The sequence below is a fragment of the Coregonus clupeaformis genome, unplaced genomic scaffold (genome assembly GCF_020615455.1).
Source record: "Coregonus clupeaformis isolate EN_2021a unplaced genomic scaffold, ASM2061545v1 scaf0077, whole genome shotgun sequence".
Classification (NCBI taxonomy): Eukaryota; Metazoa; Chordata; class Actinopteri; order Salmoniformes; family Salmonidae; genus Coregonus; species Coregonus clupeaformis.
The window spans coordinates 554,071-840,000 of record NW_025533532.1 but is presented as its reverse complement, the minus strand read 5'-3'; the positions used below and the strand labels follow the sequence as shown (position 1 = coordinate 840,000).

Sequence of the window (285,930 nt, the reverse complement as noted above, 5' to 3'; positions counted from 1 at the left end):
CGTCTTATGAAGAGGAAGCTAAGCAAAGTCAGCGGCCGTAGACACTCCCCTGCTTGCTCCCTCCCTCCCTCCCTCCCTCCCTCCCTCCTTCCCTCCTCTCTATAGCCTATGCTCTGTGACCGATGGGGAATTGTGTGTTTCAAAAGGGGGGCTTTAATAGGTGTCCAAATGGCACGATTGTTGTGCCAAATAATGCTGGTGATAGAATTGCCCACTTTGGCACCGTCAGACATAGGGCTCCCATTTTGGACTGTGTGTGTGTGTGCGCGCTGTCCCCCCTCTTTTTCGAGCCACGTCTACCGACTCGTGGTGGCTTTATGTTGTCCAAATTCCACTATTGCTTGACCCAAAATAATAACGTTCTTACACTTTGCCACTGTCAGATATAGGCCTCCCTCTGTGCGCTAAAACTGGACGGGACATTAGAATCCTCTAATTAATACTCCCTGTCCACTCGAAGTGGCTCATACTTTCTTACTAAATAGCACACAATTTTTTTAAAAATATATATAACACTATATGGAATGGGCCCATTTGAAGCGGATGTGGGTGGCTCTTAAAAGAGCCTTTGGGTTCGAGTCGGGGTGTTGAAGTTCCGAAGAGAGTGGGTTTAACCGCCGAAACCGTACAGGGTGCGTCCCTGACGTTTCAGAGCACTGATGCCAAAAGGGCCCAAGAGCACAGACTGCCACTTTATCATTCAGTGCAGTTTAACATCTCAGATGTGACTAGCTTTCATAGGACAACTTATTGTTGCCATAATTGTCACTTACCTGTACATACTGGCTGCCGGCCCTCGGTGGAGTATATCGAGGAACAGAGGGTGCCTTTTAGGATAAGGACTAACAAGGTTTTGACTAGGTGGGATACAGCTACGACCGGAAGTGACTTTTCCCTAGCGGGTTAGGCGAATTAGGCTAGAGTGCAGATACTTGACATGTACAGTACAACAACAAATCACAGAGGGCCTGTTACCACACCCTATAGGCTTGAAAATAATAATATAATAACATATCATAATAATAATCATATATATAATCATCCAAAATCACCTTTGACTACAGTGACATTGGTAGTAAGTAGGCTACAGTATAATGGATAGCTACCCAACTGGGACAGAAAGTGGAAATGGAAGGGGGACACACACTGAGGAAAACTCCTAACGACATAAAAACACAGACACTTCAGTGGAACACACAGGGCAAGACGGGAAGGAAGACGTGGAGAAGGACTATTGAAGAGGAGATGAAGAACACCGGAATCATCTGGAATAAAGTGAAGAAATGGGCCCGGAACAGGGTTCGGCCGAGATGCACTGTTGACGCCCTATGCTTCATTTAGGACCTCAAAGGAATGAGTCAACTCCTATAGGGACTAATTTCACCGCCATCTGCTGGACCAGAAGTCATGTGGCCAACACTCTGCTTAAAATCATTAAGAGCTATAAGGAGTCCATCAACTAACTGGTCAGTCAAGTCATATAGGGAGGGATCTTAGCACCACCTGCTGGATCAGAAGTACTCTTCACCGTAGGCTCAGAGAGCCATCATCTCTCAACCGGTGCAATTTTCATAAGTATGTGGTAAAAAAACAACAACAACAACAACAACAGCTCATCATATAGGCAGTGGTTTCAAAACTCTAAGCACATGTTCAAGTAGAGCACACCAAATCATACAGGTACTTGTTCACCACACTGAATCAGTGTTTAATCTAGAAATACATGCTTCGCATTGCAATACATGTTCTTGTAAAGTCATTGCTTTCCACAATGCAATGCTCACATCACTTTCCGTGTGATATTGTTGTTCATTTGTTCAAATGTATTTGACTATGACTTAATCCGACTGCTCTGAATTCATAATCACTTCACGGTTTGGTGTTAACCTACCGATTTTCAACTGCTTTGCCAACTGCAGATTAGGAACACTGTCATGAAAATGTATGGTTGGGAAGTCTAAAATGAGGGTAACTCCCCTTAAGGTAAATGTCTGTGTTCTGAGTGGCAAAGAAAAAACTGTTTTATAACATTTAGATATGTGCATACTGGCTGTCCTTAGGCAAATGCATTTAGAAGGGAAAGAAGTGGAACCAATTAATACTTTTCTTGCTCTTCAATTAAAACAAAACCTTCACAAAGTGGTGCGTTTTGCCCCAAAATGACCCCTGAGGATTAGTGTGTTCTCATTTGTCAGTAATTGACCCTGACATACTCCCTTTAAATTGTACTATTTTACTCAAATATATACTGTAATGTACTACTATTATGATGATGACTATTATGATTTTACTTCACGGTAAGTAGAGCAAAATGCTGACAAGATCAGAGATGTAAGGTATGTCCCAAATGCATCCCCTATACCGTGAACATGGATCCAAAAGGAAGTTGCTGGGGTCTATTAGATGAGGGGTGTACTGAACTGTGCCTATAGCGTGTCAAAAGTCCCTCAAATGGGAAATATCCCTTGGCAACTGGGCAGAGGCGCTGTCCATTTCAGCACCACGGAGCTCCCCTATTACCTGTGTCATGAGTGGAGATGCAGCAGAAGCGCTGTCCATACAACGGTGCTGAATACAGCAACGCATGCGCCGATCCTGCCTTTGTACTTCCAAGCAGTTTAGTCACCTCAACTTGCTCAATTTCCACATTATTCATTACAAGATGTAGTTGAGGTTTAGGGTTTAGTGAATGATTTGACCAACATACAATGCTTTTAGTTTTGGAAATATTCAGGACTAACTTATTCCATGCCACCCATTCCGAAACTAACTGCAACTCTTTGTTAAGTGTTGCAGTTATTTCAGTTGCTGTAGTAGCTGACGTGTATAGTGTTGAGTCATCCACATACATAGACACACTGGCTTTAGTCAAAGCCAGTGGCATGTTGTTAGTAAAGATGGAAAAAAGCAAGGGGCCTAGACAGCTGCCTTGGGGAATTCCTGATTTTACCTGGATTATGTTTGAGAGGCTTCCATTAAAGAACACCCTCTGTGTTCTGTTAGACAGGTACCTCTTTATCCACATTATAGCAGGGGGTGTAAAGCCATAAAACATACGTTGTAAAAAATGTAAAAAAATGTAAAAAAACGCACTGAAGTCTAACAAAACAGCCCCCACAATCTTTTTATTATCAATTTCTCTCAGCCAATCATCAGTCATTTGTGTAAGTGCTGTGCTTGTTGAATGTCCTTTTCTATAAGCACGCTGAAAGTGTGTTGTCAATCTGTTTACAGTAAAATAGCATTGTATCTGGTCAAACACAATTTTTTCCAATAGTTTACTAAGGGTTGGTAACAGGCTAATTGGTCGACTGTTTGAGCCAGTAAAGGGGGCTTTACTATTCTTAGGTAGCGGAATGACTTTTGCTTCCCTACAAGCCTGGGGGCACACACATTCTAGTAGGCTTAAATTGAAAATATGGCAAATAGGAGTGGCAATATCGTCCGCTATTATCCTCAGCAATTTTCCATCCAAGTTGTCAGACCCCGGTGGCTTGTCATTGTTAATAGACAACAATAATTTGTTCACCTCTTCCACACTCACTTTACGGAATTCAAAATTACAACACTTGTCTTTCATAATTTGGTCAGATATACTTGGATGTGTAGTGTCAGCAATTGTTGCCGGCATGTCATACCTAAGTTTGCTAATCTTGCCAATGAAAAAAATATTAAAGTAGTTGGCAATATCAGTTGGTTTTGTGATGAATGTGCCATCTGATTCAATGAATGATGTAGCTGAGTTTGCCTTTTTTCCCAAAATTCAATTTAAGGTGCTCCAAAGCTTTTTACTATCATTCTTCATGTCATTTATCTTTGTTTCATAGTGTTGGTTCTTCTTCTTTTTATTCAGTTTAGTCACATGATTTCTCAATTTGCAATATGTTTGCCAATCGGCTGTGCAGCCAGACTTATTTGCTATTCATTTTGCCTCATCCCCCTCAACCATACAATTTTTAATTCCTCATCAATCCACAGGGATTTAACAGTTTTTACAGTCATTTTCTTAATGGGTGCATGCTTATTAGTAACTGGAATAAGCAATTTCATAAATGTATCAAGTGCAGTGTGTTTGCTCCTCATTACACACCACGGACCAACATATATTCTTTACATCAACAACATAGGAATCACTACAAAACGTATTGTATGACCTCTTATACACAATATTAGTCCCAGCTTTTGGAACTTTGGTTTTCCTATTGCGGACAGTCTGAGCACTGATGGAGGGATTGTGTGTTCCTGGTGTAACTCGGGCAGTTGTTTTTGCCATCCTGTACCTGTCCCGCAGGTGTGATGTTCGGATGTACCGATCCTGTGCAGGTGTTGTTACACGTGGTCTGTCACTGCGAGGACGATCAGCTGTCCGTCCTGTCTCCCTGTAGCGCTGTCTTAGGCGTCTCACAGTACGGACATTGCAATTTATTGCCCTGGCCACATCTGCAGTCCTCATGCCTCCTTGCAGCATGCCTAAGGCACGTTCACGCAGATGAGCAGGGACCCTGAGCTTTTGGTGTTTTGCAGAGTCAGTAGAAAGGCCTCTTTAGTGTCCTAAGTTTTCATAACTGTGACCTTAATTGCCTACCGTCTGTAAGCTTAGTGTCTTAACGACCGTTCCACAGGTGCATGTTCATTAATTGTTTATGGTTCATTGAACAAGCATGTGAAACAGTGTGTAAACCCTTTACAATGAAGATCTGTGAAGTTATTTGGATTTTTACGAATTATCTTTGTAAGACAGGGTCCTGAAAAAGGGTGAGTTTAGTAGGCATAAACCTCCAAAATATTGATATCTATTCGATTTAACTGAAGGTTGGTTGATTTTGATAAATTCATTGTTATAAGTAGAACATTTTCATTTTGAGCATGTTTGGGATGCTCTGGATCGACGTGTACGACAGCGTGTTCCAATTCCCACCAATATCCAGCAACTTCGCACAGCCATTGAAGAGGAGTGGGAAAACATTCCACAGGCCACAATCAACAGCCTGATCAACTCTATGCAAAGGAGATCTGTCATGCTGCATGAGGCAAATGGTGGTCACACCAGATACTGTCTGACTGAGTTTAGTGTTGCATTCAGGTCTGGTCCTCTCTCCTGAATTTTTGTTCATTCTTAACACCATATACCAATATGCCGACCACAGTATGAAATAATGTGTAAAGATAAAATCAGTAACGAGATCATTATAATATCTCTATTTACACTGTTGTGTGTTGGACAGAGTGACTGTAAAACTCGCTACTTTCTGAATGATTTTCATATGGCCGACTGTGTATCAGCTAAATATATATAACACTGACAGAGTGTAGCACTATAATGCTGACACATCCATCGAATGAGTGGAGTAAAATAATGAGTAAAACTTTCCTTGGAATGGAGCTGATGTCATATGAAGAGACGATACGGTCTGGTCAGCTATTTTTAGTTAAACTCTAACATGCAGCTTTAATGTGTGTTCTCTGCGCCGCCCTGAATTGTGGTCTAAACGGCGCTGTAGTCAGAGGAAATGTAACCCCCGGAGCCTGAGATTTCCACTAGTCTGGGAACAATAGAGACGTCTCCTAGGAGTTCTTCCTGAAAGAGCTATCTTAAGCTCGCTTTGTTGAAAAATCGTAGACACTCACACATGATTCAAATGAGTGAATTGATGGTGAATTTTGAGCATAAGAGTCTGATGAATTGCCTTAAGACCTACATTTAATAATATGGTTATCTATGAGTGTAGCAGGTCAGATTAAACTGTCCAAATGTTCTGTAGATTCTGAGAGTAGTTGATGTGCAGGCAAAATAATGTGTCACATCCATTAACCGTCAGAGTAAAACAGATTTATTTTAAACATATTTCAGTATAAAACACAGACAGTTGATTGAAATGTAAACCTGTATTTAGAAAACAATGAAAGAAGGCTTATCTACCCAGACATTATTAGGGTTTTTGCAATCATGTTTTATTGCAAATATCCTGTGTATTTCAAACATTTTGTTCTGAGTTATACGAGCAATGTTTTTTATGTTACATAAATTCATTATGTAATGTGTAAACGTTATCCCATCTCATGGTATGTGTTACTGGGTACTTTTTAGACAGTATGACTTTGCCTCTCGAGGCCATTTTTACCTTTCTCCACCCCTGCCACATGTGGTGAGTGGAGCTTTGCCCAGACACATGTTTTTATTTAGCTTTGTGAATAAATAGGAAACTTTGAGGGTGGAGAAATTGCTGGATCATTTCACTTCATTTAGTTTTCAGTCTCTTAAGCCTTTTCAAATGTTCATTCACATCAACAGGCATTACATTTGTAACTAATGTTGCATATGACATTAGGTCAACTCTGTCTTACTGGACTGAAGCTAAAGTAAACACCAGACAGGCAGCTGTGGGTTTTAGGTTGAAGATGCTCTAACTTTGCTCTTATTTGGCATAGGGAGACAGAGCTTGGAAGGAACAAACGTGTAGAGACTCAGATTGAGAGTTACAGAGCCCTATTCATTTTGTGGAATTCTGCTTAACTTGGCCAACACATTAGATTCTTAGATTCACACTTTCTGTAATGTAAACTTTTGTCATATTTTTCTGACACTACAGCTACATGATAGATTCATGTTTATTCCTGGCAGATGATAAATCAAACTGCTTCTTTACACTGCAGATATTCTTTACACTGCATATATTCTTTACACTGCAGATATAATAAGACATTAGACAACTTGCAAGGAGACAAGTGACACATATGAGTGCTATCACAGCATCAATTCAAAGTCTATCAGGATATCATAGTACAATACAAATGGGATACTTTCTACCAAATGTTCATAACTTCAAATAAATACATATTCACTAATTCATTAGACCCTAAAATTATTTTGGCATGACATTCTTCAAAACAAAAACAATTATTTGAGTAGAGCAAATCAATATTATGCAAATTAATGGTGAAATGTTAGGAAATAGGAAGTATTTTCTTGGGTATTACTTTACAATCCTCTTGTTTGAAAAATAAAGCTTTTCAACACTGTCATTATCAAAAATGGAATGTACCAAGAATGATGTAAGTACTTCACACCTCAGTGTCTTATGAACAGTATACTGTACATGGAATGTGTGATTAATTTGACTATAGGGACCAAACTCCTACTTTCTTTACTACTGGTGACTCAAACCAGCAGAAATTGGTGTCTGGTCAGATGTCCAGATCGTCCGGCCTTGCCCGGCTGCTAGTCCGACTGCTAGGGCGAACCTCAATCTGTTTTAAGAGGTGGAGCTCCTTTCCCATAGTCATTTTTCCTGGGTAGTCAAATCCTTGGGTGTGGCAGTTGGAGTTGTTTGTACCTCTTTGGTCTAACTGGTTCTGTTCTGTTTTATAATTGGTCCAGTTCTGCTCCTGGGCCTGCTTGTTGTAGTTGTAGCAGGAGTTGGTCTTTTCTGCCGTATCCAGGTTGTAGCCCAAGTTTGACATAGTGGGAGCTTGGCAACCATTGTAATAAACATACAACATTTCTTTAGTACTGGGACTGAGCATACTATTGTGGAAATCATTATCTGGGTTCTTGATTCCATCTTTTATCCTCTTGAAAAATATATAGAGCAACTCAATCACATTCAATCCCAGAGAAACCAGGGATACTACCAACATGAAAATTATGAAGACCGTCTTCTCTGTTGGGCGAGAGAGGAAACAGTCAATCTTGTGGGGGCAAGGGAAGCGCTCACATTCGTAAACGGCAGCCAGGCTGAAGCCATATACGTACCACTGGATCACCAAGAAGCCCACCTCGAAGATGGACTTAAACAAAATGCTCCCAATGTAGGTCTGCAGAAGGGCTCCCTTCATTTTGATTTTCCCATGCTCCTCCAGGCCATATTTGACCTTCTTCAGCTCTATCTTCCTGAGTGGAACATCCACGTCCCCCCCTTTGCTCTGAATGTCTCTCAGCCTCTGCTCTTTGTGGATGAGCTTCTCCTCCTTGTGCATCAGGTAGAAAATGTGGCACAGGTAGAGGAGGGTGGGCGTGGACACAAAGATAATCTGAAGTACCCAGAAGCGTACGTGGGAAATGGGGAATGATTTGTCGTAACACACATTCTCACAACCGGGCTGCTGGGTATTGCACTTAAATGCTGACTGCTCGTCCCCCCAAGCAGACTCAACTGCTGTACCCAGGACAAGGATACGGAAGATGAAGAGGACCGAGAGCCACAACTTTCCCCCCGCCGTAGAGTATGCCTGCACCTTGTCCAGAAGTTTTCCCAAAGCGCTCCAGTCCCCCATACTGAATATGGCAAGTCTGTAGGAAGAGTAGAAATGCTTTGTGTCATATTTCCGAAGTCGAAAACAGTATTGCAGTGGTGATAATGCTCAATTAAAATAATAGTTTTTCTATTATACTTTTGAGAGGAATGGATGCAGTAGGCTTCTTATCGAATAGTAAACACAATGGAGACTGTCAAGGATCAATCAGTAGTTGTCGTGTCTGGCAAAGGTCATATCTTTAAGGACAACACTTTCATAATATGAGCCACAACACCATTGGTTAACACTGCAGGGGGGAAATGACTAGCCATAACTTGTATGTACTTTCTTCAAAGTTAAAGATGGATTTAGTAGGCTACTCATGATGACCATGTGCAAAACGGATTTCCTGTTTTCCTGTGTAACTAACTGACTATACTACTTCTTTATGATTCATACATTCCACAAATTATCTAAAAACAACCTCCACAATCATGGAAATCAACATAAAATGCTAAATTATGAATTAACTGATGATCATGACTTCACTTTTTTTGTGTCATCCACATCTTAACATGTTTGCGATTACTAAGGCTACAAAAAGGGTGAACAAGTAGTTTACATTTGCTGTAGTCACTAATTTAGATTTCTCCTCAAAAACGTGTTATTGCCAGCGCTTCAACCACCCTGGAAGAACATCAGGAACTCTCTATATTTGAGTAATATTTCCGTGACCATAACCAAATGTAGGCTATTTAAAAACGTTCTTTCCAAATCAGCCTGATCTAAAAATAAACATTGACAGTATTTTCATTATTAAAAGATCAACCGATAAGAGATGGTCAACATTTGATTCCAGAAAAGAATACTAAACAATCTACGTTATTAGGTAGCTCATTACATTGTCTATTTGTTGTTGAATGCTATATTAAGTTACTGTTGTATAAGATTATGGCTTACCTGGAATACACCAAAGCAAGTTGGCTAACGGGACCAGACGGTCTATGTCGACGAATGTTTGAAAATGTATAACGCGTGGAAAAACATGAAATGATTAAAGCCAGCCTGCTATTAAAGCAATAGCTTTTGGCTATGAATTGTGTGAACATGTGTATGTGTACACATTTTAAAATGTAGAAGCTGCCATCGGAGTGGTTTGTGACAGCACACAGAAAAGTCACCGGATTTCTGACCTAAACTTTTGTCGAGATGATGCTGTAGCATTTCTTAAGATTTGGATGTGCCCAAAGTAGGTTCTGGAATGTGGTCAACTTGGTTTGAGATTAGATCATTTCTAGACAGACATTCTGACATTCAAACTTCAATAATTCGCAAACGATTTGAGCTACATACCTCAGGTTCTTTATAAAGGAAACAAGGTGTACAACATTGCACAGTTCTTATTTTCCCGATTCTGGCCCGAGTTTCATAATCACACTGCAACTGTGTAGGCAGCCTGCTGCACCATCAAAGCAACTAGTTGGGGACCGTCAACAAAGTGCATGATCACAATATACAAATTGGAATAGCTATTACAATGAAAAAAATTACTTGTTTCAAAATATTCTAAAATATTAATAACGGAAAAGTGGTGAGTGCATATGTATTCACCCCCTTTGCTATGAAGCCCCTAAATAAGATCTGGTGCAACGAATTACCTTCAGAAGTCACATAATTAGTTAAATAAAGTCCACCAGTGTGCAATCTAAGTGTCACATGATCTGTCACATGATCTCAGTATACATACACATGTTCTGAAAGGCCCCAGAGTCTGCAACACCACTAAGCAAGGGGCACCATGAAGACCAAGGAGCTCTCCAAACAGGTCAGGGACAAAGTTGTGGAGAAGTACAGATCAGGGTTGGGTTATAAAAAAAGATCAGAAACGTTGAACATCCCACGGAGCACCATTAAATCCATTATTAAAAAATGGAAAGAATATGGCACCACCTGAACCTGCCAAGAGAGGGCTGCCCACCAAAACTCACAGACCAGGCAAGGAGGGCATTAATCAGAGAGGCAACAAAGAGACCAAAGATAACCCTGGAGGAGCTGCAAAGCTCCACAGCGGAGATTGGAGTATCTGTCCATAGGACCACTTTAAGCCGTACACTCCACAGAGCTGGGCCTTATGGAAGAGTGGCCAGAAAAAAAATATTGCTTAAAGAAAAAAATAAGTAAACACGTTTGGTGTGTGCCAAAAGGCATTGGGAGACTCTCCAAACATATGGAAGAAGGTACTCTGGTCGGATGAGACTAAAATTGAGCTTTTTGGCCATCAAGAAAAATGCTATGTCTAGCGCAAACCCAACACCTCTCATCACCCCGAGAACACCATCCACACAGTGAAGCATGGTGGTGGCAGCATCATGCTGTGGGGATGTTTTTCATTGGCAGGGACTGGGAAACTTGTTAGAATTGAAGGAATGATGGATGGCGCTAAATACAGGGAAATTCTTGAGGGAAACCTGTTTCAGTCTTCCAGAGATTTGAGACTGGGACGGAGGTTCACCTTCCAGCAGAACAATGACCCTAAGCATACTGCTAAAGCAACACTTGAGTGGTTTAAGGGGAAACATTTAAATGTATTGGAATGGCCTAGTCAAAGCCCAGACCTCAATCCAATTGAGAATCTGTGGTATGACTTAAAGATTGCTGTACACCAGAGGAACCCATCCAAGTTGAAGGAGCTGGAGCAGTTTTGCCTTGAAGAATGGGCAAAAATCCCAGTGGCTAGATGTCCCAAGCTGATAGAGACATACCCCAAGAGACATGCAGCTGTAATTGCTGCAAAAGGTGGCTCTACAAAGTATTGACTTTTGGGGGGTGAAGAGTTATGCTTGCTCAAGTTCTGTTTTTTTTGTCTTATTTCTTGTTTGTTTCAGAATAGAAAACATTTAGCATCTTCAAAGTGGTAGGCATGTTGTGTAAATCAAATGATACAAACCCCCAAAAAATATATTTTAATTCCATTTTGTAAGGCAACAAAACAGGAAAACTGCCAAGGGGGGTGAATACTTTCGCAAACCACTGTAACTCAGTTCTAGAATGTTGTCATTGATGAGGATGAATCTAAGAATCTACTGACATTCAGAATTGACTTTATAGGATCCTTCCCACAATATTATTTATATGTCAAGTGATAAAATCCCAAGTTATTAATTAAAAGTTCATGGAAAAACTGCCCTTGTCCTCATGTGTAAATTACTGTTTAATAAATATTCTACAGCTGTAATGTCATCAATCAATTAAAACTTTATTTATATAGCCCATTTCTTACAACAAATGCATTTCGAGGTGTTGAAAGTCATGCAATGAAAGGCATGTGGCACTTAGCATCCTTCCTCTTTGCAGGTCTCTATAGGTTTCTTGAACCTGAGCCAGAACAACCGCTACCCTCCCTGTCATCCCTGTCTGTACCAGACATTGTTAAAAAACAAGGGTACCTGGGGCATGCAGTCATCCTTGCTGGCATGGCGCTGTCGGTGGAGCAGCTGGAGGCTATATGGCAGGGAACAGTTGGACATTTTGTAGCAGTGTTTAGGGCCAAGCGCGTTACTCCGTCACTGCTAAAAAGGGTCCTCAGATCATAGTTGTTAGATGGGGTGTTGTCTGTAAAGTGGGGCACAGATAACGAAGAGGAGGGCATCAAGGCATTCAAAATGGCTACAGGGATGGATGTGCAGGAGTCAGGGCTTTGGGTCACAGGGTCTGGGATCCTGGGTGGTCTGGTGGGCACCACAGCATTGGTGGAGGTCGTGTCCATATGGTGCAAGGGACCTTACCATTGAAGAGGCATTAAAGTCGAATGATTTCTATATCCAGGAGGAGGGAGGGTCTTACCGCCTCCGTGAAGACCATCTTTACTGGTACCAGGGCCAAGGGCAGCTCCACATCACTGGAAGGGACACTTGCTTCTTCGTTGTGTGGACTACCAAAGCCTCCATCGCCATATACATCCAGCGTGACGACCTCTGGCAGACTCATATTGCTGGACTAGAGCAGTTTTTTAAGGACCACATGCAACAGTGAACATCTGGATCAGCGTTCTCGTCACACCTCCTGTCAGTACTTGTTTTCAGGGAAGCCAATGGTCCAAAAATATGTATGTAATATAACCTAGGCTCCCAGAATAGGTTAAATTACGTACAAGTTTTGCTCAAAGCAGCCAACTAAAGCAATGTAGTTGATGTAAGTTCAATCACAAAGGTTGGTCTTAGTGGATCTCCTCACAGTTTCATTCAGTAGTACAACACAATTCACATTGCATTTTATCATGGGCACAATGGGAATTTATATATGTGATGTTGAATTTTTTTCTTACACCGTTCGTTGTGTGGAGCTTCCTTTTCTGCTAAACGCAGGGCAATTTTTCTTTCCCAACGGAAAATGGCAGCTGCCTGAGCATTTTCAATAATGCAATGATTAAAGTAGCCGATGTTTCCCGTTTAGCTTATTTTACTGTTAGACCAGGTCATTTACAAATGTAATAGCACAGCATCGTGTCACTCCTACTTAAACTATAAATTAGCCAGGGGAATTTGTAGATATATCTGCACAGTATGTGTGTTAGCCAACTAGCCAGCCAGCTTAAGTGGAATGATTTAACTGACAATATTATAATTTCACTGACAATATTTCAAATTAACTGCCAACAACAAAGCAAAGCAACATCTAAGCAAAAGGCTACCTTCTATCCCGGCATCATCCCTCGAGCCTGGAACTTCAATGTTACCATTGAACTCCAAATAAGAAGTAAGTATAGTTGGATAGGACACACACTAGGTATTTTTCAATGCTGTATCACCATCTTAATATGGACAGAAAACACATTGTTTATCACAACACAAACCCACCTTGGAAAATGTGAAAAGTGGTCCCTCAACATCCAATCTTAAGTCATGAGAACTATACACAAACATACTGCGTAGATATATCTTCAAATTCATTGTTGTACACAATATTGTATCACATTTGAGTTACTGACCAGTCCGTCCACAGGCTCGATGTGCTGTAGTCTCCACAACCGGATCACACTGGCACCAGATGTCGATGCTAAGTGGTCCCTCAACACCCAATCCTCATGCCTCATTGTTTGTTCTTTCCCAATCAACAGTTTCACAATCAACACTCTTATGAGTGGGTATTGGAGGTTTACTAGTGCACAGCAAGTCAGCACCAGCACATTACTATAACAACGCAGATAAGGTGGGATGAATCTCAGGATTTTGAAATATCACTGCAGAATGCTGTGGTAGCCATGCTGGTTAAGTGTGCCTTGAATTCTAAATAAATCACTGACAGTGTCACCAGCAAAGCACCCCCACACCATCACACATCCTCCTCCAGTCTTCACAGTGGGAACCACACATGCAGAGATCATCCGTTCACCTACTCTGTGTCTCACAAGGACATGGCGGTTGGAACTAAATATCTCCAATTTGGACTCATCAGACCAAAGGACAGATTTCCACTGGTCTAATGTTGTATTTTTGTTGTCCCACAGATTATTTGGAAACAGTCCTCTTTCTTCTTTGTATGTGTTAGCCTACCTATTGTATTAAAAGCACATATATTTTGCATTATTCACACACTCAGAATTCGCTGCTTCAACTTCAGTAGCCTACCTCTCCTAGTTGGGTGTGAGAGTTCAAGTGCACCTAGTATGTGTGGTCTCATTGAAATAGAGCAGGCTGCCTAACATGGGCAGAGGATCAAGTGGCAGTTAACTTAAATATGAAATTAACTTAAATATGATTAGACTGTAGTTTACTACAGTGTCTATAAATAAATATTGACAATGGAAAGAAGTGGAGGGTGCTCAACCAACGTGAGTCAAAGTGCAATCAAAAAATGTAATCATCATTAAAAAGGAAAAGGCACAACGCGCACATACTGTAGGTGAGGCTACTACGGTGAGCAAGCGTTGCGCCTTTTCATTTTCAATAAGTATAGATTACCTATTTATTTGTCTCTGCCTGCAAATCGTCCTCCTAAAAGTTAGGCTATATCCTATAGGACTATGCAAAACGTAGCAAGTGTCGCTTTCATCATTCTTGCTGCTTCCAGTTCAGTAGCCATACCTGCGAGATCAGGTGCGCGTGTGGTCTCATTTAAATAGAGTAGGAAATAGCCTATGCATGTGCGGAAAGCACAGGGCAGTTCTCTTTCCCAGGATATGTACTTCCTAAATAGGCCTATGATTAGGCTATGGTTGATTGGGATTTTTCAGTAGACTATATATATATATCTTCAGACTCAGTAGACTATAAGATAAACATAGTTACATCTCTGTTTCTAGACAGGAACTTATTTGGTTCCTCTCACTGGTGTAGTCATGGCCCAGCCTGATGCTAGGACCTTCGTGAGCGTGGAAGTTTGTGTGTGTGAAATATAACTGTTTCTTCTCTCTTCATCTGACCTGACCTCGGGCCGAATTCCTCGCTCCTCCTTAATTCACGGCTGTCCTGCCTTATCAGTGACTGAAACCAGACTGTTGCCCTTTGCCTATCTCCTTAGGCATATTCCTGGAACGGAGCCAGGGTTGAACAGAGTTCAGACTAAACATGGTTTATCACAGCATGAGGGGCGTTGGGACTGAGTGGTACAGAGGGAGGAGGCTGGTATATGTTTGCGAAATTGATTGTGGACCTGCCATATTTTAAGCCATGTTTAAAATCAAATCAAATCAAATCAAATCAAATTTTATTGGTCACATGCGCCGAATACAACAGGTGCAGACATTACAGTGAAATGCTTACTTACAGCCCTTAACCAACAGTGCATTTATTTTAAACAAAAAAAGTAAGAATAAAACAACAACAAAAAGTGTTGAGAAAAAAAGAGCAGAAGTAAAATAAAGTGACAGTAGGGAGGCTAATATACAGTAAAATAAAGTGACAGTAGGGAGGCTATATATACAGGGGGGTACCGTTGCAGAGTCAATGTGCGGGGGCACCGGCTAGTTGAGGTAGTTGAGGTAATATGTACATGTGGGTAGAGTTAAAGTGACTATGCATAAATACTTAACAGAGTAGCAGCAGCGTAAAAAGGATGGGGTGGGGGGCAGTGCAAATAGTCCGGGTAGCCATGATTAGCTGTTCAGGAGTCTTATGGCTTGGGGGTAGAAGCTGTTGAGAAGTCTTTTGGACCTAGACTTGGCACTCCGGTACCGCTTGCCGTGCGGTAGCAGAGAGAACAGTCTATGACTAGGGTGGCTGGAGTCTTTGACAATTTTGAGGGCCTTCCTCTGACACCGCCTGGTATAGAGGTCCTGAATGGCAGGGAGCTTTGCCCCAGTGATGTACTGGGCCGTACGCACTACCCTCTGTAGTGCCTTGCGGTCAGAGGCCAAGCAGTTGCCATACCAGGCGGTGATGCAACCAGTCAGGATGCTCTCGATGGTGCAGCTGTAGAATTTTTTGAGGATCTGAGGACCCATGCCAAATCTTTTTAGTCTCCTGAGGGGGAATAGGCTTTGTCGTGCCCTCTTCACGACTGTCTTGGTGTGTTTGGACCATGATAGTTCGTTGGTGATGTGGACACCAAGGAACTTGAAGCTCTCAACCTGTTCCACTACAGCCCCGTCGATGAGAATGGGGGCGTGCTCAGTCCTCTTTTTTTTCCTGTAGTCCACAATCATCTCCTTTGTCTTGGTCACGTTGAGGGAGAGGTTGTTGTCCTGGCACCACACGGCCAGATCTCTGACCTCCTCCCCTATAGGCTGTCTCATCGTTGTCGGTGATCAGGCCTACCACTGTTGTGTCGTCGGCAAACTTAATGATGGTGTTGGAGTCGTGCCTGGCCATGCAGTCATGGGTGAACAGAGAGTACAGGAGGGGGACTGAGCACGCACCCCCTGAGGGGCCCCCGTGTTGAGGATCAGTGTGGCAGATGTGTTGTTACCTACCCTTACCACCTGGGGGCGGCCCGTCAGGAAGTCCAGTATCCAGTTGCAGAGGGAGGTGTTTAGTCCCAGGATCCTTAGCTTAGTGATGAGCTTAGAGGGCACTATGGTGTTGAATGCTGAGCTGTAGTCAATGAATAGCATTCTCACGTAGGTGTTCCTCTTGTCCAGGTGGGAAAGGGCAGTGTGGAGTGCGATAGAGATCGCATCATCTGTGGATCTGTTGGGGCGGTATGCAAATTGGAGTGGGTCTAGGGTTTCTGGGATTATGCTGTTGATGTGAGCCATGACCAGTCTTTCAAAGCACTTCATGGCTACAGACGTCAGTGCTACGGGTCGGTAGTCATTTAGGCAGGTTATCTTAGAGTTCTTGGGCACGGGGACTATGGTGGTCTGCTTGAAACATGTTGGTATTACAGACTCAGTCAGGGACATGTTGAAAATGTCAGTGAAGACACTTGCCAGTTGGTCAGCACATGCTCGGAGTACACGTCCTGGTAATCCGTCTGGCCCTGCGGCCTTGTGAATGTTGACCTGCTTAAAAGTCTTACTCACATCGGCTACGGAGAGCGTGATCACATAGTCATCCGGAACAGCTGGTGCTCTCATGCATGCTTCAGTGTTGCTTGCCTCGGGCGAGCATAGAAGTGGTTTAGCTCGTCTGGTAGGCTTGTGTCACTGGGCAGCTCGCGGCTGTGCTTCCCTTTGTAGTCTGTAATAGTTTTCAAGCCCTGCCACATCCGACGAGCGTCAGAGCCAGTGTAGTATGATTCAATCTTAGACCTGTATTGACTCTTTGCCTGTTTGATGGTTCGTCGGAGGTCATAGCGGGATTTCTTATAAGCGTCCGGGTTAGAGTCCCGTTCCTTGAAAGCGGCAGCTCTACCCTTTAGCTCAGTGCGGATGTTTCCTGTAATCCATGGCTTCTGGTTGGGGTATGTACGTACGGTCACTGTGGGGACGACATCATCGATGCACTTATTGATGAAGCCAGTGACTGATGTGGTGTACTCCTCAATGCTGTCTGAAGAATCCCGAACATCTTCCAGTCTGTGCTAGCAAAACAGTCCTGTAGCTTAGCATCTGCGTCATCTGACCACTTTTTTATTAACCGAATCACTGGTGCTTCCTGCTTCAGTTTTTGCTTATAAGCAGGAATCAGGAGGATAGAGTTATGGTCAGATTTGCCAAATGGAGGGCGAGGGAGAGCTTTGTATGCGTCTCTGTGTGTGGAGTAAAGGTGGTCTAGAGTTTTTTTCCCTCTGGTTGCACATTTAACATGCTGGTAGAAATTAGACTGGTAGAAATTAGTTTAAGTACCGATTGATAGGTTTGGGAATCAATTAGGGGGTCAGAACGGAGCCAGGAAAGGGCTCTGTTATTTTTACATGACAGGGCTGTTATTTTTGCATGACAGGGCTTGGTCCCACCACTATTGTTTCCAGACACGGTACTAGAAGGTAGGGAAGTTAGATACCACCATTAAGGAAGTGGGCGAAGCGGTCAAGAGGTGAAAACTGGAGAAAGTGATGGAGGAACCAAAGAGGGAGGGATTAAGCTAAAATGTATGTAAATGGACTATATAAACTGAGAGCTGAGAGGTGGAATGTTAGATGCTCTGCAGACCACCTCGGCTATATTATCTGTAATAAAGTATATCTTAATTCTACAAAAACTCTGAAAGTACTTTGTGTTTGACTGAGGACAAAGACAATTTTCTACAACAGAGTTGATTACATTGCCTAGAAAGGCCTAAATATTGATCACCCATATTTCTCTGTCTGAAAATCTTCCCACTCCTAAAAGGTAGGCTATAAAAATAGCTCAAGAGAAAGTGCAAGTCTCTCCAACTGTGCTCTCTTCAAACTACATCTAGCATATTGGCTGATCTAGCCCAGTAATACAGTTAGCCTAATATATTAGCCATGTGAGAATCTCTGGTAATTTAACCAATTTCTTAAGTTATTTTTGCAAAATTGCTGGGACGATGGCTGGCAAGTGAGCTGCATCACATACGCCTATAATAACATTACGGGACTGCGGTTGGGTTTTTTGGACCAGTTCTTGCGGTAGCGGTTGGGAGTCGTACAGAAAGCCAGCAGGTGATGTCTGAAAAGCTGCAGGGGCAGGCAGGAGCGAAATGAAGAAATTGGTCCGGCGCAGACCTCTACTGTGCAACATGACACTGAAGCCTGTAACGTTAGAGCTGTTTATTACTGTGTCATTGTGAAATGTAGGGAATTAGCTAGGGAAACTGACAGATCAATAATGTTACATTGCCAAACTGACTAATAAAAACACACATTGCACTGAAAAAAACGTCACAATATCAATCTTCAATCATTTGGCCGACGGTTTCATAATTTGATTCAGGTGTAGTGTGATTGAGGCAAAAAAAAATGCCAACGTTTGCCAACTTTTGGCCAGCTCTCTAACTGTACATAAACTGGCAAAAGCTAGCTTTCATTTACAGTGGGGAAAAAAGTATTTAGTCAGCCACCAATTGTGCAAGTTCTCCCACTTAAAAATATGAGAGAGGCCTGTAATTTTAATCATATGTACACGTCAACTATGACAGACAAAATGAGAAAAAAATATCCAGAAAATCACATTGTAGGATTTTTAATGAATTTATTTGCAAATTATGGTGGAAAATAAGTATTTGGTCAATAACAAAAGTTTCTCAATAGTTTGTTATATACCCTTTGTTGGCAATGACACAGGTCAAACGATTTCTGTAAGTCTTCACAAGGTTTTCACACACTGTTGCTGGTATTTTGGCCCATTCCTCCATGCAGATCTCCTCTAGAGCAGTGATGTTTTGGGGCTGTCACTGGGCAACACAGACTTTCAACTCCCTCCAAAGATTTTCAATGGGGTTGAGATCTGGAGACTGGCTAGCCACTCCAGGACCTTGAAATGCTTCTTACGAAGCCACTCCTTCGTTGCCCGGGCGGTGTGTTTGGGATCATTGTCATGCTGAAAGACCCAGCCACGTTTCATCTTCAATGCCCTTGCTGATGGAAGGAGGTTTTCACTCAAAATCTCACGATACATGCCCCCATTCATTCTTTCCTTTACACGGATCAGTCGTCCTGGTCCCTTTGCAGAAAAACAGCCCCAAAGCATGATGTTTCCACCCCCATGCTTCACAGTAGGTATGGTGTTCTTTGGATGCAACTCAGCATTCTTTGTCCTCCAAACACGACGAGTTGAGATTTTACCAAAAAGTTTCGTCTGACCATATGACATTCTCCCAATCCTCTTCTGGATCATCCAAATGCACTCTAGCAATCTTCAGACGGGCCTGGACATGTACTGGCTTAAGCAGGGGGACACATCTGGCACTGCAGGATTTGAGTCCCTGGCGGCGTAGTGTGTTACTGATGGTAGGCTTTGTTACTTTGGTCCCAGCCCCCGTGTGGTTCTGGGATTTTTGCTCACCGTTCTTGTGATCATTTTGACCCCACGGGGTGAGATCTTGCGTGGAGCCCCAGATCGAGGGAGATTATCAGTGGTCTTGTATGTCTTCCATTTCCTAATAATTGCTCCCACAGTTGATTTCTTCAAACCAAGCTGCTTACCTATTGCAGATTCAGTCTTCCCAGCCTGGTGCAGGTCTACAATTTTGTTTATGGTGTCCTTTGACAGCTCTTTGGTCTTGGCCATAGTGGAGTTTGGAGTGTGACTGTTTGAGGTTGTGGACAGGTGTCTTTTATACTGATAACAAGTTCAAACAGGTGCCATTAATACAGGTAACGAGTGGAGGACAGAGGAGCCTCTTAAAGAAGAAGTTACAGGTCTGTGAGAGCCAGAAATCTTGCTTGTTTGTAGGTGACCAAATACTTATTTTCCACCATAATTTGCAAATAAATTCATTAAAAATCCTACAATGTGATTTTCTGGATTTTTTTCCCTCAATTTGTCTGTCATAGTTGACGTGTACCTATGATGAAAATTACAGGCCTCTCTCATCTTTTTAAGTGGGAGAACTTGCACAATTGATGGCTGACTAAATACTTTTTTCCCCCACTGTACTTCTGTTGAAATGGGAAAAAGGCTACAAAACATGTCCATACAAACAACAGCTGTTAGATAGTAATAATAGACACCTCATATTGCTATCTTACAGATAGCTAGAGGCTAGAGCTGAACTGGTAGCTACTAGCTGTGGTAGCTACTAGCTAGCGTAGCTAATTCATTCACCTCAGTCGAGAGGGGATGAAACATTAGCTAACATTACAAATCAGTTGCAATACTAGCTCAGTACTAGTTTAGTTTTTTTCTGTTAAGTTAAACAGCAGTTACCTTGCCAGCTACATCAGTCAACTTAAGAGCAGCCAGTTTCTGCTTGCTTTTACAAGAGCACAACACATACACACTGAACTATGCTCAACTCTCCCGTGCTGGACCAGACAGCCTTCCAGAAGCTTTGCCTGTCAGTCCCTCTGTGGTGTCCGCATGGTCATAAATCCAGCCTTCTGAACACAAAAATGCAATTTCAGAATGTGGGGGGGACATGACCCCGCCGTACCAAGTGAAAGTTGCGCCCCTGTTGGGGAATAACAGTAGTGTTCTTGCTGACAATCACAATAATTACCCTACATTTTAGCCCATTGTTAAGAATGACAATTGTTCCACTGATCAGACTAAATAAAGTAAATAAATAATAAAATCTCACCCTAACCAAATTATTTATTTATTTATTGTCCCCTCTCTAAAATCAAACTTACACTTTTGAGTTCACAATCTGTTTGACAAAATGATTGTCATAGTTACAAATCAGGTCACCCTACCAAACTTCCCTGCCAAAACATACTGTAGGTCTGTCTGCTGCCATTTCGTTGTCACAGCCTAAACACCAATCACCAAACGAGGGGACAAATGCAATTAGTCAGACAATTCTCTGGCAACAGCTCTGGTGGACATTCCTGCAGTCAGCATGCCAATTGCCAATTGCTCCCACAAAGCTTGAGACATCTGTGGCATTGTGCTGTGTGACAAAACTGCACATTAAGGTGCAACTGTGTAATAATCATGCTGTTTAATAAGCTTCTTGATATGCCACACCTGTCAGGTGGATGGATTATATTGGCAAAGGAGAAATGCTCACTAACATGGATGTAAGCAAATTTGTGCACAAGATTTGTCTGGGATATTTTATTTCAGCTCATGAAACATGGGACCAGCACTTTACATGTTGCGTTTATATTTTTTGTTCAGTGTAGATCACCATGGCTCTGCTTATGACAAGTCATAATACTAATTAAAACTATTAATCAGGAGCTAAATGTTCAGGGTTGAGGCAAATGTTTTATGTAATATTGACATTTGCTTTAAGGTGATGACATATAGACTCCAGCCACCCAAGCCATAGACTGTTCTCTCTGCTTCAAGTCTGACACTAACGGGCTCCCGAACACCTTCTATACCCAAGCTATAAGACTGCTAAATAGCTAAAATAATGGCCAAACGTACTATCTGAGTTGACCCTTGTATACAGTGCATTTGGAAATTATTCAGACCCCTTCCCTTTTTCAACATTTTGTTACGTTAAAGCCTTATTCTAAAATTAATTAGATATCATTATTTTCTCATCAATCTACACACAATAACCCACAATGTCAAAGCGAAAACAGGTTTTGAGATTTTTTTGCAAATGCATTAAACATAAAAACAGAAATACCTTATTTACATAAGATATTCTTCAAATAGCCACCCTTTGCCTTGATGACAGCTTTGCACACTCTTGGCATTCTAGCTTCACCTGGAATACTTTTCCAACAGTCTTGAAGGAGTTCCCACATATGCTGAGCACTTGTTGGCTGCTTTTTCTTCACTCTGCGGTCCGACTCATCCCAAACCATCTCAATTTGGTTGAGGTCGGGAAATTGTGGAGGCCAGGTCATCTGATGCAGCACTCCATCACTCTCCTTCTTGGTCAAATAGCCCAAACCAGATGGGATGGCGTATTGCTGCAGAATGCTGTGGTAGCCATGCTGGTTAAGTGTGTCTTGAATTCTAAATAAATGACAGACATTGTCACCAGCAAAGCACCCCCACACCATAACACCTCCTCCTCCATGCTTTACGGTGGGAAATACAAATGCGGAGATCATCCGTTCACCCACACCGCGTCTCACAAAGACACAGCGGTTGGAACCAAAAATCTCAAATTTGGACTCCAGACCAAAGGACACATTTCCACCAGTCTAATGACCATTGCTTGTGTTTCTTTTCCTAAGCAAGTCTCTTCTTATTATTGGTGTCCTTTAGTAGTGGTTTCTTTGCAGCAATTGGACCATGAAGGCCTGATTCACACAGTCTCCTCTGAACAGTTAATGTTGAGATGTGTCTGTTATTTTAACTCTGTGAAGCATTTATTTGGGCTGCAATTTCTGAGGCTAATGAACTTATCCTCTGCAGCAAAGGTAACTCTGGGTCTTCCATTCCTGTGGTGGTCCTCATGAGAGCCATTTTCATCATCGCGTTTGATGGTTTTTGCGACTGCACTTGCAGAAACGTTTAAAGTTCTTGAAATGTTCCGTATTGACTGACCTTCATGTCTTAAAGTAATGATGGACTGTTGATTCTCTTTGCTTATTTGAGCTGTTCTTGCCATAAAATGGACTTGGTCTTTTACCAAATAGGGCTATCTTCTGTATACCCCCCTACCTTGTCACAACACAATTGATTGGCTGAAACGCATTAAGAAGGAAAGAAATTCCACAAATGAACTTTTAAGAAGGCACACCTGTTAATTGAAATGCATTCCAGGTGACTACCTCATGAAGCTGGTTGAGAGAATGCCAAGAGTGTGCAAAGCTGTCATCAAGACAAAGGGTGGCTATTTGAAGAATCTCAAATATATAACAAAAAATGTAACACTTTTTTGGTTACTACATGATTCCATAGGTGTTATTTCATAGTTGTCATTTCATTATTCTACAACGTAGAAAATAGTAAAAATAAAGAAAAACCCTTGAATGAGTAAGTGTTCTAAAACTTTTGACCAGTAGCGTATATCATTTGGCCAAATGTTAATGTTCATATTTCTTGGTTGAATGACTTGATAGCACCAATTCACAAATGTACATGAACTGCATTTCGTTTTTTCATGGGGCACACACTGAAACTCAAGGCAAGATTTACGAAATTTGCACCAGTCACAAAGTTTGCATCTCTATTTTCAAAAGGGATGTAAAATAACAGTTGGGGTAAATAAAAGTAAGTACAGTTTCATGTTTTAGCCTGGTCCCAGATCTGTTTGTACTTTTTGCTACTCCATTGTCATTGTCAAGCCAAACATGACATGACAATTCCAAAGAGTTGGCAAGAGAGCAGACTGGCACACAGGCTAGTGTTGCTGAAAAAACAGGTGCAAACTCTAGGACTCTATTCAATCCACATCGTGGAATTTCAGCTTTACAATGTGATTTAAATTTAAAGACAATGTTCCCGCTTTAGCGGAGACTGCATTCACGGTAAACGCTGCATATGTCGGCTCAATCGGAAATTACCTGTTAGTAAATCTTAGAGCTCTATTCAGTTTGTAAAGCTGAAGCGTTAGAGATTCCACGATAGAAATGTAAAGGTAATTTCCGATTGAGCCGACATATGCAGCGTTTACCGTGAATGCAGTCTCCGCTAAAGCGGGAACATTGCCTTTAAATTTCAATCAAGCTGTAAAACTGAACTACCACAATGCTGATTGAATAGAGCCCTAAGCATACAAATCCTATTATCCTATTACTAGAGTGGAAATGTCATAAACCCTCAAAGTTCCATAATGGGGCTAAAATGGCAGCCATCTTGGTCAGGGAAAAATCCAAAACCAGTCTAATTGGAACGAATGGCATAGGCGATGTATTTCCTGCTTTTTTCTTATGCAGGAAAATAAAAGTAAGGCATGTGACGTATCAGAAATTGTGTAATGGAATTATAGTCAACCTAAAATATTGCCATATACAGTGCCTTCAGAAAGTATTCATACCCTTGAACTTATTCCTCCTTTTGTTGTGTTATAGCCTGAATTCAAAATGGATAAAAAGAAAAACAAAATCTCATCCCTTACACCCTCATAATGCAAATAAAAAAAATGTTTTTAGAAATGTTTGCAAATGTATTGAAAATGAAATACAGAAATATCTCATTTACATAACTATTCACACCCCTTTGCTATGACACTCCAAATTGATCTCAGGTGCATCCAATTCCTTTGATCATCCTTGAAATGTCACTAAAACTTTAAGTATACCTGTTGCCAATTCAATTGTTTGGACATTATTTAGTAAGAAACACACCTGTCTATATAAGGTCCCACAGTTGACAGAGCAGAAACTATACCATGAAGTCCAAGGAACTGTCCGTAGATCTCCGAGATAGATTTGTGATGAGGCATATATCTGGGGAACGGTATAAAAAGTGTTGAAAGTTTGCAAGAGCACAGTGGTATCCGTCATTGGGGAATGGGAAAAATATGGAATTACCCAGACTCTGCCTAGAGCTGGCCGTCCGATCAAACTGAGCAACCTGGCAGGGAGGTGACCAAGAACCCAATGACCACGCTGACAGAACTAAATAGTTCCTTGGCTGAGATGAGAGAACCTGCCAGAAGAACAACAGTCTCTACAGCCCTTCACCAATCTGGGCTTTATGGGAGAGTGGCCAGACAGAAGCCACTCTTGAGAAAAACGCACATGACAGCATGCCTGGAGTTTGCAAAAAGGCACGTGAAAAGATTATGTGGTCTGATGAGACAAAGATTTAACTCAAGCATACAACCAAAGCAACAATGGAATGGCTTCAGAACAAGAATGTGAAAGTCCTCGAGTGGCACAGCCAAAGCCCAGACTTGAATCCCATTGAAAATCAGTGGAAAGACTTTCTGTTCACCGCTGCTCCCCATCTAACTTAACAGAGCTTGAGAAAATCTGCAAGGATGAATGGGAGAAAATCCCCAAATCCAGATGTGCAAAGCTGATACAGAAATATCCAAGACGACTCAAAGCTGTACTTGCCGCCAAAGGTGCTTCTACAAAGTATTGACTCAGGGGTCTGAATACTTATGTAAATGAGATATTTCTGTATTTCATTTTCAATTAATTTGATAAAATTTCTAAAAACATGTTTTCAATTTGTCATTATGGGGTATTGAGTAATATTGCAGATAGATTGTAACTTCAATCAATGTAATTGTCTGCATCACTTCCAATCCCCCATGTTTTTTTTTCTCGCAAATATATAAACTCAGCAAAAAAAGAAACGTCCTCTCACTGTCAAGTGTGTTTATTTTCAGCAAACTTAACAAGTGTAAATATTTGTATGAACATAACAAGATTCAACAACTGAGACATACACTGAACAAGTTCCACAGACATGTGACTAACAGAAATTGAATAATGTGTCCCTGAACAAAGGGGGGGGGGGTCAAAATTAAAAGTAACAGTCAGTATCTGGTGTGGCCACCAGCTGCATTAAGTACTGCAGTGCGTCTCCTCCTCATGGACTGCACCAGATTTGCCAGTTCTTGCTGTGAGATGTTACCCCACTCTTCCACCAAGGCACCTGCAAGTTTCCTGACATTTCTGGGGGGAATGGCACTAGCTCTCACCCTCCGATCCAACAGGTCCCAGACGTGCTCAATGGGATTGAGATCTGGGCTCTTCGCTGGCCATGGCAGAACACTGACATTCCTTTCTTGCAGGAAACCACGCACAGAAGAGCAGTATTGCTCGTGCTGGAGGGTCAGGTCAGGATGAGCCTGCAGGAAGGGTACCACATGAGGGAGGTCTTCCCTGTAACGCACAGCGTTGAGATTGCCTGCAATGGCAACAAGCTCAGTCCGATGATGCTGTGACACACTGCTCCAGACCATGACGGACCCTCCACCTCCAAATCGATCCCGCTCCAGAGTACAGGCCTCGTGTATCGCTCATTCCTTCGACGATGAACGCGAATCCGACCATCACCCCTGGTGAGACAGAAAAAAACGTGACTCGTCAGTGAACAGCACTTTTTGCCAGTCCTGTCTGGTCCAGCGACAGTGGGTTTGTGCCCATAGGTGATGTTGTTGCCGGTGATGTCTGGTGAGGACCTGCCTTACAACAGGCCTACAAGCCCTCAGTCCAGCCTCTCTCAGCCTATTGCGGACAGTCTGAGCACTGATGGAGGGATTGTGCGTTCCTGGTGTAACTCGGGCAGTTGTTGTTGCCATCCTGTACCTGTCCCGCGGATGTGATGTTCGGATGTACCGATCCTGTGCAGGTGTTGTTACACGTTGTGTGCCACTGCGAGGATGATCAGCTGTCCGTCCTGTCTCCCTGTAGTGCTGTCTTAGGCGTCTCACAGTACGGACATTGAAATGTATTGCCCTGGCCACATCTGCAGTCATCATGCCTCCTTGCAGCATGCCTAAGGCACGTTCATGCAGATGAGCAGGGAACCTGGCCATCTTTCTTTTGGTGTTTTTCAGAGTCAGTAGGAAGGCATCTTTAGTGTCCTAAGTTTTCATAACTGTGACATGAATTGCCTACTGTCTGTAAGCTGTTAGTGTCTTAACGACTGTTCCACAGGTGCATGTTCATTAATTGTTCATGGTTCATTGAACAAGCATGGGAAACAGTGTTTAAACCCTTTACAATGAAGATCTGTGAAGTTATTTTGATTTTTACGAATTATCTTGAAAAAGGGACGTTTCTTTTTTTGCTGAGTTTATATATACACACACACACACACAAACACACAAACACACACACACACACACACACACACATATATATATATACACATGCATACACAAGTATTTGATACACTGCCGATTTTGCAGGTTTTCCTACTACAAAGCATGTAGAGGTCTGTAATTTTTATCATAGGTACACTTCAACTGTGAGAGACGGAATCTAAAACAAAAATCCAGAAAATCACATTGTATGATTTTTAAGTAATTAATTTGCATTTTATTGCATGACATAAGTATTTGATACATCAGAAAAGCAGAACTTAATATTTGGTACAGAAACCTTTGTTTGCAATTACAGAGATCATACGTTTCTTGTAGGTCTTGACCAGGTTTGCACACACTGCAGCAGGGATTTTGGCCCACTCCTCCATACAGACCTTCTCCAGATCCTTCAGGTTTCGGGGCTGTCACTGGGCAATACGGACTTTCAGCTCCCTCCAAAGATTTTCTATTGGGTTCAGGTCTGGAGACTGGCTAGGCCACTCCAGGACCTTGAGATGCTTCTTGCGGAGCCACTCCTTAGTTGCCCTGGCTGTGTGTTTCGGGTCGTTGTCATGCTGCAAGACCCAGCCACGACCCATCTTCAATGCTCTTACTAAGGGAAGGAGGTTGTTGGCCAAGATCTTGTGATACATGGCCCCATCCATCCTCCCCTCAATACGGTGCAGTTGTCCTGTCCCCTTTGCAGAAAAGCATCCCCAAAGAATGATGTTTCCACCTCCATGCTTCACGGTTGGGATGGTGTTCTTGGGGTTGTACTCATCCTTCTTCTTCCTCCAAACACGGCGAGTGGAGTTTAAATCAAAAAGCTCTATTTTTGTCTCATCAGACCACATGATCTTCTCCCATTCCTCCTCTGGATCATCCAGATGGTCATTGACAAACTTCAGACGGGCCTGGACATGCGCTGGCTTGAGCAGGGGGACCTTGCGTGCGCTGCAGGATTTTAATCCATGACGGCGTAGTGTGTTACTAATGGTTTTCTTTGAGACTGTGGTCCCAGCTCTCTTCAGGTCATTGACCAGGTCCTGCTGTGTAGTTCTGGGCTGATCCCTCACCTTCCTCATGATCATTGATGCCCCACGAGGTGAGATCTTGCATGGAGCCCCAGACCGAGGGTGATTGACCGTCATCTTGAACTTCTTCCATTTTCTAATAATTGCGCCAACAGTTGTTGCCTTCTCACCAAGCTGCTTGCCTATTGTCCTGTAGCCCATCCCAGCCTTGTGCAGGTCTACAATTTTATCCTTGATGTCCTTACACAGCTCTCTGGTCTTGGCCATTGTGGAGAGGTTGGAGTCTGCTTGATTGAGAGTGTGGACAGGTGTCTTTTATACAGGTAATGAGTTCAAACAGGTGCAGTTAATACAGGTAATGAGTGGAGAACAGGAGGGCTTCTTAAAGAACAACTAACAGGTCTGTGAGAGCCGAAATTCTTACTGGTTGGTAGGTGATCAAATACTTATGTCATGCAAGAAAATGCTAATTAATTACTTTAAAATCATACAATGTGATTTTCTGGATTTTTGTTTTAGATTCCGTCTCTCACAGTTGAAGTGTACCTATGATAAAAATTACAGACCTCTACATGCTTTGTAAGTAGGAAAACCTGCAAAATCGGCAGTGTATCAAATACTTGTTCTCCCCACTGTATATACATATATTCATATATATACATACACATATATATATACATGCATATATACATATATACACACACACATATGCATGCATATATACATATATACACACACACATACATATATACACATATACACACACATATATATATATACATATATATATATATATATGTAGCCTAATAAACTGCAAGGTTTCCCGAGTTGTAGTAGGAGGACCATACACCATATTATCACGGGACGTGAAGTTTACTTCGATATGATGGTTATTATATCAATATTTGCGCATAAAGGCGTTTCCACCGCCATTTCTCGCATCATTAATTTCACTTACACAAAAAGATGCCACAACGTCGAACGAACATAATTATCTGTCGGCATTTATAAACTTGTACCGAAGCTTGCAAATGTGTTCACTGTTTCCGGCAATTAGTAAATACAAATGCACAACATTTTAAATGTCTTTATCAGTGGTATTTAAGGTACAATATAAAGAAAGATCTAAGCAATGGGGACTGTCTAATTTGAATGATTTTTTGACAACATTGCGGACATGCAGATGTGCAGAGAATTAAGTTGGGTTACTTCTATGTAACTTCTAAGTCATCTAGAGCACGACGTTTGTAACGCCAAGGTAGTGGGTTCGATCCCCGGGACCACCCATACACAAAAATGTATGCACGCACGACTGTAAGTCGCTTTGGATAATATATTATATTATTATTATTATACAACTTGTAAAGGCATTTGTAAACACCCAGCGGAATACCGCAGAGTATATAACCCACCTATCCCTCTAGTCAAAGCGGCTAGTGCCTTCACACACACACACACGAGGGCGACAGCCGCCAGTGACCATAGCAACAAAATAAACATCCATTATCGACGTGCGAAAAGTTAAATCGCTATACACCAGTAACATGCATTAAAACGTGTTTACATGCAACAGAAATGATTAATCCAGAAATCCAACTATTCTTATTATTAAACATGACTCTGTAAACTGATAGTAGCCAGCTAGCTAGCTAGCTAGATTAGGCAAGTTAAGGGCTCTACACAGTCTACGCAAACAGAGTTAGACAAATTCAGCTGCACAACAGCACGTAGACGTCGGCTCCGTTTGCTTATGCCCTGTTTACATTTTGACGCATTTCATTATGCCGTACATCTTCATGTAATCTCATTCCGCTACTGGACGGAGAACATAGGGAGGGTTTCACAATGCAAGACAAGATGGAGGAGAGCATAGTCTCTCATCAGGGAGTGCATTTATTTTGGGAGATTGTAAAATATGACCTTTTCATTCAAGACAGGAGAAACCTATTGTTTCAGTTGATAATAAAACATGTTTCGTTTAGTTACTTTTTCCTCAACTTGTTTCTATAACTTTCTAGCAAGTCAAGCTAGCTTACAGAGCAGCTAGCTAAAAGCTAGGCTATACTGTAGCTAGCAACCTCCACCTAATAGTTGTCATTAAAAAACAAATGTTATTACTATCACAATAAACAGGAAACAGTCAAAGTATAACTGGCTTAGCAGCCAATGTGAATAATTTTTAACATACTATTAAAATAGTACTCACTTATAGGAATGGGTAATTGTTTACAAGTTGCTAGCTATCCCATAAACCCATAATTGAAAACCACATATTTTTATCTTCTTCTGTGCTTTGGTAACTTCCTTTTTTTCGACGGACTGTGGCCAGACTGAAGAGACGCAGAGTTTGGAAAAATTGAAGTCCTAACAGAGCCTTCAACCTCAAGGGGGTTTTGCGATTCCACTCCATTGTGGAAGTCCCCATTCAAATAAATGACATCCGGCGCAACGTAACGGAGTGCTTATGGTTAATGTGAATGTGTAGACTCCTTTAGCTGGTCCTGCTGTTGGACATACGTGCTGATGCAGGTGCGGAGCTTAGCTTTCACTCCCATGGGTGCGAGGCATAGCCAGGGGCCCCCCTCCTGTGCGTAAAATCTTAGTATGTAATCGCTACATGATTCCTCAAGTCAAAAATGTACAGAGAATATTGCTTTTTAAAAATAATTTACCAATGATTTAAGCAAGTTTTATCTACCATGATGAACACAAGCTTGTATTAGTCTACATAAATTCAGTTACAAGGCAAGGCCTAAACTATATAGCTATCATATACAGTATATAGCATAACCATGCAGTAAATAATACACAGACAAATGATGTGGTATATCCTATAAATGGAAAAATTGTATCTCAAATAGCGTTGAAAGTTGGCTTAATACAGTGGATTCTGAAATAATTCAGACCTCTTTACTTTTTCCACATTTTGTTATGTTACAGCCATATTCTAAAATGGATTAAATAAAACATGTCCTCATCAATCTACACACAATACCCCATAATGACAAGGTGAAAACAAGTTTTTAGAAATGTTTGCAAATGTATTAAAAATAAAAAACAGAAATACCTTATTTACATACTGCTCAAAAAAATAAATGTAACACAATGTAACTCCAAGTCAATCACACTTCTGTGAAATCAAACTGTCCACTTAGGAAGCAACACTGATTGACAATACATTTCACATGCTGTTGTGCAAATGGTATAGACAACAGGTGGAAATTATAGGCAATTAGCAAGACACCCCCAATAAAGGACTGGTTTTGCAGGTGGTGACCACAGCCCACTTCTCAGTTCCTATGCTTCCTGGCTGATGTTTTGGTCACATTTGAATGCTGGCGGTGCTTTCACTCTAGTGGTAGCATGAGACGGAGTCTACAACCAACACAAGTGGCTCAGTTAGTGCAGCTCATCCAGGATGGCACATCAATGCGAGCTGTGGCAAGAAGGTTTGCTGTGTCTGTCAGCGTAGTGTCCAGAGCATGGAGGCGCTACCAGGAGACAGGCCATACATCAGGAGACGTGGAGGAGGCCGTAGGAGGGCAACAACCCCGCAGCAGGACTGCTACCTCCGCCTTTGTGCAAGGAGTAGGAGGAGCACTGCCAGAGCCCTGCAAAATGACCTCCAGCAGGCCACAAATGTGCATGTGTCTGCTCAAACGGTCAGAAACAGACTCCATGAGGGTGGTATGAAGGCCCGACGTCCACAGGTGGGGGTTTTGCTTACAGCCCTTCTCTGGCATTTGCCAGAGAACACCAAGATTGGCAAATTCGCCACTGGCGCCCTGTGCTCTTCACAGATGAAAGCAGGTTCACACTGAGCACATGTGACAGACGTGACATAGTCTGGAGACGCCGTGGAGAACGTTCTGCTGCCTGCAACATCCTCCAGCATGACCTGTTTGGCGGTGGGTCAGTCATGGTGTGGGGTGGCATTTCTTTGGGGGGCCGCACAGCCCTCCATGTGCTCGCCAGAGGTAGCCTGACTGCCATTTGGTACCGAGATGAGATCCTCAGACCCCTTGTGAGACCATATGCTGGTGCGGTTGGCCCTGGGTTCCTCCTAATGCAAGACAATGCTAGACCTCATGTGGCTGGAGTGTGTCAGCAATTCCTGCAAGAGGAAGGCATTGTTGCTATGGACTGGCCCGCCCGTTCCCCAGACCTGAATCCAATTGAGCACATCTGGGACATCATGTCTCGCTCCATCCACCAACGCCACTTTGCACCACAGACTGTCCAGGAGTTGGCGGATGCTTTAGTCCAGGACTGGGAGGAGATCCCTCAGGAGACCATCCGCCACCTCATCAGGAGCATGCCCAGGCGTTGTAGGGAGGTCATACATCAACGTGGAGGCCACACACACTACTGAGCCTCATTTTGACTTGTTTTAAGGACATTATATCAAAGTCGGATCAGCCTGTAGTGTGGTTTTCCACTTAAATTTTGAGGGTGACTCCAAATCCAGACCTCCATGGGTTGATAAATTTGATTTCCATTGATAATTTTTGTGTGATTTTGTTGTCAGCACATTCAACTATGTAAAGAAAAAAGTATTTAATAAGATGATTTCATTCATTCAGATCTAGGATGTGTTATTTTAGTGTTCCCTTTATTTTTTTGAGCAGTGTATTAAGACCCTTTGCTATGAGACTCGAAATTGAGCTAGGTGCATACTGTTTCCATTGATCATCCTTGAGATGTTTCTACAACTTGACTGGAGTCCACCTGTGGTAAATTCAATTGATTGGACATGATTTGGAAAGGCACACACCTGTCTATAGAAGTCCCACAGTTGACAGTGCATGTCAGAGCAATTACCAAGCCATGAGGTCGAAGGAATTGTCCGTAGAGCTCCGAGACAGGATTGTGTCGAGGCACAGATCTGGGGAAGGGTACCAAAAAAATTATGCAGCATTGAAGGTCCCCAAGAACACAGTGTGCAAAGCTGTCATCAAGGCAAAGGGTGGCTACTTTGTAGACTCTAACATATGAAATATAGCTAATTTTCCCCCAACATCGGACATCCCCTAACTTCGGACATTCTCTAGCGGTTGGAGGACCAAATCACCTCGAGCTCAACATTTAAATGGACGGGAAAATAACGGTACGTTTTGCGACTAACGACACCCTTCTAGCTAGCTGAACACCGATTTTCAGTGCAATTTATGTAAGTTAAGTTAGGTTTTGAGAGTTTTCAAAAAAGTTATTTATGTACACATTTTGTGGAACACGCTGCATATTGTAAAATTTGACTGCGCGACAGACCACACATCATCATTTAATATCCAACTTTTTACCTCTGAAATATAGCTAACGGATTTTCTAATGTTTCTAGCTTAGTTGCTAAATGTTGATAGAACTGCTAAGTAGGCAAAAAGGAAATACATTGTAAGCGTTAGATAATACATATCACGAAAACAGCTGAATGTTGTCAAGCTTTACCGTATCAAAATTGGAGTCCTCTGACGGAGGCGTTTTGCACATTCTGCAAAAATGTATTTGGAACTTTGAACCATGAACTTTTTGACACCTATCACTGTTGGTTATGTTTCATCTTACAACAGCTACATAGAGGTAGCATTTAGTCAAATTGTACAATGTATGCATCAATATTAAACTAATTGGGACACTAATTTTCATTACAGATAACATCAAACAAAAAACGGGGGTACACTTTCAGTTATTGTGAAAACTTTAATCACCTTTCAATGCCTTAGCTTTGAAATGTAAATGTTTATATACATATTCAGATTGAGTTATCTTTCTAAAATGTGTATAGTATGCAAAGTTATTTATCTACATGTATTAACACCACAGCATGGACAAAGTCAAGAGGAAGCAGTGGAGTGAGGTGGACATGTTCCATGCCATGGAGGACTGCGGGGCAGGGATGGCTATTCGCCAGGCTGCCAAGGTTAGGCATCTTTTGTTTTTAGGAGATTACCATGTGTATGTGAATTCTATCTGCTAGTAACAGTTTAATTTTCTTATCTACCAAGGTGCATGGTGTACCTCGGCAGACCCTGGCGGACAGGCTGAGCGGCCGGGAGACCCATGGTTGTTGCAGTGGACCACCCACATTGCTTGCACCAGAGGATGAAAAAATGCGCCAGCCATGGGTTCCCCTTCACCAGACAGAGGCTGATGAAATATGCCAACAAAATACGCAGGTATTTGTTGTTTTATGTGTTTATGTATGTAGATTGGTGGACTGACTGTTCTCAATGTGTGTGATGTAAATGTGTATGTGTATGGTGATGCCAAAACAAACATTTTCATCCTGGTTGGAAAATTATATATTCTATTCTATTGTAGGTTTCGGCACCCAGGGGAAACAATCCCACCACTGGGGAAGAGATGGTGGGAAATGTTCAGGAGGAGGCACAAGAACCTGAGCATGAGGAGGCCGGACACCCTGGACAGGGGGAGAGCTGAGTGTGGCACACATCCGACGATGGACACCTTCTTCACTTCTTATGAGAAGCACTTGGAGGAGAGTGGGTTGAGGGAGAAACCCAGTCAAATCTATAACTGCGATGAGTCTGGGTTTCGTAGCGACCAGAGCAGGCACAAAGTGAAAAACACGTGTACCAGCAGGCTCCGGGGGCCAAGGAGCACATCACAGTGCTGGCATGCTTCAACGCAGCTGGGGAGGACATCCCCCCATTTATCATCTACCCCAAGTGTTTCCCCGGTGGCCACTACACACTGGGAGGCCCCCCCCCCAAGCCTTGTATGGACAGTCAAACAGTGGCTACATTGACAGGGACCTGTTCAGGAAGTGGTTTCAGCACTTCATTAAGCATGTAGTGAAGGAGAACCCTCTCCTTCTCCTCTTCGATGGGCACAAGAGCCACATGGACCTGGAGGTGCTCGCGGCGGCACTAAGGGAAGGGGTTATACTTCTTTGTCTTCCACCACACTGCACCCATGTCCTGCAGCCACTGGACGTGGCATACTTTGGCCCTTTAAAGGCTGAGTTCTCCAAGGTAGCTGGAGACCTTAGCCATTTTGACCACTCCTACATGGTAATCAAATCAGAATTTGCCAGAGTATTCCGCTACCCGTACCAGCGATGCAAGGTGGTGGAAGGGTTTAAGAAGTGTGGCCTCTTCCCTTTTGACCCTTCAGCCATTGAAGGGTCCCGTTTAATGTTGTCTCGGTCCCTACCGGGTCCCACCACCGCCTCTCCTGGAACCAGCAGCACTGTGCCGTCCATCAGCACCTCCTCCCCAGTGACCACAGGAGGACCCTCAGCCCCTGTTCCAGTCCCAGCCCTAGCTCTAGAAGAGCACCCCCTAATAGAGGGGGGGCTGATAGCGAGGACCTGGGGGCACATCCTTACTGTCCTGAAGTATCGGCTTTTTTTAGGGGGAATGGATCAGCTTAATATTGCAGATAGATTGTATCTTCTATCAATGTAATTGTCTGCATCACTTCCAATCCCCCATGTTTTTTTATTTTTAGTTATTAGTCCCATCCTTCAACTCTATTCAATACCTCCCATCTATCTCTTAACACCATCCATATAGGATTTCTATTTGCCATATATATTTCGACCGTACTGTGATGTTTTACAACAATTCTGAACCTTTCTATTCTCATTGCTTCTACAGATTGTGAATTAAAAATAAACATTTTTGCTAAAAGTATTATTGTATTATTGATTGATTGACTATGATTGTTCAGATCACCCAGTAATGCTATTTGCAAGGTTAGTTCCAGGTAAATATTGCAATCCTTTAGCCATTCCTGGACCTGTGTCCAAAAACAAGTTACAAATGGACAGAACCAAAACAAATGATCTAATGATTCTGTCTCTTCACAGCAAAACCTGCAGAGCTGGGAAGATTGTATCCCCCATATAAATAACATTCTATTGGTAGCAAGAATTTTATATAATAATTTAAATTGAAAGATTCTAATTTTTGAATCCGGTGTCGTTTTGCGTGTCAGTTCATAAACACTATGCCATGGGATCGGTACGTCAAAGATCTCTTCCCAACTATTTTGCAATCTATATGGGATGGCTGTCAATCCTTTGGTCCTTAAGTGAAACTGATATACTTTTTTATTTATCACAGTTTTCCTTAACCAATTATGTTCTTTAATGCAAGGCCGACAGACAAGTTCCTTACTTTCTCCCCCTTCCACTTTCCTCTTCCACTTTTGCGGTAAGGCTGCAATTATTTGGTTGTAATTTTGGGTAGAGCAGACATTTCCATATGTTTTTGTTAGCTGCATGTGCGACATAACTCCACCAGTCCTACCGATGATATCATTTACGAAGATTATACCTTTTTTAAACATTCTGTCAAAAAATAAAGGTTTTTTGTCAATTAGTATATTTGAATTTAACCACAATATTTGTTGCATTATTTGTTCTGTCGTTTCTGGAGGATTAAATTGAAATTGCAACCAACTTTCTATGGCTTGTTTTAGAAATAGTGACATTTGGGAGATTATTTCCTTTTCAAATAACTGAAAGTGAGAGGTTGTAATCTGAATAAAGGGAAAAGGCCTTTCTTGAACATTGGGTGAGACAATCTTACTAATTTGCTTGAGAACCAGTTCGGATTTAAGTATAACTTTTGTATGACTGAAGCTTTTAGTGATAGGTCTAATGCTTTAATATTTAATAATTTCTGTCCTCCGAATTCATATTCATCATATAAATATGCTCTTTTAATTTTGTCTGGCTTGCCGTTCCAAATAAAATTGAATATTTTTTTCTCATATAATTTAAAAAACTGTTCGCTAGGCGTAGGCAAGACCATAAGCAAATAGGTAAACTGGGATAATACTAAAGAGTTAATCAGGGTGATTTTTCCACAAATTGACAGGTATTTTCCTTTCCATGGTAGTAAGATCTTATCTATTTTTGCTAACTTTCTATTAAAATGTATTGAAGTGAGATCATTTATTTCCTTTGGGATATGTATTCCGAGTATATCCACATCACCATCAGACCATTTTATTGGTAAACTACATGGTAATGTAAAAATTGTATTTTTTTGTGATCCAACACGTAATATAGTACATTTGTCATAATTTGGTTGTAATCCAGAGAGGTTAGAAAATGTATCTAGATCCTCTATGAGGCTGTGGAGGGATTCTAGTTGTGGATTTAAAAGAAAACATGAATCATCAGCGTACAATGACACCTTTGTTTTTAAGCCCTGTATTTCTAATCCTCTGATATTATTATTGGATCTGATTTTAATAGCTAACATCTCGATGGCCACAATAAATAGATATGCCGATAGTGGACATCCTTGTTTCACTCCTCTTGACAGTTTAAAACTTTCTGAGAAATAGCCATTATTTACTATTTTACACCTAGGGTTACTATACATGATTTTGACCCATTTTATAAGAGATTCTCCAAAATTGAAATGCTCCAGGCATTTATATATAAACCCCAGTCGAACTTTGTCAAATGCCTTTTCGAAGTCTGCTATGAATAGCAGGCCTGGTTTCCCATATTTTCCATAGTGTTCTATTGTTTCCAATACTTGCCTTATATTATCTCCAATGTATCTTCCATGTAAAAAACCTGTCTGATTAGAATGAATAATATCCGACAATACCTTTTTAATTCTATGCGCTATACATTTTGCTGGGATTTTTGCATCACAACACTGAAGTGTAAGGGGCCTCCAATTTTGTAAATGGACTGGATCTTTATATTTTCCACTTGTATCCTGTTTCAATAATAATGAGATCAGACCATCTTCTTGAGTGTCAGATAATCTACCATTTACATAGGAGTGGTTAAAACATGCTAATAACGGTCCGCTTAGTATATCAAAAAAGGTTTGGTATACCTCGACTGGTATGCCATCCAACCCTGGAGTTTTCCCGGACTTAAAGTCCTTAATTGCATCCAGAAGTTCCTCCTCTGTAATTTCACCTTCACATGAGTCTTTCTGTGTGGCTGTTAATTTGACATTATCAATAGAAAAAAAAATCTCTATTAGCTTCAGTTAGAGGAGATGGAGGCGACTGAAAAGAAAACATATGCTTAAAGTACTTTGTTTCTTCCTTCAAAATATCATTTGGTGAATTATGGGTGACTCCGTCAATTGTAACCAGTTTCATTAAGTTATTTTTGGTTAGCATTCCTATGTTGAAGATTAAAAAAGAATTTTGTGCATTTTTCCCCATATTCCATCCAATTTGCTTTATTTTTATAATATATTACACTTGATCTTTCTTGAATAAGTTTCTCCATTTCTTTTTGTTTTTCCTCTAATTTATTCTGAGCCTCTATGTTACAGTTTTTATTGCCATCTATCTGTTCTGTTAGATTTTCTATTTCCTTTCTTAGTATAAACTCTTTTGACCTAAATTGCTTTTGTTTTCGAGATGAGTACTGAATTGCATGGCCTCTAAAGGCACATTTAAAGGTGTCCCATACAATAAGGGGATTCGCTGTACCTATGTAATGTTGGAAAAAGTCAGTTATAAATTCCTTTGTTCTAATTATGAATAAATTATCATCAAATTTTTCCGAGATTTAATTGTTTGTTTTGTTTGTGTTCAAATGAAATAATTTATTTGTACAAAAAAATTAATGTCTAAAATATAATATATATATATATATATATTTATTCAACCCATCTTGTGTATTTCTTCCTTTACTTTCCAAGTGCATCTATGCAACACAAACTCCAACAGTGTTTTCATTGTGTATGTCAATACACATAACTGAAATTAAAGTTTTATTTGATTAATACTCATATTTTAGTATTCAACTGTTATCTACTTTCTCAAAACATAAGATTAATCTGTAAAACAAACGATGAGACATTATTTGGTTACAACACTGAATATGTTGGTGAAGAACCATTTCTTAAGAGTCCACGGGAGGGCGCACCGGGCTACGCAATGAAAAGTTGACAGGCAAGTCATCATTTTTTACCGGAAGGCTAGCCAACTAGTCGGATACGAGGTTGGTGTCTCTTTTTTTTAACAAAATGAAACGGATATATCTTGTAATTGAACAAAATAGTAAGGTGGCCGATAACTGGGGACCATATGCCGGAAATACAGGACATACTTTTTTTGCTAAACCGCTTATCAAAAAGCTGATAATAGTAGTATTTCCACTGAAATGTCAAACATGCTATTTGCTAACCCATTAGCTAACATTTTTACGACACCAATAATCACAAAACTTTGATGGCTTGATCACAAGATAACACTGTTGAAGGTAATATATTTCTTAAACGCTGTTGAATATGCCAATAATACGGGGTTCAACGCTATTTAGATTTGTTTAACACTTTTTTGGTTACTACATGATTCCATTTGTGTTATTTCATAGTTTTGATGTCTTCACTATTATTCTACAATGTAGAAAATAGTAAAAATAAAGAAAAACCCTTGAATGAGTAGGTGTGTCCAAACGTTTGACTGGTACTGGATATAAATGTGCTACTTATTTTTTTCATTTGCAAACATTTCTAAAAACCTGTTTTTGCTTTGTCATTATGGGGTATTGTGTAAATTGATTAGGGGAAAAAAACGATGTAATCAATTTTAGAATAAGGCTGTAACATAACAAAATTATGAAAAAGTGAAGGGGTCTGAACACTTTCCAAATGCACTGTATACTACCATGCATTGTATTGAACAACTGTTTCAACTGTTCATTTGTATCTCTCCTAATTTGTTCAAATAAATCCATTTGAAGTGATCCATATTGATCCATATTCAAGTTAGATACATCATATTCAGTGGTAACTGTTCTCTCTGCTAGCACACGGCAAGCGGTACCAATGCACCAAGTCTGGAACCAGCAGGACACTAAACAGCTTCTACCCCCAAGCCATGAGACTTCTAAACAAGACTGTTAAATAGCTAATATAATCCATTGACCTTTTTTTGCACTAACACTCTTGCACTGACTCTATGCAAACACACTGGACTCTACCCACACACTTACACATACTTACACTAACACCCCAACACACACGCACACATATAACGTGCATACCGATGCCACACACACACACACACACACACACACACACACACACACACACACACACAGCTGCTGCTGTCTATTATCTATCCTGTTGCCTGCTCACTTTACCCCTACCTATATGTACAGTAAATAGCTACCTCAATTACCTTGTACCCATGCACATAGACTCGGTACTGGTACTCCCTCTACACTGAGTGTACAAAACATTAAGAATACTTTTGCCCCCAGAACAGCCTCAATTTGTCGGGGCATGGACTCTACAAGCTTTCGAAAGCATTCCACAGCGATGCTGGCCCATGTTGACGCCAATGCTTCCCACAGTTGTGTCAAGTTGGGTGGTGGACCATTCTTGATACACATGGGGAACTGTTGAGTGTGAAAAACCAAACAGCGTTGCAGTTCTTGACACACTCAAACCGGTGCGCCTGGCACCTACTACCATACCCTGTTGAAAGGCACTTAAATCTTTTGTCTTGCCCATTCACCCTCTGAATGGCACACAAACAATCCATGTCTTAATTGTCTCAAGGCTTAAAAATCATTATTTAACCTGTCTCCTCCCGTTCACCTACACTGATTGAACTGGATTTAACAAGTGACATCAATAAGGGATCATAACTTTCACCTGGAATCACCTAGTCAGTCTATGTCATGGAAAGAGCAGGTTCATAATGTTTTGTACACTCAGTTTTCTACTCCCCATCTGTAGCCGTGTTATTCTTACTCTTTATTTGTATTAGTTATTCACTGTGTATTTATTCCTTGTATCACTATTACCTTTTATACATTTTTGAATCTTATCTTTAACTCTGCATTGTTGGAAAAGGACCTCTAAGTAATCATTTCACTGTTAGTCTACACCTGTTGTCTACGACGCATGTGACAAATAAAATTAGATTTGATTGAACTCCCCCTGCAAATCATGGTTTTGTTCCTTCCAAGGAATTTTTTGAACGTTGAAGCAGACTTAATTTGAAAAGTCCAAAAATGCTATTTGAAGAACAGCAAAAACAACTCCAGCCATTATCACCTTGGCTGCTGTAGCTTATTTTTGTATCTATTTTTATTTAACCCTTATTTTACTTTACCAGGTAAATTGACTGAGAACACTCAATTACAGCAACGACCTGGGGAATAGTTACAGGGGAGAGGAGGGGGTGGGGCGCTCGCCTCAAACTGAACAGAACATAGGCTATAGGATAGTCCATGCGCAAGATAGTGCATTTTTTGGACTAGGCCTGATCAAAAACCTTTGACTCTCCTCCTAAACTGCCACCATAGCCCTACACAGCACAGCCATTGGTTAAGCAGCACACAAAAACGTTTTTAATCAGCAAGAGCAGAGCTGGCCCAGGTTCAGAGTTGGAAAATCCATTGCAGGGTGTAATGCAGCCTAGTTTAAGTTACATCCCAGCAGCTATCTTAGAAATATAACTTTGCTCTGTGCTTCTCTGAGCATGCACTTCGTAGCCTATAGCCTATGGCTCATATTGCGCACCCAGCGGAAAATCAGAGATGAGGGGCGGGATCGGGCACACATTGATATACAGTAGCTTGCAAAAGTATTCACCCCCTTTGGCATTTTTCCTATTTTGTTGCCTTACAACCTGGAATTAAAATGTTTTTTTTGGGTGTTTGTATCATTTGATTTACACAACATGCCTACCACCCGGTCTGGGCTTTGACTAGGCCCTTCCAAGACATTTAAATGTTTCCCCTTAAAATACTCAAGTGTTGCTTTAGCAGTATGCTTAGGGTCATTGTCCTGCTGGAAGGTGAACCTCCGTCCCAGTCTCAAATCTCTGGAAGACTGAAACAGGTTTCCCTCAATAATTTCCCTGTATTTTGTGTTAAATAATAAATAATAATACGCCATTTAGCAGACGCTTTTCTCCAAAGCGACTTACAGTCATGCGTGCATACATTTCTTTTTTTTTTTGTGTATGGGTGGTCCCGGGGATCGAACCCACTACCTTGGCGTTACAAGCGCCGTGCTCTACCAGCTGAGCTACAGAGGTGTTCTCGGGGTGATGAGAGGTGTTGGGTTTGCGCCAGACATAGTGTTTTCCTTGATGGCCAAAAAGCTCAATTTTAGTCTCATCTGACCAGAGTACCTTCTTCCATATGTTTAGGGAGTCTCCCACATGCCTTTTGCTTATTTTTGTCTTCAAGCAAATGCTTTTTTTCTGGCCACTCTTCCGTTAAGCCCAGCTCTGAGGAGTGTACGGCTTAAAGTAGTCCTATGGACAGATACTCCAATCTCCGCTGTGGAGCTTTGCTGCACCTTAAGGGTTATTTTTGGTCTCTTTGTTGCCTCTCTGATTAATGCCCTCCTTGCCTGGTCCGTGAGTCTTGGTGGGCAGTCCTCTCTTGGCAGGTTTGTTGTGGTGCCATATTCTTTCCATTTTTAAATAATGGATTTAATGGTGCTCTGTGGGAAGTTCAACGTTTCAGATATTTTTTTATAACCCAACCCTGATCTCTTCTCCACAACTTTGTCCCTGACCTGTTTGGAGAGCTCCTTGGTCATCACGGTGCCGCTTGCTTGGTGGTGCCCCTTGCTTGGTGATGTTGCAGACTCTGGGGCCTTTCAGAACAGGTGTATATATACTGAGAACATGTGACCGATCATGTGACACTTATTGTACACAGGTGGACTTTATTTAACTAATTATGTGACTTATGAAGATAATTGGTTGCACCAGATCTTTAGGGGCTTCATAGTAAAGGAGGTGAATACATATGCACACACCATTTTTCCGTTATACATTTTTTAGAATTTTTTGAAACAAGTTATATTTTTCATTTCACTTCACCAATTTGGACAATTTTGTGTATGTCTATTACATTAAATCCAAATAAAAGTCCATTTAAATTACAGTTTGTAATGCAACAAAATAGGAAAAACGCCAAGGGGGATGAATACTTTTGCAAGGCACTGTATAGCCTAATAAGCAACTAATTCTAAAACACTGAGAAATATTGAAATTTCATCAAATTACATGACTAGATAACAAAAAATACCAAACCCTCCCCTTGACTGAAGTTGAAAAAGCATGACCTTCCCCCATTTTCCTCCAGGCTGTAAATTTCGATCTGTCCATTAGTGACCACAGAGAGCTTCATTCACCCCAGTAAATAAAGGATATAGGCTACCACAGCCACGTGTAGTAGGGGTGCTGAGGGTACTTAATAAATCAGAATTGGTATTTATTTAAATAAAAATATGAAAAATATTTTTTGTACAAAAGTAGTGCACTGGGCCTTTAATAGTCCTGTATTAGCGGACTGATATAGCCATCTGCAGAGTGGGCAAAACATGTTTTTCAATGATATGACAAACGTTCTTGCCGGGCTTCTCTCATTGGCTGTGCTGACATATCACCATGCAGGCTACATTTTCTACTGGGATTGGTCCTATTTTCTTTGCCTCTGCACTGCAGCTTCCACAGGGATGAGCACTGCAAACCGCGCCGCCCTGATAGAATCCCCCCCGCACTAGTGTTCTATTTGTGACACAAGATGTGGGTTATGGTGATTGTTATGGATTGTTCTTTACATTTTGAAAATGCATTTACTGTTTCACAAATGGCCACCAAGTTCTGTATCTGTGATCATTGTTTAGAAAATCGACAACATTGTTAAAAAAAATTACTTCTACGCAATTGAGAAGAACTGTAAATCATGGCTTATATTATACCTAACATAATGTGTCCCACTTTGAAAACAAAAACATAGGCCGTGCTTCAGATCTCGCTATAAGCTTTGTGCCCCTGACCTCTCCATTGTTGACCCGAGCATCCGGAGAGAGACAGAAAAGAGCCATTTGGAAGTTTGGGAAAGTGTGGAAGTACTCCATGCCTTCCATGGGAACTAAGAAGGAAGAGAGAAAAAATCATACAAAATACGTTTTGTTAATATAAGGCAGGTTCAGGTATGGCAGTGGTCCAATGCTATGGTATATGGTGATAACCAACAGAGGGAGAGATTGCCTTTGATTTTGGGCCAAATAAATGACAAGTAGGACCACAATGGTGGTTAGTGGCAAGTGGCAATTAAAATGTAGTGTCCTGGAGAGAGGTTAACAGTATTACTAGGAGTGTGTGTCATTTTGGCTCAGAGCTTACCAAACACACTATATGAAGAATATAGTACAGTGTAATGGCCATTGAATGTAGAATGTAAAGAGCAAAAAATTATTGACACATTGCGTAGGCTATGAGATGGATTGTCAAAACTTGAATAATACGGCTGTCCTGGATGCATTGAGAGAAATCAGAAGCAGTTCAAATATTGAAATGAAAAAGATATCTAGGGCAATATCAACACAATTTATTATGAGTTGTAAAACCTGAAATATTACAAAATCAAGACACTGGCATGTCACAAGCATGGGAACTGCCATCAACATTATAGTCAAGATACAATTAAGATACATTTAATTATTTTTCACACCATTTCAATATTCCACCACACTTGACCCCTGAACATGGCAACATTCAATAATTTAATGACCTAATTGACTTTCCCAGAGTTCATGATCTGAGTTCATGATCTGGGAATAAGATATTTTGTTATTAAAGGGATACAAAACATATTTATTTGAAATGTTTCAAAATAGACCACTCTATAATGCTATCATCTGATCATGTGTGCGTATTACAACTCAAATACTGTGGACTGTTCAATAGCCTACAGGCATCAACACATAAGGAACAAGGTGAAAGGGAAAGAAAACCACACATAAACTGTTACGTTTACTAATCCAACAGGTATGAGAAGTTGCATTAGTTAGGTTAAGCATAGGACAATATATACATTTGTTAATCTGGCATAAAACTATTCAAATTTAAGATCATTTTCAGCATTTGATATGATCAAATCTGTCCCATTATCCCAGTGGCCTTATTTGCTTACACAATGTACATTCCTGAACCAGTCAGCTCAAATACAACTAACAATGAATTATTGATGCCATACACATACAGTACCAGTCAAAAGTTTGTACACACCTACTCATTCAAGGGTTTTTCTTATTTTTTAAAACTATTTTCTACATTGCAGAATAATAGTGAAGAAATCAAAACTATGAAATACCAGATATGGAATCATGTAGTAACCAAAAAAGTGTTAAACAAATCAAAATATATTTTATATTTGAGATTCTTAAAATAGCCACCCTATGCCTTGATGACAGCTTTGCACACTCTTGGCATTCTCTCAACCAGCTTCACCACGAATGCTTTTCCAACAGTCTTGAAGTAGTTCCCACATATACTGAGCTGCTTTTCCTTCACTCTGCCATCCGACTCATCCCAAACCATCTCAATTGGGTTGAGGTCGGGGGATTGTGGAAGCCAGGTCATCTGATGCAGCACTCCATCACTCTCCTTCTTGGTAAAATAGCCCTTACACAGCCTGGAGGTGTGTTGGGTCATTGTCCTGTTGAAAAACAAATGATAGTCCCACTAAGCACAAACCAGATGGGATGGCGTATCGATGCAGAATGCTGCGGTAGTCATGCTGGTTAAGTGTGCCTTGAATTCTAAATAATTCACTGCAGTGTTACCAGCAAAGCACCCCCACACCATAACACCTCCTCCTCCATGCCTCCTCCATGCTTTTGGTTGGAACCAAAAACCTCACATTTGGACTCCAGACCAAAGGACAAATTTCCACCGGTCTAATGTTCATTGCTCGTGTTTCTTGGTCCAAGCAGGACTCTTCTTCTTATTGGTGTCCTTTAGTAGTGGTTTCTTTGCAGCAATTCGACCATGAAGGCCTGATTCACACAGTCCCCTATGAACAGTTGATGTTGAGATGTGTCTGTGACTTGAACTCTGTGAAGCATTTAATTTGGGCTGCAATTTCTGAGGCTGGTAACTCTAATGAACTTATCCTCTGCAGCAGAGGTAACTCTGGGTCTTCCATTCCTGTGGCTGTCCTCATGAGAGCCAGTTTCATCATAGCGCTTGATGGTTTTTGCTACTGCACTTGAAAAAACTTTCAAAGTTCTTGACATTTTCCGTATTGACTGACCTTCATGTCGTAAAGTAATGATGGACTGTCATTTCTCTTTGCTTATTTGAGCTGTTCTTGCCATAATATGGACTTGGTCTTTTACCAAATATTTTACCAAATATCTACCTTATCACAACACAACTGATTGGCTCAAACGCATTAAGAAGGAAAGAAATTCCACATATTAACTTTTAAGAACACACACCTGTTAATTGAAATGCATTCCAGGTGACTACCTCATAAAGCTGGTTGAGAGAATGCCAAGAGTGTGCAAAGCTGTCATCAAGGCAAAGCGTGGCTATTTGAAGAATCTCAAATATTGATTTGTTTAACACTTTTTGGTTACTACATGATTCCATAGGTGTTATTTCATTGTTTTGATGTCTTCACTATTATTATACAATTTAAAACATAGTAAAAATAAAGAAAAACCATTGAATGAGTAGGTGTGTCCAAACATTTGACTGGTAGTGTAATTTCAATTGAAATAGATCTGGCACTGTCATATTGATGTTACAGTAGATCAATATACTGTTGTTAAATACCAGACAAAGAACACTTGAAAGCAGAGAACCTTTAACACACTTCATGCACAATGCTTCAAAATGTTGGTGGGCCATCAGAGTACCATCCTGTCTCTGTATGGCCACACATGTTATAAGCTTACAGTGGTTACTACTAATAATAGTATAGAGCCTAACTGTCAAGATGACACCGTTATGTATTCTACTAATTGTATTCTACAGTACCACTACCATTGTAGTCTATGCTAGCTACAAAATGTATTAAGGCAAATATTGTATTAATTAACTACTTTGGTAGCTAAATAGTCAGAATGCTATTTGAATGACTTCTAAGATAAGTAATATATTTCAAACAAACCCCAATGCCCTAACATCGCAATGAACTTGACTGTTAAAGGCAATTTCCCTGACGTTTACGGTAAACACTGCGGATGTCAGCTAAAACATACATGTAGATAACCTTTAAAAGTCAAGAGTATTGCGATGTCGGCACATTGCAGTTTATTTGAATCCTGGGTCTAGAGCATAGTACATTTTGTGTTAGCTAGCCTAATCTATTCATAATCATCAGTACTAGCTGCAAGGTCATACATGTATACTTTCCTTACACCATTCACAAAAAAATTATATCAAACATTGCACACAGATAAATGAACAGATAAATTGAGACAAAATGTATCATATGCCCTTGAATAGCAAATAAGGTAGTATTTGCTTGTCAAAATTACAATTGGGAGGACCTACAATTATTTCCTCTCCTCAGTTCAGTCAAAGCATACACCTGTTAATTGAAATGCATTCCAGGTGACTACCTCATAAAGCTGGTTGAGAGAATGCCAAGAGTGTGCAAAGCTGTCATCAAGGCAAAGCGTGGCTATTTGAAGAATCTCAAATATTGATTTGTTTAACACTTTTTGGTTACTACATGATTCCATAGGTGTTATTTCATTGTTTTGATGTCTTCACTATTATTATACAATTTAAAACATAGTAAAAATAAAGAAAAACCATTGAATGAGTAGGTGTGTCCAAACATTTGACTGGTAGTGTAATTTCAATTGAAATAGATCTGGCACTGTCATATTGATGTTACAGTAGATCAATATACTGTTGTTAAATACCAGACAAAGAACACTTGAAAGCAGAGAACCTTTAACACACTTCATGCACAATGCTTCAAAATGTTGGTGGGCCATCAGAGTACCATCCTGTCTCTGTATGGCCACACATGTTATAAGCTTACAGTGGTTACTACTAATAATAGTATAGAGCCTAACTGTCAAGATGACACCGTTATGTATTCTACTAATTGTATTCTACAGTACCACTACCATTGTAGTCTATGCTAGCTACAAAATGTATTAAGGCAAATATTGTATTAATTAACTACTTTGGTAGCTAAATAGTCAGAATGCTATTTGAATGACTTCTAAGATAAGTAATATATTTCAAACAAACCCCAATGCCCTAACATCGCAATGAACTTGACTGTTAAAGGCAATTTCCCTGACGTTTACGGTAAACACTGCGGATGTCAGCTAAAACATACATGTAGATAACCTTTAAAAGTCAAGAGTATTGCGATGTCGGCACATTGCAGTTTATTTGAATCCTGGGTCTAGAGCATAGTACATTTTGTGTTAGCTAGCCTAATCTATTCATAATCATCAGTACTAGCTGCAAGGTCATACATGTATACTTTCCTTACACCATTCACAAAAAAATTATATCAAACATTGCACACAGATAAATGAACAGATAAATTGAGACAAAATGTATCATATGCCCTTGAATAGCAAATAAGGTAGTATTTGCTTGTCAAAATTACAATTGGGAGGACCTACAATTATTTCCTCTCCTCAGTTCAGTCAAAGCATTTAACACACAGATTAGGAGCCTTAACATGATTAGTGGACTCAGCATAAATGCACTATTTCACAATCAGTCTTATCTTTTGCTCTCCACAAAAATATACATGTAAACAACATTTGGTACAGGCCAAATGAGAATTTAAAAGCATTTCGTGTTCCAAAGTATCACATTCTTTTGCAACAAATACATGTTTTGTGCAGAGGTACTGATACTGAAAGATGGAACCGTGTCAATATTTGGCTACACGTACTTGATTGTCAAAATTCAAGTTGTTAATTTAATTAAAAACATACAATTAGCCAAGAACACAGTTTAACTTAAGTAGAAGTTGGTACTGTAGGTTTATGTATTGACTGCAATCCCAACTTGTCTTTCAGAAATTATAAGATAATCAATCTGAAATTATATCAATCTGTTCATAACATACCACAAAAATTAATACAATTGCCATACATGCATTATTATTACCACTATTGTTGAAAATATTATAATTGTATAAATTATATCATAATATATTGTTTATATTACTATATTACTTGATTATATATGATTCATAAGTCACTATACACATTACAGAATGGTAAACTGGACTTGTTTTTTCCACACCTTATTTCAACCAGTTTCCCAGCTGTGTAGACCCTACCAAAAGGACTCTGTGGTACTCATGAGCTAGGCAGCTGTTCCTTTTGGTGTATCAATACATCGATAAGGGATACAAACATTGATTTTGATCATTAACATATGTATTCTCCTTCTCATGTTCCAGTTAGTTTAAGGTCATTGATGTCATTGATGGTGTAATCCAGTGCAATAAATTATGTCGAATTTAAAGTCATGTTGACACAAATGGATAACACCAACTTTAAATGAGTTCCAAATGAATTATCACACAAAATGAAATATTTCAAGGACACTCGATTGCAACAAGTGCACTCCAACTGACGTGTTACCCATTAAAAATGAAAAATTCTTCTTCAACCTCATTCTGAAAGATCAGACAACGGAATGCTTAGAATCAGCACCCTTATCAAAATGAGGAGCATGTTGTAGAAGTATAGATGGTTGATAAGACTTCAGAACACCATGACTGAGTCTGCCACTTGTCACCTGTGGAGCAGCCAGAGGGTGTTTTATCAAGTTGATCGGAATCTGGGAGCTCTCATGGACATATAGTATATTGTGCATGGTTATTCCTTTCCAGACATACAATACAAAACAACTTCATAGACTTCTAGGCACGAGACGATTAAAAAATATAAATGAGTATGAGGTCCCTATGAATTTGATGAAAAGCTTTACGCTTCCTCAAAGTTAACAAATGCAAACTGATGAAGAAGAATATAAGAAAATGGAACAAAGCAAAGTAGCCTGAAAATCAAAGAGGAAACATATTCAGCTACAATGGAATTACTATCTCATTGTTAGTTACCGTTGTGAAAGTATACACAACGGCAAGAAATCCAACATTAAAAACAAAACTGTCACTTAGGTCAAAGTGAGGTAAAACTCCACTGAGGTCGTTGAATGTCATTTCAGCAAGCCATGACACCCACCATCTCAGATTGTTCTGAAATCCTTTCTGTAGTTCGAAACAGATAAGATTAGCATTCCTGCAATATTATTTTGTAATTAAGCTAATTGATTGCACACAAATTGGCCATTTAAATGTATAGGATTCATATAATATTCAATAAATATAGTACCTAACATCTTTAAAAAAGCGATCCCAGATGTTAGGGTCTATATTTATTGAATAAAATTGCCAATTTGGGTGCCATCAATTAGCTTAATTTCTCAGAGATCAAATTATATTTCAACAAAATAATATTGCAGGAATGCTAATCTTATCTGAGTTGGTGGGTGTCGAAATCCTCTTTTTGAGATGGAACGACCCACTGATGTCTTAGTATGAGAGCAATGATATAGAGCCCTTGATCATGTAAATAAAGCGTAATTCAGAGTCCACAGCAGCAGAGCAGCAGTCTGTAGTCCAGCCCAACCGAGCTCTTCCCCCAAATTCCAGACCAACACTGCTCCCGAATGCAGCTCCCATTCAACTGACTGTGACGACAGACAGATAAATTGCTTGAGCCACGCTGAGAATTTGAAAAGTATGAAAGCCAACGATACAATCTGTGTTCCAATTTGTTTAAATATGCCCTGCAACGGACAACTATCAAAGCGGAAATTGAATCAAGCAAAAAAAGTATTAGCAAGGCCCTAAAAAAGGCAAACCTGCAGCAACAGATGAAAACACAGTTTGCATTGTTCCATTAAAAATACTGATATGCTGATATTGATCAACTCATGCCACATCAGCTATCAAAAACAAAATACAATACAAACACATTTGGAAAGGAATGATGTTGGCTATCCATGAGAGCTCAACCAATTCAGGAAAAATAAATAACTTTCTGTCATTCAAAGTGCTTCGCTGTCCTAGGTTTCTGTTGAAGACCAGCTCTGGACGCTAGGCTGCAACATGGCAGTAGTGGATTGCATGGCTTGGTTTTATTAGTGTTTTATTATTGACTCCACACTAAAGGTGTCACCCAACTCGTCCCATGGCTTTCTAGACTCTGTCCTCTGCACTGGGCAGGGCTCTCACATCTGGAGTGGTGAGAAAGGGTAGAAGGGATACTGGGCCTCATCTTCATCCACAAAAAAGCACTGGAAGTAGGGCATCTCATCTGCAAAGCATCCAGAGGATAATGATAAAAAAGAGACAGTCCACACACCCTCATTTTCTTCTAAATAATTTGTGAAGCATTTATGTTGGCCTTATACTGTGAAGGCCTTCGACTTTGTTAAAAGTGTAACTGGTATGTGATACATAGATGCTTTGTGAAAATAATATTTACCTTCTGTGACGAAGGCGTCTGTTATAACATGCTCTGCTGTTGAAGAGAGAGGTGATGATTTTAATGTCACAATGATCAATGTTTCAATGAGGGCTATCTTTTACAAATTCCTACAGTATCACAGAGTGCCTTTAGATTTGGGTTGCTGAATAGGATATACTAGAAAAAGAATACAATAGAGAACACTAGAATGGAATATAAAAGAATAGGGGTACTTTACCCTTTGCTTTCTCTTCTTTGGCAGGCTTCTTCTCAACAGATTTTTCTATATTCCAAAGGGATATCAATAAAACAATTATGTATTTCTGAAAATCTTCTAACCATTTTGGGGCCATTAACCAGGTTTCCATCCAACCTTTTTATGCGAGTAAAGTACATGTCGGATAAAAAAATGTCACGACAGGCCTGATGGAAACAGTACATTTGTTGGTAAAACTGGGTCGGTAAACTATGTCGACAAAACAAAATACGCTAGACAAGGTGGGATCTTTTTGTGTCTGTAAAATTAATTATGCGAGAAATGGCAGTGGAAACGCCTTTATGCGCACATATTGATATAATAACCATCATATCAAAGTAAACTTGAAGTCACGTGATGATGTATTGTGGGGTCTTCCCACTACGACTTGGGAAAGCATGCAGATTATTAGGCTATGAAATAAGTTCTGATGAACTTCACAGCGTGGTGAAAGTGCACGGTAATTAGCTTCATGCTCCTTTCCAACAAATATCAAGGATCTTATTCTGGTGACATGATGATCGATGCTTGGCTGCGGTTTGACAAATAACAATAATCTCGCTCTAGCTGTTGGCTAGAGCGCACGTGCCAAGACCAGACCACTATATAACGCACAATATTTTTGTGACAAAAACATCAGTAGAATTGAAAATGCGATGGAAACCCATTTAAGTTGTATTTTTTATTCGGTACATGGGAATTTAACAGCAACATTTATTTTTATGTGCAATAAGTCATCAAGCACAGCCTTTTATCTCCAACAAGTACATTTGATGGAAATATCTCTGGTGGGAAAATGCACATATTGTTTTTATGCAGATTTTAGAATATTTGCATGAAAATCTGTTGCAGATTGGATGGAAACCTAGCTATTGAAAAGCAACAGGGTAGCTATAATTTGTTAGATTCAGGCCGGGTTTCAAACTGAGATAAACGGCAAACTGCACTTGACTTAACACTACGATCCTGATTCTGAGGTGTAATGGAGGACGGAAATTCCATTCGATCAGGCCACACAAAACCACATCAATCTTCTGTTCATAAAATATCACTTTGATTCCAACTATATATGTTGAAACATTCAAAATGCTGATAGAACTGTTGAAAAACCTGTATAAATCACTTCATTCAAATAGAAAGGGAACACTTTACATTAAGTTACGGTAGCCTTTAAGTGGGTTGTATAGGGTTTATTAGTAGTTTTAAAGAGTTAAAACTCAAAGATAAAACTCATTCAAATTGTGGAATCGTAATTTTGATGCTTGTCCAATAGCAAATGTATATGTCTATGTATGACTCCCTGTTGAAATAAATGTGAAATAAAATGTACTATTATTAGAATAGAGAAAAGAGAGATACATGCGATGGCTCGTAAAATATGAAAATATTCCGAAAACTAAAGTGTGGTGAGCTTTCAGCGCCCGTCGGCTGCAGTAGCATCACCCAAGTGGGTGCTGCACAAAGTTATTGGTGGTTGCTATATGGAAAGGCAGGCAGGACGTCAGAGATGGCGAGATATACAGACTGTGACTCCCCTAACGGCTACTGCAGTGCTCTCTCCGCTCAGAGTTCAACGATGCACCTTCCATTCCAGTCCTGAACTGCTCAATCAACCCTTCAATTCACTTTTTATTTCCCTAAATCTAGACCCACTTATTTTTCTTTTCTTTTACTGCAATTCAGCTTTTAGCTTGAGAATGGGAACAAGATTAAATAAACCTTACTATGTATTTAATAACAGCAATAATTGATTACAGTATAAACCCATTATTTTACAGTGAAAGAAATGTGAAAGATAATGCAGTAGCTACTGTACCTTTCCTGGCAGGGGTTGCCTTAGCCTCTTTTGGAGATTCAGGTTCTGCACAAGATAAGACAGAGAAATGATTGGTAATACAAAAGCATGTATGTCAGTCATTGCAAAGAGACAACTGAGGTAAAAAAAATTAGCATGTAATACAATGAGTTTGTTTACTTCAGAAATTGTAAAAGAAACCAAACAGTAATTCATGGCTTTGTAGCGAGCAAAATGTATTAAAGCACAAACTTCAACTCAAATTGCACTGCCCTGAAATTACTGCAAAAAGTCAGTCTGGCATTTCTACAGCTGCCAAACTATGCATGAATACCTTTCATGACAGGGACTGATTTGGGAGCCTTTTCTTTGGGAGTATCTGCTTTGACAGGAGAGAACACAATCTAAAGAAATAGGACTCCTCCTCGATCTTCAGACATTTCAGACTGTTCATAAACAGCATTCAGTAAAGGTAAGGATGTTATTTAGACACTGTCAATGTGTGGTAATTCTAATAATTAACATTGTTGATGTGTTAATACTGGAATTACCTACCTTTTTTCACAGGTAGTGGTTTGGCCTTCTCGTTTGGAGCCTCAGGCTCTTATAAAAAAAAAGAGAGGCATACAGTGCCTTCAGAAAGTATTCGTACCCTTTAACTTATTGCACATTTTGTTGTGTGTGCTACAGCCTGAATATAAAATGGATTAAATATCTATTTTTCTCACCCATCTACACATAATACCCCATAATAACAAAGTGAAAACATGTTTTGAGAATTGTATGCATATTTATTGAAAATGTAATACAGAAATACAGTATATAATTTACATAAGTATTCACACCCCTGAGTCAATACTTTAAAGATGCACTTTTGGCGACAATTACATCTGTGAGTCTTTTTGGGTAAGTCTCTAGAGAGCTTTGCACTCTGGATTGTACAACATTTGCCCATTATTCTTTTAAAAGCTCTGCCAAGTTGATTGTTGATCATTGCTAGACAGCCATTGTCAGCCAATTTAAGTCAAAACTGTAACTAGGCCACTCAGGAACATTCAATGTCGTCTTGGTATGCAACAAGCCTGAACCAGGTTTTCCTCTAGGATTTTGCCTGTGCTTATAGCTGTATTCTGTTTACTTTTATCCTAGAAAACTCCCTAGTCCTTGCCGATGACAAGCATACCTATAACATGATGCAGCCACCACCATGCTCGAAAATATGAAGAGTGGTACTCAGCAATGTGTTATGTAGGATTTGCCCCAAACATAACACTTTGTATTCAGGACAAAAAGTTAATTTATTTGGCACATTTTTGGCAGCATTACTTAAGTGCCTTGTTGCAAACAGGATGCATGTTTTGGAATATTGTTATTCTGTATAGGATTCCTTCTTTCACTCTGTCATTTAGGTTAGTATTGTGGAGTAACTAAAATGTTGTTGATCCATCCTCAGTTTTCTCCTATCACAACCATTAAACTCTGTAACTATTTTAAAATCACCATTGGGCTCATGTTGAAATCCCTGAGCAGTTTCCTTCCTCTCTGGCAACTGAGTTAGGAAAGACCCCTGTATCTTTGTAGTGACTGGGGTATTGATACACCATCCAAAGTGTAATTAATAACTTCACCATGCACAAAGGGATATTCAGCATCTGCTTTTTTTATTTTTACACATTTACCAATCGGTGCCCTTCTTTGCAAGGCATTGAAAAATCTCCCTCGTCTTTGTGGTTGAATCTGTGCTTGAAATTCACTACTCGATTAAGGGACCACTATTATTGAAAATGGAATGAGTCCATGCAACTTATTATGTGATTTGTTAAGCACATTTTTACTCCTGATCTTATTTAGGCTTGCCATAACAAAGGGGTTGAATATTACTGATGCCATTCTAAAAATGAATTTACTAAATAATCTACAAAATAATTCCACTTTGACATTATGGGGTACTGTGTGTAAATCAGTGCCCATAATCTCAATTTAATTAATTTAATATTCAGGCTGTAACAAAACTACAGTGGGGGAAGAAAGTATTTAGTCAGCCACCAATTGTGCAAGTTCTCCCACTTAAAAAGATGAGAGAGGCCTGTAATTTTCATCATAGGTACATGTCAACTATGACAGACAAATTGAGAAAAAAAAAATCCAGAAAATCACATTGAAGGATTTTTTATGAATTTATTTGCAAATTATGGTGGAAAATAATTATTTGGTCACCTACAAACAAGCAAGATTTCTGGCTCTCACAGACCTGTAACTTCTTCTTTAAGAAGCTACTCTGTCCTCCACTCGTTACCTGTATTAATGGCACCTGTTTGAACTTGTTATAAGACACCTGTCCACAACCTCAAACAGTCACACTCCAAACTCCACTATGGCCAAGACCAAAGAGCTGTCAAAGGACAACAGAAACAAAATTTTAGACCGGCACCAGGCTGGGAATACTGAATCTGCAATAGGTAAGCAGCTTGGTTTGAAGAAATCAACTGTGGGAGCAATTATTAGGAAATGGAAGACATACAAGACCACTGATAATCTCCCTCGATCTGGGGCTCCACGCAAGATCTCACCCCGTGGGGTCAAAATGATCACAAGAACGGTGAGCAAAAATCCCAGAACCACACGGGGGGACCTAGTGAATGACCTGCAGAGAGCTGGGACCAAAGTAACAAAGCCTACCATCAGTAACACACTACACCGCCAGGGACTCAAATCCTGCAGTGCCAGACGTGTCCCCCTGCTTAAGCCAGTACATGTCCAGGCCCGTCTGAAGATTGCTAGAGTGCATTTGGATGATCCAGAAGAGGATTGGGAGAATGTCATATGGTCAGATGAAACCAAAATAGAACTTTTTGGTAAAAACTCAACTCGTCGTGTTTGGAGGACAAAGAATGCTGAGTTGCATCCAAAGAACACCATACCTACTGTGAAGCATGGGGGTGGAAACATCATGCTTTGGGGCTGTTTTTTCTGCAAAGGGACCAGGACGACTGATCCGTGTAAAGGAAAGAATGAATGGGGCCATGTATCGTGAGATTTTGAGTGAAAACCTCCTTCCATCAGCAAGGGCATTGAAGATGAAACGTGGCTGGGTCTTTCAGCATGACAATGATCCCAAACACACCGCCCGGGCAACGAAGGAGTGGCTTCGTAAGAAGCATTTCAAGGTCCTGGAGTGGCCTAGCCAGTCTCCAGATCTCAACCCCATAGAAAATCTTTGGAGGGAGTTGAAAGTCCTTGTTGCCCAGCGACAGCCCCAAAACATCACTGCTCTAGAGGAGATCTGCATGGAGGAATGGGCCAAAATACCAGCAACAGTGTGTGAAAACCTTGTGAAGACTTACAGAAAACATTTGACCTGTGTCTTTGCCAACAAAGGGTATATAACAAAGTATTGAGTAACTTTTGTTATGACCAAATACTTATTTTCCACCATAATTTGCAAATAAATTCATTAAAAATCCTACAATGTGATTTTCTGGATATTTTTTTCTCATTTTGATGAAAATTACAGGCCTCTCTCATCTTTTTAAGTGGGAGAACTTGCACAATTGGTGGCTGACTAAATACTTTTTTTTCCCCCACTGTAAATGAAGAAAAAGAAAAGGGGTGTGAATACTTTCAGAAGGCACTGTATTTCAGTTTATATAAAGAGGCACTCATTCAGTGTTGGGAGCTACGTAGCGTTTAAAATACATTCATTCGAAGCAGACAGTTTGGCCCCAACTTGCACTATGCAAATAAATTGCCATTGTGAAACCTTCTCCTACATCTTTTTGCCAATTTTGAGATGCATTGAATTGTTCTTTATTTTTTAAAATTATTTTTTTGTACTTTTACCCCCTTTTTCGTGATATCCAATTGGTAGTTACAGTCTTGTCCCATCGCTGCAACTCCCCTACGGACTCGGAAGAGGCGAAGGTCGAGGGCCATGCGTCCTCTGAAACACAACCCTGCCAAGCCGCACTGCTTCTTGACACACTGCTCGCTTAATCCGGAAGCCAGCCGCACCAATATGTCAGAGGAAACACCATCCAGCTGGCGACCGAGGTCAGCTTGCAGGTGCCCGGCCCGCCACAAGGAGTCGCTACAGCGCGATGGGACAAGGAAATCCCGGCCGGCCAAACCCTCCCCTTGCCTGGACAACGCTGGGACAATTGTGCACCGCTTCATGGGTCTCCTGGTCACGGCCAGCTGTGAGCATTGAATTGTTCTAATTGGAAGCTAATAATTCACAAAATATATTTAGCATTAGTAAATCTATGATTTCTATGTACATCTAAACACTACTGTACATGAATACCTTAATTTACAGAGACTGGTTGGGCCTTTTCTTTGGGATTATCTGCTTCAATAAGAGAGAGCACCATCTAACCAATCTTATTTTCTGACTAGTTTTAAACATTGAGCTGTTTATCAACACTTCATGATGTAAGGAATTCATTTATAAATATATGAAATAAAACCTATCGTCGCTGTCTGATGAAAACAGTTGAGAAGTTATTTAAAAGAAAATTAGGGCCAAACCCACTTTTCCTCAGAGCTGTTGGTTTGACATTGTCTTTTGTAGCTTGAGTCTCTGTGTTGCCGGTAAAAATACAAAACATTTAGAGCACAAAAATAAGAATTACACTGCAAGTTAAACACTTGAGTATGCAATATATTGCACATTCTCTGCAAGTAGAAAATGCCAAAATCCCTTTGAGCATGTTTGAGATGCTCTGGTACGACGTGTACGACAGGGTGTTCCAGTTCCCACCAACTTCGCACAGCCATTGAAGAGGAGTGGGACAACATTCCACAGGCTACAATCTGTTGATCAACTCTATGCGAAGGAGATGTGTCTTACTGCATGAGGCAAATGGTGGTTACACCAGATACTGACTGGTTTTCTGATCCACGCCCCTACCTTTTCTTAAGGTATCTTTGACCAACAGATGCATATCTGTTTTCCCAGTCATGTGAACTCCATAGATTAGGGCCTAATTAATATATTTCAATTGACTGATTTCCTTATATGAACTGTAACTCGGTAAAATATTTTTAATTGGTGCATGTTGCGTTTATATTTTTGTTGAGTGTACGTATCAAATCCAATTCTTGAATTCACTCATGAAGTGGAGAATTTACATGGAATTCAATTTGAAATGCAACAATCTTCAAGAATTGAATTTATATTAGACTGTATGAATAGGAATTCAATTGGGATTCTAATTGAATGAGATTCAATATTTTTGCATTTCCCAGTTAATGGAAATAACACATTTAGTATAAAAAATGTACTGCAGGATTTGTTTTAAATCATTTCAACTTGTTATTCTATATTTCCAGTCTAGCTGGGTTACCTGAACAGTGAAATGATCAGCCTGACAGCCTGAGGGAATTTAATTCAGAATTGGAATTTGTGTAATTGTTTGGGATAATATTGAATTGGGAATGACATTTTTGGAATTGACCTTACATTGGAATTAAGAGTAATTTAATTCTCTCTTTAAGACTGACCTGGAATTTGAATTGAATTGCATTGATGGAATTTACAGGGAGAGGGAATCGAATTTGAATTGAATATGTGGAATTAACCCCAACCCTGACTACAGTGATTTTTGAAAGGGCATAACAACTTCACAAAATGTGCAATTCTTTTCAGGCACAGCTTTGGCCTCTTTCCGTGCCACAGGCTCTACATTGCAAGAAACAATACATTTTAAGGGCATATTTGGTCACCTGAAAGGGTAAAGGTCAAAGGGAATTTAAAACAAGAGGGCTGTTAGGAAATGATAGTAAACCCCATAAAAACCAACGAGTCAATTGCAACCAACAGGAGAGAATGTTGCGCTATGCTACGCAATACAGCTGGATTTCTTAAAACGCTAGTAACAGGAGATTACATGCACCTGCATGCTAAACTAAGCTTGATTGCAATGAAAAACCCACAATAATAAACCAGCAGATCAGTTGTTACCGTGTCAAGTGATTAAGATACCAGACAGCTGGTCAAGATTCTCTACTCTTGCCCCCAATGAAATATCGACCTATCAGTAGCAGCGGAAACCGTAAGGCTGATGAATGTAAAAATACTTATTATAGTATAAGAATATATAAGTATTAGGCCTATGTTTAATTCAAATGTTTCACTTTAAATGGTAAAATAATATACGCCATTCGAAATAACTTTATAGACTACATTTTCATTTGATAAAAAAATGAAGTGACTTACAGTAGTGAGTGCATACATTCTAATACTTTTTTCGTACTGGTCTCCCATGGGAATTGAACCCACAACCCTGACGCTGCATGTACCATGCTCTACCAACTGAGCTACACAGGATTTTCTTGATATAGTTACAGATTTCAAATATGGACTGTCCAGAGATATTTTACCTCTGATCTTGATAATGACCATATCAAACCATTTTCTTTAAAAAGACAGTTTTAAGGGATTACATAAATTGGAAACAAATAAAACAATAAGAGTAGGCTACACCAACATTAGTTTTTCATTCATACAACGTGCCGGGTAAATTGCCACAGTAGCGTTGCAGTGGTAAACCAGGAAATACTTTAATTTCCGTGGTACTGAATGATTGTCAAATAGATAAATCGCCCTTAGTCTGCTCACAAAGCAAGTCTAAGTTGTTCCGATGATAACACCAACCAGAGGGAAAGATTGTCTTGAAAAATGTTTGCTGCGATCAGGACTAAAAGATAACCTCAACATCAGCATTAGGGAGGGGTAAATCAGTGGCCAATGTTGGTTTGTCATGCCCTGGCCTTGAGAGGCCGGTTGTCTTTAGTTGGTTTGGTCAGGGCGTGAGTATCTATGTTAGATATTCTATGTTTAGGTTCTAGTTTTGCTATTTCTATGTCTGGCCGGGTATGATTCCCAATCAGAGGCAGCTGTTGCTCATTGTCTCTCATTGGGGATCATACATAGGTAGCCCATTGCCTGCTGTGTATTGTGGGATCTTGTTCCTGTTAGGCTGGTATGTGTATAGCCCTTTGGACTTCACGTTACGTTGTTTCTTGTTTTGTTGAATGTTTATTTAGTTAATAAACATGTATGCTTTTCACGCTGCACCTTGGTCCGACCAGTCTCTCAACATACGTGACATGGTTGCAATTGAGATCAGCTGTGTGGGTGATTTTAGCACGTATTGATTACATTTTACATTTTACATTTTATTGATGGTTTAACGAGAGATCAGCTGGTGATAATAGGGTTGCTTTCGATGGTTGCAATTGGCCCAACATGGATACATATATTCATTGAGGGGGCAACGTAACCAAATGTATTTGATTTCCCTTAATTCAGCAAATAAAACAATAATACAAAAGTAGCATTGGATGAAATGCAACAACATTAGAAGTACTAGTGAGTATGAGCAACAAAAAGTACCTTTCTTAACTGCTGGAGGTCTGGCCTTATCTTTTAGAGCCTCAGGTTCTAAAATAACCATTATTTAGGATAACATTTGTTCTAAATGCAACAACATAATCAGGCAGCTATAGCACTTCTGATGCTGCTAAAGAAGCCTAGGAAGCACCATTGAGCATTAGCAACTTCTAAAGCATTCTGAAGAAGCCAAACACTATCAGTACCTTTCTTAACAGCTACCGGTTTGGCGTTTTCTTTGGGAGTATCTGCTCTGACAGGAGATAATAACATCTGAACAATGTACCTAATTCCTTTACATTCAAACAATGTGCTGATCATGAACATAAGTAGTAGAGCATGTATAACATTACATGCTGTAAGCATGTACAGTATATTCGGAAAGTATTCAGACCCCTTTACTTTTTCCACATTTTGTTATGTTACAGCCTTATTCTAAAATGGATTAAATAGTTTTTTCCCCCTCATCAATCTACACACAGTAACCCATAATGAAAAAGCAAAAAGACTAGAGTCTTCTTGGGTATGACGCTACAAGCTTGGCACACCTGTATTTGGGGAGTTTCTCCCATTCTTCTCTGCAGATCCTCTCAAGCTCTGTCAGGTTGGATGAGGAACATCGCTGCACAGCTATTTTACATTTACATTTTAGTCATTTAGCAGACACTCTTATCCAGAGCGACTTACAGTTAGTGAATACATATTTTTTTATGCTGGCCCCCCCGTGGGAATCGAACCCACAACCCTGGCGTTGCAAACGCCATGCTCTATCAACTGAGCTACATACCTGCCATCCATTCCCTCCCCTACCCTGGATGACGCTGGGCCAATTGTGCGCCGCCCATGAGTCTCCCGGTCGCGGCCGGCTGCGACAGAGCCTGGATTCGAACCAGGATCTCTAGTGGCACAGTTAGCACTGAGATGCAGTGCCTTAGACCACTGCGCCACTCAGGAGTACTCAGGAGATTTTCATGTCTCTCCAGAGATGTTCGATCGGGTTCAAGTCAGGGCTCTGGCTGGGCCACTCAAGCACATTCAGAGACTTGTCCCGAAGCCACTCCTGCATTGTCTTGACTGTGTGCTTAGGGTTGTAGTCCGGTTGGAAGGTGAACCTTCGCCCCAGTCTGAGGTCCTGAGCGCTCTGGAGCAGGTTTTCATCAAGGATCTCTCTGTACTTTGCTCCGTTCATCTTTCCCTCGATCCTGACTAGTCTCCCAGTCCCTGCCCCTGAAAAACATCCCCACAGCATGATGCTGCCACCACTATGCTTCACTGTAGGGTTGGTGCCAGGTTTCCTTCAGACGTGACGCTTGGCATTCAGGCCAAAGAGTTCCATCTTATTTTCATCAGACCAGAGAATCTTGTTTCTCATGATCTGAGAGTCTTTTAGGTGCCTTTTGGAAAACTCCAATAGGGCTGTCATGTGCCTTTTACTGAGGAGTGGCTTTCGTCTGGCCACTCTACCATAAAGGCCTGATTGGTGGAGTGCTGCAGAGATGGTTGTCCTTCTGGAAGGTTCTCCCATCTCCACAGAGGAACTCTGGAGCTCTATCAGAGTGACCATCAGGTTCTTGGTCACCTCCCTGACCAAGGCCCTTCTCCCCTGATTGCTCAGTTTGGCTGGGCGGCCAGCTCTAGGAAGAGTCTTGGTGGTTCCAAACTTCTTCCATTCAAGAATGATGGAGTCCACTGTGTTCTTGGGGACCTTCAATGCTGCAGAAATGGTTTGGTACCCTTCCCCAGATCTGTGCCTCGACACAATCCTATCTCGGAGCTCTACGGACAATTATTTTGACCTCATAGTGCATGTCAGAGCAAAAACCAAGCTGTCAACTGTGGGACCTTATATAGACAGGTGTGTGCCTTTCCAAATCATGTCCAATCAATTGAATTTACCACAGGTGGACTCCAATCAAGTTGTAGAAACATCTCAAGGATGATCAATGGAAACGGGATGCACCTGAGCTCAATTTCGAGTCTCATAGCAAAGAGTCAGAATACTTATGTAAATAAGGTAATTCTGTTGTTACTTTTAATAAATTTGCACAAATTTCTAAAAACCTGTTTTCTCTGTTTTTATGGGGTATTGTGTGTTCATTGATTAGGATTTTTATTTATTTAATCCATTTTAGAATAAGGCTGTAACGTAACAAAATGTGGAAAAAGGGAAGTGGTCTGAATACTTTCCGAATGCACTGTATGAGCCCTTCTTTATAATGTTTTATAAATCAACTGATGTCGATACAGTATCTTTCTATGTGGCAATTTTTCAACAGGTTCGATGTGACATAACTCTGATTCATTATAAGATGATACTGACACATTATCAGCATAAATACTAAAGACAAGTCTTATAATGCATTATGACCGTATTTATTAGAAATCTATTAGTAATTATTTAGATAAAACTGACAATGATGTGTGCTAAAAGCAAAAACTGACCCAAACAAATCTTAATATTATCTCTCTTGGAAGTCAGACACCTTTTGTGACTGGTTTGGCCTTTTCTTTTGGAAGCTTCTATATTAAATGAAAAATGAAATAATAATACGTTATGTTTTTTGTTATATTTATCTCAGCAGGAGAGGATGTTTTCCAACAATCCTGATCCATTTCATATACCAAGCATCTTGTTAGCTAAAACTTAAGGATTTGAAACAACCATGAGAAATAAAATGTGGCTTGAGAATACAACATACTTTGTTATAAGGGTCAACACTGCAGCTGCTAGTTGATAGCAAATGCATATACAGTTGAAGTCGGAAGTTTACATGCACCTTTGCCAAATATATTTAAACTCAGTTTTTCACAATTCCTGACATGTAATCCTAGTAAAAATTCCCTGTCTTAGGTCAGTTAGGATCACCACTTTGTTTTAAGAATGTGAAATGTCAGAATAATAGTAGAGAGAATTATTTATTTCAGTTTTTATTTATTTCATCACATTCCCAGTGGGTCAGAAGTTTACATACACTCAATTCGTATTTGGTAGCAGAAAGAGGAGGAAGGGAAGCGCTACTAAGGTACACAATAGTAAATGTTGGTAGACAGAAGGTGCTCTTTGGTCAAAGGGGTGAATTGGTCATCTAAAAGAAAGGAGGACCAAGGCAAACAAGATTTTTTTTTAATCCAACGCGTTTCGGCTGTTTCTTGTTTCTATTGAACATGCCATACTAATAAAGGCATTTTAATTAATTATATGAAGAGTGCCTTGGTCCTCCTTTCTTTTTAGTATTTGGTAGCATTGCCTTTAAATTGTTTAACTTGGGTCAAACATTTCGGGTAGCCTTCCACAAGCTTCCCACAATAAGTTGGGTGAATTTTGGCCCATTCCTCCTGACAGAGCTGGTGTAACTGAGTCAGGTTTGTAGGCCTCCTTGCTCGCACATACTTTTTCAGTTCTGCCCACACATTTTCTGTAGGGTTGAGGTCAGGGCTTTGTGATGGCCACTCCAATACCTTGACTTTGTTGTCCTTAAGCCATTTTGCCACAACTTTGGAAGTATGCTTGGGGTCATTGTCCATTTGGAAGACCCATTTGTGACCAAGCTTTAACTTCCTGACTGATGTCTTGAGATGTTGCTTCAATATATCCACATAATTTTCCTTCCTCATGATGCCATCTATTTTGTGAAGTGCACCAGTCTCTCCTGCAGCAAAGCACCCCCACAGCATGATGCTGCCACCCCCGTGCTTCACGGTTGGGATGGTGTTCTTCGGCTTGCAAGATAACCCCTTTATCCTCCAAGCATAAAGATGGTCATTATGGCCAAACAGTTCTATTTTTGTTTCATCAGATCAGAGGACATTTCTCCAAAAAGTACGGTCTTTGTTCCCATGTGCAGTTGCAAACCGTAGTCTGGCTTTTTTATGGCGGTTTTGGAGCAGTGGCTTCTTCCTTGCTGAGCGGCCTTTCAGGTTATTTCGATATAGGACTAGTTTTACTGTGGATATAGATACTTTTGTACCTGTTTCCTCCAGCATCTTCACAAGATCCTTTGCTGTTGTTCTGGGATTGACTTGCCCTTTTCGCACCAAAGTACGTTCATGTCTAGGAGACAGAACGCGTCTCCTTCCTGAGTGGTATGACGGCTGCGTGGTCCCATGGTGTTTATACTTGCGTACTATTGTTTGTACAGAGGAACGTGGTACCTTTAGCCGTTTGGAAATTGCTCCCAAGGGTGAAAGACTTGTGGAGGTCCCAATTTTTTTTCTGAGGTCTTGGCTGATTTCTTTGGATTTTCCCATGATGTCAAGCAAAGAGGCACTGAGTTTGAAGGTAGGCCTTGAAATACATCCATATTTTCTTAACTCTATTTTCTTGAAACTGCATTGATGGTTAAGGGTTTTTAAGAAAGCATTTCACGGTAAGGTCTACATCTGTTGTATTTGGCGCATGTGTGAAATTACATTTTGATTTGTGAGCGAGGAAGCAATACTCCTAAGCAGCACTGTTACAGAGGTGCCGTTTAGTCCCAGATCCGCAGTTGCTCAACGACTGGGTTCACTGTGGAGCGAGTTTAGAGGGGTGAGTGTAAGGGAGCTAAGATCTACCATAAACTCACTGCACAGTTTGAAATGCAGTGGCTGGCATGTAGCCTAGCGGTTGAGAGCGATGGGAAAGTAACCGAAAGGTCACTGGTTGGAATCTGCTGTTCTGCCCTTGAGCAAGACAGTTAACCCCAACAAAAACTGCTCCCCGGGCACCGATGACATGGATGTCGATCAAGGCAGCCCCTAGCACGTCTCTGATTCAGAGGTTGGATTAAATGCGGAAGACACATTTCAGTTGCTGGTTCGAATCCCCAAGCTGGCAAGTTGGACAGAATCTGCCATTCTGCCCTTGAGCAATGCAGTTAACCCCCAACAACAACTGCTCCCTGAACGCTGATCATGTGGATGTCTGATTCAGAGGGGTTGGGTTAAATGCCAAGCACGGCGGTACATTGTCAAGCAGAGCGCTCATGTGTGTTGGTGAGGAAGAGGGCACGAGATCAAGTACCAGTACATTTGTTGTGAGTGAAGAGCAATACTGCTAAGCAGCACAGTGAAGCCTGTTACATAAATGCGCATTAAGTTGATCTAGTTCTCGAGTTCTACCGGATGGCTTTCAAAACATCTATACCTTTCTTTATATTAATTGCTTTGGGCTTTTCTTTGGTAAATAGTTTGACAGAAGATAATGTATTAAAATAAATACAATTCCTATTGAAATATTACACTATTCATGAATAATCTAAACAATTATAGGAAAAATTCATAATAAGCTCTTGCCTTTCTTGACAGCTGCTTGTGCAGCCTTGTCTTTTAGTCTCATGTTCTAACATCATATTTCTCAGTGCATATAAGATACATGCAAATACACACATTATATACAGTATTTACTCTAGATACACTGGACACTGATTGTGAGGACTTCAGAAAAATGTAATGGACCCTTTCTTTACAGGTACTGATTTGGCCACTTTTGGTTCCTTAAATTGGAATAAAGAAAAGCGAGTTACAGTTAATAATATAATAGACTGAATTCAAACATTGCATTCCGACTTGAGATACTGGATGTACTTCACTCAAATGTTGACTTCAATAGATCATTTGGCAAAGGTCTGAGTACTTAACTACACTCTGAATAGGGCTCACCGTGAGTAGATCATCAAGTACAGAAGCATTTCAACAACTATATTTTACTTACTTAATAGACATAGTTTATTTTGTCATTATTACTATTGTTACAGGTTTTGGTTTTTCCATTTATGCTTTGAGGTTGACTTTCAGCACGTATAGCACATTGGCACGTAGGGTCACGTCGGTAGTCAGTGTGTGTTAGACCTGTGTGGGCTTGTCCATCTCGTTAGTCGGAAGGTGTTTCATCTGTGCTGGCCCAGGTGATATTTAAGAGTGGCTGGCCCAGTGCTCCAGTTGTCTTGAGAGATGTGGAGGGTTAACACCTTTAGTTGGCGCTCCCTATTTTGATTTCTAGACAAACAATCTGATCTTCCCTGTTTTCATTTTTGCTCAACTTTTTGGTTTGCTTCCTGTCTTTAAGTTTGGTGTGGGTTTTTCTTTTGTTTGACTCTTCTTAGGCAAATTTAGTGGGCGCTCATGGTGGGTGTGTTTTAGGTCCCAGTTGATGCTAGTCAACTTTCAGTGGACACCCCCATGAGTGTCTCTCAGAACCACTCCTAAAACCCCACCTGTTTAGTTTTGGTTATTGTTTGTGACTTTGTTAGTTCCCATTTCTGTTTGAGTGACAATGTTTTTATTTTCTTGCTGGGGAATGTAACACTAAGGCTCTATTCTTTCATAAAATGCTAATAAACCCATTTACAATCAGTTCAACTTGTATTACAATAACATCCCTTTCTAAAGGGAGTGGCGCAGTGGTCTAAGGCACTGCATCGCAGTGCTAGCTGTGCCACTTGAGATCCTGGTTCGAATCCAGGCTCTGTCGTAGCCGGCCGCGACCGGGAGACCCATGGGGCGGCACACAATTGGTCCAGGGTAGGGGAGGGAATGGCCGGCAGGGATGTAGCTCAGTTGGTAGAGCATGGTGTTTGCAATGCCAGGGTTGTGGGTTCAATTCCCACGGGGGGCCAGTATGAAAAAATTAAAATAAATAATGTATGCACTCACTAACTGTAAGTCGCTCTGGATAAGAGCGTCTGCTAAATTACTAAAATGTAAATGTAAAGACAATTGGTTTGCATTATACACTTTATTACACTAAAGGTATTATTTAGATGAAGATAAAGGTTATTACCATTTTTTTCAGGTGCTGGTTTAGCCCTCTCTTTTGGAGACTCATGTTCTACAATAAAAAGCATGCAAAATAATATTTGTGACAGAAATATATCCAAATAAAAAATGTACTGGACTGCTACTTCAACAGCTAATGAGCACGAATGAAAACTAGAGGGCACTACTGCGCATAAGCAACTAATTGCTACTAATGCAAGCACTACAGTAGTACCTTTCTTTAAATGGGCTGGTTTGGCCTTATCTTTAAATATATCTGGCCCAACAGGGAAGAATGCATTTGATACAGATTTAGATCTTATTCATATGTATGTACAACATTTATCATGAACTTCTATCTATTCTAGACAACTTAATTTAAAAATATATATATTTAACCTTTATTTTGACAGGGAAGTATTTTACAGATGAACCCTGTATAATGTCTGCAGACTCGTTTCAACTTTAGCTTTATGCACGAAGTGATTTTGTCTGTCTGTAACCAAGGGAAAGTGGTCTTGTTTCAATTGTACTAAATGCTTTTGTATTTTCTCATGTTGAGAAATCCATCTGAGAACATTCCCGCAAGATGAGACTGCCTTTGTTACAACCACTAGACTCTCCCGTAACGCAATCGGAGATGCGAGCTCCACAGCCAAAGAAAATCTATCCTTTGTCCAGAAAATGTGATGTGTCGCTCTACATGCAAATTAGGTGTCAGAGGTCATGTGTTATGACATTTTTATCCTTGGCTGTGACGTGTTAATACCCATGATGCGAAGCAGAGTGGCGTAGACCACCACAGCCATGATAATGTCATAACACATGGACTCGAATGTATTATTACGGGTTACCAGCATTAAAATGCAAGATTCTTTCCCAAACCATGATTTTTGTTTCAACAAAATGTGATGCTACATACACTAACACTGGTTGTCAAGTGCAATTTTAGGCATTGACTGCCATGTAAAGCAAAACTACCCAAGCACTGGTTGATAGTTCCAGAACTATGGCAAACAAAAATGGTTGCTATGGAGGTTAAACAAAGCTTCAGCCCCCCCACCCCCCCCCCACCCCCACTTGCTAGCTAGCCAACTACACAGCTAACAAAATCACTTCGGGCTGAAGCTTTGTTTGACCTGTTTTTCTATTGACATTTATTTGTATATATCCATAAAAATTATGCGGATTCATGATTTTGACTGGCTGAGAAAAGCTGCTATTGTCTCTTCCTGACTCCCCACACATTCTTATTGGACACAATGGAGATCCAATTTCAATATTGCAACAATGTTGCAAATGTCGGAGATAATGTCTAAATGCTTTTTACAGTGGAGATCAAGTTTATAAATTGCATGGCAGGGCAGTGGATCTGTAAAAGTAGTGGTAGTAGTGCGTTGCTAGGTAACAATGTAAACGATTGCACTTTTTATGAATGTACTGGGCATGTGTATGTTGTCTAGTATATCATGGGCAGGATAGGCTCTAACAATGGGAATTCCAAACCACCTGTTGTATAAACAGAAATGTCTGTCAGAACTGGTCCAGTTATAGGTGCAACTTAATGTCTAAATTAAACAATGTGACAACTATTCACGTACAACAAAAGTTGGCCTCCATTTTTCTCCCGCAAAAAAATCCCGCAATCAGCAGACCAGAGCCATGGCAAATGTGATATTTTCAGGTCACCTTTAGATTAGTCTTTTGTGACAGACAAAAACATTGCAATCTTACGTCATGCAGTCATTATTCAGCTATGTAAGGAACAAAACGTCTGTTGCACTGGTTTGTTGCATTAATTATTTGGACAAATCATGATTTCGCTGAGGGAGGTGACCCTACAGCTGGCATCATTTTGATTTTTGGAAGGGGAGGGCTTGGTCATTGGCAGAGGCTTTCAAGAGTGAGGTGGAGGGTGTTGGGTGTACTTGTCCAAAACTCACAAAACATTTGGTTCTGGGTGTTGAGATTACCTGTAGATGCGCCTGCACAGATCTGAGCAAACACTGTGCCTAGTTATTAAAAGGAGTATCTGTAGGGAGTGTATACTAAAAGTCAGTTTAGTTGACAGTCAGTCCAAACCCCAGGGTTTGTATCTTAGAGGTTCTTCAACTGTATCATGCTGAAAACGGTATAACATTTACCGACGTACAGCCCTTCGCTGTTTCACATCCTGAGACTTTGTGGGAGAAAATGTGACCTAACTTTTCTCAAGATTACATTGACGGGGGGTTCTGATCCTAGATCAGCACTCCTACTCCGAGTCGCTTGATACATATGGGTCCCAGATCTGTGCATTTTGCTCACATTGTTTAGACAAAGAAAATGTCACCACTGGTGAAAATTAACAAATTCTGTACAGTGTTGTACTATTTTAAAGATAATGTCTCACCTTTCTTTACAGCTGTTTGTTTGGTCTTTTCTTTTGGTGCTTCAGGCTCTGTGTGTACAAATAAGAACAAAATGTAAATTGTTGCACAGCACAATGACAGACTTGAAATGTCCAATGCAGCCGCTTTTATGACAATATCAAATCATTTCTAGGTAACAATTAAGTACATTACTGTGATTTGTTTTTTAAAGAAAAAATGGTCAGAAAGAAACAAAAATAGATTCTTAGCAAAGAGCGATTTCTGAAGTAAGAATCTTGCTCGGACTGTCTGGGAGTAGTCTGAGTGGGGAGGGGAAAACTGAAAACTAGCTGTTATTGGCAGAGTTTTGGAACTCTTTCTTATTGGACTATTAGCTAATTTACCACCTGGTGATGTCACCAGGCAGGCCAAAACTCCATCCCACCAAAACAGGCAAATTTCAGGTGGTCTTTTCAAACAATTCTTACACTAAAAGGGCATTATCATGATTTTCACAGTATTATTCCAACCTCAGTGTGGATATATATATATATATATATATATATATATATATATATATATATATATATATATATATATCATACATACACACACACACACACACACACACACAGGAAAATCATGTTTTCGACTGCACTGGGCCTTTTAAGAAATTATTAAAGTTTGGCAGCCCCTCAAATTGCTTTGTTACATAAAAAAGCTTCAACGCAGCTTAACGTCAGCAGCTGAACACTACGTAAATACCTGTCGTTACAGGGACAGGTTTGGCCTTCTCTTTGGAACCCATTGGTAGTATAGGAAATAAATGTTAGCGTACATTACGGTCAGTGGAGGCTGCTGAGGGGAGGATGACTCATAATAATGGCTGGAATGGAGTCAATGGAATGGCATCAAACACGTCAAACACGTGGTTTCCATGTGGTTGATACCATTCCATTGACTCCATCAAATACATTATTATGAGCTGTCTTCCCCTCAGCAGCCTCCACTGATTTCAGTGTTGGTCAAAAGGGGTTGAATAGTTCTGTAAAGTTATCAAAAGGGGTGTGAATCCATTATGTATATTGTTTTGTTTAGTTACAAAAATTGATTTCACAGTATTAAAAAACATACACAGAGAACATACAGAGCCTTCAGAAAGTATTCACACCCCTTGACTTTTTCCACATTTTGTTGTGTTACAGCCTGAATTGTCACTGGCCTACACACAATAACTCATAATGTCAAAGTGAAATTATGTTTTTGGAAATGTTATTAATAAAAAAATGAAAAAAATGAAATGTCTTCAGTCAATAAGTATTCTACATATTTGTTATGGCATGCCTAATTAAGTTCAGTAGTGAACACTTGCTTAACAAGTCACATAAGTTGCATGGACTCACTCTGTGTGCAATAATAGTGTCTAACATGATATTTTAATGACTTCCTCATCTCTGTACCCCACACGTACAATTATCTGTAAGGTCCCTCAGTCGAGCAGCTAATTTCAAACACAGATTTAACCATAAAGACCAGAGAGGTTTTCCAATGCCTCGCAAAGGGTAGATGGGTAAAAATAAAAAAGAAGAAATTGAATATCCCTTTGCGCATGGTGGTGGTATTAAACTTTGGATGGTGTATCAATACACCCAGTAACTACAAAGATACAGGCGTCTTTCCTAACTCAGTTAACGGAAAGGAAGGAAACCGCTCAGAGATTTCACCATGAGGCCAAATGTGACTTTAAAACAGTTACATAGTTTAATGGTTGTGATGGAAGAAAACAGGATGGATCAACAACATTGTAGTTACTTCACAATACTAACCTAATTGACAGAGTGAAAAGAAGGAAGCCTGTACATTTCTTGTTAACAGACTATAGTTTTGGCAATTGGTTAGGACATCTACATTGTGCATGACACAAGTAATTTTTCCAACAATTGTTTACAGACAGATTATTTCAATTATAATTCACTGTATCACAATTCCAGTGGGTCAGAAGTTCACATATACTAAATTGACTGTGCCTTTAAACAGCTTGGAAAATTCCATGGCTTTAGAAGCTTCTGATAGGCTAATTGACATCATTCGAGTCAATTGGAGGTGTACCTGTGGATGTATTTCAAGGCCTACCTTCAAACTCAGTGTCTCTTTGCTTGACATCATGGGAAAATCTAAAGAAATCAGCCAAGACCTCAGAATTTGTTTTGTAGACTTCCACAAGTCTGGTTCATCCTTGGGAGCAATTTCCAAACCCCTGAAGGTACTATGTTCATCTGTACAAACAATAGTACGCAAGTATAAACACCATGGGACCATGCAGCCGTCATACCACTCAGGAAGGAGACGCGTTCTGTCTCCTAGAGATGAACGTACTTTGGTGCGAAAAGGGCAAATCAATCCCAGAACAACAGCAAAGGACCTTGTGAAGATGCTGGAGGAAACAGGTACAAAAGTATCTATATCCACAGTAAAACAAGTCCTATTTCGACATAACCTGAAAGGCTGCTCAGCAAGGAAGAAGCCACTGCTCCAAAACCCCCATAGAAAAGCCAGACTATGGATTGCAACTGCACATGGGGACAAAGATCGTCATTTTTGGAGAAATGTCCTCTGGTCTGACGAAACAAAAATAAAACTGTTTGGCCATAATGACCATCGTTATGTTTGGAGGAAAAAGGGGAAAACTTGCAAGCCGAAGAACACCATCCCAACCGTGAAGCACGGGGGTGGCAGCTTCATGCTGTGGGGGTGCTTTGCTGCAGGAAGGACTGGTGCACTTCACAAAATAGATGGCATCATGAGGAAGGAAAAATATGTGGATATATTGAAGCAACATCTCAAGACATCAGTCAGGAAATTAAAGCTTGGTCGCAAATGGGTCTTCCAAATGGACAATGACCCCAAGCATACTTCCAAAGTTGTGGCAAAATGGCTTAAGGACAACAAAGTCAAGGTATTGGAGTGGTCATGACAGAGCCCTGACCTCAATCCTATAGAAAATGTGTGGGCAGAACTGAAAAAGTGGTTGCGAGCAAGGAGACCTACAAATCTGACTCAGTTACACCAGCTCTGTGAGGAGGAATGGACCAAAATTCACCCAACTTATTGTGGGAAGCTTGTGGAAGGCTACCCAAAACGTTTGACCCAAGTTAAACAATTTAATGGCAATGCTACCAAATACTAATTGAGTGTATGTAAACTTCTGACCCACTGGGAATGTGATGAAAGAAATAAAAGCTGAAATAAATCACTCTCTACTATTATTCTGACATTTCACATTCTTAAAATACAGTGGTGATCCTAACTGACCTAAAACAGGGCATTTTTACTATAATTAAATGTCAGGAATTGTGAAAAACTGAGTTTAAATGTATTTGGCTAAAGTGAACTTCCGACTTCAACTGTAAATGACTAAAATGTAAACGTGTTGTTCCTACTTGATTCAGAACCTCAGGGTGTGAAAGAGATGGCCAAACCAGCCCCTCTTAAGAAAGGTACAGTATATGGATTTAGTTTCCTTGCACACACATTCATGTCTTCAATCAAGTCAATACCCTTTGACTGTTGTTTAGAGGGTCTCATTCAAAACTGTTCTGTATTTGACTTAGAACCTGAGGCTACAAAAGAGAAGGCTATACCAGCAACTGTAACGAAAGGTACAGGTGTCGTTTTTGTTCATTTTCAAAGATCTGAGGTCTTGGCTGATTTCTTTTGATTTTCCCATGATGTCAAGCAAAGAGGCACTGAGTTTGAAGGTAGGCCTTGAAATACATCCACAGGTACACCTCCAATTGACTCAAATGATGTCAATTAGCTTATCAGAAGCTTCTAAAGCCATGACATCATTTTCTGGATTTTTCCAAGCTGTTTAAAGGCACAGTCAACTTAGTGTATGTGAACTTCTGACCCACTGGAAATGTGATACAGTGAATTATAAGTGAAATAATCTGTCTGTAAACAATTGTTGGAAAAATTACTTGTGTCATGCACAATGTAGATGTCCTAACCAATTGCCAAAAACTATAGTTTGTTAACAAAAAATGTGTGGAGTGGTTGAAAAACGAGTTTTAATGACTCCAACCTAAGTGTAAGTAAACTTCCGACTTCAACTGTAGCAGACACTCTTATCCAGAGCGACTTACAGTTAGTGAGTGCATACATTTGTATTTATTTGTATTATTTTCATACTGGCCCCCCATGGGAAACGAACCCACAACCCTGGCGTTGCAAGCGCCATGCTCTACCAACTGACCTACACGGGGCAATAATGCTATGTAATTTCTTGTTCCTACTTTATTCAGAACTTGAGGGTGTGAAATCAACATCAGGTTTAGGACAAAATGGTTTTGCTTGTCCTAAAGCTGATCATTTCACAAATGTAGTGAAATGACAAAACATCACAAAGTCATACAAACATTACATTTCAGTTGAATATTGTGTAGTGTTGATTGACAATATAGGCTGTGAGGGGAGGATAGCGGTTGTATATTGAAGGGAAAATATACAATTTCTCAGTACATATAAACCACATGCAATCTACTGTACATAGTATAAACATGTAAAAACAGACCGAACACTTTCGCAGAAGGATTCACAAAAAGGTTACTTTGTAAAAAAAAAAGATACAGCTGAAGTAAATCAATCCCTTTTAAAGGGGATTCATGGTTCTAATTCTGCTTATTAAAATTAACTAAAACAAAACAAATGGTGTTTATATAAAACTATAACTATTATATAACAACTTTGTCCCTAACCTGTTTGGAGAGCTCCTTGGTGTTCATGGTGCCGCTTGCTTGGTGGTGCCCCTTGCTTAGTGGTGTTGCAGACTCTGGGGCCTTTCAGAACAGGTGTATATATACTGAGATCGTGTGACAGATCATGTGACACTTAGATTGCACACTGGTGGACGTTATTTAACTAATTATGTGACTTCTGAAGGTAATTGGTTGCACCAGATCTTATTTAGGGGCTTCATAGCAAATGAATACATACGCACGCACCATTTTTTTGTTATTTATTTTTTAGAATTTTTTGAAACGTTATTTTTTTCATTTCACTTCACCAATTTGGACTATTTTGTGTATGTCCATTACATGAATTCCAAATAAAAATCAATTTAAATTACAGGTTGTAATGCAACAAAATAGGAAAAACACCAAGGGGGATGAATACTTTTGCAAGGCACTGTATATGTTGCCCTAGAAGACTAAATAAACTCTTGCTCATCAGAATGTCATACATTGATAGAATGAATGCTTCAATCTAGTTGACATCGGTAAAGTTTCTCTGTCATCTCTGCTTCATTCGAGGAGCAAAGGCGTTTAGGGACCAGCGGATCAAATGCAATAAAAATGTATAAAAAATAGGATTTTCTGTGCAAAATTTCCAAATGACATCGAAGGGCGGGCCAGAATTGGATTTCCATTTTGACTTGGGAACAGGAGTGGAGAAATAGGATTTCTTTCTTTCAGCATCGAAGAGAGAATGCAAAATGTCTGTAGAGGTGCTGTCATTATCAGCTGATAGTATTTCAACCACATAAAATGTGCATCCAAGCCAAACTGAAATCTTATCAGAAACATGTTGGGTTGTTTTCACAGCTTTCAATTTTCTTTAGCCCTATGGATTTAAGGTATTGTTTTGTCTTTATTCAACCCGCCCGCCACCCACCCGCCCTTCATCCATTTCATGATCATAAACCCACCCTCCCTCCGGATATAACAGCAGGGACTGCAGGTTATGAGTCAACCCGTGCATCACTACTAGACACTAATTTTTTTTTATGCCTTTCTCAAACCTTAACCCTTAACTTAACCACTCAGATTAATGCCTAAACTTAAGTTTTAGTTTCACTTTTGCAGAGTTTGACTGACAGCTAAGATATGGCACAACATGGCGTAATTAAAACTTCAAGCCATGGTGTACATTTTGTGGCAGCTAAGATAAGGCACCACATGGCGTATTTAAAACGTCAAGCCATGGCATAATTCTGTTGCGGCTTTTTTGTGAGTGCTTGTTTTGTCTGCTTTTTAACCTCAATCTCTGTGAAATGGAAAGAGCATGCTCACAACCAGAAACAACATAAAAAACAATGTTGATATACAACCAGAAACATTAAAGATGAATGGCAGCCAGTGATTCCTTGCTGATTAATTTACCACAGTGAGGATTTGGTTTTAACTGGCAAAATTTTAAACACATTGTTCACCAGAAAGCATGATGCAATAGCAGCGCATTTCAGAGTAGCCCACTACAGTACAAATTGAAGCTACAAGTGGCACCTTTCTTTACAGGGACTAGTTTCGACTTTTCTTTAGAAACCGCTGGTGATAAAAAATACATAATATTATCCTAAGATTTCAGACTTCTCATCATAACACCATGTTACTGAGAACTGATTAATGAACCCAAACAATACAAATACTGTAATAGGTCCTGCATATAGTGTAAGTGTCCTATATTCACGTAATACCAAGGACACTTTGCATGGGCTAATGAGCAGTTAAGCAGAACATGCTCTGAATTGAAAACAAACCATTCTGCTGGTGGATCATAAGGCTAATTCTGTACTTCACATAGAAATACTTTTCATTTACTGGAAGTGAACATGTTGAGTACATTTACCTTTTGTAGGAGCCACTGGTTTGGTCTTCTCTTTGCGAGCCTCTGATTCTAAACCAAACAAGAATCAACAAATGTTCAGTTCTTTGACAGGACATTCAGTCCAATGATTATGCAAGATATAGCTAGGTAGCTAGGACACCCCTGCAGCTACTAACCTACAGCACTGAGGAAAGCCTCTAAGAAGCATTCATAAATCTACCTCTATGGAAGCGAAACAGTGCTTGGTAGCTGACTTTCTTTTCATGGACTGGTTTGGCCTATCCTTTCATAGTCTCTGGTTATGCCATTATACCATTTCCTAACTTTAAAGAAATAGCATGAACAAAGAAACTTGGATCAAGTCTCTGATGTTTTGGTCTTCTCTTTCAGGAGAGACTAAATCAAATGGAACAAAGATACCTTTAACTGTAGATAGGCCTACAGGAACATAATCCACATTAACAACTTAAATGTACAGTATATAATAATAAATATATAGATGCTTTTGAAACAATTCATAAACAAATCCCTTGCTATATGGGTAGTGAAAGGGTACCTGATGTAAGGACCTTTTATCACCTATGACTTTTCTGTTGAAGGATTTTTTAAACATCTATGAAGTGTTTATGAAGACTTTACGAATGCTCTATGAAGCATTCATAGGTGCTGCTAATATGCGGCTATATGATTAGTCAAATGTAATCCCATGTGAAATCTTCCCCTTTCTCTTGAAAACCCCCATTGTAAATCAATGAAGTGGCATATCTCAACATTCTAAACCATCTCTAGTTTAACTTACAGAAATATTTATTATGCATATAATTTGGAAGGAATTTAATACCTTTCTTCATAGACACAACTTTACCTCTCTCCTTTGTAATAGAAGCATTTCTATGACTTACATCAGGTTCTGTGAAAAATATACATTTTTACACGTCATGGAGAGTTGAGAAAATTAAGTTTGTTTAAAGTGTGACACATTTTTTTTAACCTTTTGTAGGAGCCGCTGGCTTGGCCTTCTCTTTGGGAGCCTCAGGCTCTAAAAACATCAACAGAGGATACTATTTTTACTATTTATAAGAACAGTGATAAATTACATGCAAGCAAGCACCTATACAGCATCTCTACAATTGTAAACATAGTCTAATGAGCATGAACAAGTATTAAGAAATGAGTTACAAACAAACAAAAACATGTCAGAATGATTGGTCAGAGTGTACAGGAAATTCTGGATGTCCCCTAACACTGTACAATTAGCAAACCAAAAGTAATCATCTGTTCATTATTAATCACAGTGAAATCAGGGATGTCAAACTAATTTTGCACTGCAGGCTGTCTTCACTGAGGTTCGGGGGGCCACACTTCATATCATGCCTTGCCAATAAATACTCCTGAATTCATAATGTTGGGATGTTTGACACACTTGGAATAGATGCTTCAAGTATTAGTTGATAATTATAAACCTTTTATGAGTTATATTATCAACTACAATGGACAAAGATACAGTCCATAATGAGATAATTATAAACTAGAGAGATTAAACATTGTCAGTGCCTTTCTTTAGAAGGGCTGGTTTGGTAGTTTCTTTAAGAGCGGGTTCTGAATCAAATTACACAAATATACATATTTCACCACCGCTGAATCAAAATAAATGAAAAGATGTGTAATTTGATCTACTGCTAAATAAATGTTTCCCTGAAAAACAAAACCTTGAATTGAATCAGTACCTTTCTTATGAGATGCTGGTTTGGCCTTCTTCTTGGGAGCCTCAGGTTCTAAACAAAGACAGCAATTTAAGTACAATGATAATAGTTACAATGGAGGTTAGGGCGTACATAAAGCACAACTAACAATTTCTATAAAAAATGTTACCCAAAGTCAGACATCAGGTATCTAATGTACTGTATATACTGTCGACATGAATTACATGATACCGTTACATAATAAACAACAATGAAATACCAAGGATGCTAGGATTGTTATCAAATAAATTCGTTAAGTAAGAAAAATGGGAGCAAGTTCTATTGCCTTTCTTTGCTGGGGCTGGCTTGGCCATTAAGTTATATTCTGTGTGTGCGGAACTGAATGGGACAGGTATTGCAATAAGAGACAATATGTTCACTTTATAAAGGGATATTACCTTTTGATATCAAGTTAGAGGGGGGGCAAGGAGTTTTCCTGCTCATACTGTACATTTGAAATAAACTCTATTGATCATACTAAAGTAATGGAATTACACCTGTGCATCAATATTTTTCTATAACTGTACCTTTCTCAGGCGCTGCTACTTTGGCTTTCCCTTTATAAGCTTCAGACTCTAAATCAAACAAGAATGAAACACAATCACATTTTGAGAAGCCATGATAAGTGGAGCAGTACTCTATTAACAAACAGAGCTAACGAACAAACGCTGAGCATAAGTATCTAGGTATTCTACAAAACCCCAAAACTATTGTAGATATGGAACATCAATACCTTTCTTTATATGGACTGGTTTGACCTTGTCTTTGAAAGTATCTGATTTAGCAGGAGAGAGCACCCAGTCAACTAATAGGTCTGAAAAATATCTGTTTGTGTAATAAAACTTCGACATTTTCATTATGCATTACATTTCTTTAGCACCTCTCACCCTGTAAGTAAAATGTAAGATATATATCTCAATTTGTGCATGCCTTAGCCAGATATAGATAAACCAATGTGTGACTTATACCCGTCAATTTACAGTATTAAGACCCCACGACTTTTTCCACATTTTGTTACGTTACAGCCTTATTCTAAAATTGATTAAATGGGTTTTTTCCTCAGCAATCTACACACAATACCCCATAGTGACAAAGTGAAAAGAGTAAATTTTTTTAACAACAGAAATACTCTGACAGAGCTCTAGAGTTCCTTTGTGGAGATGGGAGAATCTTCCAGAAGGACAACCATCTCTGCAGCACTCCACCAATCAGGCCATTATGGTAGAGTGGCCAGATGTAAGACACTCCTCAGTAAAAGGCACATGACAACCTGCTTGCACTTTTCCCAAAAGGCACCTAAAGACTCTCAGACCATGAGAAACAAGATTCTCTGGTCTGATGTAACCAAGATTGAACTCTTTGGCCTGAATGCCAAGTGTCACGTCTGGAGGAAACCTGGCACCATCCCTACGGTGAAGCATGATGGTGGCAGCATCATGCTGTGGGGATGTTTTTCAGCGGCAGGGACTGGGAGACTAGTCAGGATCAAGGGAAAGATAAATGGAGCAAAGTACAGAGAGATCCTTGATGAAAACCTGCTCCAGAGCCCTCAGGACCTCAGACTAAGGCGAATGTTCACCTTCCAACAGGACAACGACCCTAAGCACACAGCCAAGACAACGCAGGAGTGGCTTCGGGACAAGTCTCTGAATGTCCTTGAGTGGCCCAGCCAGAGCCCGGACTTGAACGCAATCGAACATCTCTGGAGAGAACTGAAAATAGCTGTGAGGTGACGCTCCCCATCCAACCTGACAGAGCTTGAGAGGATCTGCAGAGAAAAATGTGAGAAACTCCCTAAATACAGGTCTGCCAAGCTTGTAGCATCATACCCAGAAGACTCAAGGCTGTAATTGCTGGCAAAGGTGCTTCATCTGTATATGTATGTAAATGTGATATTTCTGTTTTTTATTTTAATACATTTGCAAAAATGTCTAAACCTGTTTTTTTCTTTGTCATCATGGGGTATTTTGTGTAGATTGATGAGGAAAAAACTAAAAATGTAATCCATTTAGAGGATAAAACAAACAATTTAATCAATTTTAGATTAAGGCTGTATCGTAACAAAATGTGGAAAAAGTGAAGGGGTCTGAATACTTTCCGAATGCACTGTATGTACAGTACCAAAACAAATAATTCTGTCTCTTCGCAGCAAAATCTGCAGAGCTGGGATGGTTGTATCCATCATATATAAAGCAGTCTATTGGTTGCAAAACATTTTGTATAATAATTTAAATTGGAAAACTCTAAGTTTTGAATCTGGCGTCGTTTTGTGTATCAGTTCATAAACCATGTTCCATGGAATCGGTACATCGAAAATCTCTTCCCAACCATTTTGCAATCTGTATGGCACAGCTGTCCATTTTTTGGTCCTTAAATGTCGTCAATGTCATCTTGGTAAATAACTCCAGTGTATATTTGGCCTTGTGTTTTAGGTTATTGTCCTGCTGAAAGGTGAATTTGTCTCCCAGTGGAAAGCAGACTGAACCAGGTTTTACACTAGGATCGTTTCTGTGCTTAGCTCCATTACGTTTATTTTTATCCACAAAAAAAAACTCCCTAGTCCTTGCCGATGACAAGCATACCCATAACATGATGCAGCCACCACCATGCTTGAAAATATGAAGAGTGGTACTGATGTGTTGTGTTAGGTTTGCCCCAAACATAACGCTTAGTATTCAGGACATAAAGTTCATTTCTTTGCCAATTTTTTTGCAGTTTTACTTTAGTGCCTTCAATGTGGTTGATCCTTTCTCAGTTTTCTCCTATCACAGCCAGTTACAGTTACAGAGTTTAATCTCTGTAACTGTTTTAAAATCACCATTGGCCTCATGGTGAAATCCCTGAGCGGTTTCCTTCCTCTCCGACAACTGAGTTAGGAAGGACGCCTGTATTTTTTTAGTGACTGGGTGTATTGACACAACATCCAAAGTGTAACTAATAACTTCACCATGTCAAAGGGATATTCAATGACAGTTTTTTTTGTTTTTTTACCCATCTACCAATAGGTGCCCTTCTTTGCGAGCCATTGGAAAAACTCCCTGGTCTTTGTGGTTGAATCTGTATTTGAAATTCATTGCTCGACTGAGGGACCTTACAGATAATTATATTTGTGGGGTACAGAGATAAAAAAAAATATGTTAATCACGTATTGCACACAGTGATTACATGCAACTTATTATTTGACTTGTTAAGCCAATTTATACTCCTGAACTTATAACAAAGGGGTTGAATACTAGCGGTTGTATATTGAAGGGAAAATATACAATTTCTCAGTACATATAAACCACATGCAATCTACTGTACATAGTATAAACATGTAAAAACAGACCGAACACTTTCGCAGAAGGATTCACAAAAAGGTTACTTTTTTTTTTACAGCTGAAGTAAATCAATCCTTTTTAAAGGGGATTCATGGTTCTAATTCTGCTTATTAAAATTAACTCAAACAAAACAAATGGTGTTTATATAAAACTATATTGATCACAGCTCTCCTGTTTGTAGGGGACTCTGATTTAGTTAAACATAAAACCAGCCCATTCTCTTATGGAATACGCCAGAAGGTGCCGATTCTGCAGGCACAAGATTATATTTGGACCTAGCTGTCATGTCTCCTCCCGTTGCTCCCCTCCGGCGCTCTGATTCACCGGTCTACTGAGCCACCGGTCTGAGCGCACCACCTCAGCAACACCGGAATGGAAACAGCTTTGTCCCTAACCTGTTTGGAGAGCTCCTTGGTGTTCATGGTGCCGCTTGCTTGGTGGTGCCCCTTGCTTAGTGGTGTTGCAGACTCTGGGGCCTTTCAGAACAGGTGTATATATACACTGAGATCATGTGACAGATCATGTGACACTTAGATTACACACTGGTGGACTTTATTTAACTAATTATGTGACTTCTGAAGGTAATTGGTTGCACCAGATCTTATTTAGGGGCTTCATAGCAAATTAATACATACGCACGCACCATTTTTTTGTTATTTATTTTTGAGAATTTTTTGAAACGTTATTTTTTTCATTTCACTTCACCAATTTGGACTATTTTGTGTATGTCCATTACATGAATTCCAAATAAAAATCAATTTAAATTACAGGTTGAATGCAACAAAATAGGAAAAACACCAAGGGGGATGAATACTTTTGCAAGGCACTGTATATGTTGCCCTAGAAGACTAAATAAACTCTTGCTCATCAGAATGTCATACATTGATAGAATGAATGCTTCAATCTAGTTGACATCGGTAAAGTTTCTCTGTCATCTCTGCTTCATTCGAGGAGCAAAGGCGTTTAGGGACCAGCGGATCAAATGCAATAAAAATGTATAAAAAATAGGATTTTCTGTGCAAAATTTCCAAATGACATCGAAGGGCGGGCCAGAATTGGATTTCCATTTTGACTTGGGAACAGGAGTGGAGAAATAGGATTTCTTTCTTTCAGCATCGAAGAGAGAATGCAAAATGTCTGTAGAGGTGCTGTCATTATCAGCTGATAGTATTTCAACCACATAAAATGTGCATCCAAGCCAAACTGAAATCTTATCAGAAACATGTTGGGTTGTTTTCACAGCTTTCAATTTTCTTTAGCCCTATGGATTTAAGGTATTGTTTTGTCTTTATTCAACCCGCCCGCCACCCACCCGCCCTTCATCCATTTCATGATCATAAACCCACCCTCCCTCCGGATATAACAGCAGGGACTGCAGGTTATGAGTCAACCCGTGCATCACTACTAGACACTAATTTTTTTTTATGCCTTTCTCAAACCTTAACCCTTAACTTAACCACTCAGATTAATGCCTAAACTTAAGTTTTAGTTTCACTTTTGCAGAGTTTGACTGACAGCTAAGATATGGCACAACATGGCGTAATTAAAACTTCAAGCCATGGTGTACATTTTGTGGCAGCTAAGATAAGGCACCACATGGCGTATTTAAAACGTCAAGCCATGGCATAATTCTGTTGCGGCAGTTACGCCACAGGTTGCCGTTTTATTTGGAGATTGGGTTGCAGCCCATTTAACAACGAATACCTTTTTTGTGAGTGCTTGTTTTGTCTGCTTTTTAACCTCAATCTCTGTGAAATGGAAAGAGCATGCTCACAACCAGAAACAACATAAAAAACAATGTTGATATACAACCAGAAACATTAAAGATGAATGGCAGCCAGTGATTCCTTGCTGATTAATTTACCACAGTGAGGATTTGGTTTTAACTGGCTACATTTTTAACACATTGTTCACCAGAAAGCATGATGCAATAGCAGCACATTTCAGAGTAGCCCACTACAGTACAAATTGAAGCTACAAGTGGCACCTTTCTTTACAGGGACTAGTTTCGACTTTTCTTTAGAAACTGCTGGTGATAAAAAAATACATAATATTATCCTAAGATTTCAGACTTCTCATCATAACACCATGTTACTGAGAACTGATTAATGAACCCAAACAATACAAATACTGTAATAGGTCCTGCATATAGTGTAAGTGTCCTATATTCACGTAATACCAAGGACACTTTGCATGGGCTAATGAGCAGTTAAGCAGAACATGCTCTGAATTGAAAACAAACCATTCTGCTGGTGGATCATAAGGCTAATTCTGTACTTCACATAGACATACTTTTCATTTACTGGAAGTGAACATGTTGAGTACATTTACCTTTTGTAGGAGCCACTGGTTTGGTCTTCTCTCTGCGAGCCTCTGATTCTAAACCAAACAAGAATCAACAAATGTTCAGTTCTTTGACAGGACATTCAGTCCAATGATTATGCAAGATATAGCTAGGTAGCTAGGACACCCCTGCAGCTACTAACCTACAGCACTGAGGAAAGCCTCTAAGAAGCATTCATAAATCTACCTCTATGGAAGCGAAACAGTGCTTGGTAGCTGACTTTCTTTTCATGGACTGGTTTGGCCTATCCTTTCATAGCCTCTGGTTATGCCATTATACAATTTCCTAACTTTAAAGAAATAGCATGAACAAAGAAACTTGGATCAAGTCTCTGATGTTTTGGTCTTCTCTTTCAGGAGAGACTAAATCAAATGGAACAAAGATACCTTTAACTGTAGATAGGCCTACAGGAACATAATCCACATTAACAACTTAAATGTACAGTATATAATAATAAATATATAGATACTTTTGAAACAATTCATAAACAAATCCCATGCTATATGGGTAGTGAAAGGGTACCTGATGTAAGGATATTTTATCACCTATGTAGTATGACTTTTCTGTTGAAGGATTTTTTAAACATCTATGAAGTGTTTATGAAGACTTTACGAATGCTCTATGAAGCATTCATAGGTGCTGCTAATATGCGGCTATATGATTAGTCAAATGTAATCCCATGTGAAATCTTCCCCTTTCTCTTGAAAACCCCCATTGTAAATCAATGAAGTGGCATATCTCAACATTCTAAACCATCTCTAGTTTAACTTACAGAAATATTTATTATGCATCTAATTTGGAAGGAATTTAATACCTTTCTTCATAGACACAACTTTACCTCTCTCCTTTGTAATAGAAGCAGTTCTATGACTTACATCAGGTTCTGTGAAAAATATACATTTTTACACGTCATGGAGAGTTGAGAAAATTAAGTTTGTTTAAAGTGTGACACATTTTTTTTAACCTTTTGTAGGAGCCGCTGGCTTGGCCTTCTCTTTGGGAGCCTCAGGCTCTAAAAACATCAACAGAGGATACTATTTTTACTATTTATAAGAACAGTGATAAATAACATGCAAGCAAGCACCTATACAGCATCTCTACAATTGTAAACATAGTCTAATGAGCATGAACAAGTATTAAGAAATGAGTTACAAACAAACAAAAACATGTCAGAATGATTGGTCAGAGTGTACAGGAAATTCTGGATGTCCCCTAACACTGTACAATTAGCAAACCAAAAGTAATCATCTGTTCATTATTAATCACAGTGAAATCAGGGGTGTCAAACTAATTTTGCACTGCAGGCTGTCTTCACTGAGGTTCGGGGGGGCCACACTTCATATCATGCCTTGCCAATAAATACTCCTGAATTCATAATGTTGGGATGTTTGACACACTTGGAATAGATGCTTCAAGTATTAGTTGATAATTATAAACCTTTTACGAGTTATATTATCAACTACAATGGACAAAGATACAGTCCATAATGAGATAATTAGAATAATAGAGTATTGAAAATAAACTAGAGAGATTAAACATTGTCAGTGCCTTTCTTTAGAAGGGCTGGTTTGGTAGTTTCTTTAAGAGCGGGTTCTGAATCAAATTACACAAATATACATATTTCACCACCGCTGAATCAAAATAAATGAAAAGATGTGTAATTCGATTTACTGCTAAATAAATGTTTCCCTGAAAAACAAAACCTTGAATTGAATCAGTACCTTTCTTATGAGATGCTGGTTTGGCCTTCTTGTTGGGAGCCTCAGGTTCTAAACAAAGACAGAAATTTAAGTACAATGATAATAGTTACAATGGAGGTTAGGGCGTACATAAAGCACAACTAACAATTTCTATAAAAAATGTTACCCAAAGTCAGACATCAGGTATCTAATGTACTGTATATACTGTCGACATGAATTACATGATACCGTTACATAATAAACAACAATGAAATACCAAGGATGCTAGGATTGTTATCAAATAAATTTGTTAAGTAAGAAAAATGGGAGCATGTTCTATTGCCTTTCTTTGCTGGGGCTGGCTTGGCCATTAAGTTATATTCTGTGTGTGCGGAACTGAATGGGACAGGTATTGCAATAAGAGACAATATGTTCACTTTATAAAGGGATATTACCTTTTGATATCAAGTTAGAGGGGGGGCAAGGAGTTTTTCCTGCTCATACTGTACATTTGAAATAAACTCTATTGATCATACTAAACTAATGGAATTACACCTGTGCATCAATATTTTTCTATAACTGTACCTTTCTCAGGCGCTGCTACTTTGGCTTTCCATTTATAAGCTTCAGACTCTAAATCAAACAAGAATGAAACACAATCACATTTTGAGAAGCCATGATAAGTGGAGCAGTACTCTACTAACAAACAGAGCTAACGAACAAACGCTGAGCATAAGTATCTAGGTATTCTACAAAACCACAAAACTATTGTAGATATGGAACATCAATACCTTTCTTTATATGGACTGGTTTGACCTTGTCTTTGAAAGTATCTGATTTAGCAGGAGAGAGCACCCAGTCAACTAATAGGTCTGAAAAATATCTGTTTGTGTAATAAAACTTCGACATTTTCATTATGCATTACATTTCTTTAGCACCTCTCACCCTATAAGTAAAATGTAAGATATATATCTCAATTTGTGCATGCCTTAGCCAGATATAGATAAACCAATGTGTGACTTATACCCGTCAATTTACAGTATTAAGACCCCACGACTTTTTCCACATTTTGTTACGTTACAGCCTTATTCTGAAATTGATTAAATTGGTTTTTTCCTCAGCAATCTACACACAATACCCCATAATGACAAAGTGAAAACAGTTATTTTTTTTAACAACATAAATACTCTGACAGAGCTCTAGAGTTCCTTTGTGGAGATGGGAGAATCTTCCAGAAGGACAACCATCTCTGCAGCACTCCACCAATCAGGCCATTATGGTAGAGTGGCCAGATGTAAGACACTCCTCAGTAAAAGGCACATGACAACCTGCTTGCACTTTTCCAAAAGGCACCTAAAGACTCTCAGACCATGAGAAACAAGATTCTCTGGTCTGATGTAACCAAGATTGAACTCTTTGGCCTGAATGCCAAGCGTCACGTCTGGAGGAAACCTGGCACCATCCCTACGGTGAAGCATGATGGTGGCAGCATCATACTGTGGGGATGTTTTTCAGCGGCAGGGACTGGGAGACTAGTCAGGATCAAGGGAAAGATAAATGGAGCAAAGTACAGATAGATCCTTGATGAAAACCTGCTCCAGAGCCCTCAGGACCTCAGACTGGGGCGAATGTTCACCTTCCAACAGGACAACGACCCTAATCACACAGCCAAGACAACGCAGGAGTGGCTTCGGGACAAGTCTCTGAATGTCCTTGAGTGGCCCAGCCAGAGCCCGGACTTGAACGCAATCGAACATCTCTGGAGAGAACTGAAAATAGCTGTGAGGTGACGCTCCCCATCCAACCTGACAGAGCTTGAGAGGATCTGCAGAGAAAAATGTGAGAAACTCCCTAAATACAGGTCTGCCAAGCTTGTAGCATCATACCCAGAAGACTCAAGGCTGTAATTGCTGGCAAAGGTGCTTCATCTGTATATGTATGTAAATGTGATATTTCTGTTTTTTATTTTAATACATTTGCAAAAATGTCTAAACCTGTTTTTTTCTTTGTCATCATGGGGTATTTTGTGTAGATTGATGAGGAAAAAACTAAAATGTAATCCATTTAGAGGAAAAAACAAACAATTTAATCAATTTTAGATTAAGGCTGTAATGTAACAAAATGTGGAAAAAGTGAAGGGGTCTGAATACTTTCCGTATGCACTGTATGGACAGTACCAAAACAAATAATTCTGTCTCTTCGCAGCAAAATCTGCAGAGCTGGGATGGTTGTATCCATCATATATAAAGCAGTCTATTGGTTGCAAAACATTTTGTATAATAATTTAAATTGGAAAACTCTAAGTTTTGAATCTGGCGTCGTTTTGTGTATCAGTTCATAAACCATGTTCCATGGAATCGGTACATCGAAAATCTCTTCCCAACCATTTTGCAATCTGTATGGCACAGCTGTCCATTTTTGGTCCTTAAATGTCATCAATGTCATCTTGGTAAATAACTCCAGTGTATATTTGGCCTTGTGTTTTAGGTTATTGTCCTGCTGAAAGGTGAATTTGTCTCCCAGTGGAAAGCAGACTGAACCAGGTTTTACACTAGGATCGTTTCTGTGCTTAGCTCCATTCCGTTTATTTTCATCAACAAAAAAAAAAAAAACTCCCTAGTCCTTGCCGATGACAAGCATACCCATAACATTATGCAGCCACCACCATGCTTGAAAATATGAAGAGTGGTACTGATGTGTTGTGTTAGGTTTGCCCCAAACATAACGCTTAGTATTCAGGACATAAAGTTCATTTCTTTGCCAATTTTTTTGCAGTTTTACTTTAGTGCCTTCAATGTTGTTGATCCTTTCTCAGTTTTCTCCTATCACAGCCAGTTACAGTTACAGAGTTTAATCTCTGTAACTGTTTTAAAATCACCATTGGCCTCATGGTGAAATCCCTGAGCGGTTTCCTTCCTCTCCGACAACTGAGTTAGGAAGGACGCCTGTATTTTTTCAGTGACTGGGTGTATTGACACAACATCCAAAGTGTAATTAATAACTTCACCATGTCAAAGGGATATTCAATGACTGTTTTTTTGTTTTTTTTACCCATCTACCAATAGGTGCCCTTCTTTGCGAGCCATTGGAAAAACTCCCTGGTCTTTGTGGTTGAATCTGTATTTGAAATTCATTGCTCGACTGAGGGACCTTACAGATAATTATATTTGTGGGGTACAGAGATATAAAAAAAATATGTTAATCACGTATTGCACACAGTGATTACATGCAACTTATTATTTGACTTGTTAAGCCAATTTATACTCCTGAACTTATAACAAAGGGGTTGAATACTTATTGACTCAAGATATTTCAGCTTTTCATTTTGAATTCATTTGTAAAAATGTCTAAAAACATAATTCCACTTTGACATTATGGGGTATTGTGTGTAAGCCAGTGACACAAAATCTCAATTGAACCCATTTTAAATTCAGGCTGTAACACGACAAAATGTGTAAGAAGTCAAGGGGTGTGAATACTTTCTGAAGGCACTGTAAGTACAATGTAAATACTGTGGAGAGAACAAGTATTTGATACACTGCCGATTTTGCAGGTTTTCCTACTTACAAAACATGTAGAGGTCTGTAATTTTTATCATAGGTACACTTCAACTGTGAGAGACGGAATGTAAAACAAAAATCCAGAAAATCACATTGTATGATTTTTAAGTAATAATTTGCATTTTATTGCATGACATAAGTATTTGATCACCTACCAACCAGTAAGAATTCCGGCTCTCACAGACCTGTTTGTTTTTCTTTAAGAAGCCCTCCTGTTCTCCACTCATTACCTGTATTAACTGCACCTGTTTGAACTCGTTACCTGTATAAAAGACACCTGTCCACACACTCAATCAAACAGACTCCAACCTCTCCACAATGGCCAAGACCAGAGAGCTGTGTAAGGACATCAGGGATAAAATTGTAGACCTGCACAAGGCTGGGATGGGCTACAGGACAATAGGCAAGCAGCTTGGTGAGAAGGCAACAACTGTTGGCGCAATTATTAGAAAATGAAAGAAGTTCAAGATGACGGTCAATCACCCTCGGTCTGGGGCTCCATGCAAGATCTCACCTCGTGGGGCATCAATGATCATGAGGAAGGTGAGGGATCAGCCCAGAACTACATGGCAGGACCTGGTCAATGGGACCACAGTCTCAAAGAAAACCATTAGTAACACACTACGCCGTCATGGATTAAAATCCTGCAGCGCACGCAAGGTCCCCCTGCTCAAGCCAGCGCATGTCCAGGCCCGTCTGAAGTTTGCCAATGACCATCTGGATGATCCAGAGGAGGAATGGAAGAAGGTCATGTGGTCTGATGACACAAAAATAGAGCTTTTTGGTCTAAACTCCACTCGCCATGTTTGGAGGAAGAAGAAGGATGAGTACAACCCCAAGAACACCATCCCAACCGTGAAGCATGGAGGTGGAAACATCATTCTTTGGGATGCTTTTCTGCAAAGGGGACAGGACGACTGCACTGTATTGAAGGGAGGATGGATGGGGCCATGTATCGCGAGATCTTGGCCAACAACCTCCTTCCCTCAGTAAGAGCATTGAAGATGGGTCGTGGCTGGGTCTTCCAGCATGACAACGACCCGAAACACACAGCCAGGGCAACTAAGGAGTGGCTCCGTAAGAAGCATCTCAAGGTCCTGGAGTGGCCTAGCCAGTCTCCAGACCTGAACCCAATAGAAAATCTTTGGAGGGAGCTGAAAGTCCGTATTGCACAGCGACAGCCCCAAAACCTGAAGGATCTGGAGAAGGTCTGTATGGAGGAGTGGGCCAAAATCCCTGCTGCAGTGTGTGAAAACCTGGTCAAGACCTACAGGAAACGTATGATCTCTGTAATTGCAAACAAAGGTTTCTGTACCAAATATTAAGTTCTGCTTTTCTGATGTATCAAATACTTATGTCATGCAATAAAATGCAAATTAATTACTTACAAATCATACAATGTGATTTTCTGGATTTTTGTTTTAGATTCCGTCTCTCACAGTTGATAAAAATTACAGATCTCTACATGCTTTGTAAGTAGGAAAACCTGCAAAATCGGCAGTGTATCAAATACTTGTTCTCCCCACTGTATGTGTAGGTATTAGGGACACTTGTGGGAAAGTGGGATCCTAATATGTACTTACTAATGTGAGAATTTTGTATGGTTAGTAAAGAATTTTGGATATGAAAATTGTAAGAAAATCTCTGGCTCTGAATTTAAAAAAAGAAAAACTGAAAATCAAATAATCTTTATAGTCACTGTATAAATATTTGTATACTGTATGCTTCATACCTTTCTTAACAAGGCTTGGTTTTGCCTTATCGTTGTGTATTGCAAGGTCTAAACAAAACAGAAACATTAAGATGTGTTTTAGGTATTTTCAGTCAGAAGGAGAAAAGTTTAAAATAATGAATCCAGTGGCATAAACATGGATATTTGTAAGTGATGACACATACCTTTCTTCACAAGTACAACTTTAACTCTCTCCTTGGTAAGAGAGGCATTTATGTGACTGTGATTTCTGTGACTGACTTCAGGTTCTGTCAAAAAAAGACCATTTACAATCCAAATAAGAATTTTAGGATGAACATTTGTATTAACCATTTTATCTCAAAGTTGATTTATGTATTAATTCAAATACAATATAACAATGGCTTCACTTCCCAAAGTATGAATACATTAAATGTAAAAAGAACAATGATTAAAAGATCGGGGACATTACTACCTTTGATTCCAGTGTTTGGCCGTGCTTTCCCCGGTAGTGCAACAGGTTCTAAACAAATAAAACAATTTAGTATACCTTATTTATCACAATAAATAAACAACTCCAATATCATTGCATTGCTTTACCTTTCTTTACTGGTGTTGACTTGAAATTATCTTCTTTTGGAACCACAGGTTCTAAAAAACAAAAAAGAATCAAGAAGGAATCACATTTTTACGACTAAAAATATAACTATAAGGCAGAATTGGGTTAAATTCCAAGTTCAATTCTTGAATTCACTCATGAAGTGGAGAATTTAATTCAAATTTATTTCAAATTTATTTCAAATTTAATTCAAATTTAATTCAAATTTAATTCAAATTTAATTCAAATTTAATTAACATTTAATTCACATTTAATTCACATTTAAAAAATATTCAAGTTATGGGACTCCCTGGTAAAATAAATGGAAAAAAAACTTGGAATGTTAATTGGAATAAAACAGTTTGGACTGTTTGAATTGGAATAGATATACCCTACCGGTAAAACGTTATAGAACACCTACTCATTCAAGGGTTTTTCTTTATTTTAATTATTTTTTTACATTGTTGAATAATAGTGAAGACATCAAAACTATGAAATAACACACATGGAATCATGTAGTAACCAAAAAAGTGTTAAACAAATCAAAATATATTTTATATCTGAGATTCTTTAAATAGCCAAACTTTGCCTTGATGATGGCTAAGGGCTGTTTTTATGCATGACACAATGCGGAGTTTCTGGATACAGCCCTTAGCCGTGGTATATTGGCCATATACCAAAAACCCCAAGGTGCCTTATTGCTATTATAAACTGGTTACCAACGTAATTAGAGCAGTAAAAATAAATGTTTTGTCATACCCGTGGTATATGGTCTGATATACCACGGCTGTCAGTCAATCAGCGTTAAGGGCTCAAACCACCCAGTTTATAATTGAAAATAAACAATTAACAGTGATTCACTACCTTTCTTTATAGGCATTGGTTTAGCCTTCTCATTTGCAGCCTCAGGTTCTGAATCAAAGAAGGACAATAGAAACAATAGCAAATCAAATGATCAGATGTGGAGAGGCTAAATGGGATTTTTTTTTTATCCTAATGCTCTATGACTTCATCTATAAGAGGCTATGGATGTTTATAAGCAATAACAATTCATAATACTAAGTCCCATGTGGCTCAGTTGGTAGAGCATGGTAGTGGTTGTGGTTTGATTCCCACGGTGGACCAGTACAAAAAAGTCCAGCAAATTAATGCATTCACTACTGTAGTCATTTAGCAAAATGTCTATAATCAGTAAATATTCAATAAATGTTCCTAACATTCTATCCATACCTTTCTTTGCAGGGCTCGCTTTGGCTTTCTCTTTGGCCATGGAAAGATCTAGTACATGAAAAGACATTTGAAGGAAAAATTAGTCCATGATTTGTCAAGAAGAAAACAACACAAAACCAGGTAATCAACAACATGGCTGTAGTTTTTGTAAAACAAAATTTGTCTTCAACAACATGAGTAAACAATGCAACAGTAAACATGTCGTCCCCCACAAATGATGCAACTAATATGATTGGTCAGAAATGTAATCCCAATGGAGTGGCATATCCAAAATTATAACCCATCTCTAGTTTCACTATCAACGACAAACAAAAACATATTTGAGAAGGAAATAAATACCTTTCTTCATAGGCACAACTTTTACTCTTTCCTTGGTTATAGAAGCATTTCTATGAATGACCTCAAATTCTGTACAAAAAATAAATAAATTGTTACAGATGTGTTATGGGAGGTTGAGAAAATGTGGATACCACGTTATGTTATTCTATATTTTGGTTTAGTCAATTGAGGTCCTCAATTGACTAAACCAAAGTGAGGTTATAAACGGTTTTAGGACGTATGCTGGTAAAAATATCACAAAATCTGTTCAAAGCAATAAAATATGGTCCAAATATTTTTCATAGCAAATACTAAACCGCCTCCCACTAAGGCCACAAATATATTACACTAGTTGGATATTAAATGGATTTTACAGCCATACCTTCCTTTATGATGACTGATCTGGTCTTTTCTTTAGAAATGTCAGATTCAATAAAACACATACTCAGTTACCAAAGTGGTCAGATTAAGGTATACTGTCTGAAACCCCCAGATGGAGTGGAGTAAAATGACAACATAATACAATGCACATCTTTCTTGGCATGAGCTGCTTTTGTTTTCTCTTTTGAACGCTCAGGTTCTGATACATGAGAATGGAGGACAAGAATAACGGTAGACCATATGTGCCAGTTTGATGTTTCTAGTACACCTGGGGTTGTCTAGTTAATTATGCCTTTGGGAGCTGAATCCAGCTCTTTTGTTCAGAAATAAAATGTTTAGATGATTTTTAAATATTTGGAAGAATATAATATTTAAATGTAAAACAACATTGGTTGCACAGGATGATTGCACAGGAGTCAGGCCATATATTTAACCCCCCTGTTCTACTCGGTCTAAAAACTACTGTAGATGAAGTACTGTAATACACTAGTACCTTTCTTTGCAGGTGCAGGTTTGGACTTTTCTTTGGCAACTTCAGCCTCTGAATAAAATAAAAACATTTAAGATTAAATACTGGCAGATCAAATAAAAGCGTAACAGCACAAATGTACTATTCATAGTAAATACATAAAGTATTTTAGATGTAAAACAGATTTAAAAAACATTGCTTCAATACCTTTCTTAGCAGGTACTGGTTTTGCCTTGTCTTTTACAGTTTTCACTTTCTTCACAGGAACTGGTCTAGTCTTTTCTTTAACAACCTCAGCATCTATGTCAAATACTGATAAGAACATACATGCAGTATAAGATTATTGAATTGGAGTATTGTATAATCTGATATCAATTATACAATAAATGATTGTATGGTATACGTATGTTCTTAAAGGTAATATAATGTTTATCAAGCCTGCACTACAGAAAACACACATTATTGCAAGATAACATTGCATGTGCAAAGAGAAAATACATATTTATATTGAAATGTAATCATTTGTAAGGGCTGTTTTCACCTCATAATCTTAATTTTACATTTACAATTTTTGTCATTTAACACACACTCTTATCCAGAACTACTTACAGTAGAGTGCATACATTCAATTCCTAACTCTGAATTTAGATTAGTCAAAGTGAAAAGTAAAACATTTGAAAACAATCATTAACTGTATTTACAAGGGCTGGTTTAACCTTGTATTTGGCCTTTTCATTGATACATTTAGCCTCTATTGAATTTAGAACACATTATAAACAATGAAAGTAACCAGAAATATGCAGTGAATAAAAAAATAAATATATAAATGTTCTAACAAATGACTAATTACATGCTAACCACAGATTTGAAAATATTTTTACCTTTCTTTGCAGGGGCTGATTGAACCTTTTCTTTGATAACTGCAGCATCTGAATCAATTGTAACATAAATATGTATGTCTATGAATATAGCAAGAGAAAAATGTTCCTCTATGATTACATACTGTTGAAATATTATTTTAGTTGGGGAAAAAGTAAATACATTCTGTTACCTTCATTTGCAGGAGCTGGTTTGACTTTTTCTTTGGAAACTTCAGCTTCTAAGTTCACATACAAGAGTCTTTACAATAAGATCTTGAAATAATTTTTTATCAATACCATAACATTGACAAATTGGTCTGCCTACTTATTATTTGAATAAAATGAAAATTAACAATTCAAAAATAATTTGATACCTTTCTTTTCTGGAGCTAATTTGGCCTTTTCTTTTGCTTCAGCATCTAAATCAGAAATACAAATATTTCATGAACTATACCTTCTATCATGCAATACAGTCTTACCTGATTCACACTATAGGGCCAAGTCAAACAGTACTGTGCTCATTTGGATATTTTCTTTTCACATTGTCCTTTCCAGCACTGTTCCAGCAACTATGGTTGATGGGTAACTAGGCCAGCCCAGTATACTGTAGGTTGGCTTGGCTCAGAAGTGTGAAAAAGGGTACTGTGGTACACAAAGACTAATTTGGAACTTTCTTTGATGTAGCTGCTTTGGTTTTGTCTTTGGGAACTTCAGCTTCTAAAACAATCATTGGACAAGACACAACATTAATCTCAAGAATTGGGCCATTATTCATTTGATACATGAAAAAAAAAATCTGTACTTTTTTTTGCAGGTTCTGGTTTGGCTTGTTCCTTAGTTTCCTTGGGCTCTAATCAAACAAGAATAGTAACATATACAGCAAAGGTTCAAACTGCAATTCAATCAAACCCATACTGAGTAATTGGTTGAGAGATAAATAAAGTACACTCTATGGCAGACATCTTTTTACAGTAAGAATAATGTTTTTTGTTTGAAGTCGAAAGAAAAAACGTATCCATACCTTTCTTTGATGAAGCTTCTTTGGCTTTTTCTTTGGGAATTTCAGATTCTAAAACAATCATTGGACAAGACACAAAATTATTCTCAAGAATTGGGCCATTTCTTTTTTTCTTTCTTTGCAAGATCTGGTTTGGTCTTGCATTGGTAAATTCAGCTTCTAAGTAAAAATAGTGAATTTCTGTTAAAACCAGAACAACATTGTTTCATTCCTATCTCTGAATTTATATTTGTCAATGTGAAACACTAAACATTTGAAAACATTAACTTAATTTACAAGGGCTAGTTTAACCTTGTATTTGATCTTGTCATTGATATGTTTAGCCTCTATTGAATTTAGAACCCATTATAAGGACATTCAACGAGCACAGCACTTACACAAATGACTGATGATTGGCAGAGAGAAATTGATAATAAATAGATTGTGGGGTCTGTTTTGTTATATTTCAGTGCGGCTTTTGACATTATCGATCACAGTCTGCTGCTGGAAAAACGTATGTGTTATGGCTTTACACCCCCTGCTATATTGTGAATAAAGAGTTACCTGTCTAACAGAACACAGAGGGTGTTCTTTAATGGAAGCCTCTCCAACATAAGCCAGGTAGAATCAGGAATTCCCCAGGGCAGATGTCTAGGCCCCTTACATTTTTCAATCTTTACTAATGACATGCCACTGGCTTTGAGTAAAGCCAGTGTGTCTATGTATGCAGATGACTCAACACTATACACATCAGCTACTACAGCGACTGAAATGACTGCAACCCTTAACAAGAGCTGCTGTTAGTTTCAGAGTGGGTAACAAAAAATAAGTTAATCCTAAATATTTATAAAACTAAAAACATTGTATTTGGGACAAATCATTCAATAAACCCTAAATCTCAACTAAATCTTGTAATAAATAATGTGGAAATTGAGCAAGTTGAGGTGACTAAACTTCTTGGAGTAACCCAGGACGTATACTGTCCAGGTCGAAACATATTGATACAACAGTAGCTAAGATGGGGAGAAGTCTGTCCATAATAAAGTGCTGCTCTACCTTCTTAACAGCACTATCAACAAGGCAGGTCCTACAGGCCCTAGTTTTCTCGCACCTGGACTACGGTTCAGTCGTGTGGTCAGGTGCCACAATAAGGAACTTAGTAAAATTGTAATTGGCTCAGAACAAGGCAGCACAGCTGGCCCTTGGATGTACACAGAGAACTAACATTAATAATATGCATGTCAATCTCTCTTGGCTCAAAGTGGAGGAGAGATTGATTTCATCACTACTTGTATTTATGAGAGGTATTGAAATGTTTAATGTGCCGAGCTGTCTGTTTGAACTACTGGTGCACGCTCGGACACCCATTTATACCCCACAATAAACGTAACAAGAGGTCTCTTCACAGTCCCCAAGTCCAGAACAGACTATGGGAGGCGCACAGTGCTACATAGAGCCATGACTACATTAAACTGTATTCCACTGATGCAAGCAGTAAAATTAGATTAAAAAAACAGATAAAAATACACCTTATGGAACATCGGAGCCTGTAAGCAAAACCAACATAGGCACAGACACATGCATACACACACGATAACATACGCACTATACACACACGTACAAATGGATTTTGTATTGTAGATATGTGGTAGTAGTGGAGTAGGGGGCCTGAGGGCACACAGTGTTTTGTGAAATCTGTGAATGTATTGTAATGGTTTTAAAATTGAATAACTGCCTTAATTTTGGTGGACCCCAGGAAGAGTAGCTGCTGCCTGCCTTGGCAGCGGCTTTTGGGAGTCCATAATAAATACAAATAAACACTGTAACGAACACAAAACATGCAGTGAATAAATAAATAAAAACAACACAAAAAGGCTTTCTTTGGAAACAGCATCTAAATGCAACACGAATGGGCCAATTTTTTTCTTATGAAACTCAATTTATAATACAAGCGCTTGATAATTCAAGGGAAAATAATTGTAAAAACTTTTGAATGGTGCTGTGCAGGATCTACTTCTTTGGCACGTTCAGCCTCTATCAAGCTCTATCAAATTACATATTGACCAAAGATTTGAAAACATTCTTACCTTTCTTTGCACGGGCTGATTTCACCTTTTCTTTAATAACTGCAGCATCTGAATCATATACAACATAAATGTGTTTCTATATAAATATAGCAAGACAAACTGTTTCTCTTTGATTATGTACTGTCTGGAATATTATATTAGTTGTGGAAAAAAGTAAATACATTCTGTTACCTTCATTTGCAGGAGTTGGTTTGGCTTTTTCTTTGGAAACTTCAGCTTCTAAGTTCACATACAACAGTCTTTACAATAAGATCTTGATAGAATGTTTTATAAATAGCATAACATGGACAAATTGGTCTGACTACTTATTATTTGAATAAATGGAAAATGAACAATTCAAAAATAATTTGATACCTTTCTTTTCTGGAGCTATTTTGGCCTTTTCTTTTGCTTCAGCATCTAAATCAGAAGAAAAATATTTCATGAACTATACCTTCTATCATACAATACAGTCTTACCTGATTCAGACTATAGGGCCAAGCCAAACTGTACTGTGCTCGTTCAGATATTTTATTTTCACATTGTCCTTTCCAGCACTGTTCCAGCAACTATGGTTGGTGGGTAACTAGGCCAGCCCAGTATACTGTAGGTTGGCTTGGCTCAGTAGTGTGAAAAAGGGTTCTGTGGTACACAAAGACTACTTTGCACCTTTCTTTGACGTAGCTGCTTTGGTTTTTTCTTTGGGAACTTCAGCTTCTAAAACAATCACTGGACAAAACAAAACATTAATCTCAAGAATTGTGCCAATATACATTTGATGGACAAAAAACAAATCCTATCTGTACCCTTTTTTGCAGGTTCTGGTTTGGCTTGTTCCTTAGTTTCCTTGGACTCTAATCAAACAAGAATAGTAACACATACAGCAAAGGTTCAGACTGCAATTCAATCAAACCCATACTGAGTAATTGGTTGAGAGATGAATAAAGTACACTCTATGGCAGACATCTTTTTACAGTAAGAATAATGTTTTTTGTTTGAAGTCGAAAGAAAAAACGTATCCATACCTTTCTTTGATGAAGCTTCTTTGGCTTTTTCTTTGGGAATTTCAGATTCTAAAACAATCATTGGACAAGACACAAAATTATTCTCAAGAATTGGGCCATTTCTTTTTTTCTCTCTTTGCAAGATCTGGTTTGGTCTTGCATTGGTAAATTCAGCTTCTAAGTAAAAATAGTGAATTTCTGTTAAAACCAGAACAACATTGTTTCATTCCTATCTCTGAATTTATATTTGTCAATGTGAAAAACTAAACATTTGAAAACATTAACTTAATTTACAAGGGCTAGTTTAACCTTGTATTTGATCTTGTCATTGATATGTTTAGCCTCTATTGAATTTAGAACCCATTATAAGGACATTCAACGAGCACAGCACTTACACAAATGACTGATGATTGGCAGAGAGAAATTGATAATAAATAGATTGTGGGGTCTGTTTTGTTATATTTCAGTGCGGCTTTTGACATTATCGATCACAGTCTGCTGCTGGAAAAACGTATGTGTTATGGCTTTACACCCCCTGCTATATTGTGAATAAAGAGTTACCTGTCTAACAGAACACAGAGGGTGTTCTTTAATGGGAAGCCTCTCCAACATAAGCCAGGTAGAATCAGGAATTCCCCAGGGCAGATGTCTAGGCCCCTTACATTTTTCAATCTTTACTAATGACATGCCACTGGCTTTGAGTAAAGCCAGTGTGTCTATGTATGCGGATGACTCAACACTATACACATCAGCTACTACAGCGACTGAAATGACTGCAACCCTTAACAAGAGCTGCTGTTAGTTTCAGAGTGGGTAACAAAAAATAAGTTAATCCTAAATATTTATAAAACTAAAAACATTGTATTTGGGACAAATCATTCAATAAACCCTAAATCTCAACTAAATCTTGTAATAAATAATGTGGAAATTGAGCAAGTTGAGGTGACTAAACTTCTTGGAGTAACCCAGGAAATATACTGTCCAGGTCGAAACATATTGATACAACAGTAGCTAAGATGGGGAGAAGTCTGTCCATAATAAAGTGCTGCTCTACCTTCTTAACAGCACTATCAACAAGGCAGGTCCTACAGGCCCTAGTTTTCTCGCACCTGGACTACGGTTCAGTCGTGTGGTCAGGTGCCACAATAAGGAACTTAGTAAAATTGTAATTGGCTCAGAACAAGGCAGCACAGCTGGCCCTTGGATGTACACAGAGAACTAACATTAATAATATGCATGTCAATCTCTCTTGGCTCAAAGTGGAGGAGAGATTGATTTCATCACTACTTGTATTTATGAGAGGTATTGAAATGTTTAATGTACCGAGCTGTCTGTTTGAACTACTGGTGCACGGCTCGGACACCCATTTATACCCCACAATAAACGTAACAAGAGGTCTCTTCACAGTCCCCAAGTCCAGAACAGACTATGGGAGGCGCACAGTGCTACATAGAGCCATGACTACATTAAACTGTATTCCACTGATGCAAGCAGTAAAATTAGATTAAAAAAACAGATAAAAATACACCTTATGGAACATCGGAGCCTGTAAGCAAAACCAACATAGGCACAGACACATGCATACACACACGATAACATACGCACTATACACACACGTACAAATGGATTTTGTATTGTAGATATGTGGTAGTAGTGGAGTAGGGGCCTGAGGGCACACAGTGTTTTGTGAAATCTGTGAATGTATTGTAATGGTTTTAAAATTGAATAACTGCCTTAATTTTGGTGGACCCCAGGAAGAGTAGCTGCTGCCTGCCTTGGCAGCGGCTTTTGGGAGTCCATAATAAATACAAATAAACACTGTAACGAACACAAAACATGCAGTGAATAAATAAATAAAAAACAACACAAAAAAGGCTTTCTTTGGAAACAGCATCTAAATGCAACACGAATGGGCCAATTTTTTTCTTATGAAACTCAATTTATAATACAAGCGCTTGATAATTCAAGGGAAAATAATTGTAAAAACTTTTGAATGGTGCTGTGCAGGATCTACTTCTTTGGCACGTTCAGCCTCTATCAAGCTCTATCAAATTACATATTGACCAAAGATTTGAAAACATTCTTACCTTTCTTTGCACGGGCTGATTTCACCTTTTCTTTAATAACTGCAGCATCTGAATCATATACAACATAAATGTGTTTCTATATAAATATAGCAAGACAAACTGTTTCTCTTTGATTATGTACTGTCTGGAATATTATATTAGTTGTGGAAAAAGTAAATACATTCTGTTACCTTCATTTGCAGGAGTTGGTTTGGCTTTTTCTTTGGAAACTTCAGCTTCTAAGTTCACATACAACAGTCTTTACAATAAGATCTTGATAGAATGTTTTATAAATAGCATAACATGGACAAATTGGTCTGACTACTTATTATTTGAATAAATGGAAAATGAACAATTCAAAAATAATTTGATACCTTTCTTTTCTGGAGCTATTTTGGCCTTTTCTTTTGCTTCAGCATCTAAATCAGAAGAAAAATATTTCATGAACTATACCTTCTATCATACAATACAGTCTTACCTGATTCAGACTATAGGGCCAAGCCAAACTGTACTGTGCTCGTTCAGATATTTTATTTTCACATTGTCCTTTCCAGCACTGTTCCAGCAACTATGGTTGGTGGGTAACTAGGCCCAGCCCAGTATACTGTAGGTTGGCTTGGCTCAGTAGTGTGAAAAAGGGTTCTGTGGTACACAAAGACTACTTTGCACCTTTCTTTGACGTAGCTGCTTTGGTTTTTTCTTTGGGAACTTCAGCTTCTAAAACAATCACTGGACAAAACAAAACATTAATCTCAAGAATTGTGCCAATATACATTTGATGGACAAAAAACAAATCCTATCTGTACCCTTTTTTGCAGGTTCTGGTTTGGCTTGTTCCTTAGTTTCCTTGGACTCTAATCAAACAAGAATAGTAACACATACAGCAAAGGTTCAGACTGCAATTCAATCAAACCCATACTGAGTAATTGGTTGAGAGATGAATAAAGTACACTCTATGGCAGACATCTTTTTACAGTAAGAATAATGTTTTTTGTTTGAAGTCGAAAGAAAAAACGTATCCATACCTTTCTTTGATGAAGCTTCTTTGGCTTTTTCTTTGGGAATTTCAGATTCTAAAACAATCATTGGACAAGACACAAAATTATTCTCAAGAATTGGGCCATTTCTTTTTTTCTCTTTGCAAGATCTGGTTTGGTCTTGCATTGGTAAATTCAGCTTCTAAGTAAAAATAGTGAATTTCTGTTAAAACCAGAACAACATTGTTTCATTCCTATCTCTGAATTTATATTTGTCAATGTGAAAAACTAAACATTTGAAAACATTAACTTAATTTACAAGGGCTAGTTTAACCTTGTATTTGATCTTGTCATTGATATGTTTAGCCTCTATTGAATTTAGAACCCATTATAAGGACATTCAACGAGCACAGCACTTACACAAATGACTGATGATTGGCAGAGAGAAATTGATAATAAATAGATTGTGGGGTCTGTTTTGTTATATTTCAGTGCGGCTTTTGACATTATCGATCACAGTCTGCTGCTGGAAAAACGTATGTGTTATGGCTTTACACCCCCTGCTATATTGTGAATAAAGAGTTACCTGTCTAACAGAACACAGAGGGTGTTCTTTAATGGAAGCCTCTCCAACATAAGCCAGGTAGAATCAGGAATTCCCCAGGGCAGATGTCTAGGCCCCTTACATTTTTCAATCTTTACTAATGACATGCCACTGGCTTTGAGTAAAGCCAGTGTGTCTATGTATGCGGATGACTCAACACTATACACATCAGCTACTACAGCGACTGAAATGACTGCAACCCTTAACAAGAGCTGCTGTTAGTTTCAGAGTGGGTAACAAAAAATAAGTTAATCCTAAATATTTATAAAACTAAAAACATTGTATTTGGGACAAATCATTCAATAAACCCTAAATCTCAACTAAATCTTGTAATAAATAATGTGGAAATTGAGCAAGTTGAGGTGACTAAACTTCTTGGAGTAACCCAGGACATATACTGTCCAGGTCGAAACATATTGATACAACAGTAGCTAAGATGGGGAGAAGTCTGTCCATAATAAAGTGCTGCTCTACCTTCTTAACAGCACTATCAACAAGGCAGGTCCTACAGGCCCTAGTTTTCTCGCACCTGGACTACGGTTCAGTCGTGTGGTCAGGTGCCACAATAAGGAACTTAGTAAAATTGTAATTGGCTCAGAACAAGGCAGCACAGCTGGCCCTTGGATGTACACAGAGAACTAACATTAATAATATGCATGTCAATCTCTCTTGGCTCAAAGTGGAGGAGAGATTGATTTCATCACTACTTGTATTTATGAGAGGTATTGAAATGTTTAATGTACCGAGCTGTCTGTTTGAACTACTGGTGCACGGCTCGGACACCCATTTATACCCCACAATAAACGTCACAAGAGGTCTCTTCACAGTCCCCAAGTCCAGAACAGACTATGGGAGGCGCACAGTGCTACATAGAGCCATGACTACATTAAACTGTATTCCACTGATGCAAGCAGTAAAATTAGATTAAAAAAACAGATAAAAATACACCTTATGGAACATCGGAGCCTGTAAGCAAATCAACATAGGCACAGACACATGCATACACACACGATAACATACGCACTATACACACACGTACAAATGGATTTTGTATTGTAGATATGTGGTAGTAGTGGAGTAGGGGCCTGAGGGCACACAGTGTTTTGTGAAATCTGTGAATGTATTGTAATGGTTTTAAAATTGAATAACTGCCTTAATTTTGGTGGACCCCAGGAAGAGTAGCTGCTGCCTGCCTTGGCAGCGGCTTATGGGAATCCATAATAAATACAAATAAACACTGTAACGAACACAAAACATGCAGTGAATAAATAAATAAAAAACAACACAAAAAAGGCTTTCTTTGGAAACAGCATCTAAATGCAACACGAATGGGCCAATTTTTTTCTTATGAAACTCAATTTATAATCCAAGCGCTTGATAATTCAAGGGAAAATAATTGTAAAAACTCCTGAATGGTGCTGTGCAGGATCTACTTCTTTGGCACGTTCAGCCTCTATCAAGCTCTATCAAATTACATATTGACCACAGATTTGAAAACATTCTTACCTTTCTTTGCACGGGCTGATTTCACCTTTTCTTTAATAACTGCAGCATCTGAATCATATACAACATAAATGTGTTTCTATATAAATATAGCAAGACAAACTGTTTCTCTTTGATTATGTACTGTCTGGAATATTATATTAGTTGTGGAAAAAGTAAATACATTCTGTTACCTTCATTTGCAGGAGTTGGTTTGGCTTTTTCTTTGGAAACTTCAGCTTCTAAGTTCACATACAACAGTCTTTACAATAAGATCTTGATAGAATGTTTTATAAATAGCATAACATGGACAAATTGGTCTGACTACTTATTATTTGAATAAATGGAAAATGAACAATTCAAAAATAATTTGATACCTTTCTTTTCTGGAGCTATTTTGGCCTTTTCTTTTGCTTCAGCATCTAAATCAGAAGAAAAATATTTCATGAACTATACCTTCTATCATACAATACAGTCTTACCTGATTCAGACTATAGGGCCAAGCCAAACTGTACTGTGCTCGTTCAGATATTTTCTTTTCACATTGTCCTTTCCAGCACTGTTCCAGCAACTATGGTTGGTGGGTAACTAGGCCAGCCCAGTATACTGTAGGTTGGCTTGGCTCAGTAGTGTGAAAAAGGGTTCTGTGGTACACAAAGACTACTTTGCACCTTTCTTTGACGTAGCTGCTTTGGTTTTTCTTTGGGAACTTCAGCTTCTAAAACAATCACTGGACAAAACAAAACATTAATCTCAAGAATTGTGCCAATATAGATTTGATGGACAAAAAACAAATCCTATCTGTACCCTTTTTTGCAGGTTCTGGTTTGGCTTGTTCCTTAGTTTCCTTGGACTCTAATCAAACAAGAATAGTAACACATACAGCAAAGGTTCAGACTGCAATTCAATCAAACCCATACTGAGTAATTGGTTGAGAGATGAATAAAGTACACTCTGTGGCAGACATCTATTTACAGCAAGACTAACGTTTTTTGTTTGTAGTCTAAAGAAAATAGTTATCCATACCATTCTTTGATGAAGCTGCTTTGGCTTTTTCTTTAGGAACTTCAGCTTCTAAAACAATATTTGGACAGAAAATTAATCTCAAGAATTGGGCCATTTCTTTCTTTCTTTGCAAGAGCTTGATTGATCTTCTCCTTGGTAAATTCAGCTTCTAAGTAAAAATTGTGATTTTCTGTTAAAACCAGAACAACATTTTTTAATTCCTATCTCTGAATTTATATTTGTCAAAGTGAAAAGCTAAACATTTGAAAACATTAATTAACTTAATTTACAAGGGCTAGTTTAACCTTGTATTTGGCCTTGTCATTGATACGTTTAGCCTCTATTGAATTTAGAACCCATTATAAGGACATTCAACAAGCACAGCACTTACACAAATGACTGATGATTGGCTGAGAGAAATTGATAATAAATAGATTGTGGGGTCTGTTTTGTTATATTTCAGTGCGGCTTTTGACATTATCGATCACAGTCTGCTGTTGGAAAAACGTATGTGTTATGGCTTTACACCCCCTGCTATATTGTGAATAAAGAGTTACCTGTCTAACAGAACACAGAGGGTGTTCTTTAATGGAAGCCTCTCCAACATAAGCCAGGTAGAATCAGGAATTCCCCAGGGCAGATGTCTAGGCCCCTTACTTTTTTCAATATGCGGATGACTCAACACTATACACATCAGCTACTACAGCGACTGAGATGACTGCAACACTTAACAAGAGCTGCTTTTAGTTTCAGAGTGGGTGGCAAGAAATAAGTTAGTCCTAAATATTTATAAAACTAAAAACATTGTATTTGGGACAAATCATTCAATAAACCCTAAATCTCGACTAAATCTTGTAATAAATCTTGAGGAAATTGAGCAAGTTGAGGCGAATAAACTGCTTGGAGTAACCCTGGACTGTAAACTGTCATGGTCAAAACATATTGATAGAACAGTAGCTAAGTTGGGGAGAAGTCTGTCCATAATAAAGTGTTGCTCTACCTTCTTAACAGCACTATCAACAAGGCAGGTCCTACAGGCCCTAGTTTTCTCGCACCTGGACTTAAAGCCTTTAGCCGTATCCTTATTCTAGTCCTCCTCTGTTCCTCTGGTGATGTAGAGGCTAACCCAGGCCCTGCAGCCCCCAGTATCACTCCTACTCCTCAGGAGTTATCATTTGTTGACTTCTGTAACCGTAAAAGCCTTGGTTTTCTGCACGTTAACATCAGTAGCCTCCTTCCTAAGTTTGAGTCATTCACTGCGTTAGCACACTCCGCCAACCCTGATGTTCTTGCAGTGTCTGAATCCTGGCTTAGGAAGGCCACCAAAAATTCAGAAATGTCCATCCCCAACTACAACATTTTCCATCTAGAACTGCCAAAGGGGGTGGAATTGCAATCTACTGTAGAGATAGCTTGCAGAGCTCTATCACTATCCAGGTCTGTGCCCAAACAGTTTGAGCTCCTGCTTCTAAAAATCCACCTTTGCAGAAATAAGTCTCTCACTGTTGCCGTTTGCTACAGACCCCCCTCAGCCCCCAGCTGTGCTCTGGACACCATATGTGAATTGATTGCCCCCCCATCTATCCTCAGAGTTTGTACTGCTTGGTGACCTAAAGTGGGATATGCTTAACACCCCGGCCATCCTACAATCCAAACTAGATGCCCTCAATCTCACACAAATTATCAAGGAACCTACCAGATACAACCCTAAATCCGTAAACATGGGCACCCTCTAAGATATCATCCTGACTAACTTACCCTCTAAATACACCTCCGCTGTCCTCAACCAGGATCTCAGCGATCACTGCCTTATTGCCTGCGTCCGTAACGGGTCCGCGGTCAAACAACCACCCCTCATCACTGTCAAACGCTCCCTAAAACACTTTAGCGAGCAGGCCTTCCTAATTGACCTGGCCCAGGTATCCTGGATGGATATCGATCTCATTCCGTCAGTAGAGGATGCCTGGTTGTTCTTTAAAAGTGCTTTCCTCTCAATCTTAAATAAGCATGCCCCATTCAAAAAATTCAGAACTGAGAACAGATATAGCCCCTGGTTCTCCTCAGACGTGACCAGCACAAAAACATCCTGTGGCGTACTGCATTAGCATCGAATAGCCCCCGCGATATGCAACTTTTCAGGGAAGTTAGGAAACAATATACACATGCAGAGTGGAAAGCAAAGGCTAGCTTTTTCAAACAGAAATTTGCATCCCGCAGCACTAACTCCAAAAAGTTTTGGGACATGGAGAATAAGAGCACCGATAAATCTACAATAATTGAGAATTTCAACAAGCATTTTGCTACAGCTGGCCATGCTTTCCACCTGGCTACCACTACCCCGGCCACCAGCTCTGCACCCTCCGCTGCAACTTGCCCATGCCCCCCCCGCTTCTCCTTCATACAAATTGAGACAGCTGATGTTCTGAAAGAGCTGCAAAATCTGGACCCCTACAAATCCTCTGGGCTAGACAATCTGGACCCTTTCTTTCTAAAAATAGCAGCCGAAATTGTCGCAACCCCTATTACTAGCCTGTTCAACCTCTCTTTTGTAACGTCTGAGATCCCCAGAGATTGGAAAGCTGCCGCGGTCATCCCCCTCTTCAAAGGGGTGACACTCTAGATCCAAACTGTTACAGACCTATATCCATCCTGCCCTGCCTTTCGAAAGTTTTTGAAAGCCAAGTTAACAAACAGATCACCGACCATTTCGAAATCTCACCGTACCTTCTCCGCTATGCAATCCGGTTTCCGAGCTGGTCATGGGTGCACCTCAGCCACGCTCAAGGTCCTATATGATATTATAACCGCGATCAATAATAGACAGTAATGTGCAGCCGTCTTCATCGACCTGGCCAAGGCTTTCGACTCTGTCAACCACTGCATTCTTATTGGCAGACTTAATTGCCTTGGTTTCTTAAATGACTGCCTCGCCTGGTTCACCAACTACTTCTCAGATAGAGGTCAATGTGTCAATCGGAGGGCCTGTTGTCTGGACCTATGGCAGTCTCTATGGGGGTGCCACAGGGTTCAATTCTTGGGCCGACTCTTTTCTCTGTGTATATCAATGACGTCGCTCTTGCTGCTGGTGACTCTCAGATCCACCTCTACGCAGACGACACCATTTTGTATACATCTGGCCCTTCTTTGGACACTGTGTTAACAAACATCCAAACGAGCTTCAATGCCATACAACACTCCTTCCGTAGCCTCCAACTGCTCTTAAACACTAGTAAAACTAAATGAATGCTCTTCAATCGAACGCTGCTGCACCCGCCCACCCTACTAGAATCACTACTCTCGACGGGTCTGACCTAGAGTATGTGGACAACTACAAATACCTAGGTGTCTGGTTAGACTGTAAACTCTCCTTCCAGATTCACATTAAGCATCTCCAATCCAAAGTGAAATCTAGAATTGGCTTCCTATTTCGCAACAAAGCCTCCTTCACTCATGCTGCCAAACATGCCCTCGTAAAACTGACTATCCTACCGATCCTTGACTTCGGCGAAGTAATTTACAAAATAGCCTCCAGCACTCTACTCAGCAAATTGGATGTAGTCTATCACAGTGCCATCCGTTTTGTCACCAAAGCCCCATACACTAACCACCACTGTGACCTGTACGCTCTTGTTGGCTGGTCCTCGCTACATATTCGGCGCCCAACCCACTGGCTCCAGGCCATCTATAAATCACTGCTAGGCAAATCTCTGCCTTATCTTAGCTCATTGGTCACCATAGCAACACCCACCCGTAGTATGCGCTCCAGCAGATATATCTCACTGGTCATCCCCAAAGCCAACACCTCCTTTGGCCGCCATTCCTTCCAGTTCTCTGCTGCCAATGACTGGAACGAACTGCAAAAATCTCTGAAGCTGGAGACTCTTATCTCCCTCACTAACTTTAAGCATCAGTTGTCAGAGCACCTTACCGATCACTGTACCTGTACACAGGCCTTCTGAAATTAGCCCACTCAACTACCTCATCCCCATGTTGTTATTTATTTTGCTCATTTGCACCCCAGTATCTCTATTTGCACATCATCTCTTGCACATCTATCATTCCAGTGTTAATACTAATTGTAATTATTTTGCACTATGGCCTATTTATTGCCTTACCTCCATAACTTGCAACATTTGCACACACTGTATATATATTTTCTATGGTATTTTTGACTTTATGGTTTGTTTTACCCCATATGTAACTCTGTGTTGTTGTTTTTATCACACTGCATTGCTTTATCTTGGCCAGGTCGCAGTTGTAAATGAGAACTTGTTCTCAACTGGCTTACCTGGTTAAATAAAGGTGAAATAAATAAATAAAAAATACTGTTCAGTCGTGTGGTCAGGTGCCACAAAAAGGAACTTAGTAAAATTGCAATTGGCTCTGAACAGGGCAGCACGGCTGGCCCTTGGATGTACACAGAGAACTAACATTAATAATATGCATGTCAATCTTTCCTGGCTCTAAGTGGAGGAGAGATTGATTTCATCCCTACTTGTATTTATGAGATGTATTGACATGTTGAATGTACCGAGCTGTCTGTTTGAACTACTGGTGCACAGCTCGGACACCCATGCATACCCCACAACAGAACAGACTATGGGAGGCACACAGTGCTACATAGAGAAATGACTAGATGAAACTGTATTCCACATCAACTAACTGATGCAAGCAGTAAAATTAGATTACAAAAAAAACAGATAAAAATACACCTTATGGAACATCGGGGACTGTAAGCAAAACCAACATAGGCACAGACATGCATACAAACGATAACATACACACTCTACACACACGTACACATGGATTTTGTATTGTAGATATGTGGTAGTAGTGGAGTAGGGGCCTGAGGGCACACAGTGTGTTGTGAAATCTGTGAATGTATTGTAATGATTTTAAAATTGTATAACTGCCTTAATTTTGCTGGACCCCAGGAAGAGTAGCTGCTGCCTGCCTTGGCAGCGGCTTATGGGAATCCATAATAAATTCAAATAAACACTGTAACGAACACAAAACATGCAGTGAATAAATAAAATAAAATAAACACAAAAAAAGGCTTTTCTTTGGAAACAGCATCTAAATGCAACACGAATGGTCCACATTTTTCTTATGAAACTCAATTTATAATACAAGCACGTGATAATTCAAGGGAAAATAATTGTAAAAACACTTGAATGCTGCTTTGCAGGATCTACTTCTTTGGCACGTTCAGACTCTATCAAGCTCTATCAAATTCCATATTAACCACAGATTTGAAAACATGCTTACCTTTCTTTGCACGGGCTGGTTTCACCTTTTCTTTAATAACTGCAGCATCTGAATCATATACAACATAAATGTGTTTCTCTATGAATATAGCAAGACAAACTGTTTCTCTATGATTATGTACTGTCTGTAATATTATGTTAGTTGTGGAGTAAGTAAATACATTCTGTTACCTTCATTTGCAGGAGTTGGTTTGGCTTTTTCTTTGGAAACTTCAGCTTCTAAGTTCACATACAACAGTCTTTACAATAAGATCTTGATAGAATGTTTTATAAATAGCATAACATGGATAAATTGGTCTGCCTACTTATTATTTGAATAAATGGAAAATCAACAATTCAAAAATAATTTGATACCTTTCTTTTCTGGAGCTAATTTGGCCTTTTCTTTTGCTTCAGCATCTAAATCAGAAACAAAATATTTCATGAACTATACCTTCTATCATACAATACAGTCTTACCTGATTCAGACTATAGGGCCAAGTCAAACTGTACTGTGCTCGTTCTTTTCACATTGTCCTTTCCAGCACTGTTCCAGCAACTATGGTTGGTGGGTAACTAGGCCAGCCCAGTATACTGTAGGTTGGCTTGGCTCAGTAGTGTGAAAAAGGGTTCTGTGGTACACAAAGACTACTTTGCACCTGTCTTTGATGTAGCTGCTTTGGTTTTTTCTTTGGGAACTTCAGCTTCTAAAACAATCATTGGACAAGACAACATTAATCTCAAGAATTGGGCCAACATACATTTGATGGAAGAAAAACAAATCCTATCTGTACCCTTTTTTGCAGGTTCTGGTTTGGCTTGTTCCTTAGTTTCCTTGGGCTCTAATCAAACAAGAATAATAACATATACAGCAAAGGTTCAGACTGCAATTCAATGAAACCCATACTGAGTAATTGGTTGAGAGATAAATAAAGAACACTCTGTTCTTTTTACAGTAAGACTAACGTTTTTTGTTTGAAGTCGAAATAAAATAGTTATCCATACCGTTCTTTGATGAAGCTGCTGTGGCTTTTTCTTTAGGAACTTCAGCTTCTAAAACAATCATTGGACAAGACACAAAATTATTCTCAAGAATTGGGCCATTTCTTTCTTTCTTTCTTTGCAAGATCTGGTTTGGTCTTGCATTGGTAAATTCAGCTTCTAAGTAAAAATAGCGATTTTCTGTTAAAACCAGAACAACATTTTTTCATTCCTATCTCTGAATTTATATTTGTGAAAGTGAAAAATGAAACATTTGAAAACAATAATGAACTTTATTTACAAGAGCTAGTTTAACCTTGTATTTGGCCTTTTCATTGATATGTTTAGCCTCTACTGAATTAAGATCACATTATAAGGACATTCAACATGCACAGCACTTACACAAATGACTGATGATTGGCTGAGAGAAATTGATGATAAAAAGATTGTGGGGACTGTTTGTGAGACTTCAGTGCGGCTTTTGACATTATCGATCATAGTCTGCTGCTGGAAAAATGTATGTATTATGGCTTTACACCCCCTGCTATATTGTGGATAAAGAGTTACCTGTCTAACAGAACACAGAGGGTGTTCTTTAATGGAAGCCTCTCCAAAATAATCCAGGTAGAATCAGGAATTCCCCAGGGCAGCTGTCTAGGCCCCTTTCTTTTTTCAATCTTTACTAACGACATGAGTAAAGCAAGTGTGTCTACGTACACTACAGGTCAAAAGTTTTAGAACACCTGCTCATTCAAGGGTTTTTCTTTATTTTTACTATTGTCTACATTGTAGAATAATAGTGAATACATCAAAACTATGAAACAACACATATTGAATCATGTAGTAACCAAACATTTTAAAAAATAAAGTAAAACCCTTGAATGAGTAGGTGTTTCCAAACTTTTGACTGGTAATGTATATATATTGAATTTGAATTTGCAGTTAACTCCTGAGTGGCGCAGTGGTCTAAGGCACTGCATTGCAGTGCTAGCTGTGCCACTAGAGATCCTGGTTCGAATCCAGGCTCTGTCGTAGCCGGCCGTGACCGGGAGACCCATGGGGCGGCGCACAATTGGCCCAGGGTAGGGGAGGGAATGGCCGGCAGGGACGTAGCTCAGTTGGTAGAGCATGGCGTTTGCAACGCCAGGGTTGTGGGTTTGATTCCCACAGGGGGCCAGTATGATTTAAAATAATAATAATGTATGCACTCACTAACTGTAAGTCGCTCTGGATAAGAGCGTCTGCTAAATGACTAAAATGTAAATTTAAAAATGGTATTAATGCACTTGGTATAAAAATGTACTGCAGGATTTGTTTTAAATTATTTAGACTTGCATTTCTATTTCAAGTATAGCTAGGGTGTCTGAAAAGTGACATAGTTAGCCTGAGAGAATTTAATTTGAATTTGTGGAGTTGTTGGGGATTATATTGAATTGGGAATAGAATTATTGGAATTTACCTTAAATTGGAATTGAATTACCATGAATTGAATTACTGACCTGAAATTTGAATTGAATTAAATTGATTCTACAGGGAGAGGGATTTGAATTCGAATGTAATTTGTGGAATTAACCCCAACCCTGCTATAAGGGCCATGAAGGACATAGAGCACAAACAATCACTAACACACATTTCAGAGGATATATAGAGTTAGTGAGTCTAGGGATTCTAAAGAAGCCAATGACTAGTTTCAGTAGACCAGTACAGCAGTACCTTTCCTTATGCACACTTTGACCTTTGCTGTGGTAGTATCTGGCTCAACAGGAGAGAACACTTAATTTAAAGAACTGACTATTATCTTAAGAATCAAATCATATAAGATTGTCACAGAGATACAAAAATAATAGAATAATGCATATAGGTTACACCAATAGGCTTGATACATGGATCAGAATTTAAAGGATTATTTAAGCAATAAGGCATGAGGGGGTTGGTATATGGCCAATATACCACGGCTAAGGGCTGTTTTTAAGCACGACGCAATGTGGAGTGCCTGGATACAGACCTTAGCCGTGGTATATTGGCCATATACCAAAAACCCCCGAGGTGCCTTATTGCTATTATAAACGGGTTACCAACGTAATTAGATCAGTAAAAATAAATATTTTGTCATACCCGTGGTATACGATCTGATATACCACGGCTGTCAGTCAATCAGCATTCAGGGCTCGAACCACCCAGTTTATAATTTAAAATAAACAATTAACAGTGATTCACTACCTTTCTTTATAGGCTTTGGTTTAGCCTTCTCTTTTGGAGCCTCAGGTTCTGAATCAAAGAAGGACAATAGAAACAATAGCAAATCAAATGATCAGATCTGGACAGGCTAAATGGGATTTAAAAAATCCTAATTCTCTATTTACATTTTAGTAGACGCTCTTATCCAGAGCGACATACAGTTAGTGAGTGCATACATATTTTATTTTTTTCATACTGGCCCCCTGTGGGAATCAAACCCACAACCCTGGTGTTGCAAACGCCATGCTCTACCAACTGAGCTATATCCCTGCCGGCCATTCCCTCCCCTACCCTGGATGACGCTGGGCCAATTGTGCCATGGGTCTCCCGGTCGCGGCAGGCTACGACAGAGCCTGGATACGAACCAGGATCTCTAGTGGCACAGCTAGTATTGCGATGCAGTGCCTTAGACCACTGCGCCACTCTATGACTTCATCTATGAGAGGCTATGGATGTTTATAAGCAATAACACTTAATAATACTTCATAATACTAAGTCCCATGTTGCTCAGCCGGTAGAGCGTGATAGTGGTTGTGGGTTTGATTCCCACGGTGGACCAGGACAAGAAAGTACAACAAATGTATGCACTCACTACTGTAGTCATTTAGCAAAATGTCTATAATCCAAATCAGTAAATATTCAATAAATGTTTCTAACATTCTATCCATACCTTTCTTTGCAGGGCTCGCTTTGGCTTTCTCTTTGGCCATGGAAAGATCTAGTACATGAACAGACATTTGAAGGAAAAATTAGTCCATGATTTGTCAAGAAGAAAACAACACAAAACCAGGTAATCAACAACATGGCTGTAGTTTTTGTAAAACAAAATTTGTCTTCAACAACATGAGTAAACAATGCAACAGTAAACATGTCGTCCCCCACAAATCATGCAGCTCATGTGATTGGTCAGAAATGTAATCCCATTTAAGATATTTCCCCGTCACTTGTAAAACAAATTGTAAATCAATGGAGTGGCATATCCAACATTATAACCCATCTCAAGTTTCACTACCAACAACAAACAAAAACATATTTGAGAGGGAAATAAATACCTTTCTTCATAGGCACAACTTTTACTCTTTCCTTGGTTATAGAAGCATTTCTATGAAGGACCTCAAATTCTGAAAAAAAAAGATATATATCCAGATGTGTTATTGGAAGATGAGAAAATTGGGATATCATTGGGATATCACATTAAGTACGCTTTTCTATATTTTGGTTTAGTGAATTGAGGTCCTCTACTGACTAAACCAAAGTGAGGTTATAAATGGTTTTAGGACATATGCTGGTAAAAATACCACTTAATCTGTTCAAAGCAATAAAATACAGTCAAAGTATTTTTCATAGCAAATACTAAACCGCCTCCCACTAAGGACACAAATATATTACACTAGTTGGATATTAAATGGATTTTACAGCCATACCTTCCTTTATGATGACTGATCTGGTCTTTTCTTTAGAAATGTCAGATTCTATAAAACAAATACTCAGTTACCAAACTGGTCAGATTAAGTTTTACTGTCTGAAACCCCCAGATGGAGTAAAATGACAACATAATACAATGCACATCTTTCTTGGCATGAGCTGCTTTTGTTTTCTCTTTTGAACGCTCAGGTTCTGATACATGAGAATGGAGGACAAGAATAACGGTAGACCATATGTGCCAGTTTGATGTTTCTAGTACACCTGGGGTTGTCTAGTTAATTATGCCTTTGGGAGCTGAATCCAGCTCTTTTGTTCAGAAATAAAATGCTTAGATGATTTTTAAATATTTGGAAGAATATAATATTTAAATGTAAAACAACATTGGTTGCACAGGATGATTGCACAGGAGTCAGGCCATATATTTAACCCCCCTGTTCTACTCGGTCTAAAAACTACTGTAGATGAAGTACTGTAATACACTAGTACCTTTCTTTGCAGGTGCAGGTTTGGACTTTTCTTTGGCAACTTCAGCCTCTGAATAAAATAAAAACATTTAAGATTAAATACTGGCAGATCAAATAAAAGCATAATAAATAATGTACTATTCATAGTAAATACATACTGTATTTTAGATGTAAAAGAGATTTTAAAAACATTGCTTCAATACCTTTCTTAGGTAGGACTGGTTTTGCCTTGTCTTTTACAGTTTTCACTTTCTTCGCAGGAACTGGTCTAGTCTTTTCTTTAACAACCTCAGCATCTATGTCAAATATTGAATAGAACATACATACGATTATTTAATTGGAGTATTGTATAATCTGATATCGATTATACAATAAATTATTGTATAGTATACGTATGTTCTTAAATATAATATACTTTTTATCAAGCATGCACTACAGGAAACACAAATTATTGCAAGATAGCATTGCGTGTGCAAAGAGAAAATACATATTTATATTGAAATGTAATCATTTGTAAGGGCTGTTTTCACCTCATAATCTTAATTTTTGTCATTTAACAGAAACGCTTATCCAGAACTACTTACAGTAGTGAGTGCATATATTAAATTCCTAACTCTGAATTTAGATTAGTCAAAGTGAAAAGCAAAACATTTGAAAACAATCATTCACTTTATTTGCAAGGGCTGATTTAACCGTGTATTTGGCCTTTTCTTGAATAACTGCAGCATCTGAATCAAATGCAACATAAATATGTTTCTCTATGAATACAGCAAGACAAAAATGTTTCTCTATGATTATATACTGTCTGTAATGTTACATTAGTTGTGGAAAAAGTAAATACATTCTGTTACCTTCATTTGTAGGAGTTGCTTTGGCTTTTTCTTTTGAAACTTCCACTTCTAAGTTCACATACAACACTCCTTACAAAAGGATCTTGATAGAATGTTTTATAAGTAGCATAAAATGGACACATAGGTCTGCCTACTTAATAATTGAATAAAAGGAAAATTAGCAATTCAAAAATAATTTGATACCTTTATTTTCTGGAGCTAATTTGGCATTTTCTTTTGCTTCAGCATTTAAATCAGATTTTTTTTTTTTCATGAACTATACCTTCTATCATTCAATACAGTCTTACCTGATTCATACTATAGGGCCAAGCCAAACTGTACTGTGCTCGTTCAGATATTTTCTTTTCACATTGTCCTTTCCAGCACTATTCCAGCAACTATGGTTGGTGGGTAACTAGGCCAGCCCAGTATACTGTAAGTTGGCTTGGCTCAGTAGTGTGAAAAAGGTTTCTGTCGTACACAAAGACTACTTTGCACCTTTCTTTGATGTAGCTGCTTTGGTTTTTTCTTTGGGAACTTCAGCTTCTAAAATAATCATTGGACAAGACACAAAATTAATCTCAAGAAGTGGGCCATTTGATGCAAAAAAAAGAAATCCTGTCTGTACCTTTTTTTGCAAGTTTGGCTTGTTCCTTAGTTTCCTTGGGCTCTAATCAAACAAGAATAGTATCATATACAGCCAAGGTTCAGACTGCAATGCAATCCAACCCATACTGAGTAATTGGTTGAGAGATAAATAAAGTACACTCTATGGCAGACATCTTTTTACAGTAAGAATAATGTTTTTTGTTTGAAGTCGAAAGAAAAAACGTATCCATACCTTTCTTTGATGAAGCTTCTTTGGCTTTTTCTTTGGGAACTTCAGCTTCTAAAATAATCATTGGACAAGACACAAAATTAATCTCAAGAATTGGGCCATTTCTTTCTTTCTTTGCAAGAGCTGGTTTTGATCTTCTCCTTGGTAAATTCGGCTTCAAAAAAAAAAAGTGATTTTCTGTTAAAACCAGAACAACATTTATTAATTCCTATCTCTGAATTTATATTTGTCAAAGTGAAAAGCTAAACATTTGAAAACAATAATTAACTTTATTTACAAGGGCTAGTTTAACCTTGTATTTGGCCTTTTCATTGATATGTTTAGCCTCTATTGAATTCAGAGCACTTTATAAGGACATTTCACAAATGACTGAGAGAAATTGATTTTAAAAAATGGATAAAAAATGGATAATGGATTAAAAAAAGATTGTGGGGTCTGTTTTGTTAGACTTCAGTGCGGTTTTGACATTATCGATCATAGTCTGCTGCTGGAAAAATGTATGTGTTATTGCTTTACACCCCCTGCTATATTGTGAATAAAGAGTTGCCTGTCTAACAGAACACAGAGGGTGTTCTTTAATGGAAGCCTCTCCAACATAATCCAGGTAGAATCAGGAATTCATCAGGGCAGTTGTCTAGGCCCCCTACTTTTTTCAATCTTTACTAACGACATGAGTAAAGCCAGTGTGTCTATGTACAGTTGAAGTTGGAAGTTTACATACACCTTAGTCAAAAACATTTAAACTCAGTTTTTCATAATTCCTGACATTTAATCCTAGTAAAAATACCCTGTCTTAGGTCAGTTAGGATCACCACTTTATTTTAAGAATGTGAAATGTCAGAATAATAGATGAGATAATTATTTATTTCAGCTTTTATTTCTTTCATCACATTCCCAGTGGGTCAGAAGTTTACATCACTCAATTAGCATTTGGTAGCATTGCCATTAAATTGTTTAACTTGGGTCAAACGTTTCGGGTAGCCTTCCACAAACTTCCCACAATAAGTTGGGTGAATTTTGGCCCTTTCCTCCTGACAGAGCTGGTGTAACTGAGTCAGGTTTGTAGGCCTCCTTGCTCGCACACACTTTTTCAGTTCTGCCCACAAATTTCATAAAGATTTGAGGTCAGGGCATTGTGATGGCCACTCCAATACCTTGACTTTGTTGTCCTTAAGCCATTTTGCCACAACTTTGGAAGTATGCTTGGGGTCATTGTCCATTTGGAAGACCCATTTGCGACCAAGCTTTAATTTCCTGACTGATGTCTTGAGATGTTGCTTCAATATATCCACATAATTTTCTTTCCTCATGATGCCATCTATTTTGTGAAGTGCACCAGTCCCTCCTGCAGCAAAGCACCCCCACAGCATGATGCTGCCACCCCCGTGCTTCACGGTTGGGATGGTGTTCTTCGGCTTGCAAGCCTTCCCCATTATGGCCAAACAGTTCTATTATGGTCATTATGGCCAAACAGTTCTATTTTATCAGACCAGAGGACATTTTTCAAAAAAGTACGATCTTTGTCCCCATGTGCAGTTGCAAACCGTAGTCTGACTTTTTTATGGCGGTTTTGGAGCAGTGGCTTCTTCCTTGCTGAGCGGCCTTTCAGGTTATGTCGATATACGACTCGTTTTACTGTGGATATAGATACTTTTGTACCTGTTTCCTCCAGCATCTTCACAAGGTCCTTTGCTGTTGTTCTAGGATTGATTTGCACTTTTCGCACCAAAGTACGTTAATCTCTAGGAGACAGAACGCGTCTCCTTCCTGAGCAGTATGACGGCTGCGTGGTCCCATGGTGTTTACACTTGCATACTATTGTTTGTACAGATGAACGTGGTACCTTCAGGCGTTTGGTAATTGCTCCCAAGGATGAACCAGACTTGTGGAGGTCTACAATTGGTTTTCTGAGGTCTTGGCTTGTTTCTTTGGATTTTCCCATGATGTCAAGCAAAGAGGCACTGAGTTTGAAGGTAGGCCTTGAAATACATCCACAGGTACACCTCCATTTGACTCAAATGATGTCAATTAGCCTATCAGAAGCTTCTAAAGCCATGACATCATTTTCTGGAACTTTCAAAGCTGTTTAAAGGCACAGTCAACTTAGTGTATGTAAACGTCTGACCCACTGGAATTGTGATACAGTGAATTATAAGTGAAATAATCTGTCTGTAAACAATTGTTGGAAAAATTACTTGTGTCATGCACAAAGTAAATGTCTTAACCGACTTGCCAAAACTATAGTTTGTTAACAAGAAATGTGTGGAGTGGTTGAAAAACTAGTTTTAATGACTCCAACCTAAGTGTATGTAAACTTCCGACTTCAACTGTACACTACCGGTTAAAAGTTTTAGAACAACTACTAATTCAAGTTTTTTTTTTTTTTTTTACTATTTTCTACATTGTAGAATAATAGTGAAGACATCAACACTATGAAATAACACATATGGAATCATGTGGTAACCAAAAAAGTGTTAAACAAATCAAAATATATTTTATTTTTGATTTTTTTCAAATAGCCACAATTTGCCTTGATGAAAATTTTGCACACTCTTGGTATTCTCTCAACCAGCTTCATGAGGTAGTCACCTGGAATGCATTTCAATTAACAGGTGTGCCTTGTTAAAAGTTAATTTGACAGTCCATCAATAGAGAAATGACAGTCCATTACTTTAAGACATGAAGGTCAGTAAATACGGACAATTTCAAGAACTTTGAAAGTTTCTTCAAGTGCAGTCGCAAAAATCAAATCAAATGTATCTGCCACATGTGCCGAATACAACAGGTGTAGTAGACCTTACAGTGAAATGCTTACTAACAAGCCCTTAACCAACAATGTAGTTTTAAGAAAAATAAGTGTTAAGTAAAAAATAGATAAGTAAAAAATAAAAAATAATAATAATTAAAGAGCAGCAGTAAAATAAAATAACAGTAGGGAGGCTATATACAGGGGGTACCGGTACATAGTCAATGTGCGGGGGCACCGGTTAGTCGAGGTAATTGAGGTAATATGTACATGTGGGTAGAGTAAAGTGACTATGCATTGATAATAAACAGTGTAGCAGCAGAGTAAAAGAGAGGGTGGGGTGGGGGGGGACAATGCAAATAATCCGGGTAGCCATGATTAGCTGTTCAAGAGTCTTATGGCTTGGGGGTAGAAGCTGTTGAGAAGCCTTTTGGACCTAGAATTGGCGCTCCGGTACCGCTTGCCGTGCGGTAGCAGAAAGAACAGTATATGACCAGGGTGGCTGGAGTCTTTGAGAATTTTTAGGGCCTTCCTCTGACACCGCCTGGTATAGAGGTCCTTGATGGCAGGAAGCTTGGCCCAAGTGATGTACTGGGGGGTACGCACTTCCCTCCGTAGTGCCTTGCGGTCAGAGGCCGAGCAGTTGCCATACCAGTCGGTGATGCAACCAGTCAGGATGCTCTCGATGGTGTATAACTTTTTGAGGATCTGAGGACCCATGCCAAATCTTTTCAGTCTCCTGAGGGTGAATAGGCTTTGTCGTGCCCTCTTCACGACTGTCTTGGTGTGTTTGGACCATGAGAGTTTGTTGGTGATGTCGACATCAAGGAACTTGAAGCTTTCAACCTGTTCCACTACAGCCCTGTCGCTGAGAATGGGGGCGTGTTCAGTCCTCTTTTTTTCCCCCTTAGTCCACAATCACCTCCTTTGTCTTGATCACGTTGAGGGAGAGGTTGTTTTCCTGGCACCACACGGACAGATCTCTGACCTCCTCCCTATACACTGTCTCATCATTGTCTCTGATCAGGCCAACCACTGCTGAGTCGTCAGCAAACTTAATGATGTGGTTGGAGTCGTGCCTGGCCATGCAGTCATGGGTGAACAGGGCGTACAGGATGGGACTGATCACGCACCCCTGAGGGGCCCCCGTGTTGAGGATCAGCGTGGCAGATGTGTTGTTACCTACCCTTACCACCTGGGGGTGGCCTGTCAGGAAGTCCAGGATCCAGTTGCAGAGGAAGGTGTTTAGTCCCATGGTCCTTAGCTTAGTGATGAGCTTTGAGGGCACTATGGTGTTGAACGCTGAGCTGTAGTCAATGAATAGCATTCTCATGTAGGTGTTCCTCTTGTCCAGGTGGGAAAGGGCAGTGTGGAGTGCAATAGAGATTGCATCATATGTGGATCTGTTGGGGCGGTATGCAAATTGGAGTGGGTCTAGGGTTTCTGGGATAACGGTGTTGATGTGAGCCATGACAAGCCTTTCAAAGCACTTCATGGCTACAGGCGTGAGGTCTACGGGTCGGTAGTCATTAGGCAGGTTATCTTAGTGTTCTAAGATACCATCAAGCGCTATGATGAAACTGGCTCTCATGAGGACCGCCACAGGAATCAAAGACCCAGAGTAAATTCATTAGAGATACCAGCCTCAGAAATTGCATCCCAAATAAATGCTTCACAGACAAAATCTCAACATCAACTGTTCAGAGGAGACTGTGTGAATCAGGCCATCATGGTCGAATTGCTGCAAAGAAACCACTACTAAAGGACACCAATAATAAGAAGAGACTTGCTTGGGCCAAGAAACACGAGCAATGGACATTAGACCAGTGGAAATGTGTCCTTTGGTCTGGAGTCCAAATTGGAGATTTTTGGTTCCAACCGCCGCGTCTTTGTGAGACTCGGTGTGGGTGAACGGATGAACTCCACGTGTGTATTTCCCACCGTAAAGCATGGAGGAGGAGGTGTTATGGGGTGTGGGGGTACTTTGTTGGTGACACTGTCTGTGATTTATTTAGAATTCAAGGCACACTTAACCAGCATGGCTACCACATCATTCTGCAGCAATACGCCATCCCATCTGGTTTGGGCTTAGTGGGACTATCATTTGTTTTTCAACAGGACTCAACACACCTCCAGGCTGTGTAAGGGCTATTTTACATTACATTTACATTTGAGTCATTTAGCAGACGCTCTTATCCAGAGCGACTTACAGGAGCAATTAGGGTTAAGTGCCTTGCTCAAGGGCACATCGACAGATTTTTCACCTAGTCGGCTCGGGGATTAGAACCAGTGACCTTTCGGTTACTGGCACAACGCTCTTAACCACTAAGCCACCTGCCACCCCGCCATTACCAAGAAGGAGAGTGATGGAGTGCTGCATCAGATGACCTGGCCTCCACAATCCCCTGACCTCAACCCAATTGAGATGGTTTGGGATGAGTCGGACGGCAGAGTGAAGGAAAAGCAGCCAAGAATGTCGGCGGCACACAATTGGCCCAGCGTCGTCCGGATTAGGGTAGGGTTTGGCCGGGGAGGCTTTAATTGGCTCATAGTGCTCTAGCGACTCCTTGTGGCGGGCCGGGCGCCTGCAGGCTGACTTCGGTTGTCAGTTGAACGGTGTTTCCTCCAACACTAGCTTCCAGGTTAAGCGGGCGGGTGTTAAGGATCATGGTTTGGCGGTTCATGTTTCGGAGGACGCATGACTCGACCTTCACCTCTCCCGAGCCCGTTGGGGAGTTGCAGCGATGAGACAAGATCGTAATCATAATTGAATTGAAATTGGGAGAAGAAAAAGGGACTAAAAAATGAATAAAAATAAATAAAAAACAAGTGCTCAGCATATGTAGGAACTCCTTCAAGACTGTTGGAAAAGCATTCCAGGTGAAGCTGGTTCAGAGAATGCCAAGAGTGTGCAAAGCTGTCATCAAGGCAAAGGGTGGCTACTGTGACAGAAAAATTGCTGGATATTTAATAATTATTTACTTAACAGTAAGACATTTCTGTTCTACTAATGCTGTGTTTTATGCTCTCCACTCCAGCAACCTGCAGCTAATCTGGGCGTATGGTCACTAGAGACAGCTTAATAATATAATAATAATATGCCATTTAGCAGACACTTTTATCCAAAGTGAATTACAGTCATGTGCGCATACATTTTTACGTATGGGTGGTCCCGGGGATCTAACCCACTACCCTGGCGTTACAAGCGCCATGCTCTACCAATTGAGCTACAGAGGACCGCTTGAGCTGACAATTGATTTACAGCCTGCATTCCATAGACAAGATGTGGTGTTTAACTAGAGAGAGAGAGACTGGAGGAGCAGAACAAAGGCCTCAGCATTCCTAATTATCCTGGCATCTGGGAAACTAAGACGAGGTGGGGTTAAAAATAACGCCAGAGGCAGATGACCAGGAGATGAACCCAAAGTGGCTTATGGTGCCCCCAATCTGCATGTAAGGGGTGGAACCAGCCATTACTAAGCATTTCTAGGTCTCCTATATAAGATCTTGGTTTTATCATTATTAGTTAAGCTCTAGGCACACACACTTCAGAGTGTGCGGTCGACAGCTTCATTATTGTAATAATTAATCAGTGTTAAAATAAAGATTGATTGTTTGAATGGTCCAACTCCCTCCCTCTCATTACTGACATTTCCACAAAACTACTTTGAAGAATATCAAATATCAAATATATTTTGCTTTTTTGATTACTACATGATTCCATGTGTGTTATTTCATAGTTTTGATGTATTCAATATTATTCTACAATGTAGAAAATAGTACAAATAAAGAAAAACCCTTGAATGAGTAGGTGTTCTAAAATGTTTGACCGGCAGTGTATGCGGATGACTCAACACTATACACGTCAGCTACTAAAGTGACTGAAATGACTGCAACACTTAACAAAGAGCTGCAGTTAGTTTCAGAGTGGGTGGCAAGGAATAAGTTAGTCCTAAATATTTCTAAAACTAAAAGCATTGTATTTGGGACAAATCATTCACCAAACCCTAAACCTCAACTAAATATGTTAATGAATAATGTGGAAATTGAGCAAGTTGAGGTGACTAAACTGCTTGGAGTAACATTGGATTGTAAATTGTCATGGTCAAAACATAATGATACAACAGTAGCTAATATGGGGAGAAGTCTGTCCATAATAAAGAGCTGCTCTACCTTCTTAATAGCACTATCAACAAGGCAGGTCCTACAGGCCCTAGTTTTGTCGCACCTGGACTACTGTTTAGTCGTGTGGTCAGGTGCCACAAAGAGGGAATTGGCTCAGAACAGGGCAGCACGACTGGCCCTTGGATGTACACAGAGAACTAACATTAATAAAATGCATGTCAATCTCTCCTAGCTCAAAGTGGAGGAGAGACTGACTTCATCAGTACTTGTATTTATGAGAGGTATTGGGAGTCTCCCGAGTGGCGCAGTGGTCTAAGGCACTGCATCGCAGTGCTAACTGTGCCACTAGAGATCTCGGTTCGAATCCAGGCTCTGTCGCAGCCGGCCGCGACCGGGAGACCCATGGGGCGGCGCGCAATTGGCCCAGCGTCGACCAGGGTAGGGAATGGCCGGCAGGGATGTAGCTCAGTTGATAGAGCATGGCGTTTGCAACGCCAGGGTTGTGGGCTCGATTCCCACGGGGGGCCAGTATATATTTTTTTTAAATAAATTATTCAATAACTGTAAGTCGCTCTGGATAAGAGCGTCTGCTAAATGACTAAAATGTAAATGTAAATGTATTGACATGTTGAATGCACCGAGCTTTATGTTTGAACTACTGGCGCACAGCTCGGACACCCATGAATACCCCACAAGAAATGACACAAGAGGTCTCTTCACAGTCCCCAAGTACAGAACAGACTATGGGATGCGCACAGTCCTACAGATTGTTCCAAGATGGCGTAGCAGTGCGGTCGCTTTTATTTTTCGTCCTGTGTAAATATCCCGTTTCTTGTTTTTTTTTCTTCTATTTTGTATATATTTCTCAATTGTTTTACTTTCATTCTTTAACTAAATATACTTTCCTGCAACCCGCCTCACCCAACGTGGAAAGGATTCTATTATTTATTTATAACTTTCATCAAGAACCGTAAGCTGAAAATAGTGGCTACCTGTTATTAGTCACCGTTAGCGTCTTCACCACTGTCCGTGGCCTACACTATCCACCAGCCAGCTCTAGCTCTAGCCTGGACAATTCGTCGGCCAGTCTGCACAGCGTGCTATCGACCCAGCGTGCTATCGACCCAGAGCTTATTGGACTTTCTGCCGGAATCACTGGACCCTAGCGCCGGATCATCACAACCAGCTAGCTAGCTGCAACCTGTTGTTGGCTGATTACCATTACCATTGCCCTATAGCAAGCACCAGTTAGCCTTGAGCTAGCCTCAGGCCCATCTCCCGGCTATCTACCTCTCTGTCAACCGGACGGGACCTCCTAGTGTTGACACTGAGCCCCGCCGATCCAACACGACTGGTTTGCCGACGAAATAGTCTGATGTGGTTTCAACAGGCTTCCTGTTGCGACGACCACGAAGATCCATCTGCCAGCCCCGGCCCGCTAGCACACGCAAACTACAACTGTGCTCCCTGCTAGCTGTGCTGAAGCACCAATTTGAACTGCTCTCGGACTCACATATTGCTGTTCACTGGACCTTATGATCACTCAGCTGCACAGCTGATGCCTGCTGGACTGTTCCTTTACACGGTACCCTGTCCTGTTTATTCTGTTTAGTCTTAGCCCAAACGTTATCGCTATTTCCAGTTGTGTCTTAGCTCTCTCTAATAACACCTGTGACTGCTTTATGCCTCTCTCCCATGTCAATTATGCCTTGCCTATTGCTGTTTGGGTTAGTTCTTATTATACAATTTCAATGTAGAACCCCTAGTCCCTCTCAAACTGCCTCATATAGTTCCTTTGTTCCTCCCCCCCATACACGCCGAGACCGGCTCAATCGATGCCTCCAATGACGCTATCTCTTTCATTGTTACCCAACGCTTAGGGTTACCTGAACTGTACTCATATCCTTCCATATCCTTTTCTGTACATAATGCCCTGAATCTTTTCTACAACGCCCGGAGAACTGCCCCCTTTATTCTATGTACCCAACGCACTAGAAGACCAGTTCTTAAAGCCTTTAGTCGTATCCTTATTCTAGTCCTCCTCTGTTCCTCTGGTGATGTAGAGGCTAACCCAGGCCCTGCAGCCCCCAGTATCACTCCTACTCCCCAGGAGCTATCATTTGTTGACTTCTGTAACCGTAAAAGTCTTGGTTTTCTGCACATAAATATCAGAAGCCTCCTTCCTAAGTTTGAGTTATTCACTGCGTTAGCACACTCCGCCAACCCTGATGTTCTAGCAGTGTCTGAATCCTGGCTTAGGAAGGCCACCAAAAATTCTGAAATTTCCATCCCCAACTATAACATTTTCCGTCTAGATAGAACTGCCAAAGGGGGTGGAGTTGCAATCTACTGTAGAGATAGCCTGCAGAGCTCCATCATACTATCCAGGTCTGTGCCCAAACAGTTTGAGCTTCTACTTCTAAAAATCCACCTTTCCAGAAATAAATCTCTCACTGTTGCCGCTTGCTACAGACCCCCCTCAGCCCCCAGCTGTGCCCTGGACACCATATGTGAATTGATTGCCCCCCATCTATCCTCAGAGTTCGTACTGCTTGGTGACCTAAATTGGGATATGCTTAACACCCCGGCCATCCTACAATCTAAACTAGATGCCCTCAATCTCACACAAATTATCAAGGAACCTACCAGGTACAACCCTAAATCCGTAAACATGGGTACCCTCATAGATATCATCCTGACTAACTTACCCTCTAAATACACCTCCGCTGTCTTCAACCAGGATCTCAGCGATCACTGCCTTATTGCCTGCGTCCGTAACGGGTCCACGGTCAAACGACCACCCCTCATCACTGTCAAACGCTCCCAAAAACACTTCAGCGAGCAGGCCTTCCTAATTGACCTGGCCCAGGTATCCTGGATGGATATAGATCTCATTCCGTCAGTAGAGGATGCCTGGTTGTTCTTTAAAAGTAATTTCCTCTCAATCTTAAATAGACATGCCCCATTCAAAAAATACAGAACTAAGAACAGATATAGCCCCTGGTTCTCCTCAGACTTGACTGCCCTTGACCAGCACAAAAACATCCTGTGGCGTACTGCATTAGCATCAAATAGTCCCCGCGATATGCAACTTTTCAGGGAAGTTAGGAACCAATATACACAAGCAGTTAGGAAAGCAAAGGCTAACTTTTTCAAACAGAAATTTGCATCCTGTAGCACTAACTCCAAAAAGTTTTGGGACACTGTAAAGTCCATGGAAAATAAGAGCACTTCCTCCCAGCTGCCCACTGCACTGAGGCTAGGAAACACTATCACCACCGATAAATCTACAATAATCGAGAATTTCAACAAGCATTTTGCTACGGCTGGCCATGCTTTCCACCTGGCTACCACTACCCCGGCCACCAGCTCTGCACCCTCCGCTGCAACTTGCCCATGCCCCCCCGCTTCTCCTTCACACAAATCCAGACAGCTGATGTTCTAAAAGAGCTGCAAAATCTGGACCCCTACAAATCATCTGGGCTAGACAATCTGGACCCTTTCTTTCTAAAACTAGCCGCCGAAATTGTCGCAACCCCCTATTACTAGCCTGTTCAACCTCTCTTTCGTAACGTCTGAGATCCCCAGAGATTGGAAAGCTGCCGCGGTCATCCCCCCTCTTCAAAGGGGGTGACACTCTAGATCCAAACTGTTACAGACCCATATCCATCCTGCCCTGCCTTTCAAAAGTTTTTGAATGCCAAGTCAACAAACAGATCACCGACCATTTCGAATCCCACCGTACCTTCTCCGCTATGCAATCCGGTTTCCGAGCTGGTCATGGGTGCACTTCAGCCACGCTCAAGGTCCTAAACGATATTATAACCGCGATCGATAATAGACAGTACTGTGCAGCCGTTTTCATTGACCTGGCCAAGGCTTTCGACTCTGTCAACCACCGCATTCTTATTGGCAGACTAAATAGCCTTGGTTTCTCAAATGACTGCCTCGCCTGGTTCACCAACTACTTCTCAGATAGAGTTCAATGTGTCAAATCGGAGGGCCTGTTGTCTGGACCTATGGCAGTCTCTATGGGGGTGCCACAGGGTTCAATTCTTGGGCCGACTCTTTTCTCTGTGTATATCAATGACGTCGCTCTTGCTGCTGGTGACTCTCAGATCCACCTCTACGCAGACGACACCATTTTGTATACATCTGGCCCTTCATTGGACACTGTGTTAACAAACCTCCAAACGAGCTTCAATTCCATACAACACTCCTTCAGTAGCCTCCAACTGCTCTTAAACACTAGTAAAACTAAATGCATGCTCTTCAACCGAACGCTGCTTGCACCCGCCCACCCGACTAGAATCACTACTCTCGACGGGTCTGACCTAGAGTATGTGGACAACTACAAATATCTAGGTGTCTGGTTAGACTGTAAACTCTCCTTCCAGACTCACATTAAGAATCTCCAATCCAAAGTTAAATCTAGAATCGGTTTCCTATTTCGCAACAAAGCCTCCTTCACTCATGCTGCCAAACATGCCCTCGTAAAACTGACTATCCTACCGATCCTTGACTTCGGCGATGTCATTTACAAAATAGCCTCCAACACTCTACTCAGCAAATTGGATGTTGTCTATCACAGTGCCATCCGTTTTGTCTCCAAAGCCCCATATAATACCCACCACTGTGACCTGTACGCTCTTGTTGGCTGGTCCTCACTACATATTCGTCGCCAAACCCACTGGCTCCAGGCCATCTATAAATCACTGCTAGGCAAATCCCCGCCTTATCTTAGCTCATTGGTCACCATAGCAACACCCACCCGTAGTCTGCGCTCCAGCGGGTATATCTCACTGGTCATCCCCAAAGCCAACACCTCCTTTGGCCGCAATTCCTTCCAGTTCTCTGCTGCCAATGACTGGAACAAATTGCAAAAATCTCTGAAGCTGGAGACACTTATCTCCCTCACTAACTTTAAGCATCAGTTGTCAGAGCACCTTACCGATCACTGCACCTGTACACAGCCCATCTGAAATTAGCCCGCCCAACTACCTCATCCCTATATTGTTATTTATTTTGCTCATTTGTACCCCAGTATCTCTATTTGCACATCATCTCTTGCACATCTATCATTCCAGTGTTAATACTAATTGTAATTATTTTGCACTATAGCCTATTTTATTGCCTTACCTCCATAACTTGCTAAATTTGCACACTGTATATTATATGTATTTCTGTTGTATTTTTGACTTTGTTTTGTTTTACCCCATATGTAACTCTGTGTTGTTGTTTTTATCGCACTGCTTTGCTTTATCTTGGCCAGGTCGCAGTTGTAAATGAGAACTTGTTCTCATCTGGTTTACCTGGTTAAATAAAGGTGAAATAAAAAATAAAAAAATAAAAAACATAGAGCCATGACCACATGGAACTCTATTCCACATCAAGAACAGTGCCTTGCAAAAGTTTTCATCCCCCTTGGCGTTTTTCCTATTTTGTTGCATTCCAACCTGTAATTTAAATGGATTTTTATTTGGATTTCATGTAATGGACATACACACAATAGTCCAAATTGGTTAAGTGAAATGAAAAAAACTTATTTCAAAAAATTCTAAAAAATATATAACGGAAAAGTGGTGCGTGCATATGTATTCACCCCCTTTGCTATGACGCCCCTAAATAAGATCTGGTGTAACCAATTACCTTCAGAAATCACACAATTAGTTAAATAAAGTCAACCTGTGTGCAATCTAAGTGTCACATGATCTCAATATATATATACACCTGTTCTGAAAGGCCCCAAAGTCTGCAACACCACTAAGCAAGGGGCACCACCAAGCAAGCGGCACCATGAAGACCAAGGAGCTCTCTAAACAGGTTGTGGAGAAGTACAGATCAGGGTTGGGTTATAAAAAAATATCAGAAACTTAGAACATTCCACAGAGCACCATTAAATCCATTATTAAAAAATAGAAAGAATATGGCACCACAACAAACCTACCAAGAGAGGGCCAACCACCAAAACTCACGGACCAGGCAAGGAGTGCATTAATCATAGAGGCAACAAAGAGACCTAAGATAACCCTGAAGGAGCTGCAAATCTCCACAGTGAAGATTGGAGTATCTGTCCATATGACTACTTTAAGCCGTATACTCCACAGAACTGGGCTTTACGGAAGAGTGGCAAGAAAAAAAGCCATTGCTTTAAAAAAAAGAATAAGCAAAAATGTTTGGTGTTCGCCAAAAGGCATGTGGAAGACTCCCCAAACATATGGAAGATGGTACTCTGGTCAGATGAGACTAAAATGAGCTTTTTGGCCATCAATGAAAATGCTATGTCTAGCGCAAACCCAACACCTCTCATCACCCCGGGAACACCATCCCCACTGTGAAGCATGGTGGTGGCAGCATCATGCTGTGGGGATGTTTTTCATCGGGAAACTGGTCAGAATTGAAGGAATGATGGATGGTGCAAAATACAGGGAAATTCTTGAGGGAAACCTGTTTCAGTCTTCCAGAGATTTGAGACTGGGACAGAGGTTCACCTTCCATCAGGACAATGACCCTAAGCATACTGCTAAAGCAACACTTGAGTGGTTTAAGGGGAAACATTTGACTGTCTTGGAATGGCCTAGTCAAAGCCCAGACCTCAATCAAATTGAGAATATGTGGTATTACTTAAAGATTGTTGTACACCAGCAGAACCCATCCAAGTTGAAGGAGCTGGAGCACTTTTGCCTTGAAGAATGGGCAAATATACAAGTGGCTAGATGTGCCAAGCTCATAGAGAAATACCCCAAGAGACTTGCAGCTGTAATTGCTGCAAAATGTGGCTCTACAAAATATTGACTTTGGGGGGGTGAAAAGTTATGCATGCTCAAGTTCTGTTTTTTTGTATTATTTCTTGTTTGTTTCACATCTTTTTTTTATTTTGCATCTTCAAAGTGGTATGCATGTTGTGTAAATAAAATGATACAAACCCCCCCAAAATCAATTTTAATTCCAGATTGTAAGGCAACAAAATAGGAAAAATGACAAGCAGGGTGAATACTTTCACAAGCCACTGTAACTGATGCAAGCAGTAAAATTAGATTTGAAAAACAGATAAAAATACACCTTATGGAACAGCGGGGACTGTGAAGCAACACAAACAGAGACACAGACACATGCATACACAAACACGATAACATGGATTTTGTATTGTAGATATGCAGTAGTGGTGGAGTAGGGGCCTGAGGGCACACAGTGTGTTGTGAAATCTGTGAATGTATTGTAATGTTTTTAAAATTGTATAACTGCCTTAATTTTGCTGGACCCCAGGAAGAATAGCTGCTGCCTGCCTTGGCAGCAGCTAATGGGGATCCATAATATATACAAATAAACACTGAAACGAATGCAAAATATGCAGTGAATAAATAAATAAAAAACAACACAAGAAAAGGCTTTTCTTTGGAAACAGCATCTAAATGCAACATGAATGGGCCAGTTTTTTTATGAAACTCACTTGATAATTCAAGGGGAACTAATTGTAAAAGCATTTGAATGCTGCTTTGCAGGATCTACTTATTTGGCACGTTTTATTATTAACTTTCTTTGCAGGGGCTGATTTCACCTTTCCTTTAATAACTGCAGCATCTGAATCAAATTCAACTAACATGTGTTTCCATATGAATATATCAAGGCAAAAATGTTTCTCTATGATTATGTACTGTCTGTAATATTATATTAGTTGTGGAAAAAGTAAATACATTCTGTTACCTTCATTTGCAGGAGTTGGTTTGGCTCTTTCTTTGGAAACTTCAGCTTCTAAATTCACATACAACAGTCTTTACAAAAAGATCTTGACAGAATATTTTATTAATAGCATAAAATTGACACATAGGCCTGCATACTTATTATTTGAATAAATGGAAAATTAACCATTCAAAAAATAATTTGATACCTTTATTTTTTGGAGCTAATTTTGCCTTTTCTTTTGCTTCAGGATCTAAATCAGAAAAAAAAATATTTCATGAACTATACCTTCTATCATACAATACAGTCTTACCTGATTCAGACTATAGGGCCAAGCCAAACTGTAATGTGCTCGTTCTGATATTTTCTTTTCATATTGTCCTTTCCAGCACTGTTCCAGCAACTATGGTTGGTGGGTAACTAGGCCAGCCCAGTATACTGTAGGTTGGCTTGGCTCAGTAGTGTGAAAAAGGGTTCTGTGGTACACAAAGACTACTTTGCACCCGTCTTTGATGTAGCTGCTTTGGTTTTTTCTTTGGGAACTTTAGCTTCTAAAACAATCACTGGACAAGACACAACATTAATCTCAAGAATTGGGCCAATATATATTTGATACAAGAAAAACAAATCCTATCTGTACCCTTTTTTGCAGGTTCTGGTTTGGCTTGTTCCTTAGATTCCCTGGGCTCTAATCAAACAAGAACAGTAACATATACAGCAAAGGTTCAGATTGCAATTCAATCTAACCCATACTGAGTAATTGGTTGAGAGAGAAAAAAAGTACACTCGGTGGCAGACATCTATTTACAGTAAGACTAATGTTTTTTGTTTGAAGTCTAAAGAAAAAAGTTATCCATACCTTTCTTTGATGAAGCTGCTTTGGCTTTTTCTTTGGGAATTTCAGCTTCTAAAACAATCATTGGACAAAACACCAAATTAATCTCCAGAATTGGGCCGTTTCTTTCTTTCTTTGCAAGAGCTGGTTTGGTATTCTCATTAGTAACTTCAGCTTCTAAGTAAAAACAGTGATTTTCTGTTAAAACCAGAACAACATTTTTTTCATTCCTAACTCTGAATTGATATTTGTCAAAAGCAAAACATTTGAAAATAATACACTTTATTTACAAAGGCTAGTTTAACCTTGCATTTGGCATTTTCATTGATCCGTTTAGCCTATATTGAATTTAGAGCACATTATAAACAGTGAAACAAACAGAAAATATGCAGTGAATGAATAAATTAAAAGCACAAAAAAGGCTTTTCTTTGGAAATAGCATAGAAATGCAACACGAATGGGCCAATTTAAAAAAAAATGAAACTCACATTTATAATACCAGCACTTGATAATTCAAGGGAAAGTAATTGTAAAAACATTTGAATGCTGTTTTGCAGGATCTACTTCTTTGGCACATTCAGCCTCTATCAAGCTCCATCAAATTATATGTTAACCATAGATTTCAAAACATTCTTACCTTTCTTTGCAGGGGCTGATTTCACATTTTCTTTAATAACTGCAGCATCTGAATCAAATACAACATGAATGTGTTTCTCAATGAATATAGGAAGACAAAACTGTTTCTCTATGATTATGTACTGTCTGTAATATTATATTAGTTGTGGAAAAAGTAAATACATTCTGTTATCTTCATTTGCAGGAGTTGGTTTGGCTTTTTCTTTAGAAACTTCATTTTCTAAGTTCAAATACAACAGTCTTTACAATAAGATCTTAATATATATATATTTTTTTAAATAACATAAAAAACGGACACATAAGCCTGCCTACATATTATATGAATGAATTAAAAATTAAAAATTATAAAATAATTTGATCCCCTTCTTTACTGTAGCTAGTTTGGCCTTTTCTTTTGCTTCGGCTTCTAAATCAGAAATTAATATTTCATGAACTATACATTCTATCATACAGTACAGTCTTAACTGATTCAGACTATAGGGCCAACCCAAACTGTACTGTGCTCGTTTGGATATTGTCGTTAGTGTGAAAAAGGGTTCTGTGGTACACAAAGACTACTTTGCACCTGTCTTTGATGTAGCTGCTTTGGTTTTTCTTTGGAAACTTTAGCTTCTAAAACAATCACTGGACAAGACACAACATTAATCTCAAGAATTGGGCCAATATATATTTGATACAAGAAAAACAAATCCTATCTGTACCCTTTTTTGCAGGTTCTGGTTTGGCTTGTTCCTTAGATTCCCTGGGCTCTAATCAAACAAGAACAGTAACATATACAGCAAAGGTTCAGATTGCAATTCAATCAAACCCATACTGAGTAATTGGTTGAGAGAGAAAAAAAGTACACTCGGTGGCAGACATTTATTTACAGTAAGACTAATGTTTTTTGTTTGAAGTCTAAAGAAAAAAGTTATCCATACCTTTCTTTGATGAAGCTGCTTTGGCTTTTTCTTTGGGAATTTCAGCTTCTAAAACAATCATTGGACAAAACACCAAGTTAATCTCCAGAATTGGGCCGTTTCTTTCTTTCTTTGCAAGAGCTGGTTTGGTATTCACATTAGTAACTTCAGCTTCTAAGTAAAAACAGTGATTTTCTGTTGAAACCAGAACAACATTTTTTTTCATTCCTAACTCTGAATTGATATTTGTCAAAAGCAAAACATTTGAAAATAATACACTTTATTTACAAGGGCTAGTTTAACCTTGTATTTGGCATTTTCATTGATCCGTTTAGCCTATATTGAATTTAGTGCACATTATAAACAGTGAAACAAACACAAAATATGCAGTGAATGAATAAATTAAAAACACAAAAAAGGCTTTTCTTTGGAAATAGCATAGAAATGCAACACGAATGGGCCAATTTGTTTTTATGAAAATCACTTTTATAATACCAGCACTTGATAATTCAAGGGAAAGTAATTGTAAAAACATTTGAATGCTGTTTTGCAGGATCTACTTCTTTGGCACATTCAGCCTCTATCAAGCTCCATCAAATTATATGTTAACCATAGATTTCAAAACATTCTTACCTTTCTTTACAGGGGCTGATTTCACATTTTCTTTAATAACTGCAGCATCTGAATCAAATACAACATGAATGTGTTTCTCAATAAATATAGCAAGACAAAACTGTTTCTCTATGATTATGTACTGTCTGTAATATTATATTAGTTGTGGAAAAAGTAAATACATTCTGTTATCTTCATTTGCAGGAGTTGGTTTGGCTTTTTCTTTAGAAACTTCATTTTCTAAGTTCAAATACAACAGTCTTTACAATAAGATCTAAATATATATATATATATATTTGTATAAATAACATAAAATGGACACATAAGCCTGCCTACTTATTATTTGAATGAATTAAAAATTAAAAAATAATTTGATCCCCTTCTTTGCTGTAGTTAGTTTGGCCTTTTCTTTTGCTTCGGCTTCTAAATCAGAAATTAATATTTCATGAACTATACATTCTATCATACAGTACAGTCTTAACTGATTCAGACTATAGGGTCAACCCAAACTGTACTGTGCTCGTTTGGATATTGTCGTTAGTGTGAAAAAGGGTTCTGTGGTACACAAAGACTACTTTGATGTAGCTGCTTAGGTTTTTTCTTTGGGAACTTTAGCTTCTAAAACAATCACTGGACAAGACACAACATTCATCTCAGGAATTGGGCCAATATATATTTGATACAAGAAAAACAAATCCTATCTGTACCCTTTTTTGCAGGTTCTGGTTTGGCTTGTTCCTTAGATTCCCTGGGCTCTAATCAAACAAGAACAGTAACATATACAGTAAAGGTTCAGATTGCAATTCAATCAAACCCATACTGAGTAATTGGTTGAGAGAGAAAAAAAGTACACTCGGTGGCAGACATCTATTTACAGTAAGACTAATGTTTTTTGTTTGAAGTCTAAAGAAAAAAGTTATCCATACCTTTCTTTGATGAAGCTGCTTTGGCTTTTTCTTTGGGAATTTCAGCTTCTAAAACAATCATTGGACAAAACACCAAATTAATCTCCAGAATTGGGCCGTTTCTTTCTTTCTTTGCAAGAGCTGGTTTGGTATTCTCATTAGTAACTTCAGCTTCTAAGTAAAAACAGTGATTTTCTGTTAAAACCAGAACAACATTTTTTTCATTCCTAACTCTGAATTGATATTTGTCAAAAGCAAAACATTTGAAAATAATACACTTTATTTACAAGGGCTAGTTTAACCTTGTATTTGGCATTTTCATTGATCCGTTTAGCCTATATTGAATTTAGAGCACATTATAAACAGTGAAACAAACACAAAATATGCAGTGAATGAATAAATTTAAAAACACAAAAAAGGCTTTTCTTTGGAAATAGCATAGAAATGCAACACGAATGGGCCAATTAGTTTTTATGAAAATCACTTATAATACCAGCACTTGATAATTCAAGGGAAAGTAATTGTAAAAACATTTGAATGCTGTTTTGCAGGATCTACTTCTTTGGCACATTCAGCCTCTATCAAGCTCCATCAAATTATATGTTAACCATAGATTTCAAAACATTCTTACCTTTCTTTGCAGGGGCTGATTTCACATTTTCTTTAATAACTGCAGCATCTGAATCAAATACAACATGAAAGTGTTTCTCAATGAATACAGCAAGACAAAACTGATTCTCTATGATTATGTACTGTCTGTAATATTATATTAGTTGTGGAAAAAGTAAATACATTCTGTTATCTTCATTTGCAGGAGTTGGTTTGGCTTTTTCTTTAGAAACCTCATTTTCTAAGTTCAAATACAACAGTCTTTACAATAAGATCTTAATATATATATTTTTATAAATAACATAAAAAACGGACACATAAGCCTGCCTACTTATTATTTGAATGAATAAAAAATAAAAAATAATTTGATCCCCTTCTTTGCTGTAGCTAGTTTGGCCTTTTCTTTTGCTTCGGCTTCTAAATCAGAAATTAATATTTCATGAACTATACATTATATCATACAGTACAGTCTTAACTGATTCAGACTATAGGGCCAACCCAAACTGTACTGTGCTCGTTTGGATATTGTCGTTAGTGTGAAAAAGGGTTCTGTGGTACACAAAGACTACTTTGCACCTGTCTTTGATGTAGCTGCTTTGGATTTTTCTTTGGGAACTTTAGCATAGAGCCCCGAGTTGATTATCCCTTTCATACCATGGCTATAATTTAACACATTTGCCCCTAGAAATGTTCATTTGCTGGCACAAATGTGTTCAACATCCACTGAAGCAGCTAGCAAGTTTGCTAGTTGCTACAGTAGTTGCCGTGTTAAGATGAATTTAAAACATTATTGGCATTGTTAAATTCCATTTTAAGAATTGTAAGCTAGTACTGATGGTTTGGTTAGCTAAACTAGCAAGTATGTTTGTTTGCAAATAATAATCGCTACTTTAGCTAACCAAACCATCAGTACTACCGTAGCTTGCTATTATGCACATTTAATTACAGACCGTATACCACGGGTATGAAAAAACATGTATTTTTACTGCTCTAATTACGTTGGTAACCAGTTTATAATAGCAGTAAGGCACCTTGCAGGTTTTTGGTATATGGCCAATATACCAAGGCTGAGGGCTGTATCCAGGCACGCCGCGTTGCGTCGTGGCTAAGAACAGCCTTTAGCCGTGGTATATTGGCCATATACCACATCCCCTTGGGCCTTATTGCTTAAATAGTGATTTTCTGTTAAAACCAGAATACTTTTTTCCCCTAATGCTGAATTTAGATTTGTCCAAATGAAAAGCAAAAAACATTTGAATAAAAACAAAAACGTTATTTACAAGGGCTGGCTGGTTTAACCTTGTACTTTGGCCTTTTCATTAACACTTTAAGCTTGTATTGAATTTAGAACACATCATAAACAGGGAAACAAAAAAAAAAATTAATGAATAAAAAACAAAACACTAAAAAGGCTTTTCTTTGGAAACACCATCTAAATGCAATGCGAATGGGCACATGAATTATGAAATACTTTACATTACAGGCACTTGATAATTCAAGAGAAAATAATTGTATATTGAAAAAATATATAAACACAACATGCAACAATTTCAATGTTTTTACTGAGTTAGTTCATTTAAGGAAATCTGTGAATTAAAATGAATGTATTAGGCCCTAATCTATGGATTTCACATGACTGGGAATACAGATATGCATCTGTTGGTCACAGACACAGTGCATTCGGAAAGTATTCAGACCCCTTGACTTTTTCCACATTTTGGTAAGTTACAGCCTTATTCTAAAATGGATTAAATAAAACATTTTCCTCATCAATCTACACACAACACAATGAAAAAGGTCAGCATTGAAGGTCCCCAAGAACACAGTGGCCTCCATCATTCTTAAATGGAAGAAGTTTGGAACCACCAAGACTCTTCCTAGAGCTGGCCTCCCGGCCAAACTGAGCAGGTGGGGGGAGAAGGGCCTTGGTCAGGAAGGTGAACAAGAACCCGATGGTCACTCTGACAGAGCTCCAGAGTTCCTCTGTGGAGATGGGAGAACATTCCAGAAGGACAACCATCTCTGCAGCACTCCACCAATCAATCAGGCCTTTATGGTAGAGTGGCCAGACGGAAGCCACTCTTCAGTAAAAGGCACATGACAGCCCTATTGGCACCTAAAATACTCTCAGATCATGAGAAACAAGATTCTTTGGTCTGATTTGTATTTTTATTTATTAGGGATCCCCAGTAGCTGCTGACAAGGCAGCAGCTACTCATCCTGGGGTCCAAACACATTAAGGCACTTACATTACACATCAAACAAAAGATAAAACAGTACATCATTTAACATTAATACACCACTGCATACAGTTGAAGTCGGACGTTTACATACACCTTAGCCAAATACATTTAAACTCAGTTTTTTTTACAATTCCTGACATTTAATCCTAGTAAAAATTCCCTGTCTCAGGTCAGTTAGGATCATCACTTTATTTTAAGAATGTGAAATGTCAGAATAGTAGTAGAGAGAATGATTTATTTCAGCTTTTATTTATTTCATCACATTCCCATTGGGTCAGAAGTTTACATACGCTCAATTAGTATTTGGTAGCATTGCCTTTAAATTGTTTAACTTGGGACAAACGTTTCGGGTAGCCTTCCACAAGCTTCCCACAATAAGTTGGGTGAATTTTGGCCCATTCCTCCTGACAGAGCTGGTGTAACTGAGTCAGGTTTGTAGGCCTCCTTGCTCACACACGCTTTTTCAGTTCTGCCCACAAATTTCATAAAGGATTGAAGTCAGGGCTTTGTGATGGCCACTCCAATACCTTGACTCTGTTGTCCTTAAGCCATTTTGCCACAACTTTGGAAGTATGCTTGGGGTCATTGTCCATTTGGAAGACCCATTTGCGACCAAGTTTTAACTTCCTGACTGATATATCAACATAATTTACCTTCCTCATGATGCCATCTATTTTGTGAAGGGCACCAGTCCCTCCTGCAGCAAAGCACCCCCACAGCATGATGCTGCCACCCCGGTGCTTCACGGTTGGGATGGTGTTCTTCGGCTTGCAAGCCTTCCCCTTTCTCCTCCAAACATAACGATGGTCATTATGGCCAAACAGTTCTATTTTTGTTTCATCAGACCAGAGGACATTTCTCCAAAAAGAACGATATTTGTCCCCATGTGCAGTTGCAAACCGTAGTCTGGCTTTTTTATGGCGTTTTGGAGCATTGGCTTCTTCCTTGCTGAGCGGCCTTTCAGGTTATGTCGATATAGGACTCGTTTTACTGTGAATATAGATACTTTTGTACCTGTTTCCTCCAGCATCTTCACAAGGTCCTTTGCTGTTGTTCTGGGATTGATTTGCACTTTTCGCTCCAAAGTACATTCATATATAGGAGACAGAACGTGTCTCCTTCCTGAGCGGTATGACGGCTGCGTGGTCCAATGGTGTTTATACTTGCGTACTATTGTTTGTACAGATGAACATGGTACCTTCAGGCTCCCAAGGATGAACCAGATTTGTGGAGGTCAACAATTTTTTTTCTGAGGTCTTGGCTGATTTCTTTGGATTTTTCCATGATGTCAAGCAAAGAGGCACAGAGTTTGAAGGTAGGCCTTGAAATACATCCACAGGTACACCTCCAATTGACTCAAATTATGTCAATTATCCTATCAGAAGCTTCTAAAGCGATGACATAACTTTCTGGAATTTTCCAAACTGTTTAAAGGCACAGTCATCTTAGTGTATGTAAACTTTTGACCCACTGGAATTGTGATACAGTCAATTATAAGTGAATTAATTGGTCTGTAAACAATTGTTGGAAAAATGACTTGTGTCATGCACAAAGTAGATGTCCTAACCAACTTGCCAAAACTATAGTTTGTTAACAAGAAATTTGTGGAGTGTTTGAAAAACGAGTTTTATTGACTCCAACCTACAGTGGGGAGAACAAGTATTTGATACACTGCCGATTTTGCAGGTTTTCCTACTTACAAAGTATGTAGAGGTCTGTAATTTGTATCATAGGTACACTTCAACTGTGAGAGACGGAATCTAAAAACAAAAATCCAGAAAATCACATTGTATGATTTTTAAGTAATTAATTAGCATTTTATTGCATGACATAAGTATTTGATCACCTACCAACCAGTAAGAATTCCGGCTCTCACAGACCTGTTAGTTTTTCTTTAAGAAGCCCTCCTGTTCTCCACTCATTACCTGTATTAACTGCACCTGTTTCAACTCGTTACCTGTATAAAAGACACCTGTCCACACACTCAATCAAACAGACTCCAACCTTTCCACAACGGCCAAGACCAGAGAGCTGTGTAAGGACATCAGGGATAAAATTGTAGACCTGCACAAGGCTGGGATGGGCTACAGGACAATAGGCAAGCAGCTTGGTGAGAAGGCAACAAGTGTTGCCGCAATCAATAGAAAATGGAAGAAGTTCAAGATGACGGTCAATCACCCTCGGTCTGGGGCTCCATGCAAGATCTCACCTCGTAGAGCATCAATGATCATGAGGAAGGTGAGGGATCAGCCCAGAACTACACGGCAGGACCTGGTCAATGACCTGAAGAGAGCTGGGACCACAGTCTCAAAGAAAACCATTAGTAACACACTACGTCGTCATGGATTAAAATCCTGCAGCGCACGCAAGGTCCCCCTGCTCAAGCCAGCGCATGTCCAGGCCCGTCTGAAGTTTGCCAATGACCATCTGGATGATCCAGAGGAGGAATGGGAGAAGGTCATGTGGTCTGATGAGACAAAAATATAGCTTTTTGGTCTAAACTCCACTCGCCGTGTTTGGAGGAAGAAGAAGGATGAGTACAACCCCAAGAACACCATCCCAACCGTGAAGCATGGAGGCGGAAACATCATTCTTTGGGGATGCTTTTCTGCAAAGGGGACAGGACAACTGCACCGTATTGAGGGGAGGATGGATGGGGCCATGTATCGCGAGATCTTGGCCAACAACCTCCTTCCCTCAGTAAGAGCATTGAAGATGGGTCGTGGCTGGGTCTTCCAGCATGACAACGACCCGAAACACACAGCCAGGGCAACTAAGGAGTGTCTCCGTAAGAAGCATCTCAAGGTCCTGGAGTGGCCTAGCCAGTCTCCAGACCTGAACCCAATAGAAAATCTTTGGAGGGAGCTGAAAGTCCGTATTGCCCAGCGATAGCCCTGAAACCTGAAGGATCTGGAGAAGGTCTGTATGGAGTAGTGGGCCAAAATCCCTGCTGCAGTGTGTGCAAACCTGGTCAAGACCTACAGGAAACGTATGATCTCTGTAATTGCAAACAAAGGTTTCTGTACCAAATATTAAGTTCTGCTTTTCTGATGTATCAAATACTTATGTCATGCAATAAAATGCAAATTAATTACTTACAAATCATACAATGTGATTTTCTGGATTTTTGTTTTAGATTCCGTCTCTCACAGTTGAAGTGTACCTATGATAAAAATTACAGACCTCTACATGCTTTGTAAGTAGTAAAACCTGCAAAATCGGCAGTGTATCAAATACTTGTTCTCCCCACTGTAAGTGTATGTGAACTTCCGACTTCAACTCTATCTACAATAGAAAATGTGTAATACCACCATACAACAATATTACAATGTACGTGTGTGTAGAGTGTGTGTGTGCTAGCGCTTGTATGCGTGTGGCTGTACCTGTGTGTGTGTGTCTCTTCACAGTCCCCGTTGCTCCATAAGGTTTATTTTTACCAATGTTTTTAAAATCTGATTCTACTGCTTTCATCAGTTACCTGATGTGGAATAGAGTTCCATGTAGTCATGGCTCTATGTAGTACTGTGCGCCTCCCATAGTCTGTTCTGGACTTGGATTGTGAAGAGACCTCTGTGAGGTATGCATGGGTGTCCAAGCTGTGTGCTAGTAATTTAAACAAACAGCTCGGTACATTCAGCTTTTCAACACTTCTTACATAAACAAGTAGTGATGAAGTCAATCTCTCTTCGACTTTGAGCCATCAGAGATTGACATGGATATCATTAATGTTAGCGCCATGTGTACTTTTAAGGGCCAGCCGTGCTTCCCTGTTTTGAGCAAATTATAATTTCCTAACAAAGATTGAACACTTTGGCCTGAATGCCAAGTGTCACGTCTGGAGGAAATCTGGCACCATCCCTACTGTGAAGCATGATGGTGTCAACATCATGCTGTGGAGATGTTTTTCAGAAGCAGGTACTGGGAGACTAGTCAGGATCGAGGGAAAGATGAACGGAGCAAAGTACAGAGCGATCCTTGATGAAAACCTGCTCCAGAGCACTCAGGACCTTAGACTGGGGCAAATGTTCACCTTCCAACAGGACAATGACCCTAAGCACACAGCCAATACAACGCAGGAGTGGCTTCGGGATAAGTATCTGAATATCCTTGAGTGGCCCAGCCAGAGCCCTGACTTGAACCCGATTGAACATCTCTGGAGAGACCTGAAAATAGCTTTGCAGCGACGCTCCCCATCCAACCTGACAGAGCTTGAGAGGATCTGTGGAGAAGAATAGGAGAAATTCCCCAAATAGAGGTGTGCCAATTTTGTAGCGTCATACCCAAAAAGACTCAATGCTTTAATCTCTGCTAAAGGTGTTTCAACAGAGCACTGAGTAAAGAGTCTGAATACTTATTAAATGTGATATTTCAGTTTTATTTTTAATAAGTTGGCAAACATTTCTGAACTTGTTTTTGCTTTGTCATTATGGAGTATCGTGTGTAGATTGATGAGGGGGAAAAAACAATTTAATCAATTTTAGAATAAGGCTGTAACGTAACAAAATGTGGACAAAGTCAAGGGGTCTGAATACTTTCCGAATGCACTGTACCTTTAAAAAAATTTAGGGGCATGGATCAGAAAACCAGTCAGAATCTTGTGTGACTACCATTTTCCTCATGAAGCGCGTCACATCTTCTTCATATAGAGTTGATTACACTGTTGATTGTGGCTTGTGGAAAGTTGTCCCAGTCCTCTTTATTGGCTGTGCGAAGTTGTTGGATATTGGCGGGAACTGGAACACGCTGTCGTACACGTCGATCCAGAACATCCAAAACATGCTTAATTGGTGACATGTCTGGTGAGTATGCAGGCCATGGAAGAACTGGAATTGTGTACAGATACTTGCGACATGGGGTTGTGCATTAACATTCTGAAACATGAGGTGATAGCGGCGGATGAATGCCATAACAATGGGCCTCAGGGTCTCGTCACGATATCTCTGTGCATTCAAATTGCCGACGATAAAATACAATTCACAACGTTGACATCATTAAACCACTCGCGCACACAACACCATACAAGTGGTCTGCGTTTGTGAGCCGGTTGGATGTCCTGCCAAATTCTCTAAAATGACGTCATGGTCCAGAAATGTGACTTGTTTCAGGAAACTAGGCGTATGTCACGCGTCACTACTTCACAGGAGTGGCATTTGAACATAACCATTTTTTCTTTATCAAAATGCGTTTTTTGGCAGAAATGCCTTCTGGAACATTTGAACTTTCATGTGTCTTAATAACAAACTTGTATGCCATCTGTAAATACGAATATAATTGTTAAATTATGAGCCTGGTTGGTTTAGCCACGGAAAAAGACAGGAACCTTGATTGGCCAAGTAGCACGCTTCTGTCTATAATATGACCTGCTCAGTATGTGTAGGTAATCCTTTCTAATGCATTTAAAAAAAAGATATCACAAAAAACTACAAAGGTTTTGCAAAGGCTTTCCACTTTCTGGAGGACCGAGTTTTGAAATCAGTGGAATTCCCAGTGGAGGCAGAGTATGATAGCTAAGGAGATGGAGAAAATTCAGGCATTTGATTGCACCTGTCTCCGGATTACATCTTCAAACTAAGGGTACCATGGCATCCGTGACAGAGAGGGAGAAGCGTTTATCCATGTATTCGGGGAAGAGAGCCTAGCTAGCTAAATTGTCAGATATTATATGTTTCTAATTTTGTCAGAAAGCTGTTTTCATTGCAAGTTAAAGCATACTGTTAGCTAGCTAGCTAACGTTAGCTGGCTGGCTGGCTCACTAGCTAATGTTACATGTATGATCTGTGTAGTAATAATATTTGTATCTCAGCCATTTGCATTGCTAGTTATAGCCCAATGTTCGCTAGCTAACATTGACTCCAGTTGGTTAGCTTTAGCTACCTGTAGATTCATGCAGGGTAGTAACATTATGAGTTGGGATTGTGGTTCATTGTTTAGCTAGCTAGCTAGCTACATGTCTAAACAAAAGACTCCACTATGCAAGAAACCATTTCACTGTACTGTTTACACCTTCTGTATCATGTGCATGTGAAAAATAAACGGATATAGTGTGTTTACCAGAGACAGTAATGTGAAGAATAACATGACCTGCACCAAAGTCAAATTAGGATATAACGTTAGGCCAACGGGACAGTGTCCCAGGTTCTAAAATTCTCTGTTAGAATGCCCTGCTTTTATTCCGTCACACTCATGTATAGCTATTTTCTGTAATTAGCTCACCATTAACTTGTAAATAATGATCTTGTTGTGAGTTTATTTTCCTGTAATAATGAATACAAATTAGCTCAAGTTAAGACATTGTCAGCTGATGTCATGCAGCCAGTTGATTTTGTGTTTATACTTTTTCATAACGACAACGACAAGTTTGATGTCGGACGACAATAGAATGTCCATGATGTCACTGCGACAACTGTCTACAGACATGTCATTAGACCTGCCTTTAGTCTTGAAATATTTGGTTGTTTAGTATACTACCGCACTCACTCTGTTTAGCACATGGCCTCACATGTGAATCCTTAAAAAAATGGGTGGGGCTAAGGCTTAAGAGGGTGTGAAAGATGCTGAATGGGTGTAGACAAAGAAGAGCTCTCCAGTAGGTGTACCAAAACATTCAAGGGCCACTTTCTCAAAAGTGGGGTTACAAGTTTATCAAACTTTCAAAGCAGAATTACTTCCCCATTGTGCCTCAACCTTAGTGTATGATATACAATTTTCTAGCTCTGAGACTCTACTTTTATCCAATGTAAAAAACACAATTTGAAATTCTGCCACATAAGATCGAGCCGGTCGGTCACAAATGAACATTACATTCTCTGGCAACAGCTCTGGTGGACATTCCTGCAGTCAGCATGCCAATTGCACGCTCCCTCAAAACTTGAGACACCTGTGGCATTGTGTTGTGTGAGAAAAATGCACAATTTAAAGTGGCCTTTTATTGTCCCCAGCACAAGGTGCACCTGTGTAATGATCATGCTGTTTAATCAGCTTCTTGATATGCCACTCCTGTCAGGTGAATGGATTATCTTGGCAAAGGAAAAATGCTCACTAACAGGAATGTAAACAAATTTGTGCACAAAATGTGAGAGAAATATGTTATTTGTGCGTATGGAAAATTTTGGGGATCTTTTATTTCAGCTCATGAAACATGGGATCAACACTCTACATGTCAAAACATCAGGAGTGGATTTCTAATCCGTGTCCGGATATTTTATTTAGGAGGCTCCGTATCTGTGAATGCACAAATTCTCACAGGAATTTGGGACCTCATTTTCTCATGGCGAAACTGGATTAGATACATAGCTAGTTAAATCATAGTTAAAAGCCAAAGAGATGATATTTGCAATGTCGCTAACAAAAGAGCAACCATAACCGCAATAGCCACTACAATGTCAAGACATGATTTTGTCATGAGTTCAGTACCATTTGCTTGATTTTGCAGACCCATGACTGTGGTGCATCGTCATTAGCTAGGTAACGTTAGCAATTTAGTCCAATGGAAACCGATGCAACCCTGCTGGCTACGTGGCTAGCTAGATGACCAGTGGTGACAGTGAAGTCCATATGATATTCAAGGCTCCAATAAGTGCCATTTTGCAGAAATAGCAAAGAAATACTGTTTGATGAGCTAGCTAAGTTAGCTAGCAAGGTATCCCAGTTTTCAGAAGATGCTAGCTACCTTTGCATTCATGGTAGGACCAGTTGTCAAAGATGGTAGACCGTCTCTGGTCTTGTGTCAACATTACAACCAAGACGGACTGTCCTATGGGATGCAAAAAAGCCAGCACATACACAGATGCAGCTCTCATGTAGGGCTGTGGCGGTCATGAAATGTTTTAAGCAATGAGGCTGACGCAACAGATCAGAACATTTAGCTTAAAATGTTGATAAACCATTAGGCTATTTCTTCACATTATAAGCGCAGCAATGCTCACACGGCAGTAGTCTATAAGCGCAAATGTTCCAAAATGCAATCAATTAGCGGGAAAGCACCATTCCCAAAAGTGACCGCAAATGCGATTATGCATGTAATGCATTTTATTATAAAGGTGCATTTTTATGGTGAAAATTATCTTCCCCAAACTTGAAACTCACATGCTGAGTATGTATGCCGGTTAGACTCTACACTCGTTGTAAAGTGGATTAATGTGCTTAATTTTAAGAAGTTATTTGGCCACTTTAGTTGTGATACAAACCTTATCAAAACATATAGTCCTATGGGCTAGGCTACATAAGGTGTGCGACTATGATTTGAAAAAGGTGCCAAAAAAAAGGCATGCACTGTTTTTTGCCGTACTGCACACAAGCTGGGCATCATTCACGAGTGAAAATATGTCATTCACAAGTGATAGGCTAATATTGTCACCCATCAGACTATTCTTGATTTAATCTTGTCTTTACATAAACTAAATAATACATATGTGTGACATTTGTTTTGATTTAGAATGGACCATTATCATGCACCTGTCTCGAAACATGTCATCTATGCACTTAAATAGCGAATGGAGGACACTTTTCCCATGGTTTATTTCCATGCCAGCCAGGTAGGCTATACTCCTGTTGGAAAGAGAAGCAATGTGCTTAATATTAGGAAAGTTAAGAAATAAATATAGTAGGCCTAGCCTATAGAAAGCTGATAGGATCCTGCTCTTTTTAATAGAGGCCATCACGCAATTGCATAACCTATAGAAATGTTGCGCAACATGAGCTCATGGGCTCTCATGAATAGTTTGATTAGATTTTTGATAACATTTGCATTGATGTCAGAGTGATTCGAGGGACAATAGAATGCTGAGTACCAGGCAGTTAGCAAGTTTGGTTGGCTAGTAATGACCATCAGCAGCATCAGAGCTTGGAGAAGCCTAATTACCTTGACTAAACGGTCACGTGGAATTTGACTGCCTTCATTACATTTACATTTACAGTCATTTAGCAGACGCTCTTATCCAGAGCGACTTACAGGAGCAATTAGGGTTAAGTGCCTTGCTCAAGGGCACATCGACAGATTTTTCACCTAGTCGGCTCGGAGATTAGAACCAGCGACCTTTCGGTTACTGGCACAACGCTCTTACCCACTAAGCTACCTGCCGCCCCCCATTCATGACTCGTGACCGCCTGTATTGCGGTAATACAGTCACCGTAACAGCCCTAATCTCATGCAATGCAAATTATATTTTATTAGCTGTAGTTAATAAGTCAGTACACATCAATTCACATAGCTAAATGTAAATTGTAAAGTAGCTAGCTAGATGTGTCAGCATCTCCATTAGCTATATATCTTGCTATCACATAAATAATCCATATAGCAAAATATTTCTCAATACATTGCATATTAGTCCACAATTTCTCTGACAATCGACTTGTGGTTCTTGCACAGGAAAGAAGTGGAGACAGTTTTAAGGGCTCTGCTGCAGAGGATACGTTCATTAGAGTTACATTAGAGCTTGGTAGGCTGGCTAGCTAGGTAGCTAACGCAAGCTGATTATCATGTAGCAGCATATGCTGACTAGCGTCGCTAGCATGCTAACTTTAGCTAGCTAATGTCGATACACTGTAGTCGTGGGCCAGCAAAATCAAGCAAATGGTACTGAAGTCATGACAAAATCATGTTTCAACATTTTAGTGGCTATTGATGTGTTTGTTTTTTGCTTAGGGACATTGTGAATATATAAAAAAATTTGACAATTAACTCTGATTTAACTACCGGTATGTATCTAAATCGTTTTTGCCATGAGAAAATGTGTGGTCCAAATTCCGGAGAAATACTGTGAGAATTTGCGCATTCACGCATACAGAGCCTCAGAAACAAAGATCAGGTCACAGATTAGGAGGAGCCACTTCCAAAAACATTTTAATGTTGCTTTGCAATAACTATTTCTTTGGCAAGTTCAGCCTCTGTCAAGTTCTATCAAATTACAAATGTTTTTAAAAAAAATACAAATTGCGTACTAACCGCAGATTTGAAAACATTCTTACCTTTCTTTGCAGGGGCTGATTTCACCTTTTCTTTATTAACTGCAGCATCTGAATAAAATACAACATAAATGTGTTTCTCAATGAATATAGCAAGACAAAAGATTTGTCTCTATGATTATGTACTGTCTGTCATATTACATTAGTTGTGGAAAAAGTCAAGTCTAAATACATTATGTTACCTTTAAGAGTATTTTAATGTGTGCATATATATATATATATATATATATATACACTGTGTATATGTATATTTAGATTGTATTATATACAGGGCACATTTGGAGAAAAAAAACTGTCTCTATGTCTCCCCTGTTAAAATAAAAGTAACTTTTTTTTTTTCAGGAGTTGGTTTGGCTTTTTCTTCAAATACAACAGTCTTTACAATAAAATATTGATAGAACTTTGAATAAATAGCATAAAATGGAAACATAGGCCTACTTATTATTTAAATAAATGGAAAATTAACAATTCAAAATTAATTTCATACCTTTCTTTGCTGGAGCTAGTTTGGGCAGTTTTTTTGCTTCAGCATCTAAATCAGAAAAAATATATTTAATAAACTATACATTACATTTGACATTTTAGTCATTTAGCAGACACTCTTATCCAGAGCGACTTAAAGGAGCAATTAGGGTTAAGTGCTTAGCTCAATGGCACATCAACAGATTTTTCAGCTAGTCAGCGCCCTTTCGGTTACTGGCCCAACGCTCTTAACTGCTAGGCTACCTGCCGCCATTGTATCATACATTACAGTCTTACCTGATTCAGACTATATGGCCAACCCAAACCGTACTGTGCTCATTCAGATATTTTCTTTTCACATTGTCCTTTCCAGCACAGTTCTAGCAACTATGGTAACTAGGCCAGTCCATTATTGTAGCATGGCTTGGCTTAGTAGTGTGAAAAAGGGTTATGTGGTACACAAAGACTACTTTGCACCTTTCTTTGATGTAGCTGCTTTGGTTTTTTCTTTGGGAACTTCAGCTTCTAAAACAATCATTAGACGAGACACAACATCATCTCTAGAATTGGGCCATTATACATTCGATGCAAGAAAAAAACATCCTAGTTTGGCTTGTTCCTTAGTTTCCTTGGGCTCTAATCAAACAAGAATAACAACATATACTGTACAGCAAAGATTCAGACTGCAATTCAATCCAACCAATACTGAGTAATTGGTTGAGGGAGAAACAAAGTACACTCTGTGGCCGACATCTACTTACAGTAAGACTTACGTTTTTTTGTTTTAAGTCTAAAGAAAAAAGTTATCCACACCTTTCTTTGATGAAGCTGCTTTGGCTTTTTCTTGGGGAACTTCAGCTTCTAAAACAATAATTGGACAAGAAAAAAAATTAATCTCAAGATTTGGGCCATTTCTTTCTTTCTTTGCAGGAGCTGGTTTGGTCTTCTCGTTTGGTAACTTCAGCTTCTAAGTAAAAATAGTGATTTTCTGTTAAAAGCAGAAGACTTGCCAGAACAAAACATTTTAATTCCTAACTCTGAATTTATATTTGTCAAAGTGAAAAGCAAAACATTTGAAAACAATAATTAACTTTATTTACAAGGGCTGGTTTAACCTTGTATTTGGCCTTTTCCTTAACATAGTTAGCCTATATGAATTTAGAACACATTATAAACAGTGAAACTAACAAAAAATATGCAGTGAATAAATAAAATAAAAAACACAAAAATGCATTTCTTTGGAACAGCATCGAAATGCAACACAAATGGGCACATAAAACATAATAAAAATAAACTCACTTTATTATACAGGCACTTGATAATTCAAGGGAAAATAATTATAAAAACATTTGAATGTTGCTTTCAGGATTTAATTTTGTGGCACGTTCAGCCTCTATCAAGCTCTATCTAATCACTTTTTAAAACAAATTACATACTAACCACAGATTTGAAAACATTTTTACCTTTCTTTACAGGGGCTGATTTGGCCTTTTCTTTTGCTTCAGCATCTAAATCAGGAAAAATATTTCATAAACTATACATTGTACTGTATGATACAATCTTGCCTGATTCAGACTATAACGTCAACCCAAAATATACTATTTTCTTTCACATTGTCCTTTCCAGCACAGTTCTAGCAACTATGGTTGATGCGTAACTAGGCCAGTCCATTATTGTAGCTTGGCTTAGTAGTGTGAAAAAGGGTTCTGTGGTACACAAATACTACTTTGCACCTTTCTTTGATGTAGCTGCTTTGGTTTTTTCTTTGGGAACTTTAGCTTCTAAAACAATCATTGGACGAGACAACATTAATCTCAAGAATTGGGCCATTATTCATTTGATACAAGAAAAAAGATAATGCCTATCTGTACCTTTTATTGCAGGTTCTGGTTTGGCTTGCTCCTTAGCTTCCTTGGGCTCTAATCAAACAAGAACAAGACAATTTACAGCAAAAGTTCAGACTGCAATTCAATCAAACCCATACTGAGTAAAATATATCATTGTTTGAGAAATAAATACAGTACACTCTGTGGTACACAAATAGGCCTACTTACTGTAGACAAAAGTGTTCAAGTGTAATTAAAAAAGTTATCCACACCTTTCTTTGATGTAACTGCTTTGACTTTTTCTTTGGGAACTTCAGCTTCTAAAAAAACAAACATATGAAGAGACAGAAAATCAATGTCAAGAATTGGGACATTTTAAATTTGATGGAAGAAAACAATTAGCTAAACAAACATTTTAGCATCTCTACCTTTTTTGGCAGGTTCTAGATTGGCTTGCTCTTTAGCCTTCTTGGGCTCAAGACAATTTACAGCAAAAGTTCAGAATGCAATTTAATGCATGATTAAAGGTTTATCCAGGAATATGAGACTCATGGATGACCATAAACAGTGGAGCAAGCTGATCTTGTCTCATATACTGTGAAGCATGGAGTTCTCCCAGTACCCTTGTCTTACAGATGGGTTATAGACGTTCAACTAAATATCAACAACCCTAAACATAGTCTAACTTCAAATTTGCAAAAAATTCTAAAAACCAGTTTTTGTTTTGTCATTATGGGGTATTGTGTGTAGATTGATGAGGGAAAAAAACAATTTAATCAATTTTTGAATAAGGCTGTAACGCAACAAAATGTGGAAAAAGTCAAGGAGTCTGAATACTTTCCCGAATGCACTGTATGTTATAATATCTTAATTGTTTTTATTGTAGACTTCAAATAACTAATAACTGACCTTGCTTTACAGGAGCTGTTTGGACCTTCTCCTTAGCAACCTCAGCTTCTAAACAGAAAATGAAACAACATTCTGTTTCACACTATACAAATAAAGAGTACAGCAGTGGCGTGTATTCATGGATGCCAAGGGAAGCCAGGCTTCCCCAAAAATTGATTAAAAAAAACGTATTGATTTAGTCTCTCTGTGTTCCATAAATGTCCTTCAATTCGCAAGAGGCTGAATGTATCTCACCGGAGAAAGCATCCGAGCGAACGAAACAGCGCCCCTCTGTCTCAGTATGTGTAACCCATCTATCTGATGCGGTCTGGTCAAAACGAGTATGACACCATTGTTGTCCATAGCATTGAATGCAAGGGAAGCCAGCGAGCATTTGGCCTCGTGTCACGCCCTGACTCAGAGGACGCTTATATGTTGAGTCAGGGTGTGTATATTCCTTGTTGTGTTTTTCTATGTTGTATTTTCTATGTTTAGTTCTAGTATGTCTAGATCTATGTTGGCCGGTGTGGTTCCCTATCAGAGGCAGCTGTCGCTCGTTGTCTCTGATTGGGGACAATACTTAGGCAGCCTATTGGCACTAGTGGGTTGTGGGATCTTGTTCCGTGTGAGGTATGTTGTTTGTGTACCTTGGACTTGGTTTGTTGTTTTGTCATTGTGTTTATTCGGTATAATAAACATGTATGCATATCACGCTGCGCCTTGGTCCGTCCTGTCTGTAAACGAACGTGACAGAAGATCCCACCAGACCTGGACCAAGCAGTGTGCCGAGGAGGAGCTGAGAGGATGGACTTGGCAGGAGATGAGAGAGGATCTGGCAAGAAAGAGGGAGGCCCTGATCAGGGTGGAGAGGCAATCCCCAAAAAAGGTTTGGGGGGGGCACACGATGTGGACGACGAGGCAGCAGGAGGCCGCGACAGGGCGGATCTGCTGGTTAGGAGAGGAGGCCACCAGATTACGGGGGCCATTGGTTCAGAGGGAGCAGAAGGAAGGTGTAGAGGCACGGCGAGAGGAGCTGGTTAGGCAGCAGAAGGAGCGGGGGTTAATAAAGGAACCCAGTCCCGCTCCTCGCAAGTGGTGCGCGTCGCCAGCCCGGCCCGGCCTGTTCCTGACCCTCGCACCAAGCCAGTGGTGCGCGTCGCCAGCCCGGTCTGTTCCTGCTCCTCGCACCAAGCCAGTGGTGCGTGTGTCCAGTCCAGCACGGCCCGTGCCTGTTCCACCGGTGCCTGGTCCGGCACCGGTCAGCTGCTCTACTCCGGAGCCAGAGCAGTCCGCTCCACCGGTGCCCAGTTCAGCTCCGGTCAGCTGCTCCACTCCGGAGCCAGAGCAATCCGCTTCACTGGGGTTCAGTCCAGCTCCGGTCAGCGGCTCCACTACGGAGCCAGAGCGGTCAGAGTCCGCACCTTTGGGGGGGGGGGACGCTTATATGTTGAGTCAGGGTGTGTATATTCCTTGTTGTGTTTTTCTATGTTGTATTTTCTATGTTTAGTTCTAGTATGTCTAGATCTATGTTGGCCGGTGTGGTTCCCTATCAGAGGCAGCTGTCGCTTGTTGTCTCTGATTGGGGACCATACTTAGGCAGCCTATTGGCACTAGTGGGTTGTGGGATCTTGTTCCGTGTGAGGTATGTTGTTTGTGTACCTTGGACTTCACATTTCGTTTAGTTTGTTGTTTTGTCATTGTGTTTATTCGGTATAATAAACATGTATGCATGTCATGCTGCGCCTTGGTCCGTCCCGTCTGTAAACGAACGTGACACCTCAATAAAAAAGTATTAAATAATAGCCAATCAGAGTTGAGCCAAACTGAGTGAGCTCAGCTGTGAATGGTCCTGGCGCACTAAAAAAAAAATGTGTCAAGGGAAGCCAGTTTGGATTTGGCTTCACACCAATCCCATCACATCAAAAGCCAAACGTCATTGACAGAAAAAAATGTGAATTGCTGCATCTCGTTGTGTTGTTTCCTAAATTAGTCATGGATGGAGATAGGGATTTGGATTTGTGGTTTTACATTAACTTACTTGACCATGCTGTAGGTCATGTAACTGTTTTTTACATACAACATGTTTTATGGACTTCACCGGATAGATTTTGCTCTCTGGTTTTGTGATGAAACAAAGGTGTGGTTGAATTTATTCTGCCACTGTCTTATTGTCTCAGCCTTAGGCCTATATATCACGTTGTCAAGGCATATGAACTAACAGGTTATAGAGGAATCAATGCAATTATCACAACACAGTTTATAATATGGCATTTCTTTCCTGGCTTGCCTTCCCCGGTGATTTTACCCACGTACCGCTACTGGAGTATAGCCAATTACGAATATCCTTGTATTTTTTGTTACATTTTTTAGATAGGATAGAAGGATGTGAGACGGGAATAGACAATGGAGGAGGAGGAATAGGTAAGAAGGGCACAGACACTCAGCCAAGCAGAAGCATCGCCATAGGGGTATGTGTGGTCCAGAGCGTTGGGAGCGTTACTGCTGCGCCAGACTCAGGCACACCAAATATTGTTTAGAAACATTAAAAATGTACCTGTGGACAACACCATCTTTTGTGTTCCTGACATTTTAAAACTTCAGTCAAGAATACAGTAGCATACATATGCAGAACATATACACTGAGTATACCAAACATTAGGAACACCTTCCTAATATTGAGTTGCCCTTAGAACAGCCTCAATTTGTCTGGGCATGGACTCTACAAGGTGTCGAAAGCTAGCCCATGCTGGCCCATGCTGACTCCATTGCTTCCCATAGTTGTGTAAAGTTGGCTGGATGTCCTTTGGGTGGTGGACCATTCTTGAAACACAATGGAAACTGAGCATGAAAAACCCAGCACCGTTGCAGTTCTTGACACAAACCAGTGCGCCTGGCACCTACCACCATACCCCATTCAAAGGCACTTTTGTCTTGCCCATTCACCCTCTGAATGGCACACGTACACAATCCATGTCTTAATTGTCTCAAGGCTTAAAGATCCTTCTTTAACCTGACTCCTCCCTTTCATCTACACTGATTGAAGTGGATTTAACAAGTGACATCAATAAGGGATCATAGATTTCACCTGGATTCACCTGGTTAGTCTATGTCATGGAAAGAGCAGGTGTTTTGTTTTGTATACTTAGTGTATATGTTTGGTTCTCTAAGTTAAAGATGAAAAAATGGGTTACCTTTCTTAACAGTCACCGGCTTAGCCTCCTCCTTTAGATCCTCAGGTTCTATTATAAATACACAAGAACAGTAAAGTAGTGTTAAACAATATAAATGTATCGGACTTCATCCAATGCAGATTTCTATGTTCAAAATATACAAGTCAAGAACGAGTCAAAATAATATATTACCTGTTTTTTTTACCTTTACTTTTTTGTCTGGTAGTTTGACATATTTCTTTTTCTCTGCAAAATGTGACAAAAACGACATAATAGTAAAATGCATTTAAAGGCTATTTAAAATTTTTACAGCTGTCAAAATACATTATACCACATGTTGGTGTTACAGGACAAGTATATTCCACATCAAGCATAGTATCAGTCCTAAAAAATAACATTCAAATACAGCAAGATGCCCAATTTATTTGTAGTTGTAATGTCTATGCTCTATGCTCGCTCTAACCAGCTGCTTACGCTGTCACATAAGCTTTGAAAAAATATAATGTAATGGGAAATAAGTTTGAGCAATCTACAATATTCATTGCTGTTCAATGGTCATTTCAGTTCATTATACATCCCAATTGATTCTTGCATAAAAGGTTGTTTAACTCAAATGGTTATAAACAATGTTTTTCTAAACTAACAATATATGGCTTCAAAATGTTTGAATACATTTCTCCAGCCTCATTCCGCAGCTTTATAGCAAGTGGCAGAGCTGTTGTTTGACTGAAAAACGAATTAAGGTTCGTGGCTTAACGCTTATAAATCTAAATAAAATTAATACATTTACATTTTAGTCATTTAGCAGACGCTCTTACCCAGAACGACTTACAGTTAAAGAGGCAATCTGCAGTTGCTATATCCATTTTTGAATTTTGATGAATGATATGATTCTTGAAGAATATAACCTGTCAAACTCTGAGCAGATGTTTTGGGCCCTGTACCTTGTATGCATCCACATGCGCCGTCATTCGTTTACAATAGGAAAAGTGAATGGGAAAAGAAGTTTGAAGTTTCCTCACCTGTCTGTGTCTTATTTACAACATCAAAAATAACTCTATAACTTGAAAGGCCTAATAGAGAGGGTCATATGTCAGGCTTGACAATCCTGTTAAGCCATTTTGACACAGTGACTCACTACCCACACCAGACACTTGAAACCAAACCAGACACTTGAAACCAAACTGGTTTCAAGTGGTCAAGACTCAGGGGATTTACAGTGCCTTCAGAAATTATTCACACCATTTTACTTATTTCACATTTTGTTGTGTTACAGCCTGAATTTAAAATTGATTAAATTGAGATTTTGTGTCACTGGCCTACACAATACCCCATAATGTCAAAGTGGAATTGTGTTTTTAGAAATGTTTACAAATTAATTAAAAATGAAAAGCTGAAATATCTTGAGTCAATAAGTATTAAACCCCTTTGTTATGGCAAGCCTAAATAAGTTCAGGAGTAAAAATGTGCTTAACAAGTCACATAATAAGTTGCATGAACTCACTTTGTGTGCAATACTAGTGTTTAAGATTATTTTTTAATGACTACCTCATCTCTGTACCTCACACATACAATGATCTGTAAGGTCCCTCAGTCGAGCAATGAATTTCAAACACAGATTCAATCACAAAGACCAGGGAGGTTTTCCAATGCCTTGCAAAGAAGGGCACCTATTGGTAGATGGGTAAAAATAAAAAAGCAGACATTTAATATCCCTTTGAGCAGGTGAAGTCATTAGTTACACTTTGGATGGTGTATAAATACACCCAGTCACTACAAAGTTACTGGCATCCTTCCTAACTCGCTGCCGGAGAGGAAGGAAACTGCTCAGGAATTTCAACATGAGGCCAATGAGGTGACTTTAAAACAGTTACATAGTTTAATGGCTGTGACAGGAGAAAACTGAGGACGCATCAACAACATTGAAGTACTCCACAATATTAACCCAAATGACAGAGTGAAAAGAAGGAAGCCTGTACAGAATAAAAATATTCCAAAACATGCATCCTGTTTGCAATAAGGCACTAAAGTAAAACTGCAAAAAATCTGTAAAATAAATTAACTTTATGTCCTGAATAAAAAGCGTTATGTTTGGAGCAAATCAAACAACACATCACTGAGTACCACTCTTCATATTTTCAAGCATGGTGGTGGTTGTATCATGTTATGGTTTTGCTTGTCATCGGCAAGGACTAGGGAGTTTTTTAGGATAAAAATAAACGGAATACAGCTATAAGCACAGGCAAAATCCTAGAGGAAAACCTGGTTAAGTCTGCTTTCCAACAGACACTGGGAGATATTCAACTGTCAGCAGGACAATAACCTAAAACACAAGGCCAAATATACACTGGAGTTGCTTACCAAGATTACTTTGTATTTGTATTTATTATGGATCTACAATGTAGAAAATAGTAACAATAGAGAAAAACCTTTGAATGAGTAGGTGTTCAAACTTTTGACAGGTACTGTAAATTGGATTGAAAATATATGGCAAGACTTGAAAATGTCTGTCTAGCAATGATCAACAACAGAGCTTGAAGAATTTTTTAAATAATAATTTTACAAATATTGTACGATCCAGATGTGCAAAGTTCTTAGAGACTTACCCAGAAAGACTCACATCTGTAATCGCTGCTAAAAGTGATTCTAAGATGTATTTACATTTACGTCATTTAGCAGACGCTCTTATCCAGAGCGACTTACAAATTGGTGCATTCACCTTATAGCCAGTGGGATAACCACTTTACTATTATTATTATTAAAATGTTTTTTGGGGGGGGTGGAAGGATTACTATATCCTATCCCAGGTGTTCCTTAAAGAGGTGGGGTTTCAAATGTCTCCGGAAGGTGGTGAGTGACTCCGCTGTCCTGGCGTCGTGAGGGAGCTTGTTCCACCATTGGGGTGCCAGAGCAGCGAACAGTTTTGACTGGGCTTGAATACTTATCTTATCCAGATAAATTACTGTTTTATTTTACATGAATTATTTTACAAATGTTAGAATTTTTCTTCCACTTTGACATTCAAGTATTTTGTGTAGATCGTCGACCTCAAATGACAATTAAATACATTTTCCCACTTTGTAACAACAAAATGTGTAAAAAGTCAAGGGGTGTGAATACTTTCTGAAGGCACTGTATTTACATCAATGGATAGGCAGAGATTTCAGCTCTCTCCTCTTATGTATATAATTCCTGTAAGACCAAAAAATTAAGGCATGGGACGTTGCACAAGCCCTGCGCTTTTAAAATGGCTGTGTTCCTATGGGAATTTGAGCATGTTTAGAGTGCCACCATTAGGTAATTTGGGATCTTTTACAAATCCTTTTGGAACAGTAATTGTTGAACTTTTATTTCAAACCTAGACTTTCAAATCTTTTATTCCCCAACATGGGGACAATTGGGGGGACCCCTCCCTAAATGTATAAAACCTGTAATTTTTCGTTTTGAAACCGAAATGTACTTTGAGGGTAGTATACAATATTATACGTTGTTTAGCAAATGCCACCAGAGTGCGTCAGAGTTTAAGAGGATAACTTATAAATGCCTTATGAGCTTAGTTCAACTGTCGTACCCCATCAGAACCCAAAATATAAGCTTATTTTACTCCAATGTTTGTAAACAAAGTACATGTAAACAAACACTATATAGCCTCAAAACATGGTTAAAATTATAATTTTTATATAATGGATGGTCAGTCCTTGCATCCTTAGCTCTGTCCATGAATTTGAGAGTGGTTACATTGTTTTGTCATGATTGTTTATGAAAATATTATGGCATAGTCCCCTGTAGCTCAGTTGGTAGAGCATGGCATTTGCAACGCCAGGGTTGTGGGTTCATTTCCCACGGGGGGCCAGTATGAAAATGTATGCACTCACTAACTGTAAGTCGCTCTGGATAAGAGCTAAAATGTAAAATGTAAACTCAGTGGCCTTGTGGTTTGAGTATCCGCCCTTGGCACTCAGCTTTAAGGAGATACATTAGGGGTAAGGCCCTGCAATAGAATAGGATCCTGTACATCAAGGTGCCTCACACTAAAACAAGAGATAGGCTCTGCTCCTATCAACCGTTCTGGCTCACACAAGCCAAGGCTTGTGCAAGGCTACTTACTTACTTGTGTTATGTCTTATACAGTGGGGAAAAAAAGTATTTAGTCAGCCACCAATTGTGCAAGTTCTCCCACTTAAAAATATGAGAGAGGCCTGTAATTTTCATCATAGGTACACGTCAACTATGACAGACAAAATGAGAAAAAGAAATCCAGAAAATCACATTGTAGGATTTTTAATGAATTTATTTGCAAATTATGGTGGAAAATAAGTATTTGGTCAATAACAAAAGTTTCTCAATACTTTGTTATATACCCTTTGTTGGCAATGACACAGGTCAAACGTTTTCTGTAAGTCTTCACAAGGTTTTCACACACTGTTGCTGGTATTTTGGCCCATTCCTCCATTCAGATCTCCTCTAGAGCAGTGATGTTTTGGGGCTGTCGCTGGGCAACACGGACTTTCAACTCCCTCCAAAGATTTTCTATGGGGTTGAGATCTGGAGACTGGCTAGGCCACTCCAGGACCTTGAAATGCTTCTTACGAAGCCACTTCTTCGTTGCCCGGGCGGTGTGTTTGGGATCATTGTCATGCTGAAAGACCCAGCCACGTTTCATCTTCAATGCCCTTGCTGATGGAAGGAGGTTTTCACTCAAAATCTCACGATACATGGGACCATTCATTCTTTCCTTTACACGGATCAGTCGTCCTGGTCCCTTTGCAGAAAAACAGCCCCAAAGCATGATGTTTCCACCCCCATGCTTCACAGTAGGTATGGTGTTCTTTGGATGCAACTCAGCATTCTTTGTCCTCCAAACACGACGTGTTGAGTTTTTACCAAAAGGTTCTATTTTGGTTTCATCTGACCATATGACATTCTCCCAATCCTCTTCTGGATCATCCAAATGCACTCTAGCAAACTTCAGACGGGCCTGGACATATACTGGCTTAAGCAGGGGGACACGTCTGGCACTGCAGGATTTGAGTCCCTGGCGGCGTAGTGTGTTACTGATGGTAGGCTTTGTTACTTTGGTCCCAGCTCTCTGCAGGTCATTCACTAGGTCCCCCCATGTGGTTCTGGGATTTTTGCTCACCGTTCTTGTGATCATTTTGACCCCACGGGGTGAGATCTTGTGTGGAGCCCCAGATCGAGGGAGATTATCAGTGGTCTTGTATGTCTTCCATTTCCTAATAATTGCTCCCACAGTTGATTTCTTCAAACCAAGCTGCTTACCTATTGCAGATTCAGTCTTCCCAGCCTGGTGCAGGTCTACAATTTTGTTTATGGTGTCCTTTGACAGCTCTTTGGTCTTGGCCATAGTGGAGTTTGGAGTGTGACTGTTTGAGGTTGTGGACAGGTGTCTTTTATACTAATAACAAGTTCAAACAGGTGCCATTAATACAGGTAACGAGTGGAAGACAGAGCAGCCTCTTAAAGAAGAAGTTACAGGTCTGTGAGAGCCAGAAATCGTGCTTGTTTGTAGGTGACCAAATACTTATTTTCCACCATAATTTGTAAATAAATTCATTAAAATCCTACAATGTGATTTTCTGGATTTTTTCTCCTCAATTTGTCTGTCATAGTTGACGTGTACCTATGATGAAAATTACAGGCCTCTCTCATCTTTTTAAGTGGGAGAACTTGCACAATTGGTGGCTGACTAAATACTTTTTTTCCCCACTGTAGATCAAATTAAGTGTTACCAGTTTAAAGAATACTTTTCATGTGCTAAACCATTAGCATCTTAAAACTACAGTCCTTTCCATTTCTGATATTGACCCATTGATACTAAATTAATGTAACTTATTAATGCCTCATGAGCACATGTGCACAACTGTCTGTCTAGATCATAACCCAAAAAACAAGGTTTTATTTATTTATCTATTTATTTTTCACCACCAACAAGAATGTAAACAATGTACATCTTCAAAAAGGTTAAAACGGTGAATGTCATGGACTGTCAGTCCTATGAATATGAATGTCTATGAATTTTAGTGGGGTTACATCTCCCTATCCCCATCTCTCAGCTGTATACCAAAACAAGTGTCAGGGACCTTGTTTTGTTGTTTTTCAAATCACAGACTAGCTTTACCTGTCCCGTAATAGCTTTACCTGCTTTATTAACATCAAGATGTTCTTTTTTCATGGTGGACACAACCACTTTTTCTTGTGCCTTCACCACCTTGACAGGCTTCTTGGATTCATCGTCTGAAAATAAAGGCAATGCAATATTAGATAATGGATGAATTCAGTTTCACATGTCAATTATTACTCGTTTCCATGCTAAGCCATTGCCTGGGTTGTTAGAAGACATCCAATTTGGTGCAACATGATACTGTACTCCACAGCAAAGCACTCAGGAAATGTTTAAGCACTGGAACTTATATAACATGTTTAATGTTCTTAAGGGGCATTTCATTCAAAAACCATTTTCCATTTCTTGGCAGTCCACCGTTACATGGTGTATTATTGTGTTTTTTCAGTTTCTCATGTAAATTATTACTTCCTTTCATGCAAAGCCATGGAGGGTTCTTGAAGACAAAACGTGTATCTGCCACTGAACTTTGTGTTAGGTGTAACATGGTACCACAGGGACGCATTCAGGAAATGTCACTTTTTATGGTACAGTAATTTAAAGCAAGAATCCGCAGGTCATGGGTTACACTATGCCGCCCCTCTAGTGTTTTTCACTTTGAACTAAAAAAAAGGGTTGAGCCCTGAGCCGCCTTGGGCTGGCCTTCTGAGCAAAGTGTGTACAGTGGGGGAAAAAAGTATTTAGTCAGCCACCAATTGTGCAAGTTCTCCCACTTAAAAAGATGAGAGAGGCCTGTAATTTTCATCATAGGTACACGTCAACTATGACAGACAAATTGAGGAGAAAAAATCCAGAAAATCACATTGTAGGATTTTAATGAATTTATTTACAAATTATGGTGGAAAATAAGTATTTGGTCACCTACAAACAAGCACGATTTCTGGCTCTCACAGACCTGTAACTTCTTCTTTAAGAGGCTGCTCTGTCTTCCACTCGTTACCTGTATTAATGGCACCTGTTTGAACTTGTTATTAGTATAAAAGACACCTGTCCACAACCTCAAACAGTCACACTCCAAACTCCACTATGGCCAAGACCAAAGAGCTGTCAAAGGACACCATAAACAAAATTGTAGACCTGCACCAGGCTGGGAAGACTGAATCTGCAATAGGTAAGCAGCTTGGTTTGAAGAAATCAACTGTGGGAGCAATTATTAGGAAATGGAAGACATACAAGACCACTGATAATCTCCCTCGATCTGGGGCTCCACACAAGATCTCACCCCGTGGGGTCAAAATGATCACAAGAACGGTGAGCAAAAATCCCAGAACCACACGGGGGGACCTAGTGAATGACCTGCAGAGAGCTGGGACCAAAGTAACAAAGCCTACCATCAGTAACACACTACGCCGCCAGGGACTCAAATCCTGCAGTGCAAGACGTGTCCCCCTGCTTATGCCAGTACATGTCCAGGCCCGTCTGAAGTTTTCTAGAGTGCATTTGGATGATCCAGAAGAGGATTGGGAGAATGTCATATGGTCAGATGAAACCAAAATAGAACTTTTTGGTAAAAACTCAACTCGTCGTGTTTGGAGGACAAAGAATGCTGAGTTGCATCCGAAGAACACCATACCTACTGTGAAGCATGGGGGTGGACGACTGATCCGTGTAAAGGAAAGAATGAATGGGGCCATGTATCGTGAGATTGAGTGAAAACCTCCTTCCATCAGCAAGGGCATTGAAGATGAAACGTGGCTGGGTCTTTCAGCATGACAATGATCCCAAACACACTGCCCGGGCAACGAAGGAGTGGCTTTGTAAGAAGCATTTCAAGGTCCTGGAGTGGCCTAGCCAGTCTCCAGATCTCAACCCCATAGAAAATCTTTGGAGGGAGTTGAAAGTCCGTGTTGCCCAGCGACAGCCCCAAAACATCACTGCTCTAGAGGAAATCTGCATGGAGGAATGGGCCAAAATACCAGCAACAGTGTGTGAAAACCTTGTGAAGATTTACAGAAAACGTTTGACCAACAAAGGGTATATAAAAAAGTATTGAGAAACTTTTGTTATTGACCAAATACTTATTTTCATTGCCAACAAAGGGTATATAAAAAAGTATTGAGAAACTTTTGTTATTGACCAAATACTTATTTTCCACCATAATTTGCAAATAAATTCATTAAAAATCCTACAATGTGATTTTCTGGATTTCCTTTTCTCATTTTGTCTGTCATAGTTGACGTGTACCTATGATGAAAATTACAGGCCTCTCTCATCTTTTTAAGTGGGAGAACTTGCACAATTGGTGGCTGACTAAATACTTTTTTCCCCACTGTATTTGCGTTAAATCCCGCCTACTCAAATGACCCTGCTGCCATGGTCCCGGAGCGGAATTGAAAGTCACTTGCAAGCTAGTTAAAGTTATAGCTGCCAGAAACAAACACAGAGCAGACAAAGACGACAAACTAGCGAACTTGTTTACAGATATACTGTCCTTGTAGCAGGGACAAATTAAACAAGCATAATTCTCGGTTCTTGGATCTGAATCAACTCGACCCCCCCCCCAAAAAAAAAAGAAGCCAGAAAAAGACTGAAAATGTTTACATTGGAATTCATTTTGAAAGGTGGAAGAGTGACGCCGAAATGGCTACTGTTCTAATAGTCTAGTAGGTAAGTGTTTGGTTGTGTTTTTAGCCTGCTAGCAATGTTAGCTGCTAACCTTAGTGTGTTCAATGTTCAAGCTAGCTAACACAGCTACTTAGCCAGGTAGCTAACATCTTCTGTATTCGGACTGTTTTGTACTCAAAGGAATCTAATGATAACATCATGTAGCTACACTGCAGAATTCCCCAAGATGCCCAATAGCTTTATTTCAACTACACTGGACAAAAATATAAATGCAACACGCAACAATTTTAAAGATTTTACTGAGTTAGAGTTCATAAAAGGAAATCTGTCAATTGAAATAAATTCAATAGGCCATAATCTATGGAATTCAAATGAAACTGTTGGTCACAGATGCACTATATACAGTGGCATGCAAAAGTATTCAACCCCCTTGGCATTTATCCTATTTTGTTGACTATCAACCTGGAATTAAAATTGATTTTTTGGGGGTTTATATCATTTGATTTACACAACAAGCCTACCACTTTGAAGATGCAAAATATGTTTTATTGTGAAAAAAACAAGAAATAAGACAAAAAAAACAGAAAACTTGAGAGTGCATAACTATTCACCCCCCCCAAAGTCAATACTTTGTAGAACCACCATTTGCAGCCACTCTGCCACAATGCATAGTGCCAACTGTAAAGTTTGGTGGAGGTGCAATAATTATATGGGGCTGATTTTCATGGTTCGGGCTAGGCCCCTATGTTCCAGTGATGGGAAATCTTAATGCTACAGCATACAATGGCATTCTAGACGGTATTTTGCTTCCAACTTTCTGGCAACAGTTTGAGGAAGGCCCTTTCCTGTTTCAGCCTGACCATTCCCCCGTGCACAAAGTAAGGTCCGTACAGAAATGGGTTGTCGAGATCGGTGTGGAAGAACTTGGCTGGCCTACACAGAGCCCTGACCTCAACCTCATCGAACACCTTTGGGATGAATTGGAACGTCGACTAAGAGCCAGGCCTAATTGACCAACATCAGTGCCCGACCTCACTAATGCTGTTGTGGCTGAATGGAAGCAAGTCCCCACAGCAATGTTCCAACGTCTAGCGGAAAGCCGTTATAGCAGCAAAGGGGGGACCAACTCTATATTAATGCTCATGATTTTGGAATTAGATGTTCGACGAGCAGGTGTCCACATACCTTTGGTCATGTAGTGTACCTTAAAAAAAGTTAGGGGTGTGGATCAGAAAACCTGTCAGTATCTGGTGTGACCACCATTTGCCTCATGCAGCGCAACACTTCTCCTTTACATAGATTTGATCAAGCTATTGATTGTGGCCTGTGAAATGTTTCCCATTCCTCTGCAATGGCTGTGAAAGTGGCTGGATATTGACGGGAACACACTCTCAATCCAGAGCATCCCAAACTTGCTCAATGGACGACATGTCTGGGGAGTATGCATGCCACGGAAGAACTGGGACATTTTCAGCTTATAGGAATTGTGTACAGAACCTTGCGACATGGGGCTGTGCAATATCATGCTGAAACATGAGATGATGGCGGTGGATGAATGGCACGACAAGCCTCAGGATCTTGTCACGGTATCTCTGTCAATTCAAATTGCCATCGATAAAATGCAATTGTGTTCGTTGTCCATAGCTTATGTCTGTCCATACCATAACACCACCGCCATCATGGGGCACTCTGTTCACAACGTTGACATCAGCAAACCCCTCGTCCACACACGCTGTCTGCCATCTGCCCGGCACCGTTGAAACCGGGATTAATCTGTGAAGTGCACACTTCTCCAGCGTGACAGTGGCCATCGAAGGTGAGCATTTGCCCACTGAATTCGGTTAAGACGCCGAACTGCTGTCAGGTCAAGACCCTGGTGAGGACGACGAGCACGCAGATGAGCTTCCCTGAGACGGTTTCTGACAGATGGTGCAGACATTCTTCGGTTGTGCAAACCCACAGCTGTCCGATGACTGGTCTCAGGCGATCCCGCAGGTGAAGAAGTCAGATTTGGAGGACCTGGGCTGGCATGGTTACACGTGGTCTTTGGTTGTGAGGCCGGTTGGACGTACTGCCAAATTCTCTCAAACGACAGACATCTGTGGCATTGTGTTGTATGACAAAACTGCACATTTTAGAGTGGCCTATTGTTGTTCCCAGCACAAGGTGCACCAGTGTAATCATGCCGTTTAATTAGCTTCTTGATATGCCACACCTGTCAGGTGTATGGATTATCTTGGCTAAGGAGAAATACTCACTAACAGGGATGTGAACAAATTTGTGCACAAAATTTGAGGAGAAGAAGCATATTTTCTGGGATATTTTATTTCAGCTCAGACTGTTGACATAATGTTTGTGTGTTTGGTTTGTAGGTAATAATGCTAACTAGCTAGGTGGTCTACAACATTTTGGGCGCAGGACCACCCCCCAAAAAAGCAACTATCTAGAAAATTTGGTACAGTATCATCACACAAACATGTATTTCTCAGGGAGATACTGGTGGAGACAGTCGGAATTCGAGGGAACCTGAAGCTGTACAAGTTGTGGTTGCACAAAACCCCAACACTGCAAGAGAGGTAAGAAATGCTGTATGCATTTTATGTTATGCTTTGTGATTCAATTATTATTTTGTTGGTAATCGACCAAAATAGTTAGCTATGTTTGCCTGTTCAGCACACTGCCTGCCTATATACAGCATTCATCCCTACCTAGTGTGAACTACCCACCAGAATATCCAGCGTAGTCAGCCAAGTAAACAATGGCGCATCTGCATAAATATGTTATCAAATCAAAATCAACGTTTATTTGGCATATATACAGGATACAGTGCGGTTTAAACCGGAATATCAGATTGCATTGTACCGTGTACTATTAAAGTAACAATTTGTTCTATGTTATCCCACACAGTGCAAACAACCCCCACAGACTCGTGCCTCCTGTCCCCGCTACCAACCAAGCAAAAGTATCTCCAGGAACATCAGTGTAAAGGGCTTGGTAGGAAACCTTTGTTCATACAGAATGGCATATATTACGCTTGTTACAAGTATTTTCCCTTTTCCTGATGAAATTAATATAAAATTACATTGAGTTACTATATTACCTACTTCCTCTCTCTCAGGTGAGACCATGGCCAGTATACTATCTTCCTCTCTCTCTCAGGTGAGACCATGGCCAGTATGTTACCAACCATGAAATTATTGATGGCGAATTGATGGTTCAATTCATAAACGGTGCGTACATTCTATAATTTACTCATATTCATTTACATTTTAGTCATTTAGCAGACGCTCTTATCCAGAGCGACTTACAGTTAGTAGGTGCATACATTATTATTATTACATTTTTTTATACTGGCCCCCCGTGGGAATCGAACCCACAACCTTGGCGTTGCAAACGCCATGCTCTACCAACTGAGCTACATCCCTGCCGGCCATTCCCTCCCCTATCCTGGACGACGCTGGGTCAATTGTGCGCCGCCCCATGGGTCTCCCGGCTGCAGCCGGCTACGACAGAGCCTGGATTCCATCAATTTTACGTTATCAAATCAAAATCAAAGTTTATTTGGCATATATACAGGATACAGTGTGGTGTGTATGGGAATATGACATTGCATTTTACCATGTACTATTGAAGTAACAATTTGTTTTATGTTTTCCCACACAGTTCTAACAACTCCCACAGACGTGGCCTCGTCCCTCCTGTCCCACTACCAACCAAGCAAGAGTTTCTCCAGGAGTGTAAAGGGCTTGGAAGGAAACTTTTGTTCATACAGAATGGCAGACATTACACTCGTTACAAGTATGTTCCCTTTTCCTGCAGAAACTTGAGAAATGGATATACAATTACACTGAGTTAGAATCAATACCATGAAAACTTGGTTTGGAAAGGCAATTGACAGTTGCGCTAAGTGATTTCAATACATGTCAGTATCAACACTGCTGGAGTAACAGAACCATGGATGACTTGGACTAGTTGCTGCATGATAAAAAAACGGACCAAATAAAATCCAAATTTTCATTTTAATTCACAATTGAAAACTTGTATAAGGTAAAAGTGACCGTTTAAAAAAAAAAAAGACAATTACAACTAAACACTTGAACTTAAATAAAACACACATACAAGGCAGGACATACAGTGCCTTGCAAAAGTATTCATCCCCTTGGCGTTTTTCCTATTTTGTTGCATTATAACCTGTAATTTAAATGGATTTTTATTTGGATTTCATTTAATGGACATACACAAAATAGTCCAAATTGGTGAAGTGAAAAAAATTACTTGTTTCAAAAATTCTAAAAAATAAATAACGGAAAAGTGGTGCATGCATATATATTCACCCCCTTTGCTATGAAGCCCCTAAATAAGATCTGGTGCAACCAATTACCTTCACAAGTCACATAATTAGTTAAATAAAGTCAACCTGTGTGCAATCTAAATGTCACATGATCTGTCACATGATCTCAGTATATATACACATCTGTTCTGAAAGGCCCCAGAGTCTGTAACACCACCAAGCAAGTGGCACCATGAAGACCAAGTAGCTCTCCAAACAGGTCAGGGACAAAGTTGTGGAGATGTACAGATCAGGGTTGCACCATTAAATCCATTACATTTTTTTTGGTCTATTTCTTGTTTGTTTCACAATAAAAAATATTTTGCATCTTCAAAGTGGTAGGCATGTTGTGTAAATCAAATGATACAAACCCCCCAAAAAATCAATTTTAATTCCAGGCTGTAAGGTAACAAAATAGGAAAAATGCCAAGGGGGGTGAATACTTTCGCAAGCCACTGTATGTGGTGTTGTAACCTTCCTATTGCTTGATGGCCCATAGTCCACCAATATTTCATGCAGATGAGCCATTGTTTACTTGACTGGATATTCATTTCAGTCATTCTGGTGGGTAGTTCACACTAGGTATGAATCAATGCTGTATATAGGCAGGCATTGTGCTGAACAGGCAAACATAGCTAACTATTTTGGTCGATTATCAGCAAAATAATGATTGAGTCACAAAGCATAACAAAAAATGCATACAGCATTTCTTACCTCTCTTCCAGTGTTGGAGTTTGCACAACCACAACTTGTACAGTTCCCTCTAAATCAGACTGTCTCCACCAGTATCTCCCTGAGAAATAAGTTTGTGTGACGTTACTGTACTAAATCTTATAGCTAGGGGTGGTCCTGGGCCGAAAATGCTGTTGACCACCTAGTTAGCTAGCATTATCATCTACAAACCAAACACAAATGTTATCATGTCAACAATCTGTATATCTAGTTTTAGCTAGCTAACATTAGCTAGTTGAAATAAAGGCATTCGGCATCTTGTGGGGTATATGCAGTGTAGATACATGATCCTATCATTAGATTCCTTTGAGTAAAAAACAGTCTGAATACAGAAGATGTTAGCTAGCTATCTAAGTAGCCATGTTAGCTAGTGTGAACATTGAACACACTAAGGTTAGCAGCTAACGTAGCTAGCAGACTAAAAACGCAACCAATCACTTACCTACCAGTTCATGAGAACGGTGGCCATTTTGGCATCACTCCTCCACCTTTCAAAATTCATTCCAATGTTTATCTGGTTTGGGCACGAGCCATGTTTTTGTCGCTTCTTTTTATCTTTTGGGGTCGAGTTGATTCAGAACTGAGAATGATGCTTGTTTCTTTTGTCCCTGCTACAAGGGCAGTTTATCTGCAAACAAGTTAGCTATCTTTTTGGCTTTGTCTGCAACGTTAGCTAGCTTGCAAGTTCGGGGCCATGGCAGCAGGGTCATTCGAGTAGGGAGAATTTAACGCAAAGAAGCACCTTCCCCAGAAGGCCAGCCCAAGGTAGCTCAGGGCTCAACGCCCTTGTTTCCGTTCAAAGTGAAAAACACTACACAAGAAGTCGGGGCGGCACAGGGTCTCCCATGACCTGCGCATTCCTGCTTTAAATTACGTGTTCAATGGGGTTACAAAGACATACAACAATAAATAATAGTGGCATACCAGATTTCCAAAGAGTTGACTCAACATCCTTCTTTGTCTCCTTCACGTTTTTGTACACCTTCTTTTTGGGTTCCACCACAACTATAATTAAATCGTGATTGAGTCATGTTAATAAACCTTCCAGTTTCTATCTAGAAATGACAATGTTTGTATCATGTATTGTATGCTAACGTAAAAAATGTGATATATTTTAAATCCAAAGTAACCCAAATACACATAAGTCACAAGTAACCCAAATACACATAAGTCACATGCTTGATATTATATTTAGCCTAGGAACCTCACATATTTGACATTTCACAGGAATAAACAAGGTATGCTATACCGGTCTTGTTGAAAAAGTCATGAATGACTTTCTTCTTCAAATGTTTAGTCTCATTTTTCGTCTCTTTCTCCTCTCTGGTAGGCTTCTTTATGGGTTTTTCTAAATGTAGTGATAACATACATTTTTTAGACACATTGTCATTGGATCCCTGAAACTTCTCTAGTTAACTTTTTGACATTAGATCATACAGATTCTATGTAAATGTTATGACATTTTGGGGAAAGGGTGTACAACGTTTTTGCATGTGAGCGTTTCTGCAAGCGTTTTTGTATGCATTTGCATAGTCATTAGAAAATCTGTCATATTTTCAATACAATGAAATATGAACAGAAAGTTGTAATGATATGCAGTTGACTTGCAGTTTGTTATTCTACCACTAGGTGTGAGCGGTATAATGGGTATTGAACAACAACAGTGCTTTATAACAGTTGAAAGGTCATGTAAACACTAAACTTTAAGCTCCTCATAACGTGAGCTTGATAATAAATGAATAGCACAAGCTAGCTGTTCGTTAAGAGTATGTTTTCTTATTGAAATCTGATGAACATTACAGTGCCTTCAGAAATTATTCACACTCCTTGACTTTTTCCACATTTTGTTGTGTTACAGCCTTAATTTATAATTAATTAAATTGAGATTTTTCTTCACTGGCCTACATGCAATACCCCATCATTTCAAAGTGGATTTTTTAAACAAATGCATTATAAATGAAACTATGAAATATCTTGAGTCAGTAAGTATTCAACCCTGTTGTTATGGCAAGCCTAAATAAGTTCAGTAGTACAAATGTACAAGTCACATAATAAGTTGCATGGACTCACTCTGTGTGCAATAATAGTGTTGAACATGACTTTTTACCCCACACATACAATCATCTTTAATGTCCCTCAGTTGATCAGTGAATTTCAAACACAGATTCAACCACAAAGACCAGGGAGGTTTTCCAATGCCTCGCAAAGGAGGGCACCTATTGGTAGATTGGTAAAAAACTAAACATGGATGGTGTATCAATACACTCAGTCACTATAAAGATACATGCGTCCTTCCTAACTCAGTTGCTGGAGAGGAAGGAAACCGCTCAGGGATTTCACCATGAGGCCAATGGTGACTTTAAAACAGCTACAGAGTTTAATGGCTGTGATAGGAGAAAACTAAGGATGGATCAACAACATTGTCGATTAGGTTAGTATTGTGGAGAAATTACAGAGTGAAAAGAAGGAAGCCTGTACAGAAAAAAAATATTCGAAAACATGCGTCCTGTTTGCAACAAAGCACTAAAGTAATACTACAGAGAAATGTGGTAAAGCAATTAACTTTTTGTCCTGAATACAAAGTGTTATATTTGGGGTAAATCCAATACAACACATTACTGATTACCACTCTCCATATTTTCTAGCATAGTGGTGGCTGCATCATGTTATGGGTATGCTTGTAATCGTTAAGGACTGGGGAGTTTTTCAGGACCAAAACGAAATGGAATGGAGCGAAGCAAAGGCAAAATCCTAGATAAAAACCTGGTTCAGTTTGCTTTCCTGCAGACACTAGGAGATTAATTCACCTTTCAGCAAGACAATAACCTTAAACACAAGTTGCTTACCAAGAAGACAGTGAATGTTCCTGAGTTACAGTTTTGACTTAAATCTGCTTTTGAAAAGAATAATGGGCAAATATTGTACAATTCAGGTGTGCTAAGCTCTTACAGAATTACCCAGAAAGACTTGCAACTGTAATCGCTGCCAAAAGACTCAGGGTTATGAATACTTACAGTATGTCAATGAAATATTTGCAACATTTTCAATAAAACAAGTTTTCACTTTGTCATTATGGGTTATTGTATGTACTGTAGATGGGTGAGAAAAAAAACATATATTTAAATCAATTTTTAATTCAGGCTGTAACACAACAAAATGTTGAATAAGTCAAGGGGTATGAATACTTTCTGAAGGCACTGTATATTGTACCAGGAGTGGTAATCTCTGTTTAACATTGTGAAACTCGACATTGATACGTTGAAGCCACCGTGAGCTACAACTCACAGGAAATGTCGACTGCAATGGATAACTTTCTAACAGCATTTCCAGCTGTACATGGCGGCCATCAGGATGGAAAATAAACCGGACGCAAGGAAAACAGCGTTTCTACTGACAATAGCAGGGCCACAAGTCATCGAAGTCTTCAACACATTTGCATTTGCTAATGCAGACGACACAACTGGAGGAGAGTTATGTTTCGTTCACTGATACATCAACAATCAGACACTTTTGATAGCTTTTCACAGATCTGAAACTGAAAGCGCAAACCTAATCTTAAATCATCAGTGATTTGTGACCAGATTGTATTTGGTATCGATGACAATAAAGTCAGGGAAAGGCTACTAAGATATAACTGAAATTAATTAAGAGGATGCTGTAAAAATATGCCATGCAAGTGATCTAGCTCAGTAGCACGCAAAGACTGAATGCATCAGTAGTCAGTGAGAAAAGCGGCTGTCAGAGCTGTATCAAAAGGAAAGAAACGTGGACTACAACGAAACAGCAGGAGGAAGGAACATTTAGCTGAAAACGCTGTGGTCTTCAGCATCAGCCAAGGCAATGCTCGCAAACACAAAGGATAAAATGTGAATGTGGGTATGGTTACATGTGACAATGACAGAATGTGCAGCCCTCAGGTAAAGGTCCAATGAAACTGTTTTTATCTCAACAATGATGATGGGTAACAATTACTGTGATTGTTTTCAATTAAAATGGTCAAAAAGCAACAAAAAACAGCTTCTTAGCAAAGAACAATTTCTCAAGCAAGAATTTTGCTAGGACTGTCTGGGAGTGGTCTGAGTAGGGAGGGGAAAATGGAAAACTAGCTGTTATTGGCAGAGAGATTTGGAACTCTCTTTCTTAGTGGTCTATTAACTAATTTACTGCCAAAACAGGCTGACATTTCAGGCAGTCTTTTCAAACAGCTCTTACACTAAAAGAGCATTATAATACATTTTCACAATTTCACAGTAATATTCCAACTTCATAGTGTGGAAATATATATACAGTGGGGAGAACAAGTATTTGATACACTGCCGATTTTGCAGGTTTTCCTACTTACAAAGCATGTAGAGGTCTGTCATTTTTATCATAGGTACACTTCAACTGTGAGAGACGGAATCTAAAACAAAAGTCCAGAAAATCACATTGTATGATTTTTAAGTAATTAATTTGCATTTTATTGCATGACATAAGTATTTGATACATCAGAAAAGCAGAACTTAATATTTGGTACAGAAACCTTTGTTTGCAATTACAGAGATCATACGTTTCCTGTAGGTCTTGACCAGGTTTGCACACACTGCAGCCTTCTCCAGATCCTTCAGGTTTCGGGGCTGTCGCTGGGCAATACAGACTTTCAGCTCCCTCCAAAGATGTTCTATTGGGTTCAGGTCTGGAGACTGGCTAGGCAACTCCAGGACCTTGAGATGCTTCTTACGGAGCCACTCCTTAGTTGCCCTGGCTGTGTGTTTCGGGTCGTTGTCATGATGGAAGACCCAGCCACGACCCATCTTCAGTGCTCTTACTGAGGGAAGGAGGTTGTTGGCCAAGATCTTGCGATACATGGTCCCATCCATCCTCCCCTCAATACGGTGCAGTCGTCCTGTCCCCTTTGCAGAAAAGCATCCCCAAAGAATGATGTTTCCACCTCCATGTTTTACGGTTGGGATGGTGTTCTTGGGGTTGTACTCATCCTTCTTCTTCCTCCAAACACGGCGAGTGGAGTTTAGACCAAAAAGCTCTGTTTTTGTCTCATCAGACCACATGACCTTCTCCCATTCCTCCTCTGGATCATCCAGATGGTCATTGGCAAACTTCAGATGGGCCTGGACATGCGCTGGCTTGAGCAGGGGGACCTTGCGTGCGCTGCAGGATTTTTATCCATGACGGCGTAGTGTGTTACTAATGGTTTTCTTTGAGACTGTGGTCCCAGTTCTCTTCTGGTCATTGACCAGGTCCTGCCGTGTAGTTCTGGGCTGATCCCTCACCTTCCTCATGATCATTGATGCCCCACGAGGTGAGATCTTGCATGGAGCCCCAGACCGAGGGTGATTGACCATCATCTTGAACTTCTTCCATTTTCTTATAATTGTGCCAACAGTTGTTGCCTTCTCACCAAGCTGCTTGCCTATTGTCCTGTAGCCCATCCCAGCCTTGTGCAGGTCTACAATATTTTCCATGATGTCCTTACACAGCTCTCTGGTCTTGGCCATTATGGAGAGGTTGGAGTCTGTTTGATTGAGTGTGTGGACAGGTGTCTTTTATACAGGTAACGAGTTCAAACAGGTGCAGTTAATACAGGTAATGAGTGGAGAACAGGAGGGCTTCTTAAAGAAAAACTAACAGGTCTGTGAGAGCCGGAATTCTTACTGGTTGGTAGGTGATCAAATACTTATGGCATGCAATAAAATGCAAATTAATTACTTAAAAATCATACAACGTGATTTTCTGGATTTTTGTTTTAGATTCCATCTCTCACAGTTGAAGTGTACCTATGATAAATTACAGACCTCTACATGCTTTGTAAGTAGGAAAACCTGCAAAATCGGCAGTGTATCAAATACTTGTTCTCCCCACTGTATATAAAACACAGGTAAATCACGTTTTTAACTGCACTGGGCCTGTAGCTCTTTACAAATGGCACATTTGGGGGTTGATAAACGCCTAAATCGGAACACAACGGCTGTACAGTAACATGCTATATATGACGTCAGAGCTCTGGCTCTGCATTTCAGAGCGTTGTATGGGTTTTGACAGACAGCTGTTCTAAACTTCAGCACTTTGTGTGACAAGGAGATGCCCCCATCCCTCCCGCTAATTGGACAACTTTAGCAAATATTTTGTTGTCTGAGTGAGGGAAATGCTGTAAATTAAGAGGACTCAATGTATTTTGAAATATGAGAAGTTGAGGATTATAATAAATACTACTTTGATGTCATAAAAGCAAGCCAAACACCAGTGAGTCCAAATGTGCACTTTACATTTCCATGTCCTAAAACTCATGTGGTACACAGTGTCAACGTTTATGATCACTATGTTTTATGAACAGTTACAAGATGACATGGCATCATACCCTGGGTTGTTCTGAACAGAATGAGTCTATGTTTTTTCTATTATGAAGACAAACATAGGCAACTGAATGCACTCATGACTATGCGCACCAAAATTATAATCAGTTTCCCTGAATTGCATTGTGAAAACCTACCACTATAGTATCGTGTTTTATAACTAAGTTATTCATGTTGGCAATAGAACAAGCTTTCAAATGATGCCCACCTGTCCCAGATTGACATTTACAATGGACAGTTTTTTGGATTGCATAAATAACAACAGTAATTGTGTGATGGCGGGGATGCAGGGTTGTGTTCCAAACAAAACAACTACAAGTGTGGTTGCTCTAGTTCCTCAACTGCACAGCTAGGAGAGCTAAAAAAAGCACCTTATAGTTGAAGCATCTTCTTTGAGTCATAAAAGTGCATTGAAATTACTTAGGAACTGTGCACACTTTGGAGAGGTGTGTGGCCACTTGGAGACACCAGTTAGTCCTCTCACTAAAACCCTTGTAATTATTTTGTCTTATGTTGCACCTACCCCACATTTTCCAGGTACACTACCATTCAAAAGTTTGGGGTCACTTCGAAATGTCCTTGTTGTCCACATATTTGGTCCATTAAAATAACATCAAATTGATCAGAAATACAGTGTAGACATTGTTAATGTTGTAAATGGCTATTGTAGCTGGAAACTGCTGATTTTTTAGGGAATATCTACATAGACGTACAGAGGCCCATTATCAGCAACCATCAGTCCTGTGTTCCAATGGCACGTTGTGTTTGCTAATCCAAGTTTATCATTTTAAAAGGCTAATTGATCATTAGAAACCCATTTGCAATTATGTTAGCACAGCTGAAAACTGTTGTGCTGATTAAAGAAGCAATAAAACTGGCCTTCTTGAGACTAGTTGAGTATCTGGAGCATCAGCAATTGTGGGTTCAATTACAAGCTCAAAATGGCCAGAAACAAATAACTTTCTTCTGAAACTCGTCAGTCTATTCTTGTTCTGAGAAATGAAGGCTATTCCAGTTTGAAAAAACAGACGCCTCACAGGTCCTCAACTGGAAGCTTCATTAAATAGTACCCGCAAAACACCAGTCTCACCGTCAAACAGTGAAGAGGCGACTCTGGGATGCTGATCTTCTAGGCAGAGTTACAAAGAAATAGCCATATCTTAGATTGGCCAATAAAAAGAAAAGATTAAGATGGGCAAAAAAACACAGACACTGGACAGAGGAAGATTGGAAAAAAGTGTTATGGACAGACGAATCAAAGTTTGAGGTGTTCGGATCACAAAAAAGAACATTTGTGAGACGCAGACCAAATGAAAAGATGCTGAGGAGTGCTTGATGCCATCTGTCAAGCATGGTGGAGGCAATGTGATGGTCTGGTGGTGCTTTGGTGGTGGTAAATTGGGAGATTTGTACAGGGTAAAAGGGATCTTGAAGAAGGAAGGCTATCACTCCATTTTCCAACGCCAGGCGCTTGATTGGAGCCAATTTCCTCCTACAACAGGACAATGACCCAAAGCACAGCTCCAAACTATGCAATAACTATTTAGGGAAGAAGCAGTCAGCTGGTATTCTGTCTATAATGCAGAGGCCAGCACAGTCACCGGATCTCAACCCTATTGAGCTGTTGTGGGAGCAGCTTGACCGTATGGTACGTAAGAAGTGCCAATCCAACTTGTGCGAGGTGCTTTAGGAAGCATGGGGTGAAATCTCTTCAGATTACATCAACAAATTGACAACTAGAATGCCAAAGGTCTGCAAGGCTGTAAATGGAGGATTATTTGACGAAAGCGAAGTTTGAAGGACACAATTATTATTTCTATTAACAATCATTATTTCTAACCATTATTTCTTCCTATGCATGTTGCTATATTTCCTATTCAAACCCATTTCATGTGTGTTTTCATGGAAAACAAGGACATTTCTAAGTGACCCCAAACTTTTGAATGGTAGTGTATATTCTTATCATCCACAAATGCAGCGAAAAGTACAGTAAATGTAAAAAGCACATAAAATGAACAGTGTAATGTTTGGATTCAGTCTTGAGTCAGGTGAACTGGTGTGTCCTCACCTTTGGTCTAATAATTTTCCCATAATCTCAAAACTGTTACTACCATGGTTGTGCATTTGCTTTTCATATTTCGTCTGTATGAAACATTTAAATGTAGCACTATCCATATAGGCCAATTCGCATGAGTGTAAAGGGTTAAAGAAAATACTCAACAGACACAGGTCAATGCAGTAGTGGAGGACAAATGGATAGTACCCCTACAGGTTAATGGGAAATTAATTGCATTGAATCTAGACACTGGGTCAAAAGCAAACTTAATCAATGGCATCAAAGCGATGACAGAAAGGCTACAGACACACAGTGTTTTGTGTCAATGGACAGACCATTGACACAAAAGGAATATGCTGACTCAAGGTGGTTGTTAAAGGGAGAGTACACCATCTCATCTTTGTTGTTGTTCCAGATAGACACGATTCTCTGCTAGGAGACAAACAGTACATCACTGGGGCCGAACTCCCTGCCATCCAGGACCTCTATATCAGGCGGTGTCAATGGAAGGCCCGAAAAATTGGCAAAGACTCTAGCCACCCAAGCCATAGACTGTTCTCTCTGCTATCGTCCAGCAAACGGTACCGGAGCATTCGCTCTCGGACCAACAGGCTCCGAGACAGCTTCTACCCCCAAGCCATAGCACTGCTAAATAGCCATAAGACTGCTAATTGTGAATTAATGGTTACCCGGACTATCTGCACTGAGCATATGTTTCACTGACTCTATGCACTCTATGACAACACAAACACACATACACACACACAAACATACTGACACAACACACACACACACACACACACACACACACACACACACACACACACACACACACACACACACACACACACACACACACACACTTTTACACTAATCATATGCTGCTACTCTGTTCTTTATTCTACTCTTATTATTATCTATCCTGATGCCTAGTCACTTTACCCTGCCTTCATGTACATATCTTCCTCAAATACCTCTTACCCCTGCACATTGATCTGGTACTGGTACGCCCTCTATATAACTCCATTCTTGTGTCTTTTATTCCTTGTGTAACTATATTTATTTTTACTATGATTTTTTTACTCTGTATCGTTGGGAAGGGCTCATAAGCAAGCATTTAACGGTTAGGGTCTACACCCATTGTATTCGGCGCATGTCACAAATACAATTTCATTTGATGTGACAAAGCATGTGAGGATCCGGAGCTGGTAAAGAGAGTCTACCTCATCAACTGTTCCAGTGCAGCAGCAGACGACACCGGCTCTGTGGATGTAATAGTGCAGCGCTTCCCAGAAATATTTTGCTGTCTTATCGTTCACCTACAAGACCCAACTTAAGGGTGACGCACAGCCTGTGGTTCATGCTCCATGGAAAGTTCCAGCACTCCTGCCTTAAGAGTTGGACAAGATGTCAAAAATGGATTTTTTCACCAAAGTCGAGGAACCAACTCAATGGTGGTTGTATAGAAAAATAATGATTAACTAAGAGTAACCATCATTGGGGTGCCACTTTGGGAAGGTGGTGGGTGGACTTTCTTTTCTTTCTTATTTTTCATTGCATGAGGTCTGTGATCTTTTCATTTTGTTTGTTGTCCTTTGTTTTCATATACAGTATGTAAGAAATGAAGCCCACATCTTTGTACAATTGTTTGTTTGAATCAATGCTTCAATAAAACATATTTGAAACAAAATGCTGCCATTTGGAATCATATTGGCCTCTGAGAACTTCCATCAAGCGATGGAGCACATCATAGAAGATATGAAAGGCGTCAGGGTCTACGTAGATGATGTCATCATGTGGCAGTCCACACTACAAGAGCACAACAAAAGGCTGACAAAAGTGTTACAGAGCATACAGCGAAATTGATTGATACGGAACAAGGCACAGTGTCAGTTTGGCATCAAGGAAATCATAGTCCTTGGAGCCATGAGACCAAAGTGCAAGCCATACTGGACATAACCCAACCCACTGACACAAAATGTGTACTGGTCATCATGGGGATGATCAACTTAATCTGCAAATTCATACCAAACTTGTCATTCAAAACAGCCAGCCTAAGAGAGCTGTTACACAAAACAAGTGAGTTTGCATGGACTACAAAACATGAGCAGGAATGGAAAAAGCTCAAAACAACACTTACAGTGAGGGAAAAAAGTATTTGATCCCCTGCTGATTTTGTACGTTTGCCCACTGACAAAGAAATGATCAGTCTATAATTTTAATGGTAGGTTTATTTGAACAGTGAGAGACAGAATAACAACAAAAAAATCCAGAAAAACTCATTTCAAAAACGTTATAAATTGATTTGCATTTTAATGAGGGAAATAAGTATTGGACCCCCTCTCAATCAGAAAGATTTCTGGCTCCCAGGTGTCTTTTATACAGGTAACGAGCTGAGATTAGGAGCACACTCTTAAAGGGAGTGCTCCTAATCTCAGTTTGTTACCTGTATAAAAGACACATGTCCACAGAAGCAATCAATCAATCAGATTCCAAACTCTCCACCATGGCCAAGACCAAAGAGCTCTCCAAGGATGTCAGGGACAAGATTGTAGACCTACACAAGGCTGGAATGGGCTACAAGACCATCGCCAAGCAGCTTGGTGAGAAGGTGACAACAGTTGGTGCGATTATTCGCAAATGGAAGAAACACAAAAGAACTGTCAATCTCCCTCGGCCTGGGGCTCCATGCAAGATCTCACCTTGTGGAGTTGCAATGATCATGAGAACGGTGAGGAATCAGCCCAGAACTACACGGGAGGATCTTGTCAATGATCTCAAGGCAGCTGGGACCATAGTCACCAAGAAAACAATTGGTAACACACTATGCCGTGAAGGACTGAAATCCTGCAGCGCCCGCAAGGTCCCCCTGCTCAAGAAAGCACATATACAGGCCCGTCTGCCAATGAACATTTGAATGATTCAGAGGAGAACTGGGTGAAAGTGTTGTGGTCAGATGAGACCAAAATCGAGCTCTTTGGCATCAACTCAACTTGCCGTGTTTGGAGGAGGAGGAATGCTGCCTATGACCCCAAGAACGCATTTACTTTTACATCATTTAGCAGACGCTCTTCTCCAGAGCGACTTACAAATTGGTGCATTCAACTTATGATAGCCAGTGGGACAAACACCATCCCCACCGTCAAACATGGGGGTGGAAACATTATGCTTTGGGGGTGTTTTTCTGCTAATGGGACAGGACAACTTCACCGCATCAAAGGGACGATGGACGGGGCCATGTACCGTCAAATCTTGGGTGAGAACCTCCTTCCCTCAGCCAGGGCATTGAAAATGGGTCGTAAATGGGTATCCCAGCATGACAATGACCCAAAACACATGGCCAAGGCAACAAAGGAGTGGCTCAAGAAGAAGCACATTAAGGTCCTGGAGTGGCCTAGCCAGTCTCCAGACCTTAATCCCATAGAAAATCTGTGGAGGGAGCTGAAGGTTCGAGTTGCCAAACGTCAGCCTCGAAACCGTAATGACTTGGAGAAGATCTGCAAAGAGGAGTGGAACAAAATCCCTCCTGAGATGTGTGCAAACCTGGTGGCCAACTACAAGAAACGTCTGACCTCTGTGATTGCCAACAAGGGTTTTGCCACCAAGTACTAAGTCATGTTTTGCAGAGGGATCCAATACTTATTTCCCTCATTAAAATGCAAATCAATTTATAACATTTTTGACATGCATTTTTCAGAATTTTTTTGTTGTTATTCTGTCTCTCACTGTTCAAATAAACCTACCATTAAAATTATAGACTGATCATGTCTTTGTCAGTGGGCAAACGTACAAAATCAGCAGGGGATCAAATCATTTTTTTCCATCACTGTAACTTAGAGCCAGTACTCACCTTCTTCGACCCGATAAAAATAACAAAGATATCAACAGACGCATGCAAAGATGGCCTTGGTGCGGTTCCACTAGAAGTGGAAGGAGAAGATTGAAAGCAAGAGGCCTATGCTTTGAGAACAATGACTGAAACCAGTGTCGTTACGCCCAGGTAGAAAAGGAATGTCTAGGCATGGTGTTCGGATGTGACAAGTTCCACAGCTTTGTCTACGGCTTACCTACCTTCACAGCTAACACCGACCATAAGCCATTATTGATAGTCATCATCAAAAATAACTTAAACGAGATGTCGCCTCATATACAAGAGCTCATGACTACTACAACTGCAGATGCACTATCCCTACCACCCGCACAGTGAGTAATGTGATCACTACAGATGATGATATGGATGTTCATGTGCATATGACTCTAAATCAAAACAGATAGCAGACGAGAGCAAAAGACACAGTGCTGCAGATAGTCATTGCAAACATACATCATGGCTGGCCTATAGGTTTGTGTCCACAATACTACCAGATCAGGTCAGAACTCAGTGTTGTAAACGGACTGCTGCTCAGACAAGAGGGAACGCAGATGTTGTGACAGGAAATGCTCAAAAGTATACACTAGGGCCACCTCAGAATCGAAAAATGCAAAAGGAGAGCAAGGGATACAGTCTACTGACCTGGAATAAACATGGACATTGAGAGAATGATAGGGAAATGTGAAACCTGTCAGAAACACTACTACAAGCAAGTGAAAGATGATTCCTGCCAACCTGTCAAAAGCTCCATGGCGAAAGGTTGGTACAGATCTATTTCACCTGAATGGCAAAGATAACCTGCCTGTGATTGACTATTATTGTAACTATCCTGAGATGGCAATGCTTTCAAGCACATCAGCAAGCATCGTCATAACACACGTCCACTATATGTACTGTAGCCTATCATGTGGATCATCATGTTTTTGCTATACGTAATGGAAAAGGAGACGGTAGCACTTAGTGAAAGGACATGCATGGTAATGAGATTAACATTGATAGTGTAACATGAAGCTAGGACTGTATGTCCAAGACAGTTTATTTACATATAGGGAACATTAACTGACAGTTATTAATTAATTGACCCTATGGGCTGTTCTGGCTTGGACAAGGCTTACTTGTCCGAAGCTTACTTACTTATTAATTCACTGTCCCACAGGCTAGTTACGGTGTGTTTATTGTGGTTAAGAATAATGTGACTGTAAGGAAGGCTTGATTTTCTATAGAAATGTAAATTCCACTATAATTTGGTAGAAGCCATAGAGACATACAGTACTGCAAGCCTAGCTTACCTTTGGGTCCTGTCTTCTCTGCTTTCTTCATACTGGGCATTGCCTCAGGTTTTGCTTTCTTCACAGCCTGCTCCTCTTTCTTTTCCATCTCGTCCTCCAATTTCTCATTATCTACCTCTTTCATGGATTGTGCGTCCCTCATCGCTGTAAGTAAAGACATGCTCCTGTGAACAAATGCCTCCTTCTCTTCATGTAAAATTAGAGCACAAACTCTGTGGGGTGGTTTCCCGGACAAAGATTAAGCCTAGTCCTGGCCTAAAAAGCGAACTTAATGAAAAATCTAACTTTTTATTCCAGGATTAGACTTAATCTGTATCCAGGAAGCTGCCCCACAATGTTCACAGATACAGTAGGTTTTTACTTCATGTGCCAGCCAGGGAATTGGGGAATTAAGATTGTGTTTATTTTTGGGTATTATTGAATAACTAATTACATCAGAACATCAATCCCTCCCAACTGTAAAAAAGGATGTTGATAGATTTGAATTGAAAAGAAAAAGAAAAAAAACATGATTTACCTTTAAGGACCACTTCTACCTCTTCTACTACTTCTTCTCTTGCTTGCCTCTCCTTGGAATCTCTGAGAACTATCACACAAAGAAATATGCAATTGTTCCTAGAAAATTAAAGGTAGTGCATTACAGTGATGGTAATTAGATAGTTGTGACAGTTAAAGCATGCATAAGTTATATTTAAAAAAATGTAATAGCATATTTAGCTGGTGATATGGTGGGTGGGTGGTAACCATGGTGTCATGGTTTTGTGTGACGAGACAGATCTTTTAAATATTGTACTTCATTTTATGAGATTGTGTTGATTAAACCAAAACATTGGTATAAAACAAATTTTCCCATCTTGCAGAACTTCTGCACATACTTTTCTGGTTGTAAACTGGTTTTCTGTAGAAACATGTAAAGATGTATATTTCATGATTAGATCAAAATATGACATAGGAAAGACATCATATTTTGGTTCTTATCTAGTCAGTACTATTTTTCTGGTTACTAAGAAGGCGCTAACAAAACCAGTATACAACCTGACCATGACGTCATTTGAAAAGTGACTTTAGAACCTACACTGAGTGTACAAAACATTAAAAATACCTTCCTAATATTAAGTTGCACCTCCCTTTTGGGTGGTGGACCATTCTTGATACACATGTGAAACTGTTGAGCGTGAAAAACCCAGCAGTGTTGCAGTTCTTGACACAAACCGGTGTGCCTGGCACCTACTACTCATACCCCGTTCAAAGGCACTTAAATATTTTGTCTTGCCCATTCACCCTCTGAATGGCACACATACACAATCCATGTCTCTATTGTCTCAAGGCTTAAAAATCCTTCTTTAACCTGTCTCTTCCCCTTCATCTAGACTGATTAAAGTGGATTTAACAAGTGAAATCAATAAGGGATCATATCTTTCACCTGGATTCGCCTGGTCAGTCTATGTCATGTTTTGTGGGGGGGGCGGCAGGTAGCTTAGTGGTTAAGAGCGTAGTGCCAGTAACCGAAAGGTCGCTGGTTCTAATCCCCGAGCCGACTAGGTGAAAAAGCTGTCGATGTGCCCTTGAGCAAGGCCCTTAACCCTAATTGCTCCTGTAAGTCGCTCTGGATAAGAGCGTCTGCTAAATGACTAAAATGTAAATGTATAACCACAGAGGTGGGTTGAGTACTCAAAATCAAAATGCATCATTAGGGACAGTTCGAAATATCCCCAACTTAAAAAATATTTTCACATCATAACCATAACCTGTTGACAAATAGTAAGCCTTTTATACATCCATTGTGGGCGGATAAGGGTGTGCATACCTTGCGAGACATATATAATGATAAGGAGCTAATACCTTTCCAGGACCTCAAACAAATGTATTCACTTCCAGGCTTTTCATGGTTCCTTTACCTACAGTTAAGATCTTCGTTAAAAGATTTTGGAGTACCATGGGATTCCCCAGTAACATCACACATAATGGTTACATGGATTGACCCTTCATTAACTTCTAAAATGGTCTCTGCCACTTATGATTGCCTGCTGTGTGTTTGATGCTCTATATTGGGTGTCACTCTAGTAAGGAACCGTGAAATGGAGAGATTGGGGCAAGACCTGAACTAGGATACCATAGGGGAAAATGTTTTTGCTACCTCTAAAAACCCAGCACACCCGCTTATACATTATAAGCTTATACAATAAAGTTACGCAACCCCATTTAGATATGAACAACTCTTGACCCTAAACAGTGGAACTACATGGTAAGGGAGCGGGGGGTTACGACGACATTTTCTTTTCTGAGAATACCATAAAAATACTTCCTCCCTGTACAATCAATTTTGTGTACTCAAATAATTATGACTTCTGACAGTGCAGTATGTAAATAGTTCTGTCATATGTTTGTACAAAAGTTTGTTTGTTTGTATTGTCATGACGGATAATATCTGTAATGTGCCCTTCCGTTATATGTGTATTGTATAAAGTGGAAGATAAATACAAATGTTGATCACACCCCAAAAAATATTTTCACGACCCTCCCCTTGTACGTTGCCCTGGTCAACTGTAAGTGCTGTTATTGTGAAGTGGAAACGTCTAGGAGCAACAATGGCTCAGGCACGAAGTGGTAGGCCACACAAGCTCACAGAACAGGACCACCGAGTGCTGAAGCACATAGCGCGTAACACTCACTACCTAGTTCAAAACTGCCTCTGGAAGCAACATCAGCACAAGAACTGTTCGTCAGGAGCTTCATGAAATGGGTTTCCATGGCCGAGCAGCCGCACACAAGCATAAGATCACCATACGCAATGCCAAGCTTCGTCTGGAGTGGCGCAAAGCTCGCCGCCATTGGACTGGAGCGGTGGAAACTCTTTCTCTGGAGTAATGAATCACACTTCACCATCTGGCAGTCTGACGGACGAACCTGGGTTTGGTGGATACCAGGAGAACGCTACCTGCCCGAATGCATAGTGCCAACTGTAAAGTTTGGTGGAGGAGGAATAATGATCTGGGGCTGTTTTTCATGGTTCGGGCTAGGCCCCTTAGTTCCAGTGAAGGGAAATCTTAACTCTACAGCATACAATGACATTCTTGTTGCTCCCGTGCACAAAGCGAGGTCCATATAGAAATGGTTTGTCAAGATCGGTTTGGAAGAACTTGACTGGCCTGCACAGACCCCTGACCTCAACCCCATCGAACACCTTTGGGATGAATTGGAACGCCGACTGCAAGCCAGGCCTAATCGCCCAACATCAGTTCCTGACCGCACTAATGCTCTTGAGGCTGAACGGAAGCAAGTCCCCACAGCAATGTTCCAACATCTAGTGGACAGCCTTCCCAGAAGAGTGAAGGCTGTTATAGCAACAAAGGGGGGACCAACTCCATATTAATGCCCATGATTTTGAAATGAGATGTTCGACGAGTGTCCACATACTTTGGGTCAGTGTACATATACACTGAGTGTACAAAACATACTCTTTCCATGACAGACTGACCAGGTGAATCCAGGTGAAAGCTTTGATCCCTTGTTGATGTCACTTGTTAAATCCAATTCAATCAGTGTAGATGAAGGGGAGGAGACAGGTTAAATATGGATTTTTAAGCCTTGAGACAATTGAGACATGGATTATGTATGTGTGCCATTCAGAAGGTGAATGGGCAAGACCAAAGATTTACAGTAAGTGCCTTTGACCTGTGTAGGTGCCAGGCACAGCAGTTTCAATGTGTCAAGACGTGCAACGCTGCTGGGTTTTTCAAGCTCAACAGTTTCCCGTATGTATCAAGAATTGTCCACCACCCAAAGGACATCCAGCCAACTTGACACAACTGTGCCAGCATCCCTGTGGAACACCTTCGACACCTTGTAGAGTCCATGCCCAGAAGAATTGAGGCTGTTCTGAGGAATAAATATTAGGATGTTTTGTGCACACAGTACAGTTTTAAAAGTGACTGGGATTGCACAATAAAGTCAGGTACTTATTTCCATTGTGGTACATATTTTCTTTACATAAATACATACACAATTACATAAGCACATTAAAGAGATACAGACAAAAAATGCTTGACTTCCAGATTAGAATGAGGGGGGAGTTTAAGTACAATTCTTACAAGCTTGTTTTGGCTGGTCTGTAGCTTATTCTTTAGATGTTTAGGGCTGCTGGTGAACCATGAAGTGCAGGCATAATCAAAGTGGCATTGGACTAGCTCACTTGCCAGAGTCTTTAAGGTGTCTATAGCTAGGTTTCCATCCAATTTACGACAGATTTTCATGCAAATATTCTAAAATCTGCACATTTTCCCATCAGAGTTGTGTTTCCATCAAATTGAATTGTTGCGGATAAAAGTCTGTGCTTATGTAAATAATTAGTGCACATAAAAACAACTGTTGTGGATAAATTCCCATGTACCGAATAACAAATACAAGTTAAATGGGTTTCCATTGCATTTCAAATCAAATAAAAATGTATTTGCCACATGCGCCGAATACAACTGTGAAATGCTTACTCACAAGCCCTTAACCAACAATGCAGTAAAAAAAAAAAAAAAAGTGTTAGGTAAAAAATAGATACACTGCCGTTCAAAAGTTTGGGGTCACTTAGAAATGTCCTTGTTTTCCATGAAAACATACATGAAATGAGTTTGCATAGGAAATATAGCAAAATGAATAGGAAATGTAGTCATTGACAAGGTTAGAAATAATTATTTTTAACAGAAATAATAATTGTGTCCTTCAAACTTTGCTTTCGTCAAATAATCCTGCATTTGCAGCAATTACAGCCTTGCAGACAGTTGTAAATTTGTTGAGGTAATGTGAAGAGATTTCAACCCATGCTTCCTGAAGCACCTCCCACAAGTTGGATTGGCTTGATGGGCACTTCTTATGGTCAAGCTGCACCCACAACAGCTCAATAGGGTTGAGATCCGGTGACTGTGCTGGCCACTCCATTGTAGACAGAATACCAGCTGACTGCATCTTCCCTAAATAGTTATTGCATAGTTTGGAGCTGTGCTTTGGGTCATTGTCCTGTTGTAGGAGGAAATTGGCTCCAATCAAGCGCCGTCCACAGGGTATGGCAGGCGTTGGAAAATGGAGTGATAGGGATCTTGAAGAAGGAAGGCTTTTACCCTGTACAAATCTCCCACTTGACCATCACCAAAGCACCCCCAGACCATCACATTGCCTCCACCATGCTTGACAGATAGCATCAAGCACTCCTCAGCATCTTTTCATTTGGACTGCGTCTCACAAATGTTCTTTTTTTGTGATCCGAACACCTCAAACTTTGATTTGTCTGTCCTTAACACTTTTTTCCAATCTTCCTCTGCCCAGTCAAACTAGATACTAATGTATTTGTCCTCTTACTCAGTTGTGCACCGGGGCCTTCCACTCCAGTTTACGCTGTTCTGTGAAGGGAGTAGTACACAGCGTTGTACGAGATCTTCAGTTTCTTGGCAATTTCTCCCATGGAATAGCCTTCATTTCTCAGAACAAGAATAGACTGACGAGTTTCAGAAGAAAGTTATTTGTTTCTGGCCATTTTGAGCCTGTAATCGAACCCACAATTGCTGATGCTCCAGATACTCAACTAGTCCCAAGAAGGCCAGTTTTATTGCTTCTTTAATCAGCACAACCGTTTTCAACTGTGCTAAAATAATTGCAAAATGTTTTTTTAATGATCAATAAGCCTTTTAAAATGATAAACTTGGATTAGCAAACACAACGTGCCATTGGAACACAGGACTGATGGTTGCTGATAATGGGCCTCTGTACGCCTATGTAGATATTCCATTAGAAATCAGCCCTTTCCAGCTACAATAGCCATTTACAACATTAACAATGTCTACACTGTATTTCTGATCAATTTGATGTTATTTTAATGGACCAAAAAATTGCTTTCTTTCAAAAACAAGGAGATTTCTACGTGACCCCAAACTTTTGAATGGTAGTGTAAGTAAAAATTAGAAAATAGCAAATAATTAAAGGCTATATACATGGGGTACCGGTACAGAGTCAATGTGCGGGGGCACCGTTTAGTCGAGGTATTTGAGGTAATATGTACATGTGGGTAGAGTTAAAGTGACTATACATGAATAATAAACAGAGTAGCAGCAGTGTAAAAGAGGGGGTGGGGTGTGGTGGGGTGGGGGGGACAATGCAAATAGTCCGGGTAGCCATGATTAGCTGTTCAGCAGTCTTATGGCTTGGGGGTAGAAGCTGTTAAGAAGCCTTTTGGACCTAGACTTGGCGCTCTGGTACCGCTTGCCGTGCGGTAGCAGAGAGAACAGTCTATGACTAGGGTGGCTGGAGTCTTTGACAATTTTTAGGGCCTTCCTCTGACACCACCTGGTATAGAGGTCCTGGATGGCAGGAAGCTTGGCCCCAGTGATGTACTGGGACGTACGCACTACCCTCTGTAGTGCCTTGCGGTCGGAGGCCGAGCAGTTGCCATACCAGGCGACGATGCAACCAGTCAGGTGTTACAGGAGGGGGTCGCAGTTCCGGAGTGACCAACTAGGTGTCATCCTCCGACAACCTTAGGCACCTCCTTACTCACAGTCTGGACTAATCATCATCCTATTGATGTCACCTGTGTCTACCTGTTCACCTGTGTATTTATGCCCTCACTTCCCTGTGTTCCCTTGCTCAGTTTTCTCTGCAAGTTACTCTATGCTCAGCTGTACTAATCAGTGTCTGATCACGAGACATACGTACAGGTACTTGAGAAGTGTTCTCCCTGATTCATTGTTGTTTTCAGTTGTAGTTAGTATTCCGCATGTTTGCTGTCAGCCTGTTTTTGGAGACCAATTTGCTCTTCCTTAATTTTATCGCGACAAGTCCATGATTTTGTATCCTGGTTTTGGGACCACCAGTAAAGATCCTTGATTCACCATGTCTTCCTACTGCCTACTGTCTTCCTACACACCAACCCTTACAGTCAGGATGCTCTCGATGGTGTAGCTGTAGAACATTTTGAGGATCTGAGAACCCATGCCAAATCTTTTCAGTCTGCTGAGGGGGAATAGGCTTTGTCGTGCACTCTTCACGACTGTCTTGGTGTGTTTGGACCATGATAGTTTGTTGGTGATGTGGACACCAAGGAACTTGAAGCTCTCAACCTGTTCCACTACAGCCCCATCGATGAGATTGGGGGCGTGCTCAGTCCTCTTTTTTTTCCTGTAGTCCACAATCATCTCCTTTGTCTTGATCACATTGAGGGAGAGGTTGTTATCTTGGCACCACACAGCCAGGTCTCTGACATCCTCCCTATAGGCTGTCTCATCATTGTCGGTGATCAGGCCTACTACTGTTGTGTCGTCGGCAAACTTAATGATGGTGTTGGAGTCATGCCTGGCCATGCAGTCATGGGTGAACAGGGAGTACAGGAGGGGAGTGAGCACGCACCCCTGAGGGGCCCCCGTGTTGAGGATCAGCGTGGCAGATAAGTTGTTACCTACCCTTACCACCTGGGGGCGGCCCATCAGGAAGTACAGGATCCAGTTGCAGAGGGAGGTGTTTAGTCCCAGAGTCCTTATCTTAGTGAAGAGCTTTAAGGGCACTATGGCGTTGAACGCTGAGCTGTAGTCAATGAATAGCATTCTCACATAGGTGTTCCTCTTGTCCAAGTGGGAAAGGGCAGTGTGGAGTGCAATAGAGATTGCATCATCTGTCGATCTCTTGGGGCGGTATGCAAATTGGAGTGGGTCTAGGGTTTCTGGGATAATGGTGTTGATGTGAGCCATGACCAGCCTTTCAAAGCACTTCATGGCTACAGATGTGAGTGCTACGGGTCGGTAGTCATTTAGGCAGGTTATCTGAGTGTTCTTGGGCACAGGGACTATGGTGGTCTGCTTGAAACATATTGGTATTACAGACTCAGTCAGGGACATGTTGAAAATATCAGTGAAGACACTTGCCAGTTGGTCAGCGCATGCTCGGAGTACACGTCCTGGTAATCCGTCTGGCCCTGTGGCCTTGTGAATGTTGACCTTCTTAAAAGTCTTACTCACATCGGCTACAGAGAGCGTGATCACATAGACACCCAGAACACTGATGCGCTCATGCATGCTTCAATGTTGCTTGCCTTGAAGTGAGCATAGAAGTGATTTAACTCGTCTGGAAGGCTTGTGTCACTGGGCAGCTCGTGGCTGTGCTTCCCTTTGTAGTCTGTAATAGTTTTCAAGCCCTGCCCCATCCGACGAGCTTCAGAGCCGGTGTAGTACGATTCAATCTTAGTCCTGTATTGACTCTTTGCCTGTTTGATGGTTTGTCGGAGGGCATAGCGGGATTTCTTATAAGCATCCAGGGTTAGAGTCCAGCGCCTTTAAAGCGGCAGCTCTACCCTTTAGCTCAGTGCGGATGTTGCCTTAATGCATGGCTTCTGGTTGGGGTATGTATGTACGGTCACTGTGGGGACGACGTCATCGATGCACTTATTGATGAAGCCAGTGACTGATGTGGTGTACTCCTCAATGCTATCGGAAGAATCCCGGAACATATTCTAGTCTGTGCTAGCAAAACAGTCCTGTAGCTTAGCATCTGCGTCATCTGACCACTTCCTTATTAACCGAGTCACTGGTGCTTCCTGCTTTAGTTTTTGCTTATAAGTAGGAATCAGGAGGATAGATTTATAGTCAGATTTGCCAAATGGAGGGCGAGGGAGAGCTTTGTACGCGTCTCTGTGTGTGGAGTAAAGGTGGTCTAGAGTTTATTTCCTCTGGTTGCACATTTAACATGCTGGTAGGAATGAGGTAGAACAGATTAAGATTCCCTGCTTTAAAGTCCCCGGCCACTAGGAGCACTGCCTCTGGATGAGTGTTTTCCTGTTTATTTATGGCCTTATTCAGCTCATTGAGTGCAATATTAGTGCCAGCGTTGGTTTGTGGTGGTAAATAGACAGCTATGAAAAAGATAGATGAAAACTCTCTTGATAAATAGTGTAGTTTACAGCTTATCATGAGATACTCTACTTCAGTTGAAAAAAACCTCGAGACTTCCTTAGTATTAGTTTTTGTCATCAGCTGTTGTTTACAAATATACACAGACCGCCACCACTTGTCTTACCGGAGTCAGCCGTTCTATCCTGCCGATGTAGCGTATATCCCGCCAGCTGTATGTTATCCATGTCGTCGTTAGGCCACGACTCGGTGAAACATAAGATATTACAGTTTTTTATGTCCCGTTGGTAGGATAACCTTAATCTTAGGTCGTCCAATTTATTTTTCAAATGATTGAACATTGGCTAATAGGATTGATGGAAGAGGCAGTTTACTCCCTCGCCATCGGATCCTTACAAGGCACCCCGACCTACGTCTACGATATCTCTGTCTCTTTCTCATGCGAATGACGGGAATTTGGGCCTTGTCGGGTGTCTGTAGAATATCCTTCACGTCCGACTCGTTGAAGAAAAAATATTTGTCCAATACGAGGTGAGTAATCGCTGTCCTGATATCCAGAAGCTCTTTTTGGTCACAAGAGACAGTGGCAGAAACATTATGTATAGAATAAATTACAAATAACGCGAAAAAACATAATTGGTTAGAGGGCTGTAAAACGGCAGCCATCTTCTCCGGTGCCATTTTCCACTCTAGGCCTGTGCCCACTCTGTTATTGGCACGTGCGCTCTAGCAAACAGCTCGTAGATGCAGTGTGGGTGTAGCATACTACATGATGAGATTATTATGGACAAAAGGGAGAGATTATTTTCATTTATCAAACAGCAGCCAAGCATTGATCATCATGTCACCAGAATAAGACCCTCAATATTTATTGAAAGGACTATCAAGCTCATCACCGTGCACTTTCACCACCTTGTGAAGTTCATCATGTACTTTACTCACATAAAAAGGTTGGATGAAAACCTGGTTAATGTCAAGCCATGATGATACTGGAATTATATTTTGGACGAATGTGCGCATGCCTACAGGAGACTTTTGAAGTAGCCTAATCAGATTAAAACATTGTGACTGGTTGTTTATACCACATATAAAAGGTAATACATTTTAAAAGCTACAGTGGGGAAAAAAAGTATTTAGTCAGCCACCAATTGTGCAAGTTCTCCCACTTAAAAAGATGAGAGAGGCCTGTAATTTTCATCATAGGTACACGTCAACTATGACAGACAAAATGAGAAAAAAAATTCCAGAAAATCACATTGTAGGATTTTTAATGAATTTATTTGCAAATTATGGTGGAAAATCAGTATTTGGTCAATAACAAAAGTTTCTCAATACTTTGTTATATACCCTTTGTTGGCAATGACACAGGTCAAACGTTTTCTGTAAGTCTTCACAAGGTTTTCACACACTGTTGCTGGTATTTTGGCCCATTCCTCCATGCAGATCTCCTCTAGAGCAGTGATGTTTTGGGGCTGTCGCTGGGCAACACGGGATTTTCTATGGGGTTGAGATCTGGAGACTGGCTAGGCCACTCCAGGACCTTGAAATGCTTCTTACGAAGCCACTCCTTCGTTGCCCGGGCGGTGTGTTTGGGATCATTGTCATGCTGAAAGACCCAGCCACGTTTCATCTTCAATGCCCTTGCTGATGGAAGGAGGTTTTCACTCAAAATCTCACGATACATGGCCCCATTCATTCTTTCCTTTACACGGATCAGTCATCCTGGTCCCTTTGCAGAAAAACAGCCCCAAAGCATGATGTTTCCACCCCAATGCTTCACAGTAGGTATGGTGTTCTTTGGATGCAACTCAGCATTCTTTGTCCTCCAAACACGATGAGTTGAGTTTTTACCAAAAAGTTCTATTTTGGTTTCATCTGACCATATGACATTCTCCCAATCCTCTTCTGGATCATCCAAATGCACTCTAGCAAACTTCAGATGGGCCTGGACATGTACTGGCTTAAGCAGGGGGACACGTCTCGCACTGCAGGATTTGAGTCCCTGGCGGCGTAGTGTGTTACTGATGGTAGGCTTTGATACTTTGGTCCCAGCTCTCTGCAGGTCATTCACTAGGTCCCCCCGTGTGGTTCTGGGATTTTTGCTCACCGTTCTTGTGATCATTTTGACCCCACGGGGTGAGATCTTGCGTGGAGCCCCAGATCGAGGGAGATTATCAGTGGTCTTGTATGTCTTCCATTTCCTAATAATTGCTCCCACAGTTGATTTCTTCAAACCAAGCTGCTTACCTATTGCAGATTCAGTCGTCCCAGCCTGGTGCAGGTCTACAATTTTGTTTCTGGTGTCCTTTGACAGCTCTTTGGTCTTGGCCATAGTGGAGTTTGGAGTGTGACTGTTTGAGGTTGTGGACAGGTGTCTTTTATACTGATAACAAGTTCAAACAGGTGCCATTAATACAGGTAACGAGTGGAGGACAGAGGAGCCTCTTAAAGAAGAAGTTACAGGTCTGTGAGAGCCAGAAATCTTGCTTGTTTGTAGGTGACCAAATACTTATTTTCCACCATAATTTGCAAATAAATTCATTACAAATCCTACAATGTGATTTTCTGGATTTTTTTTTCTCAATTTGTCTGTCATGTATCATTACATGATACATATTTAGGCTATTGAAGCTTTAGGTTCTAGGTGCGCGAGGAATAGCCGCTCTGATTGGAGAGTAGACAGAGCACATGTTAAACTTTCCTGAATAACTGGGCCTACCAGGAGCATATGTGGCCACATTATTATATGCCAACTTTTGAGAATGATGATCTGCAACAGACAGCGCATCTCAGTATCAGAAGTAAAAATACAGCCGGACTGGTCTGCTGCTGTGCCTTTCTAGACCTTATAAACTGTCGATAGTAGACCCACAACTGATCCAAATGAAATGAAACATTCAAATTTAGCACTCACTTGAAAGCAATAATGCAATGATTCATTGACTTGTGGTATTGTAGGCTAGTCTAGGTAGGATAATTGTACTGTCCCTAAACAAGATCAATAGGGGAGCTTTTTGAGCTGCGTGTCTCATGCCTTCACAGTTCTTTCATGCGCAATGACACAGAACCCCTCCACTGGTTTCTTGGGCTCAGTGCTAGTAAATGATGCTCAACCTGTCTTCATCATAAGGGAGGTTTCTGAGTCAAAGGTAGACAAGGTGATTAGCTCACTAAAGAACTCTAAAGCCAAAGATGTGTTTGGGATGGACTCTACCTTTCTTAAAAACTACAAAGAGTCACTCATTGGCCCCATTACTAAGGTCACCAACACATCTATTGGTCTCGGGGTGTTTCCAAGGGTATGGAAGTCGGCCATAATAACGGCCATCTTTAAATCAGGCGACCCTGCTGATGTGAGTAACTACAGGCCCATTAGTATACTACCTGTGGTGTCAAAGATTGTTGAAAAGTGTGTAGCAGAACAACTGATTGCCCACCTCAACAACAGCCCCTTCACATTACATTCCATGCAGTTTGGCTTCAGAGCGAAACACTCCACAGAAATGGCCAACTGCTTTTTTCTGGAAAATGTGAAGTCCAAGATGGACAAAGGGGGCGTTGTTGGGGCTGTGTTTCTGGACCTAAGGAAGGCTTTTGATACTGTTAACCATGAGATTCTCATCACAAAATTGTCCAAGTTCAACTTTTCCCCCGATGCCTTGAGATGGATGAAATCATACCTTGAAGGCAGAACTCAGTGTGTCAGAGTGAGCAATGAGCTGTCGCCCACTCTTAGCTATGATGTGGGTGTGCCCCAAGGGTCAATACTGGGGCCCCTCCTGTTCAGCCTGTACATTAATGATCTGCCTTCTGTCTGTACTGGGTCTGAAGTTCAAATGTATGCAGATGATACAGTGATATATGTGCATGCAAAGAGCAAACAACAAGCTGCACAAGAACTCACTACTGTAATGGTCCAGGTTACAAAGTGGCTCAGTGACTCGTGTTTGCATCTCAATGTGAAAAAAACTGTTTGCATGTTCTTCACAAAGGGGGCAACAGATGCTACTGAGCCAGAAGTCTATGTGTCAGGGGAGAAGCTCCAGGGGGTATCTGATTTTAAGTACCTTGGCATCATACTTGATTCCAACCTCTCTTTTAAAAAGCATGTGAAAAAGGTAATTCAAATAACCAAATTCAACCTAGCTAATTTCCGATTTATACGAAATTGTTTGACTACAGAGGTAGCAAAACTGTACTTCAAATCTATGATACTCCCCCACTTAAAATACTGCTTGACTAGTTGGGCCCAAGCTTGCTGTACAACAGTAAGACCTATTCAGTCTGTCTACAAACAGGCTCTCAAAGTGCTTGATAGGAAGCCCAATAGCCATCATCACTGTCACATCCTTAGAAAGCATGAGCTCCTGAGTTGGGAAAATCTTGTGCAATACACCGATGCATGTCTTGTATTCAAGATCCTAAATGGCTTGGCTCCCCCTCCACTCAGTATTTTTGTTAAACAGAAAACCCAAACATATGGCAGCAGATCCACAAGGTCTGCCATGAGAGGTGACTGTGTAGTTCCCCTAAGGAAAAGCACCTTTAGTAAATCCGCTTTTTCTGTGAGAGCTTCCCATGTCTGGAATACACTGCCATCAGACACACATAACTGCACCACATATCACACTTTCACAAAATGCTTGAAGACATGGCTAAAGGTCAATCAGATTTGTGAACATGGTCCCTAGCTGTGTGTTGCCGCTTTCCATGTCTGTTGTCTGTAACTTGTGAGGTGTGGAAACACTTTGTTGCTTTTATGAATTTTATCTTGCTGCTTTTTGTTCTATGTTGCTCGGTCTGTATGCTACGTCTTGTTTGTCCTATGTTGCTATGTCTGTATGCTATGTCTTGTTCTATGTTGTTATTGTCTATATTGTAATTGTTTTTAATAACCTGCCCAGGGACTGCGGTTGAAAATTAGCCGGCTGGCTAAAACCGGCACTTTTACTGAAACGTTGATTAATGTGCACTGTCCCTGTAAAAATAAACTCAAACTCAAACTCAAACTCAAACCTGGCCTCTCCGCTGTCTATCAGGTATTCCTATTAGTTCTTGTGGATTCATATTGAAAATGTATGCAGCTTTGAATGCTTTTATGTGTGGTATGATTGCTAGTTAGCCTATTGCAGATCTGGACAAACGATCCACCTACCACTATTGTCACTATGAATGGTGGCTAGAGTGCAGGATAGACAGACTGGTAGACTATATTGACCTGTGGTATAGTAAAGGATAGCGTGCGGAAAAGAGTAGTGCATAAGGGAAGTGCCAAAACACCTTGATATAGGGGAGGCGCATACAAGCAGATGAGGAAATTTGGCTAGGATGGAAGAAATTATGCCCAATAAAAAAAAACACAACCCTCCCCAAAGCAAAAAAAATATGTTTGACAATCCTCCCCTGGTAAAGGGCATTTACTCAAGTAGAAGGAAAAGTAGCCCACTTGAGAATGCCTACTTGAGAAAAGTACAAATTCCCCCTAGTGCCTCGTGAATGTCTACACGCCCTTGCACAGTCTTCACATTTTGCTGCCTTCAAATTTAATCTCAAAAGGGAATAAATTGGATTGTTTTCCTAACGATCTACACAACCTACTTCACATTTTCAAAGTTGAAGAGAAGTTTCCTTCTCGAAAGCAACTGTTCAGACAATTCAGAAGTGAGGTTGTTGATTCTGCTCTTCACAAGTCCTCAGTGTCAGCCCTAGCCATGAAAACTTCCCCAAAATAACACTAGTGCTTACACCGGGAAAATGTTTGCAGAGGGACCCAGTCCAGATGGAAAATCTGCATTAGTCTCCACCCTCAGAATGCAGCACAGCACACACACCCACACATCCCTATTATTTATATATATACACTGCTCAAAAAAATAAAGGGAACACTAAAATAACACATCCTAGATCTGAATGAATGAAATCATCTTATTAAATACTTTTTTCTTTACATAGTTGAATGTGCTGACAACAAAATCACACAAAAATGATCAATGGAAATCAAATGTATCAACCCATGGAGGTCTGGATTTGGAGTCACCCTCAAAATTAAAGTGGAAAACCACACTACAGGCTGATCCAACTTTGATGTAATGTCCTTAAAACAAGTCAAAATTAGGCTCAGTAGTGTGTGTGGCCTCCACGTGCCTGTATGACCTCCCTACAACGCCTGGGCATGCTCCTGATGAGGTGGCGGATGGTCTCCTGAGGGATCTCCTCCCAGACCTGGACTAAAGCATCCGCCAACTCCTGGACAGTCTGTGGTGCAACGTGGCGTTGGTGGATGGAGCGAGACATGATGTCCCATATGTGCTCAATTGGATTCAGGTCTGGGGAACGGGCGGGACAGTCCTCCTCTTGCAGGAACTGCTGACACACTCCAGCCACATGAGGTCTAGCATTGTCTTGCATTAGGAGGAACCCAGGGCCAACCGCACCAGCATATGGTCTCACAAGGGGTCTGAGGATCTCATCTCGGTACCTAATGGCAGTCAGGCTACCTCTGGCGAGCACATGGAGGGCTGTGCGGCCCCCCAAAGAAATGCCACCCCACACCATGACTGACCACCGCCAAACCGGTCATGCTGGAGGATGTTGCAGGCAGCAGAACGTTCTCCACGGCGTCTCCAGACTCTGTCATGTCTGTCACATGTGCTCAGTGTGAACCTGCTTTCATCTGTGAAGAGCACAGGGCGCCAGTGGCGAATTTGCCAATCTTGGTGTTCTCTGGCAAATGCCAAACGTCCTGCACGGTGTTGGGCTGTAAGCACAACCCCCACCTGTGGACGTCGGGCCCTCATACCACCCTCATGGAGTCTGTTTCTGACCGTTTGAGCAGACACATGCACATTTGTGGCCTGCTGGAGGTCATTTTGCAGGGCTCTGGCAGTGCTCCTCCTGCTCCTCCTTGCACAAAGGCGGAGGTAGCAGTCCTGCTGCTGGGTTGTTGCCCTCCACGGCCTCCTCCACGTCTCCTGATGTACTGGCCTGTCTCCTGGTAGCGCCTCCATGCTCTGGACACTACGCTGACAGACACAGCAAACCTTCTTGCCACAGCTCGCATTGATGTGCCATCCTGGATGAGCTGCACTACCTGAGCCACTTGTGTGGGTTGTAGACTCTGTCTCATGCTACCACTAGAGTGAAAGCACCGCCAGCATTCAAAAGTGACCAAAACATCAGCCAGGAAGCATAGGAACTGAGAAGTGGTCTGTGGTCACCACCTGCAAAACCAGTCCTTTATTGGGGTTGTCTTGCTAATTGCCTATAATTTCCACCTGTTGTCTATTCCATTTGCACAACAGCATGTGAAATTTATTGTCAATCAGTGTTGCTTCCTAAGTGGACAGTTTGATTTCACAGAAGTGTGATTGACTTGGAGTTACATTGTGTTGTTTAATTATTCCCTTTATTTTTTTGAGCAGTGTATATACAGTATATATATATATATATATATATATATATATATATATATATATATATATATATATATTTACCAATGACTTACACAAAGGGTTCTGGAAAGAGACAACTGTTTTGAATATACTGTTAATCGATAAAATGTATCTATTTGTCAATTTTATAATTTGTTTAGCTCACCAAAAAGAGATGGAATAACTGAGGTAGTGCCCCTCAAGGCTTAATCTACTTTCCGTACTGATATTTATATAATAAGCTTCTGTTCTAAATAAAACGGCTCCAGACCAGGAATCAAAGCCACTAAACACTGGAGTCCCCTATGTCAGTCGTCCCATTTATGTCAGTTGTCCCGTCCTGCAAGTCATTACAGAATTAAAGAGCTAGATGTAGGACTACAATTTAAAGAATTGGAATCATGTAGTGTACAGATGACTCCTCATGAAGGTATTATCTCAAATCGTTAGTCATACTGCATAGGCCCTAATGTACTACATTGCTGCTAAATAAGAATAAATACTTGTTAATAATAGAAAAGCTAATAGAAAGACATATAAGTAATGATAACCATTTTACAGAAAGTTAAGAAGGTACGTGGGGAAAATACGTTCGTCAGTATCAATACCTTTGGCATGTTGAATGTCTTTGTCTTGGTGATCTTTATCCTTGGGTTCCCCGTCATCTTTAAGGTGGGACCACGATCCCAGTCTTTTAACCCTCTCAAAGGAAATTGGAACATTTATCTTCCTTTTGACACCAGCTTTCTTGCTCTCACTGTTGTTGTTGTTTTCATCATCATCATCATCATCATCATCATCAATGATTTCAGAGTAATCCTCATCAGTTTCAGGAAGTTGGGCCATTTCTTTTTTCTTATCTTCAATGTCAGCCACTACATCAAGAACATCAAGCTTCTCAGCTCTACTGACATCAATATATTCATCTTCATCAATTGACTGTTTCAACTCCTCTTTTTCTTCCTCTTCCTCATCTTTTACATCATCTTCATGATCTTCATCACCAAGTTCAATACTGACCCTAGATCCCACTTTTCTAAGCATTTGTTTTTGGATCCGCACATTTATTTTGGGGGTGTATGTCTTGGCTCCCTCTGAACTGTCTTCATTGTCAATGTCTTCTCCATCTTCAACATCTTGATCTTTGACATCAACGTCATGGGTATCGCCCTCCTCCTCATCTATCTCTAAGTGATGATCCTTCTCCTCTTTCTCCATCTTCTCTTCTTTCCCCTCCTCCTCGCCGCCATCAACAAAGACTACCTCACCATCCATCGTTTGTTCATGGTCAAGTGCTTCAACATCTCCATCTACATGTGAAATGTAATGGTAACAAATTAAGGTATTTTTCAAATCTTAAATTAGAGTGGGGAAAGTTGAGCCATTTTCTACATTCAGCTTCACTCAGTCAAGAGATATATAGTATTCTTTCTAACAAAGATGTCCACAGTGCCTTCGGAAAGTATTCAGACCCATTGACTTTTTCCACATTTTGTTACTACAGCCTTATTCTAAAATGGATTAAATAAAATAAAAATCCTCATCAATCTTCACACAATACTCAATAATGACAAAGCGAAAACATGTTTTTAGAAATTTTAGCTAATTAATTACAAATTAAAAAACGGAAATACCTTGATGATTCCATTGATCATACTTGAGAAGTTTCTACAACTTGATTGGAGTCCACCTGTGGTAAATTCTATTGATTGGACATGATTTGGAAAGGCATGACCTGTCTATATAAGTTGACAGTGCATGTCAGAGCAAAAACCAAGCCATGAGGTCGAAGGAACTGTCCTAGAGCTCCGAGACAGGATTGTGTCGAGGCACAGATCTGGGGAAGGGTACCAATGAAGGTCCCCAAGAACACAGTGGTCTCCATCATTCTTAAATGGAAGAAGTTTGGAACCACCAAGACTCTTCCTAGAGCTGGCCGCCGGGCCAAACTGAGCAATCAGAGGAGAAGGGCTATGGTCAGGGAGGTGACCAAGAAACCGATGGTCACTCTGACAGAGCTCCAGAGTTTCTCTGTGGAGATGGGAGAACCTTCCAGAAGTACAACCATCTCTGCAGCACTCCACCAATCAGGCCTTTCTGGTAGAGTGGCCAGACAGAAGCCACTCCTCAGTAAAAGGCACATGACAGCCCGCTTGGAGTTTGCCAAAAGGCACCTAAAGACTCTCAGACCATGAGAAACAAGATTCTCTGGTCTGATGAAACCAAGATTGAACTCTTTAGCCTGAATGCCAAGCGTCACGTCTGGAGGAAACCTGGCACCATCCCTACGGTGAAGCATGGTGGTGGCAGCATCATGCTGGGTCTAGGTTTTTCAGCAGCAGGGACTGGGAGTCAGGATCGAGGGAAAGATTAATGGACAAAGTACAGAGAGATCCTTGATGAAAATCTGATCCAGAGCGCTCAGGACCTCAGACAGGGACGAAGATTCACTTTCCAACAGGACAACGACCCTAAGCACACAGCCAAGACAATGCAGGAGTGGCTTTGGGATAAGTCTCTGAATGTCCTTGAGTGGCCCAGCCAGAGCCCGGACTTGAACCCAATCGAACATCTCTGGAGAGACCTGAAAATAGCTGTGCAGCGATGCTCCCCATCCAACCTGACAGAGCTTGAGAGGATCTGCATTGAAGAATGGGAGAAACTCCCCAAATACAGGTGTGCCAAGCTTGTAGCGTCAAACTCAAGAAGACTCGAGGCTGTAATCACTGCCAAAGGTGCATCAAAGTATTGAGTAAATGGTCTGAATACTTATGTAAATGTGATATTTCAGTTTTTATTTTTAATACATTTGCAAAAATTTATAGAAACCTGTTTTTGCTTTGTTATAATGGGGTATTGTGTATAGATTGATGAGGGAAAAAAACTATTACATATTTTTTTGAATAAGGCTGTAAAATGTGAAAAAAGTTAAGGGGTCTGAATACTTACCGAATGCACTGAATATACAAAACATTAAGAACACCTGCTCTTTCCATGACATAGACTGACCAGGTGATTCCAGGTGAAAGCTGTGATCCCTTATTGATGTAAATTGTTAAATCCACTTTAATCAGTGTAGATGAAGGGGAGACAGGTTAAATAAGGATTTTTAAGCCTTGAGACAATTGAGACATTAATTGTGTGTATGCCATTCAGATGTTGAATGGACAAGACAAAAGTTAAGTGTCTTTAAAAGGGGTATGGTAGTAGGTGCCAGGCGCCCCAGTTTGTGTCAAGAACTGCAACGCTGCTAGGTTTTTCAGGCTGAACAGTTTCCTGTGTGTATCAAGAATAGTCCACCACCCAAAGGACATCCAGCCAACTTGACACAACTGTGTGAAGCCTTGGAGTCAACATGGGACAGCATCCCTGTGGAATGCTTTCGACACCTTGTAGAGTCCATGCCCCAATGAATTGAGGCTGTTCTGAGGGCAAAAGTGGGGGCAGGGGTGCAACTCAATATTAGAAAGGTGTTCCTAATGTTTGGTATACTCAGTGTATTTCAGGATGTTGTGTATCCCTCGAAATAAGCAGTTTTGAAAACATAGCTTGTCCAAAAAAAGTGGCTAAGTTGAGCCGCGGGACAGGGTAAGTTGAGCCGCCTACACATACAGCTGTGGAAAAAAATAAGAGACCACTGCAAAATTATCAGTTTCTCTGGTTTTACTATTTATAGGTATGTGTTTGGGTAAAAATACTTTTTTTTGTTTTATTCTATAAACTACTGACAACATTTCTACCAAATTCCAAATAAAAAATTGTCATTTAGAGCATTTATTTGCAGAAAATGACAACTAGTCAAAATAACAAAAAAGAGATGCAGTGTTGTCAGACCTCGAATAATACAAAGAAAATAAGTTCATTTTTAAACAACACAATACTAATGTTTTAACTTAGGGAGAGTTCAGAAATCAATATTTGGTGGAATAACCCTGATTTTCAATCACAGCTTTCATGCTTCTTGGTATGCTCTCCACCAGTCTTTCACATTGATGTTGGGTGACTTTATGCAACTCCTGGCGCAAAAATTCAAGCAGCTCGGCTTTGTTTGATGGCTTGTGACCATCCATCTTCCTTTTGAATACATTCCAGAAGTTTTCAATGGGGTTCAGGTCTGGAGATTGGGCTGGCCATGACAGGGTCTTGATCTGGCGGTCCTCCATCCACACCTTGATTGACCTGGGTGTGTGGCATGGCGCATTGTCCTCAGAGTTGGGGAACAATGTCAGAGCAAAAGGAAGCAAGTTTTCTTCCAGGACAACCTTGTACGTGGCTTGATCCATGCGTCCATCACAAAGACAAATCTGCCCGATTCCAGCCTTGCTGAAGCACCCCCAGATCATCACCGATCCTCCACCAAATTTCACAGTGGGTGCGAGACACTGTGGCTTGTAGGCCTCTCCAGGTCTCTGTCTAACCATTAGACGACCAGGTGTTGGGCAAAGCTGAAAATTGGACTCATCAGAGAAGATGACCTTACCCCAGTCCTCTACGGTCCAATCCTTATGGTCTTTTGCAAACCTCAGCCTGGCTCTTCTTTGCTTCTCATTGATGAAGGGCTTTTTTCTAGCTTTGCACGACTTCAGCCCTGCCCCTAGGAGCCTGTTTCAAACCGTCCTCACCGTGCACTTCACCCCAGCTGCCATTTGCCATTCTTTTTGTAGGTCACTTGATGTCATCCTGCGGTTGTTGAGTGACATTAGAATGAGTTGGCGGTCATCCCGGTCAGTAGAGAATCGTTTTCGCCCTCTGCCGGTCTGTAGCTTTGTTGTCCCCAATGTCTGCTGCTTGACCTTGTTCTTATGAACCGCCGTCTTTGAAACCTTAAGGATGGAAGCAACCTGACGCTCACTGTATCCCTCTGCCAGTAAAGCCAGAATTGAACCCTTCTTTTCCTCACTCAAAACGTTCCTTTTCAACTCTTTTGGCATGGTCAATAGTTATTTTTTTATTAATATTACTTTTGAGGTACTATTAGCACTATTTTTGCCATCCAGCTGGTCCTATTGCAAGAGGATAGTGATGACCACATCAGTGGTTTTTATACTTTTCCTCGTTGAATAAGATTTGGTTCAGGCGATCACCTAATCAGTACCTAATTCAGTAGAATGAGGTGTGCCTGTGTTGGAATTCAACAGACACTGGAATGGAATGGCTGTCATACATGTAGAGATGCTGATTCAAGAAAAATTTGCAGTGGTCTCTTAATTTTTTCCAGAGCTGTATATATATAAAAATGTTTGTGTTGAATTCTGTTTGGGAAATAATGATAGACATTATTTTTTTTAAAGTAGTCGTAATATTTAATTCAGTACAGAGATGTGTAGGCGGCTCAACTTACCCTGTCCCGCGGCTCAACTTACCCCATACCCGGAGTAAGTTGTGCCAAGCAAGCCACTTTTTTTGGACAAGCTATGTTTTCAAATATGCTTAATTTTAAACATATTTTAACACAAGCTTAACACCTAACAAACACGTTGTACTTTTCATAAAACACCTTCAACATAGGCCAGGCCCTGGTGTTACCTTATATTCCAGCAATAATGCCTTGGAAGAAAACTTTGCCTTGGGGTAAGTTGAGCCAATGGCCATTTTCTCAACTTACCCCATGGCCATTGGCTCAACTTACCCCAAGGCAAAGATTTTGACTATATTAGCCCACACAGCTATAAGGATGCACTTTCATCCTAGATTTAAGACCTCGTATTGAAGGTTATAGAGACTCCAACTGATGTATAGGACAATCTTAAAATTATCTACTTTGGTTTAGATACAAGCATCATGACGAACTCAATACGTTGATTTGACTTGGTGAAAACCAATGTTTTGGACCTAACTTGCTTACCATGTGGTTTCTTCCTTCAGACTCCTTGAAATTTCTCTTCCCTAAATATTTGGTCAAATTATATATTTTGTGTATGGTTGCCTAGAAACAAGGGATGGCTCAGCTCACCATTTTGCTCAACTTACCCCACTCTTCCCTACTTTTATATAATTATATAATTTATGATCATACCTTAAAATCACATTTTGGACATTGTACTTAATAATATGAAATATTTCCAAATACCTTGTTGGTTTTCATCCATATCCTCAGGAAGTACCTCCCCAGCTCTTAGATGGGCCCTAGATCCCACTTTTCTGACCATCTGTTTTTGGATCCACACATTGTTTTGGGTGGTGTATGTCTTGGTCCCCTCTGAACTATCCTCATCGTCAATGTCTTCTCCATCTTCAACCTCTTGATCTTTGACATCAAGGTCATCTGTGTAATGAATGTCATCATCAGCTTCATCTTCTTCATGATCATCTTCACCGACAACATGATCTTTAATGTCAAGGTCACTGTGATCATCATGTTTATACTCATCAATGTCTTCCTCTGCCTCCTCCTCTCCATCATCTTCAAGATGTTCATCACCAACTTCAATATCGGCCCTAGATCCCACTTTTTTAAGCATCTGTTTTTGGATCCGCACATTTCTTTTGGTGGTGTATGTCTTGGTCCCCTCTGAACTGTCCTCATCGTCAATGTCTTCTCCATCTTCAACCTCTTGATCTTTGACATCAAGGTCATCTGTGTCATGAATGTCATCATCAGCTTCATCTTCTTCATGATCATCTTCACCGACAACTTGATCTTTAATGTCAAGGTCACTGTGATCATCATGTTTATACTCATCAATGTCTTCCTCTGCCTCCTCCTCTCCATCATCTTCAAGATGTTCATCACCAACTTCAATATTGGCCCTAGATCCCACTTTTCTAAGCATCTGTTTTTGGATACGCACATTTCTTTTGGTGGTGTATGTCATGGCCGCCTCTGAACTATTTTCGTTGTAAATGCCTTCATATTGAACACCTTGATCTTTGACGTCAACCTCATGGGTGTCATCCTTCTCCTCCTCCTCCACCTCCTCATCTAACTCTAAGTGATGATCCTTCTCCTCTTTCACCTCCTCTTCTTTTCCACCCTCCTTGCCAACATCCATGATTTCTTCATCATCCATTCTTTGTTCATGGTCAAGTTCTTCAACATCACAATCTACATCAGTGATGTAATGGCAACAAATTAAGGCATTATTCCTATCTTTAATCAATTTTATTAGCAATTTACTTTGATATGATGACGGTCCTATCATGAATGAAAATCACATTTTGGACATCATAGCTAATGATATTAAATATTTCCAAATACCTTGTTGGTCTTCATCCATATCCTTAGGAAGTACCTCTCCAGCTCTTAGATGGGCCTTAGATCCCACGTTTCTAAGCATCTGTTTTTGGATCCACAAATTTTTTTGGGTGGTGTATTTCTTTGCCCCCTCTGAACTGTCATCTGTACTGTCCTTGTCTCCTTGCTCTTCTTCAGCCTCTTTGACATCATCATCCTTCTCCCCCACAACTGGAGTGACGCTTATTTCAGGTACAGGGGCAGCGTCCTTTGTAGTGCCCATCAATTCTGCAACTGTGTCACCAAGCCACTTTGTCTTTATTATTGTCTTCCCCATCTCCACATATCATTAGCATTCGTCAGAGGTGAGATGTTGCAGATGCAAACACGCAAACATTAAGACATTGACAGAGTTATGGAAATTAAATGGCAACACATTCCAACATTAGTCATATTCATACAATATACACCACATGTTGCACTCTGATTGGCTGATTTGGTATAGGAAGGCAAAACATGCAGACTGCATGTTTTATCTAGCCTGCAATAACATGCTCGACACATTTGTATCTAAAGGGTTGGGTTGACTATCATTTGTTGCTTAGATGAAAACCATTCCAGACATAAAATCTCTAAGCATTCACCCAATAAATAATCGCTATTGAAATACGATGCCAACCGTTTTACTTTTTCCTTGGTGGAATGAAGACTACATCTATTTATTTTAACCAGTAATGTACACTTGAATTGCAACATGTAGTCAGTGGTCAGTCAATCAAACAGATAATGCGGAAACAATGCAAGAGGGGGACAAGACAACATGGAAGAAGGGATCTCCTAAACCAATAGATTTCCATTTCAGAGACAACTCATGCTGTACACACTTCAGTAAATCAAACAATTGATAGGGGAACAATATGAACACAAATAAGGATGAAGGAACACATGACAAAAGAAACACAAACTGTTACAACGAAGGAACTCTGTGTGTGTAGTGACAATTAGAATGGGCATTCAGTCACCAAGTCCAAAACCACAATGACATTTTGATAGACATTTATTGAATTATTACTATGATGAGCATGCAATATTAACATTTTCCCATTAAACATAATTATTGTTCCATTGGTAGTCTACATACATTGCCTGAAGAAAGTATTCATACCCCTTGACTTATTCCACATTTTGTTGTGTTACAGCCTGAATTCAAAATAGATTAAATAAAAATAAAAAAATCTCACCCATCTACACACAATACCCCATGACAAATGTTAGCACATTTATTGAAAATGAAATATAGAAATAGCTAATTTACATAAGTATTCACACCCGAGTCAATACTTTGTAGAAGCACCTTTAGCGGCGATTACGGCTTTGAGTCATATTGGGTATGTCGGTATCAGCTTTACACATCTGGATTTGGGGATTTTCTCCAGCTCTGTTAAGTTAGATGGGGAGCGGTGGTGAACAGCATTCTTCAAGTCTTTCCACAGATTTTCAATGGGATTCAAGTCTGGGCTTTGGTTGGGCCACTCAAGAATTTTCACATTCTTGTTCTGAAGCCATTCCAGCATTGCTTTGGCTGTGTGCTTGGGGTCATTGTCCTGTTGGAACTTAACTCTTCACCCCAGTCCAAGGTTGTTTGCACTCTGAAGCAGGTTCTCATAATTTGCCTGTATTTGGCTCCATTCGTTGTGCCTTCTATCCTTACCAGTTTCCCAGTCCCTGAGTTATTTCTGTATATCATTTTCAATACATTTGCTGAAATGACTAAAAACATGTTTTCACTTTGTCATTATGGGGTATTGTGTGTAGATGGGGGGGAAAAAATATACATTTTGAATTCAGGCTGTAACAAAACAGGGAATAAGTCAAGTTGTATGAATACTTTCTGAAGGCACTGTACAAAATGAGATTATGAAATAGCGAAAAAAAGGTTCATGCCGCAACCCATTTCCATTAAATAATAGTTAATGCTGAAGTGTTTCACAGCAAAGCTCCATTGTGAGAGCATTATTACAACTCAGTAACCAAGTTTCGGTTTCGGTACAATTTTATAAATGCCGAAAGATAATTTGTTCGTTCGACATGGTAGGATATTTTTGTGTCTGTAAAATGTATTATGCGAGAAATGGCGGTGGACATGCCTTTATGCGCAAATATTGATATAATAACCATTGTGTCAAAGTAAACTTGGAGTAATGCGATGATATGGTGTGTGGTCCTCCTCCCACTACGACTCGGGAAACCATACTGTTTATTAGGCTACAGATGATACAAGTTATGATGAAATTCACAGGGTGGTGAATGTGCACTGTGATGTTGATATGCCTTTCCAATAAATATCGAGGGTCTTATTTTGGTGACATGCTTGACTGCTGTTTGACAAATATTCTCGCTCTTATCCATAATAATCTCATCATGTAGACTATACCCGCACAGCCTGCCCGCACTGTATCTGCGGGCTGTTGGCTAGAGTGCACGTGCCAAGACAACAGTAGGAACATTTGCTATTCAATGCAAACGTTTGTGAAAAAGCTATCGGTATAGTTGAAAATGCAATGGAAACATATTGAACTTTAGATTTTTATTTGGTACATGAAAACTTAAGTGAAAGTACATTTTGTATGCACTACATCACACTGATTTTTTTTCTTATGCGGATTCTCGAGTATTGGCTTGAAAATCTGTCGCAATTGGGTGGAAAACTAGCTAGTGTCAGAATGTTACAAATACACATATTGCAAGGCAACAATGATTAGTACAGGCAGCCACACCTTTGCACACTGAATGAGATTGGCTGATTTTAACATGGGAGTCCGAGATTTGTCCATAGTGATTAACATTTTCAAATTGTCTCAACTATGATGGATGATACAGACCAAAAATATTCTGTAGATAATTTTGTAGTGTTGAAAATCTTGTAATTGATCACAATCTGTATGTGACAACCTCAGTCACCCCTTATCACATATAATACAACTAGATTTACACAACCCAACAAACAAAACAAAAACATTTCAAGTCATCAAAAGACCACAACACCACATGAAAGCAGAATTCCATAGCCAGATCTAATGCATTGACAATTGATGAAACTCTACATTTGTTGCTGTATTCACATCATCCTTTGGTAGTGGTGACAATTGGTGTACGAACGATTGTTACGTACCTTTTTCCAGGGGTGGCAAAAACTCTCCTAGGATTGGAAATAGGAAAAACATTGATTTGAATGAAAATCTATTGATGAAATGAAAGAGAAGAGATCATCAAACAACCACAATAAATCAAACAATCTAAGAGAGTTTAACAATAATTAACTGAGAAATTAACAAAAACCAACCTTTCTTCCTTATCACATGCATCACAGATGCTGGTGTAGTACTATGTTCATCTACACCCCAAAAGAAAACAGACATGTGGGAGTCAAGACTTGAAATATCTTGAAACGTACGTGTAATTCCTAATTTCATATGTGAAAATCATCTGCTTATGTCAAGAGATTTGCATACATTTGAGTTACTTGAGCAGATAAGTAAAGTGTACAAAATATTAGGAACACCTTTTGCCCTCAGAACAGCCTAAATTCGTCAGGGCATGGACTCTACAAGGTGTCGAAAGCGTTCCACAGGGATGCTGGCCCATGTTGACTCCAATGCTTCCCACAGTTGTGTCAAGTTGGCTGGATGTCCTTTGGGTGGTGGACCATTCTTGATACACATGGGAAACTGTTGAGCGTGAAAACCCAGCAGCGTTGCAGTTCTTGACACACTCAAACCGGTGCGCCTGGCACCTACTACCATATCCCGTTCAAAGGCACTTATATTTTGTCTTGCCTATTCACCCTCTGAATGGCACACATACACAATCCATGTCTCAATTGTCTCAAGGCTTAAAAATCATTTTTTAACCTGTCTCCTCCCCTTCATCTACACTGATTGAAGTGGATTTAACAGGTGACATTAATAAGGGATCATAGCTTTCATCTGGATTCATCTGGTCAGTCTATGTCATGGAAAGAGTTCCTAATGTTTTGTACACTGTGTATAGCCAGAACAGTATCATGAATGAGATGTACGTTATTGATGTCAGGTCCAACATTATTGGCAACCTTGATAAAGATGAGCAAAAAAGGCTGAATAAAATAAATAATACAAATACTGAGCAATCTTTATCAATGGTGCCAATCATGTTGGACCTGACTGTATGTCATATGTCACATTATCTATTTCCCGTTATTGTTCCTATGTCATAGAATGCATATGATGGTCACACAACCAGGTATACCTTTATCATCCATAAGCATGTTGGACAGATAATCCATGAACATGTTTTTCCCATCTGCAATCTCAAGCACTGCATCTGTGACCACTTTCATAGGTTCAAAGTTAATCCCAGGAATGACCCCTAAAGATACAAAAAGACCATTAGCTGGTGCTGTTCCATTAGGATATGAAAAGAATAATCGGAATGAAAGAACTGGATTAAAAAAGGACGGAAATAAAAAAATCCAGCTATTATCAAATTCAGTGGCAGTCTTGTTTTCCCAGACACAACCTGAACCAAGAATGGCTAGAGGCAAGGCTTGTTCAATTGTAATTTCAAAGACATTACATACAGCACCACAGCTTCACAGCAATTTAATAAGCAAATTCATACATTATTTTTACTGTCCCCTGAAAATACCCTCTAATACAGGGGTGTCAAACTCATTCCACGGAGGGCTGAGTGTCTGCAGGTTTTTCCTTTCAATTAAGACCTATACAACCAGGTGAGGGGAGTTCCTTACTAATGAGTGACCTTAATTCATCAATCAAGTACAAGGGTGGAGTGAAAACCCACAGACACCGGGCCCTCCGTGGAATGAGTTTGACACATGCTCCAATACAAGCTACTTGCTAAGCTTGTTACTATTTATAAGTACCTTGATCGCCTATCAGCAAGTTGGAGACATAGTCCACAAGCATGTTCTTCTGCTCAATGACAATCCCAAACATTCTTCTGAGAACCAGAATGGGATCGACGTTCACTTCTTGAGGGATACCTGTTCATAAGAGAGGTGAACTGTAAAGTCTGATAGTCCATGCATTGATTTTAACTATTTTTCAGTAAATTGATCTCTATAGAAGTGTATACCTGGCAGCAGGTCCCATATGTAAGTTCCAGTAGAACTTGTACAGTCAGTGATAACATGCACTACTTCTACGGCATTGATGCTCACTGCATGGAGAAGGTCTGAGCATAGAAGAAAATATGGAGAGCTCATCACATGTATTAAGGACATTTACTTTTTATCCATACCAACAAAGAAATAACAGATTATTTATAGAAAAAATTGTTGTGTAATAATCATGTGGACATACCTTGCAGGATATCCAATATGGCATCCAACAGAACACAGAGTGTGCCTTGTATGTAACCCACGACTCCACATATAGAGTTATTGGTGACATTAAACAGACCTCTGCCAATAATCACCGGGTCAACGTAGCTCAGGTAAAAGTTTCCTGAGAAAATAAACATTTTCAAACATTTACATTAAAATATGTTCATATTGTCATGACTCTCATGTGATGGTTTCACATGAGAAGCCCAAGATCGGTATACAGAGAAGCAACAGTCTACAGAACAAATGAGAGATTGTTGGGGGGGTGGTTATGACCCCTCGCTCCAAATCATACATGGTTTGCTAGTATTGGCGATCTGAATATCTCTCTATTACAGGGACAGATTGCCGCCCAAAACTCTAAACGACCATAGGTGGACACTGGAACAGTATATTTCAACATCTGAATGTTGGGAGTGATGAAAGAGAGAATTTGGAAAATGAATGTCTATTTTGGGATGTCATTAAAACTTTTATAAAAATGTTATAACCAAAACATTGTAACGTGAGGAGCTTTCATACTGTGCATTTCAAGTTCGCATCCATTATAATGTGTAGGAAATATCCAGAAGAAAGACAATCTTTTTTATAAAGATAGGAAGATGATTTTGGTTCTTTAAACGAAATCATAGTGTTCAGAATACTTTGCCCCAGTAACTAGCCACGCCCACGGGAGCTCAGAAAGAGTGTCCACATGACGTAAACGCCGTCTTTACCAGAGTGCATAAAAGATTGAGTTAAGAATGAACAAACCAGACCAGCCGATATGCAGCGCGAGCTGAATGTGGCAAAGTGGATTAAACGCTACAGACCAGGAAGACAGACCTCAAGCTACAGCGAGGTCCATATTGGTCCCGACCCTGAAAATCAACACGAGGTGAAGACGACAAAGTTGCCTCCACTAACAATCAATGTTATGGTTGAGTAGCTGTTCTAAGTACTGTATCTAAGAAAGTGGGACCGTCCTGTTACTCTCTTCAAACCGTTGTCTACTACACTGCTCTCATCACCCCACAGGTGATCATCGACACAGCTGAATAGCCGTCCTCAGAAGACCACTTCCAGAATGAGTGAAAGTAAACAGACAACGAAGAAGGACATTGTGACCTCTTGTGGACAATCAGAGCCTTACATCTAAAGCTCATCCGAAGGAGAAGGCCCAATCGACCCCTTTCCACGAAGGCCTGGGTCCAACAGAGATACACGACGAAGACCTCCAACACGTAAATACATGCATTACTTCTTACCAAACGGGCGGCAGTTCGGGGCAAGGTATTAGATTTACTGTGAGTGTAGTTCCATGTCTTTCCAAGTGTTTTCTCTCTTGCTCTCTCTTTAACTCGCCATCTGTTGTAACCAGTGTCATATTGTGTTAGTCTGCTAGGGACCCGTTTTCATTGTATTAAGTTCTAATCCCTAACCTGTATGTGTTTGTATTATCATTTTAATTACTTACATTGCACAGCACTTGACATGTAGAACGTGTAGATTATGTACCTTCGGTGGAACTGCAGTAAAAATCACAAAGCCTATACATCTGCTATTTGTTCTACCATTGTTGTGCACTTAGGGGAAGTGACGAGCTCTACAGCAGAGTCTCAGCACTTAATCGCTGGTTGAAAACTGTTTTCTGCCCCTCCCAAAAGATAACATTTGTGGATAATTGGCCCTCTTTCTGGGACTCACCCACAAACAGGACCAAGCCTGACCTGCTGAGGAGTGACGGACTCCATCCTAGCTGGAGGGGTGCTCTCCTCTTATCTACCAACATAGATAGGGCTCTAACTCCTCTAGCCCCACAGTGAAATAGGGTGCAGGCCAGGCAGCAGGCTGTTAGCCAACCTGCCAGCTTAGTGGAGTCTGCCAATAGCACAGTCAGTGTAGTCAGCTCAGCCATACCCATTGAGACTGTGTCTGTGCCTCGACCTAGGTTGGGCAAAACTAAACATGGCGGTGTTCACCCTAGCAATCTTATTAGGATAAAGACCTCCTCCATTCCTGCCATTATTGAAAGAGATCGTGATACCTCACATCTCAAAATAGGGTTACTTAATGTTAGATCCCTCACTTCAAAGGCAGTCATAGTCAATGAACTAATCACTGATCATAATCTCGATGTGATTGGCCTGACTGAAACATGGCTTAAGCCTGATGAATTTGCTGTGTTAAATGAGGCCTCACCTCCTGGTTACACTAGTGACCATATTCCCCGTGCATCCCGCAAAGGCGGAGGTGTTGCTAACATTTACGATAGCAAATTTCAATTCTACAAAAAAAAAATGGCGTTTTCATCTTTTGAGCTTCTAGTCATGAAATCTATGCAGCCTACTCAATCACTTTTTATAGCTACTGTTTACAGGCCTCCTGGGCCATATACAGCGTTCCTCTCTGAGTTTCCTGAATTCCTATCAGACCTTGTAGTCATAGCAGATCATATTCTAATTTTTGGTGATTTTAATATTCACATGGAGAAGTCCACAGACCCACTCCAAAAGTCTTTCGGAGCCATTATCGACTCAGTGGGTTTTGTCCAACATGTCTCTGGACCTACTCACTGCCACAGTCATACTCTGGACCTAGTTTTGTCCCATGGAATAAATGTTGTAGATCTTAATGTTTTTCCACAAAATCCTGGACTATCGGACCACCATTTTATTACATTTGCAATCGCAACAAATAATCTGCTCAGACCCCAACCAAGGAGCATCAAAAGTCGTGCTATAAATTCTCAAACAACACAAAAATTCATTGATGCCCTTCCAGACTCCTTCTGCCTACCCAAGGACGTCAGAGGACAAAAATCAGTTAACCACTTAACTGAGGAACTCAATTTAACCTTGCGCAATACCCTAGATGCAGTTGCACCCCTAAAAACGAAAAACATTTGTCATAAGAAACTAGCTCCCTGGTATACAGAAAATACCCGAGCTTTGAAGCAAGCTTCCAGGAAATTGGAACGGAAATGGCGCCACACCAAACTGGAAGTCTTCCGACTAGCTTGGAAAGACAGTACCGTGCAGTACCGAAGAGCCCTCACTGCTGCTCGATCATCCTACTTTTCCAACTTAATTGAGGAAAATAAGAACAATCCAAAATTTATTTTTGATACTGTTGCAAAGCTAACTAAAAAGCAGCATTCCCCAAGAGAGGATGGCTTTCACTTCAGCAGTGATAAATTCATGAACTTCTTTGAGGAAAAGATCATGACCATTAGAAAGCAAATTACGGACTCCTCTTTGAATCTGCGTATTCCTCCAGGGCTTAGCTGTCCTGGATCTGCACAGACTCTGCGAGGGCCTGGGATCGGGAGAGACACTTAAGTGTTTTAGTACTATATCTCTTGACACAATGATGAAAATAATCATGGCCTCTAAACCTTCAAGCTGCATACTGGATCCTATTCCTACTAAACTGCTGAAGGAGCTGCTTCCCTGTGCTTGGCCCTCCTATGTTGAACATAATAAACAGCTCTCTATCCACCGGATGTGTACCAAACTCACTAAAAGTGGCAGTGATAAAGCCTCTCTTGAAAAAGCCAAACCTTGACCCGGAAAATATAAAAAACTATCGGCCTATATCGAATCTTCCATTCCTCTCAAAAATTTTAGAAAAAGCTGTTGCGCAGCAACTCACTGCCTTTCTGAAGACAAACAATGTATACGAAATGCTTCAGTCTGGTTTTAGACCCCATCATAGCACTGAGACTGCACTTGTGAAGGTGGTAAATGACCTTTTAATGGCGTCAGACCGAGGCTCTGCATCTGTCCTCGTGCTACTAGACCTTAGTGCTGCCTTTGACACCATCGATCACCACATTCTTTTGGAGAGACTGGAAACCCAAATTGGTCTACACGGACAAGTTCTGGCCTGGTTTAGATCCTACCTGTCGGAAAGATATCAGTTTGTCTCTGTGAATGGTCTGTCCTCCGACAAATCAACTGTACATTTCGGTGTTCCTCAAGGTTCCGTTTAGGACCACTATTGTTTTCACTATATATTTTACCTCTTGGGGATGTTATTCGAAAACATAATGTTAACTTTCACTGCTATGCGGATGACACACAGCTGTACATTTCAATGAAACATGGTGAAGCCCCCAAAATTGCCCTCGCTAGAAGCCTGTGTTTCAGACATAAGGAAGTGGATGGCTGAAAACTTTTTACTTTTAAACTCGGACAAAACAGAGATGCTTGTTCTAGGTCCCAAGAAACAAAGAGATCTTCTGTTAAATCTGACAATTCATCTAGATGGTTGTAAAGTCGTCTCAAATAAAACTGTGAAGGATCTCGGTGTTACTCTTGACCCTGATCTCTCTTTTGACGAACATATCAAGACTGTTTCAAGGACAGCTTTTTTCCATCTACGTAACATTGCAAAAATCAGAAATTTTCTGTCCAAAAAATGATGCAGAAAAAATTAATCCATGCATTTGTTACTTCTAGGTTAGACTACTGCAATGCTCTATTTTCCGGCTACCCGGATAAAGCACTAAATAAACTTCAGTTAGTGCTAAATACGGCTGCTAGAATCCTGACTAGAACCAAGAAATTTGATCATATTACTCCAGTGCTAGCTTCCCTACACTGGCTTCCTGTTAAGGCAAGGGCTGATTTCAAGGTTTTACTGTTAACCTATAAAGCGTTACATGGGCTTGCTCCTACCTATCTTTCCGAGTTGGTCCTGCCGTACATACCAATACGTACGCTACGGTCACAAGACGCAGGCCTCCTAATTGTCCCTAGAATTTCTAAGCAAACAGCGGGAGGCAGGGCTTTCTCCTATAGATCTCCATTTTTATGGAACAGTCTGCCTACCCATGTGAGAGACGCAGACTCGGTCTCAACCTTTAAGTCTTTACTGAAGACTTATCTCTTCAGTAGGTCATATGATTGAGTGTAGTCTGGCCCAGGAGTGTGAAGGTGAACGGAAAGGCTGGAGCAACGAACAGCCCTTGCTGTCTCTGCCGGGCCGGTTCCCCTCTCCACTGGGGTTCTCTGCCTCTAACCCTGTTGCAGGGGCTGAGTCACTGGCTTGCTGGTGCTCTTTCATGCCGTCCCTGGGAGGGGTGCGTCACTTGAGTGGGTTGAGTTACTGACGTGATCTTCCTGTCTGGGTTGGCGCCCCCCCTTGGTTTGTGCTGTGGTGGAGACCTCTGTGGGCTATACTCGGCCTTGTCTCAGGATTGTAAGTTGGTGGTTGGGGATATCCCTCTAGTGGTGCGGGGGCTGTGCTTTGGCGGAGTGGGTGGGGTTATATCCTTCCTGTTTGGCCCTGTCCGGGGTTTCTTCGGATGGGGCCACAGTGTCTCCGGACCGCTCCTGTCTCAGCCTCCAGTATTTATGCTGCAGTAGTTTATGTGTCGGGGGCTGGGGTTAGTTGGTTATACCTGGAGTACTTCTCCTGTCTTATCCAGTGTCCTGTGTGAATTTAAGTATGCTCTCTCTAATTCTCTCGTTCTCTCTTTCTCTCTGAGAACCTGAGCCCTAGGACCATACGTCAGGACTACCGGGCATGATGACACCTTGCTGTCCCCAGTCCGCCTGGCCTTGCTGCTATTCCAGTTTCAACTGTTCTGCCTGCGGCTACGAAACCCCTACCTGTCCCAGACCTGCTGTTTTCAACTCTTTAATGATCGGCTATGAAAAGCCAACTGAGAGACCTGAGCCCTAGGACCATACGTCGGGACTACCGGCCGTGGTGACTCCTTGCTGTCCCCAGTCCGCCTGGCCTTGCTGCTATTCCAGTTTCAACTGTTCTGCCTGCGGTTATGGAACCCCTACCTGTCCCAGACCTGCTGTTTTCAACTCTTAATGATCGGCTATGAAAAGCCAACTGAGATTTATTCCTGATTATTATTTGACCATGCTTGTCACTTATGAACATTTTTGAACATCTTGGCATGGTTCTGTTATAATCTCCACCCGGCACAGCCAGAAGAGGACTGGCCACCCCTCATAGCCTGGTTCCTCTCTAGGTTTCTTCCTAGGCTTTCGCCTTTCTAGGGAGTTTTTCCTAGCCACCGTGCTTCTACACCTGCATTACTAGCTGTTTGGGGTTTTAGGCTGGGTTTCTGTACAGCACTTCGAGATATTAGCTGATGTAAGAAGGGCTATATAAAATAAAATTGATTGAAAATTGATTGTTGTGCAACTTTTCTATTAGCATTTTTAATGATTGAACATGGAATATAATGTTGGAATCAAATACAGATTTTCAGAACAGTTGTGTTTTTGTGATGCATTTCCGTGATAGGAAAGCCAACTACTAATCAAGATTGCAGTGCAAAGTCAAGTACAGTGCAATGTCATTAATCTGTGTTGGTTTGAATCCCGGCCTAACATTCATTAACATAAGGAAACAAAAAAACTAATGTAACCCCCCCCAAAAAAAAACAATTAAAAAAATATTTCAAGAACACAAGACCGCTTTAACAACATTGGGCATCCTTATACCGTCATCATCAGAGAGGTAGTCCACAAATAAATCTTTCACATCTTTGACAGCATTCATGGGGTCCAGACTCAAATGAGGAGCAAATGCACATTCTGAGGACATAGTAAGAAAATGTATATTACTTTACAGTTTTTCAATTGGACAGGATTCTGCATAAAATGATTACAAGATATATAGCTACCTTGCGCCTCATAGAACATGTTGGACATTCCCTCTACAGCATCATTAACAGCTTTCATGGGATCCAAAACTACGTCTTGAATGTCTGCGAAAAGCATTGCGACAAACATTGGGAATTAGGGTTAGGGTTTCGACAATAACTTAAATATTGTTTAACATGAAATACGTTGAAATATTATCAAAGTAATGGACTCCATAAGACTTAATAAATGTAATAGAAAGATAAATAGACTTACCAGTGACCCCTTTATATTCTACAACGTCAAACATCATGAAGCCTGCAGTAATCCAGGAGAGGAGAAGGCTGATAGTCACCACTAACTCTACAGAAAAGGTCAGTTTCTTGAGCATTCCAAACCCTTGGGCCTTAGGAGGGGGTGATGGGGGCACCACATTCCCATTCAGCCCATCGGCTACAGCAGCTGAGATGGACTCCACAGCTGCACCTGGAAACATGAGAAAGCTTTAAATTGCTGCCAGTAGTGCATGATAGTCATACTTACTCTATACTAGTGATTAATGTAAATGTAAATGTAATTAATCTTAGGCTGACCGAGGAGGAGCAATACAGCAAATCAGGTAGCTATTATGCAAGTGCTATTTCCTATTATAGTAGTGATATCTTTAAATATGCCACAAAGCTTTGAATATGGATGTGTCCTGTTAAGTGCACAGCAGTATAATTGTTTTCAATACCCAATTAACACAAATAAATACAACACAAATAGTTTGACATTCAATAGGTTATTTACTGGCCTCTAAACTGATAAACCCTCAGGTATTTTTGATACCCTTATTATACACTGTAAATTGAAAAATGCTACTTGTAATATCCCTCAGCTGTCATAAGACAGCTTTAGCCACATGTTTGTTGTGGATAATAAGTGTAAGGCCCCATCCAGACAGGGACGGAACTCACTCTGTTATAGTGACTGTACAAAGTTGACTCAGTCAACTGCTGCAGAGGAGGTCAAAGGGAGGTGGATGTAGTGGATGGCTTTTAGCATTACCTATTCAAGGGCGGCACCAGAACCTGATGGACGGGCATTTGATTTCCATATGGGAGCATGTTTTTTTTCATGGTTGGTAAAGCCATAACTTAACTGTAAAAATGTATTACCAACTCATCTTTGGTATGTCTATCAGTTTTGCACATCTGGATTTGGGGATTTTCTCCCATTCTTCCTTGCAGATTCTCAATCTCTGTTAAATTAGATGGCGCGTGGTGAACATCAAAGTCTTTCCACAGATTTTCAATGGGATTCAAGTCTGGGCTTTGGCTGGGCGACTCGTTGACTTTCACATTCTTTTTCTGAAGCCATTCCGGCGTTGCTTTAGCTGTATGCTTGGGGTCATTGTCCTGTTGGAACGTGAATCTTCGCCCCAGTCTAAGGTCGTTTGGACTCTGAAGCAGGTTCTCATAAAGGATTAGCCTGTATTTGGCTACATTCATTGTTCCCTCTATTCTTACCAGTCTCCCTGCCACTGAAAAGTATCCCCATAGCATGATGCTGCCATCACCATACTTCACGGTAGGGATGGTGTTAGATGGGTGATGAACTGTGCCTGGTTTTCTCCAGATATAGTGCATTGCATTCAGACCAAAGAGTAAAATGTTTCTCATCAGACCACATACTATTTTGCCTTATGATCTCAGTCTTTCACATATATTTTTGCAAATTCCAGGGGTGCTGTCATGTGCCTTTTTCTCAGGAGTGGCTTCCATCTGGCCACTCTCCCATAAAGCCCAGATTGGTGAGGGTGCTGTAGAGACGTTGTCCTTCTGGCAGGTTCTCCCATCTCAGCCAAGGAACTCTGTAGTTCTGTCAGAGGGGTTCTTTGTCACCTCCCTGACCAAGGTCCTTCTTGCCCGGTTACTCAGTTTGGTCGCAAGGCCAGATCTAGGCAGAATCTGGGTAGTTAAATATTTATTTCCAATTCCCAATGATGGAGACCACTGTGCTTTGGAAACTTTCGACACACTAGAAATTGTTTTAACTTTGTCATTATGGGGTATTGTGTGTAGATGGGTGAGAAAAAACATCTGTTACATCCATACGCACAAACAGTTTATTTCTCTCAAATGATGTGCAAATAAATTGTTTACATCCCTGTTAGTGAGCATTTCTCCTTTGCCAAGATAATCCATCTACCTGACAGGTGTGGTTTATCAAGAAGCTGATTAAACAACATGATAATTACAAAGGTGCACCTTGTGGTCCTCTGTAGCTCAGCTGGTAGAGCACGGCGCTTGGAACGCTAAGGTAGTGGGTTCGATCCCCGGGACCACCCATACACCAAAAAAATAAAATAATGTATGCACGCATGACTGTAAGTCGCTTTGGATAAAAGCGTCTGCTAAATGGCATATTATTATTATTATTATTATTATTATTGTGCTGGGGACAATAAAAGGCCACTCTAAAATGTGCAGTTTTGTCATACAACACAATGCCACAGATGTCTCAAGTTTTGAGGGAGCGTGCAATTGGCACGCTGACTGCAGGAATGTCCACCAGAGCTGTTGCCAGATAATTGAATGTTCATTTCTCTACAATAAGTTGCCTCAAACTTCATTTTAGAGAATTTGGCAGTACGTCCAAACAACCTCACAACCGCAGACCACGTGTAACCACGCCAGCCCAGGACCTCCACATCCGGCTTCTTCACCTACAGGATCATCTGAGACCAACCACCCGGACATCTGATTAAATTGTCGGTTTGCACAACCAAATAATTTCTGCACAAACTGTCTCAGGGAAGCTCATCTGCATGCTCGTTGTCCTCACCTAAAAGGACATTCAACAAGCACAGAACTGACACAAATGACTGATGATTGGCTGAGAGAAATTGATGATAAAAAGATTGTGGGGGCTGTTTTGTTAGACTTCAGTGCAGCTTTTGACATTATCGATCATAGTCTGCTGCTGGAAAAACTTGTGTTATGACTTTACAGCCCCTGCTATAAATAAATAAGGGGCTATAAATAAAATGTAAATGTAAATGCTATAATGTGGATAAAGAGTTACTTGTCTAACAGAACACAGAGGGTGTTCTTTAATGGAAGCTTCTCCAACATAATCCAGGTAGAATCAGGAATTATCCAGGGCAGCTGTCTAGGCCCCTTGCTTTTGTCCATCTTTACTAACGACATGCCACTGGCTTTAAGTAAAGCGGATGACTCAACACTATATATACGTCAGCTACTACAGCAACTGAAATAACTGCAACACTTAACAATGAGTTGCAGTTAGTTTCGGAATAGGTGGCATGGAATAAGTTAGTATTGAATATTTCCAAAACTAAAAACCTTGTTTTTGGGTCAAATTGTTCACTAATCCCTAAACCTCAACTACATCTCGTAATTAATCATGTGGAAATTGAGCAAGTTGAGGTGACTAAACTGCTTGGAGTAACCCTGGATTGTAGACTGTCATGGTAAAAGCATATTGATACAACAGTAGCTAAGATGGGGAAAAGTATGTCCATAATTAAGCGCTGCTCTGCCTTCTTAACAAAACTATCAACAAGGCAGGTCCTACAGGCCCTAGTTTTGTCGCACCTAGACTGCTGTTCAAAGAGGGACTTGGGAAAATTGCAGTTGGCTCAGAACAGGGCAGCACGGCTGGCCCTTAAAAGTACACTGAGAGCTAACATTGATGACATGCATGTCAGTCTCTCCTGGCTCAGAGTGGAAGAGAGATTGTCTTCATCAAAACTTGTTTTTTTTAGATGTGTCAAAGAGCTGAATGTACCGAGCTGTCTGTTTGGAATACTGGCACACAGCTCGGTCACCCATGCATACCCCACAATACATGCCACCAGAGGTCTCTTTACAGTCCCCAAGTCCAGAACGGACTATGGGGGGCGCACAGTACTACATAGAGCCATGACTACATGGAACTCTATTCCACATCAGGTAAATGATGCAAGAAGTAGAATCAGATTGAAAAAAAAACAATTAAAAATACATATTGTGTAACAGTGGGGACTGTGAAGAGACACACACACAGGTACATACACATGCATATAGACACTCACTCTACACACACGTACACATGGATGTTGTATTGTAAATATGTGTTAGTGGAGTAGTGGCCTGAGGGAACACACTAAATTGGGTAAAGTGTTATGAAATATAATGTCATGTAATATTTTAAATTGTATATAACTGCCTTGATGTTGCAGGTCTGGTGAATGCTGCATCCTCTGGAGTAGAATACCAAGCCCTTCGGTTCTAGTAGACCGTGAGGACGTCTATCCAGTAGCAACCTCTCCCCTGTGCTGCCCTCTTGGCAGCTTTATGGGCCCCGTACGGCTGGTGAGGAATCAGCCCCTTGATTACTCACCAGCCTCAATCAGCCGCAATTAGTCCTGGCCAGAGGACCCGTCGAGACCTGGCAAGTCGAGCAGAGGGAGCCACCGCCGTGTGATGTAGACTCGGTCTGTCACCAGGCCTCAACGAGGTCTCCCCCTGGTGGCTTGTGCGTGGTACGCCACAAGTGTATATACAGTGGGGAGAACAAGTATTTGATACACTGCCGATTTTGCAGGTTTTCCTACTTAAAAAGCATGTAGAGGTCTGTCATTTTTATCATAGGTACACTTCAACTGTGAGAGACGGAATCTAAAACAAAAATCCAGAAAATCACATTGTATGATTTTTAAGTAATTAATTTGCATTTTATTGCATCACATAAGTATTTGATACATCAGAAAAGCAGAACTTAATATTTGGTACAGAAACCTTTGTTTGCAATTACAGAGATCATACATTTCCTGTAGGTCTTGACCAGGTTTGCACACACTGCAGCAGGGATTTTGGCCCACTCCTCCATACAGACCTTCTCCAGATCCTTCAGGTTTCGGGGCTGTCGCTGGGCAATACGGACTTTCAGCTCCCTCCAAAGATTTTCTATTGGGTTCAGGTCTGGAGACTGGCTAGGCCACTCCAGGACCTTGAGATGCTTCTTACGGAGCCACTCCTTAGTTGCCCTGGCTGTGTGTTTCGGGTCGTTGTCATGCTGGAAGACCCAGCCACGACCCATCTTCAATGCTCTTACTGAGGGAAGGAGGTTGTTGGCCAAGATCTCGCGATACATGGCCCCATCCATCCTCCCCTCAATACCGTTCAGTCGTCCTGTCCCCTTTGCAGAAAAGCATCCCCAAAGAATGATGTTTCCACCTCCATGCTTCACGGTTGGGATGGTGTTCTTGGGGTTGTACTCATCCTTCTTCTTCCTCCAAACACGGCGAGGGTAGTTTAGACCACAAAGCTCTATTTTTGTCTCATCAGACCATATGACCATCTCCCATTCCTCCTCTGGATCATCCAGATGGTCATTGGCAAACTTCAGACGGGCCTGGACATGCGCTGGCTTGAGCAGGGGGACCTTGCGTGCGCTGCAGGATTTTAATCCATGACGGCGTAATGTGTTACTAATGGTTTTCTTTGAGACTGTGGTCCCAGCTCTCTTCAGGTCATTGACCAGGTCCTGCCGTGTAGTTCTGGGCTGATCCCTCACCTTCCTCATGATAATTGATGCCCCACGAGGTGAGAACTTGCATGGAGCCCCAGACCGAGGGTGATTGACCGTCATCTTGAACTTCTTCCATTTTCTAATAATTGCACCAACAGTTGTTGCCTTCTCACCAAGCTGCTTGCCTATTGTCCTGTAGCCCATCCCAGCCTTGTACAGGTCTACAATTTTATCCCTGATGTCCTTACACAGCTCTCTGGTCTTGGCCATTGTGGAGAGGTTGGAGTCTGTTTGATTGAGTGTGTGGACAGGTGTCTTTTATACAGGTAACGAGTTCAAACAGGTGCAGTTAATAAAGGTAATGAGTGGAGAACAGGAGGGCTTCTTAAAGAAAAACTAACAGGTCTGTGAGAGCCGGAATTCTTACTGGTTGGTAGGTGATCAAATACTTATGTCATGCAATAAAATGCAAATTAATTACTTAAAAATCATACAATGTGATTTTCTGGATTTTTGTTTTAGATTCCGTCTCTCACAGTTGAAGTGTACCTATGATAAAAATTACAGACCTCTACAAGCTTTTTAAGTAGGAAAATCTGCAAAATCGGCAGTGAATCAAATACTTGTTCTCCCCACTGTACATATCAAACAATGTGTACTAGGCATAAGGTAGGCGAACTCCAACTACAATAAAACTCAGTATTCATCTTTTGTATCTTCTTAATATAAATAAGTGTGCATCATTATTATACAACTCTGTCATATTTTGTCTTAATATTTGCCTTGAAATACCTTTATTAATGATGTTGATGACTTATCCTTCAACTTATTCTTCCACTTATACTGTGTTTTTAAAATACTCCTCCATATACCCAGGGCCGGTTCCAGGCATAAGCGACATAAGCGGTCGCTTAGGGCCCCCGGCCGCTAGGGGGCCACTGACCAAAAAACACAACAAAAAATACTTTTTTGTTTTTACTTAGTCGGGGTCTCAATTTACTGTTCAGTTAGAATAGTAGAATACACAGGTGCAATTTCGAAATTTGGTTGTGCATCATCAGTTTTTATCTTGTTATGTCAGTCACTGACAGTCACTTAATGTCTGCTAACAATTGTTGTATTGGTAAGTTAGTATAGCCAGCTATCTAAACTTGTAGTAATCATGGCCGAATACCGACCGAGCATGCAGGGCATGTGCCCATGGGCCCTGTCCTCCAGGGGGCCCCCAATTATTTTGTTAGTCACTCTCACTCATATCATTAACATGGCATAAATCTTGGCAAAATGTGTAGAATTTCAGGAAATTTGCTTTAAAACGTAAGACATTTCTCAGCACCCCATGGCAAAATGGGTAGAATTGCAGGAAATTAGCTGTAAAATTCAACAACAAAAAATCTCTGCCCCATGGCAAAATGAGTAGAATTGCATGAAATGTGTTAGAAAATTGCTAAGCTTCTCTACGCCCCATGGCAAAATATGTAAAGTTGCAGAAAGCTTGCTTTAAAACTGCAACAAAAAAAAAGATATACTCTTGGAAAAATTTGAAGAACTGCAGGGCGGAAAAATTGTGTTTGTGTGACAAGCTTTCCACCCTATGCCCTAACAGGATCTCCGGACCCCCATTCGACTGTTTATCTCCTCCAATATCTACAACACAATTTCGCCCTTGCGTGTACAGTTTTATTGCTGTGAAGATGCCATCTTCACTAGGACACTATTTCCCCCTTTAAATGTTTTCAATGTGTTATGTGAAATGTATTTGTGTACTGGATCTTGATTTGCCCTTCTATAATCATCTATAATCTACAGCTCCTTCAATTTGTTTGTCAGTTTGGTTCATTGTCTTGTCTAGATAATTGTATGCAGGTGTGTGGGCCACACCCACTAATTGGTTATTGCCCACACCTGATTGTGTTTCTCCTTTAAATGGAGGTTGAGAACAGTTTCAAATGATCTGCATAAAATAAATCCTATTATTAGTAGGTGTATTTATAACCTCTTATGTGTATGGAGGGACAGCCAGCTCTGTCACAATTACACAGATTATATGATATTCCATAGTATGTGTATTTCCATAGTATGCTCTGATGTCATTGCTTTATATTGGCAGTGTAGTGAACTCTACAAGTAGTCCCATGCTGTTCCCAAAGTGTTCCAAGACCCCTTCCAAGTGCTGAATCAACAGTGACCATAGCTGTGTTCGAATACTCATACTAAACACACTAACTGTACTATTTGTGACTTAATTGAGTATGTAGTATGCTTATTGGTCATAGTATGGATATAGGTGGTATGCCAAAAGTTCCCAGATGTCGTACTAAATTCGCCAAAATACGAAGTATACAAGCAGTGGACACTATTTCCGTGCTTTTAGGGCCTTAATGCAATTCTTCAGAAAATGGGCGTGGCTTCACAACGTTTTCAGATTTGAAGAAAATGGCGGAAAATATGCAGCCAAATTCCGACGAGCAGATACAAATGAATTGCTCTAACTAATTATGACAAATGTTGAGCAATGTAATAAAGTGCTGACGTTTCAAATAAGTTACGTTACACGTTATGTTGGCTGACAATTTGTTAGCTACGCTATCCTTACAAACCGCATGGCATTACAGCAGTATGTAGTGGTATGTTAGCTAGTTACCAGTTGGCTACTAATACATCGAACTTGTCAAGCAGTATATTAACTATATGCTATCCAACGTTTATTGACTTGATTATTCACGTCATTCTTAGCTAAGTGGTATAGTTGTTGTGCGTTCTCAATGGACATTGTTAATTCTGGCTATCTACTCCGATTTCAGAGCACTCTCGTCTGAGTGTGCCAGAGCGCAGAATGACTGATGAATTTATGAACGCTGAACACCCGTTGCATATGGCCGGTGTCAGTAAACGTCGGCAAAAAACAACGTACTTAAATTGTTGCCAGCAGCACAGTTACAGTCACCAACACTCTGGATAACATGAAAACAGCCTAACCAGCTCTGCTAGGGTGAGTAAAATGGTCAGAGTGAGGTGTTCTCTCATTTGTGTCTGGAAGTAGCTATCCAACGTTAGCCAGTTAATTTAGGTGCTTGACCGCCGTTGTGAGGTCAGAAGACTCGGCTCAACCCTACTGTGCGCTCTGAACGCTCTGAGAGCGAAACGCTCTGAATTTACGAACTGACAATCTGACAACGCTCTGGATTTACAAACGCCCAGAGCACACTCTGGCACTCCAGATTGAATTCACGAACACACCCAAAATCGTAAAAATGTCTAGCTAGTCATTTGTTATGTTAACAAGCTAGCAAGAGGTTACATAGCAACAGCATCAACTTCCGGTAGACAGGCGAAGCGATAGTACGCTCAACTGAAAGGATACCGTTCATTTACAGTATACTAAAATGAACTAATAGTATATAGTATATACTCATTAAGTATGTAGTATACAGTATGTTAGTATGGGTATTCGAATACAGCTCATGTGTTGCATGATTCACTTCCTCCAATAAAAAAGAAATGATTGATGGTGAATGAATAACTACACACTCAACTGAGCAATACAGCCCTTTTAAATATTGACAGTTGGTGACACTTTTGATACAATGCTAGGTGTCACTGACAAATACTGCGTCACACATTATATTCAAACTAAGTCCTGGAGACTTTCTTTAGCACCCATTGTTAAATATCAACCTTTTTGCTGTGTTACATAAGGTGGAAAAAGACGTTAAATACTATCATAAGATGCTTTAGAGCCTTGAAACCACAGGCATTTCAGTAGTCATGTTACAGGGGCAAAAGTGCTAATACGATATGCAGTATTTTTAGCAATCAACTTTCAACACATTTCCTAAACATGAGACACCAGAGAAACAAAAGTCATCCAAATAGTACATTGCTGTAATGATGCAAACTATGTTTTAGCAAACAATTCTGCTCCACACAAAGTGAACAGGCAGAATGCCTTGAATTACGTACCTTCAGGGGCTGCTTCAGGCATGTTGATGTGAAAACTGAATTTCAAGTATGTCGTTTGGAAAGCTTTTATACAAGAGGTTAGCAATGTCTTTCAAATCCAATTGGAATCCACTGATTAAGGAAATTGCGACCTTATCAATGAAGGTAGTGCCCCTTATTCTTTACCCATATAATCCACAGGTTGAATTTATTGAGAAAAAGCTGGAAATAAAAGTTGACATAAAAAGGTGGTTGGAACTTCAGAGTTGCCCATTTCGAAGCATTGCAGAAAAGGTCTAGGGATGATGGCGAAGGAGAGCAAAACAGGAGTGGGGAAAGCCAAGAATAGGGCAGGGGAGAGACAGCAGATCCCTGCTGAAATGCCCACCCAGTATTATTGGTGCCTCACATGGGTATAGGTCAGAACAGCACGGGGGGCTTCAAGGTAACCTTATCCCCCCCACTGCCTAGTTTATTCTTAGCCAGGGCTCAATGCACCAGCCGCTCTGTCTGGCCTTTTTTGGCTGTTGGGGGTTGTGCTCAGTGGTCTGACGGGGGAGAGCTCAACTGGTAGGGGTATCACACTCAGATGGACTCAGATGTCAGGTTAAGTGACAGCTACTAAGGAAAGGAAAAGACAACACTGCAGCATAAATAGAAGGGAATATCGACATTTGATGCCTTCCCAATAGTCACTCTTTAATTAAATCTGTGAATATGTGATATATAAGTTATTTGGTTTCATATGACAGCTTCAAAATAAACATGCCTTAGCAGCTATTAATACCTTACTTACCACTGAGTCTGCAGATAACATTTTCCACCTTCTACAAGGATTACGGTAAGGCATGTGCCCTTAAATACAGCCCTCTTGTGTTCACATTAGGGCCTTACAACAGAGCCACTGTTATTTGCAACCTTTTGGTGTGTACAGTACAGTTTTGGTACACTCACAGTACAGTATTGGTACACTCCCCTGCCCCCTATTGAATATGGGTGTGGATAGTACACATACACAAGTCTATACACAGAGTTTAATGGGATTTGCACTGAGATTTTCTTTACATGATTATTATCTGCAAAGATCTTTCCATGTACAACACAGTGAAGCAATGTTGGGGTCAATTCGAATTGAAGTCAGTCAATTCAGGAAGTAAACTGAAATAATAATTGAAAAAAGGCCATCTATTTTCAATGATTTATCAATAAACTTAAAAGTAAAAGCTATTCATTTCAAACGTTTTTCAATTTTAGACGTTTAAATTCATATCACTTCCTTAATTAATTGCCTTCAATTCTAACTGGGGCACACAATTTTTTAATAGTTGGCCAAATCCAAGCCTTTAACTTCATGACTGCTTTGAAATTTCTGTTCAGTGAGTGTGAATGATATGGTTTGCCACATGCATCCTAGACCTAGATAATACACTAGTGTGGCAGTGACTGACTGCTTACAGCACAAAAAAATGGTGATGTGAAGAAAGTGGTTAAAGTTGGAATCCTTAGTTGCTACATCCATTTTAGGAGTGCACTTGGAAAGTATTCAGACCCCTTCACCTTTTCCACATTTTGTTACGTTACAGCCTTATTCTAAAATTGATTAAATTAATTTTTCTCCTCATCAATCTATACACAATAACACATAATGACGAAGCGAAAACTGGTTTTTAGACATTTTTGCAAATGTATTAAAAATAAAAAACAGAAATACCTTATTTACATAAGTATTCAGACCCTTTGCTATGAGACTCGAAATTGAGCTCAGGTGCATCCTGTTTCCATTGATCATCCTTGAGGTGTTTCTACAACTTAATTGAAGTCCACCTGTGGTAAATTCAATTGATTGGAAATTATTTGAAAAGCTACACACCTGTCTATATAAGGTACCACAGTTGACAGTGCATGTCAGAGCAAAAACCAAGCCATGAGGTCGAAGGAATTGTCCGTAGAGATCCGAGACAGGATTGTGTCGAGACACAGATCTGGGGAAGGGTACCAAAACATTTCTGCAGCATTGAAGGTTCCCAAGAACACAGTGGCCTCCATCATACTTAAATGGAAGAAGTTTGGAACCACCAAGACTCTTCCTAGAGCTGGCCGCTCGGCCAAACTGAGCAATCGGGGGTGAAGGGCCGTTGTCAGGGAGGTGGCCAAGAACACGACGGTCATTCTGACAGAGCTTCAGAGTTCGTCTGTAGAGATGGGAGAACATTCCAGAAGGACAACCATCTCTGCAGCACTCCACCAATTGGTAGAGTGGCCAGATGGAAGCCCCTCCTCAGTAAATGGCCCATGACAGCCCGCTTGGAGTTTGCCAAAAGGCACTTAAAAGACTCTCAGACCATGAGAAGCAAGATTCTCTGGTCTGTTGAAACTAAAATTGAAGTACAGAGTGATCCTTGATGAAAACCTGCTCCAGAGCGCTCAGGACCTAAGACTGGGGAGAAGGTTCACCTTCCAACAGGACAACTGGTTGGGGTCATGGAGGAAAGAGAGGACGTTATCAATACTAACTTACCAGGGTTTTTTAAAACTGAAAAGCCAGACATTGTTCAATAGTTGAACTGAAACCTACTCATGGGTATATGCGCCGCTAAGGGCAACACTAAGGCATTGCTTATTTGGAGTGATGATGTGGACTGGACTGAGATGTACAGAATGTTACTGTATGAACTCTCCTAAATATTTGTCACCGATTTTTGTGTTCATTTTCAGAGTTCTTATGAACTGTGTTGCTGTGGAGAGTTGTAGAAGCAATACCGACAGTAAGTCAAACTCACTGACCATTTTTGATATAGTTTTACTTATTTTCTACTAATTGTATGTTGGTAGTTTTATCAAATTACCTTTTTGATTTGAAGTATGAAAAAAAAAATTATGCACTCACTAACTGTAAGTCGCTCTGGATAAGAGTGTCTGCTAAATGACTAAAATGTAAATGTAAAAAATTACAACGACCCTAAGCACACAGCCATGACAACGCATGAGTGGCTTCGGGACAAGTCTCTGAATGTCCGTGAGTGGCCCAGCCAGAGCCCGGACTTGAACCCGATTGAACATCTCTGGAGAGACCTGAAAATAGCTCTGCAGTGTCACTCCCCATCCAACCTGACAGAGCTTGAGAGGATCTCCAGAGAAGAATGGGAGAAACTCCCCAAATACAGGTGTGCCAAGCTTGTAGCGTCATACCCAAGAAGACTCCAGGCTGTAATCTCTGCCAAAGGTGCTTCAACAAAGTGCAGAGTAAAGGGTCTGAATACTTATGTAAATAGATATTTCATAATTTTCTTTATACGTTAGCAAACATTTCTAAAAACCTGTTTTTGCTTTGTCATTATGGGGTATTGTGTGTAGATTGATGAGTGGAAAAAAACAACTGAATTAATTTTTGAATAAGGCTGTAACATAACAAAATGTGGAAAAAGGGAAGAGGTCTGAATACTTTCCGAATACCCATTGATTCTTGAAAAATATAACTTATAGTATATAACTCTATCCCCAAGCCATAAGACTCCTGAACAGCTAATCATGGCTACCCAGACTATTTGCATTACATAGCTCTGTATTTTCCTTTCCTTAGGAGCTGTCACTTAACCTCTGACATCTGAGTCCATCTGCGTTGATCTTCAAGACATGAGTGTGATGCCCCTATCAGTTAAGCTCTCCCCCGTCAGACCACTGAGCGCCCTACACAATACAAAAACGAACACATCAATGGGCAAGTATAGAGAAACATAAATATACACAATATACACATTAAATACACATTTAGATACAAAACATAGTCAGTTAAAACACACATTCTTCATTAACAAAATCCTCTGTCAGCTGTTTGAATTGCCGTAGGGACACCAAAGCATCCAATTGAAATGTCTTTTGGAGATTATTCCAAACATAGGGTGCAAGGAAGTTAAAGGCTGATTTACCTAACTCTGTAGACACCAAAGAGTCTCCAGAGTTAACCAACCCTGTGAACGGGTTTTATAAGTTGTAATTTTAAATTGTAACAGTGAAGTTAGGTAAGTTGGAAGCTTGTGGAGCAGGGCTTTGTAAACAAAAAGAGCGTAATGATGTGATCTACATGACTTTAAAGAGGTCCAGCTAACCTTTTGGTAAAGAATGCAGTGATGAGTGATAAAACTGTCTCCTGTGATAAAACAAAGTGCACTATGATAAACGGCATACAGGGGTTTAAAAGGAGTAGCAGCTGCAACTTGATTACCGTAATTTTCTGACTATAAGCCGGGCCTTTTTTCAAATTTTTCGACCCTAAGGCTTATATAACGGTGCGGCTAATCTATGGATTTTTACAGCTAACGGCCACTAGAAGACCTCCTAAATCTGTGGATTTTACAGGTTACAGTCCACCAACTTTAACTCTATGGGCTCTATGACCGGTCCGCGCCCCCCACCTTTAAGCGGCGGGCTCCAGCAGGAAAAGATGGAGGCCGGAAAAGAGTGAGACAGGTAGCGCGCAAAAGTAAAAGTGGAACCGAGAGTGGTACGAGAGACAGAACGAGAGACAGAACGAGAGCAAGACAGACAGACATTACGAGAGCGAGACAGTTTGTCTCTTTCCCGACAATCCCCTCTGTGCACGAACCCTTACATATGGTAATTAAACATTAAAACACCTGCGGCTTATAGTCCAGTGCGGCTTACATATGTACACATCATTCAATATCATTCAATTTAGCTGCTGCGGCTTATACTCCGGTGCGCCTTATAGTGCGGAAAATACGGTAATCGTATCACCATAATCAAGAACAGGTAGAAAGGTTGACTGCACAATTTGCTTCCTGCTGACTAGAGAGAGGCAAATCTGTTTCTGTAAAAAAAAGCACACTTGAAATCTTAGCTTCTTAGCTCATTCATATGTTTTTTAAACGTTAAATCATTGTCAATCCAAATACGAAGGTATTTGTATGCAGGGAATCGTTCGATTATAGAAGAGGGAAGATTTAATCCATCTAAGACAATCTTATGAGAACTTGAAAACAACATGTATTTCATTTTGACTGTATTAAGCAAGTTTTAAATCAGTAAGGGCATCCTACACAGCTGCAAAATTGGACTGTAACCTTGTCATTGCCAGGTCAGCCATCGGGGCAATTGCATACATAATAGTATAATCTGCATATAGATTAAATGTACAATTTTTAACAGATTGACCAATAGCATTTATAGAAACAGTGAAAAGAGCAGATCCTAACATCGACCCCTGCGGAACACCTTTATGTACTTCAAGAAATTCGGACTTAACCCCATCAATCACGAAGGCCTGAGTTCTGTCACTAAGATAATCATGAAACCACCAGGCGTCAGAGCCCAGGCCAATAATGTAGATAATCATGCCTTCTTCAAAACTCTGAGACATTACGGTTCACTTTACTGTAATGGGCCATCAAGATAAATAAAGTATCATGTTAGCTACAAGGATTTCAAGAAGCTCATCCTAGGTCTACTTTCTTAAATGTCATTTTTTCAATTTGCTACATTTCTCTTAACTGGGTTGCATTGAGGAAGAGAAAAGGAAGACATTTGTAATTTAAGCTCCGTTGTTGGATAAACTCATTCTGCATCTATAACAGTATACATAGTGCATGTACAGTGGGGAGAACAAGTATTTGATACACTGCCGATTTTGCAGGTTTCAAAAATCCAGAAAATCACATTGTATGATTTGTAAGTAATTAATTGGCATTTTATTGCATGACATAATTATTTGATACATCAGAAAAGCAGAACTTAATATTTGGTACAGAAACCTTTGTTTGCAATTACAGAGATCATACGTTTCCTGTAGGTCTTGACCAGGTTTGCACACACTGCAGCAGGGATTTTGGCCCACTCCTCCATACAGACCTTCTCCAGATCCTTCAGGTTTCGGGGCTGTCACTGGGCAATACGGACTTTCAGCTCCCTCCAAAGATTTTCTATTGGGTTCAGGTCTGGAGACTGGCTAGGCCACTCCAGGACCTTGAGATGCTTCTTACGGAGCCACTCCTTAGTTGCCCTGGCTGTGTGTTTCGGGTCGTTGTCATGCTGGAAGACCCAGCCACAACCCATCTTCAATGCTCTTACTGAGGGAAGGAGGTTGTTGGCCAAGATCTCACGATACATGGCCCCATCCATCCTCCCCTCAATACCGTGCAGTCATCCTGTCCCCTTTGCAGAAAAGCATCCCCAAAGAATTATGTTTCCACCTCCATGCTTCACGGTTGGGATGGTGTTCTTGGGGTTGTACTCATCCTTCTTCTTCCTCCAAACACGGCGAGTGGAGTTTAGACCAAAAAGCTATATTTTTGTCTTATCAGACCACATGACCTTCTCCCATTCCTCCTCTGGATCATCCAGATGGTCATTGGCAAACTTCAGACGGGCCTGGACATGCACTGGCTTGAGCAGGGGGACCTTGCGTGTGCTGCAGGATTTTAATCCATGACGGCGTAGTATGTTACTAATGGTTTTCTTTGAGACTGTGGTCCCAGCTCTCTTCAGGTCATTGACCAGGTCCTGCCGTGTAGTTCTGGGCTGATCCCTCACCTTCCTCATGATCATTGATGCCCCACGATGTGAGATCTTGCATGGAGCCCCAGACCAAGGGTGACTGACCGTCATCTTGAACTTCTTCCATTTTCTAATAATTGCGCCAACAGTTGTTGCCTTCTCACCAAGCTGCTTGCCTATTGTCCTGTAGCCCATCCCAGCCTTGTGCAGGTCTACAATTTTATCCCTGATGTCCCTACACAGCTCTCTGGTCTTGGCAATTGTGGAGAGGTTGGAGTCTGTTTGATTGAGTGTGTGGACAGGTGTCTTTTATACAGGTAGTGAGTTCAAACAGGTGCAGTTAATACAGGTAATGAGTGGAGAACAGGAGGGCTTCTCAAAGAAAAACTAACAGGTCTGTGAGAGCCGGAATTCTTACTGGTTGGTAGGTGATCAAATACTTATGTCATGCAATAAAATGTAAATTAATTACTTAAAAATCATACAATGTGAGAACAGTAGGGAGAACAAGTATTTGATACACTGCCGTCTCTCACAGTTGAAGTGTACCTATGATAAAAATGACAGACCTGTACATGCTTTGTGAGTAGGAAAATCTGCAAAATCGGCAGTGTATCAAATACTTGTTCTCCCTACTGTATGTAGACATAAACCTTAAAGTCATTTAAATAAAATTTGATGAAAAACAAATATTGTTATTCTCTTACATGGAGTAGATTTATTTTTTTGATTTATTTTACCTTTATTTAACTAGTCAAGTCAGTTAACAAATTCTTATTTACAATGACGGCCTACACCGGCCAAACCCAGACGACACTGAGCTGCCGTATGGGACTCCCAATCATGGCCGGTTGTGATACAGCCTGGAATCGAACTAGGGGGTCTGTAGTGACGCTTCAAGCATTGAGATGCAGTGCCTTAGACCACTGCGCCACTCGGGAGCCCATTTGCTGTGTAGGCCATGCTTTTCCACACCGGATCCCTCAATATCAGCCTTGCACTTGGGACTAATGGCAATGAGCACTGAGAGCTGTATTAAAATGACTTCATCACTATGTGACCACTGAATACCAAATATTCTCAGACTATAGAAATTTGATCTAAGCCCAAGTGATCATCAGATGTAGCAATGTTTAGTAATTTAGAATATTTACTTACAGAAATTGTGTCTCTGCTTACAAATATCTGGGCATCTGGATAGATTAAAAGCTGTCTTTTAAAAAGCGTATTGATTCTCGTTAATAGTAGAAAGCAGATTCAGTCGATGTTCCCATCGGTCGTAGACTATGGCGACATCATCTATATGAACGCAGCTGCCACTTCATTAAAGCCATTAGATGCAGTTTATCATAACGCACCACGCTTTATTACGGGTGACAATTTTCATACTCATCGCTGAATTCTCTACCAGAAAACTGGTTGGCCCTCTGATATCACGTAGGTTGATACATTGCTGTTTTCATTTATAAAGCCCTTTTACAAAAAGTCCCACTGTACCTAAACTTTAGACATACGCGTTACCACACCCAGTCTCAGGGATAGGCAACTCTGGAAATTCCTTTGATCTCTACTGAGTTAGGTAAATCAGCTTTTAGATTTCTTGCACCTTATTTTTATTTTTTATTTTTTTATTTCACCTTTATTTAACCAGGTAAGCCAGTTGAGAACAAGTTCTCATTTACAACTGCGACCTGGCCAAGATAAAGCAAAGCAGTGCGATAAAAACAACACAGAGTTACATATGGGGTAAAAAACATAGTCAAAAATACAACAGAAAATATATATACAGTGTGTGCAAATGTAGCAAGTTATATAGGTAAGGCAATAAATAGGCTATAGCGCAAAAATAATTACAATAGTATTAACACTGGAATGCTAGATGTGCAAGGGATTATGTGCAAATAGAGATACTGGGGTGCAAAAGAGCAAAATAAATAACAATATAGGGATGAGGTAGTTGGGTGGGCTAATTTCAGATGGGCTGTGTACAGGTGCAGTGATCGGTATGGTGCTCTGACAACTGATGCTTAAAGTTAGTGAGGGAGATAAGAGTCTCCAGCTTCAGAGATTTTTGCAATTCGTTCCAGTCATTGGCAGCAGAGAACTGGAAGGAATGGCGGCCAAAGGAGGTGTTGGCTTTGGGAATGACCAGTGAGATATACCTGCTGGAGCGCAGACTACGGGTGGGTGCTGCTATGGTGACCAATGAGCTAAGATAAGGTGGGGATTTGCCTAGCAGTGATTTATAGATGGCCTGGAGCCAGTGGGTTTGACGACGAACATGTAGTGAGGACCAGCCAAGAAGAGCGTACAGGTCACAGTGGTGGGTAGCGTATGGGGCTTTGGAGACAAAACGGATGGCACTGTGATAGACTACATCCAATTTGCTGAGTAGAGTGTTGGAGGCTATTTTGTAAATGACATCGCCAAAGTCAAGGATCGGTAGGATAGTCAGTTTTACGAGGGCATGTTTGGCAGCATGAGTGAAGGAGGCTTTGTTGCGAAATAGGAAGCCGATTCTAGATTTAACTTTGGATTGGAGATTCTTTATGTGAGTCTGGAAGGAGAGTTTACAGTCTAACCAGACACCTAGGTATTTGTAGTTGTCCACATACTCTAGGTCAGACCCGTCAAGAGTGGTGATTCTAGTCGGGTGGGCGGGTGCCAGCAGCGTTCGATTGAAAAGCATGCATTTAGTTTTACTAGTGTTTAAGAGCAGTTGGAGGCTACTGAAGGAGTGTTGTATGGCATTGAAGCTCGTTTGGAGGTTTGTTAACACAGTGTCCAATGAAGGGCCAGATGTATACAAAATGGTGTCGTCTGCGTAGAGGTGGATCTGAGAGTCACCAGCAGCAAAAGCGACATCATTGATATACACGGAGAAAAGTGTCGGCCCAAGAATTGAACCCTGTGGCACCCCCATAGAGACTGCCATAGGTCCAGACAACAGGCCCTCCGATTTGACACACTGAACTCTATCTGAGAAGTAGTTGTTGAACCAGGCGAGGCAGTCATTTGAGAAACCAAGGCTATTTAGTCTGCCAATAAGAATGCGGTGGTTGACAGAGTCGAAAGCCTTGGCCAGGTCGATGAAGACGGCTGCACAGTACTGTCTATTATCAATCGCGGTTATAATATCGTTTAGGACCTTGAGCGTGGCTGAAGTGCACCCATGACCAGCTCGGAAACCGGATTGCATAGCGGAGAAGGTACGGTGGTATTCGAAATGGTCGGTGATCTGTTTGTTAACTTGGCTTTCAAATACTTTCAAAGGCAGGGCAGGATGGATATAGGTCTGTAGCAGTTTGGATCTAGAGTGTCACCCCCTTTGAAGAGGGGGATGACCGCGGCAGCTTTCCAATCTCTGGGGATCTCAGACGTTATGAAAGAGAGGTTGAACAGACTAGTAATAGGGGTTGCGACAATTTCGGTGGCTAGTTTTAGAAAGAAAGGGTCCAGATTGTCTAGCCCAGCTGATTTGTAGGGGTCCAGATTTTGCAGCTCTTTCAAAACGTCAGCTGTCTGAATTTGTGTGAAGGAGAAGCGGGGGGGGCATGGGCAAGTTTCAGCGGAGGGTGCAGAGTTGGTGGCCGGGGTAGTGGTAGCCAGATGGAAAGCATGGCCAGCTGTAGCAAAATGCTTGTTGAAATTCTCGATTATTGTAGATTTATCGGTGGTGATAGTGTTTCCTAGCCTCAGTGCAGTGGGCAACTGGGAGGAAGTGCTCTTATTCTCCATGGACTTTACAGTGTCCCAAAACTTTTTGGAGTTAGTGCTACAGGATGCAAATTTCTGTTTGAAAAAGTCTGCCTTTGCTTTCCTGACTGCTTGTGTATATTGGTTCCTAACTTCCCTGAAAAGTTGCATATCGCGGGGGCTATTTGATGCTAATGCAGTACGCCACAGGATGTTTTTGTGCTGGTCAAGGGCAGTCAAGTCTGAGGAGAACCAGGGGCTATATCGGTTCTTAGTTCTGTATTTTTGAATGGGGCATGTTTATTTAAGATTGAGAGGAAATTACTTTTAAGGAACAACCAGGCATCCTCTACTGACGGAATGAGATCTATATCCATCCAGGATACCTGGGCCAGGTCAATTAGGGAAGGCCTGCTCGCTAAAGTGTTTTAGGGAGCGTTTGACAGTGATGAGGGGTGGTCGTTTGACCGCGGACCCATTACGGACGCAGGCAATAAGGCAGTGATCGCTGAGATCCTGGTTGAAGACAGCTGAGGTGTATTTAGAGGGTATGTTAGTCAGGATGATATCTATGAGGGTACCCATGTTTACGGATTTAGGGTTGTACCTGGTAGGTTCGTTGATAATTTGCGTGAGGTTGAGGGCATCTAGTTTGGATTGTAGGATGGCCGGGGTATTAAGCATATCCCAATTTAGGTCACCAAGCAGTACGAACTGTGAGGATAAATGGGGGGCAATCAATTCACATATGGTGTCCAGGGCACATTTGTGGAACAATCTTCAAAATGTTCTTAAATTTGATGTTCTGGTGCCTTTAGGGCAATTCAGAAAGCTGATTGAGGACCTTATTACTGATGAATGTGTTTGTTTTTTATGACCGTGTATTTCTTTCGGTTTGCATTTTGTATTTATATTTTGATGTATTTATTTTCTGTAATTTATGTAATTCAGAGCTCATCTGTAAAAGAGACCTTGGTCTCAGACTCACTGATAAAATAAAGGTTAATATATATATATATATATATATATATATATATATATATATAAATTATTAGCTTTAACGGATTCTCATTTACAATGAATTAATATACAGTATACTAATAAATTCCACAAAGGGAACCCTCTGAGTATATATTGCAGATGCACAGGTCATGACACAGTAGGGAATGCTGTTGCTGTGACCATCCTTTAGTTGACCCATGCATCTAAACATGTTTATGCAGTGCTTATAAAGGGGTCATTAATCATGAACGAATGTGCTGGATCATCCCTCACATATCCCTACACAAGAACTACTAATTGATAGATATTCTGATGTGATACCATTCAACTGCCCTAGATCATGAAGCTCTTCTGGTAGATTGATGGTTCTCCTCCTCTCGTTGACATCAGAAACACACCCTGCCCCAGGGTGGCCAGTCTGGGGGAAGAGGTTCATCACGCTGACCTGAGATACGTCCTGCTCAGATGGAGTGCAGTACTCCTGCACATTAAATTAGTAAGAAGCTCCTGGGTTAAAGTAATTTATGAACTTAGCATGAGGCTGCTGGGCACTATAGGGGAGAAACAAACACATTAAGCATCTCTACATCATTCTCTTGGTGTATTTTAAAAAGGCCCTCTTGTTAAAAAGAAAAACTCCAGCACACCGGTAATCTTAATGCTTCCAACAATAAACAGAAAAGGCACTCTTGTGCTATACATCTAGTTTGGTTAACATGCACATTTTAGCTGACAGGGACATCCCTCCAAAAACAGAAAGGAAAAGAAGAATGCTATATTCGTTTACCAGGCATTGGGGCCAGACATCCAGGGACTGATACCCTGATATGGTGCAGGGTAATGACAAGGCTGAGGACTGTAGCCACAGACCTGAAGAATGTACTCCCTCCATGATCCCTGAATGGTAATACCTGGCATCCATGGTATGGTAGACTGTGCACAAATTAAGAAATTGACATTTCAAATAATTAGCAATATTTGTTGTATTGTCATCTATAAGAATACTGTCCCGTTACCAACTCATTACTCTCTCGTGGCAGCATCACAAATGAACTACTGTATAAAAATTACAAGCAATTTTTCATAATGCTCTGTGACTGAGATAATGCTTCTGGCGGCACTCATTCCATTCAACATTATAGTTTTGCCATCACTGCTCCTTACTGTAAGGGTTCATGTTTTGGTGTGCAATGGGGCCATAGGGTTAAACAGGGAAGCCCACATCAGACCTCAGAGGAAGAAGGGTTTAGGTATTGTAGATCTTTCTGAGGGTGAGTCACATATTCTGCGTCCTTGGCGGACATATCTAAAGGTCTATTCTGGTTACGTGAACAGTCCCGTCCTCATGCTGGGATTTTGTTTGAGCACCTGGTCATTTGAGCTTTAGGGTGTTCTCCAAAAATATCCATATTTTGAGTTGTCCTTCTTTGTGTCCCTCTCGGGTGCTGTGAAGGCAAAGCTATCCGACTCGAAATTGGGAACTCTTTGAGAGTGTGTGGTTCACTAAAAATGTATTTCTTGCATCTATAATGATAGGGAATGTCCCCTGCCCTACAGCAGTTTATAGCATTATCAGAAGAATTAAAATGTTTTATCTGGTGTACAAGAAGTGGCTGTGGACACCTGCAGGTGTGTTAATATTGCACATTATGAATGGCTCTGTTAATTTTGGTATTGGTAAACTTCTGTGAGACCAGAAACCTTCAAAGCAAAAGGGGCAACACATACTGTATATAAGACATTGCAAATATGGGTGATATATGATGTTGAAATGTGTACAGATACGAAATAGCACGGCAAAAAATCTGTGTTTAATTGACTGGACTGAAATATTAAACGTTTAATACATGTTGCATTTTACATTACCCTACAGAAGATGGCACAACAAAAAGGTGTATATGAAATGTACCTGACTCCATGGTCCTCTGTATAGTTGGCTCTGTTTTTGAAAAACACCGTTTTTTTCGGACTAAATTATACATTAAAAAAAGGCTTTGAGTCAAATGGTCAGGTCAAATGGCAAACCAAAATAAAGACCTACACGAAAACACATCAAATACAATAAGAATATCAGTAGACTTCGGAGCCTAGTTCTTTGTTGAGAGCAAACTTTTCAACTGAGGAATAAACCTCTGGAATAATGAGCTTACTCTTGCGAGGTGCATGGACTTGTCACTCAGGTACAAACCAAAATATGCAAATCCACTCAAAGTCAGAGGCGTGCTTGGGGAGTTTCTGGGAAGACAAAAATAAAGAATTACTTGTGAAAAAAAGGTGGTAGTTCCAAAACTAAAAAATAGTTACTGATTAAATAAAGAAGGATTTTTTACATTTCAGCATACTGTAGTAAGACTACCATAAAAGCCTATGATGAGAGTCTAAAATTGCTCCATGGTGAAGTTGACCAGACCCCTTTCTTAGGTCAACAAGGCATGTCTCACCTTTACCAACTGAGTGTACAAAACATTAGGAACACCTGCTCTTTCCATTACATAGACTGACCAGGTGAATCCAGGTGAAAGTTACGATCCTTTATTAATGTCACTTGTTAAATCCACTTTAATCAGTGTAAATGAAGGGAAGGAGACAAGTTAAAGAAGGTTTTTTAAGCCTTGAGACAATTGCGACATGCATTGTGTGTGTGCTGTTCAGAGGGTGAATGGGCAAGACAAAATATTTAAGTGCCTTTGAATGGGGTATGGTAGTAGGTGCCAGGTGCACCGGTTTGAGTGTGTCAAGAACTGCAACACTGCAGGTTTTTCAAGCTCAACATTACATTTACGTCATTTAGCAGACGCTCTTATCCAGAGCGACTTACAGTTAGTGAATTTTTTTTTTTTTTAAATATACTGGCCCCCCGTGGGAATCGAACCCACAACCCTGGCGTTGCAAACACCATTCTCTATCAACTGAGCTACATCCCTGCCGGCCATTCCCTCCCCTACCCTGGACGAATTGTGCGCCGCCCATGAGTCTCCCGGTCGCGGCCGGCTGCGACAGAGCCTGGATTCGAACCAGGATCTCTAGTGGCACAGTTAGCACTGCGACACTCAGGAGTATACTCAACAGTTCCCCTTGTGTATCAAGAATGGTCCAATGCCTGGGATATTCTGCTACACAATTTCTAATCATTACCATTCCTACAATGAAATCTCATTTTGTTATCAACTGTGAGCCACGCACTTCTCTACAAGCCAGAATTCTCACCATCTTTGACCTGGATTTGTTTTTATCCACGCATTTTCCAAAATATCAAAAGCAATAAAAACTAAAATAACAGGTTAAGTATACAAGTGATTCATATTTACACTAAGTACACAACATGATTCACGCCCTCCACAACACTCATTCAAGGCAAGGATAATACAGATCCCTCCCAAAAGCACCCTTATAAACTGGGTGGTTCGAGTCCTGAATGCTGATTGGCTGAAAGCCGTGGTATACTACGGGTATGACAAAACATTAATTTTTACTGTTCTAATTATGTTGGTAACCAGTTTATTATAGCAATAAGGCAGCTCGGGCGTTTGTTATATGGCCAATATACCACAGCTAAGGTTGCATCTAGGCACTCCGCATTGCGTTGTGCCTAAAAACAGCCCTTCGCCGTTCTATATTGGCCATATACCACACCCCCTGGCCTTATTGCTTAATTAGATTTATCTCAAACACTGAGTGCGCAACTTTCTCTATGGAAGATGGTGTACTGTATCTAGATCAAGTGACTAGGAAGAAAACGCAAAATATTCAGAGAGAATTGGAAGTTGGAGAGTGATACAGGCGGTCTTTGCAGTGGTCCCTATGGAAGTGTTCAGTCTTTCATCTAACTGCAGAGTTGGTGGTAAAGTAGCTCCCTCTATCGGTGAATGTATGGAGAGGCGGGTGCTCAGAGATTGTCCCCTGGTTGGTACTGTGGCTCAGTGGCTGTGAACTACTCCTCCAGGAACTCGAAGGTAGGCCTCTCCTCTGGGTCTATCTTCCAGCACTGCACCATGAGCTCGTGGAGGGAGATAGGGTAGTCCTGGGGACAGGGCATCCTGTAGTCTCGCTCCACCTACTCCAGCATCTCTCGGTTATTCATGCCTATGGGAACACATGGTAACATAGATGTTACAATTTGCACACACAGAGAGATGGACACAAATAGACACAAATGAACACAAATACAGAGAGAGATGGACACAACTAGAGAGAGCAGTGTATTGGTACTGTAGTGGTGTAGACACACACAGTTGAAAGATACAGTGACATATAGCTGAACAGACATACCAAAATAGACACAAATACACATAACTGCACGCGCACTCACACACACACCAGGGTTGGGGTTAATTCAGTTCTAATTAGATTCCCTCTGCCTGTAAATTCCATTTAATTCAATAGGTCAGTGTTTCAATTCAGAGATAATTAAATTCCTCTCAATTCCAATGTTAAGTCAATTTCAATAATTTAATTCCTAATTAATATTATCCCAACAATTCCACACATTCAAATTCTATTCTCTCAGGCATTGTCTGATAATGCCACTGTTCAGACAGCTTAGCTATACCAGAAATACAGAAATACAGGTTGAAATACATGTTAACAACAGTTGGTGCGTGATCTCTAATATTAAAGGGAAATTTCACCGCTGCTCTATTTCACTATATATATTGTGGCAAAGAAGGGTGCAGAGTGTTAAATGGCAGATATGTGAGGGCAGAACGAATAAACGGGCTCTGCCCTCTCACTGAAATGGCCACACCGACAAGCTCTACAGATCACAAAATGGCAGACCGTCAAAAACTACCATCCCCAGATTTAAGGGGAACACACGCAAGGTGGGGCCGACCCACATATAAGGGGTCAAGACAAACCAGGAAGGGAAAGAGAGAGGAAGTGGCTGTGGATCTGTGAACCACAAGAAAAGAGACAATATATCTAGGCTGGATTTACCGTGTATGACCTGGACTGTTTGGACTTACCTGTTGACTTTTGGACCTGGACCTACCGAGAACCCGATTCGTGTATCGACTACTGCTATCCTCGATCATGCCTGTGGCCTGGGCGGACCAGGACAGAGAAACCAACATACAGGTACTGTCCTGTTCGAAAGAACTCTCTCTGTGGTGATTTTGGTGACGGTCTCCCGCTGAATTTGTGTACAAACTCTCCTAACCTTGAAGAGGATTGTCACAATATCCATTAATATGTAATTAACATACTATATTGTGTGTCATAAAATGGAATTTCCTCAATACACGCAAATAAGGGTGTTTCTGCATCTCACCGTTAGAAATGGGCCAGCTACAATGCCTGGTTGTAAGCGAACCACAATACCCATATTTCAGGACGTGGAGGACCGCCCGTGGAGCTGTGATAAATATCAAAATGTCTGTGTTTGTAGCAAGGGCCCAGAGTTCGGGTTGGGAAGCACGCCATCCCATGTACACAGAGGAGATTGGCGATACTGCAGTTTAACTGACACCGAGCCCAGAAAGACAATTCCCACAGACAAGTCCATTAAAAAAAATCCTAAAAAGACACTTTCATTATCACCTTTGTGCCATAAATATCCATTGAATTTTTGTCATGAATTGTCATCAAGACTGATTTTTTTCCCCCATCACTCACAGTCAAAGTTATTTACGTTTTATATTCATACTTTTTCATGGACGAGCTTGTGTCACATGCGCACGCATAAGGAAAAACAATAGAATCACTCACGTGCTCTCATCCAGGACCTGCTCTCAGTGATCTCATCTCACACGGTCTCAGGTGAGTGTAATTTGTGTTCGTGGCCAAATGATCATAACTGTTGTGGCTAGACAAGCTAGCTAGTTAGTGGAGTGATTTGATTATGGTAATCTAACGTTAACCTAGCAGCTGTGCACATAAATCAACTTAATTCTCTAGCTAGCACTTCAAGCTAACTAGCTAACGGTTTCCACGAGGGAGCACAGCCACAATCAAAATGTTGGATTGTAAAACAAATATTGTGAACAAAAATGTACTTTTTGGTCTTAATTTAAGGTAAGGGTTAGGCATAAGGTTAGCAGTGCGGTTAATGTTAGGTTTAAGGTTTAAAATAAGATTTTAAGAAGATAAATTGTAGAAATAGGCAAGGTTTATGACTTTGTGGCTGTGGTAACTATTGACGACCCTAGATAACTAGCCAACTAATGCTACTGTACCGGTAGGCTTGATACTTGCTATCTAGCTAATGCTAGTAATGGTTTGTGTGTGTCTCTGTGAAAAAGTTAGCTAGCTAACATCGTCTATTAACTAGCTAGCTAATGCTACTGTAACATTACTGTACTGGTGGGCTTGCTACTTGCTATTGTGTGGCTCTGTGAAAAAGATAGCCAGCTATCTATTTATACACAGCCTATTTACTTATAGGCTACTAGTTAGTGGTGATGATGTGTTTGCTTGATACAGTAGCTACTTGAATTGAGTGTATGTTCTGTGTAGGGACCGTGGAGCTGCAGCACTGCAGTGTGTGTTTGAAGACTTTCAGTGTCCAAGGGGAGTTGGGAGAGTTCAAGATTACTGTGGAGAGGGCCAGTTGCAGGGAGCATACTACTGCACACACACAGCCATGGAGCTATCGACAACACTCCCTGTGGTACAGCCATCACTGGTAAAACAGGGGGGAGAAAGAGATAGGGGCAGAGAGGCGAGAGACAGGTGGAAGAGGAAGTTTGAGATGGGGGAAGAGTTTGGTTTCTATTTCTCATTCCAAAACAGCCTACCTGTCTATGAATCTGGAGACACTGGAGGTGTTTGGGGTGGAAAGGACGGTGGACTCAGTGGAGGACATCCCAGCCACTTGGCAGTGAGGGAATTAGATTAATCTCGCTCGGGCGCACGTTTACGCATGTATTGCTCTGGCTGAAAGTTGATTGCATTCGATTTGGAACTGGGCTGCCTCCCGGGTGTGAGCCAGATGCCCCGCTCTGGCCGACAGCGAAGTCGAGGTAATTAATAGGATTCTGTGTTTTCACATGCAAAAGTGATTGCTTTTGATAAAAACACTATCTGCCTTCCCAATTAAAACTATTTTGAAAATTTTAACTTATATTTTATGGAAAAGAGATGTATGTTTCTGAACGATGTTTCTGCCTTGTTGACAACATGACCGAGTGGCACAGATTACTGTTCCTCCCTCACCGCTTTTGCACGTCACGGGCCATAGACGGGTGCACCACAGCTCAGGTTAATAGACCTCCCTCAGCACTGCTACTTCCTACCTGACGAGTAAGATGACATCACACATACTATTAGGAGTGTTCCCCCATTTACATGTTTGGGTGTATGTGTGTCAGAGGTGAGGGATGATTAGCCAGTGTTTGAAAAGTGTCTTGTGTGTGTTAGGAGGACATGCAGATGCACTCCAATTTCCTGGACAGAAAGGTGACATATTAACTCTTTCCCTACACTCTACCCATTACCCCCTACTCTCAACCTGGCCTAGCCCCTTACTTTCAAACCACTAACCCCTAAGTTTCCAACATGACCTGACGTGTGTGTGTTACGCATGGTGTTACAGGAGGAATTGAAGGCGGCGCATGCCTCGTCCTTGCGGCAGCACCCAGATCTCTGCACCATGATGGCCGACTTCTTGCAGTTCCTGTTACTACGAAAACTGAGCGACGTCATATTCGCCTGCAAGGACTTCTCCCCCTTCGCCTCCCACCGAACCCTGGGGGGGGGCCCTTCAAGACCTCTTCACCTTGAGGAAACATACTGTGGCTGTGTCTCAATAGTCTAGTAGCTTCCTCTCACAGGGACTTAAGTGAGGACAATACTATTCTGCTTAGCAGTTGTCACTAGTATGTACAGTGGCCCTCGAGATCTAGAGTATTGATGAAATATGAATGCTTTTATGGATGTTTCGTTTTTGATTTTGTGATTCTGTTTTTACTGTCTACTGTTTTTGTTTGCATGAGCTGTATTGAAACAAATTCCAATCCATGCTCGTCTGACTCAAAAAGTAATACTATTGTTTGTATAACGTTGCTGCCCAGATTTCCTAGGAATGTAACAGGCTTTGAATAACACAATTATGTCTGTATTAATACTCCAGACAAACTAGCAAGGATGACAAACAGCATTCACTTAACATACCAAATGGTCTTTACTTTCTCTGAATCTCCTGTATGAGCTCGGGCTCAGGCTTGGCTCGGCTTGGCTCGGCTGGGCTCCAGTGCTAGTGCGCATGTAGTAATGGGCTCCTGAAACCTGAACCAGCAAGATGTCAGCCCCCACGAATCGGCGTATGCGACCGTGAGTAAATTACGTTAAACGTAATGGTCGGCCATCTTGGAGGCTGTGTGTTGTTATTATTATAGCTCAATGGTTTGTAGACAGCACTTTCAGCCAGAGGATTTCGAAACGGAACATCATCTCAACTGATGGGGTTGCCATGTTTTTCCCTTTCACTTCAAAGAGGGAGCTGTCCGATCAGCCAACATCAGCGCAGCAGAAAAGAAGTCAAGCCGAGGTAACGTATCTAATGTAACCTAGCTAGCGAACTACATTTGTTTATCTAAACCAAAATCTAGCCAGCTTTCATAATATGATGACTAGATATTCCAAAGCATATCAATGTATTTAGGCAGCTGCTATCAGGCGATGTGATTTGTAACTTTGCAAGCTAACGTTAGCTAACTGTTAGCCTCTGCGGTAGTTCATTAGCTAACGTGACTGTGTTCTATTTAGAGTCCGATCACATCAACATCTGCAGAGGCATCAAGCTCAGCACCAGGAACTAGTGTAAGTCACCTTCTAAAATCTTATATAAAACTACTAAATCTTTCCATGACTCCATGATGAGCAAATAAATATGCATGGTCTGTGTCTTGTCATAGTTGGTGTGTTTACAAGTAGGCTACAACTTCTGCTGTAGTTTTCTCTGTATTAAGGAGGCTTAGTTGATTGTTCATGCAAGGCTTGAAGTCTAAATTGGAGAAAATTAGGTATTAGTAAGGAGGGGATGGTGTGGGTGTCTCTGTTGGGGGTGGGTATTGTGTGTGTGTGTGTGTGTGAAGGTTAGTATGCATGATCTATTGACATGGGGGGGGTGGATATTGAATGTTGTTTGAGTGTGTATTGATGGAGGCAAAGTAGTAAAATGTTGGCTAATCACTGACTACTGTGTGTCCCACAGACATCCTGCTGCTGATGATGATGACCATGACACCAGCTTTAGAAGTTCAGAGCCTGTAGACCCATTGGATGAAAGCTTTCAGCCTGGAATAAGCGCAAGCTCAACATCTGACTTTGAAACAAGCCAGGACAGCCAAAGGTATTTATAAAAGCACAATACTCTCTTGTTCCTCTAACTTTTCACACCCTTGCAGTCATTTCTTTGGCATGGGGAAGAGGGGCTGTTAGTATACTATTCTAGCCTGTTCACTCTATTGTTGGCAGTTTTTGTCTACTTAACAGCACAACTGTAGGTGTTCATATACAACAATACATAATTACACTGTCTAGAAGTCAAGCCCCCCTCAAACGTTTCACATCTTTGCTAACAGCCCATCTCAATGCCCAACTATTGACTGAGTAACAAAACACACCCTTTTTTGTTTACAGATGAACATGGTTTATTGTATGGTTGGTTACACATCCTCATGATCAGTCTTCATGTCTTTCCAGGAGACTTGCCATAGAAACAAATGTTCTGCAAGAGGTCGAAGCAGTGTGTGGTGAAGAAAGTGTACGAGAGGCTTCTCCACCTGGCTGTGGAGTGCAGAAAGAACCAGACAGTTGTCTACAAGGAGCCAGAGTCACAGCCCCGCGAACCCAACATCCCTGCCAACATCGCCACAGTGCCAAAGCTTGCTAAACCAGCTGCCATTACCGAACACAAGTAAAGGTTCACCAGCTGAAGAACATTCTGGAAGCTGCCTGGAACATTCAACCAACACAACATCCATATTTAGTTAGACTAATGTTGTAGTATAATATACACTGAACAAAAATATAAACACAACATGTAAAGTGGTGGTCCCATGTTTCATGAGCTGAAATAAAAGATCCCAGAAATGTTCCATCCGCACAAAAAGTGTTTCTCTCAAAGATTGCACACATTTGTTTACATCCCTGTTAGTGAGCATTTCTCCTTTGCCAAGATAATCCATCCACCTGACAGGTGTGGCATATCAAGAAGCTGATTAAACAGCATGATCATTATAAAGGTGCACCTTGTGCTGGGGACAATATAGGGCCACTCCAAAATGTGCAGGTTTGTCACATAACACAATGCCACAGATGTCTCAAGTTTTGAGGGAGTGTGCAATTGGCATGCTGACTGCAGGAATGTCCACCAAAGCTGTTGCCGGATAATTGAATGTTAATTTGTCTACCATAAGCCGTTTTAGAGAATTTGTCAGTACGTCCAACCGGCCTCACAACCACAGACCATATGTAACCACGCCAGGCCAGGACCACCACATCCGGCTTCTTCACCTGTGGGATCGTCTGAGACCAGCCACAAGGACAGCTGATGAAACTGTGGGTTTGCACAACTGAAGAATTTCTGCACAAACTGTCAGAAACAATCTCAGGGAAGCTCATCTGGTTGCTCGTTGTCCTCACCAGGGTCTTGACCTGACTGCAGCTCGGCGTAACCGACTTCAGTGGGAAAATGCTCACCTTCGATAGCCACTGGCACGCTGGAGAAGTATGCTCTTCACGTACAGGGCAGATGGTGTCGTGTGGGCGAGCTGTTTGCTGATGTCAATGTTGTGAACCTGTGGCCTGAGTACTCACCAGACATATCACCCATTGAGCATTCTTGGGATGCTCTGGATCTACGTTTACGACAACATGTTCCAGTTCCCACCAATATGCAGCAACTATGCACAGCCATTGAAGAGGAGTGCGACAATATTCCACAGGCCACAATCAACAGCCTGATCAACTCTATGTAAAGGAGATGTGTCGCACTGCATTAGGCAAAGGGAATACTTGCATAAGATTTGTTTGGTTGGTGCAGTGAGGTATTCAGAGTCACTTTGATACAAGGGGAGTTTGTTGTTATGGGACCTTTCACATCTCCTCTTGAGAGTCATCAACTTTGTATCCAAGTGGTATTGTCTGTGAGAGAAAGATGAAAACGCTATTACACATTCATGGGCAATCGTTGTGTACTGTCTGTATTCCTACAGTAGCAGCATTGTGTATAATATGAGACATCTCACAGACACGCTAGCTATCTGGCTAGCTAGTGACAACACACAGGTATAGTTACTCCTAGCTTTGGGACACAACATCGGGAGTCTGTGTATTGGTTGGACTCCCCGAGTTGTGCATAGTTCTGGTGGTTGGCGACTTTGACTCGGTACCGGTACTCCTTGTATGTAGCCTCGTTATTGTTATTTTATTGTGTTACCATTTCTTATTTTTTTTCTTGTTGCACATTTGAATTTTTCTTACTTTTTAACTCTGCATTGTTGGGAAAGGGCTTGTAAGTAAGCATTTCACGGTAAAGTCCACACCTGTTGTATTTGGAGTATGTGACAAATTCGGAGCATTAAAACCAATGCTGCACTCAATTTGTGATACTAAGACCTTAACTCCATTAACTGGGAAATGTACAAATATTGAATTCCAATTCCATTCCAAAGATTAAAATGTTTTTACAATTCCAATTCAAACAGTCCTAGCAGTCTAATTCCAATTCCAATTCCATAACTTGAAGATTGTTGAAATTCGAATTAAATTCAACGTACATTCTCCACTTTGAGTGAATTTAAGAATTGAAATGTCAAAATAATTTGGAATTGACCCCAACCCTGATACACACATCTTCCCTTACGATGGTCACATGAATAAGATGAGTATAAAGCAATTATACAAATGTTGAGTAAAGGAGGCAACAGACACTGCTCATGAACCTCGATAGGGCACTCGGCCCTTGGTCACCAGCTCTGTGAGCAGGATCCCGTATGACCACACATCCAACTTGATGGTAAACCTTCCATACAGCGCTGCCTCCGGGGCAGTCCACTTGATAGGGAACTTTACGCCTAGAAAAAAACTATATACAAGATTCATAATAATAGACTGAAAGAAGACTTGCATGCAAATATGCAAATGCCTGCAGATCTATACAATTGTTGTTTTAATTTTTTAAAATATTTATTTAAAGACTTAACACAAATGTAGTTTTAACATTTTTTTAATGTGTGATGTAAAGAAAATTACATTAATATGACATAATATAGAATGCTTGAATGACCATCAAAACTGGTTATGTACATTGGTTATGTAGCTTTTTAATTCTAATGCAATATTTAATTTAATTCCCCCTCAAAAAATTATGGATTTTGATTTCAAAAGTGTGGAGTATATTCACAAATTATCCAGCTGATTATTTGATTATTTTTGATACACGTGGCAACAATAAGTATGTGTTTTCAAGGAACCCCAGGAATAAAGGTAAACTCAGTGTCATGGCTTTGCCATGAGCAGCACCACAGATATTGCGATGGGCGTGTTGCAAGACTTTGCTCTCACACAGTCACACAAAATATCTGCGCAAGTGCACGGATTCACTTCACGCTGCTACGTGGTAGCTACAGGACCAAAACAGCAGAGAAGTTTAGCCTCGCACTTTAACGCTCTTAGTTGTTGCAGAAATTGAACCACTACTGATTTTTACTTTGTGCATCGCTGAGTCTACCTTTCAAGGGCTTTCTCTTTATCTGTTATTTCAACAGTCTACATAAGGAAACAATAAATCTGCTCAGCGGAGTAAGGAACAATTAGACTATTGTTTTTTACTGAGCTTGGAGGTGGGCAGGGGTGAACCAGGAAACGTTTAAAACACTAACAGCTAAGTGGCTGCACATGTTGACAGCATGACAAAGAAGCAGGCACCCTCTTACGCAGCAGCATGCACAGGGGATTGAGAAGTTAGGTGTGTCTGCAGAATGAGTAATAATAAATAATGTGGAAAGTGAGCAAGTTGAGGTGACTAAACTGCTTGGAGTAACCCTGGATTGTAAACTGTCATGGTCAAAACATATTGATACAACAGTAGCTAAGATGGGGAGAAGTCTGTCCATAATAAAGCGCAACTCTGCCTTTTTAACAACACTATCAACAAGGCAGGAACTCAGGCTCTAGTTTTGTCACACCAAAACTATTGTTCAGTTGTGTGGTCATGTGTCACAAAGAAGGACCTCAGAAAATTACAATTGGGTCAGAACAGGACAGCACGGCTGGCCCTTAAATGTACAAGAAGCGCTAACATTAATAATATGCATGTAAGTCTCTGATGGCTCAAAGTGGAGGAGAGATTGACTTCATCATTACTTGTTTTTGTAATAAGTGTTGACATGCTGAATGCACCAAAGTGTCTGTTTAAACTACTAGCACACCTCGGACACCCATGCATACCCCACAAGACATGCCAGGTCTCTTCACTATCCCCAAGTCAAGAACAGACTATGAGAGGCACACAGTACTACATAGAGCCATGGCTACATGGAACTCTATTCCACATCAGGTAACTGATGCAAACAGTAGAATTGGATTTAAAAAACAGATGAAAATTCACCTTATGGAATAGCGGGGACTGTGAAGAGACACACACACAGGCACAGACACACATACACATGATAAGAAATGCATTCTACACACACATACACATGGATGTTGTATTATAAATATGTGATAGTGGAGTAGCAGCCTGAGGGAACACACTAAATGTATTGGGTAAAGTGTTATGAAATGTAATGCCATGTAATATTTAAAACTGTATATAACTGTCTTAATGTTGCTGGACACCAGGAAGAGTATTAAGGGGATCCTTAATAAATACAAATAATGTCAACAAAACAGCATGATGAATTGTCCAGAAACATAATCAATCAATCAATCAATCAATCACATGTATTTATAAAGCCCTTTTTACATCAGCAGATGTCACAAAGTGCTATACAGAAACCCACCCTAAAATCCCAAACAGCAAGCAATGCAGATGTAAAAGCACGGTGGCTAGGAAAAACTCCCTAGAAAGTAGGAACCCAGGAAGGAATCTAGAAAGGAACCAGGCTCTGAGGGGTGGAGATTATAAGAGTACATGGCAATTAAGGCGAAATTGTTCTTCAAGATGTTTCATTGATGAACAGCGGGGTCAAATAATAATCACAGTGGTTGTAGAGGGTGCAACAGGTCAGTACCTCAGGAGTTAAATGTCAGTTGGCAGCATTCAGAGAGAGAGAGAGAGAGAGAGAGAGAGAGAGAGAGAGAGAGAGAGAGAGAGAGAGAGAGAGAGAAAAACAGCAGGTCCGGGACAAGGTAGCACGTCCGGTAAACAGGTCAGGGTTCCATTGCCGCAGGCAGAACAGTTGAAACTGGAGCAGCAGCACGACCAGGTGGACTGGTCATCAGGCCAGGTAGTCCTGAGGCATGGTCCTAGGGCTCAGGTCCTCTGGGAGGGGAAGGGAGAGACAGAGAATTAGAGGGAGCATACGTCAATTCACACAGGGCACCAGATAAGACAGGAGAATTACGACAGTTTTTGTGGCAAGGCAGGTAAAGCGATATCTGCATTTTTATCAAACACTTTTGCATGTTAAAAACACTGAATCCTATCATTAACCACATGCTTGACATACATCACTTTGTTTTCAGCCAACTTAGTCGTCAGCTTTGAATGAATGGGGCTATTAAGGAATCCAATGAATTTAACCCATTTCAAACTTCCTCAGTGGCATCACATTACGTTATATACAGTGCATTCTGAAAGTATTCAGAGCCCTTGACTATTTCCACATTTTGTTATTTTACAGCGTCATTCTAAAATGGATGAAATTGTTTTTTTCCCTCATCAATCTTAGGTCAGTTCGGATCACCACTATTTTAAGAATGTGAAATGTCAGAATAATAGTAGAGAGAATTATTTATTTCAGCTTTTATTTATTTCATCACATTCCCAGTGGGTCAGAAGTTTACATACACTCAATTAGTATTTGGTAGCATTGCCTTTAAATTGTTTAACTTGGGTCAAACGTTTCGGGTAGCCTTCCACAAACTTCCCACAATAAGTTGGGTGAATTTTGGCCCATTCCTCCTGACAGAGCTGGTGTAACTGAGTCAGGTTTGTAGGCCTCCTTGCTCGCACACGCTTTTTCAGTTCTGCCCACAAACTTTCTATAGTATTGAGGTCAGAGCTTTGTGATGGCCACTCCAATACCTTGACTTTGTTGTCCTTAAGCCATTTTTCCACAACTTTGGAGGTATGCTTGGGGTCATTGTCCATTTGGAAGACCCATTTGCGACCAAGCTTTAACTTCCTGACTGATGTCTTGAGATCTTGCTTCAATATATCCACATAATTTTCCTTCCTCATGATGCCATCTATTTTGTGAAGTGCACCAGTGCCTCCTGCAGCAAAGCACCCCCACAGCATGATGCTTCCACCCCCGTGATTCACGGTTGGGATGGTGTACTTCGGCTTGCAAGCCTTCCCCTTTTTCCTCCAAACATAACGATGGTCATTATGGCCAAACAGTTCTATTTTTGTTTCATCAGACCAGAGGACATTTCTCCAAAAAGTATGATCTTTGTCCCCATGTGCATTTGCAAACCGTAGTCTGGCTTTTTTATGGCGGTTTTGGAGCAGTTGCTTCTTCCTTGCTGAGCAGCCTTTCAGGTTATGTCGATATAGGACTCATTTTACTGTGGATATAGATACTTTTGTACCTGTTTCCTCCAGCATCTTCACATGGTCCTTTGCTGTTGTTCAACAAACACTACGTCTCGAAAACTCACTCAGGAGACAACCGCACATGGCAAACAAATCAAGCTTCTGCAAAGGAAAACAGAAAACACACCTCTCTTAACAGGGAAATCATAATGAGTAAGAAAATGTATGCACTCACTAACTGTAAGTTGCTCTGGATAAGAGTGTCTGCTAAATGACTAAAATTTAAAATTTAAAATGAGTAATAGGACATACCTGAGTGTCATTAATGTCTTTAGGAAGGTCTCTGCCTCCCTCTGGTGACAGGTGTAACCATGACAGTTTATATTCAGAACCACATTCCTGTGATGCTTAGAGAGGATATCATGTTAAAAACTGTTTAAGTAAAATGTCTACAGGTTCATCTGCCTCACCTAAAGCCCATTCTTGTGGAAAGCTGCTATAGACCACCAAGTGCTAACAGTCAGTATCTGGGTAACGTGTGAAATGCTTGATAATGTATGCGATATCAACAAAGAGGTATATTTTCTGGGTGATTTAAATATTGACTGGCTTTCATCAAGCTGCCCTCTCAAGAAAAAGCTTGAAACTGTAACTAGTGCCTGCAACGTGGTTCAGGTCATCAGTCAACCTACCAAATCAAATCAAATCAAATTGTATTGGTCACATACACATATTTAGCAGATGTTTTTGCGGGTGTAGCAAAATGCTTGTGTTCCTAGCTCAAACAGTGCAGTAGTATTTAACAATACACACAAATCTAAAAGTAAAATATATAAATATTAGGACGAGCAATGTCGGAGTGGCATTGACTAACATACAGTGGAATACAGTATATACATATGAAATGAGTAAAGCATTATGTAAACATTATTAAAGTGACTAGTGTTCCACTATTAAAGTGACCAGTGATTCCATGGCTATGTACATAGAGTAGCAGCCTCTAAGGTGTAGGGTTGAGTAACCGGGTGGTAGCTGGCTAATGATGGCTATTTAACAGTCTGATGGCCTTGAGATAGAAGCTGTTTTTCAGTCTCTTGGTCCCAGCGTACTGCGTACCTGTACTGACCTTGCTGATGTTTATGGCCTTCCTGTGACATCTGGTGCTGTAGGTGTCCTGGAGGGCAGGCACTGTGCCCCCAGTGATGCGTTGGGCAGACCGCACCACCCTCTTGAGAGCCCTGCGGTTGCGGGCGGTGCAGTTGCCGTACCATGCGGTGATACAGCCCGACAGGATGCTCTCAATTGTGTATCTGTAGAAGTTTGCGAAGGTCTTAGGGGCCAAGCCGAAATTCTTCAGCCTCCTGAGGTTGAAGAGCCGCTGTTGAGCCTTATTCACCACACTGTCTGTGTGGGTGGACCATTTCAGATTGTCAGTGATGTGTACACCGAGGAACTTTAAGCTTTTCACCTTCTCCACTGCGGTCCCGTCTCTGGATGGGGGGGGCGTGCTCCCTCTGCTGTCTCCTGAAGTCCACGATTTACATTTACGTCATTTAGCAGAATCTCTTATGCAGAGCAACTTACAAATTGGTGCATTCATCTTATGATAGCCAGTGGGACAACCACTTTACAATTTATTTTTTCATATTTTATACACGATTAGCTCCTTCGTTTTGATGACGTTGAGGGAGAGGTTATTTTCCTGGCACCACTCCGCCAGGGCCCTCATCTCCCTGTAGGCTGTCTCGTCATTGTTGGTAATCAGGCCTACTACTGTTGTGTCATCTGCAAACTTGATGATTGAGGTGATGGAGGTGTGTGTGGCCACGCAGTCATGGGTGAACAGGGAGTACAGGAGGGGGCTGAGCCTTGTGGGGCCCCTGTGTTAAGGATCAGCGTAGTGGAGGTGTTATTTCCTACCTTCACCACCTGAGGGCGGCCTGTCAGGATTTCCAGGACCCATTTGCACAGGGCGGGGTTCAGACCCAGGGCTCCGAGCTTAATGATGAGCTTGGAGGGTACTATGGTGTTGAAGGCTGAGCTATAGTCAATGAACAGCATTTTTACATATATGTATTCCTCTTGTCCAGATGGGATAGGGCAGTTTGCAATGCGATGGTGATTGAATTGTCTGTGGATCTCTTGGGGCGGTAAGCAAATTGAAGTGAGTCTAGGGTGTCTTGTAAGGTGGAGGTGATATGATCACAACTAGCCTCTCAAAGCACTTCATGATGACAGAAGTGAATGTTACAGGGCGATAGTCATTTAGTTCAGTTACCTTTGCTTTCTTGGGTACAGGAACAATGGTGGACATCTTGAAGCAAGTGGGGACAGCAGACTGGGATAGGGAGAGATTGAATATGTCCGTAAACACTCCAGCCAGCTGGTCTGCCCATGCTCTGAGGACGCGGCTAGGGAATGCCGTCTGGGCCGGAAGCCTTGCAAGGGTTAACGCGCTTAAATGTATTACTCACAGAGAACGAGAGCCCACAGTCCTTGGGAGCGGGCCGTGTCGGTGGCACTGTGTTATCCTCAAAGCGGGTGAAGAAGGTGTTTACCGTGTCCAGGAGCAACTAGGTTTTAGTTAGTTTTAGTTACAGGGTAGTTACAAACAGGAATGAAATCATCAACATGTATTGATCACATCTTTACTAATGCTGCAGAAATTTGCATTAAAGCAGTAGCCAAATCCATCGTATGTAGTGATCACAATATACAGTGCATTCGGAAAGCATTCAGACCCCTTCCCTTTTTCCACATTTTATATCCAAATCCATCGTATGTAGTGATCACAATATACAGCGCATTCAGAAAGTATTCAGACCCCTTCCCTTTAAACACATTGTTACATTACAACCTTTTTCAAAAATGGATTAAATAAACAATTTTCCTCATCAATTTACAAACAATACCCAACATTAACAAAGCAAAAACTGGTTTTAGAAATGTCTGCAAATGTATTAAAATAAAAAATAAAATATCCCATTTGTTTGAAGCAGCGATTACATACTCCAGTCTTCTTGGGTATGATGCTACAAGCTTGGCACACCTGTATTTGGGGAGTTTCTCCCATTCTTCTCTGAAGATCCTCTCAAGCTCTGTCAGGTTGGATGGGGAGCGTCGCTGCACAGCTATTTCAGGTCTCTCCAGAGATGTTTGATCGGGTTCAAGTCCGGGCTCTGGCTTGGCCACTCAAGGACATTCAGAGACTTGTCCCGAAGCCACTCCTTCATTGTCTTGGCTGTGTGCTTAGGGTCATTGTCCTTTTGGAAGGTGAACCTTCGCCCCAGTCTGAGGTCCTATGCTCTCTGGAACAGGTTTTCATCAAGGATATCTCTGTACCTTGCTCTGTTCATCTTTCCCTCGATCCTGACTAGTCTCCCAGTCCCTGCAGCAGAATAAAATCGCCACAGCATGATGCTGCAACAACCATGCTTCACTGTAGGGATGGTGCCAAGTTTCCTCCAGACGTGACGCTTGGCATTCAGGCCAAAGAGTTCAATATTGGTTTCATCAGACCAGAGAATCTTGTTTCTTATGGTCTGAGAGGATCCCTCTTGGGGATGTTATTCGAAAACATAATGTTAACTTTCACTGCTATGCGGATGACACACAGCTGTACATTTCAATGAAACATGGTGAAGCCCCAAAATTGCCCTCGCTAGAAGCCTGTGTTTCAGACATAAGGAAGTGGATGGCTGAAAACTTTTTACTTTTAAACTCGGACAAAACAGAGATGCTTGTTCTAGGTCCCAAGAAACAAAGAGATCTTCTGTTAAATCTGACAATCAAATCAAATCAAATCAAATTTTATTGGTCACATGCGCCGAATACAACAAGTGCAGACATTACAGTGAAATGCTTACTTACAGCCCTTAACCAACAGTGCGTTTATTTTAAACAAAAAAAGTAAGAATAAAACAACAACAAAAAAAAAGTGTTGAGAAAAACAAAGAGCAGAAGTAAAATAAAGTGACAGTAGGGAGGCTATATATACAGGGGGTAACGGTTGCAGAGTCAATGTGCGGGGGGCACCGACTAGTTGAGGTAGTTGAGGTAATATGTACATGTGGGTAGAGTTAAAGTGACTATGCATAAATACTTAACAGAGTAGCAGCAGCGTAAAAAGGATGGGGTGGGGGGCAGTGCAAATAGTCCGGGTAGCCATGATTAGCTGTTCAGGAGTCTTATGGCTTGTGGGTAGAAGCTGTTGAGAAGTCTTTTGGACCTAGACTTGGCACTCCGGTACCGCTTGCCGTGCGGTAGCAGAGAGAACAGTCTATGACTAGGGTGGCTGGAGTCTTTGACAATTTTGAGGGCCTTCCTCTGACACCGCCTGGTATAGAGGTCTTGGATGGCAGGGAGCTTTGCCCCAGTGATGTACTGGGCCGTACGCACTACCCTCTGTTCAATTCATCTTGATGGTTGTAAAGTCGTCTCAAATAAAACTGTGAAGGACCTCGGCGTTACTCTTGACCCTGATCTCTCTTTTGACGAACATATCAAGACTGTTTCAAGGACAGCTTTTTTCCATCTACGTAACATTGCAAAAATCAGAAATTTTCTGTCCAAAAATGATGCAGAAAAATTAATCCATGCATTTGTTACTTCTAGGTTGGACTACTGCAATGCTCTATTTTCCGGCTACCCGGATAAAGCACTAAATAAACTTCAGTTAGTGCTAAATACGGCTGCTAGAATCCCGACTAGAACCAAGAAATTTGATCATATTACTCCAGTGCTAGCTTCCCTACACTGGCTTCCTGTTAAGGCAAGGGCTGATTTCAAGGTTTTACTGTTAACCTATAAAGCGTTACATGGGCTTGCTCCTACCTATCTTTCCGAGTTGGTCCTGCCGTACATACCAATACGTGCGCTACGGTCACAAGACGCAGGCCTCCTAATTGTCCCTAGAATTTCTAAGCAAACAGCGGGAGGCAGGGCTTTCTCCTATAGATCTCCATTTTTATGGAACAGTCTGCCTACCCATGTGAGAGACGCAGACTCGGTCTCAACCTTTAAGTCTTTACTGAAGACTTATCTCTTCAGTAGGTCATATGATTGAGTGTAGTCTGGCCCAGGAGTGTGAAGGTGAACGGAAAGGCTGGAGCAACGAACAGCCCTTGCTGTCTCTGCCAGGCCGGTTCCCCTCTCCACTGGGGTTCTCTGCCTCTAACCCTGTTGCAGGGGCTGAGTCACTGGCTTGCTGGTGCTCTTTCATGCCGTCCCTGGGAGGGGTGCGTCACTTGAGTGGGTTGAGTTACTGACGTGATCTTCCTGTCTGGGTTGGCGCCCCCCTTGGTTTGTGCTGTGGTGGAGACCTCTGTGGGCTATACTCGGCCTTGTCTCAGGATTGTAAGTTGGTGGTTGGGGATATCCCTCTAGTGGTGCGGGGGCTGTGCTTTGGCGGAGTGGGTGGGGTTATATCCTTCCTGTTTGGCCCTGTCCAGGGTTTCTTCGGATGGGGCCACAGTGTCTCGGACCGCTCCTGTCTCAGCCTCCAGTATTTATGCTGCAGTAGTTTATGTGTCGGGGGCTGGGGTTAGTTGGTTATACCTGGAGTACTTCTCCTGTCTTATCCAGTGTCCTGTGTGAATTTAAGTATGCTCTCTCTAATTCTCTCGTTCTCTCTTTCTCTCTGAGAACCTGAGCCCTAGGACCATACGTCAGGACTACCGGGCATGATGACACCTTGCTGTCCCCAGTCCGCCTGGCCTTGCTGCTATTCCAGTTTCAACTGTTCTGCCTGCGGCTACGAAACCCCCTACCTGTCCCAGACCTGCTGTTTTCAACTCTTAATGATCGGCTATGAAAAGCCAACTGAGAGACCTGAGCCCTAGGACCATACGTCGGGACTACCGGCCGTGGTGACTCCTTGCTGTCCCCAGTCCGCCTGGCCTTGCTGCTATTCCAGTTTCAACTGTTCTGCCTGCGGTTATGGAACCCCTACCTGTCCCAGACCTGCTGTTTTAAACTCTTAATGATCGGCTATGAAAAGCCAACTGAGATTTATTCCTGATTATTATTTGACCATGCTTGTCACTTATGAACATTTTTGAACATCTTGGCATGGTTCTGTTATAATCTCCACCCGGCACAGCCAGAAGAGGACTGGCCACCCCTCATAGCCTGGTTCCTCTCTAGGTTTCTTCCTAGGTTTTCGCCTTTCTAGGGAGTTTTTCCTAGCCACCGTGCTTCTACACCTGCATTACTAGCTGTTTGGGGTTTTAGGCTGGGTTTCTGTACAGCACTTCGAGATATTAGCTGATGTAAGAAGGGCTATATAAAATAAAATTGATTGATTGATTGATTGAGAGTCCTTTAGTTGCCTTTTGCCTTTTACTTAGGAGTGGCTTCCGTCTGGCCCCTCTACCTTAAAGGCCTGATTGGTGGAGTGCTGTAGAGCTGGTTGTCCTTCTGGAAGGTTCTCCCATCTCCACAGAGGAACTCTGGAGCTCTGTCAGAGTGACCATCTGGTTCTTGGTCACCTCCCTGACCAAGGCCCTTCTCCCCCGATTGCTCAGTTTGGCTGGGCGGCCAGCTCTAGGAAGAGTCTTGGTGGTTCCAAACTTCTTCCATTTAAGAATGATGGAGGCCACTGTGTTCTTGGGGAAAATTTAACCCTGCTATATTGTGGATAAAGAGTTACCTGTCTAACAGTACACAGAGGATGTTCTTTAATGGAAGCCTCTCCAACATAATCCATGTAGAATCAGGAATTCCCCAGGCCCCTTAGTTTTTTCAATCTTTACTAATGACATGCCACTGGCCTTAAGTAAAGCCAGTGTGTCTATGTATATGGTGTCATGACTTGCCCTCATGGGTTGAGGATCAAACATTCCTGCTAGGCAAAGGTTTGAACACCCCCTTTCCTGGGGGCCAGTTTTATGACTTAACAGTCGGTCATAAATAAATTGCGGAAAAGTTCTCCTTTTGGTCTCTAGTATGGGAAGAAAGAATTTCCCTGTGAGACAAAGGAAGTATTCCCGCCTAGACTCCAACATCCAAAAGTGTATAATGAAACAATATTCCCACTTAAATGAATGTGGGAAATGGTCAGTGGGGATCTAAAGAATAATCATGTCATATTGTTTATTATTTTGTGATGTCAGTAAGGATGGTATCAAGTAATAACTGTAACTCGGAAAGTGTACATATTCTATCTATCGAGTTTACATCTAAATGTTGTATAAACTATATGATTAAGTATGAGAGTATTTAGGTGAAGATAGGAATGTGATTTTACTCTTCTAATGAGATAATAGTTTTTCATACAGTATAAACTATGCACAGTGTCTAGCCACGCCCCGAGTGACATCAGAGATCGTGTAAACATGATGGAACGCCCCTTTTACCCCGAGTGCATAAAAAGCGTTGAAAAACAAATCAACCTTTAGACCAGCAGACGTGAAGCGTGAGCTAAACGTTGCAAATGGTTGAAACTCTACAGACCAAGAAGCGTGAAGCGTGAGCTAAACATTACAAAATGGTTTAAAACTACAACTCCATTACCAACCAGCAGACGTGAAGCATGAGCCAAACGTTGGAAATTGTTTAATTTCTACAAGACCAGAAAGACCAGAAAACGTGAGACGTTAGTCCACACGTTTGAAATGGAGAAACTCTGAAACTCTCAACCTCTACACGAGGTGAAGACAATCCACTAGACATGATCATTTCAGTCGGCAGCTGGCATGTATAGTCGTCTAGAGAACTTTCACTAAAGACACAAAGTGGGAAGGACAATCCCTCTCAGACAACCGCTGGTACATCTGAAGTGTCCATTCTAACCAGCACTATGACCATAAACTCTACCAAGGACATTGGGATCTCTGGTGGGCAAATCAGAGTCCTACATCATCAACTCAACTATCGAGGACAGCTACACGTATATACATGTTTCATTTCTAATCCGAATGAACGTTATTAGGGTGCATAAGTATTATGATTACTGTGAGCATAGTCTCCAAAGTAACCACGATAGTTTGAATCTCTGTCTCTCCCTCCACTCTGACCCTCCTTCTACCCAAGCAGTCATGTGATTGTTACTCATTTTACATTAACATTTTAGTCATTTAGCAGACGCTCTTATCGACTCTTATCGACTTACAGTTAGTGAGTGCATACATTTTTCATACTCCCCCCCGTGGGAATCGAACCCGCAACCCTGGCCATGCTCTACCAACTGAGCTACAGGAGGCCTTTCCACTAGGGACCTGTTTTCATTGTATTACGTTAGTAATCAATAACCTGTGTGTGTTTGTATTGTGATATTATTTAGTAAATAAATAATTAAGCCAATTTGTGTATTGCTGATTCATCAATAAGGTTAGGGTTCTTGCAGGTTGAAGGATTATGCGACGTTCAGAATGAGACTGACAAGAGGTAACTATTTGATAAGTGACTGTTATCGATATATAACATATCTTCTAAGAGTTTAATTCGGGAGATGGTAACTCGTTAAACAACTTCTTCCGCGGTGCCCCAAATTCCTAATGAGTTAATTGTTACATGATTCATTTAATCGAGTGACAATTAAACATAGTTAGGTGATTTGATAAATAACAGTCATACATTAAAGTAAGCCACGTCACGACAATGGATAACTCAACACTATACACGTCAGCTACTACAGCAACACTTAACATAGAGCTGCATTTAGTTTCAGAATGGGTGGCAAGGAATAAAGTGTTCCTAAATATTTCAAAAACTAAAAGCATTGTATTTGGGACAAATAATTAACTTGACCCAAAACCTCAACTAAATCATGTAATAAATAATGTGGAAATTGAGCAAGTTAAGGTGACTAAACGGCTTGGAGTAACCCTGGATTTTAAGTTGTCATGGTCAAAACATGTTGATACAACAGTAGCTAAGATGGGGAGGTCTGTCCTTTTTAACAACACTATCAACAAGGCAGGTTTGTCGCATCTGGACTACTGTTCAGTCGTGTGGTCAGGTGCCACAAAGAGGGACCTCGGAAAATTACAATTTGCTCAGAACAGGGCAGCACGGCTAGCCCTTGAATGTACATGGAGAGTTAACATTAATAATATGCATGTGAATCTCTCATGGCTCAAAGTGGAGGAGAGATTTACTTCATCACTACTTGTTTTGTAAGAAGTGTTGACATGCTGAATGCACCAGGGTGTCTGTTTAAACTACTAGCACACAGCTCGGACACCCATGCATACCCCACAAGACATGCCACCAGAGGTCTCTTTACAATCCCCAAGTAAAGAACAGACTATGTGAGGCGCACATTACTACATAGAGCCATGGGCTACATGGAACTCTGTTCCACATCAGGTAACTGATGCAATCAGTAGAATCACATTTATATAAAAATACACCTTAAGGAACAGTTGGGACTGTGAAGAGACACACACACAGGCACAGACACACGCTTACACATACACATGATAAGACACACATTCTACACACACGTACACATGGATTTTGTATTGTAGATACGTGGTAGCAGAGTAGTGGCCTGAGGGAACACACTTAATGTGTTGTGAAAAGTGTTATGAAATGTAACTTCATGTAATATTTTAAATTATATATAACTGCTTTAATGTTGCTGGACCCCAGAAAGAGTATCTGCTGCAGCAGCTAATGAGGATCCTTAATAATTACAAAATACAAATACAGACTTCATGAAGAGTTTGGTGCTTTCTAAGTGTAAGGGAGAGAGCAGCAGACACAACTGTTTTTTTTTTCAGTCAACCACAGCTGCACTCAAGCCAAATTTAAACCATCCATTTACTCTGCTCCCAGATTAACTCTATACCTCAAACACAGCCACAGCAAGAAGGGTGTGTTTTACATGTAATATTCCTGTCCCCACTCTTTGGCTGGGCGTCCTTTTTGGACTGGAGGTTTGTGGTTCCCACCTCATGAACATGCCTGTATGAGTCTTACATGGATGCAGATCCTTGGTTGTGTCCCAATTGTCTTAACTTCTTTGTACTACCATCTCTCTCATAACCACTGATAGTTGAAAGGATTGGATTTCACTGTTTTGCCATGCCTATCCAGTCCTTTTAGATTAGTGCTTACAAAGGACAGGTGACCAGTTAAAAAACTCTAAGGCTGTTAGGACATGACCAAGGTGTCTACCACTGTTTCCCACCCTGTGATGGCCAGTTCTCTGCCTTCCTTTACACCCCACCTCCATTCTACCTCCCACCCAACCACAAGCCTCTCACAAGATGGCAGTCTCCTTAGCCAGTCCCCAGTTTCCTCCACCCAGAGTCTGTCTGGCCAGCCCTACCTAACCACCACCCCTCTTTTCCAGTGAGGATTAAACAACATTTGGCCTGCCGACGGATACTCCCTGCCACTATCCCACCACCTATTTTCAGCCACCAGCAGCCAACCAAGGGCCTATCATGTGGTAGAGGCCCCTTTCTTTTGATCCCCACCATGTTCCCAGTACATGATTTATTTACAATATGTGGGCATAAGATACAGTTTAGTACGCTCTGATGTTTCTGAAAGTAGGTTATAGAAATGCTGTGTGGCGTGATTGTCAATTTATAGTATGACTACAGTATGGATTTACTGTTCCTGAATGACATACTTGTTCTCACATGCTTAGGTATTTAAGAAGATTATTCATTTGTGGTCGAGCTTTCATAATTTTCTTTAGTAAAGAATCATTGAATATTTGAGAATGCTCTATTTTCATTGTGTCCATTTGTGAGCGACTGGGTTTGAAGGAGTATTTTTTTCTCCACTCATACAGGAGTAATAAAGGCCTAGTTTTACAAATGTTTATAATTATTATAATTTTTTACATTTTTATTTATCAGGGGGTGCACTTCCTGCGACCATGTACACACCACAACACTGTTAGCCTGCTGAGCTATTTTTCTACTTACTCAGTCAGATAAACTCATGGGTACCATAATTATGTCTCTGTTTGCATTTTGAAGGAAGTTAAAGGTAGTTTCGCTAGCGATTGCTAACTACTGTTAGCGCAATGACTTGAAGTCTTCGGGATCAGCTAGCATTCTAGCTATAGTTATGACTTAACATTGTGACTAGAACATCATCAGTGTTCTGTGTACATTTTAAATGCCTTTGCATTGTTTGAAAAACTCCCACTCACACAAAAAAAACTTTTTTTAAGACATCATTTATTTTGGTCATTATGCTTTACATGACAATTAATCTTTGGGGATATAACAATGTTGTCGATAAACAATTTGTATTTGTATGACAGTATTTTGTGGTGTGTTATATCTTGTATTATTTCTAATGGTCAATTTAACCATTGCCATTTCACAATATTCAGGTAACATACAAGGAAGTTGGGTACAAAATGGTGCACAGAAGTAATCATGTACTTTTAATAAGGTTATCAAATTGGTCACCAAAAACAAGGTTGTACAAAAACACAGACATACACAAAACAAGAATCACCTGCTGTAATGAGAAAAAACTAAAACATTTTCAGAACACAACATAGCCATAACACCTACATTTCACATGTTGCCTCCACTAACAAAAAAGAAAATTCTGAATAATTGGTAACTTTGTTGATTGCCTCCCCATCCCTGATAACCTGTTAGATAAATTATTTCCTTCTTCTTAGCACCCATTTCTTGGATTTTTCAAGTCGAGATGCTTCTATTCCTCAAAAAAGAGAGAACTGCCTGGTTGGGAAATAGCTTGCAGATTTAGTTGTATCGTTATTGGATGACACCGTATCACGTTGAAATGATAAGGAACCCAGAGAAAGAGCAGTGGACATTCTCAGCTGCAAAGACTCCATTGGCCTCATCATCGGGAATCTGAAGGTAGACTGTGTCGTTCACATCGAGCATAAGGACAGTGCTACCGGACATCTGGTCCAGGAAGCCCTTGTTGTACTCATCATAGCTGAACATGACCGGCTTGTCGTTCTTGTACAGAGCCACCAGAGCATGAGCCCCATTCACGTGAATGGTGTATGAGAAGTAGTAGACTCCAGGGACCTGGCAAGTGAACTGCCCGGTGGTAGTGTCATAGTGATTCTCTGCATTGTACACCTCATTGTCAAACTTAATAGGTTCCCCAGATGGAGGATAAGGACTAGAAAGAGAAACAGAGAAAGCAGACATGGGGGCCTTAACAAGAGTAGGGACCATGACCTCACCCATGCCCATGCCCGTTTCGAAAATGAATTCGCCGGGAGGACCAGGTGGGCCAGGAGGTCCAGCAGGGCCTTGGCCACCATCCTGACCATCAGCACCAGGTAGCCCAGGGGGACCCTGAGGGCCAGGGATTCCCTTAGCGGCCAGTCCAGCTGGGCCAGGTGTGCCAGGGAGACCTGGGTGTCCTTTAAGGCCAGATGTACCTGCGGCACCAGCAGGCCCAACAGGTCCTCTGGGACCTGGGGTTCCAGCAGCTCCAGCCTCACCTGCCTCACCATTGCGCCCTGGGAAACCTTTGGGCCCGGCAGGTCCTGGGACACCTGGAGCACCGGTTGCACCTGTGTGGCCAGTATCACCTTTGTTACCTGGAGCTCCAGTAGCTCCCATGGCACCAGTTGGGCCTGTTGCTCCGGTATAACCTTGCTTTCCCTGGAAACCTTGTGCTCCCTGATCTCCCTTATATCCCTTTGGTCCCTGGGGTCCCATTGCACCTGTGTCACCTTTGGAACCCATTTCCCCAGTATCTCCCTGGAAGCCTCTTGCACCCTGAGGACCGGCGGGACCCATGGGCCCAGTAGCACCAGTAGCACCAGTATATCCCTGTGCTCCTGGCTCACCCTTCTGACCTGTTGTGCCTGAGCTTCCTACAACTCCCCTCTCACCCTTCTGTCCATTTGCTCCTGGCTTTCCATATCCAGGGATACCGGGAGCACCAGATGCTCCAGTTGCTCCCTGATTACCTTTAGGACCAGCTGCACCAGGCATACCTGGAGCCCCATTATCACCTGGTTTCCCAGGCAGACCTACACCAGGAGCCCCAGTGTGGCCCTTAGCACCTGGCAATCCCATAGGACCAGCGGCCCCATCCCTACCTGGGCTACCTGAATTTCCTGCCTCACCAGGGATTCCTGGCTTGCCTGGCTTTCCAACTCCGGATGCTCCAGGCTGCCCAACTGGTCCCATAGGTCCCACAGCCCCTGTCTCACCTTGTGCCCCTGGGAAACCCACTCCTCTATCCCCCTTAGCTCCTGGCAAACCAGGCATACCTGAATGTCCCTTAAGACCTGTTTCCCCTCTTGGCCCCATTGCTCCGGGCAGACCGTGAGGTCCAGGGTTGCCAGTGGAAGAGATCCCAGCAGGTCCGGAGCTTCCAGCAGGTCCAGGCATGCCCCTGGGACCTTGAAGTCCAGCTGGGCCCGCCTCTCCTTTCTCGCCAGCTGCACCAGGCTTACCAGGCTTACCGGGCCCACCTGGGGAGCCAGGTTTGCCAGGTGCGGAGTAGCCAGCAGGTCCGGGTGGTCCGGCAGGGCCCTCGGGTCCGGGCTGTCCCACAGCACTTTCCCCTGCAGGGCCAGCTGGGCCAGGGGGGCCTTCTGGGCCGGGCTCACCTGGCGCACCAGGCTCTCCTGCCACTGGCACCACTGTGAGGAAATAAGAAGTCACCTTATTAATACCACAGATGAAAAATGATCTTATTGTAGTAAATGTGTTATTGGCAATTGTATGTTGGAATAATTTTTTCAATTTACAAAAATGAATGCAAGGAATAGTAATTCCTATGTACGATCATGTGTTCTCTGCTGGTTAAGAATTATAATTAGGTCAGCTACTATTGTCGCTCATTCTCAAATAATAATTTAAATAATAGTAAGAGAATACTAATAATAACACCCATTTACATACGTAGGGCATCTTTTCCTATTTGTTGTGTTTTATTGGATAGGGTTTAGAGATAGAGGTGTAGAGATGAAAGATAGGCGGAAAGAGGGTGCTAGAGCATTTGGTCGGATTTGGACCCATGCTCACAGCTGCACAGTACATATGATCTAAGGCAGCGGATAAGACCACTAGACCACCCCAGGCAACAAATGGGGGAACTTTTGATCGGAAATACACGTTTTAAAGTGAACATTTATTTAGTCTGCTCACATCTCTAATATTGTGCAGTGTAGTAGTAAATCCCCAGTATTTTGTTTGCGTGATGGAAGACTGACATGTTAATTTATGGATTCCAACTTTGAAGAAGTACAGTAATGTGTTACACTTAGCAATTGTCAGAGGAACAATCATAATTTGTTGCTCTGTATTGCTTCCATATTAAAATTTCATGTACATGTGGTGGATCCACTTATGTTTTTATACTATGATTCCCAGAATGCAATTCACCTCCAGACCATTTACCAAAATTGCGCGTTAGATTGTTGTTTTGGGTAGGCAAGTTAGTTAGTTAGCCTAGTTAACTAGCTAGACAGAAGTAAGACTAGGTGTTTCCCAATTTAACCTCGCTCTGGTTTGACATTTTGGTTTGCACGTCCTTTTACTGGAAACATGGGAACCTGAGTCCTGGGGCTGTATGTATCAAGTGTCTCAGAAGAGGAGTGCTGATTTATGATCAGCTCCCACTGTCCATGTAATCTTATTCATTGCGATCTAAAATGCAAAACTGATCCTAAATCAGCACTACTACTCAGAGACCCTTGCTATATATATGGCCCCTGATCAATGGCAAATGTCAGGGTACTCTGTCCCTCAATGTCATTCTATCGATTTTGGCACATTTACTCAAAATGTTTATTAATTAAATTGAGAAAACAACCATGTCTACATGCATATTGTGATCAGAAAATATACTGAGATACTAATTCATTCTGTACGAATTTTGTCTTCCATGTTGTTATTTGTCTTGTCTGTACTAAATCCTTCACCACACATGAAGGTCCTTCTCAGGAAATAAGTTATTGGAATTTTATTGAATTAATTGAATTGAATTGAATATTATAAATGATTGTATAGCTAACTGAGCATGCAGTGTGATGACATAGTGGAATTTACATTTTCCCGAACTTTGTATTGCCGCCCTTTTGTCCAGCAAATGTATGTTAAACCTGCTTGGGGAAGTGAACTAAATCGCCTAATAATGCAAACTAGGATATTAAATCCTAATTTTGGAGGAATTGCCTCTTTAAGAGCATCCGGTATGATAGGATAAACTGCTGAAATCAAACCTGCATAAACATTTAAACCTGTTCAATTATTAGCTAGAAGTAATCTTCTGTTTTCAACCTGTTCTTATTTCACACCATACAAAAAAGCAGACATTTCTATCTTAAGAAACTGTAGTATTTGGAGAAAACAAGCATTTGTGAAGCAGGATGATGACATTTAAGGGAGTTGTTTTTCATTTGCTTTTTTGTGGTCACATGACCCAGGGTGTAAAAGGCATATCTCCTTGGTCAAATGTAGAGGCCCAGTTTAGATTAATTTAAAACAGATGTTTTTACTTTTTGAAAGGCACACCCAAACAACCACATTGCTGGGTGATTGAACTGTAATTGACAGTGTTAAAATACATATAATATTAACAAGAGGCACACACTATTTTACACGGTACTTCATATGATCTAAAAATACAGTTTACTTTAATTTGCTATTGCAAGAAACCAATGCAGAACTGAATTAATTGAAAGGTAAACATAAGAAGAATCATAAAATGTGTCTATTTTTCAGAAGTAATGCATTAGTTAACTATATATCTGACTTTTAAAAAATACAGTATGGGTACTGTTACCATCAGTTAGGTAGGGCAAAGTCAACTATTCATTACAATAGAGAAGATCCTATAAGATAACGAGGACATCATGTATAGACAGTTCAACTTGTAGTATTTCATGTGCTTTTTTCAACTCAACACATATTGGCATTTTATAAATGACTTAAATTAGCTATCATCTGTACTACAAAGCACCCAAACTTCCATAACTGAAATGTCCTTTTCTTTGTAGTTAAATATGTAAAGAAATACTGAAATGTCAGCAGATCCTTATGCCCCACTAAGTTCTACACAACTGAATCACAGATCTAACTGGTCATCCTAAAATTACTCAACTGCTGAATCACTGATCTAACTGGTCATCCTAAAATAACTTCTTAAGACCTACTGAAGGTACCAAGAGATTGACTGAAAATCCAGTAAAAATAACATTGAAAATCAATTGAAGTAAAGATATCATGAAGGTAAAACATACTTAATCCTTGAATTATAACAAAATAACTGTTGAAGATGTAGGGTTATTTAGCCTGAGTGACAGAAATAACATGTGCATACACAGTGTACTCACTTCAGACAGTATGCAACATAATGTTATACAGGTGCTCCTATGAAAATCACGAGGCCTGAAACACTAAGCAATTGGATAAAGATCCAGATCACAGTAGCCAATGATTACACTGCATAACCTTTGAGTTGGTAAAAGCTCATGTTTCAAATTAGAGAAGTGCTCTTGCGTGAACTGGCACTAACTGTATGTCTGATTGTCCCTGTGCAAGAACTGAAAGTTGAAATCCTCAGATGTAAATCACATGGTAAGTGGACACATTTGCAAATGAGTATGTTTGTGGTGAAGTGTGAAGAAGTTCGATTTATCATTGACTATAGTTGAACTGTCACATTGACCATTGAAACTGTATCACAGCAATTTCAAAGACACTTGTACCATACTAGGCAATGTAGATTAGGATGTTGGTTCTTACTGTGGCTCTTCACAGAGTAGGGCTGGTATTGGGGGGCGGCCTTCATCACCTTCTTCACCACATATGAACCACTACCATGAACTGCCGTCAAGGCCACCAGGAGGAGGAGGATGCTCAATACTCGTACTTCCATTTTTTAAGGTTAAATCTGCAAATTAAACAAAAAAATATTCAATACTGCTTACATTTTTGGGGGAAGTTGCAGTAATGACACAATTATTTAGTAAGGACATTTTTGTAACACTCTTTCTTCTCTCTGCACACATACTGAACTGCACATACACTGGATTACATACATTTCAGATTAGATAGATAGCATGGAAACATTTGAATAGTGAGTCTCAGCCTCCTTGATAGCTCAGCCTGTTCTCATAGAACTTTGGCTATCCTGCTTGGTTTTATAAGGCACCAAAATCTTTTCCACCTGCCCAGTCCGAGTCAGGCCTCGGAAGGGCCCTAGTGTTCACTACCCCAAGAGATGAAGAGGATAGAGAGGAAGAGCACACATACCGGCATGCAGTTGAGTGAGTTCCAAAAAGGGGTAAGAAATCTTCAGCACCACTGTCCTCCTACTGCTGCTGTATATCCTTAGGTTAGGAAGACGTTGGAGAATCTGCTGCCTCCCAGTACAATGATGTGAGTATTTATACAATATCTGCCCTTTGCATCATAAAAAAGCCCCCACCACACAAGTACCTCCCTTCTCAGAGCTAAACTGTAATTAGCTGACAGATCTGCCCAATGCGGGCATGTCACATCAGGATGCCTATTTGCTTTGAATATTTAGACACATGATAAGAGCTTATTTTAGTCTTCCAACCCCAACTACAAAATAATCAAGTTTAGACACATGTAAAATAGTTTACTATTTGGTTTGAAGACTTTAATTTTTTTTGCTTTTGTTGGGTTTTCCGTGTAACTTTCCTCTACCTGGTGTTGTGAGCATAGCGACTCAGAGCTACTCTAGATGAAGATGACAAAATATACATTTCAGATACAATTTATCAATGTTAAATAATCATATTTACCAAAGACACATGTTAAATGTTTTATTTTTCTGTTTCATTTTTCCTATGACCCTCTACAAAAATATCCAGATAAACACATCTAAAAACAACGCCTTGTTTTTGGTGCCCCTATAGTGGAATCATTGCCTCACAAAGATGGCATTGAGGATATGATATGCATCCCCAATTTACATCTGCCCCGGCCTGTCTGTATTTGACACACCTGTTACCTTTCCAGACTGTCTGAACATCTCCCACTACTCCTATGATAAGGTAAACAAAAACACTGGAAGGGCAGCAGAGGTATGGGCAGAAGCAAAGTCTACTGGCTCCTCTTTTCAACTAATATTCCAACAGTTATAATAGGATCTAAATCTACAGCTACTTAAGGCTAAACACACTTAGCCTTTTACCCTAAAATGAACATAGCAGCATGGATTTTGTTTGGTCAGCTTCTATTTGTTCGAGAACATAGTGAACCTTTCATTTTGTCCACTATTTCAGGCTTAACAGTTTATAGTCCTTAACTTGTGTATTTTTGTTAGTGCTTCACCCTTGAAACAGCTATTAAAGCTATAAAAAGAAGTACTGGAAAAGCCATTTGTGTTGAACTTGTTCTATCTCTGCCTGGTGAATGCAGTGTAGTGTGTGGTGGTTGGCCAGTGCTCTTGAGATGCAGTATCAAGACTTCAACACAAGGGGGTAGGTTCTGCTAGTCAACTTCTGTGGGATGTGAAGTGGCCTCTGTGGTCACTTCTTGTTATTTTTGGGAATCTTCTACCATATACATCAGCAGGCCTATTCCTACAATTATAGCTACTGGCAATATGTAGTATTTCCTCAATCAGCTATATCCCCCAGTACTATGTTCCCTGAACCACCTTGTCTTAACTTTGGGATGCTCTCACTGTAATTTCTGAATTTTGTCCACGCCACATAGGAAATGCCTACACCCAAAATAATAATAGTTTTATAATACACAAGTGGCCATAAACGATGTGTAGGTTACTCAATATACAGATTGTATCCTAAAACCTTTTGAACGTAGTACCATTTATGGTTTATTTCCTGCAGTTTAAATGCAATGACTGGTTTGTATGTCTATTTGCATCATAATGGCAAATAGGGGTGATGATATGGGTGAAAAGGAAGGTGTATGCTGTACCAGGATTATGTGGAGGATTCCTATATTACACGTGACACCAAGAAACCCCTTCCACAAAGGTTATAATTAAACATTCCAAGAACATGAAACTTGTTTGAACTTTTCCAATTTTAGAATTAGACCAAATTAACTGTAATTTTCTTAAGTGCTGCCTTGCATAGTTGATAGTTATAACACTTATTCATGGTTGACACACATTGTTTGAACTTGTCACTATCAAATGAAACACAGAAATATCCAAGATTAAGTAGTATAAAGATGTCTAATTTCTAAGACATTGGTATGAGAGCAAAATGAATGTGACGTTAGATAATTTTATGCAGTTAGCTGAAGATACTTTCAGGCAACCATCATAAATGCCAAGCATGTTTTTAATTATGTTCATGCATTTTCCCCCTTTGAACAAGGCTGTATTATTATCATGTGTTTTATAGTGCTGTGAAACTGTTGCTGTACCTTATACTGTGGTGGCATCCAGTATATTCCTGTGCCACCTATACTGATATGCCTTGGCCATACTTTATTATTTCAAACTCTGTTTGTGTTTATGGCCCACATAAGAGGCCTGATTATCCCAACTTTAAGCTAAATGACAGAGCAAGAGAGGGTGGAGTCAGGATTTTATACATTTCTAGGTTCAGTTAATTCTAGTTTATTTTTGTTATTTTAAACAGTGCTAACCACAAGCAGCCAAACATATTTTCTGTTTTTAGATCGTTTTTTTTTTTGAATTATGGATTAAGAATGACAAATCTTGGGCACAAATCTTGGGCACATCAACGGTCAGTAAGAAAATGTTTGGATCATATATCATGTCTCTGAAGTGACAGAGTGTAACACTTTATGTATTGTGTATTTTACAGTGCACAGCAACAGACAATATAAAGGCTACGTCATTGATGTTCATTTCTAAGGCAATTACCCTAATCCCTAATGGTTATTACAATGGAGTTCTACCACATCAAGCCACTGTGTAACAGTAATAAGTTGAGCAGAAGACAAGGGAAGAATAAGTCATGCATTTTCATGTAATACTGGATTCCACCACCAAGTACAAGAACATTGAGTCATTCATAGATGCATGCTAGAGTGTAGAAAATGACAAAATGCTATGTTGTGAAAACATAGAAAGTAACCAAATTACAGTGTTAGCATGCATCTATGAATGACTCAGTGTTCTTGTACTTGGTGGTGGAATCCAGTATTATAAGACTATGAAAATGCATGACTTATTCTTCCCTCATCCTCTGCTCAACTCATTACTGTTACACAGTGTCTTGATGTGGTAGAACTCCATTGTAATAACCATTAGGGATTAGGGTAACTGCCTTAGAAATGAACATCAATGACGTAGCCTTTATATTGTCTGTTGCTGTGCACTGTAAAATACACAATACATAAAGTATTACACTCTGTCACTTCAGAGACATGATATATGATCCAAACATTTTCTTACTGACCATTGATGTGCCCAAGATTTGTGCCCAAGATTTGTCATTCTTACTCCTGCACATACTGAAAAGTTTATCCATATGCTTGTGAAATGTTATTCCAAACGTATTATATCTTTCCTCCTATTGAGAATAGATGTGCTAAAGGGTAAAGAGGAATACGAGTGGGAAGTAGTGACTTGGCAACTTCTCTTATGACCTTACTGGAGTGGTCTGCAAACACTGTCCTAAGGAGATCCTGGGTCTCTTTTTTATTGTAACACACAGTAAGAGGGTTTAATACCACTGTTAACATTGAATTCACTGCAGCACTTGTAGTGTTTAAACTTTTGGGATGCTAACAGTGTCTGGAAAAAAGTTTTCCCATTTTGTATGTTTTTGTGCGCTTCAGTGCCCAAAAACTGATGTTTCTGTTTTTTCCTCCTGCTGACCGAACCTATCCACACCCAGGAGGAGAATATAATTGGCAGTTGATGTAAAGGAGACCAAACCCAGCACGTGAGCTAAACTAAGGCTAAAGATATCCCATCATGGCTGGGATACGGATTTAACTTTTCAACAAACTCAATGTACCACTAAGAGGTACTTTGAGCTTTATGAATGAAAGGGTTGATGGGGCCCCTGTGACTGATTGGTAGAGAAATTACAGGGTCCCAAAGACTAACATCCCCAAATGGATCCGGAAGTGGAACGGTCCTGAGGAGTGGCGTTCACAGAAACAGGTAAATTCCCAGTTATCATAAAACATTGGGTCTTAGTTGGTAATTCATTGAAATGTAATGTGATATTTAATTACTTGAAGATGTGAGCTCTTGATTGTTATGTTGAAAGTGTTATTCTTATTAAAATAGTGATTTTATTTCTATGGTTATGCTATTCCTTATGGTTATGGTATTCTGGGCCTTTAAACTGCTAATCCCTGAAAGCACCAAAAACGGGTATAATGTCAGCCAACCAGATACTGTGTTACTACTCCCGGAAGAAAAACTTGAGAGGTGATTGGATATGAAGTGACATTTATTGATATTTTCTTTATACAATGTTCCTGAAGTATTGTAATCAAGAATGTATGTAATCAAGATTGCACTTTCCATATGACAGATTACTTCCAATTCGTTATCTTGTAAAATAATTACCATAATGTTTTTGAATTCCCCTGTCTTGTTTCTAGTCTCCTGTGGCTTGTCTTCAAGAATTCCCAATCAAACAGAAGACAGTCTTAATGACGCAGGCAAACGCAGGCAAACATGAATGATTATTGTGGAATCATTTAAGGGTATCAAAGTTAAATAAAACCATCTTAATGGGTTCTTCAGCACATAAGTGTTGGTGGTGGAGTCCTGTATTTAAGGATAATAACTAATCCAAGACAGAAAGCCTATGAAAATTGCAGGTTTAGCTGTCTGCATGGGATCATTTCAGCAATTTCACGACAAAACTTTGAAAACCTGCCAGCATGCAGCTGTCAGTGTGAAAGCCAATGCCATAACAGACTTGAGTGTCATTTTAGACAATGCAGAATGAACTATGATGCCAATCACATGTGCAATTCTATTTACTTGAATTAATATGCATCTGACTCAAACTCTGCATGGTAAACTTTACTTCTCAATTTCCTGTATCTCAAAGTATATGTGATGGGACAGACAGGAAGTTTAGACGAGACGCCGCTCCTTCTCTCTAGAATGGAGGCTTTGCACTGCACTAATGAGTGCTGGAGAGAGAGTACTGTTGTATTAGAGACCAGCCATATCTGTCTCAAATTATGGGTGCTATAAAATAAACCTCGCCCGCACAATTCACATATATTTTATACTGTACAACAGCCCACTGTCACAGGAAACCAGTCAGGATATAGTGTATTGCAATGTACAGTACTGAGACACATGGTTTTTTTGGTTTTAGGACTTGGATGCTGTGTGGGAGTTGACACTTCTTGTGATGTTGAAAACCACAAAGTATCAAATTATATTTGGGTAACACTTTCTATGAGGCACACACATATAATGCACATATAGGATACACTTATAGTGCATTATAACAGTTGTTATAAGCTGTGATAACATCTTATAAGTAATTATAAGACCAAAGTGTCATATGTATTATAAGACCAAAGTGCATTATGCATCATATCCCTTTTATATAGTATATATGGTGTATATATTAGAAACGAACAGGTACCTGCCAAAATAAAGGAAACACCAACATAAAGTGTCTTAATAGGGCGTTGGGCCACCACGAGCCAGAACAGCTTCAATGAACCTTGGTATAGATTCTACAAGTGTCTTGAACTCTATTGGAGGGATGCGACACCATTCTTCCACGAGAAATTCCATAATGTAGAATTGATGGTGGTGGAAAACACTGTCTCAGGCTTCGCTCCAGAATCTCCCATAAGTGTTCAATTGGGTTGAGATCTGGGGCCGGTTGCACCAGTTGGTCATAAGTGGGTCGTAACTCTACGTCCGACATAAAATGTGCTCTGCGCCCGGACCTAAAAATGATATCTGTTGCACCACCTGGGCGTATGCCATTCTATGCACTATGCCTGGGCGTGGATTATACACCTAGTAGGAAGCAGGTGTAGGGTGTTAAATTTGGACTATCTTCTTTCATGATATGCACAGAAAAAATGGCTATCTATATTTTCTAAAGGATAGCAAAATAATACATTTTATGCTACATTATAGCATGCTAAATGTGTCCGATCAGATATTAACAAAATAATGGATGAGCTGCCACCTCCACTTATTTGCCCAGCCAGAGATCAAATAACCAAATATACAGACGGAGATTCAGTAAAACAAAATCACATTGATTGATTATCAGACAACTAATTGGCTTTTAGTCGAGATATATCCTAGGCTACTACGTGAGTGAAAAGCATAATAATCCACCTGTTATACTAGGCTAGTGTAGGCTACATAACATGCTAGCGAAATGTTCTGATAACACTGTTAGACGAGCAAAGTTACAGCACAATTTTAATAAATTCATTACGCCCTAATCTATGGATTTCACATGACTGGCAATAAAGATATGCATCTGTTGGTCACATATACATTACATGACCAAAAGTATGTGGACACCTGCTCGCCGAACTTCTCATTCCAAAATAATGGGCATTAATATGGAGTTGGTCCCCCCTTTGCTGCTATAACAGCCTCCACTCTTATTGGAAGGCTTTCCATTAGGTGTTGGAACATTGTTGCGGGGACTTCATTCAGCCACAAGAGCATTAGCGAGGTCGGGCACTGATGTTGGGCGATTAGGCCTGGCTCGCAGTCGGTGTACCAATTCATCCCAAAGGTGTTCAATGGGGTTGAGGTCAGGGCTCTGTGCAGACCAGTCAAGTTCTACCACACCGATCTCAACAAACCATTTCTGTATGGAGCTCGCTTTGTGCACGGGGACACTGTCATGCTGAAACACGAAAGGGCCTTCCCCAAACTGTTGCCACAAAGTTGGAAGCACAGAATCGTCTAGAATGTAATTGTATGATGTAGCGTTAAGATTCCCCTTCATTGGAACTAAGGGGCCTAGCCCGAACCATGAAAAACAGCCCCAGACCATTATTCCTCCTCCACCAAACTTTACAGATGGCACTATGCATTCGGGCTGGTATTGTTCTCCTGGTATCCGCCAAACCCAGATTCGTCAGTTGGACTGCCAGATGGTGAAGAAAACATGTTACCACTGCTCCAGAGTCCAATGGCGGCGAGCTTTACACCACTCCAGCCGACGCTTGGCATTGCGCATGGTGATCTTAGGCTTGTGTGCGACTGCTCGGCCATGGAACCCATTTCATGAAGCCCCCTGACGAACAGTTCTTGTGCTGACGTTGCTTCCAGAGACAGTTTGGAACTCGGTAGTGAGTGTTGCAACTGAGGACAGACTATTTGTATGCGCTACAGCACTCAGCGGTCCCGTTCTGTGAGCTTGTGTGGCCTACCACGTCTCGGCTGAGCCGTTGTTGCTCCTAGACGTTTCCACTTCACAATAACAGCACTTACAGTTGACCAGTGCAGCTCTAGCAGGGCAGAAATTTGACGAACTGACTTGTTGGAAAAGTGGCATCATATGACAGTGCCACGTTGAAAGTCACTGAGCTCTTCAGTACGGGCCATTCTACTGCCAATGTTTTTCTATGGAGATTGCATCGCTGTGTGCTCAATTTTATACACCTGTCAGCAACGGGTGTGGCTGAAATAGCCGAATCCACTAATTTGAAGGGGTGTCCACATAGGTAGGGGTGTGGATCAGAAAACCAGTCAGTATCTGGTGTGACCACCATTTGCCTCATGTAGCACGACACATGTCCTTCGCATAGAGTTAATAAGGCCGTTGATTGTGGCCTGTGGAATGTTGTCCCACTACTCTTCAATGGCTGACCTGGAACACGCTGTCATACCTGTAGATCCAGAGCTCAATGGGTGACACATCTGTGATTTATGCAGGCCATGGAAGAACTGGGACATTTTCAGCTTCCAGGAATTGTGTACAGATCCTTGCGGCATGGGCCCATGCTTTATCATGCTGAAACATGAGGTGGTGGCGGCGGATGAATGGCACAACAATGGGCCTCAGGATCTCGTCACGGTATCTCTGTGCATTCAAATTGCCATCGATAAAATACAATTGTGTTCGTTGTCTGTAGCTTATACCTGCCTATACCATAACCCCTTCACCACCATGGGGCACTCTGTTCACAATTTTTACATCAGCAAACCACTCGTCCACATGAATCTATACACGTGGATTAATGTGGACGAGGACAAGACCCTGGTAAGGACAATGAGCAACCAGATGAGCTTCCCTGAGACGGTTTCTGACAGTTTGTGCAGAAATTCTTTAGTTGTGCAAACCCACAGTTTCATCAGCTGTCCTTGTGGCTGGTCTCAGACGATCCCACAGGTGAAGAAGCCGGATGTGGTGGTCCTGGGCTGGCGTGGTTACACATGGTCTGTGGTTGTGAGGTCGGTTGGACGTACTGCCAAATTCTCTAAAACGATTATGGAGGCGACTTATGGTAGAGAAATGAACATTCAATTCTGTGGCAACAACTCTGGTGGACATTCCTGCAGTCAGTATGCCAATTGCACGGTACTTCAAAACTTGAGACATCTGTGGCATTGTGTTGATGACAAAACTGCACATTTTAGAGTGGCCTTTTATTGTCCCCAGCACAAGGTGCACCTGTGTAATGATCATGCGGTTTAATCACTTTCTTGATATGCCACACCTGTCAGGTGGATGGATTATCTTGGCAAAGGATTAATGCTCACTAACAGGGATGTAAACACATTTGTGCACAACATTTGAGAGAAATAAGCTTTTTGTGCGTATTGAACGTTTCTGGGATCTTTTATTTCAGCTCATGACACATGGGATCATCACTTTACATGTTGCGTTTTATATTTTAGTTCAGTGTATATAATTAGTGAAAAAGCTACTATCGATCCCTGTGGAACACCTTTATGTACTTCAAGAAATTCTAACTTCAATCAATATGGCCTGAGTTCTGTTTTCTAAGATAAACTAGTCTCCTGAGTGGCGCAGTGGTCTAAGGCACTGCATCGCAGTGCTAACTGTGTCACTAGAGATCCTGGTTCGAATCCAGGCTCTGTCGCAGCCGGCCGCGACCGGGAGACTCATGGGCGGCGCACAATTGGCCCAGCGTCGTCCAGGGTAGGGGAGGGAATGGCCGGCAGGGATGTAGCTCAGTTGATAGAGCATGGCGTTTGCAACGCCAGGGTTGTGGGTTCGATTCCCACAGGGGGCCAGTATAAAAAAATATGTATTCACTAACTGTAAGTCGCTCTGGATAAGAGCGTCTGCTAAATGACTAAAATGTAAATGTAAATAATCATGAAACCATGTGCAGGTGTTAGAACCCAGGCCAATTGAGGACAACTTCTTCAATAAAATAGCATGATCAACAGTATCAAATGCCACAAACAAGGCAGCACAATTCATTTTAGTGTCTAAAGCATTGACAAAATCAATAACAACTAATGTGGTTGCTGTGATAGTGCTGTGCCCTGGCATAAACCGAGATTGAATTATATTCAAAATACCATGCTCAGATGAAAAAGAGCGAAGTTGCTTATTTACCAAATATTTGAGAATCTTAGCTAGACATGGAAGCCTGGAAATGGAACGATAATTACCAAGATCACTACCATACCCGCCCTTATGGAGGGGCAGCTCACTTGAGCAGACCCGGTTCCAATTGGTTAGCCCCTGTGTATTTCTTGGTATTTATAGCAAGTAATGCATAAAGGACTTATTTTTCTGTTAATTGCTGAAATGCAAAAGCTTGACTACAATTTTCCAAGTCAATCTGCAAAATTACAGTATCAGCATTTAGCCCACTCTTAGACATAGTAGGGTTAGACACACTTTCAAAAAAATAGTCTGCTGAAATAAAATTACGAACCCAGCACATAATTGTTCAACCAAGTTTCAATAAATTACCAGAATGTCCACGTTGGATTGAGAAGCCAGAATTTCAATAAAATTAATCTTTGAAATCAAACTTCTGGCATTTACATGAACAAATCCAAGACTGCAGCTGTGGGATTTCAGGTCAGATGCAGTCTCTAATACAAGCATGCTATGATCAGTAGGTAACCCCTTATTTGAAAATACCATGGGATTGGTATGAATTGGTATAGGTACAAGATTGTCTAGAACGGAACAATTGGGCCTATGCCTCGTGTGAGGACATGGATTAAAACAAGAGTCAATGAGGGTTACCTGTTGTGGGCATGCAGTATGATCACAATGCTGATAATTTATGTTTGGGATTACCTGAGTGTAAGTCAATGTCTCAGCGCAGCCTTGAAATGGGAGGTCAGGCACCAAGATGATTTGTATGGACCCCATTTTCTCTATTAGGAATGACGCCTGTATCTTTGTAGTGACTGGGTGTATTGATACACCATCAAAAGTGTAATGAATAACTTCACGATGCTCATAGGTGCACTTCTTTGCGAGGCTTTGGAAACCCCTCCTGGTCTTTGTGGTTGAATGTGTTTAAAATTCACTCCTTGACTGAGGGACCTTACCGATAATTGTATGTGTGGGGTACAGAGATGAGGTAGTCATTAAAAAAATCATGTTAACCACAGTTATTGCAAACAGAGTAAGTCCATGCAACTTATTATGTGTCTTGTTAAGGACATTTCTACTCCTGAACTTAGGCTTGTCATAACAAAGGGGTTGAATACTTACTGACTCAAGACGTTTCAGCTTTTCATTTTATATTAATTTGTAAACATTTCTAAAAACTTAATTCCACTTTGACATTATGGGGTATTCTGTGTAGGCCAGTAACATAACAACTCAATTTAATCCATTTTAATTTCAGGACCTGTTTTCACTTTATTTAGACAGTCAGGACACTTCAAAAAAAAAAAAAAAAACTAGAAAAGTAAATTTTTCTAAAGAAAATCTTTGTGCTTGCTAGCTTGTCTTAAAGTATTTAGAATTAAGTGGGCTTGCACGAGCATTGGCTATCTCCTGTTTCTGTAGCATGAGACACATCCCCCAAGAGACACATCCCATTTTTACAGTCTTTGGTATGACTCAACCTTAGAATCTCAGGGCAGAGACTCTAACCACAAGGCCACTGAGTGGTTACCTTTCTCTAGCCCCATCGCTCTGTTCACTGAAACAGTGGCATGGTGACTACTTTGTTATTGTTTGAACTGCATTGCCTGTAGTGGAGTGCACAGTTCCTCAACGTGCCTTTGAATGTGTTCTAATGTCAAAGTCGCATGATGTGGGGATTTACCATACAATGTCAGGTGTTTCTTTAATTTGCATCATTGTCGATAGAGAAATACAAACATGTTTGACACTTGATCAGAGAACACTATGGAAGGTCGTTCAGGTATTCACGTGTCAAAATATCTGCATCAAATAACACTATTTGACATGTAAAATTAATGTTTAATTTGAAGCGTCAAATAACACAATTATATTTTAAATGTTGTGTGCGCTGAATTTGAAAGTGCAAGCCATGTGAATTTACATTGGCAAAGCTGTAAAAAATTTAATAAAAGCACACACAACAAGCACACACACCAGCCCCTGTTGATGTGTTTACAATACCGCGTTTGTAATAAGCCAGAATTTGTTTGTCCAAATGGGAAAATGACTGAGTAAGCATTTGAAATAAGATCAGGATCAAATCCCAGAGGCCCAAGCAGTTGCACCTGATTATCCTTGTCAAAATACTGAATAATAATGAAGCATTTTGTCACCATCAAGGACAGGTTTGGAAACTGGAGGTAGGCTGTTTAGCTACTATGTTGACTTCGGTTTGCAGTATGACAATGTCACTCACAAATATATTTGATGCAGATGTTATTAGCAAATTCTGGGCTAGCTAGCTAGCTTGGTACCAAGCTAGCTAGCACCGATGCATCCAGCCTGAAAACAATGACCAATAACTGCAGTCATTCTCAATTTTCTTAGCAATGATTTAGGAATAGATGTGACTAAGCAACCTAGCCTGCTAGCTACCTAGCCCTGCTGCCCTAAGCTAGCAGTCATTCAAAAATCATGTTAACCACTATTGTTGCACACAGACTGAGTCCATGCAACGTATTATGTGACTTGTTAAGCACATTTTTACTCCTGAACTTATTTAGGCTTGAATACTTAGACTCGAGACATTCCAGCTTTTCATTTTTAATTGATCTGTAAACATTTCAAAAAACATACTTCCACTTTGACATTATGGGGTATTGTGTGGAGGCCAGTGACAAAAAAATCTCAATTTAATCCATTTTAAATTCAGGCTGTAACACAACAAAATGTAGAAAAAGTCAAGGGGTGTGAATACTTTCTGAAGGCACTGTAGGTGCAGTTTAAAACAGGGGTCTCCAAACATTTCAATGCCTGAGCTACTTAGAAAAAATGTAAATACATTTATTTTTTAGCTTTCAAATAGGCACATTTTTATTTTCTCCTCTACCCTGCAACTCATCCCCGGGTCCTAGGTGTACAATATATACGTTTTCTGTCAATATACCTGGTAACATAATGGTTAATAAACAACCCATAAAATTATATTTAGTATTTTCCCTAATTTTATCTTACATTTTACATTTTACATTTTTGTCATTTAGCAGACGCTCTTATCCAGAGCGACTTACAGAAGCAATTAGGGTTAAGTGCCTTGCTCATTCATCTTAAGATAGCTAGGTGGAACAACCACATACAGTGTATTCGGAAAGTATTCCTACCCCTTCCCTTTTTCCAAGTGCAAGTGCTAGTTAGAGCAGAGCAGAGCTTGGACTGGGCTGAGCGGGAGCTGGGAGGGCCAAGAGACCTGAGGTGGCAGAACGGAGTGCTCAGGTTGGGGTGTAGGGTTTGAGCATAGCCTGAAGTTAGGGAGGGGTAGTTCCTCTTGCTGTTCCGTAGGTAAGCACCATGGTCTTGTAGTGAATGCAAGCTTCGACTGTTGGAGACCACTGATTTAAAACATTCTCATACCTACTATATATTTTTAAACAGATTCATCCAAATCCTGATGTTAAAGTTTAAACACTGAGGTAAACACCAATGCTCTATCTTTTGTTTTATGTGTGATGTAAGTGCCTTAATGTTTTTGGACCACAGGAAAAGTAGAATGTTTATCTTTTCTACACCAGTGGCTGGACGGCGTTCGCGCTTGCTGGATGCATCTCCACCTTGCCGTTTGTCGTTATCCGACTGGCCGGTGTTGCCCGGAGTTTGTTTGCCAGGGGAGCCATCTCCTGCCTCTCCTCCCCCATCTGATAGCGGAGTCGAAGGAGCACAGCAAGAGGAGCATGGCGATTTTGGGCAGCTCCATGGTAAGACATTTGAGTTCCTGGTGCAAAAACTATGTCCTATCCCAGAGCTCGAGTAAATGACATTACTAAGCTGCTCCCGAATGTACTACGCCAGGACACGGACATCGATTCTATCGTAATCCATGTGGGTTTTAATGACATTATGAAGGGCAGCTCTGAACAGTTGAAACAGGATTTCAAAGAGCTGATTGACTCTTTGCTAGACACTAATAAAAGACTCATCATATCTGGCCCTGTGCCCTCCCTGAATTGTGGCATTGAACATTTTAGCAGGATTTTTTCTCTTCACAACTGGCTACATTAATATTGCAGTTCAATTGGTGTAACTTTTGTTGACAATTTCGATACCTTTTGGAAACAAAACACATTTTATAAGGAAGATGGGATCCACCCAAATCATTTGGGTTCCTCGATCCTTTCACAGCATTATAAGGCTGCGTTGAGACAATGACTTATCAATGACCCAAGCCCAGCTCAGTTAATCCCTACAATTGTGTCACTGAATCATCATAATGCTTTAGCAAATGTACATTATACTAGGGGCATTGGTAGACACAATGTAAGTAACCTAATTTATGTCCCTCTAACTGCCCTGAATGCCTCTGCTGATCCTAGAGTTATTGCATGCAACAATCATGTGCCTATGAACGAGACTTATGCTAGTAGGAAGTCCACTGTGTGCAGCTCACCCTGCACTAATGTAAGGGATCTGGGGTTGGCTGGGTCTAGACAGAGTCTGACACTTCCCCGATCTACAGAGAGGGGGAGTCATCAGACTCGATCTGGTTCACCTGAGTTCTGAGCACACCTGTCAGTAATTAGTGTAGGATTTAAGGTGTGCTCAGAAGCTCAGTCGGCGCGAGGTATTGTTCCTTTGTGACTTGCTAAGCGTTTTGTTCCGAGAGAGAGAGTTTGTTGTTTTTGATTACCCGTGTTCCGACCTGTGCCTTGTTGTTTGACTCCCCGAATTGCTTAATCCTCTGCTTGTTTATCCCAGTGATTACCATACTCTGACCCTGTGCCTGTGCCCTCGACTACGACTACGCCCACTCCCTTGGTACCTCTGCCTGTCTCTGCCTGGCCCGGTTTTGACCACAGCCCGCCCGACTACGATTAAGCTATTCCCTTGTCTGTACTCTAATAAAGCATCGCAATTCTGCGATTGGATCTTACCACTCTGTCCGAGTATTCATTACAGAATACCTCGCCCCTACCATGGATCCAGCGGAATTACAGAGGCGATGGGAGATACAGGAGAAACGGATGGATGAACTCCTGCAGCTACTCAACGCTGGTGCGGCGGAAGGCACCACCCCGAGTACGGTCAGTCCTCGTCATGCATCTCCGATTTCTATACCGACAAGGTACGACGGGGAACCTGGCAAATGTCAGGGGTTTCTACTCCAGACGTCCCTGTATATGTCGTATAATCGTACTATGTTTTCCGATGACCGTAGCAGGGTGGATTTCATGATTTCTCTGCTAACGGGTAGAGCACTGTATTGGGCTACTGAGCTTTGGGCAGCTGAGGTCCCCGAGTTGAATGCGGAAGTTCAGTTTAAGAGACTATTTCAAGAGGTGTTCGACCACCCAGTATCTGGGCGTAGCGTGGGAGACCAACTATGCGAACTTCAGCAGGGCCGTCGCACAGTAGCCGACTACGCTTTAGAGTTCCGTACTATAGCAGCCGGTAGCGGATGGAGCGAGACTGCTTTGCTCACCGTTTTCCGAAGAGGGCTGCGCAAAGAAGTACAGACTGAGTTGGCTTGTCGGGGAGATATCACTGCGCTACATGAGTTTATCAACATCGCCGTCTCTATTGATAATCTGATAGTGCAACACAAGGTATCCACAGTCCGGGAGCCCTCGGTCACTGGTCCTACGCAATCGTCAGAGCGGAGGAGAGAATCTGAGGAGGAACCTAGGCAACTGGGACGGTCACCCCTACAGGGTTCGGTGAGACAACAACGTCGGCAAGACGGACTATGCCTGTATTGTGGTCAGTCGGGTCATTTCATTCGGCAATGTCCGGTACGACCAAACCGTACCCCAGAATATCGCCTCGGAACTGCCCAACCGGTGAGTGAGACTCATGTTTTCAACATCACATCTAAACAAATGTATGTGCCAATTACCTTATCTGTTGGAGAGAGAGTGCGCTGATTGGAAGGTCTTATTGATTCCGGGGCGGCTGCCAGTTTTATGGATGTGGGTCTCGCTGAGGAATTGGGAGTTCAACTTATCCCAATTCAACCTCCCCTGCGAGACAACGCGCTAGACGGTGAGCCCATGGGCACTGGGTTCATTACGCACCGTACCGAGGAAACAAAGTTACAAGTGGGCTCCCTGCACCATGAGAACATCATTCTGT

General features: G+C 40.6%; 3 protein-coding genes across 44 annotated transcripts; all 3 read right to left on the bottom strand.

The window, feature by feature from the left end:
* Positions 1-5,815: 5,815 nt before the first annotated feature.
* gja1a (gap junction protein alpha 1a) lies at positions 5,816-9,691 on the bottom strand. Of its 2 annotated transcripts, none has more exons than XM_041848412.1 (2): positions 9,589-9,691; positions 5,816-8,290 (listed from the first exon to the last, which is right to left on the bottom strand). In XM_041848412.1, exon 2 carries the CDS (start codon positions 8,272-8,274, stop codon positions 7,186-7,188), a length of 1,089 nt encoding a protein of 362 aa, XP_041704346.1. In that variant the 5' UTR covers positions 8,275-8,290; positions 9,589-9,691; the 3' UTR covers positions 5,816-7,185. The 2 variants fall into 2 exon arrangements, with proteins under 2 accessions (XP_041704346.1, XP_041704345.1); XM_041848411.1 differs by lacking the exon at positions 9,589-9,691 and adding an exon at positions 9,196-9,574.
* Positions 9,692-50,444: 40,753 nt separating this feature from the next.
* On the bottom strand, positions 50,445-226,987 carry si:ch211-266g18.10 (microtubule-associated protein futsch). Of its 41 annotated transcripts, none has more exons than XM_041848386.1 (101): positions 226,583-226,987; positions 217,376-217,585; positions 217,141-217,224; positions 216,959-217,051; positions 210,484-210,627; positions 210,257-210,355; positions 210,045-210,164; positions 209,408-209,527; positions 208,464-208,514; positions 208,293-208,319; positions 205,145-205,414; positions 204,017-204,991; positions 198,555-199,256; positions 182,155-182,223; positions 181,638-181,781; positions 169,321-169,419; positions 168,996-169,076; positions 160,462-160,557; positions 154,495-154,548; positions 154,324-154,371; positions 151,154-151,201; positions 150,517-150,564; positions 150,290-150,337; positions 149,882-149,926; positions 149,232-149,279; positions 148,444-148,488; positions 147,960-148,007; positions 135,773-135,820; positions 135,163-135,210; positions 134,944-134,991; positions 134,258-134,305; positions 133,646-133,693; positions 133,427-133,474; positions 132,727-132,774; positions 132,114-132,161; positions 131,895-131,942; positions 131,463-131,507; positions 131,279-131,326; positions 116,707-116,754; positions 116,494-116,535; positions 116,364-116,411; positions 115,239-115,331; positions 115,058-115,105; positions 114,571-114,618; positions 114,199-114,267; positions 113,817-113,864; positions 113,129-113,176; positions 110,933-110,980; positions 110,722-110,769; positions 110,587-110,634; positions 110,303-110,347; positions 110,120-110,167; positions 109,950-109,997; positions 104,703-104,750; positions 104,484-104,531; positions 104,054-104,098; positions 103,871-103,918; positions 103,701-103,748; positions 101,639-101,686; positions 101,420-101,467; positions 101,283-101,342; positions 100,988-101,032; positions 100,805-100,852; positions 100,635-100,682; positions 98,569-98,616; positions 98,350-98,397; positions 98,213-98,272; positions 97,919-97,963; positions 97,736-97,783; positions 97,565-97,612; positions 95,502-95,549; positions 95,283-95,330; positions 94,855-94,899; positions 94,672-94,719; positions 94,502-94,549; positions 93,828-93,932; positions 93,645-93,692; positions 92,792-92,860; positions 92,453-92,500; positions 92,087-92,134; positions 91,225-91,275; positions 91,100-91,147; positions 90,831-90,914; positions 90,667-90,714; positions 85,960-86,007; positions 85,417-85,464; positions 84,660-84,707; positions 84,534-84,578; positions 83,683-83,730; positions 78,559-78,606; positions 78,017-78,064; positions 77,281-77,328; positions 76,311-76,358; positions 69,725-69,772; positions 67,358-67,405; positions 53,760-53,807; positions 53,539-53,586; positions 53,226-53,270; positions 51,392-51,436; positions 51,172-51,207; positions 50,445-51,000 (listed from the first exon to the last, which is right to left on the bottom strand). In XM_041848386.1, exons 1-101 carry the CDS (start codon positions 226,602-226,604, stop codon positions 50,915-50,917), a joined length of 7,590 nt encoding a protein of 2,529 aa, XP_041704320.1. In that variant the 5' UTR covers positions 226,605-226,987; the 3' UTR covers positions 50,445-50,914. The 41 variants fall into 41 exon arrangements, 36 of the variants coding, with proteins under 36 accessions (XP_041704320.1, XP_045068994.1, XP_045068993.1 ...); XM_045213059.1 differs by having other exon boundaries at positions 51,172-51,204; XM_045213058.1 differs by having other exon boundaries at positions 53,539-53,583.
* Positions 226,988-264,758: 37,771 nt separating this feature from the next.
* On the bottom strand, positions 264,759-270,697 carry col10a1a (collagen, type X, alpha 1a). The gene is made up of 3 exons (XM_041848370.1): positions 270,599-270,697; positions 270,089-270,236; positions 264,759-266,979 (listed from the first exon to the last, which is right to left on the bottom strand). The coding sequence occupies exons 2-3, from the start codon at positions 270,219-270,221 to the stop codon at positions 265,133-265,135; spliced, it is 1,980 nt and encodes a 659-aa protein (XP_041704304.1). The 5' UTR covers positions 270,222-270,236; positions 270,599-270,697; the 3' UTR covers positions 264,759-265,132.
* Between the last annotated feature and the right edge of the window lie 15,233 nt (positions 270,698-285,930).

Excerpts from the sequence above, each read along its gene's own strand:
- si:ch211-266g18.10 (XM_041848386.1), bottom strand. The coding sequence starts at position 226,604 with ATGCCTGAAGCAGCCCCTGAAG. Across the intron at positions 151,202-154,323 it reads GCCGGTGACTGTTAAGAAAG|AAGCTGAGGTTGCTAAGGAG; the intron begins GTAACCCATTTT and ends TTTTCTGTTTAG. Across the intron at positions 110,981-113,128 it reads ACCAAAGCCTATAAAGAAAG|AAGCTGAAGTTCCTAAAGAA; the intron begins GTAGTGAATCAC and ends TGATTGTTTTAG.
- col10a1a (XM_041848370.1), bottom strand. The coding sequence starts at position 270,221 with ATGGAAGTACGAGTATTGAGCATCCTCCTCCTCCTGGTGGCCTTGACG. Across the intron at positions 266,980-270,088 it reads CTACTCTGTGAAGAGCCACA|TGGTGCCAGTGGCAGGAGAG; the intron begins GTAAGAACCAAC and ends ATTTCCTCACAG.
- gja1a (XM_041848411.1), bottom strand. The coding sequence starts at position 9,344 with ATGTTCACACAATTCATAGCCAAAAGCTATTGCTTTAATAGCAGGCTG. Across the intron at positions 8,291-9,195 it reads CTTGCTTTGGTGTATTCCAG|ACTTGCCATATTCAGTATGG; the intron begins GTAAGCCATAAT and ends CTCTTCCTACAG.